At 48.7% G+C, this 228,956-nt stretch overlaps 2 protein-coding genes across 2 annotated transcripts; one reads left to right on the forward strand and one right to left on the reverse strand.

Annotated features, from left to right (window-relative positions):
• Positions 1-7,745: 7,745 nt before the first annotated feature.
• LOC144683063 (uncharacterized) lies at positions 7,746-192,327 on the forward strand. The gene is made up of 47 exons (XM_078546077.1): positions 7,746-7,871; positions 15,764-15,818; positions 39,401-39,481; positions 98,410-98,544; positions 100,102-100,146; positions 100,894-101,010; positions 102,537-102,605; positions 104,111-104,146; positions 107,103-107,165; positions 107,305-107,340; positions 115,472-115,513; positions 118,243-118,329; positions 119,535-119,588; positions 119,790-119,852; positions 119,946-119,990; positions 123,856-123,909; positions 127,818-127,881; positions 129,184-129,294; positions 132,635-132,790; positions 132,893-132,964; positions 137,919-138,073; positions 139,421-139,502; positions 143,846-143,952; positions 145,788-145,980; positions 147,160-147,222; positions 150,319-150,384; positions 150,497-150,598; positions 153,000-153,221; positions 154,490-154,651; positions 157,184-157,354; positions 158,397-158,540; positions 159,680-159,805; positions 164,736-164,917; positions 166,396-166,459; positions 167,240-167,314; positions 167,402-167,509; positions 170,147-170,254; positions 175,164-175,235; positions 176,702-176,827; positions 177,010-177,126; positions 177,749-177,910; positions 179,322-179,420; positions 180,598-180,744; positions 181,279-181,395; positions 182,576-182,767; positions 183,757-184,043; positions 190,140-192,327. Exons 1-47 carry the CDS (start codon positions 7,849-7,851, stop codon positions 190,398-190,400), a joined length of 5,118 nt encoding a protein of 1,705 aa, XP_078402203.1. The 5' UTR covers positions 7,746-7,848; the 3' UTR covers positions 190,401-192,327.
• A 5,827-nt stretch (positions 192,328-198,154) lies between these two features.
• rab20 (RAB20, member RAS oncogene family) lies at positions 198,155-217,116 on the reverse strand. Its single transcript, XM_078546078.1, has 2 exons — positions 216,859-217,116; positions 198,155-199,349 (listed from the first exon to the last, which is right to left on the reverse strand). Exons 1-2 carry the CDS (start codon positions 217,028-217,030, stop codon positions 198,832-198,834), a joined length of 690 nt encoding a protein of 229 aa, XP_078402204.1. The 5' UTR covers positions 217,031-217,116; the 3' UTR covers positions 198,155-198,831.
• Between the last annotated feature and the right edge of the window lie 11,840 nt (positions 217,117-228,956).

Genomic DNA, 228,956 nt, shown 5'->3' on the forward strand with positions numbered 1-228,956 from the left:
TCCTGCACACACTGGAATAGCTCCTGAGCTCAGAGATAATGTCACTCTGGGCTCTCATCTACTTTGCTCAAATCACCAATGATACGAAGAAAACTATTGAGTAAAATCCACTCCTTTGGGCCTGATGGGTGGATGAGCAACACCAACTGGAGGCTCGATCACATGTCATTCTGACCACAGGACTTTGCAACATGATGCTGGAATATGGAATGCTGATCATGTGATGTTTTGATCATGTGACATCAGGCCACCTGACATATGATCACATGGCGCCAGGTCACGAGATGTTCCACTTGGCCATGGCCATTCAGCCCATCCACTCTGTGGTGTTTCTGCTCTTCATGAGCCTCCTCCACCCCCTCTTCATCTCACCCTATCACTAGATCTTTCTACTCCTTTCTCCCTCATGTGTTTATCCAGCTTCCCCTTAAATCTCTCCATGTCACACAAATCACTACAAGCAGGCAATGACATATTGTAACGCCATTATGAGTGCAGAACAAATAACTGGGGTTCATTTGAAAACAGATGAGCACAAAATTACAGAAGTAACGTTGAATTTATACAGATGCTTGATAAAACCACACGTAAAGCACTGCACTGTCACAGGGTCAGTACTGAGGGAGTGCTGCACTGTCACAGGGTCAGTACTGAGGGAGTGCTGCACTGTCAGAGGGTCAGTACTGAGGGAGTGCTGCACTGTCAGAGGGTCAGTACTGAGGGAGTGCTGCACTGTCAGAGGGTCAGTACTGAGGGAGTGCCGCACTGTCAGAGGGTCAGTACTGAGGGAGTGCTGCACTGTCAGAGGATCAGTATTGAGGGAGTGCCGCACTGTCAGAGGGTCAGTACTGAGGGAGTGCCGCACTGTCAGAGGGTCAGTACTGAGGGAGTGCTGCACTGTCGGAGGGTCAGTACTGAGGGAGTGCTGCACTGTCAGAGGGTCAGTACTGAGGGAGTGCTGCACTGTCAAAGGGTCAGTACTGAGGGAGTGCTGCACTGTCAGAGGATCAGTATTGAGGGAGTGCTGCACTGTCAGAGGGTCAGTACTGAGGGAGTGCCGCACTGTCAGAGGGTCAGTACTGAGGGAGTGCTGCACTGTCAGTGGGTCAATACTGAGGGAGCGCTGCACTGTCAGAGGGTCAGTACTGAGGGAGTGCTGCACTGTCAGAGGGTCAGTACTGAGGGAGCGCTGCACTGTCAGAGGGTCAGTACTGAGTGAGTGCTGCACTGTCAGAGGGTCAGTACTGAGGGAGTGCTGCACTGTCAGAGGGTCAGTACTGAGGGAGTGCTGCACTGTCAGAGGGTCAGTACTGAGGGAGTGCTGCACTGTCAGAGGGTCAGTACTGAGGGAGAGACTGAAGCCCAATCAGGCTCTTGGGTGGGTCTGAAACACTCCACGGCCACTAAGAGAGTCAATGAATTTTCCCTGAGATACTGGTCAATATTTATCTGCTCAGTGTGTTCATCATTGTAATATAGCTCTCCCTCAGTACTGACCCTCTGACAGTGCAGCACTCCCTCAGTACTGACCCTCTGACAGTGCAGCACTCCCTCAGTACTGACCCTCTGACAGTGCTGCACTCCCTCAGTACTGACCCTCTGACAGTGCTGCACTCCCTCAGTACTGACCCTCTGACAGTGCAGCACTCCCTCAGTACTGACCCTCTGACAGTGCAGCACTCCCTCAGTACTGACCCTCCGACAGTGCAGCACTCCCTCAGTACTGACCCTCTGACAGTGCAGCGCACCCTCAGTACTGACCCTCTGACAGTGCAGCACTCTCTCAGTACTGACCCTCTGACAGTGCAGCACTCTCTCAGTACTGACCCTCTGACAGTGCTGCACTCCCTCAGTACTGACCCTCTGACAGTGCAGCACTCCCTCAGTACTGACCCTCTGACAGTGCAGCACTCCCTCAGTACTGACCCTCTGACAGCGCGGCACTCCCTCAGTACTGCCTGCCTGCCAGCCGGGATTATTTCCTGAACTCTCCGGGGTGCGTTTGCGAATTCCCAACCATCTGACTCAGAAGTGAGGGATTTTCCCCACTGGGCATCAGCTGATACTTGAAGCTGGGGGACAGAATTGTTGAGTGTGAGGATCCTGCTGGGTACGAGCAAGTAGCTGGAAGTTGATCATGATTGTTGGTTTGGAGGTAGAACAATGTGAAAGCCAACCTGTCTGTAAACCAACAAGCAGGAAGCTGAGCCCCTGTCCTGAGAATCCGAACAGAGTGTGATCCAGACTCTTAGAGAGGCTGGTGGTGTTTGAAAAGAACATTCAACCAGTTTGGAAAACAGTCCAGCCTAGATTTATTGAAACTTTGGATAAAGGATTGGCTGCAGCTGGATTTACGTTAAGAGGTGATCATCTCAACAGATTCAATGATCCAGCATTATCCCTGCTTACTCTGCAAACAATGGATGTGAAACTGATTCATCTCGAGTGGATCCCTCGAGAGATTTTCAATTCCACAGACTGACGTTTACACTAAAGATGATGAGATGACTCCCAGACTGAGACGTGACTCCCAAAACTGAGACAATTCAGGATAAAACTTGAGTGAACGAATAACAAATTGGCAGAGGTTTAAAAGAAAGGTTGTGTTTTGATCTCGGAATTCTATTGAGGGGAGAGGCTGAGTGGAAAGGCATAGGAAGAAGTGTTGGGGCCACTTCAATGACCTGAAATCTGAAGCTCGATGCACCTGGGTCCAATTGGCGTGATACCAAACAAGGAGGGTGTGTGGAATCTGAGATGGCAGCTCAGGGATGATAGAATGAGCTGGGTAAAATATCAAAGTGGGCAGAGAAATGACAGAGATACTTTGAGCAGTGAGAGCTGAGCACATTGGAAGTGTAAAAGACGGGTGACATACACAGCCCATCAATGGGATAAAATACTAAAGGATGAAGCAGGAATTTTCAAATCTTTGTAGGTGACGGAACAAATTGCAAAGTTCTGTTTTAAAAAGGAGCAAGCCGGATCCTTGCCTTCGTCACAGACGGACAGAGCAACAAAGCACAGGAGTCATGGATAAAAACAAAAAACTACTGCGGATGCTGGAAATCCAAAACAAAAACAGAATTGCCTGGAAAAACTCAGCAGGTCTGGCAGCATGCTGAGTTTTTCCAGGTAATTCTGTTTTTGCAGAGAAGTCATGGGATTGTTTTGGGGGGAAAAAATGAGACACTGCACTTGGGAGATGTCCAGTTGCTTGGGTGAATGAATAAAGATGGGCTGAATGGTCTCCTCTTCTGTAATTATTTTGTGGTTAGTCCCACGGGCTGGGATTTTCCAGTCTTACGCGACCGGGGAATTCCCACGTCAAGTCAACGGACCTTTGGCAGGTCCATCAAACTCTCTGTCCTGCCGGCAATGATTCCCACCAGGGGCGAGGCCGGGAAAATCCCAGAGATGGCGGGGGGGGGGTCAGAAAACCCTGGAGTGGCTGGAAAAGTCCGGAGGCGGGAGGAGCTGGAAAACCCTGGCCATGGTCTTTATGTTACTTTCTATTTTCTGAGCATTCGTTTGTGGATGGAAATTTCATTGCATTTTGCTCATCACTGATTCGTTGCTCTGAATATGTCCTTGAGGGTTTATATTGCAGACACAGCTTGGGCTATGGTTGGAGGAGGTGATGGGTGGAGGCTCTGTATCCCCTCACTTACATTCTGGCAATTGCAGCTGACTAATATTTGACTTCAGTATTGAGTTGCCCACACCCTTTCCCTCCTCCACTCTGGAAGGTATTGGCTCCATCTTAAGGTCCAGTTCCACGGCCACTGGGAATGGGGCCCGAGTCTTTTCACCAAGTCCTGATGAATTATGGGATGCACGACCACATGGCCTGGGCCCTCTCCACATCGGCAGTGACTGACTGGACGGTAAGAATGAGTGAAACCTTTAGCCCACTTCCATTCCTGCTTCCCACTGTGGTTTAACTTTGAACCATGCTGGGTAAAGATCAGCGAGCGACATATTGTGGGGTGGGGGGAGGAGGGGACGTTGGTCAGAGCTGCGATCTCCTTGACCTCTGGAGTCACTCGGGCAATGGTTTGATCTTTCTGTGCCCTCAGTGGTGTTTTTTGAATTAACAGCATGAGAAAAGACCCTCTGAAAGTTCACAAGACAAAAGGGTCTTTGAAGTTAATGGATGTTTGTTACCATCATTAGTAAAGAGTTTTGGATTAAACTATCAAACTCAACGTTATACATCGGTCATCGGAGAGTGCTGTCACAGGAAGAGAATGTTTGCCTATTAAAGGATATTAGCTTTATAGTTTCCTGTAGATAACTGTTCGAAGACTCAGTGAATGATGACATTAACTTAAAGAACATTTTGTTCTGGTCAACTTCAGTCAGGGGCCATGTCAATGTGGGGAAGTGAGAGTTGTTTGGGTGGAATGGTTTAGGATGGGGCCCTGGTTTCTGGGTCACAAAGTTTTTTGCAAATAACACATAATTACAAGAACACAGACAGTGACAAAGCTCAGGACAACCGAGCTTAATCAATCATCGAGATAGAATTACAGGTCCTACAGCACGGAGACAGGCCATTCAGCCCATCTGGCCCATGCCAATGTTTATGCTCCACACGAGCCTCCTCCCGCTCTACTTCATCTCACCCCATCGCCACATTCTTCTATCCCTTTACCCTGCATGTGTTTATCCAGCTTCCCCTTAATTGTATCTATACTGTTCACCTCAACCACTCCCTGTGGTAGTCAGTTCCACGTTATAACCTCTGGTTGAAGTAGTTGGACACTGTGGGTGGTATTTAATGGAGGTGACGGGTTTTTCCCGCAGGATGGAGAGCTGGCGAGAGCCCAGCATAGCTTCATTTAAGGAGAGCCCGCCAAATTAACTGCTGCTGCAGGCAATTAACTAGACAGTGGAGGGCCTTCCCTGGGATCAAGGACCCCACGGGCAGAGATCCTGCCCAATCAGAGGCTGGCAGTTTTATTGAAGCTGGTAAGGCAGTGGCTGATGTCGGTATGGTATCCCCCTGAGGCCCAGGGTCGGTGCTGGATCCCAGGCCACAGGTCATGGGGTGTAGGTCACAGGGGAGGTGGATGGTCAGCTGCAAGGACTTGGCGGGGGTGGGGGCCCTGTTCCCGATGCCAGGACCTTCGGTCAGACACTGAGTGCCTTTGAACACGAGACCCCTAGGAGCAATCCCAACAGGGTCGACGTATCATGCTACCCATATGATTACCCCTGCCCACTGCTGGGTTAATACCAGTGGGGGTGGCATAAGGCCACACATTGGGCAGTAATTGCCCACTTAAGGGCTTCAATTGACAGTGGGGCAGGAAGGCCACCCATGGGCCTTCCTACCCGAGACTTAATTGGGTCCCCATCCACCACCCTCCTGCCTGATTAAATGCCCCCTGCCACTAAACCTGCCATGGGGGAGGCCATTAAACTCCACCATGTGTTTCTAATCGTTGCTGTTAAGATTTCTGAAGCACTTTGGGCGGAATTGCCCGAGAATTGCACTAAGTGCAATAGTGAGTGTGAAGAAAGATGTTTTACCCTCCGGCCACCATGGTGGGTTTTTGTGCTGTATTGTCCCATTCCTGCCTCATTAATTATGCACCCACAGGAAACACACTGTCTCACTGGCGGGCAGCCTCTGAATCACCTGCCAAGCCATTACCCACAGTTTCCTCGCTCTGGGTGCCATATCTAAGTTGCAGCTACCCACCCAGTTCTCAATGTTTGCAGCCCAGGACTGTTCCAGTGAGGACATGGCCCTGAAAGCCAGGAAGAGTTCAGTGACCCATCACTGAAATGGCTTTTGGAGGCCCCCGTGATGTCCTCCACCCGCGCCCTGGCTGCAGGAGGTCCAGAAATCTGACCACTCCGGCTTGGGAGGCGATGGCGGAGGTGGTCAGTGCCAATGCTGCACAGGAGAGGTTGGCCATCCAGTGCAGATAGAGGATGAATGATCTGTGCAGCTAGGGTAAGGCAACCAGCTCATCCCTCTAAACTCACACACTCACAAGCCCATCACACATTCACTGGCATCTCTCTCACTGCCAGCTCAAGGGGCATCACCGTTCACTCTCTCTCCCACACACACCCTCACATCTCCATCTGGCCTCATCTCCTCTGGAGACTGCCTCCTCAGCCCTCACCATCTTCAGGCCACTTGCACAGATCAACATGTGCCCCCCACACACACCCTGGGATACCCCCCTTCCCCAGTACAGCCCTCGCCCTGCAGCCTGAGGACACACCTCCCCCTTCCCCAAACAAGCCCTAGCCCTGCAGCCATTGAAAAGCCGCCCCTGCCTTACAGCTGGTCTGGTAGGTAGAGAGCTGCCCGTGAGCCTCCCTAACAGTGATGTGGTGCTGCCTGTGAAGCCTGGCGCTGATGACTGTGAGTGCTGCCCGAAGCAAGATAGGCAAACAAACCTCGAATCCCTGAGTGAATTGCAGCTCACCAGGTCCACGTTGTTTATGTGCAGTTGTGAAACAGGTCGGTGTGATTCCCGGGTGATCCAGTGTGGAGGCTGCTCCCGGTGAGCAGGGTTTATAATGAGATGCTAAAGTATTGAAATTAGGTTCCTGATGTGTGGCAGCGGGAAATGCGGCCCTGCCATTGACGGGTGGAGTGGACGGTCACAAACTGGGGTTTCACAACAGCGTAAAACTAACTTTTGGCCTTCTCGCTATATTGTCCGCTCACGTCGCCAAACATGCCCACCACCAATGGGAATGGAAAATTCCGGCCTTTCCCTTTAATCTTTGCACTTTCTAAACACATGGCTATAATCCCCTTGATTTAACGCATCATTATTATCATTACTAGTCTTTTATCTGCACCTTATAAAATATGGAAATGCATAGAAATGGTATCCACTGCATTTCCGTTGTTGATTTTCTTCACTGTTTCTTCAAATTCTCGATTATGTTGAACCCAGTTTTGAAACTCTGCTCACAACCTTTCAATCCTGTTTCCAGCCACCTCACAGAGCCCAGAGTCACAAATGACATTCTCTCTGACTCTGAATGGTGGGCATTATCTCTTCCTATCCTCCATGACCACTCTGAATGTTGGACATGGTTAACATCAGACTCAAAGCCTCTTGCCCATTGGTCCAGCTAATTCCCACAGAGTCACAGTCTCGCTTACCTTGACAAAGCCAGGGCATGTCCACCAATATCATCCCAGCATTCACCACCACACCCAGAGCTCCCAAAACCTTCACCTTCATCCCTCCATCATCCTCCAGGACACTGTTACCCTTTGGTGACATCATCCACAGACATTGAGCAAGGACATCGAGTGTGTGAGGGGCTGGGGTGCGGAGTGTGCGAGGGGCTGGGGTGCGGAGTGTGCGAGGGGCTGGGGTGTGGAGTGTGCGAGGGGCTGGGGTGCGGAGTGTGCGAGGGGCTGGGGTGCGGAGAGTGTGAGGGGCTGGGGTGCGGAGTGTGTGAGGGGCTGGGGTGCGGAGTGTGTGAGGGGCTGGGGTGCGGAGTGTGTGAGGGGCTGGGGTGCGGAGTGTGTGAGGGGCTGGGGTGCGGAGTGTGTGAGGGGCTGTAATATTAAGTATTATATCTCTGCCTGTTTCTTAATTCACAAGATGTTTCATTGTAAGCGAGATTCCCACCATCAAACAGAAGAGTGTGAGAGGGTTTACGAAATGTTTGTGTTGTGACTTGGAACTTTTGGGTCAGGGTTCCAAAGTTGTTTGATTCTCATTTCCATGGTTTTGATTTTTTGGGCAGGTTTAATGAAGCATTTCATTCAGGAGTGAGCTGCAACTGATGTTACAGCACATTGACCATCCTGATTGGGAGCAGAGGGAATATCGAGAGGAAAATTAATCAGTGAAAATGTCCCCGAGAATAAACATGTGGTAAGCTTTTCCGATCCTTCCCGATTAGTGACCTGACAACAAAACAACAAAGGAAATAACAGGAAAACTGGCCAAAAAGCCATGTGGCGATGAGAGTTGTATTTTTTAAAGATCGTAAAGAAAATGTAAAGTTCTCTGGACAGGTTAAAGTGAATTGAGAAAAACAAGGCAGATGGAGTATATTGTGGAGAAATGTGAAGTTAATCCATAGAAAATAAGCCAAGATGTAAAACTGTGGGCTGCAGAGAACACATTGTGCTGCTCAACTTCTCAAATTATTAACCAATAATTCAGTTCAATATCATCGAAACTAAAACAGCAGATCACATAAAAACTCAGTAATAAACAGCTCCCCAGAAAAGATGTGACAATGGAGATTATCGTCACCTTACAATATAGTTATAACCCACACTCCATCCAACTCCCCACCCTCTCTCACACTGTACCCCATCCAACTCCCCACCCTCACACACACACACTGTACCCCATCCAACTCCCCACCCTCTCACACACTGTACCCCATCCAGCTCCCCACCCTCACACACACTGTACCCCATCCAACTACCCACCCTCTCTCACACACACACTGTACCCCATCCAACTCCCACCCTCTCACACACACTGTACCCCATCCAACTCCCCACCCTCTCACACACACACTGTACCCCATCCAACTCCCACCCTCTCACACACACTGTACCCCATCCAACTCCCCACCCTCTCACACACACACTGTACCCCATCCAACTCCCCACCCTCTCACACACACACTGTACCCCATCCAACTCCCCACCATCTCACACACACACTGTACCCCATCCAACTCCCCACCCTCTCACACACACACTGTACCCCATCCAACTCCTCACCCTCTCACACACACTGTACCCCATCCAACTCCCCACCCTCTCACACACACACTGTACCCCATCCAACTCCCCACCCTCTCACACACACGCTGTACCCGATCCAACTCCCACCCTCTCACCCACACACTGTAACTCCATCCAACTCCCCACCCTCTCACACACACACTGTACCCCATCCAACTCCCCACCCTCTCACACACAAACTGTACCCCATCCAACTCCCACCCTCTCACACACACTGTACCCCATCCAACTCCCCACCCTCTCACACACACACTGTACCCCATCCAACTCCCCACCCTCTCACACACACACTGTACCCCATCCAACTCCCCACCCTCTCACACACACACACTGTACCCCATCCAACTCCCCACCCTCTCACACACACTGTACCCCATTCAGCTCCCCACCCTCACACACACACTGTACCCCATCCAACTCCTCACCCTCTCACACACACACTGTACCCCATCCAACTCCCACCCTCTCACCCACACACTGTACCCCATCCAACTCCCAACCCTCTCACACGTACACTGTACCCCATCCAACTCCCCACCCTCTCACACGCACACTGTACCCCATTCAGCTCCCCACCCTCTCTCAAACACACTTGACCCCATTCAATCCTCCACCCTCTCTCACACACACTGTACCCCATCCAATTGACAAGTCTCTCTCTTACACACTGTACCCCAACCAACTCCCCACCCTCTCACACACACACTGTACCCCATCCATTTCCCCAGTCTCTCTCTTATACACTGTACCCCATCCAACTCCCCAGTCTCTCTCTTACACACTGCACCCCATTCAACTCCCCACCCTCTCACACACACACTGTACCCCATCCAACGCCCGACCCTGTCTCACACACACTGTACCCCATCCAACTCCCCACCCTCTCACACACACACTGTACCCCATCCAACTCCCCACCCTCTCACACACACACTGTACCCCATCCAACTCCCCACCCTCTCACACACACACTGTACCCCATCCAACTCCCCACCCTCTCACACGCACACTGTACCCCATCCAACTGCCCACACACACACACACACACTGTACCCCATCCAACTCCCCACCCTCTCACACACACACTGTACCCCATCCAACTCCCCACCCTCTCACACACACTGTACCCCATCCAACTCCCCACCCTCTCACACACACACTTTACCCCATCCAATTCCCCAACCTCTCACACACACTGTACCTCATCCAACTCCCCACCCTCACACACACACACTGTACCCCATCCAACTCCCCACCCTCTCACACACACACTGTACCCCATCCAACTCCCACCCTCTCACACACACTGTACCCCATCCAACTCCCCACCCTCTCACACACACACTGTACCCCATCCAACTCCCCACCCTCTCACACACACACTGTACCCCATCCAACTCCCCACCCTCTTACACACACACTGTACCCCATCCAACTCCCCACTCTCTCACACACACACACTGTACCCCATCCAACTCCCCACCCTCTCACACACACTGTACCCCATTCAGCTCCCCACCCTCACACACACACTGTACCCCATCCAACTCCCCACCCTCTCACACACACCGTACCCCATCCAACTCCCACCCTCTCACCCACACACTGTACCCCATCCAACTCCCAACCCTCTCACACGTACACTGTACCCCATCCAACTCCCCACCCTCTCACACACACACTGTACCCCATCCAACACCCGACCCTGTCTCACACACACTGTACCCCATCCAACTCCCCACCCTCTCACACACACACTGTACCCCATTCAGCTCCCCACCCTCTCTCACACACACTGTACCCCATCCAGCTCCCCACCCTCTCACACACACACTGTACCCCATCCAACTCCCCACCCTCACACACACACACTGTACCGCATCCAACTCCCCACCCTCACACACACACTGTACCCCATCCAACTCTCCACCCACACACACACACACTGTACCCCATTAACTCCCCACCCTCTCACACACACTGTACCCCATCCAACTCCCCACCCTCTCACACACACTGTACCCCATCCAACTCCCCACCCTCTCACACACACTGTACCCCATCCAACTCCCCACCCGCACACACACACTGTACCCCATCCAGCTCCCCACCCTCTCACACACACTGTACCCCATCCAACTCCCCACCCTCACACACACACTGTACCCCATCCAGCTCCCCACCCTCTAACACACTGTACCCCATCCAACTCCCCACTCTCTCTCACACACTGTACCCCATTCAACTCCCCACCCTCTCACACACACACTGTACCCCATCGAACTCCCCACACTCACACACACACACACTGTACCCCATCCAACTCCCCACCCTCTCACACACACACTGTACCCCATCCAACTCCCCACCCTCTCACACACACGCTGTACCCGATCCAACTCCCACCCTCTCACCCACACACTGTACTTCATCCAACTCACCACCCTCTCACACACACACTGTACCCCATCCAACTCCCCACCCTCTCACACACACACTGTACCCCATCCAACTCCCCACCCTCTCACACACACACTGTACCCCATCCAACTCCCCACCTTCTCACACACACACTGTACCCCATCCAACTCCCCACCCTCTCACACACACACTGTACCCCATCCAACTCCCCACCCTCTCACACACACACACTGTACCCCATCCAACTCCCCACCCTCTCACACGCACACTGTACCCCATTCAGCTCCCCACCCTCTCTCAAACACACTTGACCCCATTCAATCCTCCACCCTCTCTTACACACTGTACCCCATTCAACTCCCCACCCTCTCTCACACACACTGTACCCCATCCAATTGACAAGTCTCTCTCTTACACACTGTACCCCAACCAACTCCCCACCCTCTCACACACACACTGTACCCCATCCATTTCCCCAGTCTCTCTCTTATACACTGTACCCCATCCAACTCCCCACCCTCTCTCACACACACTGTACCCCATCCAATTCCCCCGTCTCTCTCTTACACACTGCACCCCATCCAACTCCCCACCCTCTCACACACACACTGTACCCCATCCAACACCCGACCCTGTCTCACACACACTGTACCCCATCCAACTCCCCACCCTCTCACACACACACACTACCCCATCCAACTCCTCACCCTGTCTCACACACACTGTACCCCATTCAACTCCCCACCCTCTCTCTCACACACACTGTACCCCATTCAACTCCCCACCCTCTCACACACACACTGTACCCCATCCAACACCCGACCCTCTCTCACACACACTGTACCACATTCAACTCCCCACCCTCACACACACACGGTACCCCATCCAACACCCCACCCTCTCACACACACTGTACCCCATTCAACTCCCCATGAACTCTCTCACACACTGTTCATCATCCAACTCCCCAGCCTCTCTCTCACACACTGTACCCCATTCAGCTCCCCACCCTCTCTCTCACACACTGTACCCCATCCAACTCACACACTCTCACTCACACACTGTACCCCATCCAACTCCCCACCCTCTCACACGCACTGTACCCCATCCAACTCCCCAACCTCTCTGTCACACACTGTACCCCATCCAACTCTCCACCCTCTCACACACACTGTACCCCATCCAACTCCCCACCCTCTCACACACACACAGTACCCCATCCAACTCTCCATCCTCTCACACACACTGTACCCCATCCAACTCCCCACCCTCTCACACACACTGTACCCCATCCAACTCTCCACCCTCTCACACACACTGTACCCCATCCAACTCCCCACCCTCTCACACACACACTGTACCCCATCCAACTCTCCACCCTCTCACACACACTGTACCCCATCCAACTCCCCACCCTCACACACATACACTGTACCCCATCCAACTCCCCACCCTCACACACACACTGTACCCCATCCAACTCTCCACCCTCTCACACACACTGTACCCCATCCAACACCCCACCCTCTCACACACACTGTACTCCATCCAACTCTCCACCCTCTCACACACACTGTACCCCATCCAACTCCCCACCCTCTCACACACACACTGTACCCCATCCAACACTCCACCCTCTCACACACACTGTACCCCATCCAACTCCCCACCCTCTCACACACACACTGTACCCCATCCAACACCCCACCCTCTCACACACACACTGTACCCCATCCAACTCCCCACCCTCTCACACACACACACTGTACCCCATTAACTCCCCACCCTCTCACACACACTGTACCCCATCCAACTCCCCACCCTCTCACACACACTGTACCCCATCCAACTCCCCACCCTCACACACACTGTACCCCATCCAACTCCCCACCCTCTCACACACACACTGTACCCCATCCAACACCCCACCCTCTCACACACACACTGTACCCCATCCAACTCCCCACCCTCTCACACACACACAATGTACCCCATCCAACTCCCCACCCTCTCACACACAAACTGTACCCCATCCAACTCCCCACTCTCTCTCTCTCACACACTGTACCCCATTCAACTCCCCACCCTCTTACACACACTGTACCCCATCCAACTCCCCACCCTCACACACACACTGTACCCCATCCAACTCCCCACCCTCACACACACTGTACCCCATCCAACTCCCACCCTCTCTCACACACTGTACCCATTCAACTCCCCACCCTCTCACACACACACTGTACCCCATCCAACTCCCCACCCTCACACACACACTGTACCCCATCCAACTCCCCACCCTCTCACACACACACACTGTACCCCATCCAACTCCCCACCCTCTCACACACACACACTGTACCCCATCCAACTCCCCACCCTCTCACACACACACAATGTACCCCATCCAACTCCCCACCCTCTCACACACGAACTGTACCCCATTCAACTCCCCACCCTCTCTCTCTCACACACTGTACCCCATCCTACTCCCCACCCTCTCTCTCTCACACACTGTACCCCATCCAACTCCCCACCCTCTCACACACACACTGTACCCCATCCAACTCCTCACCCTGTCTCACACACACTGTACCCCATTAACTCCCCACCCTTTCACACACACACTGTACCCCATTCAACTCCCCACCCTCTCTCTCACACACACTGTACCCCATTGAACTCCCCACCCTCTTACACGCACTGTACCCCAACCAACTCCCCACCCTCTCACACACACACTGTACCCCATTCAGCTCCCCACCCTCACACACACTGTACCCCATCCAACTCCCCACCCTCTCACACACACACTGTACCCCATCCAACTCCTCACCCTGTCTCACACACACTGTACCCCATCCAACTCCCCACCCTCTCACACACAAACTGTACCCCATCCAACTCCCCGCCCTCACACACACACACTGTACCCCATCCAACTCCCCACCCTCTCACACACACACTGTACCCCATCCAACTCCCCACCCTCTCACACACACACTGTACCCCATCCAACTCCTCACCCTGTCTCACACACACTGTACCCCATCCAACTCCCCACCCTCTCACACACAAACTGTACCCCATCCAACTCCCCGCCCTCACACACACACACTGTACCCCATCCAACTCCCCACCCTCTCACACACACACTGTACCCCATCCAACTCCCCACCCTCTCACACACACACTGTACCCCATCCAACTCCCCACCCTCTCACACACACTGTACCCCATCCAACTCCCCAACCTCACAAACACACTGTAGCCCATCCAACTCCCCACCCTCTCACACACTCACTGTACCCCATCCAACTCCCCACCCTCTCACACACACACTGTACCCCATCCAACTCCCCACCCTCTCACACACACACTGTACCCCATCCAACTCCCCAGTCTCTCTCTCACACACTGTACCCCATCCAACTCCACACCCTCACACACACACTGTACCCCATCCAACTCCCCACCCTTTCACACACTGTACCCCATCCAACTCCCCACCCTCTCAAACACCTTGTACCCCATTCAACTCCCCACCCTCTCAAACATCCTGTACCCCATTCAACTCCCCACCCTCTCACACACACACTGTACCCCACCCAACTCCGCACCCTCTCTCTCACACACTGTACCCCATCCACTTCCCCACCCTCTCTCTCACACACTGTACCCCATCCACTTCCCCACCCTCTCACACACTGTACCCCATCCAACTCACCACCCTCTCTCTCACACACTGTACCCCATCCAACTCCCCACCCTCTCACACGCACTGTACCCCATCCAACTCCCTACCTTCTCACACAACACTGTACCCCATCCAACACTCCACCCTCTCTCTCACACTCACTGTACCCCATCCAACACCCCACCCTCTCTCTCACACACACTGTCCCCCATCCAACTCCCTACCTTCTCACACACACACTGTACCCCATCCAACACTCCACCCTCTCTCTCACACTCACTGTACCCCATCCAACACCCCACCCTCTCTCCCACACACACTGTCCCCCATCCAACTCCCTACCTTCTCACACACACACTGTACCCCATCCAACACTCCACCCTCTCTCTCACACACACTGTACCCCATCCAACACCCCACCCTCTCTCACACACACACTGTACCCAATTCAACTCCCCACCCTCCCACATGCACTGTACCCCATCCAACTCCCCACCCTCCCACATGCACTGTACCCCATCCAATGCTCCACCCCTCCCCCACACTCCCTGCCCCTCCCCTGGCGCTTTCCTCTTGCTGTTAATATTTCCCTTTCCACCTCTACCCCGTGGCTGCTCAGTTCTCCTTGTCTCAGAGTCCAGCGGTTAATGGTGACCTCGGTTCAGTGCCGGAGAGGTTCCCGATTCTGCGTTTTGGATTAATGTTTAATGTGCCCAGCCCACTGGGTTCTACCCTGACTGAGATAAATACTCGATGTTAATACACAGTTATGGGAGAGAGACTTGCACATTTACTAATGATAGTGGGCATTGGGTGATTTATTTTTAACGATGTGTGAGTTCTCGTTAATGGTGGTTTAAACATATCTCTTTATTTTGCAGGTTTCTATCTTTACAATTACTCATCCCGTTGCTATTGGCTGGCACAGTTCTAGCTGTAAGTAATAAATTTACATTTTCCTCCAAACTTTAATTTACCTTCTTTTTCCACCAGGCCAAATTTCCTCGAAAATTACCCCCTGCCCTGTCCTTGGACTCACATCTTTCTCTAGTTTCCCTCCTGTCTCCCCTCATGCCCACTCTGAACTCATCCCGTCCATGTGACTCTCGATCCTATCCCCACTGAACTACTGACCACCCAACTCCCCATGTTAGTCATTATTGTTCCTGGATCTCTGTCTTTCGCTCTCTCTCGCTCTCTCTCTCTCTCTCGCTCTCTCTCGCTCTCTCTCTTCGCTTTTCTCCTTTAATTCTGCCGTCATCTCTCCTCTCATCAAAAACCCACCTCCTTGCAAACTACCTCCCCATCTCCAACCTCCCTTTCCTCTCCAAACTCCTGGACCATGTTATCTTCTCCGAAAAAGTGTTAATCTTTCCTGGAATTCCATGTTTGAATCCCTCCAATCAGGTTGCTGCTCCTGCCACAGAACTGAAACGGCTCTTATTAAAATAATTAATGACATCCTGTGTGACTGTCACTGAGATAAACTTTCCTTCTGGACGTGTCTCAGCTTTTGACACGGTTTGAACACACCATCCCCCTCCACCACCTCTCCTGGTCCCATTGGGTGGGACTGCACTCTCCAGGTTCCATTCTCATTGATCTAATCATAGTCAGTGAATCACCTACAATGGCTTCTCTCCCTGCTCTCACACCATTACCTCTGGTGTCCCCCAAGGATTGACCCATGACCTGCTCGAATTTCTCATTGACCTGCTGCCCTTCAATGACATCATCTTGTAGCATGACATTAGTTTTCACGTGTCCAATGATAACAGCCAGCTCTACCTCTCCACCAGCTCTCTCCACCCCACCACTGTCTCTAATTTATCAGGCTTCTTATCCGACTTCCAGACCTGGATAAGCAGAAATTTTCTCGGACTGGGAAGACTGAAGCCCTGGTTTTTAGTCACCATTCCAAACTCCATTTCCAAGCCACAGACTCCATACCTCTCCCAGTCTGAGATTAAATCAGTCTGTTCGCAATCTTGGTGTCACATATAATCCTGAGATGAGATTCCGACCAGTATTTGCCTCATCACTGAGACCTCCTAATTCCATCCACCTCAGTACTGACCCTCTGACAGTGCAGCACTCCCTCAGTACTGACCCTCTGACAGTGCAGCACTCCCTCAGTACTGACCCTCTGACAGTGCAACACTCCCTCAGTACTGACCCTCTGACAATGCAGCACTCCCTCAGTACTGACCCTCTGACGGTGCAGCACTCCCTCAGTACTGACCCTCCGACAGTGCAGCGCTCCCTCAGTGCTGACCCTCCGACAATGCAGCACTCCCTCAGTAGTGACCCTCTGACAATGCAGCACTCCCTCAGTACTGACCCTCTGACAGTGCAATGCTCCCTCGGTACTGACCCTCTGATAGTGCAGCACTCCCTCAGTACTGACCCTCCGACAGTGCAGCACTCCCTCAGTACTGACCCTCTGACAGTGCAGCACTCCCTCAGTACTGACCCTCTGACAATGCAGCGCTCCCTCAGTACTGATCCTCTGACAGTGCAGCACTCCCTCAGTACTGACCCTCTGACAGTGCAGCACTCCCTCAGTACTGACCCTCTGACAGTGCAGCACTCCCTCAGTACTGACCCTCCGACAGTGCAGCACTCCCTCAGTACTGACCCTCTGACAGTGCAGCACTCCCTCAGTACTGACCCTCTGACAGTGCAACACTCCCTCAGTACTGACTCTCTGACAGTGCAGCACTCCCTCAGTACTGACCCTCTGACAGTGCAGCACTCCCTCAGTACTGACCCTCTGACAGTGCAGCACTCCCTCAGTACTGACCCTCTGACAGTGCAGCACTCCCTCAGTACTGACCCTCTGACAGTGCAGCACTCCCTCAGTACTGACCCTCTGACAGTGCAGCACTCCCTCAGTACTGACCCTCTGACAGTGCAGCACTCCCTCAGTACTGACCCTCTGACAGTGCAGCACTCCCTCAGTACTGACCCTCTGACAGTGCAGCACTCCCTCAGTACTGACCCTCTGACAGTGCAGCACTCCCTCAGTACTGACCCTCTGACAGTGCAGCACTCCCTCAGTACTGACCCTCTGACAGTGCAGCACTCCCTCAGTACTGACCCTCTGACAGTGCAGCACTCCCTCAGTACTGACCCTCTGACAGTGCAGCACTCCCTCAGTACTGACCCTCTGACAGTGCAGCACTCCCTCAGTACTGACCCTCTGACAGTGCAGCACTCCCTCAGTACTGACCCTCTGACAGTGCAGCACTCCCTCAGTACTGACCCTCCGACAGTGCAGCACTCCCTCAGTACTGACCCTCTGACAGTGCAGCACTCCCTCAGTACTGACCCTCTGACAGTGCAGCGCTCCCTCAGTACTGACCCTCTGACAGTGCAGCACTCCCTCAGTACTGACCCTCTGACAGTGCAGCACTCTCTCAGTACTGACCCTCTGACAGTGCAGCGCTCCCTCAGTACTGACCCACTGACACTTTGTCACTCTTTGCACATTTTGCTACACACCAGGTATCTGTAGTCAGTGAATTTACCCCTTTCTTTGCTCTGAAGTTGCTGCACAGAATTCAGTTTAAACAGGGCCACAAAGTGATGCCATGTCCGGGTACAGATTCACTCCTCATTAAAACTGGCAATGCAGCTAACCGGGCTCCTACAGCCCATGATTGTACTGGGGAAATAAGGTCAGTTAACAACTTCTATTCAACATGCTCAGTTCATACATATTCATATCAATTATCCAACAACATGCATTTATGTCGCACCTATAACATAGAGGCTTCACAGGTAAGTTTTTGACACCAAGTCACAAAAGAAGATGTTCAGATAGGTGACCAAAGTCTGCTCAAAGCTGTCATTTTTAAGGAGCATCTTAAAGGTGGCGAGGGAGGCGGAGAGGGAGGGGGAGAGGGAGGTGGAGAGTTGTAGCGAGGGAGGCAGAGAGGGAGGTGGAGAGTTGTAGCGAGGGAGGGGGAGAGTTGTAGCGAGGGAGGTGGAGAGGGAGGCGGAGAGGGAGGTGGAGAGTTGTAGTGAGGGAGGCGGAGAGGGAGGCAGAGAGTTGTGGTGAGGTAATTCAATGGTTTCGGTCCCTGGCAGCTGATGGTTGGGTCACCAGTGGTGGAGCAACAGCAAGAGGCTAGAATTGGAGGAGCACAGAATGTAAACACAGAATATAGTGAAATTATTCTTTTAAATAATTCATTCATTTGTAACATGGTCACCCAGTGAGTAGCTGTAAACGTTGCCGAGGTGAATGGAAAGCTTTGTTCTGTTCCACTCCACTCAGCCCATCCCAACTGGCCTAATCTTCTCATGTTTTAAAATAGAAGCTGTCGAGGTGCCTTTGTCTATCGATTCTCCAGTGGGTGTGGAACCTCAGCCCGAACTCCAGAAACCTCTCTGTAGGTCCTCAGTTTCCTTCTCCAGGAATAGAAAGGCACAAGGGAACTCCTATCGAGAACCCAGTGTCATTTTGTATGTTTGTGTAAGGATAAGACAGGTAAATCCAGGCTTGTCAACTTTAACCCTGTCGGGAAAAACTTTTAGAGACAATAATTAGGGACCAAGTTAATAGTCACTTGACCAAATGTGGATTTGCTAAGGGAACATCATGTTTAACTAACTTGCTTGAGTTCTTTGAGGAAGCAGAGGGTGTAAATGAGGGTAATGTTGTTGATGTGGTGTACATGGACTTCCAAAAGGCATTTGATAAAGTGCCACACAACAGACTTAGCAGCAAACCCAAAGGCCCTGGAGTGAAAGGTACAGCGGTAGCATGGACATGAAATGAGCTGAGTGACAGGAAGCAGAGGGTGGTGGTGAATGGATGTTTATCAGACTGGAGGAAGGTTTATAGTGGAGTTCCTCAGGGATCAGTATTAGGAGGTCCGTTTCCTTTTATGAATGACCTGGACTCGGTGTATAGAGCACAATTACAACATTTACATATGACACAAAACCTGGAAATATTGTGAAGTGTGGGGAGGATAGTGAAAGGTTTCAAAAGGACATAGACAGGCTGGTGGAATGGGCAAACATGTGGCAGATGAAATTTAATGCAGAGAATTGTGAAGTGATGCATTTTGGGAGGAAGAATGAGGAGAGACAATATAAAATAAAGGATACAATTCTAAAGGGGGTGCAGGAGCAGAGGGACGTGGGGGTATATGTGCACAAATCATTGAAGGTGGCAGGACAGGTTGAGAAAGCAGTTAATAAAACATACAGTATCTTGGGCATAGAGTGTAAAAGTAAGGAGGTTATAATATACCTGCATAAAACACTGATTCAGCCACAGCTGGAGTATTGTGTCCAGTTCTGGGCATTATATTTAAGAAAGGATGTGAAGGCATTAGAGAGGGTGCAGGAAAGGTTTACAAGAATGGTTCCATGGATGAGGAACTTCAGTTCTGAAGATAGATTGGAGAAGCTGGGGGCATTCTCTTTAGGGAAGAGAAGATTAAGAGGAGATTTGACGGAGGTGTTCAAAATGCTGAGAGGTCTGGACAGAGTTCCTATTGGCTGAAGGAGCAGGAGCCAGAGGGCACTGATTTAAGGTGAATGGCAAAGGAAACAATGACAATAGGGGGAGAGTCCTCCCTCCACAGCGAGCGGCAGGATCGAGAATGCACTGCCTGAGAGTGCGGGGACAAAGATTCAAAAGAGAATTGGAGCATTATCCAAAGAGGAAAAAATGTTCAGAGTCACGGGGCAAAGCCAGGGTGGGGGTGGGTCCAGGCGGGGGTGGGTCCAGGCGGGGGTGGGTCCAGGCGGGGGTGGGTCCAGGCGGGGGTGGGTCCAGGCGGGGGTGGGTCCAGGCGGGAGTGGGTCCAGGCGGGGGTGGGTCCAGGCGGGGGTGGGTCCAGGCGGGGGTGGGTCCAGGCGGGTTGCTGTTGCAGAGAGCAAGCAAGGACACTACAGGCTGAATGGCCTCTTTTTTAACCATTCTATTATTCACACGCAGATGTCAGGCAATTTCATAAGTTACAATAAAGTAATTTTGATATTTTGATATTTAATATATATATTGCAATTAAGCTGCAATTGGAACCAAGCAAAAGTTTCCAAAAGTGCACATAACACACAGAATGGGCACAGATCTCTCTCAATTTATCACCTACCCATTTTCCAATGAATAACAGCCACTCCTTATAGCTCAAGAACATTATGTGTTACTCGTTGTAAACTCTCTGCTGCAATGTTGCTCACAGCCCCAGATAACTGATTCAGTGCTTTCTAGATCAGCCAGTCCTTTCGTTCTGTTTTAATTTGCTTGAATATAAGATTAAGTAAGGTTATATTATGTATTTTGTTTACTGGCATCCAAAGACCCCAGTCCCACATCACAATCACTACACTGCAAAGCTGCTCATTCCTGTCAAGGATCCGCAGCTCACTGTAAACTGTGGAATGTCAAATGCCTGGTGTGGAATGTGGAATACAGGACATGGAATGTCTGAGGCATCAATCCCAAGGTTCAGCTCCAGAAACAGTGTTCATGCAGGGGGTTGTGAATCTTTGGAATTCTGTACTCCAGAGGCTGTGGATCCTCAGGGGATGAGTATATTGAAAACTGAGACGGAGAGATGATTGGGCATTAAGGGAAATGAGGGATGTGGCGATAGGGCAAGAAAGTGGACTTGGTGTAGATCAGTCATGAGCTTATTGAATGGTGGAGCAGATTCGAGGGGCTGAATGGCCTCCTTCTGCTCCTGTTCCTTACGTGGATCAGCTTGCAGTTTGATTGTTCCTCCGCTGGCAGCTTATTAATTCTCCTAATCCATGTCGTGGTTAAGTTAGGTGGTCTCCAGGCTTGCTCCATTCAGCCAAACATTGTTTGGAGGTGGCAGGGGATTGGCTGCCCGGGTTGAGAGTGGGCTGGTGGGCACGGGGACATCCTGCTCCGGCAGGTGCTGAGAACCAGGGCCACACTTAATGGGCGGCTGCCAATAATGTGACTGTCTCCGGGACTGCCACGCTACAGAGGTTGGGTGCCCACACCCAAGGGTTCATGGCCCAATCAGAGGGCTGGCAGCTCATTAGCCACCTCACATGGCACAGGGCACCGTCCCCTCCCCCACCTTTTTCCCACTACTGTTAAAGTGCCAGCGGCAGCGGGAAGAGACCCTTAATCAGCCACAGGTGGTTCAGCTGGGACTCCGGGTGGGTGGGTCCCTCTGGCCCCCTTTTCCCGCAGCAAAATGGCAGGTGACAGGAAGACAACAGACACCCCCCCCTCCCCCACCCACCCACTCCCCCTCCCCCACCCACGGCCGCCCCACCCACCCACCCCCCTCCCCCACCCACCCCCCTCCCCCACCCACTGCCGCCCCACCCACCCCACCCCACCTACCGCCGCCCCACCCCACCCACCGCCGCCCCACCCACCCACCCCCCCCTCCCCAACCCACCGCCACCCCACCCCTCCCCCACCGCCCACAGCCTCCCCGCCCCACCCCTCCCCCATCCCCCACAGCCTCCCCGTGCCGTTTTGCTGCTCTTCCCATCTCCAAGCTTGTCTTCGAAGATTCTGGCCTGGATACGGATGTTTCCTGAGGATCACGTAGGGGCAGAATGTATCTGAAAACTGAGCAGAGAGATTACTGTGATAAAAACAAAAAGCTAAAAGCTACTGCGGATGCTGGAAATCCAAAACAAAAACAGAATTACCTGGAAAAACTCAGCAGGTCTGGCAGCATCGGTGGAGAAGAAATCAGTTAACGTTTCGAGTCTTCATGACCCTTCGTTCTGCCGAAGGGTCATGAAGACCCGAAACGTTAACTGATTTCTTCTCCGCCGATGCTGCCAGACCTGCTGAGTTTTTCCAGGTAATTCTGTTTTTGTTTTTGAGAGATTACTGTCCCTGTCTGGCAGGTCACCTGCTCTTTTCATTACTTGGACAGAGAATAGGCCTGGCTAGCCATGAATATTCTGACTGCTCGGAGTGTGTTGTTCTGCAGTGAGAGGGAAAATGACTAAATCTCCCCTCTAATTACAAAAATGGAAATAACGACATAATGTGGGGACCCTGAAGACTGAAATGCTGAGGATCAAATGCAATTCAGGAATTTATTAAAAACCTGTGACGATTCGGATCACATCATATCCACAAGAAAACAGCTCGAAAGGTTTTTGTATTTTTTAAGATTTAGAGGCTGTGTTCAACACTTCACTTCAGTCCTGTCACCATCTGGCATTAGATATTTTCTCGGGTTCGTGAACACTTTTTGGAAATGGATCAATGTGTTCACTCCAACCCAGAGCGAACCTTCACCAGCCTAGGAACAATATACAACCATCAAACACACACTTCATTATTCTATTCAGTACATTAAAGATGTCATTCCCTCTCTTCTTAAATAGACTTTAACTGAAGTTTATTGTGGTAGCATCAACCTCACCAATAATCTCTCAGCTCAATGGGCACAGGTTTGAATTGCTGAGCTCCCCTGGGTCTGGCTGGACAACAGAAACTGATTCTGGGATTAGTCTCAGATTGGAAACTGGCTTTGTATTGAAATTAAACATAGGCCTGATTGGTTATTCTGAAATGAACCTAGTTTATGCAAACTCACCTCATAACCTAACCCTACGAGCCCTGGTAACATTCTGGTGAACGTATCCAAGGCCAATATCTCCTTTCTAAAGTGCAGTGTCCTGAGCTGTACACAGTTACACCAGACGTGGTCTAACCTGGGCTTTGTAAATGTAGCAAAACCTGCCTCCCCCACCCCCTCATTGTAAAGGTTAATATTCTTTAACCTTTTAGATTTTTTGATGTACCTGACTACCACATTTTAGTGATCTGTGTGTGTGGACCCCTATACCTCTTTGGGCCTGCACTGTTCCTAACTTCCCACCATTTCAATCATATACAGAACTGTCGTTTTCTAGTGCAAAATGGATAACCTCACACTTGCATGAGTTGAAATTCACAGTTTTGCCCACCTGCCTGATCTATCAATGTCTCTTTGTAAAGTTATGCTCCTGTCTACGCTACTTAGAATAGCACTAATCTTTGTGTCTTCAGCAAACTTGGATGTGTGGCTTTCTGTTGTGTTATCCAAATAGATTGTGTATAATGAATAGTTGAGGTTACAGCACAGATCTTTGTGGGATATCACTGGTCACTTCTTCTGATTCGAGTACATATCTATTGTCCCTACGTTCTGTCTTCTACCATCTGAACTGTTTTCCAACTAATCTCCTAAAGAGGTTCACAATACTTGAGCTTTAATAGTTTACAGCCCCTCCTGTGGCTCCTTATTAAATGCCTCCTGGAAGTCCATGTAAGCGCCATCCATTGACATTTCCCCATTCTACTACTTTCGTTACTTCCTCAGAAAATTCAGTTAAGTTCATTAAACACTCTTACCTTTTACGAATCTCTCAAATTTCTCTCAGTCCTGAGGCAACTCTGTCTTTCATTACACATTCCAATCACTTCCCCGAAACAGATGTTAGACTAAGCAGCCTATAATCCCCAGCCTTCTCTTTCTCAGCGTTCTTACATAATGTAAGTAAATTTGCAATTTTCAAATTTAAGCATCGATTCCTGAATTGAGAAAGTTTTGGAAGATTCTGGCTAAAGCATCTGCCATTTCCTCACCACAGGCCATGGAAACCATCAGTTTCTGAGGATTTGTCAGTCTTTAATGTCACTGCTTTTTCTCATACTCTAGTCCTTGATTTGTCATTAATTGCCCTGGAGTGTCATGTACCTAATCCTCTACTAGACTGACACACGTAATTATCCAACCAGTCTGCCATTTCCTTCTTTTAATTTGCAATATCATCCACATCAGCTCTTAAAGACTCCCCATTATCATTGGCTAACCTTTCCTTCACACAGATATAGGGTAGGGTTGTTAGGTTGGCGGAGGGGTGTGATTGGTGGGCCCGAGAGTGGCTGAGGAATGGACCACCAGCTGCGATAGGCCCCCAACCACGATTTCACACGGGCTGGTCAATTAACGGGCAGCCAGTGTGAAGCGCGCGCTGAAAAGCTCAGCACTGCCGGGGAGGGGGGCGCGAGAGGAGGGTGGGCACTGATGTCAGCGCGGGCGTGGGGGAGGGAATGCTCAAAGAAAGCTCCCTGAAGGCAGAGAGCAGCCTCAGGGAGCTGAAGACCTGAAAACCATTAAATAAAGTTTGTAAAATCAGGAAAGAAATGTCCATGCATCAGAATCAGTCACCTGAACATATTGATGATCAAAATGCTCTCCATAGATTTTTAATCTTTATTTAATAACGGAAACCTCATCCTGCCCTTGGATGAAGTTTCTTCAAAAAGGCAAAGTCCACCTGGCCGATTTGCCCACCCGCCAACCGTAAGGTTGGATGGGCCACAAAAAAATCGGGGACAATTGGAACTCTAACAATGGGCACGCTTCCCACACTTGGGCGTGTGTCTGCTGACTGAACTATCACGTGTGCGCGGGATGACATCGGAACGCACACCCGACGTCACCTCGTGCGATTTCACATCCGGTCAGGGACGGGCGCCCTCGCTCACTCGCTCGCCAACCTAAACATTCTGCCCATTGGGTTTTCCTCCTGATACTCTTACCAAACCTTCCCGATAGATTTTCTGTGGGGGAGTTTCTATTCGTTGCCATTATGGCTACTGAGTGTTTTCCCAGCCACGAGGGGAGTGCCTTTAAGATCAAGAGGAGCGTCTGTTTTTAGTAAAGATATTAAGAGTTGCTGTATGTTTAACTTCTACGAACGATGAGTTGAATAATGAGGCTCTTGTAGGTTTTTCCACTGTGAACTAAGAGGGATTGAGCTGTATACAAATTGATTCAGGCAATGGATCCTCACCAGTAACATCTCCTAAAACAGCAATAATTCAAAAGAATTCTGATAAATGAGAGCCCAGTGGTAATAATTTCTTCTGTTAGAGCCTCGCTGACGTTGGTCTCTGTATTTATATTGGATTGTCCTAGTGTTCTGCTACCCAAAAGCTACCGGTCAGGAAAGAATTCAGTAAAGATATAAATATTTACTGGAAGTGCCTGTGTTCTGATTGGTCCCAGGCCATGGCAAGATGCCCAGTTTAACGCAACTTCTGAGTATTAACAATGCACGTTCTACTTGTAACTCCTTTTATGGTCAGAAAACTCCATCCAATAGATACCAGACGGTGAGAATAAATCAACAAGCTACGTGCTTCCAGACCCTTGACATGGAGTGAGCTAGTTTGGAAGGCGAGTGGACTTGCTGGGCCTCTCACACAATTCAGCAATTGCAAAGTTATTTTGCTCTGTAAATGCTGCAGTCAGGGGCTTGGGGTTAGCTGCATCATTCAAGGACAGCAATGCAGCAGAAAATTATTAGCTGCGGGTCGGGAGGAGGACAGTTAGCGAAGGAGCCAAACAACAACAGAAACTTGCATTTACATAGCACCTTTTAATGTGGGAAGATGTCTCAGGGTGCTTGACAGAGAGCTAATCCGAAGTAGTCACTCAGCCAGAGAAGGAGATATTAGGAGGAGTGAGAAAACAACCTGGTCAAAGGCATGGGCTTCAAAGAGATTTTAAAGGAATGAAGAAGGTCGAGAGGTTTGGAGAGTGAATTCTGGAGATGAGCAAGAGGCCAGAGTTGAAAGAGCAGAGTGATCTCGGAGGGTTGTAGGGACTGGAGGAGGTTACAGAGATAGGGAGGGTTGTAGGGGCTGGAGGAGGTTACAGAGATAGGGCTGGAAGAGGTTACAGTGATAGGGTTGTAGGGTCTGGAGAAGGTTACAGAGATAGGGAGGGTTGTAAGGGCTGGAGGAGATTACAGGGAGAGAGAGTTGTAGGGGCTGCGGGAGTTTACAGAGATAGGGCTGGAGGAGGTTACAGAGATAGGGAGGGTTGTAGGGCCAGGAGGATGTTTCAGAGATAGGGAGGGTTGTAGGGCCTGGAGAAGGTTACAGAGATAGGGAGGGTTGTAGGGGCTGGAGGAGGTTACAGAGATAGGAAGGGTTGTAGGGTCTGGAGAAGATTACAGAGATAGGAAGGGTTGTAGGGCCTGGAGGAGGTTACAGTGATAGGGAGAACGAGTTTGGGGAGAGTGACCATGCTGAGCAGGAGTATTCCCTCTGGAGGTAGTTGATGACATCACAGGGTGAGGGCAGGGCCTCAAAATGAATTGGCGATGATTTCCTAGTGGGAAGAGCCCCTGAAGAGTTTCAGTCCAGGAAACTCCCAGCCAATGTTGGAAAGTCTGTAATCTGAGTTACTTTCCAGGTCTGCAGGATTATTTTTAGGGAAGCATAGTGCGGAAGGTGAAGAATTTTATCATAGTGGAAGCTGATTGGTTGAATTTTGTTTTGGCGATGAAGTTTCAAAATAACATTATGACTGGGGGTTAAGGCTGGTGAAATATGATTGGTGAACAACTAAATTAGAAATTAACCAAATAAAAAAAGAGGTAAAATCCTTGAAATAAATTCCTCAGGCCATTACATGAAGGGGAGTAGTGAGTTTAATTAACCCATTAACGTGGAAAACAGTTCCTGAATTGAAATAGAATCTTACAGAGTCCATTTGGCCCATTGAGTCTGCACTGGCTCTTAGAAAGTAACTTTTTATTATATAGTCATTCTTGGGATATGGGCTTCGCTGGCTAGGCCATCATTTATTGCCCATCCCTAATTGCCCTTGTTCAGAGGGGCATTTAAGAGTCAACCACATTGCTGTGGATCTGGAGTCACATGTAGGCCAGACCAGGTAAGGACGGCAGATTTCCTCCCCTAAAGGAGATTAGTGAGCCAGATGGGTTTTTATAACAATTGACAATGGTTTCATGGTCATCATCAGACTTTTTAATTCCAGATTTTTTATTGAATTCAAATTCCATCATTTGCTGTGGTGCAATTCAAACCTGGGTCCGCAGAGCGTTACCCTGGACCTCTGGAGTACCAGTCCAGGGACAATACCACGACACCACCGCCCCTGTAAATCCAGCCATTCCCAGGATAGCACTCTGGAGAGCCGCTATTGGGTAATTGTATTCAATGTCACCCCTTGGGATTTTCCTAATGAGGAAGAAACCAGTTCACACAAAATGGTCACAGTGTGTACACCAGATGTGAGAAACCCAGGAAACTTTAATAAATATCCATACAGTTGAGTGCATATACAAACATACTCATTTCCTCAGAATTACATTTTTCCAGGGAGCATGAGCTGGTAGAATTAGACAGAGTATAAAGCACAGAAACAGGCTATTTAGCCCAACTGATCTGTGCTATGCTGTGGTGCTCCATCCTATTCCTTTCTCCATCATGTGTTTATCCAGCTTCCCCTTAACTCAATATTACTCACCTCAACCACTGCCTATGGTAGTGAGTCTCACATTCTCACCACTCCCAGTATAAAAAGGTTTCTCCTGAATTCCCGATTGGATTTATTAGTGACTGTCTCAAATTGATGGCCATAAGAACATAAGTATTAGGGGCAGGAGTAGGGCATTTGACCCCCTGCCTGTTCTGCCATTCAATAAGATCATGGCTGATCTGACTGTGGTCTTATCTTCACTTTCCTGTCTGCTCCCCCATCAACATTGACTCCCTTGTCAATCGAAAATCTGTCTAACGCAGCCATGAATATTTTCAGTGACCCAGCCTCCACTGGTCTCTGGGGAAGAGAATTCCACTGACTAACAACCCTCTGAGAGAAAAAATTCCTCCTCATCTCCATCTTAAATGGGAGAACCCTTATTTTTAAACTGTGTCCCCTAGTTCCAGATTCCCTCACAAGGGGAAAACATCCTCTCAGCATCTGCCCTGTCAAGCGCCCTCTCAGAGTCTTATATGTTTCAATAAGGTCTCTCAGTTTTGGACTTGCCCACAATTGAAGCACCTTCTCAATGTCTACCCTATCAAATACTTTCATCATTTCAAAATCTCTGTTTGTTACCCTTCAGCCAACTTCTGTTTTCGAGAGAAAAGTGCCCCAATCTGTTCGGCCTTTCCTGATGGGTATAAGCTCTCAGCTCTAATACCATCCTCGTGAAACTCTTTTTCCACCTTGTCCAGTGCCTCTAAATCTTTTTACCCCAGGTTGAAACTATGAAAACTGACAGTGAAGTGTCCTTTCCAAATAGCACATTGAAACAGCCTGACTTGGGAGAAACCTGAAGGAGTCGAACCATAATCCCTTCCCTTTGGTGCATTTGGTATCCAGTTTATAGTTGCACCAACATAATCCAATTAAAGCTTAATTGAGTCTGTCTTGTGAAAGGAAGAGTCTGTCACACTTACAAAAAGCCATTCTCAAGGCCTGTTCTATGTGATTTTGCCTTTATTGGTTATCAATAGCACTTTGTACATTGAGTTTGGCACTCAATAGACCAACTGTCCTCCCAAGAAAGGAGTCCATGGATAGTAAGTCGACATGAGGTTGAAAGAATAATTACATTTTAAGCCTGGAAATGCTGGAGGCTGTTAGCAAACTGGTTTCAGCAATTTTACTTTGTTCAGTGTCTGTGCGATCTTACACCATCAGTAATAGGCATTACCATGAGTGCATTCAAGAGATGTAGAGAGTAGGAAATTGCGTCAATATTAATTAGCGTAGACAGGTTGAGTGTTCCACTGCTAACTGTACGGTGATTCAGGAATCTGGAGACTCTTGGCATCCATGGAATGTAGCATTCTGACTCTCAACACTGACACAGAAAAAGTATGTTCGTAATCACTTTCAAGATATCCTCTTTTTATTCTTTCCAAACTTGGTGTGCCTTCAGAACAGAGGCTGTGTTTGACCTTTCACCTGGGTTCTCTGTGCAAAAAAAAGACTCCTGTGATGTTACTCATTTAAGGATTACATACGAGACACTGGGATTGGACAAGTCAATGTGCAGTGTATAAAACAAGTACATGGGTGGTCTATAATAGGCCCATGTTTTTCTGTTCATGAGTTACATTGACATGTACCATAGATCCACAAGGTCACAGTTTAGTCGCAGTTCTCATTAATGTCTTATGTCATTGGTACTGACAGGTCCTGGTGTTCTCATCTCAGATTGATCCACCAATGAGGCATCAGCACAAAGAAATAACCCTTTCCAAACCTCCAGGCTCAGCATAAACCAATAGCAGCATTGAGTTTCCTTCAGATTTGAGGATTGGGTTCAGGAAGAGCCCATAGGTCTAGGACCGCAGTTGTAGATCAGGAGCATCTAAAATGTAGCAGTTTAAAGGCTTTCATCTTTCTGCTTTCATCACTTGCTGGGTGAGTTGCGTCCCTAACCGGTAATATCTGTGGAGAACAGCCTCACCTGTAGACTTAAAAAGAGAGAACTTGCATTTCTATAATGCCTTTCATGACCTCAGGACATCCCAGAGTGCTTTACCATCAATTTTCCTCCTTTATTCTTTCATGGGATGTGGGTGTCTCTGGCAAGACCAGAATTTGTGGCCCATCCTTAATTGCCCTTGAACTAAGTGGCTTACAGTTAAGAGTCAACCACATTGCTGTGGGTCTGGAGTCACATGTAGGCCAGACCAGGGTAAAGACAGCAGATTTCCAAAAGGACAATAGTGAACCAGATGAGTTTTTACAATAATGATAGTTGCATGTTCACCATCACTGAGACTAGCTTTATATTCTAGATTTTATTAATTAAATTTAAATTCCACCAGCTGCCGCGGTGGGATTTGAACCCATGGACCCAGAGCTTTAGTTTGAGACCCTCTGGATCACTAGTCCAGTGATGTTGCCACTATGTCATCATCTCGCCGCTTTTAATTAAGTCAATTAGTAATTCTGAAGTGCTGCCACTGTCATATTTCAGAAAGCATGGCAGCCAATTTGTGCATAGCAAGCTCCCACAAACAGCAATAAGATAAATGACCAGATGACCTCTTTTAAATGTTGGCAGATTGATGAATGTTGACCAATTCACGCTATTAGTCCTGCTCCCAACCAGTGAACCTGGAAAGTTTTCTTCTTCCAATCAGGGATGTATTTATGCAATGTTGAGACGGTAAAAAAAACCCACAAAATCAGGAGAAATTCCTGTTGTGCAGTTAATAACTCTGGTAGCAATTTGATCCTGTTTCAGATGTCTGGCTCCAACCAGATGTGCAGTTTCACATCTGTCCATGGCTGATCTAACAAGGGAGCGTGAAATTAACTGAAACCAATTTCTCAGTGTTGAAAGACTGTGAGCCATCGCCTTAATTCTCCTGAGCTGTTTCACAGCTGCTATTTGAAGCGTTTAATCTTAAGGTCTATGATATTGGAAACTGATGCATGGGCTGGTTACCTAAGACTTCAGTAACTAAGACTTCAGCAGCATTTACACTCCAGCTGTTATCCTCGGTCAGAAATGGTTTTGCTTCAAATTCATTCTGAGGTTATAAGGATAAATTCTCCAAGAATTCTACCCCACTATCATAAGATCATAAAACCTTACCACACAGAAGGAGGCTATTCGGCCCATCATTCCTGTGCTGGCTCTTTGAAAGAGCTATCCAATTAGTCCCACACCCCTGCTCTTTCCCTATGGTTCTGAATGCGTGGCTGGTGAAAATTGATCAAACACAGCACACTTCTCCTGATTTTTAGTCCAGTGATCTCAATGAATTTACACCCATCCGGTAAACGCAGATTAAATCTGGAGTCCAGGTCGACCCTGACACGGAGTAAATTAAACTGAGTCAGGGTTGACCCTGACACAGAATGATCGAATTCTATGTGTTCCTGTGGACCTGGATAAGTCAGTCTGTCTAAGGCTGTCAGTGGAAATCTCCCTCTGTCCCTCTCTCTTAATGTAGCAAATATATGGGGTCGAATTTTCTTCAGAATTGTTGCCTTTATTTGGTTTTTTTTGCAATGGAATGAATGCAATGAGACAGTGAGTGAAGCACGCTTGGTTTAAAAAAAACTGCACTCGAATTCTCCCCTCAGAAAGCAGCTATTTTTGGGAACTTGCTGTGTGAAAATTGGCTGCCGCATTTCCTACATTAGAATAGTGGCTACATTTCAAAAAGTACTTCATTGGTTGTAAAACACTTTGGGACGTCCTGAGATCATGAAAGATGCTATTGAAACGCAACTTCTGTCTTTCTTTCACTGTCTGCACTCGGTGCAGGAAGAGGGCAGACATGAACCTGCTAACAAAGAACACAACTTGACTGAAGTTGTTTCAGTCAAACAATGATAACTGTTTGACACATTTCTAATGGAAAAAATTCAAGGTGATGTTTCTCAGCTCCAACAAGGTTCCTGCTCTAATAGCATCAATACAGTATTCAAAACAATCCCACAAGTGTAATCCCTGAATTTGAGTCAGTTCTGAGTCGGTAACAAACTCTCAGCTGTTTCAGACATTGTGAAATAATAGACTAAATTATGAGAAAACAAATGCCTGTAATGTGTATCCAGCTGTAGCTCAGCTCTCAGACACGCTGTCAAAGGCTAGGTCAGTGATTTCACCATCCCACAGATTGGCTAACAGAATCAAACCATTAAAATATTGCAAACTGAGTCAGAGGGAAAGTGAGTCAAAATGGATTGACCTGTGACTTGACCTCTGCAATTGTAGACTGTGTTGCCCAACTGCTCCAGAAATCCCCAGTGCTCCATCTCCTGCCCACTCTGAGCGTGGGGATCAGTGTAGAGGCATTCACTGTTTGTAAAAGAACTGGAACAATGCCACACAACAAGCGGAGAGAGGAGGGGTAGAGGCTTCCAATGGTAGATTTCGATGAGGAAAGATGGGGCGGAGCACAAACACCAGCATGGAATGGTTGGGCTGAATGGCCTGTTTCTGTGCCGTCTATCCCATGTAACCCGATATAACGTAGGTAAATGTATGTCATGTAGGTTAAAAACAATGGCACCAAAACTCAGGTGTGAGTGAGCTGGAAGGGTTCAGGTTCAATCTCCCCTTTAAAGTTCAGTTGCTGGGCGCAGTTAGTTTTATTCGGTGCTGTGACCACAGTGAGTGTGTGGTATTTCTCAGGGAACAAGTCCTGAGCGGTACCACACACTCACACAACCTCAAGGAGACATTGCTCAGGCCCTAGGTACACAATGGGTTCCCAGCCCACGTCGGCGAATTCAATTGCAACGTATTTCTAGTTGGGACGTGGGTGCTGGCAAGGCCGCAGTTAATGCCTGAGGGTGTTAAGGGTCAATCGTGCAGCATGGGACTGCAGTCACCTGTGGCCCAGACTCGGGATGGGGCATAGCTTCCATCCCCTGAAGGATAATAGTGACCAGTTCTTTTCCTTTGTGACAGTTCAGCATGTTTGAGGTTTTTTTTCTGATGTAAACCCAATTCAGTTTAACAACCCCTCAGCTGTTAGTTCAGTACCAAAGCCAATAGGCTTAAGATGATAAGAAATTGGAGGAGTGGGCCATTCAGCCCATCAGACCTGCTACACCATTCAGTAAGATCATGGCCTTCATTTCACTTTCCTGCCTGTCCCCCATTCCCTCGACCCCCTTGTCGATCAAAGATCTGTCTAACTCAGTCTTGAATATATCCAATGACCCAGCCTCCTCTGCTCTCTGAGGAAGAGAATTCCAAACACTGATGGCCCTCCTGAGAGAAGAAATTCCTCCTCATCTCCGTCTTAAATGAGAGAGCCCTTATTTTTAAACTGTGCCCTCGCATTCTAGACACCACCCCCCAACCCCCACCCACCCCTAGGAGGGGAAACATCCTCTTAGCATCTACCCTGTCAAGCTCCCTCAAAATCTTATATGTTTCAATTAAATCACCTTCTTCTAAATAAAATACAGGCCCAACTTGCACCTTTCCTCATGATAAGACAACCCCTTCATCCCAGGAAGTGAACCTTTTCTAAACTGCTTCCAATTCAAAGATGTCCCTACTTTAGGAGACCAAAGCTGTGTACAGTACTCTAGGTGAAGGCCCTGGACAGTTGTAGCAAAACTTCCCTACTTTTATACTCCACCCACTTTTTGTGATTCATGCACCCGGACACCCAGATCCCTCTGTACTGCAGCATTCTGCAGCTTCTCTCCAATTAAATAATATCCTGCTTTTCCATTCTTCCCGCTACAGTAGACAAACTCACATTTTCCCACATTACACTCCATCCTGAGGTGATGAAAGACGCTATAGAAATGCACATTCTTTCTGTTTGTTTATGATTAGGACAAAGTGTAGTTTTGTGTCAGGGTCCCTGGTGTAGTGTCCTATAGCCAACATGCCACAGGTCGGTGTTCCTCACCCATACCCTGTCAATGATGAAGGAAATGCTGCCTCGGTCTCGTTTGTAAGGAGACCATTTTGAAGTTATCTCCGATGTTCAGGGGGTCTGCTCACAATCCTCGGCCTTTAGCCCCCCGTTGCTGCCAATCTGGTCTGGTTTTACCAGGTGCACTCTGCAGCTCTCTGTAAGGGCAAGGGGAATTGAAATGTTCAGAGTACAGATCTCCTACCCCTTGTCCTGTCCCTGTCGTCCCATCTGCCCCACTGGCCTAGTGAGGGGCAAAAGGTTCTTATAACCCCTCCATTCCAAAGTCCAATGGATACCTCAATTCAAGAAAGGAGGGAAACAGAAAGCAGGAATGGTTAGTCACAGGGAAAATGCGAGAATCCATTATTAGGGAGGTAGTAGCTGGACATTTAGAAAATCATAATACAGTTAGGTAGAGTCAACATGGCTTTGTGAAAGGGAAACTGTGTTTGACATATTTATTAGAGCTCTTTGAGGATGTAACAAGCAGGGTGGATAAAGGGGAACCAGTAGATGGAGTGTAGTTGGATTTCCAAACGGCATTTGATAAGGTGTCATATAAAAGGTTACTCCATAAGATAAGAGTTCATGGTGCTAGGGGTGATATATTAGTAAGTTGTGAGAAGGACATAATAAAGAGTCTGCAAAGGGATATAGAAAGGTTAAGTAATGGGTAAAAATTTGGCAGGTGCCCCGGCCCATTAAGCTACTGGAGAAACGTTAAAACCCTCAAAAGCTGCACAATCAAATAGGCACAGGCAGTCTCAACACGTCAGACCACAAGGGGAAAGAACAATTTCATCCTTTCCAGGTGTTCCCCCGTTCCTGGGGATTCCCTGTTCCAGGTGTTCCCCTGCTCCTGGGGTTTCCCTGTTCCTGGGGATTCCCTGTTCCAGGTGTTCCCCTGTTCCAGGTGTTCCCCTGTTCCTGGGGATTCCCTGTTCCAGGTGTTCCCCAGTTCCTGGGGATTCCCTGTTCCAGGTGTTCCCCTGTTCCTGGGGATTCCCTGTTCCAGGTGTTCCCCAGTTCCTGGGGATTCCCTGTTCCAGGTGTTCCCCAGTTCCTGGGGATTCCCTGTTCCTGGGGATTCCCTGTTCCAGGTGTTCCCCTGTTCCAGGTGTTCCCCTGTTCCTGGGGATTTCCTGCTCCAGGTGTTTCCCTGTTCCAGGTGTTTCCCTGTTCCAGGTGTTCCCCTGTTCCTGGGGATTCCCTGTTCCAGGTGTTCCCCTGTTCCTGAGGATTCCCTGCTCCAGGTGTTCCCCTGTTCCAGGTGTTCCCCTGTTCCTGGGGATTCCCTGCTCCAGGTGTTCCCCTGTTCCAGGTGTTCCCCTGTTCCTGGGGATTCCCTGTTCCAGGTGTTCCCCTGTTCCTGGGGATTCCCTGTTCCAGGTGTTCCCCTGTTCCTGGGGTTTCCTTGTTCCTGGGGATTCCCTGTTCCAGGTGTTCCCCTGTTCCAGGTGTTCCCCTGTTCCTGGGGATTCCCTGTTCCTGGGGATTCCCTGTTCCAGGTGTTCCCCTGTTCCGGGGATTCCCCGCTCCAGGTGTTCCCCTGTTCCAGGTGTTCCCCTGTTCCTGGGGATTCCCTGTTCCAGGTGTTCCCCTGTTCCTGGGGATTCCCTGTTCCAGGTGTTCCCCTGTTCCTGGGGATTCCCTGTTCCAGGTGTTCCCCTGTTCCTGGGGTTTCCCTGTTCCTGGGGATTCCCTGTTCCTGGGGATTCCCTCTTCTGGGGTTTGTTGGAAACATCACAAGAAGAAATTACAGATGAAAATGAAGTCAAGCAGTTATTTTGTCTTCTACCATCCGGTGCTACTGGTTTCAGTGCAGGATGTTTCCCCTGAGTACATTGGGTTAATTCCCCTGATACTAACTGCACCATATCATTAACCCCACATCATGGGAACAAACTGCATTCGACAGCCCACAACCACAATCCAACCACTTAGTGCCCTCTTGGTTAAACCGCTGCTGCTCTGTTTCCAATTGAAAACTGATGTCAATATTATTGTCTTTGTGTGAATCATCTCTGCCCACTGAATTCTCTCAGCATTATCATACAACGTTGCTATCCCGAGAGAGGAAGTGTCGATTTTATGAAGAAATTCTCCTGGTTCAGAATCTTGAACATGTAACTATACTGAGGCAAGAACACAGTCGGTCAGGTTACAGTCAGAACAATAGAAAGACTTACATTTCTATAGCACCTTTCATGACCTCAGGTGACCTAAAGTGCTTTGCAGCCAATGAAGTACTTTTGCAGTGTAGTCACTGCTGTAATGTAGGGAATACTGCAGTCCATCTGCGCACAGCAAGCTCCCAAAAATGGCAATCAGATAATGGACATGTCAACTTTTGTTTAATGATTTTGGTTGAGGGATAAGTATTATCCAGAATGATGATGAAAACTCCCCTGCTCGTCTTCAAAATAATGACCTAGGCAACCTTTAAATCCACCTGAGAGGACAGATGGACTTTCACTTAACGTCTCATCCAGAAGATGGCACCTTGCTCAGAGATCACTGCAGCGCTCCCTCAGTACTGACCCTCTGACAGTGCAGCACTCCCTCAGTACTGACCCTCTGACAGTGCAACACTCCCTCAGTACTGACCCTCCGACAGTGCGGCACTCCCTCAGTACTGACCCTCTGACAGTGCAGCACTCCCTCAGTACTGACCCTCTGACAGTGCAGCACTCCCTCAGTACTGACCCTCCGACAGTGCGGCACTCCCTCAGTACTGACCCTCTGACAGTTCAGCGCTCCCTCAGTACTGACCCTCTGACAGTGCAGCACTCCCTCAGTACTGACCCTCCGACAGTGCAGCACTCCCTCAGTACTGACCCTCTGACAGTGCAGCACTCCCTCAGTACTGACACACTGACAGTGCAGCACTCCCACAGTACTGACCCTCTGACAGTGCAGCACTCCCTCAGTACTGACACACTGACAGTGCAGCACTCCCACAGTACTGACCCTCTGACAGTGCAGCACTCCCTCAATACTGACCCTTTGACAGTGCAGCACTCCCTCAGTACTGACCCTCTGACAGTGCAGCACTCCCACAGTGCAGACCCTCTGACAGTGCAGCACCCCCTCAATACTGACCCTTTGACAGTGCCGCACTCCCTCAGTACTGACCCTCCAACAGAGCAGCACTCCCTCAGTACTGACCCTTTGACAATGCAGCACTCCCTCAGTACTGACCCTCCAACAGAGCAGCACTCCCTCAGTACTGATCCTTTGACAGTGCAGCACTCCCTCAGTACTGACCCTTTGACAATGCAGCACTCCCTCAGTACTGACCCTCTGACAGTGCAGCACTCCCTCAGTACTGACCCTCCAACAGAGCAGCACTCATTCAGTACTGACCCTTTGACAGTGCAGCACTCCCTCAGTACTGACCCTCCAACAGAGCAGCACTCCTTCAGTACTGACCCTTTGACAGTGCAGCACTCCCTCAGTACTGATCCTTTGACAGTGCAGCACTCCCTCAGTACTGATCCTTTGACAGAGCAGCACTCCCTCAGTACTGACACTTTGACAGTGCAGCACTCCCTCAGTTCTGACCCTCTGACAGTGCGGCACTCCCTCAGTACTGACCCTCCGACAGTGCAGCACTCCTTCAGTACTGACCCTTTGACAGTGCAGCGCTCCCTCAGTACTGACCCTCTGACAGTGCAGCACTCCCTCATTTCTGACTGTCTGACAGTGCAGCGCTCCCTCAGTACTGACCCTTTGACAGTGCAGCACTCCCTCAGTACTGACCCTTTGACAGGATACTGGGTGTGCCAGTCTGGATTATAGGCTGAAGGCTCTGGAGTGGACCTGAAATCCACAACCTTTGACTCTGAGGCGAAAGTGAGTGCTGCCCATTAAGCCATGAATTAATTGATGTGGAGTGAGATGGTCAATTTCTGCTCAATTTCCAATGTGGATGTGATCCTTGTATTGATTTCAGCTGCAGTGAGTTGTTCCCAAGGTGTTTACCAAGTTTACTGAGGTTGATACTGGTGCAGTTTACCAGAGTAACTCACCTCATTCAGACAAACAATAGTTCTGTATCGAAATGGTTTCATCACATTTGGAGAAACAAATACTGATTTCAAATGTCTCTGAGTCTTCTCCCAGGGTAACAGTCATAATGGAATCTGATGATGAGTCCATAATGATTTTTCTGTACTGCACTGGTTAGTGTACAGAGCCGTGAACAGTGAGGACAGAATTGGATAGTGTTGGCCAGCTCCAACAGATTGGGAGAAACAACCTGATACCATCCGGCCCCATTGAAATTGACCAGTTAAATGACCATAAACTGCATGTCCTTTAGCTGTGTACTGCGACACAGACATCAATCTCAGGCAATTGGGAGGTATCACCACACTATTTGCTTGCATGTTTGTTCTTATTGTCAATAACTGCAATGCTACCTACACTCAATCACTTCACTGAATCATTGCATCAACTCCAGCCAATCTCTGGCTTTCTGTCGCTATTTATTTTCCACCTATCAAATTCATTACTCAGCGCCCTTGTTTCCCACACTCTCCTTGTGACTGATTTAATCGGTGTGCCAAATGTGACTGTCACTTCAGTGCTGTTGTGAGACCAGAGATGTGCCAGGACTAAAGAGATCTACCTTCACACATAACTAAGAAGCAACATTGCCCTGGGGAGAACCAACATGGAACCAATACCATGGATTCAAGCCAGGCCGTACAGGGCTGATGTCAGGGAGCACACCTTCACACAATGGGGAGTGGAAATCTGGAACTCTGTCCCCCAAAAAGTTGTTAAGGCTGGGGGCCAATTGAAAATTTCAAACTGTGATAGACTTTTATTGGACCAGGGTATTAAGGGTTATGGAATCAAAGTGAGTGGATGGAGATAAGTTGGAATTCAGCCATGATCTGCTTGATTGGTGGGATAGGTTGGAGGGGCTGAATGGACTCCTCATATTCCTTTGATTGGACAGTTAATTGACTGGAAAGGTAGGTTTCAATGGGAGGATTAACATGCCAAAAGTGTTTCTGACACTTTTTGGTCACAGGATGTTGACCCCCTCTTTGTGCCTGTATCTAACCTGTTCCCACTCTTTCTATGTCCTAACTCTGTATAACACTGAACTCCACAAGTGAGTTATCTGCCCCCAGGTTAATGCACCAGGCTGATTCCTTTTGGATTTTGCAAAGTAGTCTGCATTGCCTTTAACAATTGCAAGTGAATAATGTGAAACTTTTGTCAAACACAAGGAGTTAAAGACCAACTCCTTAATTATCTGTTGAGTCACATTTTGCTTTCATTTCTTGTTTTTTCCTAGGGTGGAAAATCGTACTCAGGACCGTGTAATGGGAGAGACTGCAGTGCAGGATGCCAGTGCTTCCCAGAGAAAGGAGCCAGAGTGAGTACACACAGTCGGATTCCTATGTTTATAGGGCTTTGGGAGTGCTCAGTGAATACAGATTAGGATGGACATTCTCCTGTCCTTCCCTGCACCTTCCTTCACAAGAGTTTCAGGCAATAGCATTGCAATGATGTGACCTCACCCAGCCCACTGTATACAGGGAGATGACAGCACACTGCCTGATAGAGGCTGGCACTGGGCTAGACTCCTCACTGAGACAGAGATTCCTGAATGTGGGATTGGTTCCTCAGTGTCATCCAAGCTCGATAAATGGCTTGATATCTGGAATAGAGCAGGTAGCCACATCAACCTAATGTCGAGTTCTAGGTTGATTCCAGTCTTTGGTTCATCGTTCCTGGAATAGACCGGAACCTTCAAGGTCAACAGCAACTGGCAGTATTTTGGATGTAAGGCTCACTTTGGGAGCAGGGGCAGGCTCCAAGCAGAATTGAGAAGGTGCGACAGGACCAGGGGTCCTCCAGTGATTGCTGCCACCTTGAGGCAGCCACTATTATGTTATGTCTGCGAGTTCCGCACTTTGAACAGTTATTATCGATATTAAAGCATTACATGATCTGCAGCCCATTGAGTTATTGTGTCAGGGACCAGAAGAGAAACAAATGTAATTTTACAGTATGTTCTGAAAAGAGAAATATGTTACCCAAGCTTTTTGTCTTGCACTCATCAGGACAAACGCAAGAATGCCAAATTTCAAACAATCACAACAATTTATACTAACGGAGAAAAAAGGGTGCTGATTGGCTGTCAAGTCAACTCTGATTGGCCGAGGCATTTCCATGAAAAAAGCAATAGGAAACTATAGGCTCCCCAAACTCATGGGTAATTCAAAAAAGGCACAAGGCTTGAACATATTCCTTTTGTTTGCAGAGGCTGGGTCCCTGTGTATGAATGTATGTTGCTCCCTGCAAGTGTAAATGAGCCATGTCATGGGATTGACTGATTATCTTAAATTGGTTGTTAGTGTAGCTATTGGCACACTCAGGGTTGTTCAGCGGGTGCTGTCCAATCACAGACCCATATCTCATAGTGGACAATATAGCTCCCCAGCATGGAGCCTCACAGGATTCTCGTTCCATGAATATCAATGAGCTTCGGTGAAATGAACTCAGGAAAGTTGAGTGTGTGTACAGAGGCACTTGGTGTGTTTAAACTGTGTTGAGATAGCTAGGCTGCATTCATGGCTTCTTGTCTTATCACAGGGAAGATCTGAAGAAAATATGGAAAATAAAAGCATATAACACTCATGAGTCAAGGCACACAGATGGAAAAAACATAAGTGATAACTAAATGTGTCTAGAGAATGAGCCAGGTTTTGAGAGATTCATCCTCTCAAACATGATATCCCAGCACTGACTCACTAATAATCTGGAGGAATGTTTTGATGTAGATAAAGGGTTCAACTCTGACTATAACCTGGCAGTTGAATGTTAAATAACCCCATCTGGCTGTTTACAAGAGACAAGAGTATTGGATTCTGAGATCCTGGATGGAACAAGGTCTAAAAATGTCATGATAACCTTTTAGTCAATGCATTGTGTTTCATTGTTATCTTTCCTGTATTGAGATGGTAAATGTATATTCCAGTGTTGAGATTCTGTGCAATCAGTGTCGGAAAGCCAATTTCCTGTAGGGTAGGTTCTGGCTGGACTGTCGATGGGAAAGGCACCATTGCTGTGCCCTGCTTAAACTCCGGCAAACCTTGTGCACCCTCGGTGGTCCTGAAATTGTAAGAGCATGGGAACAGGAGCAGGCCATTCAGCCCCTTGAGCCAGCTGCTCCATTCAGTTAGATCATGGCCAGGATTCCCCGGCCCTGTTGTGGGTGGGACCTGCTGCAGGGGGTTCAACGGCCCAGCCAAAAGTCCACTGGCTTTCAGCAGGAATGATGGATCCCAGTGGTAGGTGGGGCCAGAAAATCCCACCCCCCACCCTGTGTGATCATCAACCTGGTGCTGCCGACCAGGGTTGAAGGGGTTTGGTAATTAGGATATGTCCCTGTTTGTACAGAGTTTACACTCCATCAGGCAAAGCTACAGTTTCTCCAACAGGTTGCTCCCGAGACTCGGGAACAGAACAATGGCTTTCTGTATCAGCTGCAGATCTCGAGATAGCACTCACATCAATCAGAAGGTTGTTGATTCAGTGCTCATTAAAGAGAATTAAACCCATAACCCAGACTTCAATATAATATTGAGGGAGTGCTGCGCTGTTGGAGGGTCAGTACTGAGGGAGAGCTGCACTGTCAGAGGGTCAGTACTGAGGGAGTGCTGTACTGTTAGAGGGTCAGTACTGAGGGAGTGCTGCACTGTCAGAGGGTCAGTACTGAGGGAGTGCTGCACTGTCGGAGAGTCAGTACTGAGGGAGTGCTGCACTGTCAGAGAGTCAGTACTGAGGGAGTGCTGCACTGTCAGAGGGTCAGTACTGAGGGAGTGCTGTACTGTTAGAGGGTCAGTACTGAGGGAGTGCTGCACTGTCAGAGGGTCAGTACTGAGGGAGTGCTGCACTGTCAGAGAGTCAGTACTGAGGGAGTGCTGCACTGTCAGAGGGTCAGTACTGAGGGAGTGCTGCACTGTCAGAGGGTCAGTACTGAGGGAGTGCTGCACTGTCAGAGGGTCAGTACTGAGGGAGTGCTGCACTGTTAGAGGGTCAGTACTGAGGGAGTGCTGTGATGTCGGAGGGTCAGTACTGAGGGAGTGCTGCACTGTCAGAGGGTCAGTACTGAGGGAGCGCTGCACTGTCAGAGGGTCAGTACTGAGGGAGTGCTGCACTGTCAGAGGGTCAGTACTGAGGGAGTGCTGCACTGTCAGAGGGTCAGTACTGAGGGAGCGCTGCACTGTCAGAGGGTCAGTACTGAGGGAGTGCTGCACTGTCAGAGGGTCAGTACTGAGGGAGTGCTGCACTGTCAGAGGGTCAGTACTGAGGGAGCACTGCACTGTCAAAGGGTCAGTACTGAGGGAGTGCTGCACTGTCAGAGGGTCAGTACTGAGGGAGTGCTGCACTGTCAGAGGGTCAGTACTGAGGGAGCGCTGCACTGTCAGAGGGTCAGTACTGAGGGAGTGCTGCACCGTCAGAGGGTCAGTACTGAGGGAGCGCTGCACTGTCAGAGGGTCAGTACTGAGGGAGTGCTGCACTGTCAGAGGGTCAGTACTGAGGGAGTGCTGCACTGTCAGAGGGTCAGTACTGAGGGAGTGCTGCACTGTCAGAGGGTCAGTACTGAGGGAGTGCTGCACTGTCAGAGGGTCAGTACTGAGGGAGTGCCGCACTGTCAGAGGGTCAGTACTGAGGGAGCACTGCACTGTCAAAGGGTCAGTACTGAGGGAGTGCTGCACTGTCAGAGGGTCAGTACTGAGGGAGTGCTGCACTGTCAGAGGGTCAGTACTGAGGGAGTGTTGCACTGTCAGAGGGTCAGTACTGAGGGAGTGCTGCACTGTCAGAGGGTCAGTACTGAGGGAGCGCTGCACTGTCAGAGGGTCAGTACTGAGGGAGTGCTGCACCGTCAGAGGGTCAGTACTGAGGGAGTGCTGCACTGTCAGAGGGTCAGTACTGAGGGAGTGCTGCACTGTCAGAGGGTCAGTACTGAGGGAGTGCTGCACTGTCAGAGGGTCAGTACTGAGGGAGTGCTGCACTGTCAGAGGGTCAGTACTGAGGGAGTGCTGCACTGTCAGAGGGTCAGTACTGAGGGAGTGCCGCACTGTCAGAGGGTCAGTACTGAGGGAGCGCTGCACTGTCAGAGGGTCAGTACTGAGGGAGTGCTGCACTGTCAGAGGGTCAGTACTGAGGGAGCCCAACCCTGTTGGATGGTCAGTACTGAGGGAGTGCTGCACTGTCAGAGGGTCAGTACTGAGGGAGTGCTGCACTGTCAGAGGGTCGGTACTGAGGGAGTGCTGCACTGTCAGAGGGTCAGTACTGAGGGAGTGCTGCACTGTCAGAGGGTCAGTACTGAGGGAGTGCTGCACTGTCAGAGGGTCAGTACTGAGGGAGTGCTGCACTGTCAGAGGTTCAGTACTGAGGGAGTGCTGCACTGTCAGAGGGTCAGTACTGAGGGAGTGCTGCACTGTTGGAGGTGCCTTTTTGCAGATTCAGAGTTGGGGCCCCCGAAGCAAAGTTTTCTCTCTGAGATGGCCCTATCCCTCCATTCATTTTCAGCCCAAAGACAGTAACAATTCCACTTGCTAACGTCTGTGTCTGAAGAAGAGTCATACGGACTCGAAACGTTAACTCTGTTTCCCTCTCCACAGAAGCTGTCAGACATGCTGAGTCCTTCCAGCATCTTCTATTTTTGTAACAATTCCATTAGCTTGTTTGGCATCAATGGTTGCACAATGTTCAGCACCATTCGCGACTCCTCAGACACTGAAGCAGTCCATGTCCAAATGCAGCAAGACCTGGACAATATCCAGGCTTGGGCTGACAAGTGGCAACTAACATTCGTGTCACACAAGTGTCAGTCAATGACCATCTCCAACAAGAGAGAATCTAACCATCGCCCCTTGACATTCAATGGCATTACCATCACTGAATCCCCCACTATCAACATCCTGGGGGTTACCATTGACCAGAAACTGAACTGGACCAGCCATATAAATACTGTGGCTACAAGAGCAGGTCAGAGGCTAGGAATCCTGAATCCTCCTGACTCCCCAAAGCCTGTCCACCATCTACAAGGCACAAGTCAGGAGTGTGATGGAATACTCCCCACTTGCCTGGATGAGTGCAGCTCCCACAACACTCAAGAAGCTTGACACCATCCAGGACAAAGCAGCCCCGCTTGATTGGCACCACATCCACTACTTTAAACATTCACTCCCTCCACCACCAATGCACAGTAGCAGCAGTGTGTACCATCTACAAGATGCACTGCAGGAATTCACCAAGGCTCCTTAAACAGCACCTTCCAAACCCACGACCTTTACCATCTAGAAGGACAAGGGCAGCAGATAAATGGGAACACCACCACCTGGAAGTTCCCCTCCAAGTCACTCACCATCCTGACTTGGAAATATATCACCGTTCCTTCACTGTCGCTGGGTTAAAATCCTGGAACCCCCTCCCTAACAGCACTGTGGGTGTACCTACACCACATGGACTGCAGCGGTTCAAGAAGGCAGCTCACCACCACCTTCTCAAGGGCAATTAGGGATGGGTAATAAATGTTGGCCCAGCCAGCGACACCCACATCCTGTAAATGAATCAAAGACAGAGTGAGGACACCTTTTACTAAATTTAGATGGCAAAGAAAAATACACTGCCTCATGCTGCTGGAGCTCAGTTTATGATGCCTGTCTAAATGCCTTAGGGTTGTCTGAGTTAGTGCTGTGAGAGTTTGTTGACTCTGGATCTATCAGTAAATCATTGGCACACTGGCTCTGATTATCCATCTAGCGAGCAAAGATTAACCATACATAAGAGGCAGAGAGGCACAGAGACAGAGAAAGAGAGAGAAAAAGACAGAGACAGAGATAGAAAGAGAGAGAGTCAGAGACAGAAAGGGACATAGAGAGAGATAGAGAGAGTCAGAGTGACACAGAGAGAGACAGAGACAGAGAGACACAGGTAGAGACCAGTGACAAAGAGAGACAGGGACAGAGAGAGAGAATCAGAGAGAAACAGAGACACAGAGGGAGACAGACAGAGAGATACAGACAGACAGCGAGAGAGAGAGTCAGTGCAATGCAGAGATAGAGACTGAGAGACACGCAGAGAGAGGCAGAGACACAGAGACAAAGGGAGAGAAAGGGAGAGAAAGAGATAGGGACAGAGAGAGATAGACAGAGAAGGAGAGACATACAGAAACAAACATAGTGAGAGAGAGAGAGAGTCAAAGATGATAAAGAGAAAAGGCAAGACTGGCAGAGAGAGAAAATGGGGAGGGGGAAGAATGGAAGACAGACAAAAGGGGAAGATAGGGAGGCAGAAAAAGAGGCAACAGAGAGGGAAATGGAGATGGGGTGGGGAAAGCGAGAAACTTAGAGAGACAGACAGACAGAAAGGGCAAAAGATCCAGAAGTATATTAAAAAGGTGAGAGAGAGGGAGGAAGAAAGAGACAGAGAGACAGGGAGAGTCAGAAAGAGAGAAACCAAATGAAAGAGGAGGAATAGAGAGTGAGGGAGAGTGAAAAAAGGACAGAATACCACAGCAAAAATAAAAAATACCTGGAAAAACTCAGCAGGTCTGGCAGCATCTGCAGAGAGGAGCACAGTTAACGTTTTGAGTCCGTATGACTCTTGATTGTTTTGGGATACAGTGCTTGATGGAAAGTTATATCTTGGCCATCTATCTAGTTTGTCCCAGAGCAAGAATATGTTTTGTACATTGAGTGCACTTGGTATCTGAAGCAGAGCAACAGCCTAGCGAGCATTTAGCTGATGGCCCCTATGACCCACCCATGCCCCCCTTCTGCTATACAACTGCCGCCTGAGTGTTGGAATCTTACGGCAGCCAAATATCAGGGTGAATTTGGTGGCAATGTTTATACTTTGACTTTTGATGCAAAGCAGATGTCCATTCAAAATGAATCCCAAATGACCAACTATAAATGTGAATGAGCTTCTAGAAGCTGTCATGGGTTATTGAGAAGAACTTTATCTCCGAGCCTTTCACACTGACTACCCTTCTCTGTGGGGTCTCCTGGGGAATCCAGCTGATAAGAGTGTATAATGTTATCAAAGAAGCCTTGGTTAGTGAAGTCACTTTGAACTGTTTGTACAATGAGCCTGTTTTGTGACCCTTGACCTTTACCAGCTTTGCGGGGGAGGTGGGGTGGAGTATGGTGGGGGAGGGGAACCTAGAGCAATCCACGGTTGGTTTAACAATGAGTTGGATTATTCTCTCTATCCGTTCCTTTTCATCTGCCTTTCTCCATTTCTCTCTCTAATCTTACAATTTAGACTTTATCTTATCCCATTTAGTTCTCCTTCAAGTTGGTTAAGGGGGTATTTAATAGAGATTTTCAAAATCGTGATAGAGTAAATAAGGAGAAACTGTTTCCCGTGGCAGGAGGGTCAGTAATATCAGCCTGATACCAGAGGGACACAGATTTTCGGAGGGAGTGACGATGAGAACTTTTTTTCACAGCGAGTTGTTGTGATCTGGAAGGCGCTGCCTGAGAGGGCGGTGGGAGCAGATTCAATAATAGTTTTCAAAAGGAGATTGGATGAGTATTTGAAAGGGAAACATTTGCAGGAGATGGGGAAAAAGCAGGAGGAGAGAGGGACGATAGATCTTGCACAGAGTCGGAACAGGCACAATGTGCAAATTGGCTGCTGTGTTTTCTACAATACAACAGTGGCTAAACTTCAAAAAGTACTTCATTTGAAGTGCTTTGGAACATCCTGAGGTCATGAAAGGAGTTAGAGAAATGAACATATTTCTTTCTGCAGCATACTAAAGCTTTTCCAAGAGTTTTGGGCCACTTGTCCAGAGCCTCAGCCTATCTTCTTGTGGTATAAGGGTCTGGCACATAAAGGGTTAACATGGGACTGAGTACAGTACCGCCCACACAGTGATGTAAGAGAACACATGACCCGCACCTAGGGGGTCAGTGTAGTGTTGGACAGAGCCATGTGTAGAAACAAGCATGGAGACAGCTCCTAGCTTGGACCTTTACTGTACCTATGTATATAGTTTCTAGTCGTTAATAAATACTTACTGTCGAACTACCTAAGACTACAAATACCTTAATAAGACCTGCTGAGCTACGCCCAACACCTTACAACACCTCTCAGCTGGTGAGGATGCTCAAGACTCGGAGTTTAGACATCGTTCCTTAAAGGAATCATTGCAAACACCAACGAGGTTAAAAGAATCTGCATCTGAAATGAGAGCCCTGGAGCCTCATTGAAACATTGAAAATGTTGGCAGGGAAAATGACCTTAACCAATTTAACAGTGATCGGAGTCCCCTGTGGGGATCAGGCTTGGATCTGTGCCAGCTGCTAAACTAGTTATCACTGCAACTGCATCATGCCTATAAAACAGGCCTGGCAATGTCAAACCTGAACCCTGAGATGTCGAATCTGTGAGAAATAACTTATTAACTCAGTAACTTTAAATGGCCCCATCCATTTTTAACCAGCTTTTGCCTTTCACACATCAAGCTTATTTTGAAAGAAAAAATGCAGCCTGCACTGTCCACATTATTCATGAAGCCATGAACCTTGACAAAATGTCACCATCCGTCATTTCAGCCAGGAGTTAAGAGTGGGAACTATGAATATTAACATTTCTGTAGCCTTAGTAACTTACAAACGATTTTTAAGATGAGAAAATAATTTACTCTTACATTGTACCCCTCATACTTCCTCAGAACATCCCAAAATATTTCGTAGCCAATGAATTACTTTCTTACCTTTGGAATATAGACAAAAGCAGCAATTTTTCTCCAAATTTCGTTTGGCTGTGAAGCACTTTGGGATGTCCCAAGTTCACAAACAGCCACATACAAATACAGTACAAATACATATTTCCCTTGCTTTTCTCTGGCTTAAACTTGATACATTTTGAGTCAGGTCAGTTCCCTTCAGTATAAAAAGGGTCTATCCTGTCACTATCACAGAATGAAGCAAAGATTGATGAGAGTGAGGTGATTATGGGGCTTGGGCCAGTTGTGACCTTGACTTGCGATCATTGTGGTGTGGGCCTGCAGCTCGGACACGCAGAGACCTCAGCTTGTCCAGGATTAACTCATGCACGTTACCCTGATTCCTGCACATTGTAATGAGGTCAGGAGCAGTGCTCTGGGGAGTCACGCACTCTACATCGCTCATCTTCCTCCTCTTTCTACAGCCCTTCACTAACTCTTTGAGATTGTGAAGTATAAGGGGTGAGCCTCTCCCGCCATAAGTGATTCCAGGGAATAGATTTTCAACACCCCAAACCTTGGAAAATGTGCCCCACCCTCTCTCTGGGTTTTGATTCGCAAGAAATGTTAAGTTTGATTAAAACACCGTCTCCTTTACATCGCTTTCTGATCTAGAAACAGGGGCTGGAATTTTCCGGCCCCATCAGTGTCGGGTGTCATGGCCGCGGGGGGGGGGGGGGGGGGGGGGGGTTGCGGGAGTGGGAGGGGTGGAGGGGGTGGGGGGAGGGGGGTGCGGGAGTGGGGGGTGCGGTGGAGGGGGTGGGTGGAGGGGGGTGGAGGGGGGTGCGGGAGTGGGGGGTGCGGTGGAGGGGGTGGGTGGAGGGGGTGGGTGGAGGGGGGTGCGGGAGTGGGGGGTGCGGTGGAGGGGGTGGGTGGAGGGGGTGGGTGGAGGGGGGTGCGGGAGTGGGGGGTGCGGTGGAGGGGGTGGGTGGAGGGGGGTGGAGGGGGGTGGAGGGGGTGGGGGGGTGCGGGAGTGGGGGGTGCGGTGGAGGGGGTGGGTGGAGGGGGGTGGAGGGGGGTGGAGGGGGTGGGGGGGTGCGGGAGTGGGGGGTGCGGTGGAGGGGGTGGGTAGAGGGGGGTGGAGGGGCGGGGTGGCAAGGGGTAGGGGCAACAATATGGCGAGAAGGCCAAACATCGGTTTCACGCCGTCATGAAACCAGTTTGTGATCGTCTGCTCCCCCCGTCAATTGCGGGGCCGGGTTTCCCATTGCCACACATCGGGAACCTAATTCCAATATTTCAACATCTCATTATAAGCCCCGTTTGCCGGAATCATTCCCCCCATGTCAAATTTACCACCCCTGTCAGCGTGATTTCAGAGCGGTGAGCTTCCTGACTGCACCTGGCGAGCTGAACTCTGTGGGGAACTCGGAGGTGAGTGCACAGAGCCTTGTGTGGCGCCAGCGAGGGTCACCCACAGGACATCGAGGAAGAGGCAATGGGGTGGGAGGGGAACACAGGCAAGTCGCTATCTCCCAGCTGCCTGTCAATGCTGTGCCGGAGCAAGGGCTCCAGTGCGGGTCGGACCAGAAGGATGGGGGCAAGGGCAAGGCAGCACAGACTGAAAGAGGCACTCGAGCCCATGTGGGTGGGGAGGGGGTGAGGGAAGTGGCCACGCACTTGGAAAATCTTGTGAAAAGTGAGCAATTCTTCCCCAGCTGAGACCGTTCAGCTGCAGCTCCATTGACCTGCTGGGAGCCGGGCCTCTGAAACTTTCTGCCCACTCGAACAACACAGAAGAATGAAAATGCCACCAAATGCTCCAGAACCTTTCACCCCCGCGGGCACAGACTGCAAATTAATGTGCACCTTAGGGGGCAGCAGAACAATTGGCCAACTGGGCAAGTTGTAGAATCCCCTTGTGAAAGGGGCCATGGTGCAGTCACTGGTGGAGATGCTCACATCCCCTTGCAATGTCTTTATTAAGGTTTGGACCAGTGTCCCTCATGGTTCAAGCTAACAGCTCAGCCTTGCAGTGTGGGTTAGGAGAATGTCTGTGCCTGAGCTGAGATCACAGCGTGCAGTCCAGTGGGCAAAGCTGCTGCCAATCGGTCAAGTGGAGTGGGGCGGAAATGGGTGGGGTTTCAGACGGCCAATGAGTGCACTACACACTGGCCATCCTAGTGGTGGCCAGAACTCTCCTGCATGTGTGAAGGGGCCTTCGGACTTAACCAAGAGAGGTTCTTAGTAAACCCATCCAAACCCATACGTCCCTCTTTGATCCTGCAGGGGGAGAACATCAGGATCATGGAGCCTGGTGATTTAGTGGGATGCCTCATGGTTTACAGGGAGCAGAGAAGATGATGAAGAGTGCGCCGGAGGTGCCTGGCTCAGCAAAGGGAGGAGCATCTCCCTCAAGATGAAGGGGTGGCAGGGCCGGCTGCACAGGCTGCTGAAGATCCACAGAGAGCCGTCACTCGGAGGCAACTCACTAGACCCAGGGTTTATGTGTCATTCCTGTAGATGACTGAGAACCAGTGTCACCGAAGACAGCACATGTCTAGGGAACTGGTCGGTCACATATGCCACCTGCTGCAGGATTTGGCGCCACGGGGACATGGTGGGCATCCACTGCCAGTGGCTGTGAAAGTGACCGCAATGCTCAATTTTTACACCAGTGACTCCTCCCAGGGCTCCACAGGTGACCTGTGCCGGATCTCACAAGCCTCCACACACAAGCTGAACTTGGGGGCAGCAAGTTTCCTCCCTTTGGCAGCCATGACTTTGCAGCAGTTTCCAATTGCTCAGCGAGAGCTCACTCTGTGCAGGGGCCCCCTTTAAATACAGCGCCCAGATTACTGAAGGCCTGAGGTGACGGTGGGGTGGGTGCATCAGAGGCTGCCCCAGAAGCAATCCAGCGTGTTTCCTGAGAATGCATCATTAATGAGGCAGGATGTGCCGGGAATGGGACGATGAAGTGTGAAAAGCCGCCATCGTGACCAGCGGGTAACCCGACCTTTTCTCGGCCGCTACCACACTTTGTGCAAATCTGGGATGATTCCATCCAGGGAGTTGGGAAAGAAGCAATGATAAAGCCGTAATGGAAGGGAGCAAATTTCAATTGAGCGAGTTGCATTTTGTAATTTTCCATATGTGCTGTGTTAAAGATTCTAAGCTCAGGAGGAGGCCACTCAGCCCATTGTGCATGGAGCAGTTCTAGCTCATTAACCAGGGCTGCTCCATCCCTTATCCTTCCATATTCCATCTGTACAAGCTCTTATCCAATTCTCCTTTAAACAATTCTTCTCAGAAGCTCTCTGTGATTCAACATTCCCAGCCCCAAAGCACCTCATCCCACGTTCCCCCTCTAGTCTCCCAGTGAGATTCGGCTGCTTTGTCACTGACTTAAAAATATGATTTTTCACTTTTAACTCTCTCCAAATGTTCATAATTTTGGAAACCTCAATTTCCTTTAACAATTCCTGATCCAGGAAAAAAAGGATCCAGTGTTTTTGAGCCTTTTTCTCTGAGCATATCCTCACAGTCCTGGTGCTTATAGCGTCATAGAGTTTTACAGCATGGGAAGAGGCCCTTCGGCCCATCGTGTCCGTGCCAGCTATCAAGCACCTATTATTCTAAACCCATTTTCCAGCACTTGGCCCGTAGCCCTGTACACTATGGTGTTTCAAATGCTCATCAAAATACTTCCTAAATGTTGTGAGGGTTCCTGCCTCTACCTCGTGAATGGTCCCTGTCCTCTGTCCTCTGTCCATTGCTTCAATATCCATCCTAGAGTGAGGTGACCGTCATGCAATGCTCCAACAATCTCCTAGCCAATAGTTGGGAATTTTCCTCTTAATTATTTAGCACAGTGGATTCTCTATCTGTTGTAGAACCTGTCTGATTTGCATTCAATTGGTTTCAATGGGATGAAATTGAATGGGTTCAAGGATGGTCAAACAAAACCCTCACTGGATTAATCACCAGACACAAATGACCCAGTTTTGTAATTTGGGTGGGGCTTCTGGTCCCGCTCACCGCTGGGACCACCCACTCCTACTGCACCCCTGCAGCGGCTCCTGTCATGATGGGGCTGGAAAATCCCGGCCATGGTATTTACAGCACAGGAACAGGCCATTCGGCCCAGCTGCCTGTGCTGGTGCCTCCTCCCACCCTACTTCATCTCACCCTATCAGCATACCCTTCTACTCCTTTCTCCTTCACACATTTATCCAGCTTCTCCTTAAACGTATCTATATTATTCACCTCAACTGGGAGCGAGTTCCGCATTCTCACCACCCTCTGGGTAAAGAAATTTCTCCTGAATTCCCTACTGGGTTTATTTGTGACTATTTTACATTGAGGGTCCCTAGTTCTGGTCTGTAACAAAAGCGGAAACATCTTCTCTATGCCTAACCCCGTCAAACCCCATTATAATTTTAAAGACTTTGATTCCATTGTCCCTCAATCTTCTCTTTCCTAGAGAAAAGAGTCCTAGTCTATTTGCTGCAGCCATTCAAGTATCATTTCCTTTTGTATTGAACATTCCAAAACCTAGCGTCTGATTTATGGCATGTTAGCAGTCTCCGTGTTTCTAGCTGTAGAAGCTGGGTCTGAGCAGGGCACCCGCTGAACTGACTATTGGCTGGCGCAGTGATTGCTGAGACTTGGCTGACATCAGGGGCTGGACAGAAAGAGCTGGTGAAGACTCAGGGGACAGAACTGTGGGAAAAGGTCAGATGCCATAAAGTTTTGAACGTCTAGATGTTTTGTTAAAATAAACAGATAGAAGTGTTGACATTATTGGGTGGTCATGGTGGATTTTGGAGGATGGTCCCATTAGAGCATGTTTTCTTCCCAAAATTTCACTGGGAATTGGCGATTACAGAAAACTCCTGACACGGAAATGTTGGGAAGCCTCAAAACAGTCAGTAGACGGATTAATGTGAGCGAGGTTTACTTGAACCCACCAGAACTGTTTGAAATGTCTCTAGAAATGGATGAGAATTAATCAATTCAGTGGTTAATTTAAAAATCTTATCCTCTTTTTTTAAATCCCTCCATGGCCTCACCCCCTCTCTATCTCTGTAATTGCCACCAGCCCCACAACCCTCTGAGATCTCTGCAGCCCTCCAATTCTGGTTTCTTGATCATTGCCAAGTTCCATTATTGGCAGGAATGTCTCCAGCTGCCTAGGCCCTAAGCTCTGGAATTTCCTCCCTAAACCTCTCCTGGAGATTAATTGCCTATCCCTGGAGACTCCAGGACAATCCCGGAGGGTTGGCAGCCTGTGGTCTTCACTGCTCTATGTTTTACTGGTCTCTTCAGTTTCTGGAGTAGAGTAAACCTGATCTTCATCACCATCACCAGAAGAAATGTGAGGACAGATTTCAACACAATGTAACTTGTGTGAGTCTGACACTCAGACTAACCTTGCACCAAGATTACCCACAGAGAGGCTGGGGAGGGAAACCACCCCAAACAAGGTAGTCTGTAGCTTTGTCTAATAATGTAGAACAGACATTAGCGAATTGGAAAGCCCCCTTACATCTCTCCTGATCTTTAATGCAGAGAATTCACAGAACAGGAACAGGTCTAAGCTAGTCTTCATGCTCCACACAAGCCTCGTTCCAAGTGGAACCATCATCTCCACATGTACCCCATCCAACCCGTTTATAAAACCTCGATCGGGTCACCTATCAGTCTGTTTTCTAAAGACCCCCAGCATGTTCAGTCTTTCCCGATTGTCAATTCCTTTGACTTCAATGGGACTGAAAATGAGGGGAGATTTGAAAGGGGCAGCAGATTCACGATTGTCCATTTTACACTTTGTACAAAAGCAAAATGACCCCTAACGTGTGGAAATTTAGTGATGACCGTTCTAACAGTTTGTCACATCTGCAAACAAAGCTTTATCCACTGGGTCATTACAGAATGTTGATGAAGGTCAAATATACACCTGGAATCCGAAAGTCTCAGGCCCCGACCCTAAAGCAGCCAAAGAGCGGCTGTCTGGAATGTACAATATTAATCATTGATTTCCTAAGATCCCCTCACACTGTGTGGGAGCAAGTGTTGAAAACACTTGCGTCATTTCCATATTGAAGAGTTCACAGGCGATTAAGTCAGGACCAGCCAATTTTAACAGTAATGCAGCTCAGTTGATCAGTAACCAGAGGACACAGGTTTAAAACAATCTGCAAAAGAACCCGGGGGGTGGAGGGAGATGAGGGGAATTTTTTAGGCAGTGAGTTGCTGTGATCTGGAATGTGCTGCCTGAAAGGGCGGTGGAAGCAGATTCAATAGAAACTTTCAAAAGGAAATTGGATAAATATTTGAAAAGGAAAAAAAAAATCACAGAGGGGGGTCTAATCGGATAGCCCCTTCAAAGAGCCAGCACAGGCACAATGGGCCAAATGGCCTCCTTCAGTGCAGTGAGATTCTCTGATTCTGTTTCTGTCAAGAAGCAGAGAAGATTCTATTGATGATAAAAACATCAGAACAGTTGTGTCCTGGTGTGTTACCTCAAAGAGCTTTTGACTGAACAAGGCGATTCGGAACGAGAGGTGAAAGGGTGAAGATCATGACTGGAATTGTGTGTAGCGTTCTGGTCTCTTTATCTAAGGAAGGATATACTTGCCTTGGAAAGAGTGCAGCAAAGCTTCACTGGATTGATGCTGGGATGAGGAGAGCCTGACTCATGACGAGGCAGCTCCATAGGGACATGGGCAGCATTTCCACTCCCCAACCTCTGGATGTACATGAGCAAGTGTTTGTTGAGGTAACAGCAGAGATTTTTATTCTTTCGCATTTTGTCCCCTGTTACAGCTGCTTAGATAGGCAACATTTGTTCCAGCCTTTCCTGCAGTGTGGCTGCGGACCCCAGCTTTACTCAGGTGCCTTGTTTGCAGGTATGGGGGATTAGAGGGAAGGAGTACTCACACCAGGAAGGAGTACTCACACCAGGAAGGAGTATTCACACCAGGAAGGAGTACTCACACCAGGAAGGTGTACTCACATGAGGAAGGAGTACTCACACCAGGAAGGAGTACTCACACCAGGAAGGAGTACTCACACCAGGAAGGAGTACTCACACCAGGAAGGAGTACTCACACCAGGAAGGAGTACTCACACGAGGAAGGAGTACTCACACCAGGAAGGAGTACTCACACCAGGAAGGAGTACTCACACCAGGAAGGAGTACTCACACCAGGAAGGAGTACTCACACCAGGAAGGAGTACTCACATCAGTATTTCCAGCCCCACAGTGCCCCATCCAACCTCCTGAGGTTAATTCACAGCCATCAAGGAATTCTCTCAAAGACTGAGAGACAGTGGAAGCAGTTTGAATAACAACTTCCCCAGGGGATTGGATAAAGTGGAGGAGTTCCTCTGGGTAGTGTCCTCGGCCCAACCATCTTTTGCTACTTCATCAATGATCTTCTCTCCATTATAAGGTCAGAAGTGGGGATGTTCGCTGATGATTGCACAATGTTCAGCACCATTCGCGACTCCTCAGATACTGAAGCAGTCCATGTCCATATGTAGCAAGACCTGGACAATATCCAGGCTTGGGCTGACAAGTGGCAAGTAACATTCGCGCCACACAACTGCCAGGCAATGACCATCTCCAACAAGAGAGAATCTAACCATCACCCCTTGATGTTCAATGGCATTACCATCAATGAATCCCCCACTATCAACATCCTGGGGAATTACCATTGACCAGAAACTGAACGGGACTAGCCCTATAAATACTGTGGCTACAAGAGCAGGTCAGAGGCTAGGAATTGTGAGATGAGTAACTCACCTCCTGACTCCCCAAAGCCTGTCCACCATCCACAAGGCACAAGTCAGGAGTGTGATGGAATACTCCCCACTTACCTGGATAAGTGCAGCTCCCACAACACTCAAGAAGTTCGACACCATCCAGGACAAAGCAGCCCACTTGATTGGCACCACATCCACAAACATTCACTCCCTCCACCACCGACAGACAGTAGCAGCAGTGTGTACCGTCTACAAGATGTATAGAAGGGATTCACCAAGGCTCTTTAGACAGCACCTTCCAAACCCACGACCACTACCATCTAGAAGGACAAGGGCAGCAGATAGATGGGAACACCACCACCTGGAAGTTCCCCTCCAAGTCACCCACCATCCTGACTTGGAAATATATCACCGTTCCTTCACTGTCGCTGGATCAAAATCCTGGAATTCCCTTCCTAACAGCACAGTGGATGTACCTACACCACATGGACTGCAGCGGTTCAAGAAGGCAGCTCACCACCACCTTCTCAAGGGGCAATTAGGAATGGGCAATAAATGCTGGCCTGGTGAAGTGCGGTCACTGTTGTAGGAAACACAGCAGGAAATTTGCACATGGATAGGTCCCACAAACAACAATGTGATAATTACCAGATAATCTGTTACTTTGATGTTAGTTGGGGATAAATATTGACCAGGACACTGGGGAGAGCACCCCCATACTTCTTAACATAGTACAGTGGGATCTTTAATATCCATCTGAGATGGCAGGCAAGGTCTGGATGTCTCATCTGAGAGGTGGCACCTCTAACCATGCAGCACTCCCTCAGTACTGACCCTCCGACAGTGCAGCACTCCCTCAGTACTGACCCTCTGACAGTGCAGCGCTCCCTCAGTACTGACCCTCTGACAGTGCAGCACTCCCTCAGTACTGACCCTCTGACAGTGCGGCACTCCCTCAGTACTGACCCTCTGACAGTGCAGCACTCCCTCAGTACTGACCCTCTGACAGTGCGGCACTCCCTCAGTACTGACCCTCTGACAGTGCAGCACTCCCTCAGTACTGACCCTCCAACAGTGCAGCGCTCCCTCAGTACTGACCCTCTGACAGTGCAGCACTCCGTCAGTACTGACCCTCTGACAGTGCGGCACTCCCTCAGTACTGACCCTCTGACAGTGCGGCACCCCCTCAGTACTTCATACGTCAATCCTTCCGTGGTGTAGCTGCTATAATCCCATCTGGCAGAGTTTAATCCTGCTTGAGTACATACTTTAACAAGCCTCTTGCTACTGTTAATGGAGCTGTAAAGACAGGAACAATTCCCCACTGACACCCTACTCCATGCAAATAGACTGACTCCTATCCTCAGGAATTTGATATTATTACTGGTGGAAGGCTGCCAGGGACTAGAATGTTTGGATGGTTCTCTCTCACCCGCCTAATGGATTATTCACCACCTGCTCCTCACTGAATCTCCCAGGAACTCTCGAAACCATGAGAGAGTAATCCTGTGTTCAGGATGCAATCTGCTCCTCGTGATAACCATGTCTTTTCTTTACAACAGCAACTTGCCTTTTAATGTAGGAAAACATCCCATAGTGCATTATAGGCCAGTGAAATAAGACAGAACTTAATAGCAAATCACAGGACAGGTGGCCAAAGAGGTCAGTTTTAAGGAGTCTCTTAAAGGAGGATAGAGAGATAGAGAGAAGCAGAGAGGTTTAGTGAGGGAATTCCAGAGCTCGGGACCAAGGTAGCTGAAGGCACGGCCGTCAATGACGGAGCGATGGAAACCGGGAATGCACAAGAGGCCGGGATTGGAGGGGTTTACAGCGATAGGGGAGAGAGAAGAGGCCATGGAGGGATTTGAAAATGAGGAGGAGAGCTGGATGTTAAGAAGAAATGAGTTTTCCAATAATTTGAATGAAGGAATATGAATAACTGAACAGAAGCAAATTAAAAGTGACTTATCAGATAATTTAAATGAAACAACTTTGAATTAAGAGGTGTGGACTGTAACTCAGCGCACACTAGATTCCTGAAATACCCTGAGCTGTGTAAAGGTGAGAGGAACCTTCCTGCAGCCAAGAACAGAAAGAAATCAGGGGCAGATTTTTGTCCTTATTGGGTGGGCTGGGCGGGAGTGGGCGAGCGGGGAACTTTGTGAGAGTGCGCTCGAAAATCTCCCTGAGGCACAGAGCAGGGAAATGAAGAGTTTTCACCAAAACACAATTTGTAAAATGTTAATTGATACTTTAACGGCCTTAACAGGCTTTTTAATTGTTTTAAACTGCTGAATCCTGTGTATGCCCCCCGACCGAAATATCGCGTGACTGCGCATTGAGATCGCGATGTTCCCCTGACATCAACGGGCGTCATTTTATGCTTGAGCGAGCTGAGCGCCCACCCACCCACTGAGCGCCCACCCGCCTGCTGAGCGCCCGTCCGCTGAGCGTCCACCCGCTGAGCGTCCACCCGCTGAGCGTCCACCCGCTGACCGCCCGCCCGCCCGCCGCTGAGCGCCCGCCCGCTGAGGTAAAAATCCTGTCCCAGGTTACACATCAAATACGTATCATTTGAACAAGAGTCTGGTGGGAGAGTGTGGGCCCGTTCCAACCCACACACCCCCACATCTCTCAGTGTCGAAAAGGAATACAGAACAAAGTCCCGAAAGTTGCCTGGAATGTAACTGAATGCTTCCCAAATATATAAACCCAATGATTCGGAATGGACTGGGCATTCCTGTACATGTGTGGGATGCAGCAGCTCTCTTTCATTCCAATCTTCATTTAGTTTGGAGTTTATCAGTGTTACTATGATTAAAAACAGCAACAACACAAGAGGCCAAAACCAGGTGATAATGTACAATTGACAATTTCACTCCATCTCACTGCACTGACCTCAAACTGCTCCATTTTTTATTCCAGCCCATCAGTTTCTCTCTTATTCTGCTCTCTCTCCAGCCTTTGGTCACTCCAAAACTTCAGAACTAGTTTTTTAAAAGTACCCATTGGATTTGACAGCCGCAGCTACCTTGGAGGTTATTGATTGCTGACTGAGATCTATAAGACGATTGATATTGTTGGATATTTTGGGACCAACATTTCCTTTACATTGTCTCGATCCAGCACCTTCTGTATTTGTGAATCTAGATTTTATCCTCTCTCATCCCATCTTGCATTTTATGGTCTATTTTCTTGTTCTGCCCACTGACTAGAGGTAATTTCTATTAGGGTAGAAAGTGGTGACATGACTGGACCAGTAAATCCAGAGACCTGGTTAAGGATCTAGAGTTCAAATCTCACCATGGCTGTCAGAGAATTTAAAAATTCAAATCTAGTTAATTAAGTAATTCTGCAGCAAAAAGTTAATATCAGTAATGGTGATCATGTAACTACCAGTTAGTTGTAAAAACTAATCTGGGTCACTAATGTCCTTTAGGGAAGGAAATCTGCCGTCCTTACCCGGTCTGGCCTACATGTGACTCCAGACCCACAGCAATGTGGCTGACCTGTAAACGACCTCTCTTCAGTGAATTAAACTACAACACAAACAATAAGGAGAAAGCTGCCTGGACCACCTGGAATTGACCTAAACACCAGACACAATAAAAGCACACCAGGCCCAGTCAACTTTGCAAACTTTTCCTCACTAATATCTTGGGCACTTCCCTCCACATTGGGAGAACTATCTCACAGACTAGTCAAGCAACAGCCTGACATCATCCATCATCATGCTCATGGAATTATACCTTACAGCCCATGTCCCAGACACCACCATCACCATCTCTGGGTATGTGTCCCAGCGGCAGGACAGACCCAGCAGAGATGGTGGCGCAGTGGTATACAGTCGGGAGGGAGTTGTCCTTGGAGTCCTCAACATCGACTCTGGACCCCATGACGTCTCATGTCATCAGGTCATACATGGGCAAGGAAACCTCCTGCTGATTACCACGTACCGCCCTGGGGGTGAGGGACAAAAGTGAAAAACCTACTTGGCCTCACCCTCACCAATCTCCATGACAGTATTGGTAGAAGTGGCCACCACATGGGTGGAGGGGACAAAGCCCTATCTTCACACACCATCATATTATCTGGCACTAACACTGTGTGAAATGGGATTGATTCAAAGCAGATCGAGCAGTTCAACCAGGTCATCTATGACACCATCCAGGACAAATCAGCCCATTTGATCAGCGCCCCATCCACCACCTTAAATATTCACTCCCTCCAGCTCTGGTGCACAGTGCGTTACGATCCCCATATAGACTGATAACTTTTAAAAAGTTATTTGAATTCCTGTTACTGACTGAAAAGATCATATGAGACAATTTAAAATTTTAAGACTTTTACTATAACAAACAAACTAAAAGCAACAATGACTAAACACTATTTTGGTAGGCAACTTATACTTTAAATTACAACAAAGAACTTCCCCATTTAACATTTTAAATAATCGAAAATCCCACTTTACGGTGAAACTTTATACCTGTTTCATAAGTAAACACTTCATTCTCCAGGAACCTGTCCAAAGTGACTCTTAGCTCCCAAGGGCTTGCCTCCACTTTCCTTTTCCAGTTAGGTAACATTTCATCCCCAAACTGCCTTTCACAATGAGGGTTACCCTGGAAACTGCCCCCTCGTGCCAAAGCTAGCTGAATCTTCCAGCCTCTTTTATATCCTCGCAACCTTCAATCTGAGTGCGAGCTCGCCCCTGCAATCTGCGTGGTGAACAATAGAGACTGGCTGCCTCAGCCTGTCTGCCCTCTCTCCCTCTCTCTCTCTCTCTCTCTCTCCTCTCTCTCTCTCAGATCCTTGCAGATTGGCCTGTCTGTGAGGTTCAGGAACATCTTAAAAAATCCTATAAGCCGATACTACAATGGCTTTCCTTGGCCTGTTCCCCTCTGCACGTCGACGTGAATCACATGGTCCTTGTATCCAGCTAGACATGCTGATTAACTAACTTCTGAACCCAACTTCATTATATCTTGAAATTAAATAGACAGTTGAAAATATAACCTGATATTCATAGCATCTCCCTGTGAGAGTTGGAGACTAACAGTCTATCCACTGTCAGCACAACTGCTCTGGTCGTTGTTTATAGGTGTGAATGCCTTGCACCTCCTTCCCAGTAAAACCACCTGGGCCGTCCTGTCACCTTTAACGACCAAGACACACAAGTTTGTTGTCGGGCAGAATTTAGAACAGGTCACATGATGCCATTCATTCCTCCATTTTACCCTAAATTAAAGAGGTGGTCCCAGAACATAACCATCTTGCAAATGTCATATTTGTAACAAGAGGCAGCAAAGGGTTTCACCTAAAAGATGCACTTCCTAACAGCACTGTGGGTGCACCTACACCACATGGACTGCAGCGGTTCAAGAAGGCAGCTCACCACCACCTTCTCAAGGGCAATTAGGGATGGGCAATAAATGCTGACCCAGCCAGAGACACCCACATCCCGTGAATGAACAATAAACCTTGGTGATTTTTGAGAGGCCCATTTCCCTGGCTGGCCCCAGTGAGATGAACATCTGTCTGCTCTTCAACAACAACAGGCAGCGGGTGAGGAGGTTTAGTCTCAGGACACCATCGCTGGCTGATTGTCACACTCAATCACAGCCTCTAAACACCTGCACTCTCCTTATGCCAAAGACTTTCATTTCCCAAGAGCGAGTCCCTGATTGCCATAAGCCTGGGTAATGTTGCCAAGATGTGTGATATATGAACATAGTTTGGCTTTATTTCCTCTTGTTTATTCCTGTGAAAGGAGCAGGCTGGGGATATTTGATCACTGAACTCATTGATCAACCTGTTTCTACCCATTTTCTCTTTTTGGGGAGAGGCCAATAGCCAGTGTTATCGTGTCACCTGCTGATGTCACACGCAGAAGTCAACATGACACAAATTTGTCTTTGCAAACCAATAAAAACCTGAGGAACAGAGTATCACACAAACAGCATTGACACGACCAGATCTGGGCTGGTACCATCAGGGAATGTTCAACTCAACTAATTCAATCCATCGGCAATATTTGTAAATTAAATCATTTAATCACTCATCGTGTAATTCAATCTAAAGTCACATTCTTGATTTCAACAAAGAAGCTGTATTAAAAGGCCAGTGCTGGAAGGATCAAATACCTGAGAGCAGATGTAAAAACCATGAAGAAAGGTTCCCATCATGGTTAAGAATGACACATTGAGAAATGACATCAGGGTTGAAAATTCTAAACACTGCAATGATTTTGTGAATTGGAACTAAGTATTTGGATTAGATCCACACGGACAATCAGGTTGGTCTGAGAATATTGGAGAAGTACACTTGGGTAAATGTCATAAATGGGAGGTGTAACTGATGATGACTTACTTGATATTCAAAAGAAATAAATTCTTGCATTTATATTAGTGGCTTTCACAATCTCAGACTGTCCATTTCCATCACATTGGCCAACTCCTCCCCTGCCTCAGCTCATCTGCTGCTGAAACCCTCATCCATGCCTTTGTTTTCTCTAGACTCCACCATTCAAGTGCACTCTGGGCTGGTGTCCCACCTTCTCCCCTCTGTAAACTTGAGGTCATCCAAAACTCTTACACCAAATGCTTTTCCCCCATCGCTCCTGTGTTTGCTAAATTACACTGGCTCCTGATTAAACAATGTCTCAATTTGAAAAATTCTTATCCTTATTTATTTTCAAATCCCTCCTCAGCCTTATCCCTCCCTATCTCTGTAACCTCCTCCTGCCCTGCAGCCCTCCAAGGTTTCTGCGTTCCTCCAATTCTGACCACTAAACATCCCCAATTTTAATTGTTCTGCCTGGTGGCTGATTGAGTTAATGCCAAGATTTAGAAACCATCAGGCCTTCTTAATCAACCATGTCAAAAGAGGTATCTGTGTATGATTGTGTGCACTGTGTGTGCACAGGTGTGTGTGGGTGTACATTTGTGCGCATACGAGTGTGTGTGCATGAGTGTGAGTTTATGTGCGTGTGCATGTGTGTGTGGTGGTAGTGAGTGTGTCTTGTCAGGGGGTGAGGTCTGATAAATTATTTAATCTGAAACTCACTTTTGAGTGTTTTTACAGGATGGAGAGAAAGGAGCATCCTGAGAATAGATGCATACAATGGGCTGGAACACATGATGTATTTACATTAAGTCCATCAATGGTATATATAAAATTAGAAAGAGTTGGGAATTTCTTTGCAGAGAACAGGAACAGAATGTGATCCTCAGTGGGTGTCTGTATGAAGCCCATGAGAAAGAGGGAACATTGTGATGAATTTTCAGGCCAGTCTCGCTCTCTGGAGAGCCTGTGACTCGATGATGGAGAATCCACAGTGAATTATGTGAATGTTTTCCCAGCTCCGCTGCTCCTGTGTCATGCACCAGGGTCCGCGGGTTGGGGCTGCACGGGTATTTGAGGTGCGATGCTCTGACATTCACTGTAGCCTAAATATCCTCGCAGTTAAATTGCTCTGCTGGGACCTACATGTCTGTGTCTGGATGGGATTTCCACTGACTCCACATGAAGGTCACTTAGATGAATGTGGGAATCTGGTGGGAGTGGAAATCTGTGAGGAAGAGAGGAAGAACTCTGAACAGAACATTTATCCCACCAGAGACAGGATGGTCAGTAAAGATCTGTAAACTCATTAAACGCTAGACTGAGTCTTTCAGTGAAATATCCAGTTACTTTGTTTTTAATTTCAAACACGTACTGAACTCTCATCCCTCTCTCAGAGCACTCCTGCTGACTGTGAGAATGGAGCAGCTCCAGATGAAAAGTATTCTTACTTCACTTTCTCCTGGGTGGCATTTTCCCCCCGTTTGTGGGGGGGTGTGGTTTGTGCGGGAGCGGGCACGAGCAGGCGGGTTTCCGATCGGCACCCCTGATCGGGGCAGCACCGTCATTTTACACGGGCGTGATGTGCGTCAGGAAGTGTTGTGCGCTCCCTGTGCAGGCTGGCGGGGGGCGGGGGGTGGTGGGGGGTGGATTCCCTGAGCGGGGACTGTGCTGTTTCGCTCGTGCGTGTGAAAGAGCGCACTCATCCCCCCTGAGGCTAAGCGCTGCCTCGGGGAGATCAGTGTTACTTTTAAAAAGATAATAAAGGATGAGAAAAATGTTATTGACATGTCCCCTCCTGTGGCACTGCCACATGAGCCGGGACATGGCAATTACTTTGATTAAAAATGTAACACAAATTTGAAATCCCACGTGAAATCTCATCCCGCCCGTGGATGAGGTTTGATGTTTTTTTCTGAAGCCCGCCAGGGTTCCCAGCCTGTCCGCCAACCTTAAGGTTGGACGGGCAGGTCCATGAATCATCTTCATTACTTTTTTAATGGCCTTAATAGACCGAACTGAGAATCTAAATGCCGCGCGGTGACGTTGGGACACACGCCCTATGTGGCAGGTAAACTGTCGACCTGAGTCTCCCTCTGCTCTCTCAATAAGAGAGGGTTCATGGCACTACCCTAGGGCTGGATTTTACAGCCTGTTAACTGGCTCAAGGCAAAATTTCCACCCGACCCGGGGAAATCCCGCCACTGAGAGATGCCAGCCAATCAAATAGCCAGCAGCCGTCCGGCCTCAGGAGCTCCCCCAGGAGCGGAGGCCACTGCTGGGACTACAGCCAGTTCTGAAGAAGGAGTTTATTGATGGAGTCCGACTGTAAGGTCAGACTAGAGTCTCCTCGTTGGGGCCAGGCTACAGGCTGGGGCAAATGGCAGGGTGGACAGGGCAGTGGGGAGGGAAATGCAGGGTGGAAAGATCTGGCGGGGAGGGACCTCTGTTCGGCATGGGTCCCATAAAGAATGCAGTCCCCCTGTCCGTCCCCCTTGACAGGCCACCAGCCCAGACAGTAAAACCTGTCAGGCTGCACCAGTGGCCTGGACCTCTCTCACTGGGTGTCAATTCCTGGCGGTGGTGAGGTGAGACCCTTGCAGCTGTTAATTGGCCACTTACGGGCCTCAATTGACACAGAGGTGGGCAAGCCTCCTGGTATCCCCCATACCTCTGGTAAAATTGTGGCAGGGATAGGTGGTTGGGCATCAGGAACAGCGCACATGACATGGCCCCGTAAAATCCAGCCCATTGAGTCATTTATAGAAGGAGGCCATTTGGCCCATTGAGGCCATGGTAGCTCCCTGAAGAGCAACTCAGTCAGTCCCATTCCCCTGCTCTTGCCCCTGTAGCTCGGCAAGTTTTATTTCCTTCAAGTGTCCATCCAATCTCCTTTCAAAATCTTGATTGTTTCCACTCGCACCAGACTCGTGGGCAGCTAATTCCAGATCATTATCACCGGCTGTGTAAACACATTCCTCCTCACATCCACACCCACTGTACCTCATGTCCAAAACCTTAAAACTATGTACCCCATCTATACCATCAGCCAATGGGAACAGCTTTTCTTTGCCTACCTATCCAAACCTGTCACCATCTTGTGCACCTCGACCAAATCTCCCCTCAACACCCCCTTTGCTCCAAGGAGAACAACCCCAGCTTCTCCAACCTAACCTTGTAGTTAAAATCCCCTCATCCCCGGGATCATTCTGGTAAATCTCCTCTCAACAACCCGAGGAAGAGCCACCGAGTTCTCCCTGGTCTCTTGTCCAATATTTATCCCTAAACCAACATAAATCAAACAGATTATCTGTTCATTATCACATTGTTTACTTTGTGGGAGCTTGCTGTGCACAAATTGGCTGCTGCATTTCCTACATTCAAACAGTGACAAACATTTCTGAAGTACTTCATTGGCTGTAAATCAGCTTAGGATGTCTTGAGATTGGGGGAGTTGCTATGGAAATGTAAATCTTTATTTCTCTTTACGAGGTTCAAAAGTCTTGATGATCAAAACAGTGGCGGGATCTCATGAGAAGGCACAATAAATTCTAATCAGTAATCAAAATCTGACCGCACTACTGAAAGAATTGCCTGTAAGGAGTTTCAGTGAACTTTGTTAGTTTGAAGGCAATGACCGTGATTTCAAGACTTTAATGAACTTGGGTTAAGTTGCATCCTGTGTCTGGGAAAGCAATCCAGGTGTCTTAGCTCAAGCTCGTGTTCCCAATCTGGAATGATGCAACTGGGTGCGATGATAGGATCTCTATTTCCCAGGGTCTCAATCAGGACACTGGATACACTGCTGGAGGGAGCAGGATTCTTGTTCCCCACAGTTCCAACCTGATAGCTGTGAAGCAGAGTCTGTAAGTGTGGGTGCAGGGTCAGCGCATCACCAACAGACTCCATTCAATGTACAAGGCATTGCCTTTAAGGTGTGACAGCTCTGGTGTGAGACCCCTGTGGTGTGATGCCTGCGTGGTGCGACGCCTGTGTGGTGCGACGCCTGTGTGGTGTGATGCCTGTGAGTGTGATGCCTGTGTGGTGTGCCTGTGTGGTATGATGCCTGTGTGGTGTGCCTGTGTAGTGTGACGCCTGTGGGTGTGATGCCTCTGTGGTGTTACGCCTGTGGGTGTGATGCTTGTGTGGTGTGACGCCTGTGTGGTATGATGCCTGTGGGTGTGACGCCTGTGTGGTGTGACACCTGTGTGGTGTGACACTGTGTGGTGTGGTGTGACGCCTGTGTGGTGTGACACTGTGTGGTGTGACGCCTGTGTGGTGTGACGCCTGTGTGGTGTGACACTGTGTGGTGTGACGCCTGTGTGGTGTGACACTGTGTGGTGTGACGCCTGTGGGTGTGACACCTGTGTGGTGTGATGCCTGTGTGGTGTGACACTGTGTGGTGTGATGCCTGTGTGGTGTGACACTGGTGTGGCGCCTGTGTGGTGTGACGCCTGTGTGGTGTGACGCCTGTGTGGTGTGACGTCTGTGGGTGTGACGCCTGTGTGGTGTGACGCCTGTGGGTGTGACGCTTGTGTGGTGTGACGCCTGTGTGGTATGATGCCTGTGGGTGTGACGCCTGTGTGGTGTGATGCCTGTGTGGTGTGACACTGTGTGGTGTGACACCTGTGTGGTGTGACGCCTGTGTGGTGTGATGCCTGTGTGGTGTGACGCCTGTATGGTGTGACATCTGTGGGTGTGACGTCTGTGTGGTGTGACGTCTGTGTGGTGTGACGCCTGTGTGGTATGACGCCTGTATGGTGTGACATCTGTGGGTGTGACGTCTGTGTGGTGTGACGCCTGTGTGGTGTGATGCCTGTGGGTGTGACGCCTGTGTGGTGTGACACCTGTGTGGTGTGACGCCTGTGTGGTGTGATGCCTGTGTGGTGTGACGCCTGTATGGTGTGACATCTGTGGGTGTGACGTCTGTGTGGTGTGACGTCTGTGTGGTGTGACGCCAGTGTGGTGTGACACCTGTGGTGTGACACCTGTGTGGCATGACGCCTGTGTGTGTGATGCCTGTGTGGTGTGATGCCTGTGAGTGTGATGCCTCTGTGGGTGTGACGCCTGTGTAGGTGTGACGCCTGTGGGTTTGACGCCTGTGGGTGTGACGCTTGTGTGGTGTGACGCCTGTGTGGTATGATGCCTGTGGGTGTGGCGTCTGTGTGGTGTGACAGCTCTGGTGTGATAAAAATAAATGTCCAAATAAAAGTGTCAAAAATACCAATCTTTTTTGAATATCCTGATGATTTTTCCCCATGGCCACACACAGCAGTGTCCTGGAGATTGATGTTCAATTCCTGGAAACTCCAGACCAATCCAAGATGGTTGGCAACCTTAAGGCAGGGTTTTGGTTTAATGTCTCATTTGTGACATTGTCCTTTGACAATGTGGCATTCCCTCAGTACTGACCCTCCGACAGTGCAGCACTCCCTCAGTACCGACCCTCTGACAGTGCAGCACTCCCTCAGTACTGACCCTCTGACAGTGCAGCACTCCCTCAGTACTGACCCTCTGACAGTGCAGCACTCCCTCAGTACTGACCTTCCGACAGTGCAGCACTCCCTCAGTACTGACCCTCTGACAGTGCAGCACTCCCTCAGTACTGACCCTCTGACAGTGCAGCACTCCCTCAGTACTGACCATCTGACAGTGCAGCACTCCCTCAGTACTGACCCTCTGACAGTGCAGCACTCCCTCAGTACTGACCCTCTGACAGTGCAGCACTCCCTCAGTACTGACCCTCTGAGAGTGCAGCACTCCCTCAGTACTGACACTCTGACAGTGCAGCACTCCCTCAGTACTGACCCTCTGACACTGCAGCACTCCCTCAGTACTGACCCTCTGACAGTGCAGCACTCCCTCAGTACTGACCCTCTGACAGTGCAGCACTCCCTCAGTACTGACCCTCTGACAGTGCAGCACTCCCTCAGTACTGCACTGGGAGCATTGTCCTGGATTATGGGCTCAAGTCTCTGGAAGACCTTCTGACTGAGACGTCAGCGTGTTGCTCACAGTGTAACAGTTGACACCAATGGAGGTTCCTCAGCAGCTGAATGCAAACTCTAAACACTCGTTTGCTGCCACTAGACAGGACTTGAGAGAAAGCCCATGAGAGTCCCCGGTACTGAGCAGAGTCTGCACCTTGTGGGTCAGAGGATACACTGAAGTGTGGCGGGAACTAAATGTGACACTGACAGTGTGTACGCTGTGTGTAAAACCTTTAATGCTCTTGGAAACACGAGATTAATTCTCATCTTGCCAGCTGCTGTCATGGTAACCTGGTGTAGCTATAGCCTGGTCACTACAGGACCTGTTCTATAATGAATGGACAATCCATTTGACCAGATTACTGCCCCGCACTTGAAGCTGAAAGTTCTTTATGTTCTGAAAAAATAACCCCATCCCCATCCCTGAACGTTTGAGTGTGAATCAGAATGGGAACCTAAGTCAGTGCTGTAACTCGTCCACGCACACTTACTGCCTCTGGTGTATTCACACTTTGGTGTTTGTACAATGATGGTTCAGCTCTCTGCTCTTATTGTTGTCAGCAGTTGATGAGGTATAACAACAACATGCATTTATATAGCGTCTTTATCATGTAAAATATCCTAAGGTGCTTCACAGGAGCGATGATCAAACAAAATTTAACACTGAGCTGCATAAGGTGATACAATTAGGGGAGGTAACAAAAATCGTGGTCAAAGAGGCTCTTAAAGGAGGACATAGAGATGGAGAGGTTGTGGAGAGAGGATAGGATCCAGATAATTAAAGGAAGTCAGGGACGCACAAGAGGCCAGAGTTTGGGGAGAGTAGAGACTGGAGGAAGTTACAGACATGAAGCCAGTTTAAAGTAAGAATTGCATATTAACAGGAGCTTTTCCTATGATTCTGTCTAGGTAGAGCGTGGCTGCCTGCATTGTCCTTTAACACCTGTGAATTCTGCACCCAATGTGGTTCTTACAGTGTCACTCTCACTGTAAAGACTGCAGTGAGCACATTACCTGCCTCCAGGTGATGCTCACCCAGCTGAAGATTTGAACAGGTTGAAAGGTCCTTGGTTTTGTTTGGAATCAGACTGAAAATTAATTCTTGTAAAAGTCAACAAATGGGTTGTAAAAAGTTCTCAGAGTGAAATGGTTCTGTTTGTACTGCAGGGACACAAGCTTTGAGGGAAAACACCTGTTTGGATTAGAGTGTGTAATTTCTAGTAACTCCCTGGAACTCGTTGGCAGTTTAACATCAGTGGATGTTAGAATATTCATCGCCCCTTGCCAAGTGCAGTGTAGATTTTCTGTGGGAAAACAGGAGTGATCCCGTCATTCTGAACACATAATGCAATGGGTCAGGGAAGAAACCTTTGGAACTTTGCCTGATTACCATGCTGTGGATGTGCTGGTGTTTGTCCCTCCATTCACAGAATTACTGAGATGCCATCAACAGCTCCAGGTGTCAGCCATGGCTCAGTGGGTAAAACACTCACCTCCGGGTCAGGAGGTTGTGGGATCAGGTCCCACTTCAGTGGCGCAGATCACTCACATCTGTGAGGGCGAAAGCGATCTTGGTTTAATGTCAGTACACCAACTTCGACAGTGCCACACTCCCTCAGTACTGACCCTCCGACAGTGCAGCACTCCCTCAGAACTGACCCTCCAACAGTGCGGCGCTCCCTCAGTACTGACCCTCTGACAGTGCGGCACTCCCTCAGTACTGACCATCCGACAGTGCCACACTCCCTCAGTAACTGACCCTCCGACAGTGTAATACTGGGTGTGTTGACCATGCACATCTCTGATTGAGTCTCCTGCCTGGAGTACATTGTCGGCATTCCCGGGATGCTGTTGCCATTTACTATCTTGCTGAAAGAAATTGTTGGAATTGTACATTTTACATTTTCCACCTTGTTTAAGTGAATCTGTCCATTGAAGTGGAACCCCTCCCTCTCCCCACAGCCCATAATTCTCCTGGTTTCCCTGACAACCAGTGTTGCTAAGACACAAGTAGCAGGAAGTGCCTTGTATGATATCATGTTTTTTTAAAAATTCATGTACAGCATTTATTACCCATCCCTAATTGCCCTTGAGAAGGTGGTGGTGAGCTGCCTTCTTGAGCCGCTGCAGTCCATGTGGTGTAGGTACACCCACAGTGCTGTTAGGGAGGGAGTTCCAGGATTTCGACCCAGCGACAGTGAAGGAACGGCCGATATATTTCCAAGTCAGGATGGTGAGCAACTTGGAGGGGAGTTTGCAAGCAGCTGTGTTTGCATTTTATTATATATTGAAGCCGCCCATATTTCGTTCCACAAGTTTCACAGCCAAATCTCACATCCTGTGAAAAGTACCCAAGTTGGTGTTGGATGATGGGGAGCTGCCAATTGATGGAGGGACTGATTCAGAGAATTGGGTGCATATTGGGTCCTTCATCTCCACCTCCCACTCTCCCATCAGAACGACCAGAGTCGCCCGAGGCTTGGACATATTCCTGGAGCTTTTGTCACTTGATCTCCTGCCTCCAGTAGCCCTGCCCACACACACTCCCGCTATTGGCTGCCCAACATGTCCATCCTCACGTGATCCCGCCTTCTCACATCCAATTGGAAAGCCTGCAGAATCTTCCTTAACCAATTGAATTTTGACGTCAGTCAAACAGACTTTTCCCATTTCCCAATAGTTTTATAACCAATAAAGCAACAGTGTCTAAAGAAAATGAAAATCACTCACCATTTATTTTAACCCTCTTGTGATGTTTCTCCTGGGTCTTTACCCCCACCACGGCTCTGGGAATTAATCTTTAATTCCGAGAAACTCCAGGACATTCCTGGAAGGTTGATAACCTCTAGAATGGCAAAGTTCCAAAACCTGGTATCCAGCCTCGGTCAAATGTACCCCACGCATCCCCAAAACGGCAGATTTACGTTTGCAGTTGCCACGGCTGTTGGTGTAATAAGGGTGTAAATTAGGTTGTAAATTTTATGCAATATGCATCCAAACGAAAAAGACAATGTGAGACTGGCCTAGTCTGGACTCGAAACCCGTTCTGATTGGTGAAAGCTGTCTGTGTGTGAAAAGACCATTGAATCATAGAGTGCAGGAGGAAGCCATTTGGACCATCGTGTCTGTGCTGGCTCTTTGAAACAGCTATCCAATTAGCCCCGCACACCCTCTCCCCAGCTCTTTCCTCTATTGCTCTGTATTTTTTTTCCTTTTCCAACTATTTATCCAATTTTCCTTTTGAAAGTTCTTAATGAATCTGCTTCCACCACCCTTTCGGGCAGTGCCTTCCAGATCACAACTCACTGTGGGATAAATGCATCCTCGCGTCACCCCTGGTTTTGCCAATTACCTTCAGTCTGTGCCCCTCTGGTCACTGACCCTCCTGCTGCTGGAAACGGTTTCTCCTTATTTACTCTCTCCAAACCCTTCCTGATTTTGAACGCCTCGATTAAGTCTCCCCCTTAACCTTCTCTCCTCTTAGGAGAACAATCCCAGCTGCTCCAGTCTCTGCACATTGACTGAAGTCCCTCATCCCTGGGAACATTCTAGCAAATGTCCTCTGCATCCTCTCCAAAGCCTGAGAGCAGCAGCCTGTCTGAGTTCCAGACGATAGAATCCTCCAGCACAGAAGGAGGCCCTTTGGCCCATTGTCCCTGTGCTAACTCTTTTGTAGAGCTATATCCAATTAGTCCCACTCGTCTTGCACTTGCCCCACAGCCATACAGATTTTGACAGGTCTCGGAAAAGTGTCTGCAGTCAGATTGGAATGGCGCAGACTTGCTTGTGGTAACTGGGAGGGTGCGTCATGGAGATTTCGCAATTATTGATAGGAATTAGCTTGGCCTTTGCTGGGAAAAAAACTTTTCCTCAAAAGAAATTGGGATTTAACCCAATCCTGTGATTCAGAAAGAGGCATTAGACCAGGATTTAGCAAGTGCACTTTGAAGTTCTTTCCTCAGATAGCACGAAGGCTTATCTGGACACAGTCCTGTCGTTTGTAGTTTTAAGCGAGGGAAAATTAACGTGTTTCCAGATTTTTTTCCTGGGATATGAAATAAAAACATCTCTTAAGATCTCAGTCTGAAATTCTGGCCATCACCATGGCAACCAGGAGACTCAGTGTTGCGATAAGGTCTGAAGCATGAAGTCAAAGTACAGATCCAAGTAAAACAAACATTGATATTCAACGACACAGCCAATAATTGGAGATTGACCAGAGTCAGCAGATCCCAGGATTCACCAGCGCTGTCGTACGCCATTCGGCCTATCAAGCCTGCACGGGGTGGTTTACTCAAGTAAACCATCCAGTCTAATCCCACTCTCCTACTCTCTCCCCGCACCCTTTAATATCCCAACCAGTCTAAACCCACTCTCCCTCTCACCACCCGCACCCTTTAATATCCCACCCAGTCTAATCCCACTCTCCCCCTCACTCCCCGCACCCTTTAATATCCCACCCAGTCTAATCCCACTCTCCCCCTCACTCCCCGCACCCTTTAATATCCCACCCAGTCTAATCCCACTCTCCCCCTCACTCCCCGCACCCTTTAATATCCCACCCAGTCTAATCCCACTCTCCCTCTCACCACCCGCACCCTTTAATATCCCACCCAGTCTAATCCCACTCTCCCCCTCACTCCCCGCACCCTTTAATATCCCACCCAGTCTAATCCCACTCTCCCCCTCACTCCCCGCACCCTTTAATATCCCACCCAGTCTAATCCCACTCTCCCCCTCACTCCCCGCACCCTTTAATATCCCACCCAGTCTAATCCCACTCTCCTACTCTCTCCCCGCACCCTTTAATATCCCAACCAGTCTAAACCCACTCTCCCTCTCACCACCCGCACTCTTTAATATCCCACCCAGTCTAATCCCACTCTCCCCCTCACTCCCAACACCCATTAATATCCCACCCAGTCTAAACCCACTCTCCCTCGCACCACCCACACCCTTTAATATCCCACCCAGTCTAATCCCACTCTCCCCTTCACTCCCCATACCCTTTAATATCCCACCCAGTCTAATCCCACTGTCCCCCTCACTCCCCGCACCCTTTAATATCCCACCCAGTCTAATCCCACTCTCCCCTCACTCCCTACACCCTTTAATATCCCACCCAGTCTAATCCCAATCTCCCTCTCACTCCCCACACCCTTTAGTATCCCACCCAGTCTAAACCCACTCTCCCCCTCACTCCCCGCACCCTTTAATATCCCACCCAGTCTAAACCCACTCTCCCCCTCACTCCCTGCACCCTTTAATATCCCACCCAGTCTAAACCCACTCTCCCCCTCACTCCCCGCACCCTTTAATATCCCACCCAGTCTAATCCCATTCTCCCCCTCACTCCCCGCACCCTTTAATATCCCACCCAGTCTAAACCCACTCTCCCTCTCACCACCCGCACCCTTTAATAGCCCACCCAGTCTAATCCCACTCTCCCCCTCACTCCCAACACCCATTAATATCCCACCCAGTCTAAACCCACTCTCCCTCGCACCACCCACACCCTTTAATATCCCACCCACTCTAATCCCACTCTCCCCTTCACTCCCCATACCCTTTAATATCCCACCCAGTCTAATCCCACTGTCCCCCTCACTCCCCGCACCCTTTAATATCCCACCCAGTCTAATCCCACTCTCCCCTCACTCCCTACACCCTTTAATATCCCACCCAGTCTAATCCCAATCTCCCTCTCACTCCCCACACCCTTTAGTATCCCACCCAGTCTAAACCCACTCTCCCCCTCACTCCCCGCACCCTTTAATATCCCACCCAGTCTAATCCCACTCTCCCCCTCACTCCCCACACCCTTTAATATCCCACCCAGTCTATTCCCACTCTCCCCCTCACTCCCCGCACCCTTTAATATCCCACCCAGTCTAAACCCACTCTCCCCCTCACTCCCCGCACCCTTTAATATCCCACCCAGTCTAAACCCACTCTCCCCCTCACTCCCCGCACCCTTTAATATCCCACCCAGTCTAATCTCACTCTCCCCTCGCTACCCGCACCCTTTAATATCCCACCCAGTGTAGTTTAATATTTTAAAAGCAAAATACTGCGGATGCTGGAAATCTGAAACAAAAACAAAAATAGCTGGAAAAACTCAGCAGGTCTGACAGCATCTGCGGAGAGGAACACAGTTAACGTTTCGAGTCCGTATGACTCTTCAACAGAACTGGTTTAATATTTTAGTCGTTTAATATGTTTCCTTGTTGAAGCAGCATTCTGCCTCATGTTTGTTTCTAGCAGAGAACTCCTTATTCTACACCCCTCTGATGTTTATTCCTGCATTCGCTTGAACACTCTTTGGAGTTATCTTGAACTCCTGATCTTGTCTATGTCTCTCAGAGCTCTGAGAACAGTCTGTCATTATTTATAGCTCACCAGAAGGTTGAATCGTTCATTGAGCTGAAATCTCTGCCAGCTGTGTATGATTCAGCCGATGAGGTATTGATCACACTCTCACCGTGGGACTAGTGGAAACAGCAGATGCCTGGGACATCTGTATGGTTTTAAATCACTTAAAGTGTTTATTGTTTTGAAATATCTTCACCTGGATATAACATGAACTGAGTGAGGGAAATGGGTTTAACACAGTGTCAATTTATCTTGTGCAAGGTACAAGGTAACACTGGGTGAAGAGTATAGTAAAGGATTAACACTCTGCTAAAGGTGCTGAATGCCTCATCCAATCTGGAACCACCAGAAGCATCTGAACAAAACAGATAATTCACCAGCACATTCACTTAACATTTCGTTTTTGAATCTAGGGCTCCAGACTTAACCCAACTGGTTAACAAAGGAAGACTTACATTCCTATAGCGCCTTCACAAGCTCAGGAAGTCACAAATCACTTTCTAGCCACTGAAGTAGTTTCATAGAGTAGTTGCTGTTGTAATGTAGGAAACGGAGCAGACTGTTTGTTGGTGCGGTCAGGGAGGGTTTAAACTACAATGGCAGGGGGTGGGAACCCGAGCAGGGAGACAGAGGAGGGGGAAACAAGGGTAGAAATGAAAGGCAGAAAAGAGAAGCAAAAGTGGAAGGTAGAAAAAACAAGGGCGAGAAACAAATGGGGTCATAGTGCAAAATAAAGCTAAGGTGACTAACAAGGTTAGAAAGACAAGTCTAAAGGCATTCATTGTATCTTAAATGCACAGAGCATTCACAATAAGGTAGGTGAATTAACAACACAAATAGATATAAATGGTTATGATATAGTTGTAATTAGAGAGTCATGGCTGCAGAGTGACCAAGGATGGGAACTGAACATCCTGGGGTATTCAATATTTAGGAAGGACAGACAAATAGGGAAAGGAGGTGGGGTAGCACCAATAGTAAAGGAGGAAATCAATGTAATAGTGAAGAAGGATATTGGCTCAGAAAATCATGATGTGGAATCTGTTTAGGTGGAGATAAGAAACATCAAGGGGCAGAAAATGTTGGTGGGGGTTGTCTATAGGCCCCCAAACAGTAATGGAGATGTAAGGGAAGGCATTAAACAGGAAATTAGAGAGCATGCAATAAGGGTGCAACTGTAATCATGAGTGACTTTAATCTACATATAGATTGGACAACCAAACTAGCAATAATACTGTGGAGGAGGATTTCCTGGAGTGTGTATGTGATGGTTTTTAGACCAATGTGTTGAGGAACCAACTCGTGAGCAGGCTATCCTAGACTGGGTATTGTGCAATGAGAAAGGATTAATTAACAATCTCCTTGGGGAAGAGCGGCCATAAAATGATAGAATTGTTCATTAATATGGAGAGTGAAGAAGTTGAATCTGAAACTAGGGTCCTGAATCTAAATGAAAGGAACTACGAGGGTATGAGGCGCGGGTTGGCAGTGATGGATTGGGGAACCTTACTAAACGGGTTGACAATGGATAGGCAATGGCTAATATTTAAGGAACGTATGCATGAATTACAGCAATTATTCATTCCTGTCTGGCGCAAAAATAAAACAGGAAAGATGGCTCAACCATGGATTACAAAAGAAATTAGGAATAGTGTTAGATCCAAAGGTATAAAATTGCCAGGAAAAGCAGCAAGTCTGAGGATTGGGAGCAGTTTAGAATTCAGCAAATGTGGACAAAAAGATTGATCAAGAAGGGGAAAATGGAGTGTGAGAGTAAACTTGCCAGGAACATAAAAACTGACTGTAAAAGCCTCTCTTAATATGTGAGGAGAAAAAGATTAATGAAGACAAATGTAGGCCCCTTACAGTCAGAAGTGGGGGAAATTATAATGGGAAACAAAGAAATGGAAGAAGAATTGAACACATGTTTTATTTCTGTCTTCACAAAAGAGGACACAAATAATTTCCCAGAAATGTGGGGGAACCAAGGGTTTAGTGAGAGGGAGGAATTGAAGAAAATCAGCGTCAGTAAAAAAATGGTGCTAGAGAAATTAATGGGTTAAAGGCTGAAAAATCCCCAGGGCCTGATAATCTACATCCCAGAGTGCTAAAGGAAGTGGCCCTGGAAATATTGGATGCATCGATGGTCATCTTCCAAAATTCTATAGACTCTGGAGCAGTTCCTACAGATTGGAGGGTGGAAAATGTAACCCCACTATTTAAGAAGGGGGGAGAGAAAAAACAGAGAATTACAGACCAGTTAGTCTAATATCAGTAGTGGGGAAAATGCTAGAGTCTATTATAAAAGATGTGGTAACAGAACACTTGGAAAACATTAACGGGATTAGACACAGTCAGCATGGGTTTATGAAAGGGAAATCATGCTTAGCTAATCTACTGGAATTTTTGAGAATGTAACTAGTAGAATAGATAAGGGAGAACCACTGGATGTGGTGTATTTGGATTTCAAGAAGACATTTGATAAGGTCCCACATAAGAGGCTAGTTAGCAAAATTAAAGCACATGCGATCGGGGGTAATATACTGGCATGGATTGACAGACTGGAAACAGAGGGCAGAATTTTACCATCGGTGAGCAGTGGGCGGGGCCCACTCGCCGACACGTAAAATGATGCGGGATGATGTCGGGCGGAATCCCTGACGTCATCCCGCCCCATTTAAATTTTCAGGTAGGTGGGGGTGCAGCAAAATCAGCTGTGGGCCCGCCGACCTGTCAATGGCCAATTGAGGCCATTGATAGGCTCATTAAAACAATTAAAGGATCTGCCCGTCCAACCTTAACAGGCCAGGAGCCCCGGCGGCAAATAGAGAAAACATGAAACCTCATCCACCAGCCGGATGAGGTTTCATGTAGGGTTTTAAACAGCTTAATAAAGTTGTTCTGTAAATTATGAACATGTCCCATCTCATGTGGGGACATGTAAGGGATTTTTCTTTTCTCTATTTTTAATAGTTTTAAAAGTCGAAGCAATCTCCCTGAGGCTGCACTTAGCCTCAGGGAGATGGGCGCTTTTTCGTGCACATGCTTGAAAGAGTGCACTCTTGCTTTTGGGGAACCCCCCCACCGATCCCCGCACAGGGAGTACATAGCGCTTCCCGCCGGACGTCATGCTGGGCGGGCCATAATTGGCCCACCCACGTAAAATGGCGGCACGGCCCGTTTCTCCGGCGGGGATCGGCTCCCCACCGGCTAGAGATTAGGTCGGGCCCGCCCGCCCGACAGGCAGAAAATTCTGCGCAGAGAGTGGGAATAAATGGGTCTTTTTCTGGGTGGCAGGCGGTGATTAGTGGGGTACCACAGGGATCAGTGCTTGGGTCCCAGCTATTCACGATTTATATAAATAACTTGGATGAGGAAACCAAATGCAATATTTCCAAGTTTGCTGACGACACAAAACTGGGCGGGGTTGTGAGTTGTGAGGAAGAGGCAAGGAGGCTTCAGGGTGATTTAGACAAGTTGTGTGAGTGGGCAAACACATGGCAGATGCAGTATAACATGGATAAATGTGAAGTTATACGCTTTGGTGTGGAAAACAGAAAGGCAGAGTATTATTTAAATGGTGATATCTTGGGAAATGTGGATGTACAAAGGGATCTGGGTGTCCTTGTACACCAGTCAATGAAAGTAAACAGGCAGATGCAGCAAGCAATTAGGAAGGCAAATTGTATGTTGGCCTTCATTTGAGTTCAGAAGTAGGGATGTCTTACTGCAGTTATACAGAGCCTTGGTGAGACCACACCTGGAGTATTGCGAGCAGTTTTGGTCTCCCTACCCAATAAAGGATATACTTGCCATAGAGAGGGTGCAGCGAAGGTTCACTAGGCTGTTACCAGGGATGGCAGGACTGTTGTATGAGGAGAGATTGGTTCGACTGGGCTTGTATTCACTAGGGTTTAGAAGAATGAGAGGGGATCTGATTGAAACGTATAAAATTCTAACAGGGCTAGACAGACTGGATGCAGGGAGGGTGTTTCCCCTGGTTGGGGAGTCTAGAACCAGGGGTCACAGTCTCAGGATATGGGGCAGGACATTTAGGACTGAGATGAGGAAAAATTTCTTCACTCAGAGGGTGGTCAACCTGTGGAATTCTCTCCCACAGAAGCTGTGGAGGCCGGGTCACTGAGTATATTCAAGAAAGGAATTGATCATTTTTTGGATATGAGGGGTGCCAATGGAGAGAAAGCGGGAATATGGTGCACAAAGAGCAATGAGATAATGACGAGATCATCTGTTTTACTGAGGGTTACAAATTGGCCGAGACGTTAGGGAGAACTCCCCTGCTCTATTCCAAAACAGTGCCCTGGGATCACCCTGAAAAACTGCATTTCTGACAGTGCAGCACTCCCTCAGTACTGACCCTCTGACAGTGCAGCACTCCCTCAGTACTGACCCTCCGACAGTGCAGCACTCCCTCAGTACTGACCCTCTGACAGTGCAGCACTCCCTCAGTACTGACCCTCTGACAGTGCAGCACTCCCTCAGTACTGACGCTCTGACAGTGCAGCACTCCCTCAGTACTGACCCTCTGACAGTGCAGCACTCCCTCAGTACTGACCCTCTGACAGTGCAGCACTCCCTCAGTACTGACCCACTGACAGTGCAGCACTCCCTCAGTATTGTATGGAAGCAGCAGTTTGGTTATGGGCTCAAATCTTTGGAGTGGGGTTTGAACCGTGAATGTTCTGACTGTGGGACAGGAGGGCTACACATTGAGGCCCGGCCGACACGTGTGCCATGTTGCTCCGGTGTTTTCAAACAATGTAGAATACTTTTAGAAAGAGGCTTCAGAATGTAACAGAGGATGTTAATCCAAGGGAAGGGAATGAATTTTTAAGATGGGAAAAGGTCAGCAAAAGACAGCTAGGGCCATGGGTTTGTATACAGCTGTACTGCTTGTAAAAATGATGCTGTATGTGTGCAGGACAGGGTGAGGTTACAGTCGGAGTATTGGCTGTGGGCACTACGTCTCTGAAATACCGAGTTGTTTGTTGGCCTAGTACAAATTCCTGGCCTGCAAGGCTCAGTTTCTGCTGCCTGTTACCTCGACAGATTAATGACCGCTTCATTTGGACAGAGTACACAGGACAGAGAGTCCAGACCTCGAGCAGCTGCACGTGAACTCTCAATCGTCCAAATGACACATGGTCCAACTTCAATTCCAACTGCTCGGCACAAGTCCAAACTTTTCAAGATTTCTCCAAACTCTTGTTGACTCAACCCTTGGGTCTTTCTGTAAATAAGGAGTTCGGAAGGTTACGTTGGAAGACCTTGAATTTGCAAAGATTTCTTGGCTTATTTATAACTGAACAGAATCTAAATTGATTATTTGGTAAACAGTGATTAGTCTTGAATGCCAGGGATAAAGTGACTCCCAAATCCCTGTCAGTCCCAACATGGAGCAAATCTTTGTTAATAAAAACATTCCACTGCCCGGAAACAACTTTCAGATCCTTGTGACTGACTGAAGGACAGCTGTTTGGTTAACTCACACTAACCATTTTTATCTTAGCGTTTGACAAGTGGGTTTAATTTGTTGAACTGTGGCAGCTTCGCAGGAGCTGAGGTGAGTCAAGCTGAAAGATCGGGAGGGTACACATTGAATACTCATTGCATAGAACAGACCTGACAGAGCAAGTCTGTAGTAAACACAGGAACAAGAGGAGGCCATTCAGCCCCTTGTACCTGTTCCACCATTCAGTTAGCTCATGGCTGATCTGTATATTAACGTCATCTTCCCACCAGTGTTCCATGACCGTTAATCCCCTTACCCAATAAAATCTTATCAATCTCAGTCTTGACATTTTTAATTGACTCTCAACCTCAACAGCTTTTTGTAGGGGAGAGAGTTCCAGATTTCCACTCCCCTTTGTGTGAAGAAGTGCTTCCTGACAACCCCCCTGAACGGCCTGGCTCCAATTTTAAGGTTCAGCCCCCTTGTTCTGGACTCCCCTCCACCACCCTACCCCCACCAGGGGGAATTCTCTATCTACTCTATCAAACTCTTTATGAGTTGTAAACTCCTATCAGAGCAGCACTGTTGGTATTGGATTCCCAGTCTATTCAAAGGAAAGTCAATGTAATGAGACTTTCATTGTAGCTCAGAACAGGTACAGAATGTGGCAGCTCAAGTGAGGCAGGTTTATAATGCATTACTGAATGTGAGTGCAAGAATTGCGTGCACAGTATGTGTTAAATAGTATTGCTGCCTATTCAAGCACTGAATGTCCTGGTGAGATTGGCTCCCAGTTCATTAGTATAGTTGCTCCAAATCCACTCATTGCTTATGACAAAACGGATGTATACAAGAAAGATAAATTATTGGCCCAAATTTCCATGGGGACAGAATCCAGGGGAATCGCTCCAGCATTGTCTCCACTTGCTAATGTGTGAAATGGTTTCTCATTTTCATTAATTAACAAACATTCAGGAAGGACAGAGAGAATTACAAATTTGTCCCACCAGTCATGTTATAATGAAGGATCATGCCCAATACGCCTTCACAATCAGACCTGATGAATCAGTCACTAACTGCAGCACCCCAAACCCACTTCCCTGGAAATTCACACTGAAGGTCGGAATCTGCATATGGAGGAATCAGCCCTTTCTCCCAGTCATTCTAAACCCTAACTGCGATCCACCAGGAGTCACAATCATCATCAGGGTCATTGCCCATAATGCTTGTTTTCAAATTCTAGATATGATTCAAGACGATGGCCTTATTATATTCCCCCATGTATTATTACCCTGTGTTATATTACCCTCTGTGTGATATTGCACCCTGTATGATATTCCTCTTGTGTGATATTACCCACTGTGTATTATTACCCTATCTTATATTACCATGTGTTACTTTTTTATACATTCATGGGGTGTGGGCTTTGCTGGCTGGGCCAGCATTTATTGCCCATCCCTAGTTGCCCTTGAGAAAGTGGTGGTGAGCTGCCTTCTTGAACCGCTGCAGTCCATTTGGTGTAGGTACACCCACATTGCTGTTAGGAAGGGAGTTCCAGGATTTTGACCCAGTGACAGTGAAGGAACGGCGATATAATTCCAAGTCAGGATGGTGAGTGGCTTGGAGAGGAACTTGCAGGTGGTGGTGTTCCCATGTGTCTGCTGCCCTTGTCCTTCTAGATGGTAGCGGTCGTGGGTTTGGAAGGTGCTGTCTAAGGAGCCTTGGTGAGTTGCTGCAGTGCATCTTGTAGAAGGTACACACTGCTGCTACTGTGCGTTGGCGGTGGAGGGAGTGAATGTTTGTGGAAGGGGTGTCAATCAAGCGGGCTGCTTTGTCCTGGATGGTGTTGAGCTTCTTGAGTGTTGTGGGAGCTGCGCTCATCCAGGCAAGTGGGGAGTATTCCATCACACTCCTGACTTGTGACTTGTCAGGAGGTGAGTTACTCACCGCAGGATTCCTAGCCTCTGACCTGCTCTTGTAGCCATAGTATTTATATGGCTAGTCTAGTTCAGTTTCTGGTCAATGGTAACCCCCAGGATGTTGATAGTGGGGGATTCAGTGATGGTAATGCCATTGAACATCAAGGGGTGATGGTTAGATTCTCTCTTGTCGGAGAAGGTTATTGCCTGGCACTTGTGTGGTGTGAATGTTACTTACCACTTGTCAGCCAAAGCCTGGAAATTGTCCAGGTCTTGCTGCATTTGGACATTGACTGCTTCAGTATCTGAGGAGTCACGAATGGTGCTGAACATTGTGCAAACATCAGCAAACATCCTCAGTTCTGACCTTATGTTGGAAGGAAGGTCATTGATGAAACAGCTGAAGATGGTTGGGCCAAGGACCTAGGACACATGTGTTATTTTACCCCCTGTGTTTTATTACCCCCTGTGTTATTTTACCCCCTTTGTTATTTTACCCCTGTGTTTTATTACCCTTTGTTATATTACTCTGTGTTATATTACCATGTGTTCTGTTACCTCCCCCCCCCCGATGTTAATTTACCCCCTTTCCCTCTCTCAGTGAACTACCCTCTCTCCTGAAGCCCTGTACACCATTGAGGCCACCTGCATGGGAACAGGAAGCGTGGAAAGTTTACGGCACAGGGAGAGGCCACTTGGTCTGTCGTGGCTCTGCTGGTGGTATCACCGAATCATGTTACGCGAGGTTTACAGCACAGAACCTGGCCATTCGGCCCAGCCACTCCATGGTGCTTCTGAATCTTCACTCGTACTTCCTCCCATCCCTCCCCGTCTCCCTCTCTCAGCCTCTATTCTCCTCTGCCTTGTGAGTCTATTCAGCTTCCTCTCAAATGTCTCGATACTTTTCACCTCCGCCATTCCCTGCGGTAACAAGCTCCACATTCTCACCGCGCTCAGTTTCTCTCAATCCCCCGTCGGTTTTTATACTGATGGCCTCTGACCTCGCTCTCCCCTCCAGTGGAATTATTTTCTCTGTCTCCGTTCCATCCGAGCTTTTCCTAATTTAAGAGGCCCCGGTCAGTTCACAGGGAGGGAGGGAGGGAGGGAGGGCTCCAGGGAGAGCACTCAGAGAGAGTGATGCTGGGCAGGATATTACCAGGGGTGGAGAGGGGAGCAGGTGGCTCGCGCCCCCGGGAGCAAAGTTGGCATGGAGCCTAGCCGCTGTGTGCCAGCAAACCCTGCAGGCAGACAGCGCTGCGGGTGGGGGGGGGTTAACTAGCCTACCAGTGGGACTTCCGCCCCTCAATGTGGGGGGATGGGGGGGGGTGGACAGTCGTATCCAGGGAGCCGCTGGCCAATCCGATTGCCCGGCAATCCTGGCAGTGCCAAGAGCACGTTAGTGGGCCCAAGAAGGCGGCAAAATGGATCCCAGAGCGAGGGAACCCCGGGCGTTTGGGCAGGGAGCGTTTGGGCAGTTTAAGGCAGGGGGCCAGGGGGGAGTGAGGGGTGGTTGGTTTTTCAGGGCAGGTATCAGGAAGAAAGTGGGGGAGCAATATTAGGGGGCTAGCCCCACAATGTGCAAAGGGAACCCCCTCCCCCACTGAAATTAGTGCCCCCCCTTCCTTCCTGCTCTTTAAAAAAGATTTTTAAAAACATGGCCTTCCCACTCAGGCCCGATTGCCCATGCCAACCATCTTGTGGCGTGGGCAGCATATTATCAGAGCCAATTGGCTTCTTAACCAGCTGAATTGGCCCTTGGTTACTTATTTAAATATGGCAGGTGGGCTGTTGAGTTTGACACCCATCTACCCCCTGTTTTATGGGGGTGAGCTCAAGGGTGGGCTCCAACCCTATTTTATGTGCAAACCCCTCTGTCCAAACGCCCCCCCCACCCCCACTGCTGAAGACACACACCTGGCAGGAGCAAGTAAAACCCACCCCACTGAGCGGTCTGTCCCAGTATCGATGCCTGGCTTTGGCCATGTGATGCTACTCGGAGTCCTGTGTATATTGAGCTTGGATCAACTGATAACCTTTCAGAGAGGGTAGGGCTGAAACCACCCCCCCAGCTTTGATCACCCAATACCAGACCAAACCAAACCATCAGGCCTCACCCCAACCCTCTCCTACCCATGGATCGTGTCTGAAACTTCAAGCACAAGAAACAGCTGTTGTTTAACTTGCAGATTCCAGACAAGATAAGAGGCAAGTTATTGACATCAATGGGTGGATTTGTACAATATATTTTAGCGACAGGATTTTTCCTCCCCCAGAGGCTGGTCACCTTTGAATTTATTTTCTATTTCGCGTTTAAAATGTGCTTCAGGATTTGACTTTTATGTTCTGCTCAGGCTCTTCAAACAGCCTTGTTGGAAAACACTGAGGGAAGACTCGTGGAGACTGTGGGAGAGGAAATTCAGTCATGTTGCCAAGGACAAATCCTGAGACATTGCTGGAACATTATAATTTCAGCTTCCACCCACTTGTACTTTTCCTCAGCTGAAAAATGTGTCTAGGGACCTGGAATGTGAGATTTACTCGAGTGTGGGCGTTTAAAACCTTTGACATAAACCAGAAAGAGTTCTCAGCGAATGGGCAGGTCATTGGGAAAAGACTTGAAGGATGAGAGGGAGGGGGATGTATGAATAGTGAAGATGGATAGAACAAGGATAATCTCAGGCACATGCATTTGTCATTAATGAAAGGCCTTTTGTGTGATAAATTCCAGAGGAAACAAACAGGAATGATGTGGGTGGGATACAAAGTGGTGATATTTTATTTCTGTTAGCCCCATGAACAATTAAAATAGACTTAACTCTAATTTAACTCTTATATAGAACTGCTTAAATGGACCAAGTCAAAGGTGCTGAACTCCAGAAACACATTAGGTACATGCGTGCTGAACTGTAGAAACACATTTTATGTTAGGCTAACTTATACAGTTTATTCTTCTGATGGCAAAGGCAGCACTAACTTGTACACAGCAAGATCCCACAGCTAATGGATGAGAATTTTTGATGTGTTTTTTTTTGTGGCGTTGGTTGGGGGAGGAATGTTGAGCAGGGCACTGAGAGAACATCTTCAAACAGCCCTTCCGATTTGTGGACAGAAAAATCCCACCAACGGCTGATAAGATGAGTAATCAGTTCATCTATTTTTGGCGGCTTTGCTGAAAGGAGGGAATGTTGGCCCAGACATCATGAAAACTTCCCTCATCTTCTTCAAAACATTCCAAGGAATCTTCAATACTCACAGGAACAGGCCAAAGGGGCTTTGGTTTAGCTTTTCATCCAAAAGACAGCACCTCTGACACCGCAGCACTCCCTCAGTACCGCACTGGAGTATTTCCATTCTGTACTCGAGGTCTGGAGTGGGAGCTGAAGCTACAGCCTCCAGCCTGATGCAATGAGACCTGCTATTCATGGCGTTCTCGCAAAGACAACCTCATTCAAGCACAAATAGACTGGCGTCTTGTGCCAAGTTCAGCGCTGATGCTGAAACTTTCTCAGTAGTTAACATATCACACCATCCTATTTACACACATTAAACCAACGGCCCCGTCAAACTGCTCAGGTAGATTTACAAGATCCCGGGGTCCCTGTTGGAAGGAGAGCAAGGGTTCTCAGCCAACATTCCTCCCTTAACTAACATAACCAAAGGCAGATTAACCAGTCAGTCATTTCAATGGGATCATACTGTGCACATCCGTGCTGAGTATATAAGTCTTGCTCCAACTGTCCAGGGCGTTGGTGAGACTGCTCCTGGAGCACTGTGCACAGTTTTGGTCTCCTTACTTAGGGAAGGGTAGACTTGAATTGGAAGCAGTTCAGAGAATGTTGGGTCAGCAGATTCCTGGGGTGAAGGGTTCTTATGAGGAAAGGTTGGGCCTATACACACCGGAGTTTAGAAGAATGAGAGGTGATCTTATTGAAACAGTAAGATCCTGATGGCGGGGTGGGGGTGGGGGTGGGGGTGGGGGTGGGGGTGTGGGTGGGGGTGGGGGTGAGGGTGGGGGTGGGGTTGGGGGTGGGTGTGTGGGGGTGGGGTGGGTGTGTGGGTGGGGGTGGGGGTGAGGGTGGGGGTGGGGTTGGGGGTGGGTGTGTGGGGGTGGGGTGGGGGTGTGGGTGGGGGTGAGGTTGGGGGTGGGGTTGGGGGTGGGGGTGGGGGTGCGGACTGACAGGGGAGATGCTGAGAGGATGTTTTCACTTCTGGGGAATCTGGGACTAGGGGGATCAGTTACAAGATAAGGAGTCTCCTATTTAAGGCAGAGGTGAGGATGAATTTTTTTTCTCAGAGGTTCAATAGACTTTGGAATTCTCTTCCACAGAGAGGCAGGGAGGCCACATCATTGAATATATTCAAGGCCGAGTTAGACAAATTTGTGATCAACAAGGGAGCAGGAAAGTGGAGCTAAAGCCACAATCAGAGTTGCCATGAAGTTATTGAATGGTGGAACAGTCTCGATGGGCTGAATATCCTCCTCCTGTTCCTTTTCCTTCTGATCTTAAGTTCTCCTCCAGACAGTGGAGCACAAAATCCAGGCTCACACTCCCAGTGCAGTACTGAGGGAGTGCTGCACTGTCAGAGGGTCAGTACTGAGGGAGTGCTGCACTGTCAGAGGGTCAGTACTGAGGCAGTGCTGCACTGTCAGAGGGTCAGTACTGAGGGAGTGCTGCACTGTCAGAGGGTCAGTACTGAGGGAGCGCTGCACTGTCAGAGGGTCAGTACCGATGGAGTGCTGCACTGTCAGAGGGTCAGTACTGAGGGAGTGCTGCACTGTCAGAGGGTCAGTACTGAGGGAGTGCTGCACTGTCAGAGGGTCAGTACTGAGGGAGTGCTGCACTGTCAGAGGGTCAGTACTGAGGGAGTGCTGCACTGTCGGAGGGTCAGTACTGAGGGAGAGCTGCACTGTCAGAGGGTCAGTACCGAGGGAGTGCTGCACTGTCAGGGGGTCAGTACCGAGGGAGCGCTGCACTGTCAGAGGGTCAGTACTGAGGGAGCGCTGCACTGTCAGAGGGTCAGTACCGAGGGAGCACTGCACTGTCAGAGGGTCAGTACCGAGGGAGTGCTGCACTGTCAGGGGGTCAGTACTGAGGGAGTGCTGCACTGTCGGAGGGTCAGTACCGAGGGAGTGCTGCACTGTCGGAGGTGCTGACTTTCAAACTTGCATTTTTATAGCACTTTTCACTACCTTAGGAGGTCCTATTACTGACCCTCCGACAGTGCAGCACTCCCTCAGTACTGACCCTCTGACAGTGCAGCACTCCCTCAGTACTGACCCTCTGACAGTGCAGCACTCCCTCAGTACTGACCCTCTGACAGTGCAGCACTCCCTCAGTACTGACCCTCTGACAGTGCAGTGCTCCCTCAGTGCTGAGCCTCTGACAGTGCAGCGCTCCCTCAGTGCTGACCCTCCGACAGTGCAGCGCTCCCTCAGTGCTGACCCTCTGACAGTGCAGCACTCCCTCAGTACTGACCTTCTGACAGTGCAGCACTCCCTCAGTACTGACCCTCTGACAGTGCAGCACTCCCTCAGTACTGACCCTCTGACAGTGCAGCGCTCCCTCAGTACTGACCCTCTGACAGTGCAGCACTCCCTCAGTACTGACCCTCTGACAGTGCAGCATTCCCTCAGTACTGACCCTCCGACAGTGCAGCACTCCCTCAGTACTGACCCTCCGACAGTGCAGCACTCCCTCAATAATGACCCTCTGACAGTGCAGCACTCTCTCAGTACTGACCCTCTGACAGTGCAGCACTCTCTCAGTACTGTTGTTCAGGAGTCTCTGCTCCATGCTTGCTCATGCTGCACCCATTAGCAGCTGAAACACAAGGTTTTACCTACAGACATCAGTAGGGGTCCAATTTTCATATTGCAAGTGGGCTTCCGCCATGAAAATCTGCCCTATTAGTGCCTGCGGCATGTGGAGGTTTTGGAGAGTGAGTACAGTTTGTAACAGGGCCAAGCTGGTGATGTTTGGTAACGTGACAGAATATTTCAGGGTCTCGAACACAACTGCTAACAAATACCAGCAGCAACTCTGCTTCTGTGCAGAGTCTGATCCAAATTCCAAGGGAGTGAAACAATAGAAAGCTCCTGAGAATTTCTCCATTGTTCAATCCACTCTGTGTGTGTGTGTGTGGGTATGTGTGTATATGTGTGTATGTGGGTGTGTGTGTGTGTATGTGGGTGTGCGTGTATGTGGGGGTGTGTATGTGGTGTGTGTCTGTGTGTGTGTGTGGGTGTGTGTGTGTGTCTGTGTGTGTCTGTGTGTGTGTGTGTGGGTGAGAGTGTGTGTGTGTGTGTATGTGGGTGTGTGTGTGTGTGTGTCTGTGTGTGTCTGTGTGTGTGTGTGTGTGGGTGAGTGTGTGTGTGGGTGAGTGTGTGTGTGTGTCTGTGTGTGTCTGTGTGTGTGTGTGTGTGGGTGAGTGTGTGTGTGTGTCTGTGTGTGTCTGTGTGTGTGTGTGTGTGGGTGAGTGTGTGTGTGGGTGAGTGTGTGTGTGGGTGAGTATGTGTGTGTGTGGGTGTGTGTGTGTGCAGGTTTGTGTGTGTGTGTGTGTGTGTGTGTGTATGTGGGTGTGTGTGTGCAGGTTTGTGTGTGTGCGTGTGTTTGTGTATGTGGGTGTGTGTGTGTGTGTGTGTGTGTGTGTGTATGTGGGTGTGTGTGTGCAGGTTTGTGTGTGTGCGTGTGTTTGTGTATGTGGGTGTGTGTGTGCAGGTTTGTGTGTGTGTGTGTGTGTGTATGTGGGTGTGTGTGTGTGTATGTGTGTGTGTGTGTATGTGGGTGTGTGTATGTGTGTGTGCGTGTGTGTATGTGGGTGTGTGTGTGTAATGGAGCAGTTTTCTTTACCAGTTCTTTAAAAGATCAGGCAGATTTTTAATAATAGCTGAATTTCCAGAGGCCAGTGTTTTATTATTTAATCTTTGTTTCACCCCATTTTCGTCATTCAAACAATTCACACGTTGGGCTGCAGCTTCCGACATTATGAAGCAAATAGCCATTCCCCATCTGGGAATTTGTAAATGGGTCACAACAATAATAGCCTTCATTTATATAGCACCTTTAACCTAATAAATGTCCCAGGATGCTTCACTGAAGGGTTTTCGGGCACATTGAACCATGAGGAGAGATTAGGACGGGTGACCAATAACTTGACCAAAGATGTAGGTCTTAAGGAGCATCTTCAAAGAGAAAGTGGAGTCGAGAGGCAGAGAGGTGTAGGGAGGGAATTTCAGAGCTTAGGGCCCAGGCAGCTGAAGGCACGGCCGCCAATGCTGGAGTGATTAAAATCTAGTATGTATAAGAGTCCAGAATTGGAGAAATATCAAAGGTTTCTAGGGCAAGGGGTGGTTATCAAGATAGGGAGAAGCCACGGAGACATCTGAGGCTCATCCAGAGGCCAGTGTGGGTCAACGAGCGCTGGGAGTGAGGAGCGATCAGGACTTGGTGCGAGTGAGGATGCAGGCAGCACGTTTCGGGTGAGTTGAGGCTTGTGGAGACCTTGTCACTGGTACAGAATCAGAGCAAACACCCAGGTGTGTTTGGCAGGTTAGAGTGAAGCCCGGCTGTGGGAAAATGGCTATGGTTCTAATTCTATAAGGGCTGAATTCTTCACCTGGCGGGCGGACGCTCACCTGACATCATCGCGCACTCTCGCAATATGTCGCTCGGTGAGCACAGGCCCACCGATAATTCACAGGCCCGTTAAGGCCCTTAATCAAGTAATTCAATGGAATTTTTCCCTGTCCAACCGTTCGGGTTGGCGGGTGGGTGAAAAGATCCAGCGGCCTTTGGAATTTTGAGGAAACCTCATCCACGGGCAGCGCGAGGTTTCCAATGTTAATTAAAAATAAAACATTTTAAATCTCATTTTTAACCAGAGTCACATGAGGGGACCATGTGTACCTTAATATTAATGTTAGAAATCTTCAGCTCCCTGAGGCAGATCTGGGCCTTCAGGGAGTTTTCACTGAGTGCACCCCGCCCCACACACACACACTGCATCGCTCACACTCCTCCCACCCTCACCCCCACCCCCACACACACACACACACACACTTCATCGCTCACACTCCTCCCACCCCCACCCCCACACACACACACACACACTTCATCGCTCACACTCCTCCCACCCTCACCCCCACCCCCACACACACACACACACACACTTCATCGCTCACACTCCTCCCACCCCCACCCCCACCCCGGCAGTGCTGAGGTTATCGGTGTCCAGCTCGCGCTGGTTGGCAGTTCATTGGCGTGAAATCGCGGTCGGGGCCCGATTGCGGACAGTGGATTGTTGTGCGGCCGATCCCAGGCCCACCCGATGAGGGGAAAACCCTCCCCTGAGCATCCACGCACAGAGCTCTAACTGTCCCTGTGCAGCACAGCACAGACATGTTAGTGTAACCCTGCATTAGGGCATATCCTCTCCAGCACTAGACAGCCCATTTCTACCTCCATATCACCCCCCCCCCACAAACACCAATCCAGCCTCAGCTCCTCTACTGCTAAAACCCTCACCCACACCATTGTTACCTCCAGACACGACCATTCCAACATTCCTGCTGTCCCACCTTGCACCCTCCATAACCTGAGCTTATCCAAGTCTCTCCTCTAATCCCAGCCTCTCCGCCATCCTTGATCTTAATCATTTCGTCACTGGCGGCCGTGCCTTCAGCTGCCTGGGCCCTGAGCTCTGGAATTCCCTCCCTAAACCTCTCTGCTTCTCTCTCCTCCATTAAGACGCTCTTATAAACCTACCCTCTTAACCAAGCGTTTGGCCATTTGCTCTCACATCTCCAAATGGGGCTTGTTGCCAAATATAGTTTGATCATCGTTGCTAGGAAGCATTTTGAGATGTGTGATTAGGTTATAGGCTCTATAGCAATATAAGTTTTTGTTGTTATGCCACACATAGCAGCCACCAGCCACAACCAGTAGCCAAAGAAAATAGTGCCATCCAATGCAGAATAGCACATAGTGAGTGTCTGTTTATGTGGACAGGTCAGGTCTCAGTGACTGGGACTGTTTGATATGATCCTCACAAGAACAGAATGAAATGTACCCACTGTCCTTCCGCAACTATCATCTATGAGACAGATGGAGGCTTCTCAATGTTTCAAATCTCAGATTTGTATATTTTCTTTGTACATTTTGTCTATCGGCAGAAAGGCTGCACAATTCAAATTTGAAATTCATGGACTGAGTTCACGTTTCTGGCTGAGGGGCAGCTGTTGGGTTATCAGTGGGAGCTGGGGAATGGTGGGAAATATGGGAATTCATTTCCCGTCTGAGTCCCTTGGGTTGTAATCCAAACTGTAGGAACCTGGACAGGTGATGGTGTGGAGCTATCTCCAATCCAGAACCTGCAGTAATGTGGAAAATGAATTAGGATGGGGATCTCCTGGTGAAATGCCCATCATTAGCAGGCTGTATATCGGAGATAGACAGTTCAATCAGGTCAATTCCATATACTTAGCGATAAATACCGCAAGGTGAGCTCCAATGGGAGTAAATCATTGGTATGTTGCCATGGCAACATGACAGCTGACAGTACACGGCCATTGCTTGCATATACCACAGTGACAGCATATACCACAGTGAGAGTATATACCACAGTGACAGCATATACCACAGTGAGAGTATATACCACAGTGACAGCATATACCACAGTGACAGCATATACCACAGTGAGAGTATATACCACAGTGAGAGTATATACCACAGTGACAGCATATACCACAGTGAGAGTATATACCACAGTGACAGCATATACCACAGTGAGAGTATATACCACAGTGAGAGTATATACCACAGTGACAGCATATACCACAGTGACAGCATGTACCACAGTGACAGCATGTACCACAGTGAGAGTATGTACCACAGTGAGAGTATATACCACAGTGACAGCATGTACCACAGTGACAGCATGTACCACAGTGAGAGTATATACCATAGTGACAGCATATACCACAATGAGAGTATATACCACAGTGAGAGTATATACCACAGTGAGAGTATATACCACAGTGACAGCATATACCAAAGTTAGGGCATATACCCTATGTTATGAGGGTAGTAAGAGTATAAACCAGAGTTAGGGCATATACCACAGTGAGATTGGGCTTGAGGAGTGGGGAGCTCAGGGATAGGGGGCTTGGGGAAAGGGGTGAGGGGTGCTCAAGGAGAGGGGAAAGGAGTGCTTTGCGAGGAAGGTTTGGGGAGCAGGGCAGAGGGGGGTTCGAGGAGAGGGGGCTGGGGGGAAAGATCCTTGAGGAGGGGGGGGTGGCTTGGGCAGAGGAAGGGTTAGGGAGAGGGGGTCTCAGGGAGAGGTGGTCTCGGGGAGAAGGAGGCTGAGGAAGTGGTATCTCGGGGAGGGGTCTCTGGGAGGGCTCAGGAAGAGGAGGCTCAGGGAGAAGGGGGCTCAGGGAAAGTGGGACTTGGGAAGAGGGGTCTTGGGGTGAGGGGGACTATGGAGGGAGAGGGTCAAGAGGGGAGGGGTGCTCAGGGCCATGGTGTGGCCTGCTCGCTGTTTAGTTTTACAGCCTCTGCTGTCCCTGATGCAGCTCGATTCCTGTCCCTGCCCCACACCTCCACAGCGAGAGTGGATGCACCTCTGTTATGTGTGAGTCTCTGGTGGGTCAGTCCTTACTGGCACTACGTTCAAAGCAACTTACTTAAAATGATTAATTAACAAAGGAGTATTGTTGCACATGGTTTTAATGGGCCTGGTTTTAGAAAGTGAAATGTGTTGGCCAGCCTAGTACCAGCCACAGTTTGTGGAGTTGCAGTACTCTCGCTGTTGTTAACCCTCCCTGTGTTCTGCCTGAATCCTGCTGCTTTATTCACTTTGCAATCTCTGCTTACAGCTGTGGTCAATAAAACAAACCTGCTGAAGGGCCATGGATTGGCAATCGCCCAGAAAGAGTGTTTCTGGCTTTTAAAGGATGGGTCTCCTCCGATTCCCTGGAGTATGTGAGGTTTATTTGGAGAAGTTTTACGGTGTACTTTCAGAAACCACATTCCCACAGAATTCCAAGAGGAATCCCACACGGGGCACTTTACCTGGGATTCCACTCGCTGATTTTAATTTCATTCCTACACTGTCCAGTTGTTTTGTCCCAGAGTTTTGATCACAGTTGATTTGTTAATTCACAGGGTAATAGTGACACAGTCTTGGCTACAGTACCCACACACAGAACACCTCCTGTAATCGCGGGCTGAAATTAGCTTGACAGCTCACAGCCACTCGGAGGGGTTTTTTTTCTAACCAGCACGCACAGATGGTTTACATTATCAAACTGAAACATGCAAACATTCCCATCGGTGAAAAGCTTGAGCAAAGAACATTGTTTGTTCCATAACCCCCACTCCACTCACTCCAAAATATCAGGAAATATTTGATTTTTATTCCAGGCTGCCATTCACATAATCGCTCCAGCCAAAACGAGAGGAGCTTTCGGGATTGGCTGGGGACAGAACCCAAGGTGATCCTGCCCCTCCCTGGGTGTACACTCTGTGCCCAGTTTGCAGGGTTCCGGAGTGGGAGGAATCCATTGTCTGACTCTGCCCAGTTTTCCACCCAAACTGACTCACGATTAATAACTCCCCAGGAAGGAAGTTATGTTAAGCCTGTATCGAATGTTGGTGACACTGAGGGCACTGTGTGCAGATCCGGTCCCCATATTATAAAAAGGATATAGAGGCACTGGAGAGGGTGCAGAGAAGATTTACAAGGATAATCCCAGAAACGTGTGGTTATATATATCAGGGAACGATTGACAGGCTGAGTCTCCTCACTCTGGATTAAGGAGGCTGAGGGATGACCAAATAGAGATCTTTAAAATTCTGAAAGGGTTTGATAGAGTGGATAAGAGAGAATGTTTCCTCTTGTGGGGAAGAACAGAACTAGAGGCCGTCGATATAAGATAGTCACCAGGAAATCCAATCGGGAATTCAGGAGAAACCTCTTCACCCAGAGAGTGGTGGGAATGTGGAACTCACTATCACAGGGAGGGGGTCAAGGTGAATAATTTTGATGTTTTTAAGGGGGAGCTGGACCAGCACTTGAGGGAGAAGGAAATAGAGGGCGACAATGATAGATTTGGATGAGGAAAGATGGGAGGAGGCTCAGGTGGAGCATAAACACCAGCATGGACTGGCTGGGCTGAATGGCCTGTTCCTGTAACGTGTATCTTATATAATCGCAGGTAGTCCAGGCTCTTTACTGATGTTCCTTCAATGTCCCTGGGTCAAAATCCTGGAACCCCCTCCCTAACAGCACCGTGGGTGTACCTACACCACATGGACTGCAGCGGTTCAAGAAGGCAGCTCACCACCACCTTCTCAAGGGCAATTAGGGATGGGCAATAAATGCTGGCCCAGCCAGCAACACCCACATCCCATGAAAGAACAGAAGAAAGTGTTGGCAGTTATTGACAAGGAACAGTAGAACATGGTGCATCCTTTGTCCTTAATGTCCAGCCTGACACTCCATACGAAAAAATTAGAAAGCTTTTCCATCCCACAGAACTCATACCCTCAACCTGAATCAGCCCAAAACCTCCTCCTCATCCACCCACTCACCACATCAACCGGAAAACATTAACTATTCAAATGCAGAAAGGTGGGGAAAGGATTATTCGGGATGGAGACAGAAGCAGTGAACATTCCAGGGATGGATTTTCTTGTGTGTTGGTTTTGACTTTTTTCACTCTTATCCCGGCTCAGTGCCATTGGCGACTCCAGTAAGTGCCCCTCATGCCCCAGTGCCCCGGAGCGCATCCCAATCTGCTCAGTTGTGATTCCCCTCTCGTTAGAATTATATCGTTGAGAGTTTTGCTGAAAAAAGGCATTTTGTGGAGGCTTTTCATCTTGAACTCATCAGGACAATCGCAAGAATACCAATGTCAGGGGGAGCAACAACTTTATACTGTGTGAGGAGAGAGTGCTGATTGGGTGGCAAGTGGGCACTGATTGGTAGAGGCATTGCCATGGCGGATACACCAGTTAGTGGTGGCTGACAATTAACTGCCAAGCATTGTTTGAATTTTAAACCAGGCAGCTTGACTCTGATTGGTCAAGGCATTGCCCTGAGGAATGAACCAGTGAATGGCTGTCACTTATTTTGTTTAGCTGAAACAGGAAAGAACAGGGTCTTGTGTGTTAATAAAGGTGGTTTCCAGTGCTCGCAAATGCACCACACTGCGAGCCTGACTGGCACCTTAAATTGGTTGTCAGCGCAATTTTTAGCACACTGAGGATTATTCGCAAAACCACATCTAATGTTGCACACTGTGTTTGGAGTTTAACAAGCACGGGCTGGTTGGGTGCGGCCTGTACCCTGCCTGTTGTGAACAGTGAAAGCGGATCAAACAGCTCCTGCTGGAACACGCGGGGAGCACAGGATTGGTCAATCGCCCCTTCTGACAAAATTGATCCGTCAAACTGCGCCACTACGAAACTGGTTATCCTGGTCATTACCTCATTGCTGTGTGTGGGATCTTGCTGTGTGAAAATTGGTTGCCGTGCTTCCTACATTGCAACTGTGATTATATTCATTAAGTGCTTCATTGGCTGTAAAGCACTGAGGTTTTGGAAGGCACGAAAGAAATGTGAGCATTTCTATTATTTTTGAAGTTTCCCTATGCTGTGGTTACATGGCCCCAATTTTCACACAATCACAGAATTGGTACAGTGTAGAGGGAGGCCATTCGGCCCATCCTGTCTGCACCGGCTCTCTGAGCATTTTAACTTAGCGCTAATCGCCTGACTTTTCCCCATAACCCTGCACATTGTGTGTATTTAAATAATCATCTAATGCCCTCTTGAATGCCTCAATGGAACCTGCCTCCACCACACTCCCAGGCAGTGCATCCCAGACAGTAACTACTCACTGTGTGAAAAAACTTTTTCTCACCTCACATTTGCTTCTTTTGCAAAACACTTTAAAACTGTGCCCTCCAACGGTGCAGCCCTCCCTCAGTACTGGCCCTCCAACGGTGCAGCACTCCCTCAGTACTGACCCTCTGACAGTGCAGCACTCCCTCAGTACTGACCCTCTGACAGTGCAGCACTCCCTCAGTACTGACACTCCGACAGTGCAGCACTCCCTCATTACTGACCCTCCGACAGTGCAGCCCTCCCTCAGTACCGACCCTCCAACGGTGCAGCACTCCCTCAGTACTGACCCTCTGACAGTGCAGCACTCCCTCAGTACTGACCCTCTGACAGTGCAGCACTCCCTCAGTACTGACCCTCCGACAGTGCAGCACTCCCTCAGTACTGACCCTCCGACAGTGCAGCACTTCCTCAGTACTGACCCTCCGACAGTGCAGCACTCCCTCAGTACTGACCCTCTGACAGTGCAGCACTCCCTCAGTACTGACCCTCTGACAGTGCAGCACTCCCTCAGCACTGACCCTCTGACAGTGCAGCACTCCCTCAGTACTGACCCTCTGACAGTGCAGCACTCCCTCAGTACTGACTCTCTGACAGTGCAGCACTCCCTCAGTACTGACCCTCTGACAGTGCAGCACTCCCTCAGTACTGACCCTCCGACAGTGCAGCACTCCCTCAGTACTGACTCTCTGACAGTGCAGCACTCCCTCAGTACTGACCCTCCGACAGTGCAGCACTCCCTCAGTACTGACCCTCTGACAGTGCAGCACTCCCTCAGTACTGACCCTCCGACAGTGCGGCACTCCCTCAGTACTGACCCTCCGACAGTGCAGCACTTCCTCAGTACTGACCCTCTGACAGTGCGGCACTCCCTCAGTACTGACCCTCTGACAGTGCAGCACTCCCTCAGTACTGACCCTCTGACAGTGCGGCACTCCCTCAGTACTGACCCTCTGACAGTGCAGCACTCCCTCAGTACTGACCCACTGACAGTGCGGCACTCCCTCAGTACTGACCCTCTGACAGTGCGGCACTCCCTCAGTACTGACCCTCTGACAGTGCGGCACTCCCTCAGTACTGACCCTCTGACAGTGCGGCACTCCCTCAGTACTGACCCTCTGACAGTGCGGCACTCCCTCAGTACTGACCCTCTGACAGTGCAGCACTCCCTCAGTACTGACCCTCTGACAGTGCAGCACTCCCTCAGTACTGACCCTCTGACAGTGCAGCACTCCCTCAGTACTGACCCTCCGACAGTGCAGCACTCCCTCAGTACTGACCCTCTGACAGTGCAGCACTCCCTCAGTACTGACCCTCTGACAGTGCAGCACTCCCTCAGTACTGACCCTCTGACAGTGCAGCACTCCCTCAGTACTGACCCTCTGACAGTGCAGCACTCCCTCAGTATTGTGGTGGGCATGTACTGTTGTGGGGTTTGAACCCATAACCTGCTGACTCAGTGGTGAGGATGTTAACCTACCGATGGCTGATAGCTTTCAGAATGTGTTATTTTGGGGTGGAAGTGAGGGCTTGTCTCCCTGGCACTAGCTACGGAAGGAAAGACGCATTTTAAAGGAAGCTGCTGGTCACTGTGACGTCTCCCAGGATTGGAGAATCTCCGATAGTGAATCCTTTGAATCACTCTCTGGTTTTCCATCGCCACCTTGTGGAATCACCCATAACTGCAGCTAGTGAGCTGTCACCAAATGAAATTACTCTCACATGAAGCAGTGAATAATGATTGTTCAAATCCATCACCTTTTGCTAAAGAATTCCTTGGTTCTGTTGCTGCAGCCAGCGCCCCCCGTCACCAAACTGTAATCAGACAAAATCTGAAGCCAAGCCATGTTTGGAGGTGTTAGGAGAAATAACCAAAAGTATCAAGGTGGAGGGAGGGAGGTGGAGAGGTTTAAGGAAGGAATTCCAGAGCTCAGGGTCCGGGCAGCTGAAGGTACGGCCGCCAATGATGGAGCGATTAAAACCAGGGATGTACAGGAGGCCGGAATTAGAGGAGCGCAGAGATCTTGGATGTCGTGGGGCAGGAGGAGATTACAAACATTGGGAGGGATAAGATTTGAAAAGAAGGAACTTTGCTGTCTCAATTCACTAATTACTTTGAGTTGCAAAGCAGAATTTCATTTTATTATGAAGTGAAAGGTGACTGACTGGGTCTGGACTTGGAAGATTTGCTTGTGAATCGGGTGAGATATTCTCTTCAAATGGAACAGATGGAACAGTCCCTGGACTCAGTCCGGCCGGTATATGGTTTTGGATATTAGACAGATATTTGGACTGATGAAATATATTTTCCAAAAAACCTATCAGTGATAATTATGAGCAAGTTATTAACACCTTCCCCGTACCTGATATTACAACAACAGTTCAAAATATTTACAGGTATTGGGCAGTGCAAAACCATCCATACATTGATTCAATATTCTCCATGTGGTTGTTCAGGCAGCAGACTGGGCTCTGATAGTGTGATCACAGCTACATCAGATTCCTAACCACGAGGAGCTCAGCACCCAGACAAATACGCAATGGACTTGCATTTCTATAGCACCTTTCCTAACCCTAGGGTGTGCCAAACTGGCATACAGTCAATGAGATATTTGTGGGGCGTAGATATGAAACAGGGCAGCCAATTTGTATACAACAAGATCCACAAAGAGAGATGTGATAATTCCCTGTATCAGGATTCTCCCTGTATCTGGAGTCTCTGTATCTGGAGTCAGTCTGTATCTGGAGTCAGTCTGTATCTGGAGTCAGTCTGAATCGTTGCTGCTGTAAAGTTGTTGCCTATCGGTCTGTTGACAGGTGTATTTTTTTTCAGGGCCGGCCGGGTTTCCCGGGTTCTCAGGGGCCTCAGGGACCACCCGGACCTCAGGGGCGACAGGGGGTTCCGGGACATAAGGGAGCGAGAGGTGACAGGGGCGAAGCTGGATTGACTGGACAAACCGGAGACAAGGTGAGTACAAAACAACCCTTTACACTGATCAAAAAACCCGAACAGCCCAATGTTTCTGTGTCGGTCCCAGTAAAATATCAGCACACGGTCGAAATGGACACTTCCTCATTTTCATTCATCCCTGGGATTAATTAAACATGAATCTAAATTTCCCTCTGGATTTCACTAGTCGAATTGAGACTGAGTGATGGCTGCAGGGAATGGGTCAGAGGGGTTTGGTGATAGTTTGTGTGGCTGTGGCTGCTTCTCAGTTCAACCCGACAACCATTCCTTGGAATAGTGAACACCAGATTTCAGTTCAGTCGCCAAAGGAACATGGGACCTGTAAGAGGAGAAAGGAGCAGGTCCATTGAGTTCACCTTCTACAAACCCCCAGTGCTGGAGAGTGTGGGGAAGCATCTGTCCAAACTCACCTCCTGTCCCCGACACCTGTCTCACTCACCGCACACCGGTTATCCAGACACTGCAGCCTTTCCCAATCGGATAGATTGGAGGGAGAGTTTGGGAGGCCAGGTTTTCTGGGTCCATTGGGAAATTGGAGAAGCAGTAACCCCCACAACATCAGGACATTTACTCCATTAACAGCAGACAAGTGCAGGGCCTCGCATTCCTGGCACTCTCCTCTATCTACCTCGGGGTCAGCAGAACAGAGAGGGCAGTCTGTCCGATAAAGGAGCCAATTGCAAATGGAAGTTTCAATTCAGCTTGTCGAATAGTAAAGGGGTCACACCCAGCGTCAATCTTATTAAAGAGACACCTCCAGGGTCGAGGGCTCCTCACAGCCTCAGGGCTGATGATCCACTTGTCGATGATTTGGAGTCTTTCCCAAGGTCTCACTGGGACTCACAGCCACCCACAGCTGGTGTAGGTCACTGGAATCTGCACAGGACGGACTGGGAGGGATTCCCAGCGTAATCCAGGACTTTCCCCCAGCTATTGTCCTTCTTTGAGATCGGGAGGGGCAGATGAGTTTCTCCTCGTCCCTGACTCCCCCTCAGATCTTGTTTACATAGACAAAATCCCAGCTTCCCAAATTCCTGCCGCCCCCCCCACCCCAGCAGTTTACATCATCTGGACACGATCCCTCTTATCCCCCATTGGAAAGGACGGTGAGATTGTGGGATTACCGTGGTAGGAATTCCGGTGTCCACCTTGAGCCCTCAGTGGCATTGCCTGTTTACCTTCCTTGCCAGCTCTGCCCATCTCTGGGTCGTATTCTCCACTGACCAGCCTTGGGAATGGGCATCAGTGGGTTAATTAGGGGCAGTGCAGAACCAATCATCCTCCCCGATCTTGATGATCCCACTCCCCGTGTTCTGACAGGTGAGAACTGGAGTCGAATCATCCCAGACTCCGCTCCCAGCTCCTGCCCATCTCCGACATTCCCGAAAACACCAGCACACATTCCACATAAAGCGTTTCCCATCAGGAGTGTCTGTCTGTAAACTCCAGCCCTAAAACTGCACTGGCCTGTGTGGCTGCTAATGGGGACTGGGAGTTCAAACTTCATTAACTAGTTTCCTTATCTGACCTGCTCTCTTTTGTGTTTTGACATAGGGACCGATGGGAGTCCCCGGATTTGCAGGAAATGACGGAATACCGGTAAGTGCCCAGTCCGAGAGGCTTCTCTCTGTACAGCTCTCCTGGCTATTACCCCGTGGGACTGGTTACAACGTTAAACACCACGATCAGATCACACCCCTTCAAACAGTTAACTGTCCTCACCATTTAGTGCTTTAAACCCTGGGTATCATTCGAGTTTCCCATCACCCAGAGGGAATCATTTCTTTGTATCTATCCCAACAAGAAGGTACCTGATTGCTTCATTCAGAGATTCTTGGGAAGGGAGAGAGTTCCGGATTTCCACTCCCCTTTGTGTGAAGAAGTGCTTCCTGACATCCCCCCTGAACGGCCTGGCTCCAATTTTAAGATTCTGCCCCCTTGTTCTGGACTCCCCCCCACCAGAGGAAATAGTTTCTCTCCATCGACCCTATCAAATCCTTTAATCATCTTCAACGCCTCGATTAGATCACCTCTTAATCTTTGATACTCAAAAGAATATAAGCCTAGTCTATGCACCCTGTCCTTTTAGCCTCAGTACCATTCTGGTGAATCAACACTGCACCCTGTCCATGGCCAGAATCTCCCTGCTGCCCAGAACTGAACACAGTTACTCCAGGTTGGGCCTGAACCGAGTTTGTATGTGACCTGTAGCTGAGTGAATGAAAGGAGATGGTTGTTTTTGTAGATTTGATGTTAGTTCCTTCCATTTATTATTCTGCAGGAACAGTAGAACTGCTTTCTCTTTGCTCAATGAATGATCTTGTGCTGAAACTGTCACTGTTTTAGGGTCACCCAGGACAGCCAGGCCCCAGGGGACCTCCTGGACACGATGGTTGCAATGGGACAAGAGGAGATTCCGGTGATGGAGGACGACCTGGATTCCCTGGTTTATTGGGCTTCCCTGTAAGTGAATGTTACTGAAATACCATCATGTGCAGGGTGAGAGTGAACAAGATTATCAGAACTGAGGGAAGCAGCTTTGGTCAAACGATCTGCGTGCTCACTGCATTTTGACTTCAAATCATCGACTTGCTTTCTAAGTGTAAGATAAATACAAAGACTCACAGAATCTTGCTGCACAGAAGGAGGCCATTCAGCCCACCATGCCTCTGTTGGCTCTTCGAAGGATCTATCCAATTATTCCCAGTCAGTGCATCCCAGATCACAGCAACTTGCTGTGTTTAAAAAAAGATTCTCTCCATTGAGAGGAAATCCTGCAATTTCGACATTTCCCATTCAATTTCCTATGTCAACTGTCATGGTGTGGTGGCAAATTCTGGACACTAGGTGTTGCTATCACTCGAATTTCTCATATGTTCCTTTCCTAGCTCCTTTACCAGCTAATCTTCTTTTAAAATATGTTTGTCAACAGACCCTGGACAGCACACATTAACGTCCAATGTAGAAATCCTACAAAATAACAATTTGTAATGACTTGACAGGTTTCGACAAGAAACAGATAAATTTTATTACAGAGAAGCTTTTCAGGCGCTACACGCTTGATCAGGACTCTCGTCAGGAAACCCCGCCCCCGGATTACCCAGCGCTTAGGGCTGATTGGCCGGAGTCTCCAAGAACAATCACGTGTCCCCTGATAGACAGCAGGAGAGGCTATACCCACAGTTACTACACAATGTGAATGAAATAAGAACGGAAATATATCTCAGGTTTGAAAACAGGGGTGACTGGACTTAGGGAGAGAATTGTTGCTTCAAACTGTTGTCCAATTTATAGGGAATCTATGCGTCAAGAGAAATTCACGGAGCAAGTTTGCCTTTGCAAACATGAATTCGATGGGGCTATGGACCCCAGAGCTGATCCTGTAATATTAAGGGTCACTGGTGAGGATCTGAGGGGCTGCAGCATTGCTGAATCCACCCTCACATTCTCAGGGTTTCCATTCCAAAACAGAGAAAACCATCTTATTTTACACAGCACAAAAATGGTCAAATTCTGAAATGAAAATATAATCCCGCGGATACTGGAAACCCGAAATAAAAACAGAAAGTGCCGGAAATGCTCAGCAGGTCCGGCAGCGTCTGTGGAGAGAGAAAGACAGAGTTAACGTTTTAGGTTGATGACCTTTCAACTGGAAAAAGTTTGGGATGTAAGAGGATTTAAACAAGTGAAGAGTGAGGGAAAGTGACGAGGGCCGGGGGAGAATAAATAGGGATGTTTGTGATAGGACGGAAAGCAGGAGGGATTAAGAGACAAAAGGGATAATGATGAACAACGAACAAGTAAAAAAACAAAAGAGAGGTGAAGAGGAGGTGCAAATGGTAAATAAGAGACTCATTCCCAGCATCTACTGGCTGGGAAAACAGGAATGTTTTTAGCTAAAATCGCTGAGCTCAGTGCTGAGTCTGGAAAGTTGCAAGGAGGGAAACCTGACCAGCTGCTGATGTGTTTATTTTCTGTTGTTTATACAGGGAATACCTGGCAGGAAGGGGCAGAAGGGAGAGCCTTTCCTTGTTACAACTGAGTGGACGCGATACAGGGTAAGTTTCACCTCACTCTGCAAATGGCACATATTTCAATGTGACAGTGCGTAGCTCGGACACCATAGGTTCCCTCACCATTTACTCCCAATTAACGAAAGTGAAGCTTTAAAAATTCATTCCTGGGTTGTGGGCATCGCTGGTTAGGCCAGCATTTATTGCCCATCCCTAGCTGCACCTGTTCAGAGGGTGTTTAAGAGTCAACCATGTTGCTGAGGGTCTGCAGTCACATGTAGGCCAGACCAGGTAAAGGGCAGTAGTGAATCAGATGGGTTTTTACAACAATCGACAATGGTTTTCATGGTCATCTTCAGACTTTTAATTCTAGATTTTTATTAAATTCAAATTCCACCATCTGCCGTTTACCCTGGGTCTGTGGATCACTCCTCCAGTGACGATACCTCTATCCCACCACCTCTCCTCATGAGAGGGACCTCGATACCTCTACCCCACCGCCGAGAGGGACTGATTGGAAAAAACAAGACATAAAACTGGAACAGTGGGTCTATGTGGATCCAGTGATCTGTAACAGTGGGTCTATGTGGATCCAGTGATCTGTAACAGTGGGTCTATGTGGATCCAGTGATCTGTAACAGTGGGTCTATGTGGATCCAGTGATCTGTAACAGTGGGTCTATGTGGATCCAGTGATCTGTAACAGTGGGTCTGTGTGGATCCAGTGATCTGTAACAGTGGGTTTGTGTGGATCCAGTGATCTGTAACAATGGATTTGTGTGGATCCAGTGATCTGTAACAGTGGGTTTGTGTGGATCCAGTGACCTATAACAGTGGGTTTGTGTGGATCCAGTGATCTGTAACAGTGGATTTGTGTAGATCCAGTGATCTGTAACAGTGGATTTGTGTGGATCCAATGATCTGTTACAGCATGTGGGGTGGTTTGTTATTGCACCAGGAATCCACAGAACTTTGAATTTAAATAAGATTGAGATTTGAATTCATTTTTTAAAATCTGGAAATAAAAAAAACTGTTCTCAGTAAAAGTGAACATGAAGCTGTTGATCGTCCTAAAAACCCAAGACTGACTAATGTCCTTTAGGGAAAGAGAGCTGATGTCCGGACCCAGTCTGGGCCTACACGTGACTCCAGTCCCACGCCTGGCCTCTGGAATGGACTAGCAAGCCTGGTGGTTCAAGGAGGACCAACCACAACATCTTTAGGGCAGCTAGGGATGGGCAATAGTGCCAGGGACACACAGCTCATTGAGTTATCAGTGAAATAAGCTGTTCACCTCAGTGCATGAATAATGAGTGTCTGATCTCAGTGTCTCACCCAGAGGACAGTGTCTGGCACAACAGCTTTCCAATCCATACATCTCCGCAACTCAGGGATCTGACTGATCTGGTTGAGGAGGGGGCCTGAGTAAGAGCTTCTGAACCACCATTCCCCTGGGAAACAGTGTGGAGAATGGGGAATGGGGAAGTGAGGGAGGAATGAACTGGATTGTGATTCTATTCTAAGTGATTGTCATTCTGCTTGTGTGTGCAGGGAGCTCCCGGTCACCCAGGGTCTCCTGGATTTCCGGTAAGTGTTTGGGTTTTGGCGCAGTGGTGGGATGCGAGTTTGGGGGTATTGTCGGGGCGCGGGGATGCAGGGGTGGGGGAGCAGGTGGCAGGGTCAGTGGGATGGGGGGGTCGGTGGGACGGGGGGGTGTTGGTGGGGTGGGGGGATGCGGTGGGGGGTCGGTGGGGGGGTGGGGTTTGTCGGGGGGAGTACGGGGTGGGTTGGGGTCAGTGGGGTTGGGGGGGTACGGGGTGGGATGGGGTTGGGGGAGTCGGTGGGGTCGGTGGGGTCGGTGGGGGGATGTGGGGTGAGGTTTGTCGAGGGCAGTGTGGGATGGCACGGGGTCGGTGGGGTGGGGGGTTATGGGGTGAGGGGGGGGTAAGTGGGGTGGGGGTGTACGGGGTGAGGGTGGGGTCAGTGAGGTGGGGGTGTACGGGGTGGGGTGGGGGTGTACAGGGTGAGGGGGTCGGTGGGGTGGGGGTGTACGGGGTGAGGGGGTCGGTGGGGTTGGGGTGTATGGGGTGGGGTGGGGTTGGTGGGGTGGGGGTGTACAGGGTGGGGTGGGGTCGGTGGGGTGGGGGTGTACAGGGTGGGGTGGGGTCAGTGGGGTGGGGGTGTACAGGGTGGGGTGGGGTCGGTGGGGTGGGGGTGTACAGGGTGGGGTGGGGTCGGTGGGGTGGGGGTGTATGGGGTGAGGGGGGGGTCAGTGGGGTGGGGGTGTACGGGGTGGGGTGGGGTCAGTGGGGTGGGGGTGTGCGGGGTTGGGTGGGGGGGTGTGGGGTGGCGTGGGGGTGTACAGGGTGGGGTGGGGGTGTATGGGGTGGGGTAGGGGTGTACGGGGTGGGGTGGGGTCGGTGAGGTGGGGGTGTACAGGGTGGGGTGGGGGTGTACGGGGTGGGGTGGGGTTGGCAGGGTGGGAGTGTATGGGGTGGGGTGGGGGTGTGCGGGGTGGGGTGGGGTCGGCGGGGTGGGGTGGGGGTGTGCGGGGTGGGGTGGGGGTACAGGGTGGGGTGAGGGTTGTGGGCGGGGTGGGGTCGGTGGGGTGGGGGTTGTGGGTGGGTGTATTTTCAGAATTCCTGCTTTAATTCAGGAATCTGACCAGCCAGGAGTGCAGGGATATCCGTGACTGTCCAATCAAATCACCAGGAAAAGGTGACAGCCCATCCCGATCACCAATAGGAGCTCCCAGTGGAAAAGGCAACTTCACCTCAAATAACAGAGGCTATTCTTGTGTCCAGTGTGGGTTAGAGGGTAACACGGTCACCTCAGATCAGAAAGGTTTGGGTTTAAACCCTACCCCAGAGACCTGAGTCAAAAATCCAGTGTGACACTCCCAATGCAGCTCCGAGCGGGTGCTGCACTGTCAGTGGTGCCGTCTTTTGGATGAGGTGTTAAATTGCCCCCTCAAGTGCATGTAAAAATTCCAATGGCACAAGTTGGAAGATCAGGGGGTTCTCCCAGTGTCCTGGCCAATATTTATCTCTTAACCAACCAACATAAAAAAGATAACCTGTTTGTTATCACAGTGCTGTTTGTGGGAGCTTGAAGTGAATTAATTGGCTGACATATTTCACATACAGAAGAACACACAAGGATTAGGAGCAGGAGGAGGCCATTTGGCTGCTTGAGGCAGCTCTGCCATTAAATAAGATCATGGTTGATCTGATTGTGGCCTTATTCCAGTTTCCTGTCTGCCCCCTATAACCCTTGACCCCCCTTGTCGAACAAAAACCTGTCTAACTCAGCCTTGAATATATTCAATGGCCCGGCCTCCACTGCTCTCTGGGGAAGGGAATTCCAAACACTAATGACCCTCTGAGAGAAAGCATTTCTCTTCATCTCAATCTTAACTAAGACCCCCCCAAATTTTGTGTCCCCTAGTTCTAGATTCCCACACAAAGGGGAATCATCCTCTCAGCATCTACCCTGTCAAATCCCCTTAGAATCCTATATCACCTCTCATTCTCCAGTGGATTCAGGCCCAGCCTGTCCAACCTTTCCTTATAAGATTACCCCCTCCGCATCCCAGGAATGTTAAGTATGTCGTAAGGGTTGTTCTATGTCTCACTGAGAGATCTGGAGGCTTGAATCTTTGAACATTAAATGCTTATTAACAACTGATAACTATATACATCTCCAGAGTGTTGCCCTGACTAGGTACCATCTCTGTGCTGGTTTCTGCTAGATTACAGCTCAACTCAATCCACTATCATGGGACTCTCTACATCACACTGTGTGTGGTATTGTTTCCACATTCCTGCATTAACCCTTGCTATGCCAAACACCCTTTTACTACAGAATGAACCTTCTCTGGACTGCTTCTAATGCTATTATATTCTTTCTTAAATGAGGAGACCAAAACTGTACACAGTACTCCAGATGTGTTCTCACCAACTGTAACAGAACATCCCTACTTTTATAGTACTACAATAAATGCCAACATTCCATTTCCTTCCTAATCACTTGCTGCATCTGCATACTAACTTTTTGTGATTCATGTACCAAGACACCCAGATCCCTCTGTACCACCAAAATCTCTCTCCATTTAAATAATTTGCTGCATTTCTATTCTTCCTTCCAAAGTGCACATTTTCCCACATTGTACTCCAAATGCCAAATGTTTACCCATTCATTTAACCTGTCTATATCCCTTTTCAGACTCTCTACCTCCTTGATAACTTACTTTCCTACCTATCTTGGTGTCACCGGCAACTTTAGCTACCATACATTTGGCCCCTTTTCAAATCATTGATGTAAATGACATATAGTTGACTTCCCAGCACTGATCCCTGTGGCACTCCGCTAGTTACATCTTGCCAACCTGAAAAAGACCCATTTATCCCTACTCTCTGCTTCCTGTTAGTTAAACAATCCTCCATTCGTACTAATATATTACCCTCTATGTTACAAAGCACTTCAGAATGTCTTTAGGCTGTGAAAGGCACTATATAAATGCAAGTCTTTCTTTCTTTTGCAGGGTGTACCCGGCATCCCTGGACGGATGGGCTCCAGGGGTCCTCCAGGAATAATAGGCCCAACAGTATGTATCAGGGCATTGGGAATCATCCCATCTGGGAATGTCAGACCTTCCCGTGGGATTTCACTGGTTATGTTTTGCAGTTGTTGCTTGTCTTAATTTGCTGTTCCAATTTTCACATGGTTGCAATTTTCTCCCACAGGGTCGGTCAGGACCTCCAGGAGCTGTAGGACCAAAGGTAGGAATTCAGCCACCATTGGACAGGCCACCACAGCAACGAAATAACCAGTCCAATCTGTTAGAGCAAACCTTTATAAATTACTGGTTCAGCCTCAGTATTGCGAATAATCCTGGGCATTGCAGTTTAGAAAAGGATGTCAAGGCTCCGAAGTGGGTGCCGAGACTTTAGCAGAATGTCCCCAGGGATGAGAGGTTTGAGTTCACCTGGAGAGACTGGAGAAGCTGGCATTGTTCTCCTTAGAGCAGAGAAGGTTAAGCAAGATTTAATACTGGTGTTCAAAACCATGGAGGGGTTTGATAGAGTAAATAAGGAGAAACTGTTTCCAGTGGCAGGAGGGTCGATAACCAGAGGTTTAAGGTAATTGGAAAAAGAACCAGAGGGGACGATGAAGAGAATTTTATTCATGCAGCGAGTTGCTATGATCTGGAAGGCGCTGCCTGAAAGGGCGGTGGGAGCAGATTCAGTAGGAGCTTTCAATAGGGGAATTGGAGAAATACATGAAGGGGGAAAATTTTCAGGGGATATGGGGAAAGAGCAGGGGGAGTGAGAATAATTGGATAGCTCTTCAGGAACATAGGACTTAGGAGCAGGAGTAGGCCATTCAGCCCTTCGAGCCTGTCCACCATTCCATAAGCTCATGGTTGGTCTGATTGTGTCTCAACTTTCCTGTCTTCCCTCCATAATTTCAAAGAGCTGGCATAGGCCTAAGGGGCCAAATGGTCTCCTTCTGTGCTGTGTGGTTCTATGGTTAGTTCCATGTCTTTCATGGCTGCTAGGTCCCTTTCCTAGAATTTCCCAGCCAAACCCCAATGTTATCACAACATTTCAAGGGGGCAGCTAGTGAGGGGTAATAAATGTGACCTTCTCACTGCATCCACATCCACAGGGGAAGGTGATAACCCAACACCATCTTCTGTCAGCATCCAGGGGTGGCCTGTCAACATGGCCCTGGCCAGCAACAGCCACACCCCGAGAATGAATATTTAAAAAATGTTAGTGTTTCATTCCTAAACTGCTATTATTACCTGTTCAAGGGCAGATGTGCCTTGTCCTCCAACACCTGGAATCGCCTTTGTTGCTCTGAGCGGTGATGATCCCATTCACTGTACAGAAGTCTGTGTAACGGGAGTGTGGTTTATTGATAATCTCCAGCAGAGTCTGTGAAACACAAACCATCCCCTGCTGTTCTGAGAATAATTCAAACAAGCCCGGTAAGGAAGCACTCAGCAGCCCCCTCAGAGCAGGGAAGACTGCTAACCCTTGGAGTTACAAAAGCCTTTATAGATAGCCTTGTAATTTACAGCCCATTCAGAGACCATTCGGCCCATCACCCATTGGAGCTAACTCTCCAACTGAAGCCATTTCACCAATCCCAATCCCCCCTACACTTCTCCCCAAATACTTTTATATTCTTGCTTTTCAAATACTTATTAATTTTCCTTTTAAACAATGTTCCAGTCTCTGCGTCAAAATCTCTTTGCGATCAGCCATTCCCTTTCCAATAATCCTGTGTGAAAATATTTCATTCCCCCTGTCATTCTCACAGTGAGAATCCTCAGTCTGTGGCCTCTCGTCACTGAGTCATTAAACAGTGGAAACAATTTTTCACTATTAATTCTCCTACAAGCGTTCTGAATTCAAAAGTTCCTATTAAAATCTCGGCCCTGTGAAAAAGCCCCAATGTTTTAAGCCTTCCTTCATTTAAAAGTGATATCCTCTTGCACAATCCATAAACATACACCTTTGCCAGAATGACACGAAAATCAGAAACACCAAAGGGCTTATAGAATCTTAGAATCTTAGAGTTATAGAGTCATAGAGGTCTACAGCACAGAAAAAGGCCCTTCGGCCCATCGAGTCTGCGCCAGTCAAACAAGTACCTCACTATTCTAATCCCATTTTCCAGCACTTGGCCCATAGACTTGTATGCCATGGGCATCACAAGTGCACATCCAAATACTTCTTAAATGTTATGAGGGTTTCTGCCTCTACCACCCTTTCAGGCAGTAAGCTCCAGATTCCCACCACCCTCTAGGTGAAAAAATTCTTCCTCACACCCCCCCCCTCTAAATCTCCTGCCCCTTACCTTAAATCTATGCCCCCTGGTTATTGATCCCTCCACCAAGGGGAAAAGTTCCTTCCTGTCTACCCTATCTATGCCCCCATAATTTTATACACCTCAATCATGTCCCCCCTCAATCTCCTCTGCTCCAGGGAAAATAACCCCAGTCTATCCAATCTCTCCTCATAACTAAAACTCTCCAGTCCAGGCAACATCCTGGTAAATCTCCTCTGCACTCTCTCTAGTGCAATCACATCCTTCCTATAATGCGGATTCCAGAACTGCAGGCAATACCCTAGCTGTGGCCTAACCAGCGTTTTATACAGTTCCAGCATAACCTCCCTGCTTTTATATTCTATGCCTCGGTTAATAACGGCAAGTATCATATATCCCTTCTTCACCACCTTATCTACCTGTCCCGCTACCTTAAGGGACCGGTGGACATGCACACCAAGGTCCTCTGATCCTCGGTACTTCCCAGGGTCCTACCATTCATTGTGTATTCCTGTGCCTTGTTTGTCCTGCCCAAGTGCATTACCTCACACTTATCTGGATTAAATTCCATTTGCCACTGATCAGCCCATCTGACCAGCCCGTCTATATCCTCATGCAATCTAAGGCTATCCTCCTCACTATTTTCCAAATTGCCTTGGATCCCATGGGCTCTTACCTTCGTTATCAGTCTCCCATGCAGGACATAATCAAAAGCCTTGCCGAAGTCCAAGTAGACTACGTCAAATGCATTGCCCTCATCTACACACCTGGTCACCTCTTCGACATATTCAATCAAATTGGTCAGACATGACTACTCCTTAACAAAACCATTCTGACTGCCCTTGATTAATCCCTGCCTCTCCAAGTGTAGATTAATTCTGTCCCTCAGAATTGCTTCCAATAGTTTCCCTACCACTGAGGTTAGACTGACTGGCCTGTAGTTCCCTGGTTTATCCCTTCCTCCCTTCTTGAGTAACGGTACCACATTGACTGTCCTCCAGTCCTCTGGCACCTCTCCTGTGGCCAGAGAGGTATTGAAAATTATTGCCAGCACCCCTGCTATCTCCTCCCTTGCCTCACGCAACAGCCTGGGATACATTTCATCCAGGCCTGGAGATTTATCTACTTTTAAGCCTGCCAGACCACTTAGAACCTCCTCCCTTTCTATGCTAATTTCGTTAATTATATCACAGTCCTGCCTGATTTCCATACCCACGTCGTCCATCTCATTTGTGGACACCGACATAAAGTATTCAATTACATCCCTACCTACGTCTTCTGGCTCCACACACAAATTACCACTATGGTCCTTAATGGGCCTTACTCTTTCCCTAGTTATCCTCTTACTCTTAATGTACTTGGAAAATAACTTTGGATTTCCCTTTATTTTACCTGCCAATGTTTTCTCATGCCCCCTTTTTGCTCTCCTAATTCCTTTTTTCAATTCTCCCCCACACATTCTATACTCCTCTAGGGCTTCCGCTGTTTTGAGTCCTCGGTATCTGCCATATGCCTCCCATTTTCTCTTTATTCAATCCTGTATATCCCTCGACATCCAGGGTTCCCTGGATTTGTTGGTCCCACCCTTTATCTTTACTGGAATATGTTGGCCCTGTATTCTCCCTATTTCCTTCTTGAATAAGTCCATCTGCTCTGACGCAGATTTACCTAAAAGTAGCTGCTCCCAGTCCACTCTGGCCAAATCATATCTGATCTTGTTAAAATCGGCCTTCCCCCAATTTAGAACTCTGATTTCTGGCCCATCCTTGTCCTTTTCCATAACAACCTTGAATCTAACGGAGTTATGATCACGATGTGCAAAATGCTCCCCCACTGATACCTCTAGCACTTGCCCAGCTTCATTCCCTAAAATTAAGTCCCGGACCGCCCCCTCTCTTGTAGGGCCTTCTACATACTGGCTTAAAAAGCTCTCCTGGATGCATTTTAAGAATTCCGCTTCCTCTAAACCTATCACACTATGACTAACCCAGTTAATGTTGGGGAAGTTGAAATCCCCCACTATTACTACTCCATTATTTTTACACTTCTCTGAAATTTGCCTACATATCTGCTCTTCTATTTCTCTGTGACTGTTTGGGGGCCTTTAGTACACTCCCAGCAATGTGATTGCTCCTTTTTTGTTTTTCAGTTCTACCCATATGGCTTCATTTGAGGAGCCTTCTAATATGTCATCCCTCCTTACTGCTGTAATTGATTCCTTGATCAATATTGCAATACCCCCTCCTCTTTTACCCCCTTCCCTGTCTCGCCTGAAGACCCTATATCCTGGAATATTGAGCTGCCAATCCTGTCCCTCCCTCAACCATGTCTCTGTGACAGCAATGACATCATACTTCCATGTGTTAATTTGTGCCCTCAACTCATCTGCCTTATTCGTCAGGCTCCTTGCATTAAAATAAATACCATCCAACTTTGCCAAACTCCCCTGTGCCTTAACTGGCCTATAATTTCCATGCTTTCCAGACTCACTTGCTCTCTCTTCTAATTATGGCTGTGCATCTCCCCCTGCTGAACCCCCTCTCAGGATCCCATCCTCCTGCCAAGTTAGTCTAAACCCTCTCCTACAGCAATTGCAAACCTCCCCGCAAGGATGTTGGTCCCATTCTGGTTCAGGTGCAACCTGTCCGCCTTGTAAAGGTCCCACCGCCCCCAGAAACGGTCCCAATGTCCCAGAAATCTAAAGCCCTCCCTCCTGCACCATCCCCCCAGCCACACATTCATCTGGATTAACCTCCTATTTCTATACTCACTAGCGTGTGGCACTGGAAGTAATCCAGAGATTACTACCTTTGAGGTCCTGTTTTTTAATCTGTTTCCTAGCTCCTTAAATTCTGCTTGCAGGACCTCATCCCTCTTTCTACCTATGTCGTTGGTACCAATATGTACCACGATCTGTGTCTGTTTGTCCTCCCTCTTTAGAATGCCCTGCAGCCATTCAGTGACATCCTTGACCCTGGCCCAGGGAGGCAACATACCATCCTGGAGTCACGTCTACGGCCGCAGAAACGCCGGTCTGTTCCCCTTATTATCGATTCTCCTACCACTATTGCTCTTCCCCTCTTTATCCTCCCCCCCCGTGCAGCTGACCCCTCTCACAGTGTCATGAGCGTGGCTGCACTCCCCAGAGGAACCGTCACTCTAACCATTTTCCAACACAGAAAAACAGTCCTCGAGTGAGATGCACCCTGGGGATTTCCTGACTACCTGCCTGACACCTTTCTTCTGACTGATGGTCACCCATTCCCTCTCTGTCTGCACTTCCGTAAGCTGTGGGGTGACCACGTCTAAAAACGTGCTATCCACGAAACTCTCAGCCTCACGGATGCACCTCAGTGTCTCCAGCTGCTGCTCAAGCTCCGAAACCCGGAGCTCAAGTAGCTGCAGCTGGTGGTACTTCCTGCACACGTGGTCGGCCAGAGCGCAAGGAGCGTCTAGGACTTCCCACGTGTCGCAGGTGGTACATAACACGGGACTGAGCTGCCCTGCCATGCCTCTAGTTGAAAAAGAAATCCTTACTTTAAGCTAAATACAGTAAAAAAATGTTAAATTATTTATATGCTTTAAATAAAAGCTAGAACCCTTACCTTTCCTTAGCTTAATTTATTTTAAACTGGAGAAAAACACTTACCCGCCACTCACCAATCAGCTCTTACCTTTGTGCTGACATCACTCTTTGAAGCTTCCCTACACTCGCGCTGGTTCTGATCTCTCCGCCGCCCTCCTGCGCTGTCTTGTGATGTCACTCTTCAAGCTCAGAAGGAGGCCATTCAGCCCATTATGCCTGTGCTGGCTCTTTGAAAGAGCTATCCATTTAATCCCACTCCCCTGCATCTTCTCTTCACCTCTCCTCTCATTTTATTACTAATTAACTGAAATCTGTGTCCTCTGGATACCGACTCTCCTGTCACTAGAAACACTGAACTCCTCTATTAAACCTTCTCTCCTCGAAGGATAACTATCCATTGGCCAGAACTGGAACTGGACTAGCCATAGAAATACTGTAGCTACAAGAGCAGGTCAGAGGCTGGGAATACTGCAGTAAGTAACTCACCTCCTGACTCTCCAAAGCCTGTCCACCATCTACAAGGCACAAGTCAGGAGTGTGATGGAATACTCCCCATTTGCCTGGATGAGTGCAGCTCCAACAACACTCAAGAAGCTTAACACCATCCAGGACAAAGCAGACTGCTTGATCGGCACCACATCCACAAACATTCACTCCCTCCATCACCGATGCACAGTAGCAGCAGTGTGTATCATCTACAAGATGTACTGCAGGAATTCACCAAGACTCCTTCCAAACTCCCGACTGCTACCATCTAGAAGGACAAGGGCAGCAGGCACATGGGAACACCACCACCTGCATGTTCCCCTCCAAGTCACTCACCATCCTGACTTGGAAATATATCACCGTTCCTTCACTGCCACTGGGTCAAAATCCTGGAACTCCCTCCCTAACAGCACTGTGGGTGTACCTACACCACATGGACTGCAGCAGTTCAATAAGGCAGCTCACCACCACCTTCTCAAGGGCAACTAGGGATGGGCAATAAATGCTGGCCCAGCCAGCGAAGCCCACATCCCGTGAATGAATAAAAAAAATCCCAGCTTCTCCACTCTCTCCACATCAATTGAAGCCCCTCATCCCTGCTCCCTCTATTCAGTCTCCAAAACCTACTGCACTGCACTAAAATCTGGTACCCAGGAGAGGAGACAATGGCCAGGATTTTCAGGCCCCTTCGTGGTGGGATCCGTCATGGGAAATTCAGCGTCCCACCCAGAAGTTCGTTGCCTTTCAGCAGCACCGGACAATCCCGGTGACGGGCAGGGGTTGAAAATCCCACCCAATATGCCAACCGAGAACTTGAAGCAATCGTGAGAAGTGAGGTAAATCACCCATTCAGATATAAATAGGCCGAGTGCTTTCTGATAGGCTTGTTCAGCATGTGAGGCTCATTGAGTATTTGCATATCTCACTCTGCACATTCAATCCAACCTTGATCACAATGACCGCTTCATTGCTATGTCTCAGTGGGTAACACACACAAGGTTGGGACACCAGGCCATGGGTTCAAGACCCACACCAGAGGTTTCAGCCCATAATCCACACCGACACTCCCAGTGCCATACTGAGGGAGTGCTGCATTGTTGGAGGGTCAGTACTGAGGGAGTGCTGCACTGTCAGAGGGTCAGTACTGAGGGAGTGCTGCATTGTTGGAGGGTCAGTACAGAGGGAGTGCTGCACTGTCGGAGGGTCAGTACTGAGGGAGTGCTGCATTGTTGGAGGGTCAGTACAGAGGGAGTGCTGCACTGTTGGAGGGTCAGTACTGAGGGAGTGTTGCACTGTTGGAGGGTCAGTACTGAGGGAGTGCTGCACTGTTGGAGGGTCAGTACTGAGGGAGTGCTGCATTGTTGGAGGGTCAGTACTGAGGGAGTGCTGCACTGTTGGAGGGTCAGTACTGAGGGAGTGCTGCACTGTCAGAGGGTCAGTACTGAGGGAGTGCTGCACTGTTGGAGGGTCAGTACTGAGGGAGTGCTGCACTGTTGGAGGGTCAGTACTGAGGGAGTGCTGCACTGTTGGAGGGTCAGTACTGAGGGATTGCTGCACTGTTGGAGGGTCAGTACTGAGGGAGTGCTGCATTGTTGGAGGGTCAGTGCTGAGGGAGTGCTGCACTGTTGGAGGGTCAGTACTGAGGGAGTGCTGCATTGTTGGAGGGTCAGTGCTGAGGGAGTGCTGCACTGTTAGTGATGCTGCCTTTCCAATGAAGCTGCATTAGCTTTCTCTGGTGGATGTAAAAGATGCCAGGGCACTTTTCTTCCTGGTGCCCTGGTTAAAGATTATCCCTCAACCAACATGGCTGAAATTCTGTATGTGGGATCTCACTATGCACAAATTTGTTGCTGTGTTTCCCACATTACTATAGTGACTCCCTTTCAAGAATGACATTGAATTGGCTGCAAAGCGCTTTGGGATGTCCTGAGGTTGTGACAGGTGCTATAGCAATGCAGGCTTTGCTGGTAAACTTTAACACTATGCTGTTTTATTTACAGGGTAATGATGGAATCAGTTACCAGGGGCGACCTGGAGACAAGGTTGGTAAATGTGTTCATTCTACAAAGAGTTTGTCATTGTCGACCAGCTTTGTTTGTTCCATTTAATAGTCTCGAACTTTGCAGAATGGCTGCACATCCAGAGTTTGTACATGGAGCTCCTCGAATCTAATTCAATCCATGTGGTTTCTCCCTTTGACAATGTGATAGCAGGGTCCTTTGTTCAACACTCTTGTGCCGAGAGTAGGTCATTGGAAAACCTATCACCGTAAGCAAGATTCAATCAGAGAAAGGCAACTAGTCACTCGCTTGTTACATCTTTTTACATAATTGAAAATCGCAAAGGCTTCACTGGGATGAGAATAGTTAGATTTTGAACAGTGGATAAGGAAGGAGTTGATGGCGAGATCAAAGAGATTATTTCTGAGGAGGCTGAAGGTGGGGAGGGAGAAAACGAGGGAGGACGGAGGTAGTGAGGGAGAAGGAGGGAGGAGGCAAGGGAGCGGAGGGAGTAGGCGAGGGAGGGAGAGGGAGGTTGCAAGGAGGAGAGGAAGGTAGCGACGGAGGGAGGGGAGGGTGGTAACGAAGGTGGTAGCAAGGAAAGGGAAGTAGGAAGTGAGGGAGGGGGAGGGAGATAGCAAGGGAGGGGAAAGGAGGTAGCAAGGGAGAGGGAGGGAGGTAGTGAGGGGAGGGGAGGGATGGCAGTGAGGGGGAGGAGAGGGTGGAGGAGTGAGGTAGTGGGGAGGATGAGGGAGGTAACAAGGGAGAAAGAGGGAGATAGTGAGGAAGTGGAGGCATGTAGTGAAGGAGGAGGAGAAGGGTTAGAGGGTATGCAGAGCCTAGAGTAGAGTAAAGGAGAGGGAGGACTGTACTGGAGGCAAGAACTAAAGAATTGGCCACTCAGGTGGAGGCAGTGAGTGGGAGGAGATCGCAGAGCGTGAATTTGTATATAAAGACCGAATGTATAGTTGCTAAATTTACTGACAGGACAGTAAAATATGAAGAGGATTTAAAGAATCTGAAAAGGGACATAGATTAGGGTTAAATGAGTGGGTAAAAAATTGGCATTTGGAGTACAACATGGCAAAATGTGAACTTGTCATTTTGGCAGGAAGACTAGAAAAGCAGCATCTTATTTAAATAGTGAGAGAGATTGCAGAACTCTGAGATACAGAGGGATCTGGGTGTCCTGATACACGAGTCACTAAAAGTTAGTTTGCAGGTGCAGCAAGTGATTAGGAAGGGAAATGGAATATCAGTGTTTATTGCAAATGGAACGGAATATAAAAGTAGCAAAATGCTGCTGCAGCTGTGCAGGGTCCTAGTGAGACCACATCTGGAGTATTGTGTGCAGTTTCGGCCTCCATGCTAAGAAAGGATATAAATGTATTAGGGACAGTTCAGAGAAGGTTCACTCGACACATTCCTGTGATGATGGGTTAATGAGGAAAGGTTGAGCAGGTTGGGCCTATAACCATTGGAGTTTAGGAGATTGAGAGGTGATCTTATGGAAACGTATAAAATCTTGAGGGGGCTTGACAGGGCAGATGCTGAGAGGATGTTTCCCCTTGTGGGGAAACCTAAAATAGGAGATACACTTGAAAAATGAGGTCTCTCCCATTTAAGACGGAGATGAGGAGAAATTCCTTCTCTCAGAGGGTCATTAGCATGTGGAATTCTCTCCCCCAGAGAGCAGTGGAGGCTGGGCCATTGAATATATTCAAACGGAGTTAGACAGATTATTGATGAACAAGGGGGTCAAGGGATATAGGGGAGGGGTAGGAAAGTTCAGGCATGGTCTTATCAAATAGCGGAGCAGGCTCGAGGGGCTGAATGGCCTACTCCTGCTCCTAATTCATATCTTCATGGGCAGGATTTTCGGGTGGTCGGGTGGGCTGGAAAATGGCACACTGCCCGCGACCAGACCCCGACTGCGATTTGACGCTGGCTGGCCAATTAACGGTCAGCCAGTGTGAAAGGCGCCTAAGGAGCTCAGCGCTGCTGGGGTGGGGGCGGGAGGAGTGCGGGCGCTGAAGTCTGTGCATGCGCAGGGGAGCGCACACTGACAGCTCCCTGAAGGCAGGGAGCGGCCTCAGGGAGGTGAAGACTTTTAAAATCCAAAAGAAAGCTTTTGAACATCTGAAAGCGATGCCCCCACATGGGACTCACTCACATGATCATCCCGCCCGTGGATGAGGTTTCCTAAAAAATCCAAAGGCAGCCTGGCCGATTCGTCCGCCCGCCAACCGTAAGGTTGGACGGGCAGCGAAAAATAGCTTTAAATTAATTGATTAATGGCCTGAATAGGCCTCTTAATTGTTGGTGGGCACACTGCCAACTCTCACACGCGCCCGCCGACTAAAATATTGCGCGAGTGCACAATGGTGTCAGGACGCTCGCCCGATGTCCTATTTTACGCCTAATAGGGTTGGGCGCGCAAAATCTTGCCCCAAATGTTCGTATGTTTGTAAGGTCATCGGAGAAGATCATTCAGTGGATCCATTTTGTGCAGCATCTGTCTCTTGCTCTCTTTCACCAACACATTGATTTGGAAGACGAATGATTTTGACATTAATAATGAGATTGTCAATAAAGGGACAAAGGACCTGAGATGATTGTGTCTTTCACCTGAAGCTATTTCAGATGTATCAGCAGTTTATTAGTTCCGTATACCTGCGGCGCCCAATGCCAATGCTCCTTGAATGCTGTCTGGATCAAACCCAGCTTTCTGTCCTCACCGCTTGTTAACTGTTTGATTTGTTGGTCCACAGGGTGAACCAGGTTTGCCAGGCCCAACGGGAAGTTCTTTAGATGACACCAGCCAGGTTTCTGGACCAGGCGATAAGGCAGGAGAAAAGGTAAAACCATAACTGGTTGTGAATAACTCACATATCAAACCATTAGCAGCCATTCAAGAACAGGACAGTCACCTGGACCAATGACAAGCAAACTACTACCATAGATTGTGGCTCAGGCAGGAGGAAACCTGATAGTGTCAGGGCAGAAATCACTCTCAGCTTGGAATCAAAAGGTCACCGCTTCCACTTCAGAGTCCAAAATCTCAAATTTCAGTGTAGCACGGAGTCTCGGTACTGAGGGAGTGCTGCACTGTCAAAGGGTCCATACTGAGGGAGTGCCGCACTGTCAACGACTCCATACAGAGGGAGTGCTGCACTGTCAAAGTCACCGTACTGAGGGAGTGCAGCACTGTCAAAGGCTCCGTACTGAGGGAGTGCTGCACTGTCAAAGGCTCCGTACTGAGGGAGTGCTGCACTGTCGGAGGGTCAGTACTGAAGGAGCGCTGCACTGTCAAAGGCTCTGTACTGAGGGAGTGCTGCACTGTCGGAGGGTCAGTACTGAGGGGGTGCTGCACTGTCGGGTCAGTACTGAGGGAGTGCTGCACTGTTGAAGGTGCCGTTTTTCAGATGAGATGTTAAGCTATGGCCCATCTGCCCTCTAAGTGCATCTGAAAGATCCCATGGTAGTATTCAAAAAGCAGGGAGGATCTCCCCTGGCCAATATTTATCCCTCAACATGAAGGTCAGTTGAAACAGGGGGTGTGTTGCTAACTGCTCTCTCCCTCCGAACCACCTCCCAAGTGGGAACCTTGACTTGTCACTGTTACATGTATTTTCTATTATATTTTTGCATTATAAATTCTACGTCAACATCTATAATGAAGCTTGTCCTGTATAAATACACCATGCTGTAATAACACAGTCCTGCCAGTGGAGGTGCTGCAGCACTACCAGTGGCAAGAAAGTGCAAATACAGTGTGACAAATTTACATTGGGCAAAATTCATTATAAATGTTGACATAAGAATTTATAATGGAAAAATGAAAATAAGGATAGAATGGGTAACTTTAAAATGGAAGCTGAATGACATTTGAACATCAGGTCCAATTATTCCCATCCACCCACCCTACTGCAGCTAGGCCTGACTCCTTGTTGTGGAATATACCTTGAAAGATAAACCTGTTTATGGGTATATGGTGATTGCTATATGTTTATCAGTGCACATTTAGTGTTAATCCTGTCATTTTCTTTCATTCTTCACTCAGGGTGATAAAGGAGATCAAGGATTTGAGGGAGAATTGGGCCAGCCTGGGGAACCGGTGAGTTTCAGTAAGCAGGATCTGAGTTCAGTTCAGATATTCAGATTGTTCAGCGAGAACCTGTGGGCTCCAGATCGGAGGCACTTTCAATACTAGCTCTGCTTTACAAATTTGCAAAGCCGGGTACAAAGATTAGGCTTCATTCGGACCATCCCCTGAATGCCAGCGAATAATTCTACTTGTGATTGTTGTTTTGTTTAGGGAGCTCCTGGACCAAAGGGAGAGAAAGGAGAAGGAGGAATCATGGGGCTTCCAGGAGCAAGGGTATGGTGTTGTCCTCTATAGGAACATGTTTTCTAAAATTATACCGTTCTTAGGTATGTTTGTAGCCTTAAAATGACCTGCTTGTAATTCTAGGGTGCGAGTGGTTCAGATGGACTCCCAGGTTCAGAAGGAGACAAAGTGAGTATAAAATCTACACAGAAAGGCCACTGTGTTCTGACAGGTTTACTGTAACCTCCCTACCTCGATCTTTGTGTCTGTTAGTGCTTGGGCTGCAAATCCCTTTAACTCTATCACACTCAGGAATTTTCAGAGTTAGATAGACTGGCAAATGCAATCAGAAAAGATTACAAGAAAATATTATCACTAAAAGTAAATAATCTTTAAAAACAATAGTTTAGAACGGAGATTGTGACTTTTAATTTTATTTTGTTCAGTTGTTGGTTAGTATATTCTATCCCTGTCACAAATTACAAACATATGAACAATGATAAACTGGGAAAGACTCCCTGGTCATTCAGCATGTGCTACAAAATTGTTAGATAAACACTCGCTAATCCCAACCGAAACAATCCCCAATCCCAACCGAAACAATCCCCAATCTCAACCGAAACACTCCCTAATCCCAACCGAAACAATCCCCAATCCCAACCGAAACACTCCCCAACCCCAGCCGAAACACTCCCCAATCCCAACCGAAACAATCCCCAATCCCAACCAAAACACTCCCCAGTCCCAACCGAAACACTCCCCAATCCCAACCGAAACACTCCCCAATCCCAACCGAAACACCCCCCAATCCCAACCGAAACACTCCCCAATACCAACCGAAACACTCCCCAATACCAACCGAAACACTCCCCAACCCCAACCGAAACACTCCCCAACCCCAATCGAAACAATCCCCAATACCAACCGAAAAAATCCCCAATCCCAACCGAAACACTCCCCAATCCCAACCGAAACACTCCCCAACCCCAACCGAAACACTCCCCAACCCCAATCGAAACAATCCCCAATACCAAGCGAAACAATCCCCAATCCCAATCGAAACAATCCCCAATACCAACCGAAACACTCCCCAATCCCAACCGAAACACTCCCCAACCCCAACCGAAACACTCCCCAACCCCAACTGAAACAATCCCCAATCCCAACCGAAACAATCCCCAATCCCAACCGAAACACTCCCCAATCCCAACCGAAACAATCCCCAATCCCAACCGAAACACTCCCCAATCCCAACCGAAACAATCCCCAAACCCAACCAAAACACTCCCCAATCCCAACCGAAACAATCCCCAATCCCAACCGAAACAATCCCCAATCCCAACCGAAACACTCCCCAATCCCAACCGAAACTCTCCCCAATCCCAACCGAAACATTCCCCAATCCCAACCGAAACACTCCCCAATCCCAACCGAAACACTCCCCAATCCCAACCGAAACAATCCCCAATCCCAACCGAAACAATCCCCAATACCAAGCGAAACAATCCCCAATCCCAATCGAAACAATCCCCAATACCAACCGAAACACTCCCCAATCCCAACCGAAACACTCCCCAACCCCAACCGAAACACTCCCCAACCCCAACTGAAACAATCCCCAATCCCAACCGAAACAATCCCCAATCCCAACCGAAACACTCCCCAATCCCAACCGAAACAATCCCCAATCCCAACCGAAACACTCCCCAATCCCAACCGAAACAATCCCCAAACCCAACCAAAACACTCCCCAATCCCAACCGAAACAATCCCCAATCCCAACCGAAACAATCCCCAATCCCAACCGAAACACTCCCCAATCCCAACCGAAACTCTCCCCAATCCCAACCGAAACATTCCCCAATCCCAACCGAAACACTCCCCAATCCCAACCGAAACACTCCCCAATCCCAACCGAAACAATCCCCAATCCCAACCGAAACAATCCCCAATCCCAACCGAAACACTCCCCAATACCAACCGAAACTCTCCCCAACCCCAAACAAAACACTCCCTAACCTTCCCCCCAGTCCTCCCTACCCTTTTTAATTGGAACAATCTGTCAACTGGCACAGAATTTATTCCCTTCAACATCTTATAAACCTCGATCAGTTCACCACTAAGCCTTTGCTTCTCCCTAGAGTAGAGTTCCAACTCTTTACGTCTATGTTTATAACCAAGATGGTTTACATTGGGAATTAGTCTCGTATTCCTCCTCCACACCCTTTCCAAAGCTTCACTATCAGTCAACAGGTGAGGAATACCAACTGGGCACCCTTTTCCAAGTGAGATCTGACCAAGGTCTTGAGCAAGTTTAGAATAGTGTGCTTCGTTGTATAACCTGTTGTCCTGATTGTATCCCAACACCCTATTCATTCTAACTATCTCTTCATGGCATTGCCCAGCTTTGCCTCAAAGACAGAAGATCATTGGCTGTGGAGGAACAGGGCAGATCCTGAAGCTGAAGTAATTGTCGGAAAGGTTTTCTGATGGACAGGCTAACAGAACTTTACCTAGATGTCAGAATCAATGAAGAGATGCTGGAGATGGGCAGGAACTGAGAGTCACTGTCAGGGATTGAAAAAACAGAGGGCAGGATTTTCAACTCAGCGGGCGGGTGGGATCGGTGGTCCCAGGAGTGGCCGGGGAATGGACAGCCAACCGGGATCAGCCCCCGACCGGGATTTCACGCTGCCTGGCCAAGTAACGGCCAGTCAGTGTGAAGCGTGCGCTGAAATGCTCAGCGCTGCCGTGGTGGGGGTGGGAGGAGGGCAGGCGTAGGTGTTAAGCGTGGGCAAACTCTGAATGAAAGTTCCCTGAGGGCAGAGAGCTGCGGGGAAGGGATCTGAAGACTTTAAAACCAGTAAATAAAGTTTTTAAAATCCGGAAAAATATTGTCCCTGCATCACAATCAGTCACCTGAACATATACATGATATAAATTCTGTCCATACATTTTAATTTTTAAAAATTTAATAATGTGAACCTTATCCCGCCCTTGGATGAGGTTTCATGAAAAATGCGAAGTCTGTCTGGCCAATTCACCCGCCCGCCCACCGTAAGGTCGGGCAGACCACGAAAAATCAGAGACAATGACAACTTTAATGACCTTAATTGGCCTCTTAATTTTCGGCGGGCACGCTTTCAACTTTTGCACGCGCCCAATGACTGGAATATGGTGCGAGTGCGGAATGAAGTCAGGGCGCTCGCCTGATGTCACCCCGTGCTGATCAGGTCAGGAGCAGGCCAGCGTGCCAACCTAAAAACTCTGCCCAGAAAATCTAAAGACCAGAGACAGGAAAGATCCCACTGACCCCGGCAGTGCTGCTATCTCATTGTTTCACCGTTTCACCGTCATTCCATTTCTCTTACTGCCCAGTTTCCGATGGTGTTTTGGAGAGGGTTGGTTTTGGAGTGTTAAGCAAGGCTTCTGCCCACCGGTAGTCACCATGGTGACCCTGTTGGAGTTTGTGGGTGGGGGTGCGGAGGGGGAGGTGGGGTCAGTGGATGGGCAGCTCATTAGCATAATGCTCAGGCTTCTGCTAAAACCTCAGGGATGCTTCACCCGTTGATGGGGAGACTTGACCAGGTTCCCCCTGCCCCTGTCCCAGCAGCTGTTTTGTGAGTTGTCTGGACAGAGGACTCCAATCGCCAGGGGGATACGGAAAGAAGGTGTCAGGTGGTCTTTGAGGGCTCAGGTCTCAAGGCCGACAAGTGAACTTTGTGGGGTATAATAACCCTCTTCTCACTCAGTGTACCCCCCTGCACTGCCGCTCCGATAGCCAGTTAGAGCTCAGCAGCAGGAATATGTGGATCAAGGAGCGGTGGCCTCTCTCCCGGTCTACAACACCGGGATCGGGGTGTCCCGCCTCCAATTCGGTTTCTGGGAAAGGGGTTACAGGGAGCACATGGAAACTCTCCAAGGATAGAGGATAAGTCAACAATCAAGACAAGTGTATTTGAAATGGGCTGTGATTTTTACCCTTGGGGAATCAGCCTCTTCCACCACACTCGACACATCCCTGATGTCATGTGACTGTTTTTGTCATTTCCAGGGTCCCCCAGGTATCCGGGGCCTCCCAGGAACCGATGGCCCACTAGGAACGAAGGTAATTTGCATGAATTTCCATTGCTGATCATTAAATGGAATTGGGAATAATGTCAACTTGTGCTCGTTATTTATTTCAAACTTGTTGTCCTGGGTCAAGGGTCATCCGTCAACCAACATCAGCCAATCACATTATCTGGTCATATATCTGAATTGCTGTTTTGTGGGATCTTCCTGTGTGAAAATTGACTGCCAAGTTTCCTGCACTCTGACAGTGACTACGTATTTGGCTGTGAAGTGTCTTGGGACATCCTGAGGCCCTGAAAGGCGCTATATAAATGCAAAAAATTTTTTCTCTCTTTCCGTGCTATCTGTGACAGAATCATTGCCAAGATTCACACGCCAGTCTGTCCTCATTCCCTTGATGGACTCTCTTTTAAATGGCAAGGTTTCCTCGCTAGTTTCGAGACCCCAATGTCGGCGCTAAATGGGGTTCCTGAACCCACACTTGCCGGGAGCCATACTGGCCTCTTAATTGGCCACCCCCGAGTTCACCGTCTGCGAGTGACAGGATGTCGATTTAGCCGGCCCATTCAGAGGGGCTGACTGCTCTGAAGCCTCACCAGCCCCATCTGGAGGGTGGACGCTGCTGAGGCAGGTCAATGAATGGACCTCAAACTGTTAGTGCTCCTGGAGGTGGTCAGTATAATTCAAACATATGGGGTTTGGCCAAAGGCAGGAGGACCCAAGGAGCAGAAGGACACCTCCGCCATTCCCCGCCCCTCCCGCCTCCCTCTGGGGGCAGTGCTCGGGTGGGGGATGGGAGCTGGTTCTCCCCATCGATGCAGCCCCTTCAATGGGGTAAGGTGTTTCTGGCTGCAGGGCCCCTCCCAGAGTGTCAGTGGGGGAGACTGTCCCCATGTCGGCCTCCTAATGTAGCAGAGAGTGGGGGGGGCATGGGGTTCACTCCATCACTGGGAAAATGCCAGTGGCCCAATTGGCAGCTCACCTCCTCACAGTGGGCAACCAATTTGCATCCAGTCCCTCCACTGGGAAATTTTCCCAACAATGGGAATGCTGTCCGGATGTGGCATCCGTCTATTTACCTCGCCACACATTCCCCTGCCTGCTCCCAGCCCACCACCCCAGGGCTGGGAAAATCCTGCCCCATTTCTTTATTTCTTTTTTCCACTCTCTATTCCTTCCTCTCCCTTCCTTGCCCCCTCTCTTCTCCACCTCTCTTTTCTGCCACCTCTCTTTCCCCCTCTGCCTCGGTCGCTCTCTATCTCTCCCTCACTATCCCTGCCTGACACTCTCTGTCGTCACTGGGATTGAGCTGGACTCAATCTGGTTTGGAGTTTGCAGGGAAATGATCCCTGTCTCCGAAGGAAGTTGGAGGATTTGGAGAAGTAAGTCCACGGGCCACACAGTGATAATAACAGTGAGGTGGGGGCACATATTCACCATCCCCCAGTCGGCACTGGTGGATAATCTAGTCAGAGTTTACATAGCCCACACACCCGGCTCATTTTTAACATTTTGCAGAAGGATTCTGTAATAATCGCAGGTCTCATGTTTACAAATTTACATTGGGCCCCCGTGTCTAACAGGCAGCCAACAGGGAGACCTAACAACAGCGAGGACCATCAGGGTGGCAGCGATGCTATGGGCACAGATCGGGCATGGGACCCTGGGGTCAGAAATTGGAAAACTTTCCACCCATTTTAATCCCAAGAAATAGACACAATGTAAATTGATTCCCCTGATGCCAGTCCCCCAACCCCCATCCCCTTGTTTCGTGGTTTCACTCCACAATTCTATATGAATTGAAGAGGGTTGTGGTTGTTGGAGGTCAGTCACCTGAGCTCCAGGACATCACTGCAGGAGTTCCTCAGGGTAGTGTCCTCGGCCCAACCATCTTCAGCTGCTTCATCAATGACCTTCCTTCCAACATAAGGTCAGAAGTGGAGATGTTCACTGATGGTTGCACAATGTTCAGCACCATTCACAACTCCTGATACTGAAGCAGTCCATGTCCAAATGCAGCAAGTCCTGGACAATATCCAGGCTTGGGCTGACAAGTGGCAAGTAACATTCACACCACACAAGTGTCAGACAATGGCCATCTCCAACAAGAGAGAATCTAACCAACGCCCCTTGGCATTCAATGACATTTCCATCACTGAATCCCCCACTATCAACATCCTGGGGGTTACCATTGACCAGAAACTGAACTGGACTAGCCATATAAATACTGTGGCTACAAGAGCAGGTAAGAGGCTGGGAATCCTGCAGCGAGTAATTCATCTCCTGTCCACCATCTACAAGGCACAAGTCAGGAGTGTGATGAAATACTCCCCACTTGCCTGGATGAGTGCAGCTCCCACAACGCTCAAGAAACTCAACATCCAGGACAAAGCAGCCCCACTTGATTGGCACCCCATCCACAAACATTCACTCCCTCCACCACCGATGCGCAGTAGCAGCAGTATGTACCATCTACAAAATGCACTGCAGGAATTCACCAAGGCTCTTTAGGCAGCATCTTCCAAACCCACAATCACTACCACTAGAAGGACAAGGGCAGCAGACACATGGGAACACCACCACCTGGAAGTTCCCCTCCAAGTCACTCACCATCCTGACTTGGAAATATATCACCGTTCCTTCACTGTCGCTGGGTCAAAATCCTGGAACTCCCTCCCTAACAGCACTGTGGGTGTACCTACACCACATGGACTGCAGCGGTTCAAGAAGGCAGCTCACTACCACCTTCTCAAGGGCAACTAGGGATGGGCAATAAATACTGGCCCAGCCAGCGACACCCACATCCCATGAATGAATTTTTAAAAACGAAAGGCTCAAACATGGAACAGCAGGAATTTGGACATTGACCCACAGAAGCTGAGCTTGTGTTTAATTATTTCTAATCCCAGACTCACTCTGGTTTTCCTTTTTAAATGTTGTTGTGCTTTGACAGAAGCTGTTCCAAAGCACGTTTCAGCCATATTTCACCTTTCTTTCCCAGTAAGTTAGACACCTGAAGTTAGTATCAGTTAAACTCTTGGGTTGGTTCATTTGCTCAGCTTAATAACTGTTTGGATCAAAATTTTGTATTTCCATTTCCTAACTGTCTGAACACTCATCCATGTTCTTCACCTGAACCCTTGAGAATGAAGATTGCCACACATCTGGTGACTGCTGTCTCACAGCTAGGTCAGGCAGCCATTGTAAACGCCTAGTTTAGATCAAACGCCTGGCTCCACCTACCCTGCCTTCAATTCCAATAAATAAAAACAGCAAAATGCTGGGAAAGCTCAGCAGGTCTGGCACCATCAGTGGAGAGAGAAACAGAGTTAACGTTTCGAGTCTGTCTGACTCTTTTTCAGAGCTGGAGATTCCAGATTACCGGCATCCGCAGTATTTTGCTTTTATCTTCCATCCCAATCCTTGCCTTGTGCGATGCAGAATGGAGGGTGAGAGTTAACATGCACCCTCTCCTTCCTCCACACCAGAATCACAGCTCAATGTGAGCTGGGAATTGTATGATTAGAGACAGTGCAGATTGGAAGCAGGCCATTCAGCCCATCAGCCTTGCTCTTCAACCACTGCTATCATCGCTCATGCCACTTCTAAGCCCCATTGTGAGCAGAGGGTTTGGTAGATTTTGTTGGGCTAACTGGAGCAGGAGATGAGTAACTAGCCACATTCATCACCAGGGAAAAGATCTGCCAGAGCAGATTAACTGAATCAGACATTCCTCATTCCACTAGTTCCAATTGAATGCAGGCAGGTGTGTTCTACAATGAAAGAGCGATTCACTCCAACAATCTCCCATCTGGGTGTGAAGAGGGATATTAACCCCATTCTCCTAATATTCTTGGTTCTCGTGTGATGACAATGTTGAACAAGATGGAGTGCAATATGAAATTCTAACAATCTTCCTGGTGTCTTGTCCTCCTCCCACAGGGTGACCGAGGTGACCAGGGCCTCCCTGGCCAGACCATCGCTTACAGCGGATCCATCCCCAAAGGTGCGTCTACTTTCCTCATGTAAAGAAGGAAGCTACAAATTACCAGGGGGTGAGATCAGTTTCTCAGAAGCAGCACAAACTGAGCAACAGCAAATCAGCCTTAGCTTATACATTGGCAAAGAGGTGCAAGAGGAGGCTATTCAGCCCCTCGATACTGTTCTATCATTCTATTAGATCATGGCTGATCTGAGTGAATCATAACCCCGTTTACCCTCCTTAGCTCCATACCCCTCAATCCCCTTACCCAACAAAAACCTATCCGTCTTGGATGGTCCAATTAGCTCCCAGTGCCCACAGGGGGAGAAAGTTCCAAATTTCCACTCTCCTTTGTGTTGGGAAGAATTGCTTCTTGACCTCACTTACAAATGTGCCCATTTCAAAACACTGTTTGTGTAGAGAGGAAACCTTTACTCCCAATGAAGTGAACTTTGATCTTCTGTGCAGCATGTCCGGGGTGAACTCTGAACCCCATTTGGGTGGTTGAGGGTAAGAAGCTGTAATTAGTGCGTGATGTGGTCTGTGATCCTGGTCCCTTCAAAGGACACATCACACGGGAAGCACATAGACCTCAGGCTAACATCTATCAATCGGGTTTATTAAATAATAAGTTAAACAGAAGCAATATCTAGATAACACAGCAGACTTTACGAGATTGTAACACTTCATATTGTCACCAAAAGCAATCAAAATAACAATGTTTGCAGTTCTCTACACTAGTTTGAACAGTGTATATCCTCAATCAAACAGCTTATGGGGAAGGACACTCCTTCCATCCTCTCCATCCAGTGATAGTTCATACGAACAATGAACTGGAACAATCTGCCCAGCCCAGTTGAAGAACTGACTCTGAGCTGTCAATCAGAAATAGCCTTTTTAAAGCCAACAGAACATCCTGTCCCAGGTCAGTTACTAGGGCAGGGCCCCCAGACAGACTGTGTGCCTTGTAACGAGGGTCCCGCATGTTATCACTGGTGAGGGTCCACCATGGGCGTTCGGTGCTGTAGATATCGGAAAATACTGGGACTGTAAGAAGTCAGAGTGTTGATCCTAAGTAGCCACATGACAAAGGTCCACAGCAAACAGAAGCGGCTACATTTCACCCTCGCCGCCTGGGCAGTGATCTGGATTGAATGAGACAGTTTGCCTGATTTCCAATTGCAGTATAATGAGAATCGAGGTGGGGGAACGGGGTGGTGCTGGTGTCGAGTGTTTTACATCAGTTCAATTTCCACCCCTGGGCTGAAGGGGATATTCTATCCATTACCTTTCTTAGTAACTGCAGACTTTCCTTCCTATCTTAAGGTCCAAAGGGATGGAAAGGCCTAGAAGGAGAGCGTGGACCTCGAGGGGATGTGGGGCCCGATGGCATTCGGGGTCGCCCTGGTCCTCCTGGTGACACAGCCCACTTCCCAGGTACATTCAGAGATGCCTAACTGTCAACTGTCCCAAGTGTGCGAATGTGAAAAAGCCCCTCCGTTAATCAGGTTAAGATTTTGGGTTGGATCTGACACTTCTTCTGAACTGAAGGCAAGTAGAAATGTGATAGGTTTGTGGGGAGGCGGAGGAAGAACAAAATGGAAGATCTGGGATAGGTTAGAGGGCAGGAGAGATTAAACGATAAAGATGTCATGGAACAAAAGGCAAAATGAGTGGTAATGGTTGTAGTAAAGAACAGCGCCGCGGGTGTACCTACACCACAGGGACTGCAGCGGTTCAAGAAGGCGGCTCACCACCACCTTCTCAAAGGGCAATTAGGGATGGGCAATAAATGCTGAGCCCGGCCAGCGATACCCACATCCCATGAGTGAATAAAGAAAAAGAAACAAAACATTTGTCCAGAGTGAGTGTGAATAGCAGAATAATGAACAGCTCTGCCAAAAGCAACAACACAAAAAACAGGATTCAGATCGGCACATGGCAAAAAAAAAACAGAATCAAAACAGGGGACAGAGTTTATGGTCTGAAGTTGTTGAACTCAGTGTTAGGACCGGAAGGCTGTAAAGTGCCTAATGGGAAGATGAGGGGCTGTTCCTCCAGCTTGTGTTGAGCTCCACAGGAACACCCTGACTTGGTCCCTCTCACAGACACAAGTGCTAACAGCGGAATATTTTTACATTTTCTACAGGTGACCTGGGGCTTTTTCGTTTGATTCAAAATTAAACTTTCCATGAAGTCAAATGTATTAAAAGTGGAGTGGGAGAAGCTAAATAAGATTTTTGAACTTTATAGAAGACAAGGTTTTCGGCTAAGTTTTGAGAAATGATAATCAGGGAAAATAATCAACAGGCACTTGGAGAGGTTTGAGTTAATGAAGGATAACCAACATGGATTTGTAAAAGGCAGATCATGACTGACTAATCTCATTGAATTTTTTGATGAAGTAACAGAGAAGATTATTGAAGGGAATGCAGTGGATGTTGTCTATATGGATTTTATGAAAGCGTTTGACATAGTGCCACATGAAAGGCTGGAGAACAAAATTGAGGCTCATGGGATAGCAAGGTCAGGATCAAATTAGATTTTAAAAATTGGCTTAAGGGCAGAAAGCAGTCAGTTGTGGTAAATGGTTATTTTTCAGACTGGAGGGTGATAGATGGGAATGATTCCTAAGGGCCAGTGCTACAACCACCACTTTTCATATATGACTTGAAAAACAGAGTAAAATTTCAAAATTTGCCAATGATAACAAACTTGGAGGAGTGGCAGAGTGAGGATGATGTGAATCACCTGGAACAGGATATAGATAGGTTAGCCAAAAGGGCAGGCAAGTGGTGGATGGAATTTAATACAGAGAAGTTAGATGTGATGTATTTTGGAAGAAGGGATAAGGAGAGGCAATATTGATCCACAGTTCTAAAGAGTGCAAGGATACAGAGACCTGGGAGCTTGTGCATCAATCCTTGAAGGTAGCAGGACATATTGAGACAGTGGGTTAACAAAGCAAATGGGATCTTGGGGTTTCTAAATAGAGATATTTAGTACAAAAGTAGGGAACCCTTATCAAGCCTCAATTAGAGCATTGTGTCCAGTTCTGGCCACCACACTTTAGGAAGGATGTGAGGGTCCTAGAGAGGGTACTGAGGAGATTTACCAGAATGGTTCCAGGGATGGGGGGATTTTAGTTACAAGGTTAGGTTGGAAAACCCTGGGACTGTTCTCCTTGGAGGAAAGGAGATTAATGGGAGATTTGATTGTGGCCGACAAGATGGTGACAGGTTTGGATAAGGTAGACAAAGTAAATCTGTTCCAATTGGCTGATGCTACAAGGACCAGGGGGACACAAATTGAAGGTTTTGGGAAAGAGACACGGGGGATGTGAGGAAGAACGTTTTTACGCAGTGAGTGGTAACGACCTGGAACTCACTGTCCACGAAGGTAATGCAAACAGAGATGATCAATGATTTTAAAAGGAAATTGGATGGGTTCTTGAAGGAAATAAACCTTCAGGGCAGCAGGGATAGGGCAGGGGAGCGGGGTTGATTGGATTGCTCTCTAGGGAGCCAGCATGGACTCAGTGGGCCTCCTACTGTGCTGTAAATGGCTCCAAAGCAACAAGTGCAATATCAGTACACACTTTTTGCACACTGTGACTTATGTTCACTCCACACAACCACTCGCACACTCACACAATCACACACACAATCACTCGCACACCCACACAATCATGCGCACACCCACACAACCACTCGCACACTCACACAATCACACACACAATCACTCGCACACCCACACAATCACTCACACACTCACACAATCACACACACAATCACTCGCACACTCACACAATCACACACACAATCACTCGCACACCCACACAATCATGCGCACACCCACACAATCACTCGCACACTCACACAATCACACACACAATCACTCGCACACTCACACAATCACACACACAATCACTCGCACACACACAATCACTCGCACACCCACACAATCACTCGCACACTCACACAATCACACACACAATCACTCGCACACACACACAATCACTCGCACACTCACACAATCACTCGCACACTCACACAATCATGCGCACACTCACACAATCACTCACACATTCATACAATCACACACACTCATGCGATCAGTCACACACTCACAATCACTCGCACACACAATTGCACATTCACACACGATCATACGCACACTCACTGGTACAACCACATGCACACTCATAAATCACACATACACATAATCACACACACACTCACTCACACACTCACACAATCACATGCACACTCATGCACTCACTTGTACACTCACGCACTCACTCACACACTCGCATGCTCACTTGCACACTGATGCACTCACTTGAACCCAGACACTCACTTGAACACTCACACACTTACAGGCACACTCACAATTATAGGCACACACATAAGCACACGCACACTCACTTGTACAATCAAATGCACATGTGCACATTCACTCACTCACAATCATGTGCACACTCATGCGCTCACTTGTACACTCACGCACTCACTCGCACACTTGCACACTCACACAATCACATGCACACTTGCATTCATTTGAACACTCACGCACTCACTCACAATCACATGCACACACATAATCGCTCACACATTCAGGTATAAAAATGGCAAGTGTGGGTTGTGAGGAGAAATTAACAAGAAGTCAACATTATTCAGGAGGCCAGAAAGATGGGGAAATGGAAATAAACAATGGAATTCAAGAGTGAGAAACAACAAACATCTAACTATTCATGATCGTGTTTTGCTGTTCACAGGCTTCTCAGGAACACAGGGTTTACCAGGGGTGACAGGACCCAAAGGATATAAAGGTGACCTGGGCCTTTCAGCTCTCCAACCGGGATTCCCAGGATTTCCAGGAATACCAGGACCACCAGGCTCACCCGGCCCTCCCGGGCCTGCAGGTTCCACAGGTCGGTTACCATCCCGGTTACCACGGTGTTGAGTGTTTAAAACAAAAGCTAAAACCCTTCATCTTACAAATGTAAATCTGTTTTCTGGATTTACCCCCACAGAGATATTTGGAGATCCAGGACAGCGAGGACAGAGAGGATACCCGGGTCCGAGGGGGCGATCAGGAGATAAAGGTAAGGGCAGTGTTAAATACCCTGGGGTCAGCACAAACACAGGGTCAGGGCACGGGGTCAGGGCATGGGGTCAGGACACAGGGTCAGGACAGACACGGGGTCAGGACACAGGGTCAGAACATGGGGTCAGGACACGGGGTCAGGACATGGGGTCAGGACAAACACGGGGTCAGGACACGGGGTCAGGACAGACACGGGGTCAGGGCACGGGGTCAGGACAGACACGGGGTCAGGACACAGGGTCAGGACAGACACGGGGTCAGGGCACGGGGTCAGGACAGACACGGGGTCAGGGCACGGGGTCAGGGCATGGGGTCAGGACACAGGGTCAGGACAGACACGGGGTCAGGACACGGGGTCAGAACATGGGGTCAGGACAAACACGGGGTCAGGACACGGGGTCAGGACAGACACGGGGTCAGGACACAGGGTCAGGACAGACACGGGGTCAGGACACGGGGTCAGGACACGGGGTCAGGACAAACACGGGGTCAGGACACGGGGTCAGGACACGGGGTCAGGACACGGGGTCAGGACAAACACGGGGTCAGGACACGGGGTCAGGACACGGGGTCAGGACAAACACGGGGTCAGGACACGGGGTCAGGACAGACACGGGGTCAGGACAGACACCGGATCAGGACAGACACGGGATCAGGACAGACACGGGATCAGGACAGACACGGGATCAGGACAGACACGGGATCAGGACAGACACGGGATCAGGACAGACACGGGATCAGGACAGACACGGGATCAGGACAGACACGGGATCAGGACAGACACGGGGTCAGGACACGGGGTCAGGACAGACACGGGGTCAGGACAGACACGGGGTCAGGACAGACACGGGGTCAGGACAGACACCGGATCAGGACAGACACCGGATCAGGACAGACACGGGGTCAGGACAGACACGGGGTCAGGACAGACACGGGGTCAGGACAGACACGGGGTCAGGACAGACACCGGATCAGGACAGACACCGGATCAGGACAGACACGGGGTCAGGACATGGGATCAGGACAGACACGGGGTCAGGACACGGGGTCAGGACAGACACGGGATCAGGACAGACACGGGATCAGGACAGACACGGGATCAGGACAGACACGGGGTCAGGACAGACACCGGATCAGGACAGACACCGGATCAGGGCTGTGCTACTGGATAGGTAACGCTGTGGGTAAGAAGAGGAACATTCAGAGCGACAGAAGGGAGAATACAGAATATCCTCAACCTCAAAAAGAGATCAGAACAAGATCAGGGAGATTGGTTAAGACACCTCAGAGACTAACCCTGTGAAGCCTGAGACTGGGAGGCAGATGAATGAGGATGTATATAGTTGGGGTAAAGACTTGGGGGCAGATGTAAAGGGTTAACATCAAGAGCACCTGCTGCCGATGGAATATTAATGTCAGATCACATGACTGAGCAGTAAGTGAGATCTTGGAGAGAGAGAAACTCTAACCTCTTGCAGAGATCCAAATGTGTAAATGCTGCTGTAAATAAACAGTTCCGGTTAAAGGGACTACGGACCCGAGCAGCATACTGTACAGAGATCAGACAAAAAACCCTGTTTAAAACCCTACCCACATAACAAAACAGCGAGCACTGCGTTGCTGGATAGGGCTGCGCTGCGGGTAAGGACTGAGCTGCGTGTAAGGACTGCGCTGCCACACCGGGCTGCATTGCAGGTAGGGACTGCGCTGCTGGATCAGGCTGCTTTGCGGGTATGGACTGCAGTGCGGGTAACGACTGCACTGAGGGTAAGGACTGCACTGTTGGATAGGACTGCGCTGTCTGTAAGGGCTGCGCTGTGGGTAAGGACTGTGCTGCTGGATAGGGCTGCATTGCGTATAAGGACTGTGCTGCTGGATAGGGCTGCATTGCGGATAAGGACTGTGCTGCTGGATAGGGCTGCGCTGTGGATAAGGACTGTGCTGTGGGTAAGGACTGCGCTGTGGGTAAGGACTGCGCTGTGGGTAAGGACTGCGCTGTGGCGAAGAACTGGGCTGTGGGTAAGGACTGCGCTGTGGGTAAGGACTGCGCTGTGGGTGAGGACTGCGCTGTGGGTAAGGACTGCGCTGTGGGTAAGGACAGCCCTGCGGGCAAGGACTGCGCTGCGGATAAGGACTGCGCTGCGGGTAAGGACTGCACTGCGGGTAAGGACTGCGCTGCGGGTATGGACTGCGCTGCGCGTAAGGACTGCGCTGCGGGTATGGACTGCGCTGCGGGTATGGACTGCGCTGCGGGTAAGGACTGCGCTGCGGGTATGGACTGCGCTGCGGGTAAGGACTGCGCTGCGGGTAGGGGCTGCGCTGCGGGTAGGGACTGCGCTGCGGGTAAGGACTGCACTGCGGGTAAGGGCTGCGCTGCGGATAAGGACTGCGCTACGGGTAATGACTGCGCTGTGGGGTAGAACTGGGCTGTGGGCAAGGACTACGCTCCTGGATAGGGCTGCACTGTGGGTAAGGACTGTGCTGTGGGTAAGGACTGCGCTGCGGGCAAGAACTGCGCTGTGGGTAAGGACTGCGCTGCTGGATAGGGCTGTGATGCGGGTATGGACTGTGCTGCGGGCAAGGACTGCGCTGTGGGTAAGGACTGCGCTGCTGGATAGGGCTGCGCTGTGGGTAAGGACTGCGCTGCGGGTAAGGACTGCGCTGCGGGTAAGGACTGCGCTGCGGGTAAGGACTGTGCTGCTGGATAGGACTGCGCTGCAGATAAGGTCTGCGCTGCGGGATAGGACTGCGCTGTGGGTAAGGACTGCGCTGTGGGTAAGGACTGCTCTGCAGGTAAGGACTGCGCTGTGGGTAAGGACTGCGCTGTGGGTAAGGACTGCGCTATGGGTAAGTACTGCGCTGCTGGATAGGGCTGCGCTGCGGGTAAGGACTGTGCTGAGGGCAAGGACTGCACTGTGGGGAAGAACTGCGCTGTGGGTAAGGACTGCTCTGCAGGTAAGGACTGTGCTGTGGGTAAGGACTGCGCTGTGGGTAAGGACTGCGCTGCTGGATAGGGCTGCGCTGTGGTTAAGGACTGCGCTGTAGGTAAGGACTGCGCTGTGGGTAAGGACTGCGCTGTGGGTAAGGACTGCGCTGTGGGTAAGGACTGCGCTATGGGTAAGTACTGCGCTGTGGGTAAGGACTGCGCTGTGGGTAAGGACTGCGCTGTGGGTAAGTACTGCGCTGCTGGATAGGGCTGCGCTGTGGGTAAGGACTGTGCTGAGGGCAAGGACTGCGCTGTGGGTAAGGACTGCGCTATGGGTAAGTACTGCGCTGCTGGATAGGGCTGCGCTGTGGGTAAGGACTGCGCTGTGGGTAAGGACTGTGCTGAGGGCAAGGACTGCGCTATGGGTAAGGACTGCGCTATGGGTAAGTACTGCGCTGCTCGATAGGGCTGCGCTGTGGGTAAGGACTGCGCTGCGGGTAAGGACTGCGCTGTGGGTAAGGACTGCGCTGCTGGATAGGGCTGCGCTGCAGATAAGGACTGTACTGCGGGATAGGACTGTGCTGTGGGTAAGGACTGCGCTGCTGGATAGGACTGCGCTGTGGGTAAGGACTGCGCTGCGGGTAAGGACTGAGCTGCTGGATAGGGCTGCACTGTGGGTAAGGACTGTGCTGAGGGCAAGGACTGCGCTATGGGTAAGGACTGCGCTATGGGTAAGTACTGCGCTGCTGGATAGGGCTGCGCTGTGGGTAAGGACTGCGCTGCGGGTAAGGACTGCGCTGTGGGTAAGGACTGCGCTGCTGGATAGGGCTGCACTGCAGATAAGGACTGCGCTGCGGGATAGGACTGCGCTGTGGGTAAGGACTGCGCTGCTGGATAGGACTGCGCTGTGGGTAAGGACTGCGCTGCGGGTAAGGACTGAGCTGCTGGATAGGGCTGCACTGTGGGTAAGGACTGCGCTGTAGGTAAGGACTGCGCTGCTGGATAGGGCTGCGCTACAGGTAAGGACTGCACTGCGGGTAAGGACTGCACTGCGGGTAAGGACTGCGCTACAGGTAAGGACTGCGCTGCGGGTAGGGACTGCGCTACAGGTAAGGACTGCGCTGCAGGTAAGAACTGCGCTGCAGGTAAGGACTGCGCTGCAGGTAAGGACTGCGCTGTGGGTAAGGACTGCGCTGCGGGATAGGACTGCGCTGCAGGTAAGGACTGCGCTGTGGGTAAGGACTGCGCTGCAGGTAAGGACTGCACTGCGGGTAAGGACTGCGCTGCGGGTAAGGACTGCGCTGCGGGATAGGACTGCGCTGCAGGTAAGGACTGCGCTGTGGGTAAGGACTGCGCTGCAGGTAAGGACTGCACTGCGGGTAAGGACTGCGCTGCAGGTAAGGACTGCGCTGTGGGTAAGGATTGGGCTGAGGGTAAGTATTGCGCTGCTGGCTGGGACTGCGCTGCTGCCTCACTCCTGCTAACAGGGAGATGACCATCGGTTCCATTGCAGTACACGGCTTGTCCAGATTTTGTGTGGTGGGACAGGAGTAGACCATTCGGACCCTCAAGCTTGCTCCCCCATTCAATAAGATCATGGTTAATCTGCCCCAACTCCTCTTTCGTGTCAGTTCCTCACAGCCCTCACCTCCCCAGTATTTCAAAAATCTATCTACCTGCTCTTTAAATACTTTCAGTGATCTAGCCTCCACAACTCTCCGGGGTAGAGAATTCCAGTCATTCACCACACTCTGAGGGAAGAAATTCTTACACCAGTTAAGGCCTCAGTCACCAGGAAATCATGAAACCCACAGATCGAGCCCACTGACCACTGACCCCTGACCCCGAACTCCTGACACACTGAGCTCTGCACCTCAAATCCCCTTTAATGGGACCCCACTAGAGCTATAATCAACTCCTCCAGTGTGCTGAAGAGTATCTGGGAACTAACTCCACTGTCATTCACCATCACTCTCTTCCCTGCTGGTTATCTGCCCTCTCTCTCTCTCTTATCTCCCTTGTGTAGGTGATCATGGACAATGTGCCTGCCTTGCGGGGGACACTGCTCCTGCTGGGCCACCTGGTTCTGTCGGGGTCCCGGGCTATCCCGGCACGTACGGGGTGACTGGTCAGCTGGGAGATGAAGGAGCGCCAGGACCATTCGGAACACCGGGGATCACAGTAAGTATTCCAGCTTGGACCTTATCCACTGTGGGGGTAACATTGTGTGATTCAGTAATTTAATTGGGGTTCCCCTTAATATCAATCTCCGCTTTTAATCTGCAGCCCACACTTGCACTGAAATTTCACGTATTTACCATCTGACCGTCACAGAGCAGAGTAGACGACTTGGGAAAGACAATTAAAGTTGTTTCTTGAAGAAATATGCATTTATATAGTGCCTACAAAGTGCATTGAACAGTGACCACTGCTGTAACGTCAGGGACATGATGACCAGAGGGTGCACAGCAAGCTCCCACTCAGACAGTGTTTTTGTGCTGTTGGCTGGGGAGAATACACCGACTCTGCTTCAAAATAGTGGCCCTGGGATCATTCGCAGGTGGATGCAAATGTTTCATTTAATGTTTAATCTTTCAGGTCTAATCCAAACAATGCTATCACTTTCAGTACTGACCCTCTGACAGTGCAGCACTCCCTCAGTACTGACCCTCTGACAGTGCAGCACTCCCTCAGTACTGACCCTCTGACAGTGCAGCACTCCCTCAGTACTGACCCTCTGACAGTGCAGCACTCCCTCAGTACTGACCCTCTGACAGTGCAGCACTCCCTCAGTACTGACCCTCTGACAGTGCAGCACTCCCTCAGTACTGACCCTCTGACAGTGCAGCACTCCCTCAGTACTGACCCTCTGACAGTGTAGCGCTCCCTCAGTACTGACCCTCTGACAGTGCAGCACTCCCTCAGTACTGACCCTCTGACAGTGCAGCACTCCCTCAGTACTGACCCTCTGACAGTGCAGCACTCCCTCAGTACTGACCCTCTGACAGTGCAGCACTCTCTCAGTACTGACCCTCCGACAGTGCAGCGCTCCCTCAGTACTGACCCTCCGACAGTGCAGCACTCCCTCAGTACTGACCCTCCGACAGTGCAGCACTCCCTCAGTACTGACCCTCCGACAGTGCAGCACTCCCTCAGTACTGACCCTCTGGCAGTGCCACACTCCCTCAGTACTGACCCTCTGACAGTGCAGCACTCCCTCAGTACTGCACTGGAATGTCTACCTGGCGTTTGTGCTCGAGTCTCTAATGTGAGATTTGAACCCATGACCCTATTGCTTCTGCGGTAATAGTGCTGCCAACAGAACGACTCCTACCCAATGGCTATAAAAATGCAGGCTTTTGTTGTTAACCCGAGATGCACCTTGAAACATCAGCTGTGTCACAGATTTAAATCTGATGTATAAGTTTGTCAGTATACAGTTAATATCCATCACTGAAGAGATATGACCTATTGATGACCTATTGATGAGCTATTGATAACCTATTGATGTTAATGTGACCCTCACAGGGAGCGGCTGGTGCTGCTGGAGTTCGAGGTCTGAAGGGAGTGAAAGGCGACTCTGTGTTCATCCCCACATTAACCACTAAAGGTAGAGAAACGAGAGCAGCCAACGAGGCTCCTGATTGACAAACATCAACTTAGTGACACTGTCAAAAACTGATTGTGTGGTAAACTGAGAGGGGAGGAGTGGAGAATGTGAAAGGGAGGAGAAGACAGTGTGATGCTGGGAGGAGAGGGTGGCGGAGGGAGGAGAAGGTGGCGGAGGGAGGGGAGGGTGGCGGAGGGAGGGGAGGGTGGCGGAGGGAGGTGAGGGTGGCGGAGGGAGGGGAGGGTGGCGGAGGGAGGGGAGGGTGGCGGAGGGAGGGGAGGGTGGCGGAGGGAGGTGAGGGTGGCGGAGGGAGGGGAGGGTGGCGGAGGGAGGGGAGGGTGGCGGAGGGAGGGGAGGGTGGCGGAGGGAGGGGAGGGTGGCGGAGGGAGGGGAGGGTGGCGGAGGGAGGGGAGGGTGGCGGAGGGAAGGGAGGGTGGCGGAGGGAAGGGAGGGTGGCGGAGGGAGAGGAGGGTGGCGGAGGGAGGGGAGGGTGGCGGAGGGAGGGGAGGGTGGCGGAGGGAGGGGAGGGTGGCGGAGGGAGGGGAGGGTGGCGGAGGGAGGGGAGGGTGGCGGAGGGAGGGGAGGGTGGCGGAGGGAAGGGAGGGTGGCGGAGGGAGGAGAGGGTGATGGAGGGAGGAGAAGGTGGCGGAGGGAGGCGGAGGGAGGTGAGGGTGGCAGAAGGAGGAGAGGGTGATGGAGGGAGGGGAGGGTGGCGGAGGGAGGGGAGGGTGGCGGAGGGAGGGGAGGGTGACGGAGGGATGAGAGGGTGGCGGAGGGAGGGGAGGGTGGTGGAGGGAGGAGAGGGTGGTGGAGGGAGGAGAGGGTGATGGAGGGAGGGGAGCGTGGTGGAGGGAGGAGAGGGTGGTGGAGGGAGGAGAGGGTGATGGAGGGAGGGGAGCGTGGTGGAGGGAGGAGAGGGTGGTGGAGGGAGGAGAGGGTGGTGGAGGGAGGAGAGGGTGATGGAGGGAGGGGAGCGTGGTGGAGGGAGGAGAGGGTGGCAGAGGGAGGAGAGGATGGAAGGAGGGAGGAGAGGGTGATGGAGGGAGGAGAGGGTGATAGAGGGAGGAGAGGGTGATGGAGGGTGGGGAGGGTGGCGGAGGGAGGAGAGGATGGAAGGAGGGAGGAGAGGATGATGAAGGGAGGAGAGGGTGATGGAGGGAGGAGAGGGTGATGGAGGGTGGGGAGGGTGATGGAGGGAGGGGAGCGTGGTGGAGGGAGGAGAGGTTGGTGGAGGGAGGAGAGGGTGATGGAGGGAGGAGAGGGTGATGGAGGGAGGGGAGCGTGGTGGAGGGAGGAGAGGGTGGTGGAGGGAGGAGAGGGTGATGGAGGGAGGGGAGCGTGGTGGAGGGAGGAGAGGGTGGTGGAGGGAGGAGAGGGTGATGGAGGGAGGGGAGGGTGGCGGAGGGAGGAGAGGGTGATGGAGGGAGGGGAGGGTGGAGGAGGGAGTGGAGGGTGGCAGAGGGAGGGGAGGGTGGCGGAGGGCGGAGAGGGTGGACGGAGGGAGAGGAGGGTGGTGGAGGGAGGAGAGGGTGGTGGAGGGAGGAGAGGGTGATGGAGGGAGGGGAGGGTGGAGGTGGGAGTGGAGGGTGGCGGAGGGAGGAGAGGGTGGCAGAGGGCGGAGAGGGTGGACGGAGGGAGGGGAGGGTGGCGGAGGGAGGGGAGGGAGGACGGAGGGAGGAGAGGGTAATGGAGGGAGGAGAAGGTGGCGGAGGGAGGCGGAGGGAGGGGAGGGTGGCGGAGGGAGTGGAGGGTGGCGGAGGGAGGCGGAGGGTGGCGGAGGGAGGAGAGGGTGGAAGGAGGGAGGGGAGGGAGGACGGAGGGAGAATAGCAGTGGGAGATGGAATGGGGCCATGGCAATAGAAGGTACGAAAGTGAGGAGAGGGATTAGCTGAAGGGGAATTCTGAGCTGTGTTGAGGAACCTATTTAAAATGGAGCAGTATATCAGATCCTTTCTTCTAAACCCCATGACCAGCCCGGTGACCGGCCTCAGGTGAAACAGGAACTCAGTGTGTGTGTCATGGGGCAGAGATTCAGAGCAGCTGAGAGTCCACCTGGTGTAGAGTCACTGTCTCCGAGGCCCACGTGCCACATCCTCTCCATCCCCTGCCAACTCTGTAATGTGCTGATCCAACACTAACCCGATATCATACAGCCCAGCTGGCCAATGTGATGCCAGGATCCCAGATTTGGGCAATGAGTGTTCAGGGTTAGTTACTCAAGGAAAAGCAAGAGTGAAGCAGTAAGATGGGCCCATAGTCGTGTTAGTTAAAGAGCCGGGACAGCCTGTTTGTAGCTAAGTTCCTCTTGTGTGTGGGTTCTCTGGAGTGTCTTTAGCAATGTTTCACTGGGTTCCTGTATTTGGCAGGGAACTTTGCTGCATCATCATCGGAAGGGGTGGAGGGTTTGGTGATCTGTCCACACAAGGGTTGCAATGGGACAGCAGCAGCTGTACCTCTGGATAACACGGGGATGAAACAGAGGCTGCAGGGAGGGCAGGAGCTGCATGATGCCCTCTGCCAAGTTGCAGCCAGTCTCCTCCGTGCTCCTTGACAGAGACAGGAGACTGTCGGGCCAGCAACTGCACCCAGCGTGTCTGGCTATAGCCCAGCACAGATCTCCCATATGCTGCTCCATTGAGGTCCTTATCTGGAGCAGAACCCGTCTGCCACCCACCCCTCCGGTGAGCTGGCACATGAACCATCCTTTACCCCTGGCCTGGCTGCAGCACACTCATGCCCAGAGACTCCTCATGTGCTGGTCCGAACTCCAAACTAGCCCCCAGGGTGAGGGCAGTGTCCGTGTCTGAGCTGGTGGCTGTGAGAATCAGACCAAGAGGAGACAGGGTCTCCTCATCAATGTTGTGCTGTTCTTCCCCCTCCTCTTCCTGGGGGCTCTTGTGGTTGGGCAGGTGGTAGTTCCTGGGTGTCTGAAAGCAGGACCTCAGAAGGGGAAGGTTACTGTGAGGGAACTGGGGTGGGGAAGAAAGCAGGAGGATCATGGTCACACCATCAGCTCCTTGCTCAGCTTTCCAAATAGCAGGATGAAGATGAGCTGGGAGTTGAGAAGGGGCAAAAGACAGGAATGCACCATGATCCTTAATGCTCCCAGAAGGAGAGTGTTAGGGTGAGGGAAGAGGGTTGGGGAGGAGAGTAGGAGGATCAAGGTCACACCATCTTCAGTTCCCACTTGATGCTACAACTCAGGATGAGGTTGAGGAAGGAGTTGGAAAGGGGCAGACGGCTGTCACTAACCATCACCCTGCACTGCCTCTGCTGTACAGACACCAGAGGCTGCACTGTCACCAGCCCCATGAAGTGGAACCCACCCCACCCCCGGGGATCAGGGGATGGAGTCATGGAGCTCCCCTCCAGTCTGCTGCCCCTCCCTGCTGTAACAACCAAACTCCTTCTGCAGAGGAGAGGGCAGAGCACCAGTGATTGTGTGGCACTGCGCTTGGCTGATGTGCTAAGGAGATGGAGGTGTGAAAGGCAGGGAGGGTTGGGTGTGAGGGTGAGGGAGAGTATGTTAATGTTGGGTGTAAGCCCTGAGTGCCAGTGATTGCTGCCGGGTGAATGATGGGGGTATGGTGCATTGAGCAGAGGGAGAGATTGCTGGTGTGATGGACATGGGCTGTAATGTGAGGATACATTCACTGGCCTCACACAGGCGGTCAAGGTGATTGTATTTTGTCCTGCATTCCTGCCTCATCCATGGTGCCAGACTTTGGGCAATCATATTCTGGGTGACAGGCTCCCATTCCCACTTCCAGCTGTGACTGGAGGATTTCTCTCCTACCCAGGGAACCATTGCCCCCCTCCTGGATTCCAGTGAGCATAGCGTCCATTGTAATGTCACCAAATCGAGGGGTTCTTTCCCTTACCTGCAACCAATTCTTCAAACTGATTTTCTATCAGCTTTGATTTCAGGTGTATAGGCTCCCCTTAATAGGCAGAGACTCCATGAAGGCTACAGGCTGCCTGGAGCATGTAATGGCCAAGCAATGTTGTCAGGGGCTCCTGCTGAGCGTAGAGGCAGTAGGGAGCTCCGAGGGCAGCAAAGCAGTGCGGGAGTCACTCAGCCCATCAGGGAAATCATGTCGATGGGGCGGGTAGACAAAACTTGTGCTCCACTCACTCGATCTGCAGTGATACAGGCAGCTCACAAATCACAACCCCCACACCCCAAAATCAGCTGCCATCAATTCCTAGCCCCCAGTGGCACCAGGTCATCGAGCCATCATTTAAGGAATGAGGGAGGACTGACTCTCAAGTCAGACACATATGCAAATTCCAAATGAATCACAAAAAGGAAACTGTAACACGATGTGTGTTTATTTACTAAGGTTTCAAAGGCGATCAAGGAGAGCCAGGGTTAACAGGTGCCCACGGACACCCCGGTATCCCGGGACGAGATGGGAATCCAGGCAGACCAGGTTTTCCAGGAGCCCCTGTAAGTTGGTGCATTGAGGTTCTAACTCAACTCTGTAAAGCTGACAGGACCCACGATCCAAGTCATGGAGCCGATAGATATTTATATCTTAGCATGATGGAAACAGATTCAATTGCACCTTATTAAAGGGAATTAGATGAATACTTGACCAGGAGAAAAGTGCAGGGTTACAGGGAAAGAGCTGTGGGAGTGGGACCAATTGGATAGCTCTTTCAAAGAGCCAGTACAAACATAATGGGCTGAATGGCCTCCCCCTGTGTTGCATCGTTCTTTGATTCTATGAGTCTGAGTTATCCCTCTCCCACCTCAGTGGCATTCTTCACATCCCTGCTCACAGGCTTCACTTCCCTTGACGCTGCCCTTGCTATTTGATTGCTGTCCTTTGCAGCTGCAGTGTTGCTGTTGCACGTACTGCAGCTTTAGTTTTGTGTGTGTTGCAGCTGCACTGTTGCTGTTGTATGCGTTGTAGCTGGAGTGTTGTTGCTATATGTGCTACAACTACAGTGTTACTTTTGTGTGTACTGTAGCTGCAATGTCGTATGTGCCGCAACTTCACTGTTGCTGTTGTATACGCTATAGCTAGAGTATTGCTGCTGTACTTGCTACAACTACAGTGTTGCTGTTGTATGTGCTGTAGCTGCACTGTTGCTGTTGTGTGTGCGACAGCTGGAGTATTGCTGTCGTATGTGCAACAACTGCAGTGTTGCTGTTGTGTGTGTTGCAGCTGCACTGTTGCTGTTGTATGTACTGTAGCTGAACTGTTGCTGTTGTGTACGCTGCAGTGTTGCTGTTGTATGTGCTGTAGCTGCAGTGTTGCTGTTGTATGTGCTGTAGCTGCAGTATTGCTGTTGTGTATGCTGCAGTGTTGCTGTTGTATGTGCTGTAGCTGCAGTGTTGCTGTTGTATGTGCTGTAGCTGAACTGTTGCTGTTGTGTACGCTGCAGTGTTGCTATTGTATGTGCTGTAGCTGCAGTGTTGCTGTTGTGTATACTGCAGTGTTGCTGTTGTATGTGCTGTAGCTGCAGTGTTGCTGTTGTGTATGCTGTTGTGTTGCTGTTGTATGTGCTGTAGCTGCAGTGTTGCTGTTGTATGTGCTGTAGCTGAACTGTTGCTGTTGTGTACGCTGCAGTGTTGCTGTTGTATGTGCTGTAGCTGCAGTGTTGCTGTTGTGTATGCTGCAGTGTTGCTGTTATGTATGCTGCAATGTTGCTGTTGTATGTGCTGTAGCTGCACTGTTGCTGTTATGTACGCTGCAATGTTGCTGTTGTATGTGCTGTAGCTGCACTGTTGCTGTTATGTATGCTGCAGTGTTGCTGTTGTATGTGCTGTAGCTGCAGTGTTGCTGTTGTATGTGCTGTAGCTGCACTGTTGCTGTTGTGTGTGCTGCAACTACAGTGTTGCTGTTGTGTGCGCTGCAGCTGGAGGGCACCACTGGCTGGTGTGGTCAATACTGAGTCAGTGTCAGGGCATAGATCAATGTTATTAATTATCTCAGGGCCGATAATGTCCCTCCAATTGAGCATCCCCCGGTTTCCATCACTCCACCAGGGACAGCCATGACTACAGCTGCCTGGGCCCTAAGCTCTGGAATTCCCTCCCTAAACCTCTCCCCCTTTAAGATGCTCCTTAAAACCGACCTCATTGGCCAGGGTCTCGGATGTTTGTCCTAATTTCTCCTCAGTGTCATGTTTTGTTTGATAATTGCTCCTGTGAAGTGCCTGGGGACATTTTACTCTGTTAAAGGTGCTATATAAATATCAGTTGTTATTGGTAAGACGCTGTAATGGTAGATTTCTGGTCAATTGTCTGAACACATGGTATGACCAATATTTCAGGGTGATGCTGCGGGAGGTTACCCTGGCGATGTTGGCAGCCGAGGTATCCCAGGAGCTAAAGGATACAGTGGGAGGCCGGGCCTGCCAGGGGTGGGCATCCGAGGCCCAAAAGGCAGACCTGGGCTTCCTGGTGACTTAGGATCTGATGGTGTGCCAGGAATTCCGGGACTTCCAGGCCTGCCTGGGACTCCAGGTAAGTGTTGCATCTTCCAAGTCTTAGCTAAGAGACAGTTTGTGGAGTCAAGAAACCTTCCTTTAAGTAGGAGGCACCTCACAGTGGTGAATGGACTGTTTATGGTAAAGCAGGGGGTGGGGAACCTGTTTCTTATCACAGGCCATTCACACAGACAAAGTCAGTCGCAGGCCACACACATTAAAAACCAACTTAATTTAGATTTGTTAGAGAGAATACAGAGACATTCGACTCACCCGCTGTTTTAATGCGATGGCTGAATTTGGATGTTATATTGTTAAATATTATTAGGGTAATTTAGCCGACATTTTTATCCAAAACAAGTTTGTAATGATGATGATAAATGTTATTTTGAAGGTGCGACTGTCATGGGTCTATATTTTTAGAAACCTTGCTGTGGGCCGGATGTAATTGAGCAGATTAGGCCGGATCTGGCCCAATGGGCAGTAGGTTCCCCACTCCCTGCGCTAAAGGCTCCAGTGGCCACGGTGCTGCCCTGAAAGGAACTACCCTGGCTTTCTTCACGGACATTTCCTCTTATTACCTCTCTTCCCTTAGTACTAGGCAGTAACTCTCGTTCATTTGGCTGTCCCAGACTCCTGGTATGAGTCACTGATGTATGGCAGGAGTGGTTCTGTGATTGGAGATCCCAGACTATCTCGGGCGAGGACATCATAATACGTTGACTAGTTTTAATGATGGAAATGTCACAGTGCTCAGCCTGCAAAGTCCGAAGATGTGCCTTCTCCCAAAGGCTGGTGTTAAGCACCAGGCTGCAGAATCAGCCCTGGACCCCACAACATTCTCCAGATTAATGGGTGAGCCCTGGAGAGCTGGTGATCTCTGACTGCCCCAAGAGCGGTGAAACCTAACTCCATAAAGTGAGACTGAAGTCAAGTCAATTCACCTGAAGGATATCAGTCAATCCGCCTGGCCTCTGATCACACTGCACCAGATTCATTGAATTCGATTTCACAACTTGCAAATTAGTTTATTAAAATATCCTTTGGACGGAACAGAAGATGGTGAATAGACTATAAAACTTTTAAAGAACATCTCAGAACTTCCTCCACAAAAATCTCAGACAAGTGAATGGTTTTATCTTTAATCGGTATTTTTATCCACCCGTTGCCTCCCATTCAGCATAATCATCTCTCTTTGTTTCTGTTTGAATGGTAGGTGACTGCATTGACGAACAGGAAATCCTGCCAATAGACAAAGATGACCCAAAATTCCAATCAGGTACAGGCTGGATTTTCTTAGCCAGCTCCAGTTAACTATCTCCTGTGTGCTTGCTTTCCCTGATGCTGAGGTTGATTGCTATAGCGCTGAGGGAGATTCGGAGAATAAGAACGAAAGATGGGTTCCATTAGTTACTGAATCGGTAACTGAGGGGCCACAGCCTGAGGATTCTCACTGGGATGTTTTCACCTGGATCTATTGGATTGGGAATGTTGAACCACAGGGAGTTATTGAGGTTGAGTCTGAAACATCCTTTAAAGGAGAATTGGATAAGTATTTAAACAGGGAGGAAATAAAAGCATACGGAGAAAGGAGAGTGAAATGGGGTTCGATTGCACAGCTTCAGTTGAAGATTGGTACAATGGACTGAGTGGCTTATATAAAGACATAATTTTGTTTAGTTACTTGGGTCTTTTCTGCAGCGCTTCCTCCTTTGTGTATCTTCCTGCAGCTTAGGGAGCTGGGCTCCAGGTGATTGTCATGACTGAGATATGTTACAACCACAGCTGAAGTTACTCGCTGAGCAAGCCAAATCCCAGAGGGAAACTCGTCTCACTCATCATAACATGTTTTTTTTGTATTTTGAAAACAAGGGAAGAACTATCGATCCCAGAAGTTTAGAATCCCAGTAATACTTCTAGGATTTATTAAGGAAAAAAAACTTAAACACACAAGATTAAAATTACACATTTGAAACAGTTTGACAAAATATCCTTCCAAAAAACCCACTTGGTCAGAACACACAATTAAACCACTTGGCAACAGCTCTGTTATAGATTTTTAACCATAAAAATCCAGTATTACCCAAGGCAAACCCATATTACTTTAGTAAATATACCACATGACTTCTCACTCTCTACCACTCTGCTGTGGGAATCTGAAGGAAGTTCAGGAACAGGCTCCTCTCTGAAAGCAAAGACTTCACTGGTTTGAAAACTGGATGGCTGCTTCAGATTTCACACCTTTTCTCAGCACATATCTGGCCTCAGGACATCTCCTCCACGCAGCCAACACAACTCAGCTTAACACCTTTCCTTAAATATTTCTAACCCTTTCATCTTAGATTACATTGTTCTAGGCATCTCTTTGAACTCAACTTTTCAAAATATAAAAAGATTTCATGTTTTCCTATTGCCTCCACTTTTGGGCCAAGTAAAATATAATAACCTTCCCTCATTTACTTATAAAACCCTTGTAATTTGTAAAAGTCCCTTAAACTCGCCGTTGAAATTTAATAGCTGAAAAGTCAAGTCCTTGCCTATCTCATAATGCAAATTTTAAAACCCAACCTAATTACTCGTACATTCAGCTTCACCATAGCCTTTCATTACAAACAAATGCATGCATCAAGCACCTTTACCTTTCATCTCTCAGTTCCCACAGACAAGCTGTCTTTACTAACTTTCCCCAGTTTAATTACCCATGGACAGATACAAATACACACACACACACACACACATACACACACACACACACACACATACACATACACACACACACACATACACACACACACACACACATACACACACACACACACACATGCACACACACCCTTCTTTATGGAATACCACCATATTCCCAAAAATATTTTTTAAAAACCATCCATCTTCACATATGAGTCTTAACTGCAACAGAAAATTCTGTTATACATCTGGACGTTAAGATACAACTTGACAAATCCATTAATTTCCAACATAGCACAGTGCTAGGACTGACAGAAAGTATAATTCCCCATCTAACAACAGTTCATTGCAATGTTGTTGTTAGGTCATGTGGAATGTCTTTTAATCATTCAGAGATTTATCAAATGGCTGATCTCAAGATGATAACTAATAAGCCGCTGGGTACAGGTCAGGAAATGAGACGCCCACAGTCAGTGATTGTCCGTCAGTTGACAGAGTTCTGCTCATAGTGAGATCGCTTCCTTGTAGGCAGATCCAGAGACAGAAAGTTTGTATATGTTCATTGTCAGATTTCATCCCAGATGCTTATTCTGCTGTGGTACCTCACTAATAATATTCTTTCTCTGAGAGGTTTCATTATAACTACAGTAGTTATACAGGATCCTTCATTATTCTAGGCATTTCCATACACTATGTAGTCACTGAATCCCCCACAAGCTACATCCTGGGGGTCACCATTGACCAGAAACTGAACTGGACTAGCCCTATAAATACTGTGGCTACAAGAGCAGGTCAGAGGCTGGGAATCCTGCAGCGAGTAACTCACCTCCTGACTCCCCAAAGCCTGTCCACCATCTACAAGGCACAAGTCAGGAGTGTGATGGAATACTCTCCACTTGCCTGGATGAGTGCAGCTCCCACAACATTCAAGAAGCTTGACACTGTCAAGGACAAAGCAGTCTGCTTGATCGGCACCACATCCACAAACATTCACTCCCTCCACCACCGATGAAAATGCCAGCTGTGTACCATCACACTCTGGCTAATTAATATCCTTTAGTGAAGGAAATCTGCCAGCCTTACTTGGTCTGGCCTACATGTGACTCTAGAGCCACAACAATATGGTTGAGTCTTAACTGCCCTCTGCAATGATCTAGCAAACCACTCAGTTCAAGGGCAATCAGGGATGGGCAACAAATGCTGGCCTTGCCAGCAATGCCCACATCCCATGAAGGAATAAAAAAATCTACAAGGTGCACTGCAAGAACTCACCAAGGCTCCTTAGACAACACCTTCCAAACCCACGACCTCTACCACCTAGAAGGACAAGGGCAGCAGATAGATGGGAACACCACCACCTGGAAGTTCCCCTCCAAGTCACTCACCATCCTGACTTGGAAATATATCGGCCGTTCCTTCACTGTCGCTGGGTCAAAATCCTGGAACTCCCTTCTAACAGCACTGTGGGTGTACCTACACCACATGAACTGCAGCGGTTCAAGAAGGCAGCTCACCACCACCTTCTCAAGGGCAATAAATACTGGCCCAGCCAGTGATGCCCACATTCAGTCGGTATGGCTTTTTTAAAAATATGCATTTCAATGTAATTCACTGTAACAGGGTTTTGATCTTTGGGGTTTTGTGTTGAATTTGTGGAGATTCAGTTTGGTTATTTTGTTAACCTTCACAGCGATTCCTTGTCAAACCCCAGGACCTACAGGAGAGAGGGGACCACCAGGCCAGCCTGGACAGAAGGGTAAGGTGGACATATACTGGACTGTCCTTGATCACATGGATACCATGTGATTTACATTAATTAACATAAAGCTATTTGCTCATCTCACTGAAAAAACTTTGTTATATTCCAGGTGTCAAAGGTCAGCAAGGATTTCCAGGATTATCCAGACCGGGATTCCCGGGAAGGAAAGGTTATGTTGGCGCTCCAGGGCCAGGAATTCGAGGACCACCAGGTAATCCTGAAGGAAATCCTTCTCCATTGCTATTGTGTCTAGACTGAAGCTGTGCTGGATTCAGAGGAACATGAGGTGACCATTCAGCCCCTCAACCCTGGTTCGATCATGGCTGATCTGTCACTTGACTTCATACACCCAACTGGGTTCCATTCCCATTATTACCACATCCTTACGCCATTGGGAGCAGTTTTAATACAACTGGGCATTTTGCTGTGGGTCTGGAGTCATGTGTAGGCCCAGACTGGGTAAGGACGGCAGATTTCCTTCCCAAATGGACATTGCCCTTATTGTCAAACATGTCTTTATGACAAAGATGCTCACTTTGACTAAAACCACTTCATATTTACAGATTTTAAAAAAATTATATTTCAATTCTCTTACTGTAATGGTGGGATCATGAACTCACTGGACTCATAATCCAGAGAACATTTAGATAATGGGATTTTAGATAAATATTTGAAGGAGGAAAATTTGCAGGATTATGGGAAAAGAGCAGTGAGTGAGACTAATTGGATAGCTCTTTCAATGAGCTGGCATAGGTAAGATGGGTTGAATGGCCTCCTCCTGTCCTATATGATTCTGTGATAACTGCTATCCCACTGTACAATGACGAACTCCACCCAGTATCCCACTTAACCCTTACTACACAGTGGTATCAGTCTCAGGAATCAAACCAAATCTCTTTGCAATGTTTGTAGTGAATCTTCAGTCACTATTTGAGATGTCCCAGGACTTGATGATCCTCTTCAAAATTAAAACCTCATGATATCCTGATGCCTTTTCTTACATAACTTATCTCTGTGTCCCCTCCCGAACCCTAACCTGTCACTCAATCCACAGGGACACAGTCTAACCCTCACAGTCTAACCCTAACCTGTCACTCAATCCACGGGGATACAGTCTAACCCTCACAGTCTAACCCTAACCTGTCACTCAATCCACGGGGATACAGTCTAACCCTCACAGTCTAACCCTAACCTGTCACTCAATCCATGGGGACACAGTCTAACCCTCACAGTCTAACCCTAACCTGTCACTCAATCCATGGGGACACAGTCTAACCCTCACAGTCTAACCATAACCTGTCACTCAATCCACGGGGACACAGTCTAACCCTAACCTGTCACTCAATCCACGGGGATACAGTCTAACCCTCACAGTCTAACCCTAACCTGTCACTCAATCCACAGGGACACAGTCTAACACTCACAGTCTAACCCTAACCTGTCACTCAATCCACGGGGACACAGTCTAACCCTCACAGTCTAACCCTAACCTGTCACTCAATCCATGGGGACACAGTCTAACCCTCACAGTCTAACCCTAACCTGTCACTCAATCCATGGGGACACAGTCTAACCCTCACAGTCTAACCATAACCTGTCACTCAATCCACGGGGATACAGTCTAACCCTAACCTGTCACTCAATCCACAGGGACACAGTCTAACCCTCACAGTCTAACCCTAACCTGTCACTCAATCCGCGGGGACACAGTCTAACACTCACAGTCTAACCCTAACCTGTCACTCAATCCGCGGGGACACAGTCTAACACTCACAGTCTAACCCTAACCTGTCACTCAATCCGCGGGGATACAGTCTAACCCTCACAGTCTAACCCTAACCTGTCACTCAATCCGCGGGGACACAGTCTAACACTCACAGTCTAACCCTAACCTGTCACTCAATCCGCGGGGACACAGTCTAACCCTCACAGTCTAACCATAACCTGTCACTCAATCCACAGGGACACAGTCTAACCCTCACAGTCTAACCCTAACCTGTCACTCAATCCGTGGGGACACAGTCTGGTCCTTTCATTATCTTAAAGAATTCAGCCCTAGTCAACTGCTGAGGCCATTGTAAAAACTCAAAGGCAGAATGCGAACTGATGAAACATACTTTACGTTTCAAAAGCTTCAATAAAATGCTCGTCTCTGCATGAAATTTTAATTTTTTTTCTTTGTTTTCAAACCCTCCCCTATCTTTTTAACCTCATTTCTCTCTGAGATATCTGCTCTCATCTAGTTCCAGCCTCTTGTCCATTGCCGATTCCCATCACTCCACCATTGGCGCCGTGCCTGCAGTTACCTGGAAAGTTCTGGAATTTCCTTCCTAAGCGGCTCAGCCACTTGATCCCCCTCCTCTCCTTTAAGATGCTCCTTAAAATCTCCCACTTTGACCAAGCCTTCGGTCATCTGTCCTAATCTCTCCTAATTTGGCTCGGTGTAAGATTTGGTCTGATGGTCGCTACAATGAGGGGCCGTGGGACATTTTATTGTGTTGAACGTGCCACATAAATGTAAGTTTCTCTTTTTGAATGTTTAAAAATGTTATTGAATGTTAATTAAATGAATGTTAAAATAAGGATTATGATGTGATCAATCCTCTCTGTAGGCTTTGTTGGACCCCGTGGGGATCAAGGACTCCCAGGCCCACCTGGGCAGGCCGGAGCCACTGGGTTTCCGGGTCTATCAGGGAGGCCGGGCCCACCTGGTGAGAAAGGGTTGCCCGGAGAAGCCATCGGCGCGTTGCCAGGATACCAAGGTGAACCAGGACAGCCGGGCCGGGCAGGGTCCAAAGGGCCACAAGGAGAAGCCGGAGCGACTGGATTCAGAGGCAAGCAGCAACTAAAATGACTGTTGGTCTGTCAAGTTCTGGGTGTCATGCTTTAGGAAGGATGTCAAGGCCTCAGCGAGGGTAGTGAGGAGATTTACCCGAATTTTACCAGGGATGAGGGACTTCAGTCCATGTGGAGAGACTGGGGAAGCTGGGATTGTTCTCCTTAGAGCAGAGAAGGTTAAGGGGAGGTTTAATAGAGGCGTTCAAAATCAGGAAGGGTTTTGGTAGAGGGACGGTGCTTCCACTGGTGGGAGGGCCTGTAACCAGAGGGTCACAGATTTACAATCATTGATAAAAGAATTAAATGGGAAATGAAGACAAATTTCTTCAATGCAGAGGATTGTGAAGTTCCAGGACAGACAACCTGAGAAAGGGAATCAGATTCTATAGGGATTTTCAAAAGGCAATTGGCATCAACTTGAAGAGGATGAATTCACGGGGGCCATGGGGGGAAAACACAGGGGCTGTGTGGGACTCATTGGATAGCCCTTTCCAAGATCCAGCACAGGTACCACGGGCCGAATGGACTCCCCCTGTGCTGTATCATTCTTTCATTCGAAGTTGAGCTTTTGGAGTGAAACTCTTTTCTGACTGGAGCACAGTTAACCCATTTTCACTCAGTATGCCATTTTACACTGTGCCCCATTTTCACTCTGTACCCAATTTCACACAGTACCCCAGTTTCACACTGTACCCCGTTTTCACACTGTACCCCGGTTTCACACTGTACCCCGTTTTCACACTGTACCCTGTTTTCACACTGTACCCTGTTTTCACACTGTGCCCCGGTTTCACACTGTACCCCGTTTTCACACTGTACCCTGTTTTCACACTGTACCCTGTTTTCACACTGTGCCCCAGTTTCACACTGTACCCTGTTTTCACATTGTACCCCGTTTTCACACTGTGCCCTGGTTTCACACTGTACCCCGTTTTCACACTGTACCCCGTTTTCACACTGTACCCCGGATTCACACTGTACCCCGTTTTCACACTGTACCCCGTTTTCACACTGTACCCCATTTTCACACTGTACCCTGGTTTCACACTGTACCCTGTTTTCACACTGTTCCCTGTTTTCACACTGTGCCCCGTTATGATCAAGTGAACTTGTAGGTGGATTGTAGCCCCTATCTCTTTAGCACCTAATGAACTGTACAGGCGAGGCTCAGACACACAAGTCATCATCGTGACCATCCAGCTCTGCTGTTTGAAGGATGCATTCACAATTCACAGAACAAACTCATGCCCTTCTCTTTCCTCAGGTGCGGATGGAATATTGGGAATGGCTGGTCCCAAAGGTGAACAAGGAGAGCCAGGACTCCCTGGCATTGCAGGATTCCCTGGATCACGGGGATCACCTGGGGCTGTGGGACAGCCTGGCCTGTCGGGGTTAACAGGACTCCGTGGTTTACCAGGCCCTGGAGGTAAGTACGGTGCTTTCACCAACACCTGCCTGTAGCTGAGAGATAGAGAGGACAAATCCCGGGAGAGCTGAGCAGAAAGAGAACATTAATCCAAAAACACAACAACCATAATGTGGTGTTGCCCAGATTTCAGCTTGCCTTGCAGTCAGAAGGTCGTGCGTTCAAGTCCCACTCCAGAGACTTGAGTGCAAAATTCAGTCTGACAGTCCCAGTACAATACTGAGGGAGTGCCGGACTGACAGAGGGTCAGTACTGAGGGAGTGCTGCACTGTCAGAGGGTCAGTACTGAGGGAGTGCCGGACTGACAGAGGGTCAGTACTGAGGGAGTGCCGCACTGACAGAGGGTCAGTACTGAGGGAGTGCTGCACTGTCAGAGGGTCAGTACTGAGGGAGAGCTGCACTGTCGGAGGGTCAGTACTGAGGGAGTGCTGCACTGTCGGAGGGTCAGTACTAAGGGAGTGCTGCACTGTCAGAGGGTCAGTACTGAGGGAGAGCTGCACTGTCGGAGGGTCAGTACTAAGGGAGTGCTGCACTGTCAGAGGGTCAGTACTGAGGGAGTGCTGCGCTGTCAGAGGGTCAGTACTGAGGGAGTGCTGCACTGTCAGAGGATCAGTACTGAGGGAGAGCTGCACTGTCGGAGGGTCAGTACTGAGGGAGCGCTGCACTGTCGGAGGGTCAGTACTGAGGGAGTGCTGCACTGTCGGAGGGTCAGTACTAAGGGAGTGCTGCACTGTCAGAGGTTCAGTACTGAGGGAGTGCTGCACTGTCGGAGGGTCAGTACTGAGGGAGCGCTGCACTGTCAGAGGGTCAGTACTAAGGGAGTGCTGCACTGTCAGAGGGTCAGTACTGAGGGAGTGCTGCACTGCCAGAGAGTCAGTACTGAGGGAGTGCCGCACTGTCAGAGGGACAGTACTGAGGGAGTGCTGCACTGTCAGAGGGTCAGTACTGAGGGAGCGCTGCACTGTCAGAGGGTCAGTACTGAGAGAGTGCCGCACTGTCAGAGGGTCAGTACTGAGGGAGTGCTGCACTGTCAGAGGGTCAGTACTGAGGGAGCGCTGCACTGTCAGAGGGTCAGTACTGAGGGAGTGCTGCACTGTCAGAGGGTCAGTACTGAGGGAGTGCCGCACTGTCAGAGAGTCAGTACTGAGGGAGTGCTGCACTGTCAGAGGGTCAGTACTGAGGGAGTGCCGCATTATCAAATGTGCTGTCTTTCAGATGAGACATTAAACTGCAGCCTTGTCTGGTCAATGTTAAAGGTGCATGAGCAATATGCTGATGTAGGGCAGGGAAGTTCACCAGAGCAGTTTATTTGTTCATGCTGGAGTCTTGCTGTGTGTAAATTGGCTGCCCTGTTTCCTACATTACAACAGTGACTACGTTTCAAAATCACTTCATTGTATTAGGCACTTTGAGATGCCCAGAGTTTGCACTCACAGAGCAGGAGTCTTGCTTTTACCTGATATCCTGGTTCTGCACTTTTAGGGATGTTAGGATTACTGATCGGGTTGTCAGACTGAAGGGAGTTTCTGTTGTTGAAGGATTCTAGCAATCGGCCACACTTTCAGACAGTGGACATCAGGCCTGCCGGAGCTTGGCATTCGCCACTGCTCCTCTCACCTGCCCATCCCACATCTGTCACCTCTCCGGAGTCAAACTCCGAGATCTTTCAAAACAGACAGAAAATTCAGCTTTGAGCATTTGGAACAATCTGTTGATGATTCATTGCCCCCAATTCCAACCACTGCCTCCCACGCCAAGACCACCATCACTGACATTACAGCTGGTGTTCCTCTGCTTTCCTTCAGTCATTCATGGGATGTGGGCATCACTGGCTAGGGCAGCATTTATTGCCCATCCCCAATTGCCCTTGAGGGGGTAGGTGGTGGTGAAGGGCATTAGTGAAGCAGATTTGTTTTGACAATCCGGTCATTTAATGGTGACCATGACTGATTGTATTTTCTCATTTGTTAAATGAACTGAATTAAAATTCCCCAGCTATTGTGCTGGGGTTTGAACTCATTCTCTCCAGATCATTAATCCAAGCTCCTAGATTATTAGTCCCATAAAATAACCATTATGTTGTGGGAATTGAGTTATTCTGGTGTGTCAAACTGCAGGTAGATGATGCCAATGAGAAGGGGGAGAATGATTCTGGAGGTAGGCCACACTCCTCATTGTCCATTGGCCTGAGTGCCTCAAGCAACATTCCAGAGGCCCAACTGTCTAATCTTTGAAGTGTTAACAATGCACTGGGCAGGTCCAACTCCTCCTCATCACCCACTATCTCCCTCCTCATCCTCCCTCTCCTCCTCTCTTCTCCCTTCTCCACTCCTTTCCTCTCCTTCCTCTCTCCCGCTCCCTCCTACTCTCCTGTCGCTCCTAACTCCCCTCTCCCTCCTGTATCCCCTCTTCCTTCTCTCTCCCTCCTCCTCTCCTTTCCCTCCCTCCCTCCCTCCCCCTCCTCCCTTCTCCCTCCCTCTCTCTCCCTCCTCCTCTCGCTCCTCCCACTGATGATGGTTTGTTTGGTTTCAGGTTCTTTTGGTTCTAAGGGGGATCGCGGAGACCGAGGATCCCCAGGCCCTGCTGGAATGAAAGGTTTGCCAGGAATTCCTGGTATCCAGGGTTTATACGGGGATCCAGGATTCCCTGGATCCCCTGGTCTTTTTGGACTGGATGGGTTGCCAGGCCTTGATGGACTGAAAGGTAAAGTGATGGTGAGGAGTGGCTGAAGCAAGTTTGAATGTGTTCATTCAGATATCACCATTCTTATAAAACACAACTCCTTACATTGAAGAGTGTAAATCCCAGACTTATTGTAAGTTATTGAGAGATTTAAATTCAAATTCTATAAGTCGTCACTCGCTTAATATTAACTTGTCCTTTAGAGACATTTCACTGTCCAAGGGTAGCTTTGCACAGCCCTACCAGAAGTGGAATATTTCACTTGTCAAGTAAAGGTTCAACTACAGACATAGGGGCAGTTATGGGGTGATAGTATCTTACAGTGATTACAATTAACGGAATATGATATTAGGTTGATTGATTAATATGCTTCCATTATTTGATCATCGTACATAATTAAACAAAAAACTAATTATTAAATATGAACGTTCCCACAGTATCCCTTGCATGATGCAGAGTGTGCCTGATCAGAGTGTAAATGACGAATTAACAGCTTCCAATATAGATCATCTAGTGATACCCCACCCAGATTGGGATTGGGCTGTAACACTATAGGGTCATTCTGTGACACACACTGGGGTATAACACTATACCCCATTCTGTGACACACACTGGAGTATAACACAATCCCCCCATTCTGTGACACACACTGGGTATAACACTATCCCACCATTCTGTGACACACACTGGGGTATAACACTATCCCCCCATTCTGTGACACACACTGGGGTATAACACTATCCCCCCATTCTGTGACACACACTGGGGTATAACACTATACCCCCATTCTGTGACAAGTGCTGAGGTACAACATTTTACCCCCATTCTGCGACACACACTGGGTATAACACTATCCCCCCATTCTGTGACACACACTGGGGTATAACACTATACCCCCATTCTGGGCTATAACACTACAGGGCCGATTCCTCGAGCTGCATTATAGTTCAGCTCTATGTCTGTCTCTTATTAATAACATGCTCGCAGTGTGGATGAAACTGGTCTGGTTTCAGCTAGTTCTGTTTTCTTTAACTGATGTGAGGACTTGGATCCATTCCTTTAGGTTTGAAAGGGTCACCAGGAATGGCAGGATTCCCTGGTGCCAAGGGGCTTAAAGGTCGGCTTGGTATCGTAGGCGAGAAGGGCGAGTCAGGAATTCCAGGAATTCCAGGGATCAGGGGTCACCATGGCGCGAGAGGTACCAAAGGTAAGTGTTGATCTATAGCAATATCTTTACTCCGAGTTTGTGCCTGTGAGATGTCTGGGTAACTCCTTTATGTCAAGTGAATAATTTCACCCCAATTAAAACCCATTAAAGAAACTGAGCCCTGATTTTACCTTGTCTATTATATGTACTAGCAGTGAATGGAGATTGGTGTCTGGTACTGGGAGTGCTGCACTGCCAGAGGTGCCATTATTCATCTCAGATTTTAAACTGACAAGAATTCTGCTTTAAAACACAATGTTGCAAAGTCCTGTATCGAAAATTATTGTTTAGCTTCTGTGTAATTAAATTTCTTGGGTTCTTGAGTCTTTTTAGTTTGAGTCTCACTGACGTAATTCATGTTCAGCAATCCTGTGTGAGCCATCCTCTCTCAGACTCTGGAACTCCAACAGATTCCCGCCACTTCCCATTTTCCATTCATTGGCTGTCCAGGTTTCTGACCCTCATTCCCAGACTCTCGAATCTCCACTCCGGGAGTGCAACCACTGAATATTCACCTCATTGTCCACATGCAAATGGAAGAGGCAGGTGTACAACTCACAGCATCGACTTCCCCATCGTCTTGTTTAAGGTTTTATTAGATGCCAAACTGATCTCCTCAATCATTCCCCATGACTAAATCAAAACAAGTTGTGCTCTTTAGGCCAGGCACAGATTGAGGGCAGAGGGAGCACTGGATCCAGATTGGAGCTTTGGAAGAAGGGCCAAAGGGTTTGGGGGGAAGGAGGTGGAGACGGGTTATAGAGAGGAGGATGAAAGATTTGGAATATGTTATACACAGATGTAATTGATGTGTAATAGGAAGGAGCACAGTCATGTAGTTGGCATCTGCCTGTCTCGAGACGATGGACTGTGCCCAAGGTGTATGCCACTTCTGTATTGAACATCGTCTGTTGTGGCTTGAGAGGCTGGTGTGGGAGCAGCAGTCCCTTCCACAGCTGGCACAGATGAATAGCATTGGTGCGAGTCACATCATGTCATGCACTAAAGAAATAAATTGACCCAATCTTCTGCTCTGTACAGTAGACACATGCAAAGTATTGACATCCCTCACCTGAGGCAAAGGCTTTGTGCCAATGGCAGGTTGTTGCAGAGTGACAATGTTTTATTGATAACCACAGGTGACCGTGGAGAGACTGGACCTCCAGGACCAGCACCGCCAATCGAACCCAGCATGATGGTGAGAGTGAAGGGGGATAAGGGAGACGATGGTAACCCTGGGGAATCTGGGTTTATCGGCCCGAGAGGTACAGTATGATTGCAATATGGAAACTGGAAAAAATTGAACCAAAAATTGATTCTGTGGTTTTATGTGCAGGGTTTATTGCCTCTGACATTTGGGATAATCCTAAATGTTCTCCACATTGTTCAAAACACTTCAACCAGCCTGCATTGTTGTTTAACTGAAACCCCTCCAGATTCTCGAGTGCAAATGGGAATTTTTTTTTTAGATAGTGAGTTGTGATCTGGAAGGCGCTGCCTGAAAGGGCGGTGGAAGCAGATTCAATAGCAACTCTCAAAAGGAATTTGGATAAATACTCGAAAAGGAGAATTTGCAGGGCTACAGGCTAAGAGCAGGGGGAGTGGGACTAATTGGTTAGTCTTTCAAAGAGCCGGCTAAAGCAGGATGGGCCGAATGGCCTGTATCAGTCTTTGATGTGGACCTGTTTTTTTTGATTGCTTATACACTCAGAGTCACAGTGCTACTTGTATCTGAATTGGCTGGTGTTGCGAATACAAGGACCGGAATTTGAAATCTCCATTCACGTTGGCAGGACTGGAAGATCCCATGGGTGTCAGGGGCTGGAAAACGCTGGACAATGTTTTGCATGATCATTGTGCCTTGGGACTGTCTTTAATTTAGAATCATGTGACGGGGGTCATATGATCTGTTCTGAAGTCTGCCTGACAACAGTCACGTCAGCCAGGCCTGGGAAAGACTAAAGGGTGGTCCGGGCTGTTTGCCGGAAAGAAGATATAAGGTGTTCGCACTTGGAGACAATTGTGTTTACAGCGGTTAGACTGGTAGTCTCCAAAGTCCCAGGAAGGTGTTGGGAATGTCAGGCTGTCTGTCCATTTACTTCCAAGAGAAAAGAGAGTTGGTGCCAGCAGTTTTACCTAGACACCAGGCCTGAGAGGAAACGGGTTTCTAAGGTATCAGTGAAAACTCAGAGACAAGTTAGTCTGCCAGGATCCAGGAGAGACTGAGCAGCTAGGGACTGAAAGTCTTTGTGGTTCACCCTGCAGGAATGCAAGTGGGTGGTGCTGGGATTGAAAAGACCAAATCTGGGAGAATTTGAAATAAGGCTGGAAGATTCGACTAGCTTAATTGTGCTCGAGAGATAATCTCCAGGGAAAATCCCTCACCGTATGAGACAGTTTGGGGGTTAAAACTAACCAAGCTGGGAAAGGAAAGGATTGGGAGTAAACCCTCAGGAGCTAAGAATCACGTTGGCCTGGGTCTAGGAAAATCAAATGAATAATTAAGGGACGGTGTAAAGTATATCTGTGAAGTAGGTTTGTCATTTATGTTAAAAGTAAAAGGGGAAAGTTCTGTTTAAAGTATAAATTGCCTACAAAGGTTGCCTAGTGTTTAGTCAATGGTGTTTTTTGTCTGTTTGTTACAGTAAAAGTCTTAAAATGTGTAATCTTGTTATGTCATTCTTTTAGCTATCAACTGGAAGTTTGATTTTTTTGAAGTTACCAGTCTCTATGGAGATTGTAACACTGGGATTCTCATTCTTTCAAAATCTCACCTCACATTTCTCTGCGTTAAATGTAACCTGACATCAATCTACCCAATCCGCGTACTCCCCTTTACACAGTTAATTGCACATCCTATTTCTGCTTAGCCTGTAAATTTTGGTACAGTGCCCAGGATAATTAATTCCCTTTCCACATAGATTGAAAAAATGATCATGTTAACACTGGCCCTGGGGAACTATCCACTGTGTTCAATCTGAGCAATACTGAAGCTGACATCACAGGAACATTTGTCTCCAACCGCCCACCTTCACACTCTTCTGCTATTGGTCAATCGACATGTCCATCCTCACAATGCGGCCACCCCTTAACCAATTAAGAAACAAACTCCTTGTTCTGGGTTTTACTGGCTGTGGGCCTGATGTCTCCTGCATTCCCCCCTCTCCTAGTACCCGCTCTCCTAGTGCCTCCTCTCCCTGTGCCCCCTCTCCCTGTGCCCCCTCCTAGTGCCCCCTCTCCCTGTGCCCCCTCTCCCTGCCCCCCTCTCCCTGTGCCCCCTCTCCCTGCCCCCCTCTCCCTGCCCCCCTCTCCCTGTGCCCCTCTCCTAGTGCCCCCTCTCCCTGTGCCCCCTCTCCCTGCCCCCCTCTCCCTGTGCCCCCCTCTCCCTGTGCCCCCTCTCCTAGTGCCCCCTCTCCCTGTGCCCCCTCTCCCTGTGCCCCCTCTCCCTGTGCCCCCCTCTCCCTGCCCCCCCTCTCCTAGTGCCCCCTCTCCCTGCCCCCCTCTCCTAGTGCCCCCTCTCCCTGCCCCCCTCTCCTAGTGCCCCCTCCCCTGTGCCCCCTCTCCCTGTGCCCCCTCTCCCTGTGCCCCCTCTCCCTGCCCCCCTCTCCCTGTGCCCCCTCTCCCAGTGCCCCCTTTCCCTGCCCCCCTCTCCTAGTGCCCCCTCACCCTGTGCCCCCTCTCCCTGCCCCCCTCTCCCTGTGCCCCCTCTCCCAGTGCCCCCTTTCCCTGCCCCCCTCTCCTAGTGCCCCCTCTCCCTGTGCCCCCTCTCCCTGCCCCCCTCTCCCTGCCCCCCTCTCCCTGTGCCCCCTCTCCCAGTGCCCCCTCTCCCTGCCCCCCTCTCCTAGTGCCCCCTCCCCCTGCCCCCTCTCCTAGTGCCCCCTCTCCCTGTGCCCCCTCTCCCTGCCCCCCTCTCCCTGTGCCCCCTCTCCCTGTGCCCCCCTCTCCCTGTGCCCCCTCTCCCTGTGCCCCCTCTCCCTGTGCCCCGTCTCCCTGCCCCCCTCTCCCTGTGCCCCCTCTCCCTGCCCCCCTCTCCCTGTGCCCCCTCTCCCTGTGCCCCCCTCTCCCTGTGCCCCCTCTCCCTGCCCCCCTCTCCCTGTGCCCCCTCTCCCTGTGCCCCCCTCTCCTAGTGTCCCCTCTCCCTGTGCCCCCTCTCCCAGTGCCCCCTTTCCCTGCCCCCCTCTCCCTGTGCCCCCTCTCCCTGTGCCCCCCTCTCCTAGTGTCCCCTCTCCCTGTGCCCCCTCTCCCAGTGCCCCCTTTCCCTGCCCCCCTCTCCCTGTGCCCCCTCTCCCTGTGCCCCCTCTCCCTGCCCCCCCTCTCCCGGTGCCCCCTCTCCTAGTGCCCCCTCTCCCTGTGCCCCCCTCTCCCTGTGCCCCCTCTCCCTGTGCCCCCCTCTCCCTGCCCCCCTCTCCTAGTGCCCCCTCTCCTAGTGCCCCCTCCCCTGTGCCCCCTCTCCCTGCCCCCCTCTCCCTGTGCCCCCTCTCCTAGTGCCCCATCTCCCTGTGCCCCCTCTCCTAGTGCCCCCTCTCCTAGTGCCCCCTCTCCCTGTGCCCCCTCTCCCTGTGCCCCCTCTCCCTGTGCCCCCTCTCCCTGCCCCCCTCTCCCTGTGCCCCCTCTCCTAGTGCCCCCTCTCCCTGTGCCCCCCTCTCCCTGCCCCCCTCTCCCTGTGCCCCCTCTCCCTGTGCCCCCCTCTCCCTGCCCCCCTCTCCTAGTGCCCCCTCTCCTAGTGCCCCCCTCTCCCTGTGCCCCCTCTCCCTGCCCCCCTCTCCCTGTGCCCCCTCTCCCTGTGCCCCCCTCTCCCTGCCCCCCTCTCCTAGTGCCCCCTCTCCTAGTGCCCCCCTCTCCCTGCCCCCTCTCCCAGTGTCCCCTCTCCCTGCCCCCTCTCCCTGTGCCCCCCTCTCCTAGTGCCCCCTCTCCCTGCCCCCCTCTCCCTGTGCCCCCCTCTCCCTGTGCCCCCCCCTCTCCAGATGCCCCCCCTCTACCTGTGCCCCCGTCTCTGGATGCCCCCCCCCCCCTCCCCCTCTCCAGATGCCCCCCCCTCTCGTGTTGGTGCTGCTGTGTCTTCAGAGCCTGGCGCTCTATGATCGGGCCGATAGCACAGAGAAAGCTCGCCAGGTGTCCTTAACTGTGCGGCTGCCTCACAGGCAGATAACCAGGAGGCTGCCTGTGGGAAAATTGCCCAGTAGGTCCCCAGTGCCGGGAAGGGTGAGCTCGGGACCCCTTTTTACCCCAACATCAGGGTCCTGAGATCCCTCGTAAAACTCAGCCCCTTGTTACTGATTGAAGGGTTCAGTCCGGCTGCCCCATCTCCAGGAATCTCTGTCCAATTAGAGAAACGGGTAAAGGTTATTTTTAAAAACTGGCCTCACTGTTTTCATACCCTGATGATTTTTTCCCATTGGGAACAGTGAATAACCTCAGTTATTCCCAGCTCTGCTTCTCTCACACACACACAGCCTCAACTGGAATCATCAGTCGATGGATTAAATATTCCATTCTCCAAACACACAGGGCATGTTGCAGGATGGGCCTCGGACACATATGTTACCTGGAACTGAAATGATGAGAAATCTCTCCTGACCAACCTCCCACCTACAACCCATTAAAACTTGACCCTTTTAACCATGGGCCTGTTCACTGAGATTGGCTCCCAGAACAGGAGCACCTCAAGTTTAAAATTCTCATCCTTGTTTTCGAATCCACCCCCCCCCACATCCTCGCCCCCTCCCTATCTCTGTTTCTACTTTAGTATTTACATTACGGACCAATATCCATATTCCACCAACATTTATACGAGTGGCGCTAACTAAACCAGGCATGACCTGCTGGACTGGTAGTCCCACCACCCTCTGAGATATCTGTGACGCTCTGGTTCTGATATCTTGTGCATTCCCATTATAATTAGCCTTTAGCCGCCTAGGTCCTAAACTCTGGAATTTGCTCCCTCACCTAGACCAGCTCTCTCTCCTCCTTTTTAAGGTACTCCGTGAAACTTAGCTCTTTGGCCAGGCTTTTGGTCACCTGCCCTGGAATTTCCCCTTTTCCAACTGGATGTCACATTCTGTATAATTTACGCTCTCATTAAGCACATTGGAATGTTCCACTAAGTCAAGGCGCTGGAGAAATGCAGGTGGTTGTTGTTATCTGTGAGGTAAAGAATTGCACTGTCTGAGCAGATAACTCTGTTTGCTTCTTCAGGGACGAAGGGAATGCCGGGATACCCAGGAGATCGTGGACGGCCTGGTTTTCCCGGAATTCCAGGGCAACAGAAAGGCATTCCAGGATTCCCAGGAGTGCCTGGTGAACCCGGAAGCAAAGGAATGCCAGGAACTCCCGGACCTCCGGGCTTTAGTGGGTTCCCTGGGATGCCTGGTGAGAAGGTAGGTTTGATGGAAATTGTTTGTCTCTCATCGGGACCAATTCACGTTCCCAATATCGAGCTGAATTTACCCAAGGTGCCAACATTGACAGAGAGGGTCACATTCTCCCTAATGACTCCCAAGGCCATAATCCAGGCCGACACTCCCAGTGCCGTACTGAGGGAGTGCTGCACTGTCAGAGGGTCAGTACTGAGGGAGTGCTGCACTGTCAGAGGGTCAGTACTGAGGGAGTGCTGCACTATCGGAGGGTCAGTACTGAGGGAGTACTGCACTGTCGGAGGGTCAGTACTGAGGGAGTGCTGCACTATCGGAGGGTCAATACTGAGGGAGTGCTGCACTGTAGGAGGGTCAGTACTGAGGGGGTGCCGCACTGTCAGAGGGTCAGTACTGAGGGGGTGCCGCACTGTCAGAGGGTCAGTACTGAGGGAGTGCTGCACTGTCGGAGGGTCAGTACTGAGGGAGTGCTGCACTGTCGGAGGGTCAGTACTGAGGGGGTGCCGCACTGTCAGAGGGTCAGTACTGAGGGAGTGCTGCACTGTCGGAGGGTCAGTACTGAGGGAGTGCTGCACTGTCGGAGGGTCAGTACTGAGGGAGTGCTGCACTGTCAGAGGGTCAGTACTGAGGGAGGGCTGCAATGTAGGAGGGTCAGTACTGAGAGAGTGTTGCACAGAGGGTCAGTACTGAGGGAGGGCTGCACTGTCAGAGGGTCAGTACTGAGAGAGTGCTGCACTGTCAGAGGGTCAGTACTGAGGGAGCGCTGCACTGTCAGAGGGTCAGTACTGAGAGAGTGCTGCACTGTCAGAGGGTCAGTACTGAGGGAGTGCTGCACTGTCAGAGGGTCAGTAATGAGGGAGTGCTGCACTGTCAGAGGGTCAGTAATGAGGGAGTGCTGCACTGTCAGAGGGTCAGTGTTGAAGGAGTGCCGCACTGTCAGAGGGCCAGTGTTGAAGGAGTGCCGCACTGTCAGAGGGTCAGTGTTGAAGGAGTGCCGCACTGTCAGAGGGTCAGTGTTGAAGGAGTGCCGCACTGTCAGAGGGTCAGTGTTGAAGGAGTGCCGCACTGTCAGAGGGTCAGTGTTGAAGGAGTGCCGCACTGTCAGAAATACTGTCACTTGGATGAAATGTTAAACGAGGCCCTGTCTGCCCTCTCAGGTGCATTGGAATGAACAGGCCCATCAACAAAAATGAATGACAGGTTACACTGCATCATGCAAAGAAGAGAAGGAGAGGTCTTCCCATATCTTGGGTCAATATTTATTCCTCGACCAACAGCGCTCAAAAACAGATTAGCTGGTCATTTTCACATCGCTGTTTGTGGGAGCTTGCAGGGCGCAAATTGGCTGCTGCTTTCCCTACAATAGTGGCTCAGCTTCTAAAAGTAATTCATTGGCTGTGGAATGTGTTGACACACCTTAATGTTGTGAATGGCGCTACAGAAATGCAGGTCTCTCTTTTTAAAGTGCGGCTGTTGTATTACAGGGCCTCTTGGGTAATCGTGGCCTTCCTGGAGTTCTGGGTCTGCCGGGTTTGCCTGGGTCAAAAGGTGAGTGAAAGCAAACAACGCGGGCCGATTTAGAACCAGCTTCCCCTCAGCAAAGTGGGCAACGTTCTTGAATCAGTGTTGGGTTTGCGGTTGGGTTTTGAGTGTTGAAAGAGATATTAAGGGGTGATCTAACTGAGGTGTTTATAAGGTGATTAAAGGATTTGATAGGGTCGATGGAGAGAAACTATTTCCTCTGGAGGAGAGAGTCCAGAACAAGGGGGCAGAACCTTAAAAATTGGAGCCAGGCCGTTGAGGGGTGATGTCAGGAAGCACTTCTTCACACAAAGGGGAGCGGGGACCTGAGATCTGAGTGGAAACACAGGAATTGTTGGAAATACTCAGCAGGTCTGGCAGCATCTGTGGAGAGAGGAACAGAGTTACCGTCTCAGGTCAATGACCGGTCGTCAGGACTCTCTCCGCCAAACAACTGTTAAGGCCAGAGGTCAGTTAAAAATTTCATGACTGATATTGATGGATTTCTTTGTTGAGTAAGGGTGGTGACAGGTTCCAGAGCTAAGGAGAGTAGCTGGAGTTAAGTTACAGATTGGCCATGATCACGTTTTGAATGCTAAGACAGACTCGAAGGGCTGAATGGCCTCCTCCTGTTCCTCTGTTTCTGGAACAAATAAAAAAGTGGATTGTTAACTTAGGGGCAGATTGAAGGTGAGCTACAAGCTAACAACAAGATTGTGTTGTTGCCCTCTGTTCTGTGCTGTGTATTGAGTGTTTGGCTCTTTAATAACTGCATGTTATTAATACACCCCCCTCCTCCCCACCAAGGTGAGCCAGGGGCAACGATAAACATCCCAGGACGTCCGGGTCACAAGGGCGAATCTGGTGAACAGGGATTCAAAGGTCAGTGATCTGTCACTGTTGAATTTGAAATGAGCAGTGTCTGTGTTTAGTCAAGGTCCTATATTAACCCTTTGTGTTCCATTTCAGGAGCACCAGGCCTTCCTGGGCTACCTGGTAAATGTGGACAACCAGGAGAACTAGGCATTGAGGGGATGAAAGGAATTCCAGGTGATCCAGGGCTCTCAGGTAAACAGGGTAAGTATCCCATCGTGTATCTCAATGGGTTGATCTTTTATTTCCCATGTGGCCCGGAGACTATATCATTCCACTGACTCACTCTAGTGTTAGTTATTCCTTCTTGACTATGTGTATAAACACGCAGTCAGCTCTGCTCACAAGAACATAAGATACTTGGGTTGAGAAAGGCCATTCAGTTCATTTTAATTCATCCATCCATCCAGAACAATCCTCCACCTGATCTCCCATGATGGCTCCAGGTTTGCATCTCCATTCAGCCCAAGTGTTTATCATTCCTGGGTGAAGTCAGTCCTCCCAATGTCATTCAGCAATGGCAGTGTGATGGTGCAAGCTATTAATGGAGATGGGATCAGAGGGATTTCTCTCTGCTATTTAATATTCTGTTCCATATGAGATTGTTGCTGGTTTCCTCTCTGTCACATTTCCACACTCACCAACTCTCAACTGCAACCTTGCCTGACAGTGATTTATGTTGGGGCCACTGTTTCTGCACTAGGGCTTGGAGCATGCAGAAAATACAATGCATGGCCCCATATTCCCCCCACCCCCACCGCCAGTCTCCCTCACACCTCCTCTCCCCATCTCCCCTCCACTCCCCATCTCCCCTCCACTCCCTTCTTCCCCTCCTCTAGCTCCCCCTCATTCCCCTCCCTTCCCCTGCTCTCCATCCTCCCCTCCGCTCCCCATCTCCTCTCCCCTCTGCTCCCCCCACACCCCTTCCCCCCACCCCACCCCCCCTTCTCTCCTGCTGCTCTAACAATGCAAGCTGTTGTTAGAATAGGAGATGGGGATCAACACCTGGCAAAACCTTCCCCAGCCTCCAGTCTTACCAGAATTGTAGATGCAATTTATTTTTCATGAATGATTAAGGTTTCACACACACTGGCCCACAGGTTAAGAGAGAAACACCATTTCTGTAGTGTTCATGACCTCAGGACATTCCCAAAGTGATTCCAAACTGATGAATCACTTGTGAGTTACATTGCTGGAATGTCAGAAACACAGAATCAACATTCCATTTTATACCCACAACACCGGACTGGCCGGGAAACCAACTGGAAAAGCGCTATTATCCGTTAGTGTTTCTGTCAAAGACGGGTGAGGTCCCAGGGGACTGGAGAATGGCCAATGTTGTTCCATTGTTTAAGAAGGGTGGCAGGGATAATCCAGGAAATTACAGGCCGGTGAGCCTTACGTCAGTGGTAGGGAAATTATTGGAGAAGATTCTTCGTGACAGGATTTGCTACCATTTGGAAGCAAATGGGCGTATTAGTGAGAGGCAGCATGGTTTTGTGAAGGGGAGGTCGTGTCTCACTAACTTGATCGAGTTTTTTGAGGAAGTGACAAAGATGATCGACGATGGAAGGGCAGTGGATGTTATATACATGGATTTCAGTAAGGCCTTTGACAAGGTCCCTCATGGCAGACTGGTACAGAAGGTAAAGTCGCACGGGATCAGAGGTGAACTGGCAAGATGGATACAGAATTGACTTGGTCATAGAAGACAGAGGGTAGCAGTGGAAGGGTGCTTTTCTGAATGGAGAGCTGTGACTAGTGGTGTTCCACAGGGATCAGTGCTGGGACCTTTGCTGTTTGTAGTATTCGTAAATAATTTGGAGGAAAATGTAACTGGGCTAATTAGTAAGTTTGCAGACGACACTAAGGTTGGAGGAGTTGCAGATAGTGAAGAGGATTGTCAAAGGATACAATGGGATATAGATCAGTTGGAGACTTGGGCGGAGAAATAGCAGATGGAGTTTAATCCGGACAAATGCGAGGTAATGCATTTTGGAAGGTCTAATACAGGTAGGAATTATACAGTAAATGGCAGAACCCTTAAGTGCATCGACGGGCAGAGGGATCTGGGTGTACAGGTCCACAGGTCACTGAAAGTGGCAACGCAGGTGGATAAGGTAGTCAGGAAGACATATGGCATGCTTGCCTTCATCGGCAGGGGTATTGAGTATAAAAGCTGGGAAGTCACGCTGCAGCTGTAAAGAACCTTGATTAGGCCACACTTGGAATATTGCATGCAATTCTGGTCACCACATTACCAGAAGGATATGGAGGCATTGGAGAGGGTGCAGAGGAGGTTTACCAGGATGCTGCTTGGTCTGGAGGTTATTAGCTACGAGGAGAGGTTGGAGAAACTCGGATTGTTCTCACTAGAGCGACGGAGATTGAGGGGCGACTTGATAGAAGTTTACAAAATTATGAGTGGCATGGACAGAGTAGATAGAAGTTTTTTCCCAGGGTGGAAGAGTCAATTACTAGGGGACATAGATTTAAGGTTAGAGGAGAAAACTTTAGAGGAGATGTGCGGGGCAAGTTTTTTACGCAGAGGTTAGTGAGTGTCTGGAATTCGCTGCCAGAGGAGGTGGTGGAAGCAGGTACGATAGTGGTGTTTAAGAGGCAGCTTAACAAATACATGAATAGGATGGGAATAGAGGGATACAGACCCCGGAAGTGCAAAGTTTTTCAGTTTGACAGGCAATATGATCGGCGCAGGCTTGGAGGGCCGAAGGGCCTGTTCCTGTGCTGTACTTTTCTTTGTTCTTTGTTCTCCCCTCCTGCACCATTGGTTCTGAATACATTTTGTTGAAGGGACTGATTTTTGATTTCTCGGTACTACAGGCTCCACCGGATATCCTGGAATTCTAGGAGATCGAGGATCACGAGGTCCTGATGGTTACTCTGGTCCAAAGGGATACATGGGATTTCCAGGCTATCAAGGGATTAAAGGTAAAGGGGATACAGCAAGGCATGTCTGCAATCACAGGCAGCTGATACAGAGCATGCAGAAGATTCTAGAGAAAGTGTGGGGGTAAATTAGGAGGTGTCCAGATTTAATGATCTGTTTGGTGAATTAAAGGGAACAGGACGGTTATGATTCTTGTTCAGAACCCCTATCAGACGGAACTCCACAACGGGACCCTCAGTCTGAAAATTTACCCTAATAATTGTCAGAATCGCTGGTGAAGAATAACTTGATGTGGAGACTGGCTCCACAGGAGAGGTGATCGGAGACTCAGCACAGGCACAGCACTGCAGTGGTGTCTGTTACTGGACTAGTAACCCAGAGAATGGGTGTTCAAAACTCACCTGGACGGCTTTAGAATTTGAATTCAGTTTAAAAATCTGGAAATATATATCTAGTCTCAGTAGGAGTCACCATGAAACTGTCAAATTGTCACAAGAACACATCCTGGTTCACTAATCTCCTTCGGGGAAGGAAATCTGCCGTCCTTACCTGGTCTGGTCTACATGTGACTCCAGACCCAACAGCAATGTGGTTGACTCTTAAACACCCTCTGAAATGGCCGAGCAAGACCAGGGCACGGTGGATGTACCTGCACCAGGCAGACTGCAGCGGTTCAAGAAGGTGACCCCCCATTGCCACCTGCGCAATGGCATTAGGGATGGGCAATAAATGCTGGTCCTGCCAGTGACACCCACATCCCGTGAATGAGTTAAAAAAGAAAGTTGCCCACGTCCCAGAAATGAATAAAACAAAACCCTTGATCTTCTCCTGAGTTTGAAGGCTTGGAAAAGCAGCACAAATGGATTGTGGAACCAGCCCCTCACTCCTATCTAACATAACTCCACACAGGGAAGAGGTTCACAGCATTATTCACCATTAACTCACAAGGTCATTGATGTTAAATTCAAAGCTGGGTTTCACTTCCTTTAAAGAGCACCCACCCCCTTTCCAAAGACACCTAGAGCTGGTCATCCCAGGGGTGAGATCACACAGGGTTTTCCAGAGCTGCCTGGCGATGATTCCATAGACGGCCAACCAGACAGACGGGAAGAGACAGCAATGGCCATGTCTATCTTTGCTCCCTGACCAAGACAATGGCTCCTGGGTAGACCTGAGTCACATTCCCAACACACAGCTTGAAGCAACAGGACTGGTATTGGGATTATCAGGTACAAATCTTGGCCAACTTGATTCACGGCCCCTCCAATTACAATCAAAGAATCATACAGCACAGAATGAGGCCATTCAGCCCATCGTGTCTGTGCCGGCACTTTGAAAGAGCTAAACAATCAGTCCCACTCCCCCTGCCCTTTCCCCACTGCGCTGCAGATTTCTCCTTTTCAAGTATTTATCTGATTTCCTTTTGAAAGTTATTATTGAATCTGCTTCCACTGTCCTGTCAGGCAGCGGGTTCCAGATCACAACAACTCGCTGTGTGAAAAAAAATTCCTTATCTTCCTCTCTGGCCTTTTTGCCAATTTTCTTAAACCTGTGCCCTCTGGTTACTGACCCTCCTGCCAGTGGGAACAGCTTCCCTTTCTCTACTCAATGGCTGTACAGGATTCCTGTACAGGGGCTGCCTCTCTAAAGCTTCTTGCCAGATTGACAGATTAAGATGGTACTGTTTGGACTCGGTGAAACGGTTACACTTTAACTTGTATGATTGGTTAATGTTTAATCGGATTACCAAGTGTCACCGGGTTTGCCATGGCTGTAATGCAGTAACGTCAACATCGAGTCCACAACTGCTGACCTCTCCTCTGCTCTAACGCCACAGGTTACAGCAGGAGGTCATTCAGCCCCTTGAGTCTGTTCTGTCATCATTAGATCATGGCCGATCTGTAACTTAACTCCATCTACTCGCTTTGGTTCTGTAACCCTTAATCCCCTTGTAGTGGTGGGTTACACTTCATCAGGGAGCTCGTGTTGCTGTGGCAACACCTGCTTTCACATGCATGTTGTAGTCTGGAGCTGTGGACAGTGTTGGTAGAGGCTCCAGGGTTCTCCCCACCCTGGGGGAGGTGATGGTACAGTGGTATTGTCACTGGTACTGGTAATCTGTAAAACCCAGGGTGATGCTCTGGGGACCTGGGTTCGAATCCTGCCACAGCAGATGGTGGAATCTGAATTCAATAAACCATCTAGAACTAAAAGTCTAATGATGACCATTGCCATAAAAACCCATCTGGTTCACTAATGTCCCTGCTGGCCTTACTCAGTGACTCCAGATCCTGGTTGACTCTTATATGCCCTCTGAATGAGACTAATAAACGCTAACCTAACTAGTGACTCCCATGTGCTCTTACCACTGGCCATCGGTGTGTGTTGGAAGGATTTGCCTGTTTAGCCATGTTATGAATGCACCTTCCTGGGGTGGGATCTGAACCTGGAGTTTCTGTCTCAGGGACAGGAGCACCCCACACCCTCCCTTAATGCATTTACCCAACAGAAATCTATCAATCTCAGTTTTGAAATTTTTAATTGACCTCCAGCCTCAACAGTTATTTTGGGGGGAGAGTGAGTTCCAGATTTCCACTCCCCTTTGTGTGAAGAAGTGCTTCCTGACATCAGCCCTGAACCACCTGGCTCCAATTTTAAGGTTCTGCCCCCTTGTTCTGGACTCTTACCCACCCTCCCCACCCCCAACCAGAGGAAATGGTTTCTCTCTATCACCCCAATCAAATTATTTAATCATCTTAAACACCTCAATTAGATCACCCCTAAATCTCCAATACTCAAGGGAGTACAAGCCTAGTCTGTGCACTCAGTCCTCGTTAATTAACCCTTTTAGCCCCGATATCAATCGGGTGAATTGTACCCATCAGGCAGATTGTTTTTGTGAAGCTCGAACACTAATCCCACTCCCCTTGGCCCCAGAAAGATCATTTTAACATTTTCCTTTTTAATACTTTGGACTGGGTGACGAGCGTGGCTCACACTCCACTCATTTATCCTTCCGAATTGTGATCGGGATCCTGGGAACATTACAGGCTCCGGATCTGTAAACTCACAAAGAGCAGGTGGCCAAGGGCAGGTGGCCAATCCAGCAGCCCAGCAGCAGGTTCCTTTAAGGATGGCAGTGGCCAGAGTTCCTGTTGTAAGTGGATCCATTTTCAGACCATTATCGGCCTGTTTGGGCTAGTCAGACCAAGTTAAAATCAAACCCAATCAGTCTGCAACTCACCTGCAATGACTTGGGCCAATAGAGTTTGCCGGAATGTTCCCTGTAGACATTCGCCACATTGACCATTCACTCAGTGTGCCGCTGTCCACTTTAATGTCTGGTCTCTTACTCTAGACAGTGCGCTGACTCTCACCGGCTTCTCAAGGTCACAGAATCACCATTGTGGCTTTCCAAAACTTTTCCTCTGATCAGCGCTCCACTCGAACACTGAGAATCCCAAATCGGTGAATCTACCCTCAAAGCTTTGGCAAGTTGGCAGCCCCTGTACCCAGTTTGAAGTTGCTGCAATTCAGGAATTCACTGTAAGTCAGTGACACAAGACCAGCCCAATGAGGCCCTGTATCTTTCAGAGTCTAAAGATCCAATGGCCTCATCCATCCCTATCTCTGTAACATCCACCAGCCCTAAAATTCTGAGATATCTGCGCTCCTCTAATCCGAGCCTCTCCAGCATCCTTGATCTTAATCTCTGCACTGCTGGTGGCCGTACTTTCAGCTGCCCAGGCCCTAAGCTCTGGAATTCCCTCCATCTCGCTACCTCACTTTCAGACACCCCTTAAAACCTACCTCTTATTGCTCACCTGCCCCTATACCTCCTTATGTGGCTCAGTGTCATATTTTATTTGATAATCACTGCTGCAAAGCACCTAGGGATGTTTTATTATGTTAACGGTGCTATACAAATGCAAGTTGTTGTTGCAGCACACACTGAGAACTTGAGGATGACCTGGACCCCTTGGATCGGGTCATCTGGGTATAAACCCCCAGAGCGTCCTGTAACTGCTGCAGGCCAGGCCGAACTGGGCCAGCTCCTTTACACCTGCTGCACACCCCTGATACACAACACACCTGTTCACATAGTCACCAGCAACTGGTCCCGTCTCCCAAACCATTGCTGTCTTTTTATTAACTTCTCAGATCTGGAGGATGGGCAGTGTCTGCTCTCTGACTGGTGGATATAACACCAAATTCTTATAGCCAATCAATCCAATTTTTGAATCACCGTCTCATAGTTGTCCCAGGCGCAAAGGTTACAAGAGAGGAAGCTGAAGTCTCTACCTGTTCCTGTATCGGGGAGAGGCCTGGTTTATTAATGCACAGACGCCCTGTATTTTGTGGACAGTGCTCCCCAGTGCTTTGTGTTTGGGATGTATCATTGTCTGTGTTTGGGGAGTATTGAAAATGGCTGGACCAGACCAGACCAGACTAGACCAGACCAGGGCCCATCAATTTGACCTCCCACCATCCTGGCCATCCCATGATACACCGATTATGGAGCTATTGACCAATCACAGTTTCTATCAATGAGTCAACAACAGAGGCAGACATGAGGTGAGGTAAACCCCCAGTGGGGGAGATCTTTGGGAACCAGAAATCTAAAGTTTCTCCTAAACATGAGACGTGATGACTTCCTGATTTGTGGTGAGTGATTTGGAGTTTACATTTTGGGAGGTATCTATGTAATTTCCTCCAGCTGTTGGCTGTGACACTAGGAGCCATCCTCTGTGTCGTTGTTCTCCCTGGAGGATTTTTTGGATCTGGGGATAAGTTTTTGATCAGATTGTCACTCGGGGAAAACATTTCCTTGATCAGTACACTGATTTACCCCAGTGAGGGGCTTCTTAAAGCTCAGGGAATTTTCAATGTAAATCAGTGAAACTTTCAGGTTCTGTATTTTCACGTTGATAATTTTGAATTTTGCTGTAGGTCTGCGAGGGTCTGATGGTCTTCCTGGTTTAGACGGGTTAAAAGGAAATAAAGGTTTCCCAGGAGCCCCAGGTACAGTCTAGATTTTTCTCTACTTCCTCCACGGGTATAGCCAATGGGAGTGTGTTTGTAAAATCTAACTACACTAATAATTTGTGTATCATCCATGCCCTTGTTACTTCCAGACTTGACAATTCCAACTGGTCTCCCACATAAACTTGAACTCATCTGAAACTCTGCTGACTGTGTCTAAACTCGCACATAGTCCCATTCACACTGTACTCGCTGACACTCCGACTCCTGGTTCAACAACGCCTCAATCTGAAAATTCTCAATCTTGTTTTCAAATCCCTCCATGGCCTCGTCCCTCCCTATCTCTGGAATCTCCTCCAGCCCCTACACCTCTCCGCACTCCCTCTAATTCTGGCCTCTTTACATCCCTGATTTTAATCACTCCACCATTTGAGGCCCTGTCTTCAGCCTCCTGTGTCTTCAGCTCTGGAATTCCCTCCCTAAACCTCTCTACCTCGCTTTCCTCCTTTAAGATGCTGCTTAAAACCCTACCTCGTGGACCAAGATTTTGATGCCAGCACTGCAAACACTGGCTGCAAAATCTGACTCCAAAATATCGGCATCAGTGAAGCCCAAAACTTCAAAGATTTGGTTGGGAACGGCTGCCTGCCACTTCCACCAAGGGGATGAGGTCATGGCCGCTTGGAAGTGGTTGGTGGGAGGGGAATGGGGGCTGGAATCAGCTGTTAGTGGTTATCCACAGGATGAAATGGTCTGAGTTACACTGTAATAAGCTGATGGCTTGACCTCAGGGTCGAAATATGCAGAATGCTAGGCACTGCAGCGAGAAACATCAGGCTGGATAAGCAGAGTACATGTTTTGGAACATTGTTTGTGCTAACCATCAGGTCATTCTGTGTTTATGTCGTAAACTCATTTGTAATTAAGGGTGTAACGATTGGACACACAAGATAAGAACACTGTGAGTTAATGATGAGTTACCCAAAAGATGGTATATATATCCAACCGAAACTGTGTAACTTCGAACTGCTTTTTAGAGCATCCTGAAAGAGCATTTCCCTTTTATGCACACTTGTACTGAATGAAGAACTACTGCTGAATCTACCTAAGGTCGACTCTGTGTCGATGGTCTTTTAGATACTCCACAACAGCCAACACAGATTTGTTAAAGGCAAATTGTGTTTAACTAACCTGCTTGAGTTTTTTGATGAGGTATCAGAGAGGGTTGATGAGGGTAATACTGTCGATGTGGTGTACATGGACTTCTATGATTCAATAATTGTTTTGTGCCATGGGATTATTTTTGTTCAGTTCAATGGGTAAACAGGGACTTGGTTTAGCAGTACCTGCAACAATGCTGTACTCCCTTGATACTGCACTGAATTGTTAACCCGAGTTTATGAGCTGAAGTCATTCCCCTCTGCATGGAGAGTTGCTGCTGAAGCAAGTTGACGATTAGCATTAAGCAATGATTGCAATGTTCAACGTTGTTATTTTATGAACAGGTCTAAGTGGAGGAGGAGCTCAAGGTCTACCCGGTAACCCGGGTGAGAAAGGGGAGAGAGGAATACCCAGCACGAGATCCGGGGAGCCAGGGCTGCTGGGAGAAGCTGGTCCCAGGGGCGAGTCAGGTGAGTGTTGGTTAAAACTGCTTGCTCCACTATGTGTTCCACTGCTGAGTGATCCAGTGACTCTCCCCTCCCATCACTGGTCTTCAATGCTGTGTAAAACCAGTGTTTGTTTGATGCATTCAGATACTAACACTGACTGAAACCTCTGCAAACACTCACTATTGGTTTATGATTTACTTCAGGTGAACCAGGTCCCATTGGCGCAGTTGGATTTCCGGGTGAACCAGGTCCTGTGATACCATCAGACAAACCAGGAAAAGTGGGTGATCCAGGACCGAGAGGACATGATGGCCCTCAAGGTAAATTATACTTCAGATGACGACAATTGGTCAGTATTCTCTCTGGGTGACCAAGATTGGCCAGGACTCTCTCTGAGTGACCACAATTGGTCAGCACCCTCTCTGAGTGACCATGATTGGCCAGGATTCTCTCTGAGTGACAATTGGTCAGGACTCTCTCTGAGTGACCATGATTGGTCAGGACTCTCTCTGAGTGACCACAATTGGTTAGTACCCTCTCAGAGTGACCATGATTGGTAAGGATTCTCTCTAAGTGACTGCTATTGGTCAGGACTCTCTCTGAGTGACCACGATCGGTCAGCACCCTCTCTGAGTGACCACGATTGGTCAGGATTCTCTCTGAGTGATCACGATTGGTCAGGATTCTCTATGAGTGACCACAATTGGTCAGGATTCTCTCTGAGTGACCACAATTGGTCAGGGAGCCTTGTCGTCATGAGGACTGACCATGGATTGTGATTTATAGTCAGCTGAGTTTACTGACCTCGGGATGACTGCTGTGTGTTTCTGCTCAAGACTCAACCACAGGAGCTGCTGGCTCAGAGTCAAGTTTGTGGTGTGAATGATGGGCGCACGATTGAGACACTGAAGATGCTTAATATTATCCTGGACTGTCTTTCAGGTTACCAGGGCCAACCAGGTCCAGCTGGCAGGTGGGGACAAGCCGGAAATAAGGGTGAGGCAGGGGCTGCAGGTGTGACTGGTTTCTCAGGATCACCGGGAATTCCAGGTGATAAGGGAGCTCCAGGTCTTTCAGGAATCAGTGGCATTCCCGGAAATAAAGGCAAGTCTTTATTTTTTTATTCATTCATGGGATGGTTTATTTTATTCAGTCAACCACATTGCTGTGGGTCTGGAGTCACATGTAGCCCAGATCAGGTAAGGACGGCAGATTTCCTTCCCTAAAGGGCATAAGTGATCCAGGTGGGTTTTTACAACAATTGACAATGGTTTCATGAGTCAACATTAGACTTTTAATTCCAGATTTTTATTGAATTCAAATTCCACCATTTGCTGTGGTGGGATTTGAACCCAGGTCCCCGGAGCATTACCCTGGGACTCTGGATCACTGGTCCAGCAAAAGCTCCATCACTCCATCACCTCCCCAGGTCTGAAATCACTCCGAAATCTTAACAAGTTTCAAAGGCGATTGATGCTGTTTTGTGGGGAAATTATACAGAACTAGTTGTTAAATAAAGTCTTTATTAAAACACAGGGAAATGAAATGTCTGCGAGTCTCTTTAGATTGGGCAGGTCCTATCCCATCGGGCACCTGTTAATGCCCCAGCCATGTTCAATAAACCTGGATATTGAGTACGCAGTATCATGGGTGGATATCCTTGTCCCACCCAAACCCTATTTCATCCCCTTAGTCTTCCAGAAAAGGAACCAGGTTTGAGGGGAGCATTGGGTCAGAGATAAGGATGCCCATTGCTGATTCTCCATCCCAGGTAGAGTGCAGTGTTCCTCAATGGAAGCCTCAGATTCATCAGTTCACCCTCTGGCTTTTTTGATAAATTTGATGTTGTGATACCTTGAACAGAATTTTAGAAGCCCCCTGCAGCGGGCTTGGAGTTGGCTCAGGCCTATAAGGTTCCCCCCCCAGTGGCCCTCCTGCTGCCTACCCACCCACCCACCCCCACCCCCGCCTGCCTGCAATTTTACTTGGAATGACTGAGGATTAAGGTTGGCCTGCCCCCCTCCTTGCCCCAGATGTGACCCCATTGGCAATTAAGGGCCACTTCCTATCCGGCCACGATTTTGAGGTCAGTGGCATGATGGGGCTGGTCACTCTGCTTGGGCCACGGTTCAGAGAGGTGGGAGTGAATGCCTCCATCACGGGCCCCCTTTTCAGATTTGTTCCCCCACCCCCCCAGCCCCGCCCGCTGGGTGCTTCCTTCCCATCAGGCCTTTCCATCATGACCATCTCCCCCTTCCATGGTTGGGCGCAGTCCTGCAGGCTCCGACACTCCGATTGGTGGGATTGCTTGTAGTCCCGCTGGGCCGGCACTGCTGGTGTTGTTGCTCGGACTATAGAGCTGCCAACTAATTGATGCTGCTCCCAGTGTTTGAATGGTGCCAGGGTGCCAACATCAATGGGGATGCGTTCCCCACTGACTTTGCCCCATATTTTGGTTCTATATTATTCTCAAAGTAATTTTAACTGATTATATTTTATATGTATATGTTGGAAGGTCAAAGAGGTGAACAGGGTGTGATGGGTTACCCTGGGAGAAAGGGATCACCCGGAGACCAGGGTATTCCTGGAACGAAAGGTTCAGTGGGTCCAGCTGGTAAGTGAAGCATGTTCTCTGTCTGAAATACACTGGGTCACTTCCTCACTCACACTCCTCTGTACAGCTGGTACTGAGATTCCGCTAATACTCTAGATTTATGTTTACATCAAATCAATCATATCCGGGGAGAGAGGAAGGGAGGAAGGGAGATGCCTATTCCTGGGGTAACTTTGTAGGACTGCCTAAGCTGTGACAGAACTTTCAATTCTCAATCCAATACCCAACCCAGGATGCATTTTCACCCAATCACAACAGGTCCCATTTCCTTTAACTTGCACCAATAGCCAGAGGGGAGACAGAAAAATTCAGGGTTTCACTGATTAATGCTCCCTCCCTTGTCAGGAGTGTGGAGCCAGTCAATCACCTGTTACTGCTCTCAGTACACACTTTTGGGGCAATGTTTCTCTGTGACGGAATCAAGCGGGTAATTTTCTGACTGTGCATCCCTGGCTGATTGTTTTCCCCATCCCACATGTGCTTGGAAATTCCAGCACATATTGAAGACAATGACTGGGAGACCCCAGAGGAAAGTCCAATTTATCTTCTCAATGGTGTAACTCCCTAACTGAATGGCTACAAGCTGACAAATTATCGCAAACTCCAATCATTTGACCCAAGGGCTGGTAAACCGGGCAATGCTTCACCCCTTTGTAGAACAGGTTTGAGGGGCTGAATGGCCTCCACCTGTTGCTGTTTTTCTTTCTCCAGCACGTTTCGGGTTTCCAAATCCAAGCTGACATCATGTGGGTTTCAGAAGTTCCCGTTCACCTCCTTAGGGAAATTGCAACCTCCAGGCACTGTGGGAGATGTACAATATAGGGGTGTCAAGACTTCCAGAAGGCATTTGATAAAGTTCCACATGAAAGGCTATTAATTACACTCAAAGCTATGAGAATTCAGGGTAAACCTGAAGTGGATAATAATCTAGTTAAAGGGTAGAAAACAAGAAGTCATTGCTGGAGGGGTCATATAAGACTGGCTGTGAATGCTGAGCGGTTCAATGTTGGGATCTGCTGCAATTTCTGATTTCTAATCACGTTCGGAGCAAGCTGGTCAGATTTGCGGATAGCACCAAGCCAGGCGAGGATGTGGACAACGAGCAGGCAGCTCATTGTGGATTAGAAATGATACATGTTTGCTGACTAATTCTGTCTTTTATTTGAATGAACTCCAGGTTCATTGGGATTACCGGGCCCACAGGGACCAGCCCCACCTCCTCAGCGATTCTCTGCTCCGCAGGGAGCTCATGGCATCCCGGGAAATCCTGGACGTCGTGGATTTCCAGGGGATCTGGGTCCAAAGGGAATTCCTGGGGATGCAGGTGAGAGTGTAATGATTTTTTTTCAGTCTCCTTTTTCTGCCGAATTCTGAGAATGTGCACAGTATTGTCCGGGACAGAGTAATTAGGACAATACAAATATACTTCTTCTTGTACCATCGTACCTGACAGCACTGCGGGAGCATCTTCGCCCCACACACACACACATACTGCAGAGGTTCAAGAAGGGAGCCACCAGGGACAGCTGGAGAGAGGCAATTAGTGGGCTCATTAGGGTCATTGCTATTTGTGGGATCTTGCTGTGCATAAATTGGCCGCCGCATTCGCTACGTTTCAACAGTGACGACTTCAGCTGTACTTCACTGGCTGCCACACACTTTGGGACATCCTGAGATGCTGAAAGGTGCTACATAAATACCAAGTTTTTCTTCCTTTAAATATCAAACCTTAATTTTAGACAAGCTGGAGGAGGGAGAGTGAGAATAGGTTTTGTTCATTTGTTGCCACCTCAGCCTCCTTGTCTCACTGATTCTGTGAAGATCTTTAATGCTCCATGTTATGTGTTTCTCTGTGCAGGTCTGAAGGGCCCACGCGGTAATGCAGGAATCCCAGGTCGCACCAGCTCCCCAGGTACAATGGGCCCCAGGGGTGAACCAGGTCCAATCGGTCAACAAGGACCATTAGGATTTCAAGGTACAAAACCTTCAAATGCATCACACACGCACACACATGATCGGAAGTCTGAAATGCAACATTCACACACCGTTATCACCCAATGCCCCCGCCACAACACTCTCCCACGGTGTTCTCATTCTTGATTTTAAGTTGCACAACCTGCCCATTCAACTAAAGCTAATCTCAACCTCTCCCGAATACAAAAGCAAAATACTGTTGGTGCTGGAAATGTGAAATAAAGACAGAAAAATTCTGGAAATACTCAGCAGGTCTGACCTGTGGAGAGAGAAACAGAGTCAACGTTTTAGGTCTGTGACCCTTCGTCAGAACTGGGAACAGCTAGAGATGTAACAGGGCAATGTTCCAATCTGCTCAAACATGCAGCAACCTGGAAGGTGCCATACTGCTGGCTTATTCTGTGGTAAACACCACATATTGAGAAAATTGGACACACACAACCACAACATTTTGCAGGGAACCATAATAACAGGTCTTAAGCAATCCATTGGAACAGTGTGGAGGCTACAGCTGGGAAGGTTAGAGTGTCCCGTTACCCTTTTTAACCTTGCACCATCATCCCTTTTGTTATTTAATTTCTCTTGCTTTCCACCCCATCACCCCTGTATTCCCTGGAGATCTGTCCTCCCCTTCCCATTTCTCCTTGATACAATCTACTTTATAAACCATTTGTGGGCATGGGTCGGTGTGCATGCATGTGTACATATATGGTGTGCACCAGTCTCTGTGTGTATGTATGTGTCTGTGTGTATACGTGTCTGGGTATGTGCACCTGTCTGTGTGTGTGTCTGTGTGTGTATGTGTGCCTGTATGTGTGTGTGTGTGTTTGTGTGTGTGTGTGTTTGTGTGTGTATGTGTCTGTGTGTGCACCTGTCTATGTGTGTTCACGTGTCTGTGTGCACATATGTGAGCATATGTATGTGCATGTGAAACTGGATGTGAGGGTGTGGGCATGCATGTGTCTATGTGTTTGCATGAGTATTTGTGATGTGAGGTTTGGAGACAGATTGTGAAGAGAGAATCACAATGGAGAAGATTATTTTCTAGTGAAGACCCTTGGAGAGTTTTGGAGCACAAACTCTACTTAATTCACCCTGTCAATTCCAACAATATTTTTTTTTAAATGGTGATTTTTCTAGAATGAACGGATGAGTCTGAAATGCTTCTGTTTGTTTTGTAGGTGCCCCCGGGTTAGCCGGTGTACGAGGGATGGATGGAATGCCAGGACGAAGTGTCAGTGTGGGTTATCTCCTGGTCAAACACAGTCAGTCTCAGGAAGTCCCGCCATGTCCACTGGGAATGAACAGGCTCTGGGATGGATACAGCCTGTTATTTGTAGAAGGACAGGAGAAAGCTCACAATCAGGACCTGGGTACATTGCAAAATAATAATGTCAGGCATTGCAACGTTTTCGACTCTGTTTTCAAATCTCTATGTGTCTCGAGCCTCCTTTGTATAGTTTTACAGATTAGATACTCTACAGAAAGAGCCAATTCCAGCAGGTGTATAGTTTTAAGATACTCTTTGCACTTTGTAATTTGCACTATGCAGAGGCAAGGATTTTAAATCACAATTCTCAACGACAATTTGATTTCCTTAACATGCACACAAACAGATAGAGCTTCAATTTACCGTCTCAGTACTGACCCTCTGACAGTGCAGCACTCTCTCAGTACTGACCCTCTGACAGTGCAGCACTCTCTCAGTACTGACCCTCCAACAGTGCAGCACTCCCTCAGTACTGACCCTCCAACAGTGCAGCACCCTCTCAGTACTGACCCTCCAACAGTGCAGCACTCCCTCAGTACTGACCATCCAACAGGGTTGGGCTCCCTCAGTACTGACCCTCTGACAGTGCAGCACTCCCTCAGTACTGACCCTCTGACAGTGCAGTACTCCCTCAGTACTGACCCTCTGACAGTGCAGCACTCCCTCAGTACTGACCCTCTGACAGTGCAGCACTCTCTCAGTACTGACCCTCCAACAGTGCAGCACTCCCTCAGTACTGACCCTCCAACAGTGCAGCACTCTCTCAGTACTGACCCTCCAACAGTGCAGCACTCCTTCAGTACTGACCATCCGACAGGGTTGGGCTCCCTCAGTACTGCCCCGCTGACAGTGCAGCACTCCCATAATACTGACCCTTCAATTCAGAGACTAATACGTTACCACTGAGCCAAGTGACGTGAAAGTGCCTATTATTCGGGTGGGATAGGAACATGATTATGTTCCTGATGCATCAGAAACTCAATTGTCAGAATGTAACTTGGTGAAGCAGAATGTTGGGGTTTGCCAAGGTTGATGTGATGTTTGGAATTGCAGAGTTTTCCAGTGCACTGATTCCAGGTGTTTTATTTTCAGGGTTAGCTGGATCCTGTATGCCAAGGTTCAGTACAATACCCTTTGTGTACTGTAACATCAATGAAGTTTGTTACTTTGCGAGCAGAAATGACAAGTCTTATTGGTTGTCTACCAATGCTCCAATTCCAATGATGCCTGTTGCCAATACAGATATCAAACAGTACATTAGCCGGTGCTCTGTGTGCGAGGCTCCCTCCCTGGCAGTGGCTGTTCACAGCCAGGACATCACAATCCCAATGTGCCCTGCAGGGTGGCGCAGTCTGTGGATTGGTTACTCTTTCCTCATGGTAAGTACTTTACATAATTTCAATATGTCATAAATCTTACACAAACTGTCTAGAGATCAGTAAAAATCATTTATGATGTTTTAGAACAGGCACTGTTGAGTTATGGAAATCCTACAGCATGGGAGGAGGCTATTCGGCCCATCATGTCTGTAGTGGCTCCTTGAAAGAGCTATTCAATTAGTCCCACTCCCCCTGCTCTTTCTCCAGTTGCCCGGTAAACTTTTCCTTTCCAAGTATATATCGAAATTTTGTTTGAAAATTACTAATGCATCTGCTTCCACCGCCCCTTCAGGCAGTGTATTCCTGATCATAACAACTCACTGTGTGAAAAAGAAAATCTCCTCATCTCCCCCTCTGGTTCTATTGCCAGTTATCTTCGAGCTGTGTCTTTCTGGTTAGCGACCCTCCTGCCAGTGGGAACAGTTTCTCTTTATTTACTCTGTCAAAATCCTTTATCATTTTGAACATCTCTATTACATACGGAGATATGAATTAGGAGCAGGAGTAGGCCACTCGGCCCCTCGAGTCTGCTCCGCCATTCAATCATGGCTGATTAGTTTCTCAACTCCATTCTACCGCCTTCTCCCCGTAACCTTTGATCCCCTTACCAATCAAGAACCTATCTATCTCGGTCTTAAATACACTCAATGACCTGGCCTCCACAGCCTTCTGTGGCAATGAATTCCATAGATTCACCACTCTCTGGCTAAAGAAGTTTCTCCTCATCTCTGTTCTAAAAGGTCTTCCCTTTACTCTGAGGCTGTGCCCTCGGGTCCTAGTCTCTCCTACTAATGGAAACATCTTCCCCACGTCCACTCTATCCAGGCCTTTCAGTATTCTGTAAGTTTCAATCAGATCCCCCCTCATCCTTCTAAACTCCATCGAGTATAGACCCAGAGTCCTCAAACGTTCCTCATATGTTAAGCCTTTCATTCCTGGGATCGTTCTCGTGAACCTCCTTGGACCCTCTCCAGGGCCAAAACATCCTTCTTGAGATACGGGGCCCAAAATTGCTCACAATATTCTAAATGTGGTCTGACCAAAGCTTTATAAAGCCTCAGCAGCACATCCCTGCTTTTATATTCTAGTCCTCTCGAAATAAATGCCAACATTGCATTTGCCTTCCTAACTACCGATTCAACCTGCAAGTTAACCTTAAGAGAATCCTGGACTAGGACTCCCAAGTCCCTTTGTACTCCAGATTTCTGAATTCTTTCCCCATTTAGAAAATATTCTATGCCTCTATTCTTCCTACCAAAGTGCATGACCTCACACTTCCCCACGTTGTATTCCATCTGCCACTTCTTTGCCCATTCTCCTAACCTGTCCAAATCCTTCTGCAGCCTCCCTGCCTCCTCAATACTACCTGTCCCTCCACCTATCTTTGTATCATCTGCAAACTTAGCCAGGATGCCCTCAGTTCCTTCATCTAGATCATTAATGTATAAAGTGAAAAGTTGTGGTCCCAACACTGACCCCTGCGGAACTCCACTAGTCACCGGCTGCCATCCTGAGAAGGACCCCCTTATCCCCACTCTCTGCCTCCTGCCAGACAGCCAATCTTCTATCCATGCTAGTACCTTGCCTCTAACACCATGGGCTCTTATCTTACTGAGCAGCCTCCTGTGCGGCACCTTGTCAAAGGCCTTCTGGAAGTCCAAGTAGATAACATCCATTGGCTCTCCTTTGTCTAACCTACTCGTTACCTCCTCAAAAAATACTAACAGATTTGTCAGGCATGACCTCCCCTTGATGAAACCATGCTGACTTTGCCCTATTTTACTATGTACTTCCAAGTATTCTGAAATCTCATCCTTAATAATGGACTCTAAAATCTTACCAACGACTGAGGTCAGGCTAATCGGCCTGTAATTTCCCGTCTTTTGCCTCACTCCCTTCTTAAACAGGGGGGGTTAAATTAGCGATTTTCCAGTCCTCTGGGACCCTCCCTGACTCGAGTGATTCTTGAAAGATCACCATTAACGCCTCCACTATCTGTTCAGCTAACTCCTTCAGAACTCTGGGGTGTAATCCATCTGGTCCAGGTGATTTATCCACATTCAGACCTTTCAGTTTTCCTAGCACCTTCTCCTTGGTAATGGCCACCATACTCACCTCTGCCCCCCGATTCTCTTGAACTTTGGGGATGTCACTCGTGTCTTCCACCGTGAAGACTGACGCAAAATACCTATTCAGTTCCTCCGCCATTTCTTTGTTCCCCACTACTACTTCTCCAGCATCATTTTCCAGCGGCCCAATGTCCACTTTTGCCTCTCTCTTACCCTTTATATATCTAAAAAACTCTTGCAATCTTCTTTTATATTACTGGCTAGTTTACCCTCACATTTAATCTTCTCCCTCCTTATTTCTTTTTTAGTTGTCGTCTGTTGGTCTTTGTAGGCTTCCCAATCCCCTGGTTTCCCACTGCTCTTCGCCGCATTGTATGCTTTCTCTTTAGCTTTTATGCTGTCCCTGACCTCCCTTGTCAGCCATGGTTGCCTCATCCTCCCTTTAGTATGTTTCTTCTTCCTAGGGATGAATTTTTGCTGTGTCTCCCAAATTACTCCCAGAAACTCCTGCCATTGCTGTTCCACTGTCTTTCCTGCTAGGCTCATCTCCCAGTCAATTCTGGCCAGCTCCTCCCTCATGCCTCTGTAGTTGCCTTTATTCAACTGTAATACCGTTACATCTGATTCCAGCTTTTTCCTCTCAAATTGCAGGGTAAATTCTATCATATTATGGTCACTTCTTCCTAAGGGTTCCTTCACCTTAAGCTCCCTTATCAAATCTGCCTCATTACACATCACTAAATCTAGAATTGCCTGTTCCCTAGTGGGCTCCACCACAAGCTGCTCCAAAAAGCCATCTCGTAGACATTCCACAAATTCCTTTTCTTGGGATCCACTATCAACCTGATTTTCCCAGTCTACCTGCATATTGAAATCCCCCATGATCACTGTAACCTTGCCTTTTTAACACGCCTTTTCTATCTCCTGGTGTATCTTGTGCCCCACATCCTGACTACTGTTCGGAGGCCTGTACATAACTCCCATTATGGTTTTTTCACCTTTGCGGTTCCTCAATTCTACCCACACAGATTCTACATCATCTGACCCTATGTCATTTCTTGCTATCGATTTAATTTCATTTCTTACTAACAAAGCAACCCCACCCCCTCTGCCAACCTGCCTATCTTTTCGATAGGATGTATATCCTTGGATATTTAGCTCCCAGTCCTGATCCCCTTGCAGCCATGTCTCTGTGATGCCCACCACATCATACCTGCCAATTTCAATCTGCGCCACAAGCTCATTTACCTTATTTCGTATACTGCGTGCATTCAGATACAACACCTTCAGTCCTGTATTTCCCGTCCCCTTTCTCATTGTCATCCCTTTATCTGATGTGCTTGAAGTTAGATTCCTAGCCCTTTCCAAACACTCTGTCCTATTTTGTGTTCTGGGGACTTTAATAGCCTCTCCTGGGCTCTCCTTTCTTTTCAGTTTTTTCATAATTTTCCATGAAGTTGAATCCACCCCCCCACATGCTAACCTGCTGCTTTGTTTCCCATTAGTCATACTTCTTGGAATTTTACCCTTCCCTCCACTTTCTAGTTTAAAGTCCTGTTGACCACCCTATTTACCCTTTTCGCTAGAACATTGGTCCCAGATCGGTTCAGGTGGAGACCGTCCCAACGGTACAGGTCCCTCCTGTTCCAATACTGATGCCAGTGCCCCACGAAATGGAACCCCTCTTTCCCGCACCACTCCTTTAGCCACGTGTTTACTTCCCTTATTCTCGCGTCCCTATGCCAATTTGCACGTGGCTCAGGTAGTAATCCGGAGATTATAACCCTTGAGGATCTTGGCTGATCTGATTGTAACCTCAACCCCACATTCCTACCTACCCCCGATAACCTTTCACCCCCTTGCTTATCAAGAATCTATCCAGCTCTGCCTTAAAAATATTCACAGGCTCTGCTTCCTCTGCCTTTTGAGGAAGAGAGTTCCAAAGACTCATGACCCTCTGGGAGAAGGAATTTCTTCTCATCTCTGTCTTAAATAGGTGACCCCTTAATTTTAAAGAGTGACCCCTAGTTCTAGATTCTCCCACAAGAGGAAACATCCTCTCCACCTCCACCCTGTCAAGACCCCTCAGGATCTTAAAGGTTTCAATTAAGTTGCCTCTCACTCTTCTAAACTCCAGTGGATACAAGCCTAACCTGTCCAACCTTTCCTCATAAGACAACCCGCCCATTCCAGGTATTAGTCTAGTAAACCTTCTCCAAACTGCTTCCAACACATTTACATCCTTCTTTAAATAAGGAGACCAATACTGTGCACAGTACTCCCACTGTGGTCTCACCAATGCCCTGTATAAGTGAAGCATAACCTCCCTACCTTTATATTAAATTCTCCTCACAATAAATGCTAACATTCTATTAACTTTCCTAATTACCTGCTGTACCTGCATACTAACCTTTTGTGTTCCATGCACTAGGACCTCTATATCCCTCTGAATCTCAGAGCTCTGTAATCTCTCACCATTTAGATAATAAGCTTCTCTTTTATTCTTCCTGCCAAGATGGACAATTTCACATTTTCCCGCATTATACTCCGTTTACCAAATGCCCACTCATTTAACCTTTCTACATCCCTTTTATAGCCTCCTTGTGACCTCTTCACAATTTACTTTCCTACCTATCTTTGTGTCATCAGCAAATTTAGCAACCATACCTTCGGTCCCTTCATCCAGTCATTTATATAAATTGTAAAAAGGTGAGGCCCCAGCACTGATCCCTGTGACACACCACTCATCACATCCAGCCAACCAGAAAAAGACCCATTTAAGGCTACTCTCTGTTTTCTGTTAGCCAGCCAATCTTCTATCCAGGCCAATATGTTACTCCCTACACCATGAGCTTTCATTTTCCGCAATAACCTTTGATGTGGCACCTTAAGAGCCTTAAACCTGTTGGACAATTGCAAAGGCCAAGGCTCCTGCACTCCTGCCCTCTGGGTCCCCTTATCTGCCTCACTCACAGTCACACCCTCCTGTCCCTGACCACTGAACACAGCAGAAGGCCCTGTCCTAAGAGGTGTGAGCGCCTCCTGGTACAAAGTGTCCGGGTAACATTCTCCCCCCCTGAGGTGTCACAGAGTCTGTAACTCGGCCTCCAGCTCAATCTCTCTGAGCCGGAACTCCTCGAGCTGCAAACACTTAGCAGCTGTGAAACAAAACCTGTCCTGTCATCCTTCATGTACTTTAATTATCTACTTAATTATATTATTCAATTATTTTTAATTTTTTTTGAATTTTGTTATCCTCACCACCAGTTCCTGTATTATTTTAAATCTTAGGGATAGAATAAACCTTAACCACTTACCAGGTACTCACCAGACAGCCATCTTCCTCCCCAACCAATCAAATTGCTTCTTTGCTTTGATGTCACTGTTTTTATTCACTCTTCTTTCCAATTCCACGCGGCTGGTTCCGAGCAGTTTGAAGGAGTGCCCCTCCCACTCCCAGGTAAATGCAGGCCCTGAGCCTGGGCCCTCGATTTGTATTCTCCCACTCTGGGCTGCTTCCTTGCAGCTCCGCTGCCTCTCCGACTCCCAGGTAATGTCTGCACTTAAATCCCCCCCTTAACCTTCTCTGCTCTAAGGAGAACAATCCCAGCTTCTCCAGTCTCTCCACATGAACTCAAGCCCCTCATCCCTGGAACCATCCTGGTAGATCTCCTCTGCGCCCTCTCCGAGGCTGGCTCTCTCTGGGATACGTTTTGCAGATTGTGCATCACTTGGCTCACTCAGACCTCACAGCCTCAGCCACTGAGAGCAAACTGAGCAGGAATTTGAGGAATTCACATTTCCTGCTTCCTGTTCCCAGCAGAGCTGGGATCACTCAGAGTGAGCCCTCTGTACCCGTTTAAATTGGCTTTCAATTTACCCTGTGTACCGCTGGTACTTTCTTCATTATGGACCAAACCCCTATTGTAAAGGGCCTGAAAGCTGACTAAGGTCATGTAGCTGTTTTAAGTGAAGCTGTGACTCTCTGTGGTTTACGTGTACGAATGCTTTGTACGTTTCTTTCCAGCACACAGCTGCAGGCAGTGAAGGTGGTGGCCAGTCGTTGGTATCTCCTGGCAGCTGCCTGGAAGATTTCCGCACCACTCCCTTCGTGGAATGCAACGGTGCCCGTGGCACATGTCACTACTTTGCCAACAAACACAGTTTCTGGCTTTCCACGGTGGACCCGAGCCAGCAGTTCAAGGAGCCACCGGTCCCGGACACTCTGAAGGCAGGACAGCTTCTAACCCGCATCGGTCGGTGTCAGGTCTGCATGAAGAATTTATAACAAACACCGCCTGCCATAAACAGCCAATCACCGCCCAGCCCAGGATTCCACAGGGTCAAGGCAACAAGGTGATGGGACAGAAAAAAACTGGGAATCAAAGTTCTTTTATTATACTGCGCTGTCTTCCAACTTGTTACCTCGTATCACAGATAATACCTGACTGAAGGCGCAAGTAAATAAATCACTCTACTGCAAGCTCATTTAACTTCATTAACACACTAAATTTAGTCCATTCTCTTTAAGGCTTAGCGCTAAATAAGCTGCCACCATTAACGTAATGTAACTTAAATGTTCACCAGCTAAACCTTGGTCACAAAGTGTCGGTTGTGACTCAGTGGCTAACACACTCCCTTCAGAGTCACAAGGTTTTGGGTTCAAGTCCCACTCCGGAGATTTAAATCCTTAATTCAGGCTGGCACTCCCAGTGCAATGCTGAGAGAATGCCACACTGCCAGGGGTGCCGTCTTTCAGACCAGATGTTAAACAGAGGCTCCTTGTGCCTCTGAAAAGCTCCTGTGGCTCTATTTGGAAGAGCAGAGTACTGCCCTGGGTCAACCTCACTTTTTAAAAAAAAATACCTGGTTATTATCATATTGCTGTTTGTGGGATCTTGCTGTGCATCAATTGGCTGCTGTGTTTCCTACATTACATGAGTGACTACACTTTAGAAATGCTTCACTGGCTGTAAATCGCTTTGGGATGTGCTGAGGACGTGAAAGGTGCTATAGAAATGTAAGCTCTTTGTTTTTACTGCCTGCGGCCCTGCTTTAAGACTAGCTGGGCACTGAGAAATGTTTGCAGGGGTGAGGGGTCATTCTCTGAGTTTGAGTTGTCCGCTGGAGCCAAGTCTACGGGCTGCTTGCGTCCAGAATTACTGGGACTTCCGCTAACACAACGATCTGTCCAAAGGTGGGGGGTGGGGCCGGAGGGAGATGGGGGTGGGGGGGGTGGGGGGGGGGGGCTGCTGTGGGTGCACCTGAATTCTCCATATGGTCACCCAGTGGAGGAGACTCCACCACGAGGTCACCAGCTCACTCACACCGTGTCCCCCTCTGTGACGGTATCACCTTCTAAAATTGCTTGACTACTAAAGAACACGTTAGCTCAAATCACTATTATCAAAGATTCCACATCTAAAGGGCAAATATTTAAAGATTTTAATAAAGCAGTTAAAAGTTTCACACCAATATCAGACCAGTGTCAAGTTCTTTCAAATCCTATCCGTTCATCTCAGTGTACTGTCAGAGACGTTGTCTTTCAGATCAGGCACTAAGCTGACCTCATCTGCGTGGTCAGGTGATGTACAAGATCTCATGGTGCTATTCAAAGAGATGTGAGTAGATCTCCCTGGTCAGCTGGCCAACCAGTAGCATTAAAACACCTTCAATTCACTATCGGTGGGATCTTACTGTATGAAAATTGATTGCGATGTTTTTACGACAGAATAACAATGACTGTACCCTGAAAGTTATGGCTGTAAAGCCACCACCAAAGCGCTATACAAATGCACTTTCTTTCCTAGGGCTCCTTTCACATTAATACTGCCGTTTACCTGCTGCTCTGTTACATATCTTCCCACTAACTTATGAATGTTCAATAATGATATTGTCAATTAGGCAGCAGACAGCAAAGGATAACACTGGTACTTAAAAGGATTAACAGATAAACAAAGGTGCTATAAGTAATTTTCTACCCGCTGGGTGTGAACTATGACTGATTTTGAGAGACTGTATTGTGAATGGAGTGAATGCAATATTAAGCATCAGCAAAGTAGCCAAATTAATCACGTTATTAAGAACCAGTAATGTCTTAACAAGATGCTAGACCTGTTATAACAGCAGTTACCTGTACATACTATCCCTTTTTCATTGTTGTATGGCAGATGAAACTTTGATGTAATTATACAAATTAAAAGTATTTTACCAGATACTGTCTTCCTCCATGTGGGTTCAATATTTTTCTTCACTTAATTGTGGATACAGACCATCCAGTCGACCTTTTCCATTATAATCTCCTGCAGTGCCATCTCTGGAACAAGGGTGGAATTACAGTACGACATGTTTACATGGGCAGTTTCCATGATAAACGTGACCATAGGAATTTATATCAGAAATAGTCTGTGGGAAAGCCCTCCTGACTTTAGCACAAGTCCCCAATGTTAATGAGGAGGACTGGGCCGAGTGTGCTTTCATTGTGTCTGAATCTGATGCCTTAACACCAGATTGTCTGTCCAGTTTCTTTCTTATACTTTTTCGACAGTTGTTTGATGCAACTGAGTGGCTTACTAGGCCATTTCAGAGGGCAGTCAAACACAGCCACGTTACTGTGGGTGTGGAGTCACTGCTAGGCCCAGACCAAGTAAGGACCTCATCTCCTTTCCTAAAAAATAAGAGTGAATCAGTTTTAAAGACAATCCGATAGTTTCATGGTCACCATTACTGATGGTTGCCAAATTTGCTGATGACACAAATATAGGTCAGGAAGTAAGTTGTGAAGAGGACATTAGGGAGGCTATAAATAGGTTAAGTGAGTGGGAAAAGATCTGGCAAATGGAGTATAATGTGGGAAAATGTGAAAAGGTCCAATTTGGCAGGAATAATAAATAGGCTTATTATCTAAATGGTGACAGGTTGCAGAGCTCTGAGACGCAGAGGGATCTGGATGTCCAAGTGCATGAATCATAAAAGGTTAGTATGCAGGTACAGCAAGTAATTAGGAAAGCTAATAGAATGTTAGCATTTATTGTGAGGGGAATTAAATACAAAAGTAGGGAGGTTATGCTTCAGTTATACAGGGCATTAGTGAGACCACATCTGGAGTAGTGTGTACAGTACTGGTCGCCTTATTTAAAGAAAGATGTAAATGCGTCAGAAGCCGTTCAGAGAAGGTTTACCAGACTAATATCTGAAATGGGTGGTTTGTCTTATGAGGAAAGGTTGGACAGACTAGACTTGTATCTGCTGGAGTTTACATAGAAACATAGAAACTAGGAGCAGGAGTAGGCCATTCGGCCATTCGAGCCTGCTCCGTCATTCAATATGATCATGGCTGATCCTCTATCTCAACGCCATATTCCCGCTCTCTCTCCATACCCCTCGATGCCCCTAATATCCAAAAAATTATCAATTTCTTTCTTGAATATACTCAGTGACCCGGCCTCCACAGCTTCTGTGGTAGAGAATCCCACAGGTTGACTACCCTCTGAGTGAAGAAATCTTTCCTCATCTCAGTCCTAAATGGCCTGCCCCATATCCTGACACTGTGACCCCTGGTTCTAGACTCTCCAACCAGGGGAAACATCCTCCCTGCATCCAGTCTGTCTGGCCCTGTTAAAATTTTATACATTTCAATCAGATCCCCTCTCATTCTTCTAAACCCTACTGAATACAGGCCCAGTCGAACCAATCTCTCCTCACACAACAGTCCTGCCATCCCCGGTATCAGCCTATATCATGAATAGCTGGGGCCCAAGCACTGATTCCTGCTGTACACCACTAGTCACCGCCTGCCATCTGGAAAAAGATTTATTCCCACTTTCTGTTTCCGGCCTGTCAACCATTTCTCAATCCATGCCAGTGTATTACCCCCAATCGCATGTGCTTTAATTTTGCCCGCTAACCTCTTATGTGGGACCTTATCAAAAGCCTTCTTGAAATCCAAATACACCACATCCACTGATTCTCCCTTATCTATTCTACTAGTTACATCCTCAAAAACTCCAGTAGATTAGTTAAGCATGATTTCCCTTTCATAAACCCATGCTGACTTTGTCTAATCCCGTTAATGCTTTCCAAGTGTTCCTGTTACCACGTCTTTTATAATAGACTCTAGCATTTTCCCCACTATTGATGTTAGACTAACTGGTCTGTAATTCTCTGTTTTTTCTCTCCCTCCTTGTTTAAATAGTGGGGTTACATTTGCCACCCTCCAATCTGCAGGAACTGCTCCAGAGTCTATAGAATTTTGGAAGATAACCATCGATGCATCCAACATTTCCAGGGCGACTTCCTTTAGCACTCTGGGATGTAGATTATCAGGCCCTGGGGATTTTTCAGCCTTTAACCCCATTAATTTCTCTAGCTCCATTTTCTTTTACTAATAATGATTTTCTTCAATTCCTCCCTTTCACTAAACCCTTGGTTCCCTAACATTTCTGGGAAATTATTTGTGTCCTCTTTTGTGAAGACAGGACCAAAACATGTGTTCAATTCTTCTACCATTTCTTTGTTCCCCATTATAATTTCCCCCGCTTCTGACTGTAAGGGACCTACTTTGTCTTTGCTAATCTTTTTCTCTTCACATATTTATAGAAGCTTTTACAGTCAGTTTTTATATTCCCTGCAAATTTACTCTCACATTCCATTTTACACTTCTTGATTAACCTTTTTGTCCACTTCTGCTGGATTCTAAACTCCCAATCCTCAGGCTTGCTTTAGAAGAGTAAGAGACAACTCGATTGAAACATATAAGATCCTGAGGGGTTTTGACAGGGTGGATGTGGAGAGGATGTTTCCTCTTGTGAGAGAATCTAGAACTAGGGGTCACTGTTTAAAAATAAGGAGTCACCCATTTAAAACAGAGATGAGGCGAAATTTTATTTCTCTCAGAGGGTGGTGAGTCTTTGGAACTCTCTTCCTGAAAATGCGGTGGATGCAGAGTCATTGAATATTTTTAAGGCAGAGGTAGATATATTCTTGGTAAGCAAGGGAGTGAAAGGTTAGCGGGGGTGGGTGGGATGCAGATTTGAGGTTACTATCAGGTCAGCCATGATCTTATTAAATGGCAGAGCAGGCTCGAGGGGCTCAATTGCCTACTCCTGCTCCTTGTTCATATGTTTATTGTGAGTTTAGTTAATTAACTCAATTCAAATACACACACATGGTAGGAATAGGACTCTTTTTTAAATTCTTTCACAGGATGTGGGCAGAGCTGGCTAGGCCAGCATTTGTTGCTCATCCCCAATTGCCCTTGAACTCTGTGCTTGTTAGGCCATTTCAGAGTCAACCACGTTGCTATGGGTGTGAAGTCACATGTAGGCCAGGCAGGGTAATTGTAAAGAGCATTAGTGAACCAGATAGGTTTTTATAACCATCAAAGATAGTTATCATTGTCACCATTATTGAGATTAGCTGTTTAGTCCTTTTTAAAAGAACAAATGATCAAATAATAATAATAATAATGAGGGGGGTGACAGCCCCTAGTGGGGCACTAGAACTTAAAAACATAAAAGGAAACTTAACTAATTAAACCAAAATGTCATTTCCGGGGGTAAAGTTGCACCCCAGCCTCCATGGTGCCCACTGGTCACAGAAGGCCACAAACGGACAAGTGGACACCACGTGCTCCCTCTCCAAGGCCACCGCGGTAGAACAGGCAGACGGGTGGGACAACTCCCTTGACTGCCCGCTGCCTGGGCCTGTTTATGGCCATCTTGGCTAGGCCCAGGCCTATGAGGAGGTAAGGGGCATTAGTGATCCAGATGGGTTTTTATAATCAGTGATAGTTTCATAGTCACCACTAGACCGTAAGACGTTAGAGCAGAAGTGGGCCATTCGGCCCTTTGAGTCTCTTCGCCATTCAACGAGATCATGACTGATCTGATAATCCTCAACTCCACTTTCCTGTCTCGTCCCCATAACCCTTGATTCCCTTACCGATTAAAAATCTGTCTATCTCAGCCTTGAATATACTTAACGACCCAGCCTCTACGATAAAGAATTTCACAGATTCACTACCCTCAGAGAAGAAATTCCTCCTCATCTCTGTTTTAAATGGGTGACCCCTTACTCTGAGATTATGCCCTCTGGACCTAGACTCTCCCACAAGGGGAAACAACCTCTCAGCATCTACCCTGTCAAGCTCTCTAAGAATCTTATATGTTTCAATAAGGTCGCCTCTCATTCTTCTAAACTCCAATGAGTACAGGCCCAACCTACTCAACCTCTCCTCATAAGAAAATCCCTCCATATCCAGGATCAACCTAGTGAACCTTCTCTGGACTGTCTCCAATGCCAGTATATCTTTCCTTAGATAAGGGGACAAAAACTGTTCACAGTATTCTAGGTGTGGTCTAACTAGTGCCTTGTATCGTGCATGACTTCCCTATTTTTATACTCCATTCCCTTTGAAATAAAGCCAGCATTCCATTTGCCTTCCCTATTACCTGTTGAACTTGTATGTTAGCTTTTTGGGATTCATGCACAAGGACTCCCAAATCCCTCTGAGCTGCAGCTTTCTGCAGTCTTTCTCTATTTAAATAATATTCAGCTCCTCTATTCTTCCTGCCAAAGTGCATAACCTCACATTTACCCACATTAGTCCTTTCCCAAGTTTTTGCCCACTCATTTAACTTGTCTATATCCCTCTGTAGACTCCTTGTGTCATCCTCACCACTTGCTTTTCCACCTATTTGTGTGTCATCCACAAACTTGGTGATAATACATTCACTTCCCCCGTCTAAGTCATTAATATATATTGTAAATAATTGTGGTCCCAGCACTGAACCCTGTGGCACTCCACTAGTTACAGGCCATTTGGAAAATGCTCCCCTTATCCCAACTCTCTGTCTTCTATTAGTTAGCCAATCCCCTATCCATGCTAATATACTACCCAACACCATGGGCTTTTATCTTATTAAGTAGCCTTATGTGCGGTACCTTATCAAACACCTTTCGGAAATCCAAATATATTACATCTACTGGTTCCCCTTTATCTATCCTGCTTGTTACCTCCTCAAAGAATTCTAATAAATTTGTCAGGCATGATTTCCCCTTCATGAAGCAATGCTGACTCTGTCTGATTATATTATGTATTTCTAAATGCTTTGCTATTACATCCTTTATAATAGACTCCATCATTTTGCCAATGACGGATGTTAAGCTAACCGGCCTGTAGTTGCCTGTTTTTTGTCTCCCTCCCTTTTTGAATAAGGGTGTTACATTGGCCATTCTCCAATCCTCTGGGACTTTTCCCAGAATCTAAGGATTCTTGGAAGATTACTACCAGTGCATCCACTATCTCTGTAGCTACTTCCTTTAATATCCTAAGATGCAACCCATCAGGTCCAAGGGACTTATCGGCCTTTAGCCCCATTAGTTTTTCTCTAGTGATAGTTATTGCACATATTTTCTCCCCCCCTTTTGCCCCTTGATTATTTAGTATTTTTGGAATGCTATTAGTATTAGTTCAACTCCCCTGCCATTACTGAGACTAGCTTTCAATTCCAGATTTAATCATTGAATTTCAATTCCACCATTTGCCGTGGCGGGATTTGAACCCAGGTCCCCAGAGCATTACCCTGGGTCTCTGGAATACTAGTCCAGTGACAATACCACTACATCAACATCTCCCAAACTTAAGTCTCAGGATTTACCACATTAAAAAGCACTATATAAAAGCAGGCTGCGATGATTAGTAATCCAGGCCTCCTGATTACTAGTCCTGTAAGATAACCACTTGTAGATTCTGGAATGGTATGAGAAGCCAGCATGGTGGACAGGTTAGTTTTGGACTGGTTAAAAAAGCTGGCACAGATACCATGGACACAAGAAATCTCTAACTCTTAACAACAGGAATGGGCAGAAATAAATGAAAAGTTAACGGGTAGTGTAAAATCTGGACATTTTTAAATTATTTACTGGAGCTTTATATACAGTAAGGTGCACAAATTACTTTGAGAATGAAAGTGTCCAATTTAATACACGAGGGCTGGCATACAGCCCAGGCAATGGTCATTTCCACAAACACTCCAACTCAACAGTTCAAAAGCCAATTTAATTTTCACATATCTGTTAATACCAAGCATTCTTAAAAATTAAGAAAACCATTGATCATAATCTGTCAGGGAAAAGTCACATTAAATCACATCACAGCTTATATCTGATTTCAAATCATTAAATCTGCAGCAGGAAATCCCTTCGGTAATTGAGAACCTGCTGAGCTCTCACACTGCAGTTTAATGGCAGGGTGAGGGATGCAGTCCATGCTTCTCCCCCTCAATAACACTGAAGACTGTCCCAGCCAGTTCTAAGCAGCTTACTCGCAGTTACCTGTCGAATTAACCTTTGACACTGTTGATTGGCTATTTAATCCCAGCTACACAAGTCTATGAAAGAAGGACTGGTTGTTCTAACTCCCACTGAGAGCAGGTGGCAGTGCAGAGACTCTGTCTGGAGGGGGCAACGCTGAGCACTTATTGCACCGATCACCGTGTGGCATTCTGTTCATTCTAGTACGCGGTGGCTCAGAATTAAAATGTGTCCTAGAATGGAACCAAGGTGTGGATCAGCCTGTGTTGCGGGCGATGGGTCTCACTTTGCACACACACACAGCAGGTGTAACTGTTTGCTGCCTCGAGATGTATGGCTGCATCACAGAGTGGGATTTCTCCTCCATCCATTACAAGTTGCAGAAGAACAGTCAGCCATCTTGCTCAAGTGCAGCAAGGTGATTTAGCAGATTTAGAATTCATATTCTGATGCAGCTCCACTGTATCGGAGGGTTTCAGTCGCTCCTTCACAATGCGTGTCACAACCAGATCAAAAACAGTCTCAAAGAGTAGGTCAACATTGTAGCCTGTCTTAGCACTGGTTTCAAAGCACATTTTCTCAGCCACTGGGAAATCCTTCTCATCCAGCATCTTGTATTTAATGAGTTGTTTGTAGAGATGAATTGCATCCTCTTTGAAAGCCTGTTTACTTGCTCTGGGAGCAGGGGGTGCTGGAATTGGCCCCTCTCCCTCGGCTTCATCAATCTCCGCGCAGTCATCAGTTAAATCAGACTTGTTCCCCACCACCGCGAAGATACAGTCGGGTTGAGCTGTGTCAGTCAGGGTGAGAAATCGCTCTTCCAGCTCCCGGAGGCTCTGAAGGTTTGTCACATCGTAAGTGAGGATCACAGCAGCAGCTCCTCGACAATACATCGAGCCCAGCCCATGGAACTGCTCCCGTCCTGGCAAAATAAAGCAGCGCGTCAGAGAAATCGACACAACGGCAGAGCGAGAATCCCCCTAGCCCCTGTTCCTATGCTGTGCTGTGGTAGGGAACTGAGCTATCCAATTGGCTGAAATGTTCAAACCTGCCTGCTCTCTCAGGTAGATGGAAAAGACACCCTGGCCACTATACCCCAAACAAATCAGATGATCTCATTGTAGTTTGTGGGATCTTGCTGTGCACAAATTAGCTGCCATTTTCCCCATATGACAAAAGTGACTATCACTTTAGGAGTGTTTAATTGGCCTTTGGGGATGGCCTGAGGTTTATACAAGTTCAAGCCTTTCCTTCTTTCCACCCAACTAACTCGGGTTTAACATACGAATTAGGAGCAGGAATAGGCCACTCAGCCCCTCGAGCCTGCTCCGACATTCAATAAGATCATGGCTGATCTGATTGGAACTTCCCACCTACCCCCGATAACCTTTCACCCTCTTGCTTATCAAGAGTCTACAAAGCTCTGCCTTCAAAATATTCAAAGACTCTCTTCCTCAAAAGGCAGTGGAAGCAGAGTTCCAAAGACACACAAACCCCCAGAGAGAAAAATTCTCCTGACCTCACCATAATCAGATACAGGAACTCTCCACAAGCTGTGTGAGGGCACTGCCACTATTCTCCTGTCTACATGCACATGCTGCACCCCTAGTCGAAGGGGAGGAGTTGCTTCAACCATCCCCACCACCCCGAAGTCCAGCTGTGATAGGCACCACTCTCTGGAGATACAAGCAGAGATCTTCAGACAACCTGCAGCTAATGCCTCCAGTAAGCTACCAACACAAGGCCATAATCTCCTTCTTCATTTCAGTTTCAAACATAAAAATTTATTTTCCCACATGGGGAGAGGCTTGTACTCCCTTGAGTATCGAGGATTGAAGGTTGATCTAACTGAGGTGTTAACTAAGATGATTAAAGGATTTGATAGGGTCGATGGAGAGAAACTATTTCCTCTGGTGGGGTGGAATCCAGAACAAGGGGGCAGAATCTTAAAATCGGAGCCAGGCCGTTCAGGGGTGATGTCAGGAAGCACTTCTTCACACAAAGGGGAGTGGAAATCTGGAACTCTCTCCCCACAAAGAACTGTTGAGGCTGAGAGTCAATTAAAAATTTCAAAACTCAGATTGATAGAAATTTGTTAGTTAATGGATCTAGAACTAAGGTGGGTGTATGGGGTTAAGAGACAGATCAATCATGAACTTGCTGCTTGGTGGAACACGCTCAAGGGGCTGAATGGCCTCCTGTTCCTATGTTCCGCTGGAACTGAAATTAACAATGTATTGCAATAAGTTTCTCTTTTTAATAAGAACAAAAGTGCCCTAAAACATGATTTATAGGGAACACTGTCACAGGGAGGTGACAGACTATCAATCACACCCTGAATGATTTAAGGATCACTCCACATATTTCCTTTTCAACACTAACTGCTCCAAAACAATATATTGCTTCACACAAATAATCTTTCATCCCCATTGAGGAAATGCAAATATTTTGTAATTTGCTGATGTTGAAACATTTGGGACATTGATTTTTTTACAAAAGATGCACAAAAAACCGTTACAAGTTCAGAAAAAGTGCGTCAAAGTTTACTTACCAGAAAGTGGAAATTTCACTTTAGAAAGTTTGTCATGTTTTGAGTAAAGCGCTGAAGATATTGCACACAAAGCCATGAGGAAGTGTTACACACAAGAGTTTGTTACGATTGATAGGGACACAGGAATTACTGGACGATGAAAGATTGGGATCCATCGAGTTCACCTTTTACCATCCTGGCAGTCCCATGATGCAACGATAATGGAGTTGTTGACCAATCAATCTCTATCAATGAGTCTACAATGAAGTGAGCAAAACCCCCGGTGGTGGAGAGATTTGGGAACCACAGATCCAAAATCACCTGCTCCTCTCCAACAGGCTCCACTCACCACATCATCTCTCAAATTGCTCAGTGTCCCAAAATATGGAAATATTCTCTGACAGAGGTCTCTCTCACTTGCATTTGAATGAATCAATAAAGTTGAAAAAGTTGGTAACAAAAAGCTAAGGAAGGTTTTGTAGTTTTAGAAGGGCCACTGGGGGCAAATAACAGCAGAGGGTTATTGAAGGGGAGGGAAGCGTTGGGTCTCATCGGTGAACAATGGATTGACTCCAGCCCCAGGGAGCATGTGACTGCGGACAGGGGATGGGGACATGTCCCATCAGGTAGAGGCCCACCCAGAAAAGGAGAAGGGTGATGAGGCCCACCCAAAAAAAGGGTGACACGAGATGGATAAAGGTCACAAAAAGGAGGGCTACAGAAAGGAAACAAAACCCAGCGGGTAAGAGGTAGTTACAAAATCAGCATAAATGTCACAATGAAAATGTAGAGATGCCATTTACACAAATTGTAAAACAAACGATTGATCAAAGCAGCAGTTTTGGTGACATTAGTTGAGGGATAAATATTAGCCAGGACATCGAGAACTCTCATACTCTGCTTTCAATAGTTATCGTGGGATCTTTTACAGATGCCCAGTAGGGCAAACAGGACATCGGTTTAATGTAGCATCTGAAAAATAGCGCCCCCAACAGTGCGGCGCTCCCTCGGCACTGGCCCCGCGACAGGGCGGCGCTCCCTCGGCACTGGCCCCGCGACAGGGCGGCGCCCCCTCGGCACTGGCCCCGCGACAGGGCGGCGCTCCCTCGGCACTGACCCTCCGACAGTGCAGCTCTCCCTTGGCACTGACCCTCCGACAGTGCAGCTCTCCCTCGGCACTGACCCTCCGACAGTGCAGCTCTCCCTCGGCACTGACCCTCCGACAGTGCAGCTCTCCCTCGGCACTGACCCTCCGACAGTGCAGCTCTCCCTCGGCACTGACCTGCCGACAGTGCAGCTCTCCCTCGGCACTGACCCTCCGACAACGCGGCACTCCCTCAGCACTGACCCCGTGACAGGGTGGCGCTCTCTCAATAACAATACTGGGGTATCAGCCTGAATTATAGATTCAAGTGTCTCAATTTTTTTTTCGAGTTATCAACAGTCACAGATTGCAACTCTTTCAAGCACAATCACAGTTCTTGGTTTCCGGGAGTGGGACATGAACCCACAACCCTCTGATTCAAAGGCGAGGGTGCTATGAACTGAGCCACAGCTGACATTCAAGTGTCTCAATTGTCTCAGGGAAGTTATGCTGAACCTTTATAAAGCTCTGGTTTTGCCATAACCAGAGCATTGCATCCATTTCTGGTCACCACAATTCAGTAAAGGTGTCAGCATCCCTGAGAGGGTACGGAGGAGATTTACCAGAATGATCCCGGGGATGAAGGGATTTTAACTACAAGGTTAGGTTGGAGAAGCTGGGGTTGTTCTCCTTGGAGCAAAAGGGGGGTTTGAGGGGAGATTTGGTCGAGGTGCACAAGATGATGACAGGTTTGGATAGGTAGGCAAAGAAAAGCTGTTCCCATTGGCTGATGGTACAGGATGAGGGGTCACAGGTTTAAGGTTTCAGCTCGGAGATACGGGGGGATGTGAGGAAGAGCTTTTTTGTTTTACACAGCGAGTGGGAACGTTCTGGAACTCGCTGCCCATGAGGATGGCTGGAGTGGGGATAAAGAATGATTTCACAGGAGATTGGATGGACATTTGAGGGAAATAAACTTGCAGAGCTACAGGGGCAAGAGCAGGCGGGAATGGGACTGACTGGGTTGCTCTCCAGGGGGGCCAGCATGGGCCCGATGCGCTGTATGACCTCCTTCTGTGCTGTAATGACTGGTGCTCAAACCCACAAGCATTGGACTGAGAAAGTTACCAAGCTCACACACTCAGAGGAGGTTCCCAAACCTTCTAAATAAAGTCAAATACATCATTTCTGGAATGGAAAGGAAAGTATCTCAGTGTCTGTGCTTTCATTCGCAAAATTCCTTAATGCCTGCCCTCAGCAAAATATAGCTTTCCTGTATTGCAAGAATTTAGACCCTCGAGTCTAACTTTAGCTCAGCAGAAGCCAGCCAACCTCGCTCCATTGTGCAACTTGGCAAACAGCCAGGGTCCTCTTTCTGCTGTCAATTTTTTCAAAGTTTCCAGTTAACTTTTGCAACTTCTCTTGGTTGGAATATATGCCACCCAGGCCTCTCCCAATACCACCCTTGTCCAAGCCCCCGCCCCCCCAGCTCCTTCTGCTTTGTTCTCTGAACCTGGGCGTTAGTCCAATATTTTTCAGGGGGTTGGTTAAAGATGAAGAGCTGTATTGACCTTAAGGATCAGTTGCAGCTCAACATAAACATTTCACTGCCATTAATTTCATCCAGAAGAAAGTCCAACAAAATAAGACTTTCAGGAAACATTCACAGGGGAAAAGAACACGTTTTATTTAAATGTCGACGTGCCAAAGAGTTTCTGAAATCTGAAAGTGCCTTCAAAACACTGAACTGTTGGAAATGTTTTCCGCAGCCAAATCCAAAACCCACTGTTGAACGCAGGTGATTAAGCTGAAAGATTGTCCACAAGGTGGATTTGTGAAATGTCAAAAAACAGAAGCAGCACAATTCCTTCGGGATTGGGAAGCAGAGGGAATCCCTTTGTAGAAAGGCCTCCACTTCCATAGGAATATCATCGGCACATTCCCACATCATAAAATGTCTCAGGATGCTCCGCGGGAGTCATTACCAGCAGAGAGCCAGAAGGAGATATTAGGGGCAGGTGACCAAAAGCTCAGTCAAAGAGATAAAAGCAAAAAACTGCGGATGCTGGAAATCCAAAACAAAAACAAAAATAGCTGGAAAAACTCAGCAGGTCTGACAGCATCTGCGGAGAGGAACACAGTTAACGTTTCAAGTCCATATGACCCTTCAACAGAACTAAGTAAAAATAGAAGAGAGGTGAAATATAAGCTGGTTTAAGCGGTGGGGGGGGGTGGGACAAGTAGAGCTGGATAGAGGGTCAGTGATAGGTGGAGATAACCAAAAGATGTCACAGACAAAAGGACAAAGAGGTGTTGAAGGTGGTGATATTATCTAAGGAATGTGCTAATTAAGGGTAGAAAGCAGGACGAGCAAGGTACAGATAGCCCTAGTGGGGGTGGGGGGAAGGGGTCGAAATAGGCTAAAAGGTAGAGATAAAATAATGGATGGAAATACATTTAAAAATAATGGAAATAGGTGGGAAAAGAAAAATCTATATAAATTATTGGGAAAAAAAAGGGGAGGGGATCGGAAAGGGGGTGGGGATGGAGGAGAGCTCAGTCAAAGAGGTTGGTTTAAAGGAGCATCTTAATAGAGAGGCGACGACGAAGAGGCAGAGAGGTTCAGAGAAGGAACCCCAGGGCTTGGGGCCTGGGAAGCTGAAGGGACAGCCACCAGTCGCAGAATGATTAAAAATCAGCAATGCTCAAGGGGCCAGGATTGGAGGGGACAGAGATCTGGGAGATTTGCGCTGCAAGAGGAGGTTACAGAGACAGGGAAGGGCGGAGGTCAGGAAGGGACGGGAAAGCAAGGATGAAAATTTTAAAATCAGGTTCCGGGATCAAAGAACCAATGAAGGGGTTAACGTGTGAATGTTTCAGGCAAACCAGAGCTCCGAATAGCAGGCGTACGCCCCAGTAAGTGTTATCCCATTGGAGCGTAGGGTAGAGTCTCAGGACAGGCCAGCTGTCTCTGCTGTTTGCTTTGAGGCGCTACAATTGCAGAGATGCCTCTTTACTTTCTTCCACCCAGTGCAGAGACTGACTACACAGCCCAATATGGGGCCTTTCACAATGTTAGTCTTTTAAATCGGATTGTGGGGGCTGGTATGGTTTAGCCTGTTCCTCCTCCCCATTGCCACTAGACCAGAAACAGGTTTGTACCCTCCAGTAAAACCCACCCTGTAGATCGTTAACAAAAACCGATTCTCCAGAACAGTCTGAACACTAACTCACTGATGTCAAACCCTGGAATCCATCTTAAAACGGAAATGAAAGGGCCACCCTGTCCAGTCAGAGGCAGACTGACCGCCTCTGGTTTTCCAAGTTTTCTTTTGGAGGGTGCAACTTTGTGTTGACCCGATTGCACAAATGAGCAGCTATATCTCCTCAAGCAACCCCGCGTCACTCCTTAACCTTTACACTCACAGCCAACTGACTCATACAAACTTTTAACCCGACTTTCTCCCAATAACTTTCGGCATGACTGAAAAACTCTTCAATGCAAAGATATTCTTGTCCTCAGATTAAGTTCCAGTTTCTCACCAAATATGGGAAGAAACAAAACCACAACTAATCATAGAATCATACCGTATAGGAGGAGGCCATTCGGCCCATCATTCCTGTCTGGGCTCTTTGAAAGAACTATCTAATCTGTCCTACTCACCCTGCTCTTTCCCTAAGGCCTTTCAAATGTTTCCTTTTTAAGTACTTATCCAACTCCTTTTGAAAGTTATTGCTGAATCTGCTTCCACCGCCCTTTCAGGCAGCGCATTCCAGATCACAACAACTCATTGTGTAAAGAAAAATTCTCAACTCCCCCTCTGGTTCTTTTTCCAGTTTCCTTAAATCTGTGTCCCTCTGGTTACTGACCCTCCTGCCCCTGGAAACAGTTTCTCCTTATTTGTTCTATCAAAGCCCCTCCATGATTTTGAACACCTCTATTAAATCTCCCCTTAACCTTCTCAAGGGGTTAACTTATCTAGAACAGCTGAACAGGTTAGGCCTTTATTCATTAGAGTTTAGAAGAATGAGGGGTGATCTTGTTGAAACGTACAAGATTCTGAGGGGGCTTGACAGGGTAGATGTTGAGAAGATGTTTCCACTAGTGGGGAAATCTCAAACAAGGGGACATAGTTACAGGATAAGGGGACACTCATTTAAAACTGAAATGTGAAGGAATTTCTTCTCCCAGAGGTAGTGAATGTCTGGAATTCTCTACCCCGGAGAGTTGTGGAGGCTAGATCACTGAAAGTATTTAAAGAGGAGGTAGATAGATTTTTGAAATATCGGAGTGTTGAGGGCTATGAGGAGCTGGCACGAAAGAGGAGTTGAGGCCCAGGGCAGAACAGCCATGATCTTATTGAATGGTGGGGCAGGCTTGAGGGGCCGAATGGCCTACTCCTGCTCCTATTTCTTATGTTCTTATGTTCTCTGCTCTAAGGAGAACAATCCCAGCTTCTCCACATGAACTGAAGTCCCTCATCCCTGGTCCCAGTCTAGTAAATCCCCTCTGCAACCTCTCCTTGAATCCTTCCTAAAGTGCGACGCTCAGATTTGGACCCAACTATCGGGCTGAGGCCTGATCAATGTTTTATAAAGGTTTAGGATAACTACCTTGCTTTTGCACTATCAACCTCTATTCCTGAAGTCCAGAACCCCGTATGCTTTTTAACATTGTTTATTTTGTGTGTTACTGGGACATTCAGAATTCTGCAAACAAGTGTGTCCACGACAGTTAAGAACTTTTTTGGATATTTTTCATTTTTAAACTGTAACTAATTTTTTGATATTTTGTTTGGCTGGGGAAGTAGTTACAGTTTGAGGTCACTCCATTCAACAGCTCCAGCTGACACGGTGTGAATGCTTGTGCTGTCACCAGGAATGGGTCTCTCAGGGAAGGACTTCGGTCTGGAAGCGATGGTTTGACATGAATGGCCACAGTCATAATTTGATCTGTTCCTCAGGTTCCACTTGTGGAACCAGTGACCACATCTTCCCTGACCTGTCCTCAAGCGGCTGAGGGTTGTCCGGGTTGAAACCTAAGACTTCACCACTTGGGTCAGTTACCAGGTTGTTGTTGGTGATGTTTACAGTCAACCTGGAAATTTGCCATTGAGAGGTGGGGCAGTTGCCAGTTTGTTAGGGGTGGTGTGTGTTCCAGTAGAGACTGCGGGATTTCAGACAACCGGGTGGGTTTTCTGTGAGGTTGTGTGTCATTGGGAGAGCTGTAACCAATGACTGCTACAAATCAGTCCCATTTACGCTGTGTCTAACTCAGCCGACTCTGAATTAATCACAACATTTAATCTCTAGCTATTACTGGGCTCAGCAATCAACAGAGAGAATTGGCCAGACACCAAAACTAATCCTAGATCCAAATAGAATTGTCATTGTGATCACCCTTTAGTTAAACTGAAACCTGTCTGTATAATGTGCTAGAACAGAGTTAAAGAGTTAAACCAAACTTGAGAAAATACAAAGTTCAAGACAGCAATTTGAACTGAGAAACTAGAAGCTTATAGTACGTTAGATTGGTTAATATTCCTTGATCAAAGGAAGCATAGAATCAAGAGGCCATTCAGCCCCTCGAGCCTCTTCCACCATTCAATAGGATCATGGCTGATCTGTATCTTAACCCCATCTACATGTCTTGGTTCCGTAACCCTTAATCCCCTTACCCAACAAAAATCCATCAATCTCCATTCTGAAATTTTCAGTTGACCCTCAGCCTCAACAACGTTTTGAGAGTTCCAGGAGCTGTGGAGGAATAGCTCTCCTTTGTGTGAAGAAGTGCTTCCTGACATCACGGCCTAGCTCGAATTTTGAGGTTTTCCCTCCCTTCTTCTGATCTCCCCCCACCAGAGGAAATAGTTTCTCTCCATCAACCCTACTGAATCCGTTAATCATCTTCAACACTTTGATAATGTCACCCCCTAATCTTCTAAACTTGAGGGAATACAAGCCTAGTCTGTGCAGCCTGTCCTCGTAATTTAACCCTTTCAGCCCTGGGACTATTCTGAAGAATCTGTGCTGCACCCCCTCCAATGCCAATATATCCTTCCTGAAGTGCAGGGCCTAGTCACTCCAGAGTTTTATTTAACTGTAACATAACTTCCACAATTTTGTATTCCGTCCACCACTTGAGCTAAAGGTTAACATTCCATTAACCTTTTTAACTGTTTTTTTGTCCCTGTCCACTAGCTTCTGGTGATTTCTGTAGTTGGGCCCCTAACTCTCTCTGTTCCTCCACAGTTCCTAAGCTTCTCACATTCAGAAAGGCATCTTCTGTTAATGGCAAGAGGTCTAACTAGGCAGCTAATAAAACTTTACACAACCGGGTGACCCACTTTGATCAGAATCTTTATGAAGATATTGAAACAAACTCCTGACCAGCTAGACTAGATCAGCCCACCTCGGTCTTGTGATCCTTCAGAACTGGAGACAGAGAGAGAGAGAGAGCTTTAAAAACAAGCCTCAATATAGCTGGGAACATTGCACAATCAACAATCTATTCATGACTCAGAATAAAACCTGACATTGTGTTACACAACCCTCAAGCTAATGGGGAGAGATTGCACAAAATTCGCATTATTGCAAGTTGTAACTGGACTGGTATTTGAACAATACTGTACTTCAGATTCTAGGTGATAATAAACGGAAACTTATTAGCACACCTTCTCAGGTTAATCCTTCAACATGCTACAGAATCCCCATTGTTATAACAACAGTGCATTCTGTGGTTAAGAACAATGCAATGGGAATTTATTCGGAACTTATCCAAACGTAGCCCACAAGAAAGCTTTTTGCTATCCAGTATTAACAGCACAGAAACAGGCCATTCAGCCCAACTGGTCCATGCTAGTATTTCTGCTCCACATGAGCCTCATCTCACCCTATCAGCATATCCTTCTACCTGTAGAGAGGTAGTGAATAGAACAGGTCTTCACTGGACACAACCAGATGTGAACTTTTCTCTACAACTTACATTATCAAATCTGGCCGATGTTTGAAATCAGAGATTCCTCCAACAAGAACAGAAAGCGTTTATCTTGTACAAAAAGGGAAACGAGGAGAAAAACTTGCATTTCTATAGTGCCTTGTATCTCCTCAAGGCATCCTGAAGCACTTCACAACCAATCAGCTGCTTCTGAAGTGCAGTTACTTACTGTAGTGAATGCAGCCTATTTGCACACAGCAAGATCCCACAAACAGCATCCATACTGGACTATTAGTCTAGATTAAGGGTTGATAAGGTAGACAGACAGTAGCTATTTCCTCTGGTGAGGGGAGTCCAGAACAAGGGGCCAGAATCTTAAAATTGGAGCCAGGCCGTTCAGGGGTGATGTCAGGAAGCACTTCTTCACACAAAGGGGAGTGGAAATCTGGAACTCTGGGCAGAATCTTTCCCTTGGCGTGCGGGATTGGCGGGGGAGGTCAGGAAGCCGACTACAATTTTACATGGGCGGCCCAATTAATGCCCACCCAGCGTGGTACGCAGGTGGCAGTGCTGAGTGCTGCCTGTGCGGGCAGGGTGGGAGTGCGAGCAGGCCTAGCGTACAATTCGCGCATGTGCACCAAGGAGTGCTGAATAATCTCCCTGACGCACGAAGCTGCCTCAAGGGGTTGAAGAAAATGTTGAAAAAATTATTAAACGGCACAAAAAATGAATGAAACTCTGTCACATGAGCTGGGACATGAGGTTGTGGATGAGGTTTCCAAAAAAAACGCAAAGGCCTCTTGGCCTTTTTGCCTGCCCGCCAACCGTGAGGTTGAACAGGCAGTGAAAAATTCAGCACAAGTGATAACATAATGGCCTCATTTAGCCTTTTAATTGTCGGTGGGCGTGCTGCTGGCTCGGGTGTGTGCCCACCGACCGAACTATCACACGACCGTGCGCTGGCGCGCTCAGCCAACGTCCTTGCACGTCATTTCACACTTGGTCGGGTCGGGCACGACCGAGCTAAAATCCTGCCCTCTCTCCCCTTAAAAAGTTGTGGCTGGTGAGAGGTCAATTGGAGCGTTCAAGCCAAGGTCAATTTTTATTAGTAACAATATAATGGGATAAGGAGTAAAGGTGGCTCAATGGAGTTGAAGTGCAAATTAGCCATGATTTAATAGAATGGAGGAATGTGTTCAAGGGGCTGAATGGCCTCCTCCAGTTCCTCAGTTCAAGACTATGGAGTGGGCTTGAACCCATTGACTCACTGAGCTACAGCTGGCACAGGTAGCTATATGTGAAAAAAAAATCAGACCAACTAAGTGGCTTGTACATTGCCCAGTCATTGCTCCCAGTGAGTCTAAATCTTCAACTCTACCTGAACTGCATCCCGATTCACTTTAGAGACACCTGTTGGCATTGGGAGAGGGTGAAGTGGCATCATTTCACACCAATCCTTCCCCCAGCAGTTGTCTCTCTCGCTGCCTTACAGGAGCTTCGAATAAAACAGAAATAAGAGAGATTCTAGCTGTGTACAGATGTTTCCTTTTCACTGAAGCTTACCCGAGGACTATCTGAGCATCAGGTGCTGATGATACAAAGTGTTAATTGACAGAGTTAATTGAGTAAAGGGCCATTTTGGTCATTTTCCAACTGTGAACAACTCCACAAACACTCTGTGCTGAGGCAAACTGACCCCAGAGGGTTTTTTATTGTACTGCTACACACAACATCAGACATAAATCGAGCAAGGTGTTTGTAGAACTATTTTTTGCAACACCAGTTCTGTCACCTTCTATAATGCTTTAGTTTAGAGTCTCACTGTCAGGGTGGAAAGCAATATTGAGGATTGTCAAACAGCCACCTCAGTAACTCCCCACCCCCATTGATTTAATAACAAGGCTTCAGCTTTGACTGTTCAATCAAACAAGACCCTTTTCCTGTGTTATCTGGTAGTGGAGAGGGAGATCATCCCAAACCGGAAGAAAAGGATGACACCAGAACTGTGATCTTATAGCTAGCAGGAAATATAAAACAGCCCGAGACTCTGCCCCAGAAGAGAGAAGATTGAGGAGGTGGCCCGATAGAGATCTTTAAAATTATGAAGGAGTTTGATAGATAAGGTGTATCCACCTGAGGGGTCATCCAAATCCGCAGGCATAAATATAACACAGTCGCTCAAATCCATTAAGTAACTCGGAAAAAATTCTTTATCCAGAGAGTGATGGGAATGTGGAACTTCTTCCCACACGGAGGTGAACAGCACAGATCCATTTAAGGGGAAACAGATGAAGGAGAAAGAAATAGAAGAATACAGTGAGATGATGAAGGGCGGGACGAGACTTGTGTGGAGCATAAAAACCAGCATGGACCAGATGGGCCAAATGGCCTGTTTCTGTACAGGACATTCCACGTAACTTGACAATCTGCTGGGCTGTTCTCTGCTGGGTCAGTATATTAGATCAGCTATTTGAAATACAAACAATAGTTTGCTCTGTTTAAATATTTCGGTGTTGGTATCTTAATGATTTGTGTGGGTTGGAGACTTGAAGTTTTACAATTGCCTTTGATTTGCAATCACAGGAGTGAGTGCTGGGTCTATAACTCCACAGTCGGATGAGGGAGATAGTTTTTAGTTTTGTGAACAATTTACGTTTAAGTGTCTTTAACATGGGAAAAGATACCAAGGAGCTCCACAGGAGCGATTATCAAACAATGTGCATCTCCAAACCACATTTGCTGCAATTGTACAGGACCTTGGTGAGACCACACCTGGAATATTGTGTGCAGTTTTGGTCTCTTTATCTGAGGAAGAATGTTCTTGCTATAGAGGGAGCGCAGCGAAGGTTTACCAGACTGATTCCTGAGCGGGACTGACATATGAGGAGAGATTGAGTCGGTTAGGATTACATTCACTGGAGTTCAGGAGAATGAGGGGGATCTCATAGAAATCTATAAATTTCTAACAGGGTTAGACAGGGTAGATGCAGAAAGGATGTTCCCGATGGTGGGGGAGTCCAGGACCAGGGGTCACAGTCTGAGGATACGGGGTAGACCATTTAGGACTGAGATTAGGGGAAATTTCTTCACCCAGAGAGTGGTGAGCCTGTGGAATTCACTACCACAGAAAGTAGTTGAGACCAAAACATTGTATGTTTTCAAGAAGGAGTTAGATATAGCTCTTGGGGTGAAAGGGATCAAAGGATATGGGGAGAAAGCGGGAGCAGGCTATTGAGTTGGATGATCAACCATGATCATAACGAATGGCGGAGCAGGCTCAAAGGGCCGAATGGTCTACTCCTGCTCCTAGTTTCTATGTTTCTACGTAGGGAGGTATCAATGTAGGCGATGAAAGTATCTTAAAAGGAGAGAGAGAGAGGCAGTGAGGTTTAGGGAGGGAATTTCAGAGCTTAGGGCCCAGGCAGCTGAAGGCACGGTCACTGTGAAATAATTAAAATCGGGATGATGAAGAGGTTAGAATTGAAGATTGCAGAGATCTCGGAGGGTTGTAGGGCTGGAGGAGGTTACAGAGATAGGGAGGGGCGAGGCCATGGAGGGATTTGAAAACAGGGATGAGAATTTTTAAATCACAATGTAACAGGTGAGAAGCATGGAATTACATTGAGAATTTCTGATTTTAAAAGACTCCTTTAGGATCAAGGACATACAAAAGGACAAAAGATAAGGAAAATGTTTTTGAAGGAAGGTGTAAAGAACAGGGAGTGACACAAATCACCCACACACACAGTTTACTGAGCTGATCAAGCAAATACAGCAGGTTGAGGAGTTGGAGAAGGTTACAGAGAGAGCTAACAAACCCTTTTCCAGCAATCAAAATATAGAAGCACAATAGATTAGCACACCCTCAGAGTACAAAGCATGAAGTACAGTACACAGCACTCCAACTGTGAGAGACAGACAACTGGAGGCAAATAGAGATGGGTGCTGATCTACATTGGCACCTGCTCAAGCAACATCTTGATTTAAAAATTCTCATCTTTATTTTGAAATCCCTGCAGGCCCCTCTCTAGAGCTGTACTTTTTTTCCAGTTCCACAGCCCCTTGAGATCTGTGTTCTTCTAATTCTGGCTTCTTGAGCATCCCCGATTTTAATCGCTCCACTATCGGACCCTCAGCTCTGGAAAGCCCTCCCTAAACCTCTCCGCCTCGCTAACTCATTTCCCGGCTTTAACACTCCTTAATGTCTACCTCTTTGACCAAGCTTCTGGTCACCTGGCCAAATATCTCCTTATGTGGCTCAGTGTGTTGTTTTGTTTTATAATGTTCCTGTGAATCATCTTGGGGTGTTTCATTATATTAGACACACTATAGAAATATAACCTGCTATTATTAGGGTGCGGAACCCTTCCAGCTCACTCCAATGTGTCACAAACTGCAGTCGCTCTCCAGTGCCTGGGTTAACATAGAACATCTGCAGTATTTTGCCTTTATTTTAGCATACAGAGGGCTGTTATGGTCAGAAATTGATATGTTTTTGGATACTATGGGAATCCAGGGACATGGGGATGGTGCAGGGAGGTGTGGCCGAGGTAAAAGATCACACTGGATGGTACAGCACGCTCGAAGGGCCGAATGGCCTCCCCCTGTTCCTTCTTGCAGCAGAGAGAAAACGCTACAAAGGACAAACCTGCATTTGAAATTTGTCTATCGATGTCTCAAAGCCCTTTACAGCCAACAAAGTGCTTCTGAAGCACAGTTGCTGTTGTAATGCAGAAAACCCAGTGCACAGGAAGATCCTACAAACAGCAGCGGGATAATGACCAGATCATCTGGTTTTAGTTATACAAAAGCAGAATACTCCAGGTGCTGGAAATCTGAAACAAAAACGGAAAGCGCTGGAAATGCTTACCCGGTCAGACAGCATCTGTGGAGAGAGAAACTGTTAATGTTTCAGGCTTGTGAGGTCTGTGACCTTTCTTGAAATATTAACTGTTTCACTTTCCACAGAGCTACTGTGTGTTTCCAGCATCTTCTGCTTCTCTTATAGTTTTTAGTGATATTTACTGAGGGATAAATATTTGCTCCAGACACCAGGGAAAACACCCCAGCTCTTCAAAATAACATCACGGGATCTTTTACATCCACCTGAGAGCAGACATGGCCTCGGCTTAACATTACATCTAAAAAAGGTATGTCCGACAGTGCGGCACTCCCTCAGTACTGACCCTCCGACAGTGCGGCACTCCCTCAGTACTGACTCTCCGACAGTGCGGCACTCCCTCAGTACTGACTCTCCGACAGTGCGGCACTCCCTCAGTACTGACTCTCCGACAGTGCGGCGCTCCCTCAGTACTGACCCTCCGACAGTGCGGCGCTCCCTCAGTACTGACCCTCTGACAGTGTAGCACTCCCTCAGTACTGACCCTCTGACAGTGCGGCGCTCCCTCAGTACTGACCCTCCGACAGTGCGGCGCTCCCTCAGTACTGACCCTCTGACAGTGTAGCACTCCCTCAGTACTGACCCTCCGACAGTGCGGCGCTCCCTCAGTACTGACCCTCTGACAGTGTAGCACTCCCTCAGTACTGACCCTCTGACAGTGCAGCACTCCCTCAGTACTGACCCTCTGACAGTGCGGCACTCCCTCAGTACTGACCCTCCGACAGTGCGGCGCTCCCTCAGTACTGACCCTCTGACAGTGTAGCACTCCCTCAGTACTGACCCTCTGACAGTGCAGCACTCCCTCAGTACTGACCCTCTGACAGTGCGGCCCTCCCTCAGTACTGACCCTCTGACAGTGCGGCACTCCCTCAGTAGTACACTGGGACTGTCACCCTGGATTACAGACTCAAGTCTCTGTAGTCATGGGGGGAACTCACAACCTTCTGACTCAGAAGCAAAAGACCGAATCAGATTGAACTGTCCAGCACCTGAGTGAGAAACAACAACTCACACCCTGATCCCACCATCAGGAAAATGAAATGATTGCCCAGGTCCCGTTTTTGCTGCTGCTGTTTGAGCAAGGAATGTCGGTCAGGAGGGCTCCCCGGTCACTCCCGCTCCGGGCACCGGGAGGGCTCCCCGGTCACTCCCGCTCCGGGCACCGGGAGGGCTCCCCGGTCACTCCCGCTCCGGGCACCGGGAGGGCTCCCCGGTCACTCCCCCTCCGGGCACCGGGAGGGCTCCCCGGTCACTCCCGCTCCGGGCACCGGGAGGGCTCCCCGGTCACTCCCCCTCCGGGCACCGGGAGGGCTCCCCGGTCACTCCCGCTCCGGGCACCGGGAGGGCTCCCCGGTCACTCCCCCTCCGGGCACCGGGAGGGCTCCCCGGTCACTCCCCCTCTGGGCACCGGGAGGGCTCCCCGGTCACTCCCCCTCCGGTCACCGGGAGGGCTCCCCGGTCACTCCCCCTCCGGGCACCGGGAGGGCTCCCCGGTCACTCCCCCTCCGGGCACCGGGAGGGCTCCCCGGTCACTCCCCCTCGGGGCACCGGGAGGGCTCCCCGGTCACTCCCCCTCGGGGCACCGGGAGGGCTCCCCGGTCACTCCCCCTCCGGGCACCGGGAGGGCTCCCCGGTCACTCCCCCTCCGGGCACCGGGAGGGCTCCCCGGTCACTCCCCCTCCGGGCACCGGGAGGGCTCCCCGGTCACCGGGAGGGCTCCCCGGTCACTCCCCCTCGGGGCACCGGGAGGGCTCCCCGGTCACTCCCCCTCGGGGCACCGGGAGGGCTCCCCGGTCACTCCCGCTCCGGGCACCGGGAGGGCTCCCCGGTCACTCCCGCTCCGGGCACCGGGAGGGCTCCCCGGTCACTCCCCCTCCGGGCACCGGGAGGGCTCCCCGGTCACTCCCCCTCCGGGCACCGGGAGTGCTCCCCGGTCACTCCCCCTCGGGGCACCGGGAGAGCTCCCCAGTCACTCCCCCTCCGGGCACCGGGAGTGCTCCCCGGTCACTCCCCCTCGGGGCACCATCTGATCTTTTAGTTGCACCCTCCCAGGGCCTTGGTTTAGCACCTCATCTGCAAGAGAGCATCAACAGTGTTGCACTCCAACTGTACTCCTTTGGAGTGTATCAGTACCGATTACAGACAAACTCTGGAATGGGGGTTAGTCAAACCCACTAGCTGCCTACTTGGCAAAGAGAGAGAGAGGGAGAGAGAGAGCACAATTCATCGAGAAATCTCACAGCCCAACAGAACAAGCAGCCAACCAACCGCCGTACAGAATATTTATTGGTGATCTAAAAATGATGCCAAACTCAGAAGCAACTTACATACAACATCCATCAGCTCATGGTTGACCAGCTAATCCTCGCTACAGACTCTAATGATTCATACTCTACATTGGACTTAAGGTCCAGCCCTCACTGTTGCTCCAGTTGCCCCCAGTAGGGTGAAAGTTTGAGGTTTTACCCCGTGGTGGAGAAGTTTGGGGTTTTACCCTGATTAAGGGTGTAGGTTTGGGGGTTTTACCCCCAGTTGGGGTGGGGTTTGGGGTCTTACCCTGATTAAGGGTATGGGTTTAGGGTTTTACCACAGTTGGGGTAGAGTTTGGGGTTTTAGCCCCAGTAGGGGTAGGGTTTGGGGTTTTACCCCCAGTAGGGGAAGGTTTTGGGGTTTTACCCCCAGTAGGGGTAGGTTTTGGGGTTTTACCCCCAGTAGGGGAAGGTTTTGGGGTTTTACCCCCAGTAGGGGAAGGTTTTGGGGTTTTACCCCCAGTAGGGGTAGGGTTTGGGGTATTACCCCCGGTAGGGGTGCAGTTTGGGGTATTACCCCCGGTGGGGGTACAGTTTGGGGTATTACCCCCAGTAGGGGTAGGGTTTGGGGTATTACCCCCGGTGGGGGTGCAGTTTGGGGTATTACCCCCGGTAGGGGTGCAGTTGGCAGTATTACCCCCGGTGGGGGTACAGTTTGGACACTGACTGACCTGCTGTGTCCCAGATGGACACACTGTGCTGTCCCCACTGTTTCAGGAAGAAAGCTCCGCCGACAGTGCTGACCGTTCCCTGGAAGCGGCGCTCGGTGTAACGATGTAGGAGGGAGGTTTTACCCACGTTCATATCCCCCAGAATCACCACCTTCACATCGGGTTTCATCATCCTGGAGCCGGACACAGGGAGACCGGGTTCACACTCAGATCCGGCTCCTCTGCCCGGTCCGCGCAGCCCCTCCAAAACTCTCCTTGTGATCCAAACGGAAACAGGCGGAGACTCCGCCCGGCGCCCCGCCCGCCTCCAGCGGCCGCTCCCGGGATCGGGATCGGAATCGGAATCGGGACCCCTCCCCCTGTCCCTGTCCCAAAGAGAAGTTTCCCCCAAACCTCCCAGACTGACTGCTCTCCAGAGAGGGTCTGATAGTCCTGGATTTGGTTTCTTGTCTTTAACACAACTTCCAAAAGTTTCCTGACAAGACTTGAACTTTAAACTATTCTGACAATCTCACCACCGCCTCTCTCCACTGCCCAAAGTATCAGACTGTTTACCCAACATTCAGTACTGGGTGAGGAAGAATTTCCCCCAATTAAATATTGGGAAGATTGTCTTCGTTCCCCTTTCCAAACTCTGTTCCTGAGTTAGTGACTCCATCCCTCCCCCTGGCAACTGCCTGAGGCTGAACCACTGGGCTCAAATTTTACATGCCCCTTGGGGGTGGGGCACATGCTGGGTGTGTTTCCCTCGGGGGTGGGCACATGCTGGGCGTGTTTCCCTCAGGGGTTGGGGCACATGCTGGGCGTGTTTCCCTCAGGGGTGGGCACGTGCTGGGTGTGTTTCCCTCGGGGGTGGGCACGTGCTGGGTGTGTTTCCCTCAGGGGGTGGGGCACGTGCTGGGCGTGTTTCCCTCAGGGGCTGGGGCACATGCTGGGCGTGTTTCCCTCAGGGGGTGGGGCACATGCTGGGCGTGTTTCCCTCAGGGGGTGGGGCACATGCTGGGCGTGTTTCCCTCAGGGGTTGGGGCACATGCTGGGCGTGTTTCCCTCGGGGGTGGGCACATGAAACAGGGTGAGCGCCCATTCCACCACCATCCCACCAACCCCTGAGCTCTCCCCCATAATACGAGGGAGGGGACAGGCCCAAAGTCAGCTACGCACCCGCCATATTTAAATGAATAAGTGTGGGTCTATTAGGCTTGTTATCAAGCCAATTGACCCTGACAATACGCTGCCCATACCATGGGCACGGGCAGCTGGGTGGGAGCCTGTTTAAAGGGGGGGTCGGTCTTCAGGGGTAGCCCTTGGCCAATCGCAGGGCAGCACCCCTTAGATTGAACCCCCCTTCCTTCCTAGCTACCTACTGCCCCACCCCTCTCCCTAACCCACCCAAAACCCTGGACTTACCCACTACAGGGATCCATGGGCCTTGGTCGTCTTCATCTCCTGCAGTCCCGGCGTTGGCCACTGATGCCTTCCTGGCGCTGCTGGGACTGATGAGGCTGCCGGCCAATCCGATTGGCCGATTGGCAGCGTATTGTCAGGGTCAATTGGCTTGATAACAAGCCTAATAGACCCACACTTATTCATTTAAATATGGCGGGTGCGTAGCTGACTTTGGGCCTGTCCCCTCCCTCGTATTATGGGGGAGAGCTCAGGGGTTGGTGGGATGGTGGTGGAATGGGCGCTCACCCAATCCGATTGGCCGGCAGCTCCAGAGGACGGGGCTGGGGCAGATGTCCCACTCGGCCCTCATTAGTCTGTCCCACCACACCCTACGGTTGCAAGGCGGGTTGGCGTGGTACCTGTCGGCTCCATGCCAATGTGGCTTCTGGGGGAGCGTGTCGTCTGCACCCCTGCATTATACCACCCAGCGTCTCTGCAACCTTGGGGTCGTATTCAAACCCCATCTGAGCTTCCAAACTCATATTCAGGGCATCACTAAGGCCAAAGAAAAATGGAAAATTCTGGAAAAACTCAGCAGGCCTGGCAGCATTTGTGGAGAGAGAAACAGGGTTAATGTTTCGAGTTCGTGTGACTCTTCTTCAGAGCTAAAGAGAAGTAGAAATGTGATGGGTTTTACACTGTAAAGAGGGGGTGGAGCAGGTGGAGCAAAACAGAAGGTCGGGGATAGGTGAGAGCTCAGGAGAGATTGACAAAGATGTCATGGACAGGAAACACGAAAAAGGGAGTGTTAATGGTAGTGTTAAAGACTAAAGAATGTCCTGATAGTGGCAAAAAGGTAAGATAGCAGAATGTGTTAATAGCAGAACAAGGGTCAGTGCTCTGTGAATGCACAATGTAGAAACAAGGGACAGGTGGCCCTTTTTGGAGAGGGAGTTGGGGGAAAAGGATAAAAAAATGTAAAATTATTTAAGAATTTTTTTTTAAATTAAGTAAATATTATAAAAAAATAAAAATATTGGATTGAAAAAAGAGGTAAAGATGGAGGAGAGAGTTCATGGTCTGAAGTTGTTGAACTCAATGTTAAGTCCAGAAGGCTGTAAAGTGCTTAATCGGAAGATGAGGTGCTGTTCCTCCAGTTTGTGTTGGGCTTCACTGAAACATTGCAGCAGGCCAAGGACGGACATGTGGGCAAGAGAGCAGGACCATTTATTTCCATCTCCATATCATCGCCCATTTTCACCCCTGTCTCAGCTCATCTGTTGATGACATCCTCATTCAATGCTTTATTTTTTTTATTCATTCATGGGATGAGGGTGCCACTGGCTAGGCCAGGATTTATTGCCCATCCCTAATTGCTCTTGTTAACTCTAGACTTGACTGCTCCAATGCACCTTGCAGCAAGTCCCATTTCCCTATCACCGCTGTGCTCACTGACCTTACACTGGCTCTCGGTCAAGCGAAGCCTTGATTTTAAAATTCTCATCCTTGCTTCCAAATCCTCCTCCCTATCTCTGTAATCTCCAGTCCCACAACCTCCTGAGATCTCTGCGCTCCTCTAGTTCTAAGCGTCTGCAGTTTTAATTGCTCCACCATTGACGGCTCTGTGTCCGAAACTCTGAAACTCCCTCCTAAACCTCCTCACCTCTCGTAAGCCAATGTACTGTTTACCTTTTTAATGTGCAATCACTTTTCAACTGTTGCTTTATTTCTTTTAGATTAATGAAAGCAGAGCGGCTGTGGTGTAACCCTGTGCATGGAGTCTGTCTCATGGAACATTGAGGTATAAGAACCCAAACTGAAGATATTATTAAGAACTGAACTGAGCTGCACTCAGGCTCAAAACACAAAGCATGATGGTTAATGTAGACAAATGAAAGCCTTGCTAGAATCAGCAAGTTCTGCAAAACTGACTGAACCTGTGGGAGGGTTCGTATCAGGGAAAATAAACAGATTGAACTTCATCAAGGGGCAATAAATGTGCTGCCTTCTCCTGGCTCTGGAGCTTGATAATGGCTTTGGAGATAACAACGCAGAGTCAAGCTGGCTATGGTACCTCTAGTGTGACCTTCACAGGGGGCCCAGCCTGGGTACACCTGGAGAAAGCAGGGAGGTGTGCAGTGATGTAATTGAAAACCAATTAAATGGACTAAAATCAGGCTTTACCTTATATGGCACAGGGTCATAGCAGTGAAAGGTATAAAGAAACAGCCCACAGAACTATTCCTACTGTAGTGGGTTAGAGCAATTGGTCAGCTGCTCGGAAGACGCGCACAGAGCACTCGTCATCAGATTGACCACCGAGACAGACTCCGACTCACAGGGAAGCTAATCAGCCAGTATTATCGAGAGTATGTACTATTGCTTAGCGGTTTAATAAATGTGTATCACCTTTGGTGAAACTTCATCCAAGTTGTTGTGTGCTGTTGATGCCCAAGAGAAACCTTCAGACCAGGGACAGGCTCTCACACTCTCAAACTCTCTTCCCCCCTTTAAGATGCTCAGTAAAAAAGCACCTATCTTCAAGGCACTTTAACTTATTATTGTTTACACTTGGTGTCATTTTCCTGCTCTTCAGTGGCAGAGTTTGGGTAGAACTTCCTTTGCTTTTAAAGGGGTAAAATTTAGATTGTTCACTCCTTGGGAGAGATATGTAAGTGAGAGGTGGGGACCACCCAATAATCCTGTTGAGGGTGGAGAGGTTAAAAACAGAGGTTCAAGGCCTATAATGTAACTCAGGGGACAAAACGGGGAAAAGGCAGCCCACCATCAAAGCAGAGTAGACTGGCTTGGTCAACCAACAAGCACCTCAGTCAAGGCCCCTTGTGAATGGCCATTGTCAACGGAGGGCAGAAGGCAGTGAAGAGGCAAGCCTATTGGTGTGGCACTGGAGTCACGTATATGCCAAAACAGACTGGGTTAGGACAGGAGGTTTTTTTCCCTAAGCACATGAGTGAGAGCTGTTATGTTTGCTGTGTCAGCTGAGATGTCACAGGTGTGATTCGAGCTTTGCGATGGAGCCTGGGGGTTTGCGAATCTGTGCCTGGGCTCCAGATTATCAAGGTCAATCTTCGAGACAGTAAAACGAGATAACCCCAGTGAAGTCAGCCAAGCAACGGTTAACAATACATTTATATTTCTGAAAGAAAATTTGCCTGTTGTGTTTCTTACTTTCCCACCCTGTGGAAGTTCAGAAGTAGGGGCCATCAATATAAGACAGTCACTAATAAATCCAACTGGGAATTGAAGAGAAACGGCTTTACCCAGAGAGGGGTGAGAATGTGGAACGCACTACCACAGGCAGTGGTCAAGGTGAATAGTATAGATGCATTTAAGGGGAAGTTGGATAAGCATATGAGGGAGAAAGAAATAGAAAGATACATTGATAGTGTGAGATGGAAGTGGGGATGGAGGAGGCTCGTGTAGAACACCAGCGGAAACCTGATGCGCCGAATGGTCTGGTTCTGTGCTATAAGTGCCACATAACAAGAGCGACAGCACTTCAAAAGTACCTCATTGCCTGTAAAGCACTTTGGGAAGTCTTGAGCCTGTGAAAGGTGCTATAGAAATGCAAACCTGTCTTTCTTTAAAGCTGTCCTGATGGTTGATCTCTGTTTCCTCAGACAAAGCAGAGCACAGAAACATAGACATATAGAACCACAGAAACACAGAAACATAGAAACTAGTGTCAGGAGTAGGCTATTCGACCCTCCGAGCCTGCTCCACCATTCAATATGATCATGGCTGATCCTCTATCTCAACGCCATATTCCCATTTTCTCTCCATACCCCATGATGCCCCTAATATCCAAAAGATTAGCAGTTTCTTTCTTGAACATATTCAGTGACCCGGCCTCCAGAGCCTTCTGTGGTAGAGGTCGACCACCATCTGAGTGAAGAAATTTTTCCCCATCTCAGTCCTAAATGACCTGCCCCATATCCTGAGACTGTGACCCCTGGTTCTAGACTCCCCAACCAGGGTAAACATCCTCCCTGCATCCAGCCTGTCTAGCCCTGTTAGAACTTTATACGTTTCAATCAGATCCCCTCTCATTCTTCTAAACCCTAGTGAATACAAGCCCAGTCGAACCAATCTCTCCTCATACGACAGTCCTGCCATCCCTGGTATCAGCCTAGTGAACCTTCGCTGCACCCTCTCTATGGCAAGTATATCCTTTATTGGGTAGGGAGACCAAAACTGCACACAATACTCCAGGTGTGGTCTCACCAAGGCCCTGTATAACTGCAGTAAGGCATCCCTACTTATGAACTCAAATCCTCTTGCAACATACCATTTGCCTTCCTAATTGCTTGCTGCACCTTCCTATTTATTTTCATTGACTGGTGTACAAGGACACCCAGAACCTTTTTACATACACATTTCCCAACATATCACCATTTAAATAATACTCTGCCTTTCTGTTTTTCACACTGAAGCATATAACTTCACATTTATCCATGTTATACTGCATCTGCCATGTGTTTGCCCACACACACAACTTGTCTAAATCACCCTGAAGCCTCCATGCATCCTCCTCACAACTCCGCCCAGTTTTGTGTCATCAGCAAACTTGGAAATATTGCATTTGGTTCCCTCATCCAAGCCATTTATATATATCATGAATAGCTGGGGCCCAAGCACTGATCCCTGTGGTACACCACTAATCACCGCCTGTCACCCGGAAAAAGACCCATTTATTCCCACTCTCTGTTTCCAGTCTGTCAATCCATGCCAGTGTATTACCCCCGATCGCATGTGCTTTAATTTTACCCACTAGCCACTTATGTGGGACCTTATCAAATGTCTTCTTGAAATCCAAATACACCACATCCAGTGGTTCTCCCTTATCTATTCTACTAGTTACATCCTCAAAAATTCCAGTAGATTAGTTAAGCATGATTTTCCTTTCATAAACCCATGCTGACTTTGTCTAATCCCGTTAATGCTTTCCAAGTGTTCTGTTACCACGTCTTTTATAATAGACTCTAGCATTTTCCCCACTATTGATGTTAGACTAACTGGTCTGTAATTCTCTGTTTTCTCTCTCCCTCCTTTTTTAAATAGTGGGGTTACATTTGCCACCCTCCAATCTGCAGGAACTGTTCCAGAGTCTATAGAATTTTGGAAGATGACCATCGATGCATCCAATATTTCCAGGGCCACTTCCTTTAACACTCTGGGATGTAGATTATCAGGCCCTGGGGATTTTTCAGCCTTTAAACCCATTCATTTCTCTAGCTCCATTTTCTTTTACCAATACTGATTTTCTTCAATTCCTCCCTCTCACTAGACCCTTGGTTCCCCAACATTTCTGGGAAATTATTTGTGTCCTCTTTTGTGAAGACAGAACCAAAACATGTGTTCAATTCTTCTTCCATTTCTTTGTTCCCCATTATAATTTCCCCCGTTTCTGACTGTAAGTGACCTACATTTGTCTTTGCTAATCTTTTTCTCTTCACATATTAAGAGAAGCTTTTACAGTCAGTTTTTATGTTCCTGGCAAGTTTACTCTCATACTCCATTTTCCCCTTCTTGATCAATCTTTTTGTCCACATTTGCTGAATTCTAAACTGCTCCCAATCCTAAGGCTTGTTGCTTTTTCTGGCAATTTTATATGTCCCCTCTTTGGATCTAATATTATCCCTAATTTCTTTTGTAATCCACGGTTGAGCCACTTTTCCTGTTTTATGTTTGCACCAGATATGAATGAATAATTGTTGTAATTCATGCATACATTCCTTAAATATTAGCCTTTGCCTATCCATTGTCAACCCTTTTAGTAAGGTTCCCCAATCCATCACTGCCAACCCGCGCCTCATACCCTCGTAGTTCCCTTTATTTAGACTCAGGACCCTAGCTTCAGATTCAATTTCTTCACTCTCCATATTAATGAACAATTCTATCATTTTATGGTTGCTCTTCTCCAAGGGACCCCACACAACAGGATTGTTAATCTTTTCTCATTGCACAATACCCAGTCTAGGATAGCCTGCTCTCTGATTGGTTCTTCAACACATTGGTCTAAAAATCATCATGTACACACTCATGGAAATCCTCCTCCACAGTATTATTACTAGTTTGGTTTGTCCAATCTATGTGTAGATTAAAGTCACCCATGTTTACAGTTGCACCCTTATTGCATGCTCTCTAATTTCCTGTTTAATACCTTCCCTTACATCTCTATTACTGTTTGGTGGCCTATAGACAACCCCCACCAACATTTTCTGCCCCTTGATGTTTCTTATCTCCACCTAAACAGATTCCACATCATGATTTTCTGAGCCAATATCCTTCCTCACTATTACACTGATTTCCTCCTTTACTAACAATGCTACCCCACCTCCTTTCCCTATTTGTCTGTCCTTCCTAAATATTGAATACCCCAGGATGTTCAGTTCCCATCCTTGGTCACTCTGCAGCCATGACTCTCTAATTACAACTATATCATAACCATTTATATCTATTTGTGTTGTTAATTCATCTACCTTATTGTGAATGCTCTGTGCATTTAAGATACAATGAATGCCTTTAGACTTGTCTTTCTAACCTTGTTAGTCACCTTTGCTTTATTTTTTGCACTATGACCCCATTTGTTTTCACCCTTGTTTTTTCTGCCTTCCACTTTTGCTTCTCTTTTCTGCCTTTCATTTCTACCCTTGTTTCCCCCTCCTCTGTCTCCCTGCTCAGGTTCCCATCCCCCTGCCATTGTAGTTTAAACCCTCCCTGACTGCACTAGCAAACACCACCCCATCCCACCCACCCCCCCCACCCCCGAGGACATTGCTCCCAGTCCTGCCCCGATACAACCTGTCCTGTTGGTACTGGTCCCACCTTCCCCAGAACTGGTCCCAATGTCCCAGGAATCTGAATCCCTCCCCCTACACCATTTCTTCAGCCACATATTCATCCAATATATCCTGTTATTTCTACTCTCGCTAGCACCTGACACCGCTAGTAATCCTGAGATTACTACCTTTGAGGTCGCACTTTTTAATTTACATCCTAGCTCCCTATATTCAGCTTGTAGGACCTCATCCCTTTTTTTTAACCTATGAGGTTGCTACCAATATGTACCCACGACCACTGGCTGTTCAACCTCCCCCTACAGAGTGTAACATAACAGAGCAGAGCAATTGTTCATTTTATTTTGCAAAAGATTGAAACAATATTCACCGTTAAATTATTACTGCACAGGAAGGTGGGCTCACCGCCACTTTCTTAAAGGGAATTAGGAACGGGTAATGAATGCTGGCCAAGCCAGCGACACCTGCATCCCAAGATTGAATAAATGTAAAACCGAGGGGTGGTGACATGATGGCAGTGTTCTCCTGTACCAGCCAGGACAGGTTGCACCCACCCACCAAAGCTGCTACTGAAAACTCACCCCTCCATCAGTGGGCAGCTGCTGCTGCACCTTGTCTTCCAGGATCACCCGTTCCTAATTCCCTTTGAGAAGGCGGTGGTCATCCCACCTTCTTGTGAAGTAATGATTTAACGGTCTCTCCAGCAGCAAAGAAAACAGAGTCACTCACAGCCCTGGTGTGAAACCGTGAATTACACATTCAATAATGTCAGCTGTAGCCCAAGCGGAAGAATGTGCCAAAGACACAAGCACAAAGTTCAGGGAGTAGTGTCGGAGTGCTGCACTGTCGGAGGGCCAGTACTCTGTAAAGAAAATATCACCTTTTCCATTATTACTGTGGGATACTGTGTAGCAGGCTTGTTTGAGTTGTGTGTATGCTGTTTGTGTGTTATTAATTTAGTTAGACTGAAGACAGTCAGGCTGCAAGGTTTAAATCATCAAAGGGTTAGGTGTAATGCAAGCATTTCTGAAGTGGAGATGAACGAGCTAAGATAGGATACCAGTAGATACAGCATGAATAGGAATTTGCATTAGGAGATAAATGAGGAGTTGAGTTTTTAGCTGTTGAATTTCAGAGGGTCAGTAATGAGGGAGTGCCGCACTGTTAGGGGGTCAGTACTGAAGGAGTGCTGCACTGTCAGAGGGTCAGTACTGAGGGAGCACTGCACTGTCAGAGGATCAGTACTGAGGGAGTGCCGCACCATCGGAGGCTCAGTACTGAGGGAGTGCTGCACTGTCAGAGGGTCAGTACTGAGGGAGTGCTGCACTGTCAGAGGGCCAGTACTAAGGGAGAGCCTGCACTGTCGGAGGGTCAGTACTGAGGGAGTGCTGCACTGTTGGAGGGTCAGTACTGAGGGAGTGCTGCACTGTCGCAGGGTCAGTACTGAGGGAGTGCTGCACTGTCGGAGGGTCAGTACTGAGGGAGTGCTGCACTGTTGGAGGGTCAGTACTGAGGAAGTGCTGCACTGTCAGAGGGTCAGTACTGAGGGAGTGCTGCACTGTTAGAGGATCAGTACTGAGGGAGTGCTGCACTGTCGGAGGGTCAGTACTGAGGGAGTGCTGCACTGTCAGAGGGTCAGTACTGAGGGAGTGCAACACTGTTAGAAGGTCAGTACTGAGGGAGTGCTGCACTGTCAGAGGGTCAGTACTGAGGGAGTGCTGCACTGTCAGAGGATCAGTACTGAGGGAGTGCCGCACTGTCAGAGGGTCAGTACTGAGGGAGTGCTGCACTGTCAGAGGGTCAGTACTGAGGGAGTGCTGCACTGTCAGAGGGTCAGTACTGAGGCAGTGCTGCACTGTCAGAGGGTCAGTACTGAGGGAGTGCTGCACTGTCAGAGGGTCAGTACTGAGGGAGTGCTGCACTGTCAGAGGGTCAGTACTGAGGGAGTGCTGCACTGTCAGAGGGTCAGTACTGAGGGAGTGCTGCACTGTCAGAGGGTCAGTACTGAGGGAGCGCTGCACTGTCAGAGGGTCAGTACTGAGGGAGTGCTGCACTGTCAGAGGGTCAGTACTGAGGGAGTGCTGCACTGTTGGAGAGTCAGTACTGAGGGAGTGCTGCACTGTCAGAGGGTCAGTACTGAGGGAGTGCTGCACTGTCAGAGGGTCAGTACTGAGGGAGTGCCGCACTGTCAGAGGGTCAGTACTGAGGGAGTGCTGCACTGTCAGAGGGTCAGTACTGAGTGAGTGCTGCACTGTCAGAGGGTCAGTACTGAGGGAGTGCTGCACTGTCAGAGGGTCAGTACTGAGGGAGTGCTGCACTGTCAGAGGGTCAGTACTGAGGGAGTGCTGCACTGTCAGAGGGTCAGTACTGAGGGAGTGCCGCACTGTCAGAGGGACAGCACTGAGGGAGTGCCGCATTGTCAGAGGGTCAGTACTGAGGGAGTGCCGCACTGTCAGAGGGTCAGCACTGAGGGAGTGCTGCACTGTCAGAGGGTCAGTACTGAGGGAGTGCTGCACTGTCAGAGGGTCAGTACTGAGGGAGCGCCGCACTGTCAGAGGGTCAGTACTGAGGGAGCGCTGCACTGTCAGAGGGACAGCACTGAGGGAGTGCCGCATTGTCAGAGCGTCAGTACTGAGGGAGTGCCGCACTGTCAGAGGGTCAGCACTGAGGGAGTGCTGCACTGTCAGAGGGTCAGTACTGAGGGAGTGCTGCACTGTCAGAGGGTCAGTACTGAGGGAGCGCCGCACTGTCAGAGGGTCAGTACTGAGGGAGCGCTGCACTGTCAGAGGGTCAGTACTGAGGGAGTGCTGCACTGTCAGAGGGTCAGTACTGAGGGAGTGCTGCACTGTCAGAGGGTCAATACTGAGGGAGTGCTGCACTGTCAGAGGGTCAGTACTGAGGGAGTGCTGCACTGTCAGAGGGTCAGCACTGAGGGAGTGCTGCACTGTCAGAGGGTCAGTACTGAGGGAGTGCTGCACTGTCAGAAGGTCAGTACTGAGGGAGTGCCGCACTGTCGGAGGGTCAGTACTGAGGGAGTGCCGCACTGTCAGAGGGTCAGTACTGAGGGAGTGCTGCACTGTCAGAGGGTCAGTACTGAGGGAGTGCTGCACTGTCGGAGGGTCAGTACTGAGGGAGTGCTGCACTGTCAGAGGGTCAGTACTGAGGGAGTGCTGCACTGTCAGAGGGTCAGTACTGAGGGAGTGCTGCACTGTCAGAGGGTCAGTACTGAGGGAGTGCTGCACTGTCAGAGGGTCAGTACTGAGGGAGTGCTGCACTGTCGGAGGGTCAGTACTGAGGGAGTGCTGCACTGTCAGAGGGTCAGTACTGAGGGAGTGCTGCACTGTCAGAGGGTCAGTACTGAGGGAGTGCTGCACTGTCAGAGGGTCAGTACTGAGGGAGTGCTGCACTGTCAGAGGGTCAGTACTGAGGGAGTGCTGCACTGTCGGAGGGTCAGTACTGAGGGAGTGCCGCACTGTCAGAGGGTCAGTACTGAGGGAGTGCCGCACTGTCGGAGGGTCAGTACTGAGGGAGTGCCGCACTGTCGGAGGGTCAGTACTGAGGGAGTGCTGCACTGTCAGAGGGTCAGTACTGAGGGAGTGCTGCACTGTCAGAGGGTCAGTACTGAAGGAGTGCTGTACTGTCAGAGGGTCAGTACTGAGGGAGTGCTGCACTGTCAGAGGGTCAGTACTGAGGGAGTGCTGCACTGTCAGAGGGTCAGTACTGAGGGAGTGCCGCACTGTCAGAGGGTCAGTACTGAGGGAGTGCCGCACTGTCAGAGGGTCAGTACTGAGGGAGTGCTGCACTGTCAGAGGGTCAGTACTGAGGGAGTGCTGCACTGTCAGAGGGTCAGTACTGAGGGAGTGCTGCACTGTCAGAGGGTCAGTACTGAGG

Source organism: Cetorhinus maximus, chromosome 7, assembly GCF_964194155.1.
Source record: "Cetorhinus maximus chromosome 7, sCetMax3.hap1.1, whole genome shotgun sequence".
Lineage (NCBI taxonomy): Eukaryota > Metazoa > Chordata > Chondrichthyes > Lamniformes > Cetorhinidae > Cetorhinus > Cetorhinus maximus.

Excerpts from the sequence above, each read along its gene's own strand:
- LOC144683063 (XM_078546077.1), top strand. The coding sequence starts at position 7,849 with ATGTCCCCGAGAATAAACATGTG. Across the intron at positions 129,295-132,634 it reads TGACACAGCCCACTTCCCAG|GCTTCTCAGGAACACAGGGT; the intron begins GTACATTCAGAG and ends TGCTGTTCACAG. Across the intron at positions 157,355-158,396 it reads AGGCCTTGATGGACTGAAAG|GTTTGAAAGGGTCACCAGGA; the intron begins GTAAAGTGATGG and ends CCATTCCTTTAG.
- rab20 (XM_078546078.1), bottom strand. The coding sequence starts at position 217,030 with ATGATGAAACCCGATGTGAAGGTGGTGATTCTGGGGGATATGAACGTG. Across the intron at positions 199,350-216,858 it reads GTCCATCTGGGACACAGCAG|GACGGGAGCAGTTCCATGGG; the intron begins GTCAGTCAGTGT and ends TTATTTTGCCAG.